This window comes from Grosmannia clavigera, assembly GCF_000143105.1.
Source record: "Grosmannia clavigera kw1407 unplaced genomic scaffold GCSC_140, whole genome shotgun sequence".
NCBI classification, from domain to species: Eukaryota; Fungi; Ascomycota; class Sordariomycetes; order Ophiostomatales; family Ophiostomataceae; genus Leptographium; species Leptographium clavigerum.
In genome coordinates this window covers 3115453-3337972 of record NW_014040801.1, presented here as the reverse complement: position 1 = coordinate 3337972, position 222520 = coordinate 3115453, and the positions used below count along the sequence as shown (strand labels likewise).

Here is a 222520-nt window from a genome sequence, read left to right as displayed (position 1 = left end):
GCTTGTCTTTTGTTTCCTTTGTTTCCAAGGGAGGACGAGATCGCGCTGGCATCGAAAAGAATTTCTCCCTGGGTCGTTCCTTCTTCGCGCCGCCATCGCCCAGCCGCCCCGTCTCGCACAGTAAGCAGCATTCAAGCTCGAGAATTAGACTACATAGCATAGCATCGCCTTCCTCCCTTCTCCCTTCCCCCAAATACTTTTTCCCTTTTGTCGTTCAGATTTCCTTTGCTTCTTTTGCCAGATCCACTTAAAGATACGTGGCCGCAATCGCGCGCGCGAACTACTCCGTAGCCCTGGACCACAAGCCGCGCGCTTTAATAGGCCACTAAAGCGCTGGCGTCTCGCGCCTTTACTCCCTACTGCCCCGTCTATTGTCTGTTTCGTTTACACATTCTTCTGCGACCCCGGCCAAAAGCCAATGGGGATACGCGACTGTTTCGATGAGACCGTTTCATGTTTCGCCAAGTCACCAGACATCCGAATTCGCTCTTTCTAGAAACAGCCCAGAAGAATGCAGCCCAAGCACGAGCTCGTATGTCGGGCTGGGCCGACGAACTTGGGCCTGAGCTTTTGGGCCTGAAATCGCCCAATTGCCGCCTGGTGCCTGATCAGCTGGCTGAGTGAGATCATGCCATCCCTGTGTTCGGAGTGCCTGCGCATACATGAGCACACCACGCCCAGACAAGACCGAGCCCGGGCACTACGCTGCTCTGGCGCGATATCAGTGGCGATGTTTGCGCGTTGTGGCACTCGCACGCTGCCCCGGGTGAGATTGATTCTTCAGAAGAAAAGCGACTTGGCCTGGCCCCAGAGCCCGCCCCACGTTGCAGTGTATCTGGCGTGCATTTCCCTTCCCGTAGAAGCAGTCAGATAAGGCCTGCAGCCTGTCGTAGTTTGCATACGTAAGATACAACGTGCACCCACTTTACCATGAAGTAGTATCGAGAGGTACTCCGTACGGAGCAGAACGGGAGGTAGACATCCACATGGCTGGGACCATTCCGATACTGTTCTGACATGGGGGATCCTTTGACAAGGTCCATCTGCGGCTGGAAACGCAGCATCGTCAAATCGTAAAGTCCCGATCTTATCACCACGCCTCGATACTTGCAAATTGGCCACCAATGGTCACAAAAGAGGAATCAAGCCTCCGGCTGCCAGCTGTGACAATTGCCATGACCGTCCCAGTACGGAAGAGAGGACCCATATTGACAGAGCGTAGCGTCGGCAGACTAACCGGTTGCGCCCTTCTTCGACGGTGTGTTGTATGATTGCTGAATCCTATGCAGAGAATTGCCGGATATGGTAGATTCTGATCCGACAGACTATCGAATCTAGCCTATTTCGCGATCCGTAGATACAATATCCTTGACCAGAACAGTGTCGTAGACACGGTGCTTCAGAAGAGGTGCTACGACTTTATCGACTTGGTTAGTTATGGATTGAAGATCGGTGCAATAAGCAACATAGTAACTCCTTTGTAGGCATAGCAGATATTCAGGCCCGGCGTGCTCTACAGAAGAAAAAGAAGCAGCGTACTGGGATGATCAATTGCTAATGATTGCTGGCGACAAGGATTTGGCAGAGCAGTACGGATAGCGCATGTCAAGCCAGCTTGGCAGCAGAGCCAGATGTCCCAAGCACATCCATTCGGTTCATTCACGTTGCCTCCTCCCCTGGTAAAGGGCATATTTGCCGCTGCATCCATGGCGAACGCCATTTCGTCTCCACTGTGGGAAACTATGTCGCCTCGTCTTGGTCTGTCCTTTCGAGTCTTGAGCCCGGTTGGGGGGCAATTGTTGGCCTGATGTGAATATTTGTTTGCACCGTTACATCGTAGATCAATTCCGATCACATTTCCACAAATGCCTTCAAAATGAGTATACATCCCGAAAGACTTGACGGAAAGGAAGCTGAAGATTGACAGCTAAGACGAGTCCATGCACGTCACCCAGTCCGTAGCAGCACAGTAATTATTCTCCAGCGAGAACGTGGTACAGCTTCCAGTGTTCCGCCTTCCAGAGTCGCTGAGAAAACGCCTGGCTTGATGCTTACTCTCCGTTCCCTTTCGTTGTTGTTGCTACCTTTTGACGTTAACCTCATTATTGAAGTAGTATCATACCTGAAAAACAAAACGCCAGAATAGGCTGTTGCAGTTGATAATCAGTTGCTCCTCGGCAAATTTCTGGGTCAAATGTCATCGTCGGCATCGTCGGCATCGTCAATGTCGACGTCGTCCTTGGCCAATATCTCACCAATTCGTCCTCCCCCATCACCAAGCACCTCGCCCAGTTTGACCAGCGTCATTTCGTAAACCTTGGCAACGTCCATATGAAGATCTTCATCTTCGTCGTTCTGGAAGTCTGGTGCTCCTTCTTCGTCCCCCGTCTGCCGTTGCTCATAATCGTCGTCGTTGTTGACGGGATCTACCCTCGTGTTCATTGCTGGACGTCGGCTCTCTGCTTCGTCTGCCGGGTCCGGTGATGCTCGACTTATTACATCGGCCACCACGACACGTGTCAGTTCGGCCGTGCTCCTACATCGCACCATGTCGGTACGAGTCATGCCGACGTGCAATCCTCTTTCAAAGCCGGGGAGAGGTTCGCCCGTCTCGACATCTGCACCACTTAGCAGGCTAGCGAAACAGTGATCAAGCTTCTGCAGAACTGAAAATGTGACCCTGGGCGCAGGCTGGAAGCCGCCTACCCAGGAGACCAGCTCGCCTGCGATATTCAGCAGGTAGGGTGCCTGGAGGCTCGCTGCGAGAGGCGTCAGCTCGGTTAATCAGAAAAGAGGACAGAGATAAACCGACGTGTTCCCGACAGCCAAATAACATTCAAGAGGTCGTCCACATCGCGGCCAAGCTCTGTCATGGACTTGTAGCCAACCACCTCATCGTCGGGTTCTGCGATGCCGTACTTCTTGACGAAGCGCCGGCTGATATACAGCAGTCGGCTCTCAACATAGCGCCGGACCAGGTCCTCTTTGGAAGACCCAGGACGCAAGGGATTCCGACGGGGGTGCGGTAGGCCTGGAGTGTGACTGCGGACAGACGAAGCTTGGCTTGGTGACGGCGAGAGGAGTCCTAGGTCAGGAATGAAGCCGCCGGGGCCGGGAGTGGACGGCGAAGAGAAGTTTGCCATTCTAAGAAGATGTACCTGAAGAGTTGGTCGGCAATTTGGGTTTATACAAAATTTGATTCTGAGCAAATTGAAGCAATCGCGAAGCTGCTTAAGGCTTTGGCGATGTCTGACGGCATTGAGGCTCAGTGACCAACCATTAATGTCTGAAACGGCCGATTGTAGCCTAGCTTGTAGCTGCTAGTACGGACTTCTGATTTGCAGCTACTTGCTAGTACTGTCATGTATACATTAACATGCGTCCCGCATTATGTTGCTTACGTCATCTGGAGAATGCGGCAAAAACTTCATTGTCAATGCAAAGAAGCTAAAAAACAGAATCGCAAGCACGATTCAACCACCACGACGACCTCCCGCCCCGTTCCCGCCGTTCAAGCACCGCATCCACAACTGCAACCGCTCAACATGTACCAGCCGAAGCAGATCATTCAGGTGGAGAGGGCCGGCCGCACGCTGCGGCCCAAGGGCTTCTTCCAGAGCGTCTACGACAGTGTTGCGTCTCCCGAGAACGCCGCATTCGCTCGCAGCATCGCGGCATTTGCAGTGAGTGCAAAGCCTTGACTTTTCCCACCAAATACGATATTGGCTCCATACTGACTGTGGGCATTAGGTCGGTACCGCATTTCTCGCCAGCTCCTGGGCTGAGTTTCTCCTGCCGCCGTATGTTTTTCCTCGGAGCAAAGCAGATAAAAATATGCTGCGCAACCCATTACTGACCGAATCGATAGTCAATAAGTTACTTTTCGTTGTTCAACGGGCCGACCGATCGCCGAAGGACCGACCGAACCGAACCGACCAATTGCAACGATACTGGCAGCGTCGATATCAGGCATGAGCAGCAACTCCTCTCGCCTTCTGACCCATGGCCGCAGCAGCCACGTGCAAATTTGTACGATAGAGCAAGGGCAGGGTGGAAATGGGAAATTGGAATATGACCTGGACCAGTCAGCACACAGACTGCTGGTTATCCCAGCTCACAAAGCCTTCTGATGACTTGAAACTACGGGCTGCGAATCACGTCTCACGTGCAGCAGTTTTCTCGAATATACCACCACATTCCGCTCTTATTAAGCTTGATATAGGCATGGCTTACGACGCATTTCTTATTTCCCCATGTGTTATGTTGCACCATCGATTGCCACCCGTGCACTCGTACGTCTACGGAGTAGTAATATTACAAGGATCGGTAGTGAGCTCGAAAATGGCAAGGCCGAGATCTTTGCTCGATGATAGTCCACTTTTGTATGCTTAAGCCATCTCCCGAAACATCAGGACGTACGTATGCATCCTTCTGCCACTTAATCGGAGCGTCCAAATCCTGCTGATTTAGGCCGAACGATGTAACAAACGGATTGGTGGCAGCGTAGTAGTCTCGTATGCACGGATGCTTCCATGCCCTGGCGTCCGGTTCCTGGCTCGGAGACATCCGAAGGCACGGCCGACGTCAATGAGATAGGCACATTTATTCTATTTTGCCGGCATACGTAGCAGTGCCGCTTGGTTCTGCGCATAAGCCACATTTTGGTAATGTCACCGGGCCGCGCGGCAAAGATGATCTGTCGAACTTCTCCAAGGCGCTCGACATCGTTTTATGCTTTCTGCTTCTTTTTTTCCTCTTTGTTTTCTTTGTTCCACTCTAAACTAATCCCAATCCAGAGACAGTGCCGAGCTGAAATGCAAGCAATCGAGAATATTCGGCCGTTCTTTACGAAGTACTCTGATGGTTGTCCGAGCAGATCATGAGACACCTTGGAGAGAGCGGAAAAAAATGCGATTGGTCTCGATATTCGTTTATTACAAACATCAATTCTCATGTTTAAGCAAGTGTTCTACATCTCAAAGAAACAAGACAGCTCATTCTCCTCCCACCTTCCCCCCAGGCTCTTCTGCCCCTCTGCCCCTCTCATCTCCCGCAGCTCTCTATACGATGTATAGATATACGACAAATTGAACTGCCCCCTTGGCTTCCCCCTCGGCTTTGAACTCAGCCCAACTTCGCCTAGTCACGCTCCACAACAGTGGGTGCTGTGAGCTTGAGGGTCACAGGGATGCTGTCACTATGGCTGTCACCGCTGGAGTTCCAGAGAATCTCCCACGCAGTCGAGTTGGACGGCCGCGCCCAGAACTGAGAGATGTAAGTGTCGCCATCGGCGTATTGGATGTTAGTGCCAAGGAGCGCGAAACCGGTCGTCACGGCACCGGTAGGAGCAGTTGCATCGGGCCGAACGAAGCCGATGGCGGCGAAGGAGTTTTCAGCAGGAATGATGTAAAACGAATAGCCCGACAAGGTCGCGGACTTGTTGGCGAGGGTGGAAGTCCACGGCGTCGAGCTATCAGCAACATTGACTGGTCGGACAGGAGAAGGCGGAAGAATCAGTATTGTGCATGTGCTTGTGCATGGATATGAAAATTATTGGCAGACGAGGAAATAAAATCAGGGGTGTCAGTTCAGCTTACGGGAGACATTGTAGAGTCCGGGCGAAGTATCATCGGTAACAAAGACAGTTCCTGCTCGGTTAGATGAAAGGGTCTGTCTGGGACTGATGGAGGAAAGCTCACCATTGCTGGTTGCCTGCATGGGCAGGCCTTTGATGCCTGTGCCATAGACGTAGATGGTTGAGCCAGTCGCACGTCTCTGGGGGGCCGCAGCGGCTGCAGCGGCAAGGCCGAAGAGGCCGAAAAGAAGTGACTTGAGCATGATGCAAGATTCAGAGTGGAGAGGCTGCAAGTATTGAAAGTAGACAGGAGGAACGGAAAGGCAAAGGGCGATGGTAAGATGGAGCGAGAGGGAGACAAAGACAGCAGCAGCAAATAGTTGGGGAATTGCTAGTGTTAGTGTTTTCCCGAATCCGCTTTTAGGGAGCCTTGAAGAGTATAAATGCAGATACATCAGCAACACGAGAAAGACACGGACTCAACGTCTGGCCGAGACAGGACGCCAAGGCTGGTGATGACGGCGACACTTGCGTATGCCTTCCTGCACGAGTGACAAGTCAACTAGGCGGGTGTCCACCTTCCCGATGCATCCGCATCGGCCGAAGGTTCTGTCACCAGCCGAAGCTGAAATCGTCTGCCTTATTCCCCCCCTTTTATTGCTTTTTGGTGAGGCGGCCATGTGCTACCATGCCTTGTCGTCTCGTTTTTGCCGGCATGCAGCTGCGTCGCTGAAGTTTCGACAAGGTACCCCTGCACGGTGTCTCCATAGGTACCAAAAGAGGGCGACACATGCAGGAGATAGCCGTTAATAGGGTGGCTCGCGCCGCGTGGACATGCCGGTGTTCTGCGGCGGCTTGCGAATGCTGTATCAACGGCACGCCATTGGCACAGGCTGGGGCTGAAGTCGGTTGAGTGACGTCTAATGACCGGACAGCCCCACTGGGACAAGGCACCAAGCCTCAACGGTCGTAACCCCCAAGTTGCAAAGTCTTAAAAGAGACATGACCGGGGTCCGGGGTGAGTTGCATTGATTGTTCAAATATTTCCAGACATGTGGAGAGTGTCAACGTGGACGGCCCTTATCAGTTTGAAACAGAGGCGCTTGCCAGACGTATGCCATTAGCCCCACGACGCTATTCGCGCTATGCAGTCCGTGCGGAACGATCGTGTAAGTCTTGTCTGTGTCATCTCTATGCTTCTTTACGCTGCAAGATACTTGGTTAGGCCGAGGCAAGTATTCTCCAATATTGTCCGCTGCGCAGACGGGAGCCGAAGTAGACGGTAGAAACCGCGCGGCTGCCCCTCTCAATGCCATGTAGACGGTAGAAACCGCGCGGCTGCCCCTCTCAATGCCATGGAGCTGAGGAATCACCTGGCGGATACAATCCTGCATGCAGCCCGTACATGCAGCCAATATCAGCCGCGCCATGACGCGTTCAATACTCACACTGGGACTTTCCGTTTCTGTCCATGGCGCTCGACGGGACTATTCAGCTGGCCTGATCGCTGTGCCTTGTGCGGGCTATGGACCCGTCCGGCCACGTTCTTGTTGAAGATTGCGAGCCGTGCTCACGATGGCGGAATGCATGTGTGTGCAGGTTCCTGCAGCTGCGCCGAGCACCGTCAGAAATGAGGAACCATGAAACCATGGAAATGCTGCTGTGGTTGTGAATGGGGCTATGAAGACTATAGCTTCCTCCTTTCCGTCCCGATAGCCATGTCCGATGATGGCCGACGATGTCCGACGAACAGCCGGTCTTGCTACCTGCTCGAACATGACGGCTGCGCGACCGACGAGCAGAGGTATAAGACCAGCCTGCGTGCTGCCTAGAGCCTCACTACATATTCCATCCCATCTTCATCTCATCATCCAATCCTTTGTCTTTCATTCGAGCTCGTTTGTCCTGCTCGCCCGTTTGTGCTCGAATTTCATATACTGTCCCTACTCGCTCTACACCTGCTACACCATGCGTTTCTCCTACCTCTCCCTCACAGCGGCCTGGGCGTCGACTGTCGTGGCCTCGCCCCTGGTAAGCCGGGCAAGCAGTGCGAGCTGCGAGAACACGGCCAGCAGCCGTTCCTGCTGGGGCGACTATAACATCGCGACCAACTACTACGAAGAGGTGCCCGACACGGGTGTGACCCGCGAGTACTGGTTTGACATTGTCAACACGACCGCCTCACCCGACGGCGTGGAGCGTATCGTCCTCTCGGTCAACGGCACAGTTCCGGGCCCAACGATCATCGCGGACTGGGGCGACACTGTTGGTACGTATACCTGTTTTGTCTATAACACGCAAGTGCTGGTGGTTCGCGCTGACACATGCAGTTGTCCACGTGACCAACTCGATGGAGAACAATGGCACTGGTATCCACTTCCACGGCATCCGGCAGAACTACACGAGCCAGATGGACGGCGTGCCGTCGGTGACGCAGTGCCCGGTGGCGCCGGGATCCAGCCACACGTACACGTGGCGGGCGACGCAGTACGGCTCGTCCTGGTACCACTCGCATTTTTACGTGCAGGCATGGGACGGAGTATTTGGCGGGATCGTGATCAACGGCCCTGCCACGGCCGACTATGACGAGGATCTCGGCTCGCTCTTCCTCAACGACTGGACGCACGAGACGGCCGACCAGGTCTTGCTCAAGGCCGAGGCGTCGGGGCCGCAGACGCTGGACAACGGCCTCATCAACGGCACCAACGTCTACACCACCACGGACGATACCGTTGTCGGCTCCCGCTTCGAGACCCAGTTCAGCGAGGGCAAGCGGTATCGGCTGCGTCTCGTCAACGGCGCCGCCGACACCGTCTTCAAGTTCACCGTCGACAACCACACGCTCGAGGTCATCGCCACCGACTTCGTGCCCATCCAGCCCTATGCCACTGACGTCGTCAGCATCACCATGGGTCAGCGCTACGACGTGATCATCACGGCCAACGCCACCACGGACGACTATTGGCTGCGTGCCATCCCTCAGACCAGCTGCAGCGACAACGCCAACGCCGACAACATCCGCGGCATCGTCCGCTACTCTAGCTCCTCCACGGCCGACCCGACCACGTCCGCCTGGGATGCCGCCGCTGTCGACAGCTGCTACGACGAGGATGCCTCTCTGCTGGTGCCCTACCTCGCCATCGCCGCCTCTGACGCTGACGTGACCGACAGCTTTGACGTCGAGGTCACCCTAAGCAACAACGCCTTCCTCTGGGAGATGGGCTCGTCTACCTTTGTCAACGAGTGGGACTACCCGACCCTGCAGCAGGTTGCTGACAAGAACGACACCTGGGGCGCTTCCCAGAACGTCTACGAGTTTCCCAATGCCGACACCTGGGTCTACTGGGTCATCCAGACCAAGAACAACGCGCCCCATCCGCTGCACATGCACGGCCACGACTTCTGGATCCTCGGCCAGGGCACCGGCACCTACAACGCCAGCACGGCCAACCTCTCTCTCGTCAACCGTCCTCGTCGTGATGTCGTCCAACTGCCCGGCGATGGCTACGCCGTCATCGCCTTCTATACCGACAACCCAGGTGTAAGTCTGATCTTGCCGTCTTCTGTCGTCTCCCCTCCTTTTCGTCTTCGTTTGCTGACAGCACAGGCTTGGCTCATGCACTGCCACATTGCCTGGCACACCACCGAGGGTCTAGCCGTCCAGATCCTCGAGCGGGAGTCTGAGATCCTAGCCACCATCGACACTACCACGCTGGAGTCCACCTGCGCTGCCTGGAATACCTATACCACTGCCGGTGATGTTATCCAGGATGACTCTGGAATTTGAAAGTCGGTAAAGCTGTATTATGGAGTGGTCCGAACTTGTATGTCTGTATGGAATCTGGATGTGCACCTGGATGATTCCCTGTCGCTGTCGCTCGGTTCCGTCATTTCTTTTGTCTCTCGCTCTTTGTGCGCCTCTAGTTTTGACGCGCTCTGATTATCCTCCTTCCCATTGTATCTATCTGATTGGTCTTGTATATATGTGCATAACCCATTTGTCGTATCTACTGCCTTCGTGACCGTGCCATGAAAGACCGAGGACGTTATTTTCGGGCTGACTCACAGTACATAGTGAGCAGAAGACCGCAGGCAGCAGCTGCAGAGAGCATAAAGGTACGCCGAAGATGGTGCCATGTATCACTGCTGAAACAAATGGGGCCTATATGGCCGGCGGGGAGTCGCTTTTGGCAACCTGTCGAATTAGCCGAAGTTTAGAGTAACAGGTCGGTTTGAGATCCTAGGATATAGCCGTGCCTTTTTGTAATGTTGGCTCTTGGTCTGATATTTACTGTACTCGTGCCCCGCCCCACCCAGGGCGCGCGTTTTTCAACGCGCACCACTATAGGTGGTGCTAGCCACCCTAATGAACAGACTACCCTAATGAACACTTTTTCTTGCGAAGTAATTTCAAAAAATCACCACGAATTCGCAAAAAAAAATATGGACGAAGACGATATAGAGGAGCGACTAGCAGAGGCTATTCAATTTAAAAAAGCAAACCCGAATACGCTAGTTGCTACGGTTGCGCGGGAATTCGACGTCCCGCGCCTTCGGCTTACTAGGCGCCTTGGTGGCGGTTTGGGAGCAAAAGGGCGCCCTGCTACACACACGCGTTTATTACAGCCAGAAGAGGCGGCTGTATGCAGATATATCGACAGACTAGAGGCAGTAAATCTTGCGGTGCGGCGCGAGCTTATTATAGAGGCTGCTAATACGATTCTTTATGAGCGCCTTAGTGATAACTACGAACCTGTTGGAGAGCACTGGACTGCTCGCTTTATACAGCGCTACAAATACCAATTTATGCGCCAAAAGACCTTGAATATAAACTGCTAAACTAAAGAGAGCATTCCTGTTATAAAGGGGTACTTTGAAAAGCTGCAAAAGGTTATAGCAGACAAAGGTATTATTCTATACAACATATGGAACATGGACGAAAATGGGTTTTAGATTAGGATGGGCAAAGATTAGCTGGTTGTTACTAAGCGAAAGAGAGCATAGTATTTAGGTATGGCAGAAAACAAAGAGTCTGCAACAGCGATTAAAGCTATTTCGGCTGGTAGTTAGCATCTTCCTACGTTTTTGATTCTAGCCGGCAAACGTTATATAAGCCGCTAGTATACTTTACCGCAGCTGCATAGCGATACTGTAAGGGTATTCCACACACGCGTCCCTACGCACCGGTTCGGCAACCAGTCGCTTACCAAGCGACGGACTTAACGAACTATCTTGACACGTTGCACGGGACTAGCACAGCCACTTAGCTGTGCCACGCCCCACTGGGTTTGCGCTATACCGCATCTTCCAGCCACGTATATATTAGCTGGCAGGCCTTCGCCTACCAGTCTCCTATAGTTCGTTAAGTTGAAGTCTTAATACAACAGTACAAACCGGTTAAGCCTTCGTGACCACGCATTGCACACCACCCTCTTACAGATTGTAACGCCGCCCCAGGAAGGGGACCGACGCAGGCTACGCGCAAGCCGTACGCAGTATGCGCACAGCGTATTAGATGCACATCGTGAACTAGAAGCGGTGCTAGTGGCGCAGGCTGCGTGGCGCAGTCTGCGCACAGGCCACAGCACGTGCTAGCGCACGGGCCAAGTAGAAACGGGGTCGCGCCTGTCCTGCGCACTTGGTGCGCCAGAGGTGCGCCTACGATAAAGAGTGCCTCCCGCACTCCCTTAGAGTGCAGAAGGCAAGAATTAGCTATTGAATATACGGCTGCTTCCTCCTGTTAAGAAGATACCTCCTTGCCTGCCTGACTTACCTGGCCTACCCAAGTACACCTTTAACACAGATACTTTAATTTTGCTAAACAAATCCGGCTATACTAATAACAAGATTATCTTTTGCTAGTTATAGCACTTTGACAACTACTCGAAAGGCTGTATAATAGGTTTAAAGAGACTGTTAATACTTAATAGGCACGGCAGTCACTATATAAGGCAATTCATCGAATACTATAACAATAACAGTATTATACTATTTGGCTTCCCTTCGCATCTTACCTGTATCCTTTAGCCCCTTAACGTTGTTGTTTTTAAGCTGTTAAAGCACTACTATGCTAAAGCTCTTAATATCTTAGCTTAGGATAAACTTATAGACTTTAGCAAGCTTAACTTCCTTTCAATTATATAAGAGATCCGACGACAAGCATTTAAGCAGCCTACGATTACCTTTGCGTTTAAAAAGACTAGTATTAAGCCTTTTAACCCCTATATTATACTTGACTAGCTTAAAATACATTAAAGCTAGCAATACTGATAGCGTACTCTAACACCGCCTCTAAACATATTATCTTTACCTGCTAATACACTAACCACCTTATATTATATTAATAAGGTAGCAAATAAACTTAAAGGCTAGATAGAGGAGAGCACCGATTTGGACCAAGAGACCTACGATAAGCTTCGCTAGTTAATCAAAGGATTAATAACTATTGCTGCAGAATTGGTACAGACAAAAAAAGACCTAGGCCGTACTAAACTTGCTAAATTAACAAGACGACAAGCCAGGGCTAGAGCAAACTGTGAAGGTTAAAGGAGGCTATACGTAGCGGTCATATAACGTGATGCACTGTGAGGAGCAGGAGGCTGAATAGGGTCTAGTGTGGGCGAAAGAGTGTTGTGTACTTAGGAAGAAATAGATACATCGCGACCCTTCTGGGGATCCGTATTAATACTAGTGTCAGGCCCCGCTTTTGTGCCTTCTGACCAATTACAGGCCAGTACGGCCAAGTGGGGCGGAAGGGCCACAGTGTGGCGGATTCCAATGCTTGACACAAACACCAGCCTTTAGTTAGGATGGACCCTTAACGTAACCACAGCCCGCGAGATGGTTATACAAAAGGACGAAGAGAAGGAGGCCAGGGAATAGCGCGCAATCAAGGCCGCCGAGAAAAAGTACTACATGGCGATGAAGAAGTGGTCTATGGAGGCCGCGAAAAAGGCTAGGTGAATAAGAATTGAAGGGAGATTAAGCCCACAGGAAATTCGGGAGTCTGGGAAGCGTATGCGTCGCTCAAAGAGAGGTTAAAGTTAGAGGTGGTGATAATTCAAAAAGTGTTCATTAGGGTGGTCTGTTCATTAGGGTGGCTAGCACCACCTATAGTGGTGCGCGTTGAAAAACGCGCGCCCTGGGTGGGGCGGGGCACGAGTACCCAGTATAAATTTCCGGACTGCCGCATAACGCTCACCGTCTTGGGCATCGGTAAAGCGAAGTGGCTGTTGTTTGTGTACCTTTGGCGATTGCTATTGCACCGTTATTACACGTGCTGGCACAGACTTTCACAAGCGTTCCAATGTGAGAGAAAGATCGGTGCTGCACGGGCTTGGAGGTCGGGCGCAGTCGAGTCTAAATGAATTATGAAAATACGGGGAGATACCTGATTGAAGACTGTTCCGTGTCGACCTTGGCACCTTCTTGGCATTTGATCTCACGTCTGCAGCCAAGTCTTCACGTATGCGCGCTTAAAAGTACGCTCCAGGGTAGCTTTGAAGGATGAGCCATTCTCGCAAGACTGCCCGCATTTGGAAGTTCGTACGGACGGAGAAGGAAAACGTAATGAGACGATAATATTGGGGCACAAGAGGCTAAAGCTGCAGTAACGGCAAAAAAGGGGAGCAGTATGACATTGGAGTGACAGTATGCCGTGATCTCAACAGGTTAGTGGCTCGCCGTGTACGCAGGAACAAAATTCGCAGCGGCAAAGAAAAGAAAATAGGGATTATTTCACGCATTCGTGCGGTTCCATCTTCACACTGTAATTTATTCCCGTGCTAAGGCTCCAGACATGTTGCGGGCACTTGCCAGTTTCGCTCAGGCAGAAATTGGATAGCGTAATGCTAACCTTGCCTATAAGGGGAAGGGGCGATGGTGTTGTATGTACGGAGGTCCCTACCTAAAGTCGTGCCCACCCCCTTCGATGTGACATCGGCAGTATACAGTCTGATTTGCTGAGTGCACGGAGAACAAACTTAGCGATAGACTGATAACAGTTAGCTTATAGTCCCACTAAGAATTACTGCATATAAGGAAATTACAGCATAATACGTGCTGATAGCTTACCGAAAATGTACAGTGCACGTAACACCTTATATACTGTAACTTTATGTCTTTATTAGGAAAAGCGGTGAAACAGGGTGGGCATAACTTTTGGTAGGGACCTCCGTAGGGCAGAGACATCAGAGGACCACTGCCCCTTTCTCCTGATTTCTGATTGGAGCACATCCGAGAAGATGATCTAGCTTATTTCTGACGTTATGCCGCCTTGGGCATCCAATGCGATCGGACTTGCGACTAAACTCCACCACACTCCCCCCCCCTGCAATTGAGCCCCCCGACTGTGCCTCATGCGTAAGACTAGCTGCATGCAACTTAGATGGTGAGATTATTGGCAATACTCTGTACTCTGTACATTGAGTGACTTGCTCTCTCGGCTTTAGAAAGAGAATATAGCCGCTGGAGACCATGGCTTTGCGAGAAGATGCTGCAGATCCAGGACCGATGGCTGTGGCGTGCACGCTTTGGTTCGCGATGAAACCAGCGGTCCACCTGCTGAAAGCCGGTTCAGATTCGAGCTACTTATCTCCGGCCAGCGAGCGGATAGGATGGCATTTTATTGAGCCGTGTCTGACTTCGTGCAGCCCATTGCATACATGTAGTATGGACGGAGCAAGAGAGACTAATACGAAACTGACCCATACTATGTTCGGTACCAACATGCACCACACCACCTTGCTACCTGCCGCTAGTCCTGTTCCTGGCATCGTGAGTGGTACCTTTCCCGCATTTGTATGTCTGAGCCGTTATTAGTCGCTGACAAAATTAAGAGTAGGAGTGATGCAAAGGACCGCACGAGATTTTCTAGTCCAGGAAGTGGGTGTCTATCGGTTGGCCTCGACCACTCGCCCATACCCACATTCGGGATGTGGCTGCCTGGGTTTGGGCCTGATATACCTCGACTCTCTTCCCGTCTGGCAGCCTTTCTTTCTCTTCTCTTTCTCTTCTCTTTCTCTCTCCTTACCTTATCCGTCAACTGTCATTCTGACCGGCCTGCTTTCCTTCAGCCGTGCATTCCTCTCTTGGTTTGCGTCCTTTCGTTTTGATCGCCTGATCACTTACACTCTTTATTTGCCTCTTGTTCTGCCCTCGTGGCCCTTCCCCTCCTTCATTCCTCCCTGAGACCATCGGAACCAGAACCGAACCCCCCCCCCCAAAATCAAAAATCAAAAATAGCAAAAATGCCTTCCCTGAAGACGGCCCTCGCCGTGGCTGCTTCGGCTGCTGCGGCCATGGCCAGCAACGGCCAGGTGAACGTGTACTACGGCCAGAACGGCAACACGGAGCTGTCCGAGGTGTGTGCCACGGGTGTCGACTACGTGACACTGGCCTTTGTGGATGTGACGCCGGAGAACGGTGGCAAGGCCGGCTACGCTGGGGACAACTTTGCCAACCACTGCTGGGCCGGATACTACGACAACTCCGAACTGCTGAAAGACTGCCCGCCCATCACGAGTGGTCTTGCGGCCTGCCGCAACAGTGGCACTAAGATCCTGCTCTCTATTGGTGGCGTCTTCGGCCTGGGTTCCAACTACACGTTGTCGTCTGATGCCAATGCCGAGGCCTTTGTCGACTTTCTCTGGGGCAGCTTTGGTCCCTACGATGCCGCGTATGCTGGCCCGCGGCCGTTTGACGTTGTTGACGGCTCCACCGTGCAGCACAATCATGTCGACGGCTTCGACCTAGACATCGAGGAGCTGTTTGCCGACCAGGGCCCCTGGAACACGCTGGTGACCTCGCTGCGCTCCAAGTTCGCCACGGTCGAGGGTGACTTTCTCGTCACTGCTGCGCCGCAGTGCCCATTTTCAGACGCCAGCTTCCAGATGGGCGACATCATCAGCCAGTCCAAGTTTGATGCCCTCTGGATTCAGTTCTACAACAACCCCGTGTGCGACGCTGTCGGCTCCGGCTTCAACTACGACGACTGGGTCCGTCACTTGGCTAGCTCTGCCAACGCCGACACTCCGCTCTTCATCGGTCTGCCTGGCAGCATTGGTGCCGGCTCCGGCTACGTTGAGCCCAAGGCCTTGGCCACGCTGGTTACCGAGTACAGCAGTCACGCCAACTTTGGTGGTGTCATGCTCTGGGACGAGTACTGGGCCCAGCTAAACACGGTCTCGGAAAGTCAGAACTACCTTGGCTACGTGCAGTCGCTCGTGTGCCCAACCCCGAAGACGACGTCGACGAGTGCCACGGCAACGAGCACGACGAGCACGTCTGCTACGAGCACTTGGACTACGACCACGTCGACGAGCAGCTCTTCAAGCACGACGGCCACCAGCACTTCGGCCAGCTCTTCGACGAGCACTTCAACCTCGTCCAGCACTTCGTCCACGAGCACTTTGACGAGCACTTCTACCAGCACATCGTCTACGAGCACTTCGGCTACGACTTCGACCAGCACGTCTGCTACCAGCACTTCCACCTCCACCATCAGCTCTTTCAGCACGTCGGCTAGCAGCACCTCGTCCAGCACTTCGGCTACGAGCACGCTGAGCTCGTCCACTAGCAGCTCTTCTAGCACCTTGATCAGCACGTCGTCTGCTTCGAGCTCAGAGTCTACATCTGCTACGTCTACCGTGATTCCGACTACCGTGAAGACCAGCGTCTCGTCTACAGCTCCTGCTTCCTCTTTGAGCGGGTCTGATTGCGATTACTCGACCAAGTCTTACTACAGCTCTACGACATCTTCTGTCGTCGCCTCGGCTAACACTACTGCCTCTTTCGCGTCTACGGAGAGCGCATTTGCTTCAGTGTCGACGACCGCAAGCGAGACGTCGTCTGCTACCTCTGTCCTGTTCTCCGCAACTCTTTCCACTACAGCAGTCTCCACCACCGCAGTATCCGTGGCAGTCTCTTCGAGCGAGATCGACACTGTTTCCGAGAGCTCCGTGCCGACACAGTCTCCCTACGGCTCCAAGGCAATCTCCTTGAGCGGCTTCCCCACCGCTTCTGCGAGCGGCAACTCGACGTACTCGATCTCGCCGATCCGGTCTGTTCCCGGTTCGTCTATTTTGGCGACCAGCATTGCTGTCTCCAGCCCGGCGCCAACTAGCACGGGCTCCAGCTCTGTCTCGAGCTCCGACTCTGGATTCACCACCAGCACTGTGCAGACGACCGTGACGAGCACAATTCTCTCGTGCGCCCCGACTGTGACCAACTGCCCTTACGGCAAGGTCACGACCGTCGTTGTCGACCTGTACACGACCGTCTGCCCCGTGACGGCCACTGAGGGCGAGACGACGGCTACCGGCAGTGTCGGTGTCAGTGCCTCGTCGACGACGGCGACGGCATCGACTGCACCGACTGTCCCGGTTGCCGTGACTGCCAGCATCAGCACCATCTACAGCACACTGTACGAGACGATGACATCGTGCGCGCCGACCGTCACGAACTGCCCGGCCCGCGTGTCGAGCACAGTTGTGGCCGTGGGCACAACTGTTGTTTCTGTCACGGTGCCATCGTCTGCAGCCAAGACCGAGTCCATTCTGTCGGTGAGTGATGCTAGCAACGCCGGTGTGCCCTCGTCGGCTGCTGTGGTTGTGGCTTCGTCCCCGGCTGTGGCTCCTTCGCTGGTCGTGACGTCTTCTCCGGCCGTTGCGGCTTCTGCTGCACCCGTTGTCTCCGTTGTTACAGTCTCGGTCATTCCGGCCGTCTCGGTGCCTGTTCTGGCCCCCGTGGTGAGCAAGCCATACGGCAACGTGACGTACCCAGTCGTTGCAGCAGCAGCTGTGACTGGCTCGCTGTCGAAGCCGTCGGTCGGCCTGACTACAGTCGTGGCCCCTGCTGCCAGCACGGCCGGTAGCGGCAGCAGTGGCAAGACAGGCAGTGTGGGCACCAGCGCCAGCAGCCCAGTTTCGACTCTGTCAGTGGTGACGGGTGCTGCCTCGTCAGTCTCCGGCTCGATGAGCCTGGCTGTCATTCTGACGGCAGGTTTGATGATGTGTATGTAAGGCGGAAGTACGTTTGCTGTCTGCGATGTACGTCTTTCGATATCTACTTTTCTTTTTACTTGTTTTTCTTGTTAGTCATCTAGCTACTCAAATGCATTTGTCGGCGACTTGATCTCCAATTCGGCCGAGCTGTTTCAGAACCTGTCGAAGCCAGCAGTCGCTGGCAGTCGTTGCGCGGAAAAATGTATCATTAAGTGAGAGTGGCCGATCTAATGAGCAGAGTATATAGGAGGGAAGTTTCATTTATCTATTTTTTGGTTCCAAACCTTCATTCGCGTTGCTTGGGATGGATTGAACTGAAGTGGACACAGCGCTCTGAATTTTTATGTCCTATACGAAACGTTGTTGTGCTTTGCTTAAGGTTTGAAATTGTTAGCGTAAACAGCTGTGATCAGCATTCGTGATCAGCGGTCAACGATCGTCGATCAACGATCGGCTAGTTGTAAGTACCTGTACATGGGTGACTCACCAAATGGGCTTAGAGGGGTGTGGGTTTCTTCGGCCTTAGTGGCTATTGTTAGCCGAAATGGAGAAACGAATCTCCAATCTAACCCAACTACTTTATAAAAGCCTCCCACCTTCTTTCGCTGTGGCAACCTTCAATCTTCTCCTCTTAATCTAATATCAGAGAACGGAGTTGTTCCGATTTTCGTCTCGCTCCCCCCTCCTTCTCTTTCCCTCTACTTCGGCCTCGTTCTTGAGGCCGTTTATAAACTCTGCAAGAATGGCAGCAACAGGAGTATCAGCCACCGCCTGCCGTCGTCTCTCCAGGAACATCTGGTTCCGGCCCTCCCAGGAGTCTGTCCCAATCGACTCGGACTAGTTGGAATCAGCAAAGAACAACCCTTCACCCGTTGCCGTTCAATGCGGGTGGTGATTCCTGGGCCGACACCAGCAGTGATTTCTGTTCTTTCTTTCATTCTGCAGCTTCTTCTTCTCTTTCTGATTTAGTTCCCACTCGCGATTCATTTACAACAGCCACAGCCGAGGCCTGGCCGATACTTCCTTCTTTGTCTGTTTCCGACCCTCTTTACGGTCTTGTTCCTACCTCCTCTGCTTCCACTCCTCTCGAGCAGTCGCAGGATTCCTTCGATCAGGTGGACTGGGGAGCGTTCATTGTCATTCCATCGGCAGATACACTGCCGCATGTCTTTACAACTATGGATCCGGCTGCGGCCGAAGCAGACGCGGACGCGGGGGTTCTTTCTGCGCTCTCGTCCGTGTCTGCATCCACATCCATCAATGCGTCTGCTACGGCTGCCACACTGTCCTCTTCAACAACTATCCCGTCATCTTCGACCTCGCCAGCGGGCTCGACTTCCTACAATGCGTCTACGCCCCCCATAATCACATTGTCAGATGTCCCGACCCACAGAAACAATGGTGATAACTTCCCGCTGTTTTCCTTCCTCAACGTGCCGTCTTCTATTGGAGCATTGGATGCGATACAGCCTGCTTCTTCTTCTGCTTCATTACCCGCTGCGATCTCGTCATCTTCTGGCTACAATCACACTACAGCGGCCTCGGCCGTGGTGCCTGGGTTGGCTCTCAACAAGCGACAAAGCCGGTCTTTTGAGACCGAGGAGGATCCAGAAGTGATGCTCAAGCGACAGCGCAACAGCATGGCTGCCCGCAAATATCGCCAGAAAAAGGTCGACCGGATCAGCGAACTCGAATCTGAAGTAGGCCAGCTGCAGCAAGAGCGTGATGCGCTCAGAATACAACTGGCCCGCCAGGAAGCGGAGACGGCTGCGCTTCGAGAGATGCTTTTGGGCAATGTCGGCCGGAAAGACGGCGACGTTGGGGGGGAAAAGAGAAATTGTACAAGAAGAACGGGCGACGACGTTGCATAATCTAGCGCAGATGTAGGATGTCAGTTATAGTCTTGATCTGGTTTGATGAATAGTACAAAGAACAATGATTGCAGCCGTTCTCAGACGATGTCGACTCTTCAATGACATTTTCGTGTTTTCCTTTCATATGTTGCGTCCAGCTTCGACGAGAAGCCTTGTGCAAGTTCTCAAAATAGAGAATACGTTTTCATTCATGCAGGCTTATGCTTTTACAGCAACGAACGACACTTACCGTTTCAGTAGAGTTGACATGAATATTGACCTTGCTCTTGGCAATAGAGATAACTTAATAGCCGGCTGTGAATGTATGGGAGAGGACTTGCCAAGCTCTAACCTGGATCATGATATAGTACAAATTGTCATTATATACAATCGAACGACGTCCTTGTCCTGCACGTCGAGCACTATCTATATTATCACTCGGGTCAGTACGGCGCTCTAACATAAGATGAGAAGCATCTTATACATGATAGACTGCAAATGAATCATTTTCAGTCATTGGGCACTGTCAGTTTTCTATCCTGTAATCTCTTGGGTATACAGTCCGCACTTCCCCCAGCCATAATTCTATCAAACCAATGAGCATACCCGAGACAACTACGTTGTTTACATCGCCACCACTGACTTTAAATGGATGTAACTTTCATGCTGTCAAAACGGGCAAGAATGTAAGACTATCTACAAGGCGTCACTTAGTTTTGTTGGATGCAGCATAAACTGATGGTTCTCCAAACGTCCACTGCCGTAATCAAGTCTAGCCGCCTTTGCTACAAAAGGCCGCAGGTGGGACTGATGCCAAATGATGCAAAATGAATCATCCACTAGACATACCCCTCTCCTATCCTAGACTAGCGCTAGCTTCCCTAATACGAGAGGTATCGGTACATATTGCTGTCTGTTTCTACAGAGAAGGTTATGTCAGAGCACAGGATCAAATGCCACTGATGATTCCAGGAAACAGCGTCTCGGTAAAATCCCATAGTATCGACGAGTAATCAGGTGCCCAGGCAAAGCCTGTCCAGTATGTGCTCCGCTGGCCTTGGAGCGCGTAGAGCTTGTTGTAAAAGCCATCTTTGAGGTCTGCCGCAGAGACCTTGGGCGCGTTGGCACCGTGATCGGTAAAGGCAACGAGCGAGGGTGAAGCAATGTCGTATGTGCCCGCCTCGCCCATCTGGGTCAGAGATTGGTAGATCATCGTTTGGGCTTCGCTGGCGCTGAGGCCGGCAACCCCAAGGACGCGGGTGGTCCAAAGGTCTGCCCCGGTGCCCGTGTCGGCCTTACTAAAGGCATCGGTAAAGCTGCCGTGCGGAAGATAGTACCGAGACGGATCGTTTGGCGCGTTGCGGATGCCGGTCGCATGGGAAGGAAAGCCGGTGTCCTGGACGACGCCCACAAACAGGGTTTCCCATGAGAACTTGCCAAAGAGCAGTGCCTCGTTGTCGTCGAGATCCCAGCTACCAACGTTGTTGGGTGACGGTGGCGCTGCGACGAGCAGCTTCTTCGCCTTGACCGTCTTCTGTCCAGATGGTGTCTGCACCGTCAGCTCGACACCACTGTCGGAACGCTGGCTGGACACGACCGTGCTCCCGAGCAGCACGTCGTCCCCCAGTAGATCGAGAACGCGCTCATACAGCGTCTCGGCCGAGTACGTTGCGGGCCACTTGAAAGATGGTCCGATCAGGCCTAGGCCAAAGGCTTGGATCTGGGGTAGTCCCACCACCGACATGACGAACCAGGTCGGCATGTTCAGCGCATCCGACAGCCACAGGAGGTTCCGTAAAATCCCGAGGGACCCGCCGAGATCGTATTTTGCCAGGAAATCGCCAAAGGAGAGCAGGAGGTCATCGGGCACATCGCCCGTCTGGAAGTAGCCGTTGGCAAACCAGGCCTGATATTTGACGGCATAGGATGTGTACTCCAGAAAGGCAACGGGAACTCCGACGAGATCGACAGGACCGTAGCTGACATCTACTGGAAGTCCTGTGCTAAAGTCGACATTCTTGGTCAGGAGCAAGAGCTCAATGTCGCTCGCCAGAGTCGGGTCGATCAGCCCGACATTGAAGCGCTTGAAGAACGCAATGGTCGTCTCGCGGTTCAGATATGCCTCCACACCATAGTCGATAGGCCGCCCGGCGGCAGGCTGATACGCGTTTGCATGGCCCCCCTCGTGAGCAAACTTGTGTTAGCTAAGAAGAGGCACGGCTCAGGATCAAGCAACTAACAAGCTTGCCTGCCTTTTCGATCACCAAGACAGTCTTGTTGAAGTCCTCCCGCAGACGGACGGCAGCGTAGGAGCCACTGGCACCTCCACCAATAATAGCCACATCCACTTCCACTTCCTGTGCCCAACAAAGGTGGGCCAGACTCAGCAGAGCGCCGACTTGTCCGAGAAACTTCATAGTGAGCAAGACAGGCAAAAAGGGTAACTGTTGATGAATATACAGACTCACGAACGAGACAGGCTCAAATGGATTATTACTTTCCGTCAGACGGAGATGGCGTAAATGGAACGGTGATACGAACTGTCAGATGATACACGGTGGATGATCCTTATTTGCTGAACCCCAAATCTTGTGCACCCAGGGTTCAGGGATGAGCTGAAGCCAATAACACGTCTATTTACACTGGGCCATTCCAACTGGACCGCCAAGACATGCAAAGTTGCCCAACAGAAATGGTAGCTGGTCTGTTAGTACCCAGTTTCATCAACCGTCAGGATACAGATGGATCCCATTCGAAATCGCCTTGCATTTAGTCTTCAACCGCGATCAGAGAAATGAAATCTAGGTTTCGCTACTCAGAGAGGGCTTAGACGGCTCTACCAATTTCACTTGTCTTGATGAGCCCAGGTACTGCACAGTCCTTGCACTGCCTCCCCGAACACGGGGTCCCTCTCCGGCTTGGGAACCCTCCAGACCGCCTCAAAGTCTCCACCGCCTCGGAGTGCATCCCACTCGCTGCCTTGTGGATAGGCACCGATCATGGTAAAGCCTGTTAGTGGCAGCCCAACCAGAGCTTGTCTCGGGTTCTCGGCTTCGACGCCGCGTCCGCATCCGGGCGAAAGCAGTCGAAACGCACTCTCTGGCCGGGTGTTGTGTGTCTTGTGAGCAACGCCGGCTGGGATGACAAAGACGTCGCCCGCATTGGCCTCGATTTCCACTCCCCCGGCTTCAAAGGCCGATCCCGTCGTGTTCGCGTCGAGGTCCTCTGACTTGTCGCCGGCACCGAATCGTATCGTTGCTGTACCTGAGAGGACGGCCATGCACTCGTGGACCCCGGAATGAAAGTGCGAGTCCTGCGTCTGACCATAGCGGTACAGCCACTGGACTTCCCATCCATTGCCGGTGAATCTGTCCCAGGCCTCAATCGGAACGCAGGCCTCGCTGTCGTCCCCTTTGTTCAGAACATTTTTGTAGTGCAGCAACGGCCATGGCGAGTTTGGAACGAGTGCCGTTGGTGAGAGCCAATATTTTGTGACCTCAATCATGCTGCCGTACTTAGTAGGTTTTCACTGCCAACGAGCATTACTGAGACGGACTGTTGGGACGTCGGACTTTTGCAGCATGATCAGTTGGTGATAATGACTGTCGGCTTTTGCTCGGAGACTTGCCGATAACGGGACCGCCCGATCGGCTTTGTTCTCCAATTATCTCTCAGAATTAAATAGAATATAAAACCAGCAAACATTTATCGTGGTAAACTCCCGACGGCGATTTGAGCTCTCCTCTCAGACGTGAGACAATCCCGCTTTGCCAGGCCTGAAGCCTTTGCTGAACGAAGTCATCTATAAGGAGGATACTTCTCAGATAAAACCAACCGAAGCCCTTGATAATGGTTGTAGATGATGCACGCCATTAGCTGCACGAGGTGGCGCAGAGATTGTGACATCGATCCTTGACATTCTACGAGGCCAAATTAATAGTAAGAACATGTTATATTTTATCCTGTAGCTGTTCTTCTAAGGTTTTCAAACACCATACTACCGTGCATCCTGTATAGAAACAGATCGCGTCTTTCCTATTTGCTCAGGGAAAGGCAGGACGGTAAACTATCTAAAAGAAGACTGATACACAAGCCTTCACGGCGAAATCCAGTATCCTGAGACCCAGGAAACGAAAGAATGAAAAAGGCGTTGAGGGAATTTTCTTCCACCCCGGAAGGATCATTACATGGCGCACTGATCGTTCTCAAGATCGCCCATGGTGATGCAGCCAGAAATGCAATACGAGTTGCCAACCAGACCACCCTCAACGTCGATGCAGCGATAGAGCACGTTGAGCAGCTGGCTGTCAGCCAGGGGCGGAATCGTGCCGGTGGCATTAACGGCAGTCTCAAATTCAGTGATGTTGTAGCCTGGAAGATTCAGCACACCGAAGAAAGGTTCAGAAGAGCGGATTGAAGAAATAGCAGATGTATACGAAGATCTTACCATCGGAAGTAAAAAGAGTTTGACCACACTTGTATTCCTGGTACTCGCAGGCAGTGGTGAAGGCAGCCGTGGGATGGATCAGCGCCATCAGGGCAGCGGCAGCAAGGCCAAAAACGGTCTGTTGGAACATCATTTTCGGAATGGGAGATGAAGCTTGGTGATATAAAAGGGTTGTTGTTGGAAAGACTGAAAGAGCTTTGAAAAAGGGTTTAAAGTGTTGAAGACTTGAGATGGATGACTTCTTTCTATCTTCTAATTTCAGGAAAGGGTGCCTCGTCAGGCTTATATATTCTTTCCTGGCCAGCCTGGCAGCTTTCTAGAGGTATGGTTCTTTCGGTGGCGGGAATTATCTCACAGTTTGCCACATCTGCTGAGCTGTATTACTCTCTATCACGATCCCCTCTTAGCCTCTCGTTTACCCAATCCATTCGCCTACTATTCGAGACACCACACAATGGGAAAAAAGCCTCCAATCAAGCAATAACGGGTGCAGATTACATCCAGAGCAATCTGTTTCAAACGCACGACAATCACAGGAAGATGTCTTGGATTCCCTGCATTGACTGGTGCGAATTACATACCGACGGAGCGATTGAAAAGACAAGAACTGACAAGAAGTACACCAGAGTTGAGATTTTCCCTTACGTGGACGAGGCCAGTGCAACATGACGATCTACACGAACAAATCAGTGGCTTCTATTCTGGCTTGTCTAGGATTCGTCGCCAGTTATTTTCCCATGGTGATAGATGCTTATCGAACCGCCAAAGAATACGGAAAATAAGATGCGAAAAGCGGAGTCTGAAACCGAGAAACTGGAGAGATCATCGCAGTCGGAGGGTTACGCACTGACACTGCATTGGATCACCGGAACATATGCTGAAGGACAAAGAAGTAAAGCACACCGAGTCTCTTCTAGTACAACATACCGTATCAGGCAAACTAAGATTAGTCAGCCTGTACCACTTACGCTCAGCTATGGAGGCGAAGTGAGCTGTCACTTTCAGTATTCAAATATGCAAGGGCGATGCACTTCGCATTCCTCCATAAGTTCATGACAGACGGAACGGCAGCGGTCAGTGGCGATCTAAGGACGATTCCGGAATGAGCGGTAGCTAGGAACCCACTTCATGAGAGTAATGGGAGGCCCAGTAAACAAGTTACTCTGGCTAGGACATTTTCCGACGAGGGAGTAGAATAGTTTTCTTGAGATTTAGTGGAGGAGCGCTTACCTATGTACCGGATAGCTGAATCAATGAATCAAAGCATCAAGACCGTTGAGAATGGTAGATTTTTCGTACGAGAGGCCGTACCACACGCAATAGATTCTTTAATCTCCAGTATTTCAACCGGCAGAGCTCATCAGTCCAACAACAAGATCATCAGTCCAACAACAAGAACGGCCACTTCCTTTTTTCCGCTTTTTCTGCTTTTTCTGCCGTATTTTGCGTTCTTCCTTTCCTTTTCCGCCCACCAAATCCAAGACAATACGTAGCAGATCTGCACCAATGACAGCAAGACAACTTCACATTCCTTGGTAAAACAGAAAGTAAGCGCTGGTAGAGAAGGAAAGAGGGGGAAAAGGCAGAGTCAGCAGGTCAGAAATGTAGGAGACATAAGAAAAAGAAAATGTGAAACGGCCCCCAAAACCAAGACACGATCTCCACTCTCTCATTGTCCAGTTCTAAAGCCAGGTGACCGCTCTTGCGAATACGATAATAACCCTTAGGTTGTTCCCGACACATAATGAAAGTCAATTTACGCGGCCTCCCTTTCGTGGCAAACACGCTCTACAATAGTTTATACAAGAGTTCCTTTCTATATTTTCACTAACGCTGTTATCTCTTTTGCTCCTCATTTCTCGCAAGATCAACATAGCAGCTTTCTATTTCCGTCTCAGTCGCATACCAGGGAATGACATTCATGTAACTCTTTCCGATGCATGTTGACTTCACCTCCTTTCCACCCCCATCTTCTAAGCACTCGCAATTGAATTTGCATTCCACCGGCTAGAACGTTGAGATTTGTAGACGGAGACTGCATTTTCTAACATCCCTTCAACTTCCACGCTGGATGCGTTGATCGAAATATTCCGCCAGGCATTCCTCAACCACGCGCCCACGCTGCTTTCGTCCTCTCAAGGTAGTTCCGGTAACATTAGAGGTATGCGTCTGACAGATGCAGCTTGCATTGCGGGTGCTGAACGTGCCGCGAGCGGACGCGTACTCAAGTATCGTTGGATAAGGGGCATCTGTACACAACAAATGAGCGATGTAAGCGAAATGGGGTCTGTACATATACTCTGGCACTCTGATTCTTGTCCTTCATACACTGTTTTGTTCAGTATCTGTTTGTCTCTCTCTCTTTCCATTTCAAATACTCAGCCGTTCTTTCTAATTCAGAGTGTCCTGTTCAAAAATACATTTCGAGATATTCTCTGGCTTCTGGTTCACCATAATTGCATACCCAGTCTCCAGTCCCTCCTTCAATCATGGGCGTGCTTGATGCCCTCCTTACACTACTCGGTGGTGTTGGGTCCTTCCCAACAGGAACTGTGTCGATGCCTTCTAAAAATAGCCTATCCTTTGGTGGATCTTCACCGTACGCATTTTCAGCGTTGCCAGGTGCAAGTTGCTGTACGAAACTTTCTGCACAAAACAGCTAATTCTCTGACAACAGACCGGCTCCTGGTCCTTTCCTGCTGCAAGTACAGCTAAGCAGTGCCTCTTCTACCATCAACCGGCGCCAACGATATCAGAAAAGACAGGCGATCGCCGCTGACGTGTATGTCACCACATCAGCCACCACAAGCCTTCCGTGTCAAGAAGCTGCACTCTTTTCCCTCATTGGCGACCAGCTGTATTCTGGTGGCCAGTTGGTCACGGCCGATCCAGAAAACATCTCCTACCAGCCACTCAATGGACCAGTCGGGAGCGTTGGTATTGGCCCTGTCGACAGTGGCTTCGCCGTTGTCGAAGGCGTGTTGCAGTGGTCAAGCACCACTTTCCCCAGCGGCAACGCAAGTTTCTGCCTGTCGGTATCAGGACCAGAGTCTAGTACCGTTGTGGCAGTGTTTGTTGCATCAGAGGGGTTGAGAAATTGCGTCCAGGCAACGCTTAATTACATACCATGTGAGTTGCATACGAAGCGTCTTCTATCTTAATATATACTGACAGGTCAGATTCTCTTTGCTCGGCCTCAGAGAGTAGCTCCACCACAATCAACATCTATAATACGGAGAACAACTACTACGATGGGGGGTCAGATTTGAGTGGGTCTACTGGCAGCTCTGGAAGTTCTACAGGCGGCTCTTCTGGGAGTTCCTCTGGGGGACCTTCCGGAAACTTCGGAAGTACCTCGGGAAGCTCTTCTGAAATCCCCGGCGGCTTAACAACTCCAGGAAGTGTTGCTGGAAGTTCTGGGAGTGGTTCTGCTGGAAGCTCAGAGGGAGGTTCTAATGGAGGCTCCTCTGGAGGCTCCTCTGGAGGCTACGGAAGCGCTGCGGCTGCTGCCGGAAGTTCAACTGAAGGCTTCAGTGGGGGATCTTCTGGAAGCCCTGGAAGCACATCAGAAAGCTCCTCTGAAGGCTCCTCCGGCCACTACTCTGATGTCCCTGGAGGCTCCTCTGGAAGCTCTGGTAGCTCCGCAGCTTCAGGACAACTCTCCAAGGGTACCGAAAGCGGTTCGGAGGCTTCATATGGGGGCTCTTCTGGGGGCTCCACAGAAGCCTCCAGAGGCTCCTATGGTGGATCTTCTTCGAGTTCCGCTGAGAGCTCTACAAGTGGGGGCTCCTCGAGCTCTGCTCACTCAGGAAGCTTCTCTAGTTCTTCCGGCTCAAGCAGTAGCTCGTCAAGCACAAGTGGCGGAGCCGGGAGCTCTGGCAGCTCTGGAAGCACTGGGAGCAGTGCCAGTACAGGCTATGGTGGTAGCTCTGCACCTGGCGGCTCTGGAGCGAACGGTGGCGGCAGCAGCGGCCATGTTGGAGGGACAGGAGGCAGCTGGGGACCGGGTGGTGCTGACGGTGCTGGTGGTGCTGGCGGCGGTCCCAGTGCTCCTGGTAATGGTGGAAGTACTGGAAGCAGTACTGGAGGGGCTACCGTGATAGTTGAGGGCGTTCCAGGTACTGCTGGTGCCAATGGAGAGAATGGTACAGACGGTACTGACGGCACTGACGGCACCGATGGAACTGATGGAACGAACGGCAGTAATGGCACAAACGGCACGAATGGTAGCAGTGGCACTAATGGGTCCACTGGAGCCACTGGAGCTACCGGGGCCACCGGCCTTGCTGGTATCAACGGAACGGCAGGTGCTACAGGCCCTGCAGGTCCGGCTGGATACAACGGAACAGCTGGGCCTACTGGTGCAACTGGTGCAATTGGTGCGAATGGTGCGGCTGGGCCATCTGGCTTCAACGGCACCGACGGGGCTACTGGGGCTACTGGGGCTACTGGGGCTACTGGGGCTACTGGAGCTACTGGAGCTACGGGTGCTACAGGTGATACTGGCCCGGCTGGTGCCAACGGTTTCAACGGAACAAATGGCACCAATGGCACAGACGGAGCTGCAGGAGCCACTGGAGCTACAGGAGCTACAGGCGTTTCGGGTGCTACTGGCCCGGCTGGTGCTAATGGAATAAACGGAACAAATGGCACGAATGGCACAGATGGAGCTGCTGGAGCCACTGGAGCCACTGGAGCTACTGGTGCTACAGGCGCTACAGGCGCTACAGGCCCAGCAGGTGCTAACGGAATCAACGGAACGAATGGCACGAATGGCACAGATGGAGCTACAGGTCCCCAGGGCCCTGCCGGCGCGAGCGGTAACGACACAGACTCAGCACACTACGAAGGTTATGAGTACTGGGGCTGCTGGGCCGTGTCTGCTCCAAGCCTGGGCGGAAACCCGGCACTGGCGCAAGAAATCATCACCGAGTCCATCAACGAATGCGCTGATTTCTGCAACACAGCCGGCACCAACGGGGGGAGGACGATGTACTTTACGCTGGGATCACGGACGAACGCGACGACGGGCGGCACTGAGTCCATCTGCACGTGCGCCAACATCCTGTCAGGATCGACAGCCATCAGCTCGACGACATACAGCTGCAGCACGCCGTGCACGTTTGAGAACTCGGATGGCACCACCGCCTATTGCGGAACCAACAGTGGTGGGTTCCATTTTGCGTCTGTATTTGTGGCGGCGTGATGGAAAAGAGAACTGTTGCTCGCTTCTTGTCTCTGTTCTTCTTTCCTTTGTTCACGTTTTCTTTTGTTTTGACGTCGAATTTGTGGGCACCTGTTCTCGGTCGGATGCTGGCGTTCAAGACACGAAAGTCGGCAGACTACGCATGACATAAGGTTTGGTGCGATCTCACCAAGGTGGAAATAATTGGGATTGTCTTTCTGTTCTTTCTGTTGATATTGTGGTATTGAGTGGGCTGCTCTACATGATGGTTGAAGCCAAGGCGCAGGTAAAACTGCCTAGACGTGCGCGCTAGTACGCCAATGCAGCTATAATCGTTGCCTGCTAAACTACAGAGCAAAGAGTTATTGTTTTTACATCACCAGCAGTAGCTTTATACTTCGTACTTGCAATAATGACATCTGCTTTATTGGCGATGCTGACTCTTGCGCTTGCTCATTCACTCACCCGCCCACATGCCCGCTTCTTTCTATTTCGCCTAGAGACTTTCTCTGTGATATGACCAGGTTATGAGATATTTTCTTTGAAGTTTCTTGTCCTGATCTGGGCACTTCATGGGAGCTGAACGTAGGCTCCTGGTCGCACTGTGAAGCACGCGCGAAACGCTCCGCCGCGTTTCCACGTCCGCTTTGACCTATATCAACATCGCCGTTGCTCGCTGGTCGTCTTTCATAGTATTCTCTTGGTAGCCGTGGCTCTTCGACAGTTGCATCCTGTGCTGGGCTCACCCTGGTTCGAAGCCGGCGATGGGGATCAGGCACCTTCAGGTCGGGAAAGCTGTCTGGAAAGTGCTTTTCCATCTCATCTGCCCGACTGTCTGTGATTCGCGACTCTTCCGAGTCACCGTCGGCAGCCAGCAATAGCGCGTACATGACCCGGCTGTAGACATACTCAAACGCCGGGTGCATGAATTTGTTCCAGATAGGCAGTTCGGGATCTAATTCGATCAGCTCCCGTCGTAGTTCGCTTCGATAGCCGTCTCTGGTGGCTAGTAAGTATTTATTGAGTCGCGTCCGCAATGCTCCGAGCTTATCGCCCATCTCCAAGTATTGCAGATGGTCGAGATCCACGAATAGGGATCTGGGGTCGTGCGAGCGACATATCATTTCATTCAAACATGCCACCTGCGTGGTCAAGTCTCCAAGCTCGCGGGCCGCGTCCAATGCAGCTTTCAACAGCTCGTCGCACTTAAGCGACGTCTCTGAGCTCTCAGCATCTATCACCGGCCAGCCGGGGTTTTCCGCAGCCATGGGAGCATACATCGGAAGAACTTCCAATCCGTACCAGACTTTTCGTCCAGGAAAAGTTCTGAAGAACTGATACGACAGATTGCCTTTCTTCCCCCAATGTCCGTCGACAATTTTTGAATGCTCTGTCTCAGCTACTATCCACCTGAGATAAGAGCGACACTTGATGTTTCCTGGATCATTCTCCTTGAGAGAAGCCGCAACCAGTCTAGCTTGCTTGAACGCAAACGAAGCAACCTCGAGAAAGCTGCTGTCATCAACGAGATAAAAGTTGATTCCCTTGCATATGGACACAAGGATATCGAGAAGACAGATCCTGCTCGTCTCGTCGTCAACACTTGCTACCGCCCATTCGTGGACGAGTTTGGAAACTCCAGCGACCAACGAGTCCGTCTTAAAGAGACTGGTGCAAGTCTGCACAGGCCCAAATGCTGGAACAAAAGCAACGACGATATCACGCAACTCCCAATGACGGCCCTCATTAAGTAAACTGCGGTAGTGGCCTACCCACTTCTGCCAGCCGCTTGCATAAAAATCAAAGTCAAATGCCGTGATAATATCCGAACTATAGTAGATCGTGGTGAAGATCTCGAGGGAACGGCAAAGAATTTGAAGCTTGCAGAATTATAAGATATGCAGTTTATCGTTTTAAAGGAGAGGGGAACATACCTCTATCGTTCCCACGCCATCTGGAACCGCCTGCTCTTGCAAGAAGTTGAAGCCGATACAAGCTATGGTATTTGCGTTCTGCAGATCCGGGTCGCTACGACACCTAGCTAGCTGTAACAACAAAGCAAGGTTGACTTCTTCGGCTGGTTTGTCGGAAAGCTGTCCAGGTGCCATATCGGTCGATGCCCTGCTGATGTCGGTCTCGCTGGCAAAGAAGCCAAAGAGACGGCCATAGTCTCCTTGTTCAAGCAGTAGGTTTGCATATACAAGAATTACCGAGACATCCTGGAGGTGACCAGAAAGATTGTTCTGTAAGTATGCGTCTGCTTCACGAAACCTGCCAAGTCGCCTCAGACGGTCAAGTTCGGCCATCTTGCTCTCTATGTCCTCTTCAATATCAAGTTCGAGATGAATCGTCATGTCTCTTCTGAAGGAAGGGTCCCAGATTACAGCGTCACTAACGCTCGGTAAGGGCAGTTTATGATGCCGGCCTTCACTAGTACTTATTTCCTCGCCCCCTGGCGTCCTGACGGAAGTGAACATTTCTCTGCCGGAATGTGTAGCCCTATGGAGACTGTTGCTCCTATGTCTGACGTAGGAGCCCTGATGATCATAATCCGAGTCGCTTTCACTTTCAAACATATCCAGTCGACTCCGGGCCTTCCTGTTTGTATAGTTGGTTTTTTCACGAGGTGGGGATTCGACGGCGTACGAAACCTCGGAATCAGATGTACGGAGTCGCTCTCTTTCTGGCCGCAGCACCGCCTGGGCAGGGAGCTTTACGAGACTAGAGTCGGGTGCAACAATATTAGCTTCGTCCCCGGCAGCTAGCAATTTGTTAATGTCCAAACGAGGTCGCCGTCCTCGCGCAAAATCCGCGGTCGCCGCTGCACTGCTCCGTTAGGCCTGAAGACACGAGAAGGGGAGAGAGACATGACCTACGACATCGTATCGTGCTATTTGTCTGCTCGAAAGAGGAAATTGTCTACTCTGCCTGCAAGAAAGGCCCTACTTAAAGAAGGACAGGGACAACATGATGCGAGTCTTCGGGTGTGATGAAATCCCGCTTTATGCAGGCGAAAGGTGCCACCAGCCGCACTGTTTCTCTTGTCTTCCATGACTTGCCGTCTTTTCTTTCTATTGGCCAACACAGGATGCCGAAAGGTCGCATTATGGCTTATACATTGTGCACTACAGGCTGCAACGCAATAAGGGATGAATTTGTGCCCTCCCGGAGTGAGACCCGTATGGTTATCTCTTCAGGATAAATATCCGGACATGACGCACGTCCCGTAGTACGCACTAACGCCATCTGGAGCCTTCGTGGCTGTATTTCAAAGTATATTACTTGACTGAATCCCGGACTGAGTTATGCGCGCAGGTCAGAGCAGTCTCTTATCTGGTGGATGAGGGGTAGATATCTAGTACGGGATTACACGGGTGACGAGTGTCACCCCCTGCGACCAGGCAAGGCTGGGCATAAGGCCTCCGTCACTCTCTTATAGGTGTCTGCCTCCCGCACCAAGGTCGTTTAGCTCTTGTTCCACTCAACTGATCACAAACTTTGGTGTCAGGAGCAAAATGAATTCTGAACACGGTCACGCGTCTGTTCCGAGGCGGCCGTCGTTCGCAAGAAAGACCAGGTCGCGCTTCTGTCGGTGGGGAAAAATCGAGCATGGAAGTTTGGGCTCGTTCAGTCTTGGCAAGGTGCTTATCGACTGCAAGCTGCGCTGCGGTGAATGTCAATGGGGCACGTTAGGCGAGCCGGCCACGCCAGCGGGAATTATATATGTCGACCTCAGCTTCATCCAGCCAGAGAAATATACATTGGCATCAGCGAGTGTGTGTATATCTTTCGAGGACTATGAGGAGCACGAGGAGCGCCCCCGATCTCACCGGCGGGGACGCAGAAGCAAGGAGGACGTGAGGGACGCGATGGTCAGTCGACTTGCTGTCACAGAGAAATACGGCCCAAAAATGATCACTGGCACGCCGTCTACTCGTAAAGAAAAAACCACAATCAATGCCACGCCAGAGTTCGGCGCTGGTGGTTGCAGCATTGGCGGAATCGGTTTTAGGTCTGAAAAGACGACCAACCGTTCGAGCCGGTGGATTCTGAGCAGCCAACCTCTTGCCGGCCGCAGCCGACACGGTATTCCTGGGGTCGGCTACAACACCATTATCTGGAACTTGGAGGAAAACGATCTCATCGCGCAGCCTCTACATAGCAACGTGTTTCACACCGGACTCGCCATCACGCACGAGGCGCGACCGTTTTACATCAAGGTCCAGATAGCAGGGAAGCTCCGGAAATTGACGGACCGCCTGAAATACCAGTTTCCCGCCCGAGCTCATCAGGAAGAAGGAATAGCCCTCACACTTGTGAACCTGGGCCCTGAGCATCAGTCTGAAGGCTCCTTGGACTCCGTCGCGGAGGGCCTGGCTACGGCCATGAAATGGAAGAACGAACACGAGGTTGCGTCCGTGATGCCAGATTCGCAGTCCGATATTTCATTTTCTAGTGGAACACGGACACTTGTGAACTCTGCAGCTGATGCGACGCTAAGAGAGGAGCCTCCTGTGGGACTACCGTCAAGTCCTTCCAGCAGTTTGTCCCAGCGATCTACGACGGACACATTGTTAGGGGCCCTTGATATGTTTTCAGCTTCAGAGAAATCAGAGATACGGTCTGATATCAAGCAGGCCTATGTCTCTCCTGCTACGGCTGAACTACAGAAAGCTCGCGTTTCCATATCGCCTTCGGATGATGCTCTCAAAGAAGAAGCTGCAATGGTGGAGGAAAGGCTTCGTCGGTTGTCGGAATACCCCACCGTCGTGATGATGATGCATCTACTTACACTGTTATTAGATGCATTAAACCCGGTGAAACCCAAGTTGAAGAGGGGTTGATAGAGGGTTGTGAGTAGCCAAGATCGGCCTTAACTTTAGGAACTGCCACGTTCCACTGATGTGATTTCCAGAGTGGAGTGAAGTGGCTGCCAGAGAAGTTGTTCAAAACTTCCGCTCATACGATACAATGGAGAAGGAGATTACTGATAAGAACATAAGGTCCTGGTATTGAAGCAATAACCACGTCACTTGGGTTGTCTTTTGTATTTAAATAGCATTCATCGTTTCTTTTCTCAGGGCTCCTTGTTTGTATTTATTTCGCCACATCTTCACATGTTCGTTTCGTAAATATAACACCAAGACAAGCTAGGATTCTTGCACAATACCTTATAGGCCCGTATGAAGTCTTGCACGAGCACTGTATTCTTATCTCTGGCATGCGTACGCATGGGGTCTCCCAAGGGGATAGATACTTTGCACGACTCTGAGAATTTATATGGTTGCACTTGTTTAAAGCCTCAACTTTTGAAGTTACTATGTTCTGCCCTAGGCTGATGGTGCGGGCCACTATTTTTCCTCCATACGAATTTGCACATAGCAGGACGGACTGCACAAACGCAAAAACAAAGTTGTCCAAGACAAGCCAGCCAATAAACAGGCCCTCAATATCACCATCCGTGTCGGTGACCTCGTGATGCCGGAAAGCCCAAGTTGCCCCAAGGACGGAGAAAATGACCGTCTGGAGGGTCAAGGTCAAGGCATTGAGTAAATCGGCATCTGCGCATTGGCAGAGTATTCTGTGAAGTCCTAGTATGGTACAATCGGACCAACCGAGAAGACGTGGCACCAAAAGACAGGCGGCATCCGAAAGCTTGAAACCATAAAAGGCGGTAATTATGCCGGTGGCGAGGGGCGGGGCAAATTCGGCGATGAAGAAGAAGATATACACGCCAACTGCTTTCCGTCTACCGACAGGGATGTAGTAGAGGCATGCAAGCTTGGATGTGATTAGTAATCGGTGAAAAGACACCTTCAAGCGCAACCAAAGTCAAGACCAGACTCACAGGATCAAAAACATTGATCAAGCGGCAGCAGTCTGGGAAATGTTGAGTCAGTCGCCGAAGGTAAGTCGCGTGGGGAGCATTTTCTCCGATTCTCCGGAATACACAAACCCCCAGGACAAGGCAGGCTGCTTCATCGCAATGAAGCTGAAAGCGGCATAGTAAAGAGAGACATCCGTGGCGTTCTTCCGTCTACCGATACGCCAAAGTTCGAGAAAAATATAGGATAGTGAGCGCAATCAGAATACTGTTAAAAGTGTCCGTTGCCGGTTTTCCTGCGCGCTGCCCCGATAAACCGCAGAACTAACGCTCTTGCTGAGTTTGGGAGTTCGGGATAGACGTATTGCCACATGGCGACCGTGAACTCCCAAAGTTTTTTCGCTGACTTTGTTGAAGGCCGCTTCCAGCCATTTCGGAAATACAATTATACTACTTATAATAACAACAATCGAGCTGCCGTTGAAGTTGGGAAGCAGCGTATTGTATGGCAACGCCATATTTTACGCACACCGACGTAGCCACCCAAAAATTGTCCGATGCGCAGGTCCGGACATATCTCTGATCGAAAACTGGGATAAAGACGAGTATATATCCATGCTAGGCGCCCATATATCTCGCAACGGCTTGGCGTCACCAGTGCCAAGCAATTTGCAATCCTCCGGTCACATTTAGAGTTTAGTCACCGGCCTCACCTCAACTATGTATAATGGAGCTTGCCTCTTAGGTCACATCGCCCCATCTAACATAAGCTTAGCAAGGCAGTCCCCATATGCAGTAAGTATTGAGGTTTCTTCAGACAGAGGTATAAGCGTAAACGTCTAGAGGTGACTGGTATATGGGCTGCTACGGGTACAAGTACGTGTGGCTTTCTTTTTTCACAAACACATTTGCATAGTAGGCCACCACAATAGCAAATGAATCCATAGCTTTATCTATACAGACAAGGATACTTAAACACTGGCAGACGCATTTGGTCTCATCCTCAAGGGAGAGTTTCAATTCTCGCCATTTTTCAGCTAGACAAGAATTTGACGATAACTTATCGAATATTGGATTTAAGTGCGAAAGGTGGCAACTCTGGATATCAGTAAACGAGGCAGGCAGCCATCTGTGAGGCTATCGTCAATCCGCACTTGATACACTTTGCGTCATCTCGCGCGAGGCCTACATACAGGGGGGATACGCTGCAATCAATGACGGTTGCCTATGGCGCCTGCCTGACTGTCAGCCGAGACTTTGCTCAGCTCTGGTTGTAGGCATGTTTAAGCCGATGTTATTATGTGATTTGTGTCGGGAACTAATTGGGCCCCAACAGCACGATCCGGTCACCCTGACTTTCCCCGGCCATCTCTGTCATTCTCTTCGAGCTGTCCACACCTTCTTTGAAAATCACAAAGTAATCACTGAAACACCAAAGACGGCATAGCGAATTACCTCCTAAATAAATAAACACACCAGGTCCATCCTAGACAGCGCTAAAGCTGTGAAAAGTAATATGTTATAAGAATATATCAAACCATTCTCAGACCAAGCTCGCAACACAAAAACAGACTGACGATCACGGTTTCCTGCCCCAGATAAAGTAGACAGGGATGTATAGATGTACGTTTGGGTTTCGAAGGTCTTTCTTCGCCTTGGCAATAAGAACCTGTATCTCGTCCTCCTTCCAGCCTAGGACTTTAGACAGGATACCTGGTGTATAGGAGTCGACGGCCTGCTGCTGCTGGACAAACTGGAATTTTCCAATCTCCTTAAGAGCTGGATCCTTTGGCCAGGCACCAATTGGACACTATGGCAGTGGTGAGTTGGAAATCTTCGGTCTTGGAAAGTAAAATCGGCTTACCTTGCGGATAACCTGCTGGACGTCGGTAAACCCAGCCGCCTTTATCTTATCCATCCACTCGGACGCCGTATCCCAAGGCTTGCCGAATTTTGTCAATGCCTCGGAAATAAGCGAGGCCCACTGCATAGCGCTCCCTGCAAACTTATCCGAGCCGTCGTCGGTGACGAATTTTGCACAGACGGTCTGGATCTCAAAGTAGCCACCGGGGGCCAAGTTCTCGAAAGCGCGCTGGAAGAGCTTGTCGGGATCGCCAACGCAGCCTTCGATTTCACGAGCATGGATGTAATCAAACTTCCTACGATACGTCCATTCTTCCTCAAAGTCGTCCACCTCGAAGCTGCAGTTAGGGGCCGTCCTATCTTCGGGTAAGTAACGTGTTATAAGAAGAGTTATCAACATGGATTCTAGCTGAGAGCCGAGCCGACGTACCACTGAGGCTGAATTGGGCTTAAATCGGTGCCTAAAACTTCGGCCGAGGGATATTGGCTAACCTTGTAGTTAGCAGTTACTTCAAACTCCAAATGGTAAGGTGTCTAACTCGGCAAAGTCCAAAGCCCAGATACCGGTCCCTGTGCCTAAGTCGAGTACGTGCTGCCGGTGCTCGCCAATAGGGGCAAGTGAAAGATCGCCCTTAAGAATCAGGCGGTAGATGTGGTGGCCCAGGTCCATTCGCTGTTGTTCTTCGTCGTCGTTAGGCTACCACGCAGTGTCAAAAATGGCCTGATCCAAGAAGTGGCATATGTTGGTAACTTACTACTAGATAGGCGCCCTCTCGAAAGGCATGGTAGCGGCGCCCATTCTGACTCGTGGGCCTTCATATTAGCGTCACATAAAACGTCTTACACGATAAACTAGTCTCGGACGAACCTCATATCTGACAAACATTTAGCGTTCGATCTTGCCACGTAGCGGCAAAATTAGGGGGAAAGTTGCGCTTGCCTGTAATTTAAAATACTTGAGCTCAGGGACGAGACAAGGCTGGCGGATGCCTCCCTACAATATTGTTAAAAAGCAGGCATCTAGAGGACTCTATCAGATCCATGACCTACGAAGCACCATCGTCATAGCCTAGATCATCGTCGCGATTCTAGAAATAAAGTTTTAGTGCCGGCGACGAGACCTCGCGGAAGGCTTGCCATTACTTACGTCGTCTACCTGCATCGGACCCTGTACGACAGTGTATTCAGCCATAATTTAGTCGAGTCGCACTTGGTCTCTGCCACTGTCGCTGTCGCTGTCGCTGTCGCTGTCGCTGCCGCTGTTGAAGATGTTCGTTTGTAAAGTGGGAAAGAGGTGGAAACGAATTAATAGCGGGCCTATCCCGAGCATCCCACAGTATATATACTATGGCATCAGGTGGAGAACAGATCATGACTGTACTCGTACGAGTATGAAGGCGCTAACGGCTTTGGACACCCTCTTAGGAAACGGCCGGATGTTGGCCGTTATTACCTTCCGGTTATTTAGATACTATATTGTCGCATGATACTTGCACAACATAGGCATAACTGTTGTTGTAACGTGACTGCAGCAGAACAAACATGTCGTACGACGGAAGCACCATGAGCTCCGTGCCTGTATGGATCGTTCTGCAGAGTACATATATCTCATATGCCCTAAGATAATGAAAGTACAGTGACGGGCATCTGCACTTCACACATCCTCTTCCTTGAACCGGACTGCAGTTTTATAGATACTTCATCGATTGACCTGAGTTTTCACGGCCCACAGACAGAGACGCGATAATGGCCAGTCCACTAAACTCCAGTGGGGTCAGAGACACGGTTTTGTAAGCCTCTATGTTGGCAACTTTGTAGGCGTGTTTTCCAACTCAAGAGTAAGGCCTTGAACGGTGGCGAAAGCAGCAGTCGTCTCATCGGCAAAGGCCGTCAAGAAAGCTGCCACTGAGCTCTTAGGGAGGCTAGCAGCGACGGCCTTTGACACTGTATTAGGATTGTGTGTGCCAGCCAGTTGTCGAGTATGACAGTGTAGATGACCGAGCATATGGTGGATATTCTGTACGTCAAGAGTCCCCGAGCCCTGCGGTCGTGCAGGTTTCAGTCTGGTCTAAAATGGTGGGTAGGTTGAAGAAGATGACACCAGCCGACAAGGACAGTGCCAGCGAAGAGATGCCGATATCACGGCTCTGTGTTGGGGTGCAAGATGCACCGGCTGTTTGAAAGTGCAAGCGGGTTGAATAAGAGGATTATGAAAAATTAGAATACAGAAAGAAAGCCAGAAAAAGGAAGAAGAGCAGGAGACAAGCAAACACGAACTGATATCTGACGTTTCCAATCAGCTTGGAAGACACGCAACCGCTGATCTCGCCCAGGGTGAAGCTGGCAGCTGTGGTGCGCGAGGCTTTTGAGGAAGAGCAGCAGGTCGTTGGTGAAACCAGTTGATATTCTTGTCCGGGCTAAGATTCGCGCTGATGTATGACAGGATTGGTCACAAGGCCAAGGCCCACTTCCAGCATCGAACCTAGGAATCGGAAGCTTGTATAGTAGCCTGGCGGCACGCCATGCTTCTCGGCCGACCCTACAACCTCGTTTCGTTGCTTCTCGGCCGGCTGTGCCGCCTGGTGATTTTCCTTTGTCGACGAGGTATGTGGCGATGCTGTGATGATTCAGGGCAGAAAACCGATGATCGTACAGCAGCAGGAGTGCAAGATCGCCCGGCCGCAGAACGACGATGGCATCGGCAAGGTCATGCAGGCATAAGCTCCGCACTCTTCCCCTCTTCTTGGTCCCATCTTGCTCACGGCTTATAGTTCCGCGACAAGCTGATCGACCAAAGAATCTCAGACATCGGGATTGGCAATGTTGACGGCAGATCTGACCTGCTCCAATTGTATGGCTGATAGTATACGACCGAATCCCGTTCCAAGCATGCTGACATGTTCTCGCAGGCTGCTCGAAATCAAGACCGATGGAAAGTCCCTGGAATTTGAGCACATCGAAACAGCAGTTTGTATCATCCTGCGAGCCGTTGTTTTCTTCCCGTTCCCAGCGCCAAAAAATGCCCTCTGACTTGCTACTAACGTGGCTGGCGTAGATACTGTCGCAACGACAATCCAGACTCTCCTCAGCTACATTATGCGCGACGCCAGAGCCTACGACAGAACGATGGCTGAGCCGGACGAGCGCACCCAGCTTGGGAAGCTGAGCAACACTTCCCAATTAGCCGAGGTCATGGAGAACTGTCCTTACTGTGAGTGTGCCTGGACAATCATTCTTCCCCTCTCTTCCTCTCTCTCCCGGGCTGTCCGCCCCCCCCAGCTCCACATACTCCTGCTAAAGCATGGCACAGACTTGGCCTGTGCCAAGGAGACTCAGCATCTATGTCCTCCTGCTCCGAGCTTGTTCCCTCACCCAGCTCCGAAGGGCGGGCTAGAGTTTAATAGAAAAATGGCACCCGGCTGCGCAGAGGTACGCTATGATCACCAAGGTCCACAAATATATCACTTGCAAACCGTATGTTGTGCACCATGGCCCAGAAATTCATGGGCCGGATTTCGAGGACTTCCGACCGAAACGCTGGCTCGAGAACGAATCCTGCGCTGCCATCTACGCCAAGTACCAGTTTGGACTCGGGTATGGCTCATGTATCTTCCTCGGTAAGAATTTCGCACGCACGGTGCCGGCGGCGAGAGCTAGTTTATTGACATGTGCCTCGGCCTCGAGGAAGCTAGCAGCGGAGGCCTTGATAAGGGGCAATTGAAAATGGCGCAATTCCTCAAGGACGATTCAGGGAGGCCTGGATTTTGACTCTGGAAGGCCAGGATGTCCATGTTGGCTATGGAGTAAACCCGACTACGGAGTACGACGTAAAGTTACATTTGTATCCACTGATTGCAACACGAAACCCAGAATTGCAGCCGAGACGACCCGCCTTATCCCATATGATTGTGTAACCGACCGTTACAGTACTCCGTAGACCAGTTGACATCCTTTTTCGGCTTCTGCCCGTCTACGTCCTCTTGCCCGCCACGTCGTCCGGAGTATCGTATTCTCGATAGCTCGTCCAAGTGATCATTCGTAAGTTACGGAGTACTCAAAATGTGTAAAAACGAACGTCTTTGGCCACTAGCTAATGCGATTTAGGGTTAGCGCTGGCCAATAGAACAAATTCTTCCCATCAACCCGCAGCAACCGGAGTTTTGTTATCTTGGGAACCGTTGATTAGTCCAAGGATGCAAGGATGCCCAGATCTGATCTGTCCCTATGCTTCTTTTTCCATTGGTGTCTGCATCTGCTCCATACAAGTATTGCTTCACCTTTATGATTCGTCGCCACAAACCCTCCAAAGCCATACCGTTACATAGCTGCACAGACGATCAAGCTGTTTTGTATATTATCAGCCCACTTCCAGAGACGCAGTCCCATCCGTCCCGGATCAGTCCAGCGTGGCGGCAAATCGAGTCCGGCGGCAACAGTAAAAGAATTCCAACTACAAGACAAGATACCAGAGTAACAATGCACGGGCCACATGGCAGAGTTTTCAGACCTGTTTTATGCCTGCTTGGCTTCCAAAAGCGACGATCTTTGACAAATCATATGCAAGAAGAGGCCATGGGTGGAATCTAAATGTATTTCTTCGGACAATATCCTACGTGTCTCTGGGGCACGGACACCCTCACTATTCTCCTTCCGGCCCGGCCCACAGCCTCTATGAGCCGATTGGTGTTGTGTGACAGCCGACAAAGCTCAAGAACCGGCTCTATGGTGTAAGCGAAGCCGGTGTAGCGCGCCTGTCAAACACGTGGTCGGTACGACGACGTATGCATGGATCTTGGTAACTGGATTGTATTGGTCTAAAACAGTGCTTACGCGGAAAACAATGCTCAATTAGGTTGTTGTAACGCAAAGTATGGGTATGATGGTGCAAGACAAAGAAAAGGAATAGAAAGGAAAAAAATAGTACAGGCAATTGTGTATAGTACACGAAACAGAAGACTGCATCAGGCTGTCACTTGGACATTTCGCGCCGTCCGCCTCTCACTGCTGCAACTTTCTAGCGGGCCTTTGAGTCGGAACTCCGGGTGCTTCCCGTCATCGACTGGCTGTTCAGAGACGCCATCTTGGACATCTTCTTGCGCTTCTCAAACTCATCCAGCAGCTCGTGGATGGTGCCCAGAGGGAACTCGTGGATCATAGGCCGCGTGGAGGCAGGACAGACGTCGGATTCGAAATCCTTGAACTCTTCCATGGCCAAGTTCAGGCGCAAAATCTGCTTCCAGGACACGATGCGATCGCCGATCAAAAAGGTTGGCACGCGTGCCATGGCCATCTCCTCGAGGATCCAACGGCGGTGGAAGAAGTCGCGGTTGAGGAAGTCGGCACAGCCAATGGCGGCTTCGGCTCCGGGATCGAACAGGCCGATGACAGGCACTGCCCATTCGTGAAAGGGCGAGTAGTTCTCCGGATGGGCCTCCTTGTCGCCAGGCTCCTGCCACTCGGGCGGCATGGCTTTGTCGAATTCCTGGATCAGCTGGATGCCAAGCTCCGTCTGCGGAATCTTCAGTCCGACCCACCCGACCACCATCTGTGCATGCTGGTAGACGTGATACATGATGACTCGATGTTTGGAGTTCTCGCGCGCATCCGCCGGATTGAGGCAGATGCAGTCGATCCATACCCGCAGCTTCGGCTTTCCGTCGTATTCCCGTCCGCCAAAGTGTCGGAGCAAGCTTCGCAGCCATCCTGGCGCCGCGCTTTCCTTTCGCCGCGCAAGGTTTTCCTGGCTTGCCTTCTGAAGGGCCGGGTAGAAGACGGCGCGTACATGCTTCAGGCCCTGCGCTATGTGGACTGGTACGGGGATGTATGCTCGGTCCAGGAGGATCTTCTCCTGCACGGTCGGGTCTCCCAGCAGCGAGGAGATGGCGATGAATTCGACGCCGTCGCGAAGAGGCAGTGACACGAGGCGGCAGACGACCTGGTCGCTGAGCTGGCTGGCTGGCTCGATTTCCAGGAAGCGTACCTCGTCCCGAGATGTGCTCAACTTTATGTAATGTATCTTCGCTTGCACTGCACTGGACGCCATCGTAGCATCGGCAGGCACTCATGCAGGTAGCTTCGTCAGGAAGGAGAGACACGAAGCTGCATGAGCCCATCCTGCGGCTTTTTATCCGACGCACGTTCTCGTCGCTAGCTCGCATGGGCCCTGCTTTGCTCACCTCAGGCCAATAAGCAGGGTGGTGCCTTTTTGAAATAAGCTCGGTCAGAAGACTACGTACGGTGTATTATTTCCACTCCATACCTCTGCCCCGTATACGACGTACGGAGTACGAATACATGGTAGGTGTCGATGACAAACACCCCTGCCCCTGGCCGGCCGCGATCCCTGCAGAAGCCATTTCCGTTGCAAGCTTCCGTAGCACCCCTTGAGGGCATTGACGCTAAACGAACAGGACCCTCAGGGGCATCCTTTCCGAATGAAGCCCTGAACGTTGTATGTGTAATGGCGGTGAGGCCTGATGCTCCAGTAATCTCCTCGCTTCGCCCGTCTTCCTTTCGAGCATGTTGTGACTTGTCGGATGGAAGGCTGTACTGCGGTGGCAACACTGATGCGTCGTGCGAGGAGCTATTGACAGAAATCCGTTTCTGTGGGCAAGCGTTCCGCTTTCCTCGTCTAGAGCCAATCCTAAACGCGTTCTACAGGTCGAGACAATGCTCCTCGTACTATGGGACAGAAAGCCAGACGACAACCGTTAGTGCAGGTTATAAATATCAAGGATACACGTCGTAGCTCTGCTGCGAATATCTTACAAATTCTGTGTGAAGCAGCGACATTCTGGACGAAAGATCCCAGTTCTTCCTGTATCCTCCGCAGCCTCCAATCTCTTTGTTTCCCTGGTTCCCCTACGGAGCTCGCGATCAGACCCTCTACGAGTGAAATTGTCAGGACGCTAAACGACACGTGTTGGCAAGCCATGGCCTCCAGTGCAATGATTACACCGCCCCCCAGCCGGTCCGGCACGCTCACGCCGCCGGATGCTTGCTGCCTCGACCAGGCGCAGGCTGCCGACAAGCTCCAGGAGTATGCGCACGGCCGGTGGATCAAACTGCCGGAGGCGCTATTCTCGTCCATCATGTCGGTGGAACCGGAAATCAACCCCATGCACAGAACCTCAAAGGCACAGTCTGACGCGTGGCTGCGGAAGTAAGGAGGCAGTCCTGTCTGAAGTGTGTTTCTGGCGCAAGAGATCGCGACAATGCTGACTAAGAACAGTGCCCTGAAAATGGACGACAAGACAGCCAACATTTGGGACCGGCTGGACATTGCCTACATGAGCGCTATCCTGGCACCGCACGCCGATGCCGAGACGCTGAAGCTGATGAACGACTGGAACGGCTGGGTGTTTGCCTTTGATGACCGTAAGTTGCAATTCCAGCACCCAGGATCAGATGTTGGGGGCCATTGGGGGCTGCGATCAGACGTTGGGGGCCGCGCTACTGTGCGTCAGGCCTATTAGAGCACATTTCGATCTGCGGCAGGCCACTAACATTTACCGAAATTGCGCATGGACTCCGCTGACTGGAATGACGTTTTCTGCAGCTTTCGACGAAGGCGACTTTGCCAGTGACCCTGTCAGGGCAGCCGAGGAAGTCATCTACACACTCTCCATGCTGGATGACGTTCATCCGGTAGTCTCTGCAGAGGAGAATCCGCTGCGGCATACGCTGCAATCCTGCTGGATGCGTTTCAAGGAGCGAGCCAGCCCCAACCTGCAGTACCGCTGGAAGCGGCACTTGACGCTGTACTGCGTCGGCGTGTTGCAGCAGGTTGGTATTCAGAACAAGGCCTCTGCCAGCCGGCCAACAGTCGCCGAATACATGGATATGCGTGCGGGCTGCGTGGGAGCATATCCTTGCATTGGCCTCATGGAGTGAGTGCGCGCAAATTGCGACTGCGCAATTTGGCTCGTCTTTCCACTTACAGCGCTAACTCGCTGTAACATAGGTACGCTGAGGGCATCGATATACCACAGCACGTTATGGATCACCCGTCGATGCAGGCCATTTCACGGATTACATGCGACCTGGTCACGTTGTAGGCAATCTCCCATTTCCTGTCGTGTTTTATTGGCTCCAGACTGACAGCTGCGATAGGCAAAATGACCTGTGCTCGTACAAGAAAGACCTGATCAAGGGTGAGGACAGCAATATTATGTTTATTCTCAAGGACCAGGGAATGAGCGACCAGGAGGCCGCTGACCAAATCGGCGAGATGCTGTACGGCTGCTACCGTAGATGGTTCGATGCGTTGAGCCATATGCCGTTCTGGGGCGAGAAGATCGATCGCGACGTTGTGAAATTCGTCGAAGGTTGTCGCAATATCGCCCTTGGAAACCTGCACTGGAGGTAAGACTTGCGCGCAGCAGAGCGTCCCCGATTCCTAGCCGTGTTTTTCTTTTTTTCTTTTTGTTTTTGCTCGACTAACATCTTCCAGCCTATACACGCCCAGATACTTGGGCAAGGACGGCCCAGAGGTGAAGCGAACGAGAATGATGCAGCTGCCGTGAAACATCGGCTGCATGTTCCAGAGTACAGTGCCCCAGAATGGGGAACATTGCGACGCCGCATTTGGCTGCTACTCTGCTAGGAGATAGTGCTACGACCCACTAAAGCACTCATTTATTACGTTGTATCTTATCTTACGAAGTACATATTGCATTGAATTTACGAAGTATTGGGAAAGCATCAAATACGATTGTCTATTGAAGGGCTCAAATTGAGACCCAGATGGTTCAAACACGTTTCTCGTAACATCAGCAAGTTAATTTGCAATGTTGAAGACACAAGCACCCAGCAAAGACAAACGATGTCCGTGCAAACTGCCCATGCCGAAGTGCCGGAAATGCTCCGACCCCTGCATACTTGGCACTTGGCATAAAGCCTATCCACAAGCTTCCAGACCCGTCGTCCAAACAGACGATAAAACGCCTCATATTATTGGCTGTCTGGTGCTACAAGATGTCATGAGCGGAACCCTCTTCTGGTTTAGCTGATCGCATCAACAATCAGGCCGCAGGCAGCAGTCTGAATGCGCATACGACATTCGAGAATTTAGGGACAAGGCACCATTCACGTCTTCAGGGGGGGGACCAGCCCGCCGTTTACTGATCAAAATAATCGGCACTCAATGATTTGAAAGCTTTAGCGCGGCAAACATGTCAAAGAAAGTAGCGGTGATCATGGGTGGAGGTACGTCGTATACCTCCTATGTAGGCCCGCCAAAAATGGAGCAGCGTATTGACGATCGGTTTTAGAAGCGTCCGGGATGGGTCTTGCCGTTACGAAGTCGCTGCTTCTGCAAGGCTGGATCGTTGCAATCATTGGTTCTGTCGTAGACGACTCGGAGATTGCCGACGAGATTGGCGCTGAGTCTTTCCTGGTCAATGTTTCCGACCATGAGCAGCCAGGTAATGCGTTCCCCGGGGTATTTGCGCTACACAACCTCCAGGTCGTCCAGGCATGGACCATGTTTAACAAGCAGTGCCAGTGCCGGAATCGCCGATCACGAGCTGTTTTGGGACCACAAAGACATGGATCTGGCTTCCCCTCTACTCCGTAAGCCGGATATCGCTTCGTTGGCCATCGACCTTGACAGTGTTATCGTCACGTGCTACCTTGGAATGCATATTCTTCGGAAAGGCGAGAATGAAGTAGACAAACGCATTCCGATCACGGTTTCGACCGGACCCTTTTGTCCGTACAGAGACAAGCCGTATCTGCAGCAAAGCATGCCTGTGTGGGCTTCCTGCGCTCAATTGCCCCGAGGCTCTTTGCCACGACGGCATCCGGATCAACTGCATCAACCAATGTAACGTCTTGACGGGGCTGGTGAGCAGCACCGGCTGGTCTCTCTTCCCAGAAGGAAGCGATCACGCCCCTGAGAAGATTGTCGAGGTCATTACAACGAAGATCACCGGCTGAAGCATGAACGGAAAAGCTATTGTGATCCAGGGCGACTACCACAGCGTGCGAGATAAATGGGTTTCCTTGGCATGGCACAGAGCCTGAGCATCGCTGACCGCACTTACATAGACTGAATATTCTGGGGCACTGAAATTAATGAGAGCATCACGGTGTGCGAAACCAGACACGACGGCCTTGTATCTTGCGTAAAGAATGAATACCCTGGTCTGATCACAGACTTCTGGCTATTTTACACGGCTTGTGGGTCTTCTTCTTCTCACTCCAAGTTCTGCTTCGGGCATTTTCGGGTATTGCAACCTTGTGACTGAGTGTGCCTGTCTTTCCGGCTGTCATGTCTTTTCTTTGTCTGTCTCTCTCGCATTGTTTGTCTGACAAGCCATCGGACCTAGAGGATACCTACCACTTCGCAACCTTCGCCGTTTTCCGGACTTCGTTCTTGGTTGGATGAGCTTTCTGGCCTGGTCGCTGGCATCGACGGAATGCTGCGCCGTTGTGTCTTCGATGATATTCGCCTTAGTGCTACAGCAGGCCTTCTTTTGCCCATAATTGCCGGTACCAGCTGTTCCTTGTTTATGTCGGGGTCACAAGAAACGGGCGTGGCTCATCAACAGGTTTCTTCGCGGCATCATTTCTACCCTTGCAAATGTCGGATGTAAGAAGCGTCTTTTCTTTCTTTCTTCCTTTTCTCACCCTGCCCCTAAACAGTGCTGACCCCCAAGCTGGTTTCCGTGATAGGCCTTACAGGATTATCTATAGCCCTACTTGCCAAAGCGCCCAGACCGATGCCGCATCTGTGTTCCCGATAGTGGCCAAAGAGTCAGACAACTCATCCTTAGCCATGCCCGTTGTCTAAAGGTTCTACAACAGCTCGATAGCTCTGATGGTACTCAATGATTCTCGCCACATAGCCAAGGAGATCCCACAGTAGACCCGTATGGTCCCGCGATTCTCTACATAACAATTGTGGTGCAGCTTGTTGTTAGGACGGTTTGGTACTTGGTCATCAACTTCCCCATAACAAATGATGACGCAGTCATCAATGCGTATACCCGGTGAGTTGTTTTCCGCTAATATTTGGGCGCAGCTGCGCAGTGTGGCTCAATACTGATGATTGCTTCAAATTTGCGAACTTTGAAGTTGCCGCCTCGCCACTGAAGGCGCAGCTGTTTAATACGTTTTCATGGTCTTTCTCCTATCTAAATCTACCTTTAGAGCATAAGTGGCGGCATCTTAACAGAAAGACGGCAGGGTTTCACACTCGCTTGAAGTTTCTGCGATCCAGGTATGTCCTGGGCTTTCAGTGCCTTGTCCCCTTTGACGGTGATCCTCAAACTAACAGGCTGAATAAGTAAGACCAAAGTGCATCCGACGCTCAACGTTTGTCTCTGGTCGTGCCATCTGGTGATTCTTGTCACTGCGATAGTTGGCTTTATCTACTATATGATCCTGACCGGCTGCGCTATTGTACAGATACATACTTACTGAACACTTGCCGATACCTTGGATTTCACTAGCTTCATGCCTTCTAGGTATCGATACGGCTTTCAAGATCTTAAGCTACGGTCAGTCGGACCCTACTGCATTTTAGGCAACTCTCACTAACCTGAATTTTGCTGTAGTTACGCCTGGATTCGCGATGCTCTGCACTCCGTGAGCCGGCGTTGAAAGGACATCCTATTCGTTAAGCATATTCGGTTAAATCTAAGCCGTGTTATCCATACTGAACGGTCTTACGGCAACGGTCCTCATTGTGGTGAGTTGTCAGGCCTGTTATCACAGTGGATGTATGATTCTAACTTATCTAGATTCTATCTGTGTGCCCATCAACGTAAGCAGCATGGACTACAGCATCGTAGTACGAGTTATTTAGGCCACTGAAGCTAGATACCATTAGCGTGTCAGGTGGCTACTGACACGCTACTCATCGGCCAGTAGCTCAGGCCTACTACGTGTTTGGCCACACTCCACAAGCCCTAAGTAGCTTCTCCTAGGTCTGGCCATTGAAATACCATTTTTGAAGCCCTAGCCGGTAAATCCACAGTGCGCCCCATTCTCGTGCTCGACATTATGCGGAGAAAATCTGACCTAAAAGTTACAGTGCGTGCGAAGTACTCCCGTATTTCTTCTACTTTAATAGCGGTACGAGTACCACAAAAAGCCACAAGGCATGGTTTTCGGCGACCACTGTACGTCTACGTATGGCATATACCATGAACATACTGATCTATCACTTCAAGTAACACATATCGTCAGACGCACAGGAGCTAAACCCGACATGTTAACGTCGGAGTGCAGTATAAAGGAGAATACGATATTGTCCTGTATCTCTTCGTCCGCTTAGCCTGGGCGGTACTAACGTACTAAAGAGAATTGTTGCCAGAGAAAAGAAAAGGCACCTTATATACTTGGAACCTAAGAAGCGAAACATGGGCGCATAAAGCGGCTTGTGTGACGGGATGTCAGCTTGATCAGCAATACGATGGTGGCGGATGAGCCATCTCAGATGTAAGAATGAAGAACATCCTGTCAACGAAAGCACTAACATCGAATAGAGTCTTAGAAGACCCTGCAATGTTCCTACAAAGTATTGCGATCCGATATGATTTGCAATACACATTCGCATATCGCTAGCTTTCGTTCTCTTTCTTCCATAAAACGCTTGCATACAATGGTCACAGTGGTTAGTTAACAAAACTCGTCAATCCCTCGTTGTTTCAACCTGTATAAGCAACTCACAATCGGCGGTTTAGGTAGGCTAGGGAGTATGAGCCGGTTCCGAAGCGGTACGAGCACGAGACAACATTGGACCGAGCGCTAAGAGCTACGAAACTTGAAACGCATGACACGGCCATAGTAGAGCTCCTTTCTTCTCTAGGAAATGGACTTCAAATGGCCAGACAAGTGCAATATATTGTACTGCCCGACTAAACCTACACGCTGGTCTATGATGCACACCATATGCAAGGAAGAGAGCAACCAAAGCGTGTATATCTACCAGACAAGCTCTATATGTAGCTCGGCCTCAGATTCCTGTCCTACCGGTTGCATTTTACATAACAAACCAGAAGACGGCTACGGAACTGGTGGTAGGGTGGATGAACCTTCCCGTCTACATCTCCGACGACTGCGGAAACATTGAGGCGAACCAGTCGAGCAAACCGCCATCACTGGCTATTACGGTTCGATTAATCCTGCACGACGGCAACTGCAGGAGGAAGACCACTCCACACGTTGCCCATGGTGTCTACGACGCAATCAATTACTTATAAGAAAGAGGGATCAGCATTGTTTGCTGATTTACTTCGCAACAGCGTTCGTCCAGGTAGATAACCGCATCTCAACTGCTGCGCAGACGAAAGGCGCCAGGAACAGCGCGACCTCGTTGTTACGCAACGCCGCTTCTTCCGGAGCGCTCCCGCCAGTGGGCTACTCTCTGTCTCCGGCTGAGGCTGGCCTGCAATGCTTAGCGTCTGCCTCCAGTGCCTTCGGCCGGGTGTGCACCGGCGACCTGCTAGAGGGGACCTATTCGCGGGACGGTGCCCTGACTACTCTTGTGGACGAGGCGCGAAATCAGACCCGCTTGTCTACGGCTTCCTTAGCCCTGCAGCGGCTGACTGCCGTAAATTCCGTTGGGGGCCCAGCGGTGCTTTCGCTTCTAACCGCGTCTAGGCCGGGCAGCTACTCTTGCCTACGTATTCTCTAAACCCGGTGCTGGATAAGCTGGCAACATTCGTGGCCACGGCGGCCACGGCGGCTCCCGACATTGCCCAGCTCCTCGTCGCGGCTCATGCGTTGGACTCTTCGTGGTGCGTTTGTCTTAACACTAGGATTGTGCTATTGCTGTTGTGGCCTTTTAGCCCGTCGGATCACTGCTCCCCGATGGTAAAGCCCTTATGCCCAAAAACGCCTGCGTGGTTAGTGAGCAGTGGCGTGGCCGTGCTGACTTCCAGAACGCGCTGGCTGCACAATTCCGAGGTAGGCATTAGTTGGGTGGCCGCTCGTGAGGCAGTTCCACCTTCATCACGCTGGCCGATATTCGCGACACCAACGTTGCGGCAGTGCAGTCGACTCCAGCGTTCGGCTCAAGGACTGTAGCCACTTCGTCCGTGATTATGACGCCGCACCCGACGATTATGCCCCCTCGACCCCCTCCGCACGTCAGGGTGACTCCCTAGAGTGGGACAGTCGTCTTGTCGCAAGTGCTGCACTCCAGATTTTCTGGCGGCCAGTCCTTGTTTTCAGGTCCGTCTGCTCGGGCGTCTGGGCCCATCCCTTCGCCGTTTAGCCCTACGTTAAGGCCTGCCCTGCCGATCAGTCCGTCCGCGTCAGCGGGGCGTCTGTCTCTCCTCCACTGGAGACTGTATCGGTCATTCGCAGACCTGCCTTGAATGGCTGTCTGATGCGGAGGAGCATGCTAGTCGTTGTCGTCAAGGGCGTAGCCACCTGGCCTACCCTATGCGCTGATAATGCGTGATTAGCGGCTAATGAGGACACCAATTTGGTCCGAAGCCTTCAGACCATTCTTACTGATGGCATACGCACATATACGACAGCGGTAACTTCTGTGCAGACTCTGCTCTATAATTGTGACGGAAAACCGGATGTGAAGGGACCACTAGCAGGGCAGAAGAGGCTCCGGGTGGGAGAAAATCAAGCAGCAGGACTTGCAACGCAATTACGGAAGAGGGCACTCCTGTAATGCTCCGATTACAGTAGTAGCCTAGCACATCAAATTCGATTTCGCAGGTGCTAAATCAGAATCAGTCATACAACCCTGCCTATTACGATAGAAGGTAAGGGATCCCTACTTTTGCAGTATGGCGCAAGTACCTTTGACAATACAACAGCATATCAGCAAGAAGTATTGCCATTTGTTGTCCTAATGCAGCTCTATACGCCAGTGCGACCTCTTCGGCATGAAGTCTCAAAGAATCGCCCGGCACTTGGAGGCCTCTCTTTCCCCCGAACTCGATGCCATTGTCAGCGTAACATGTTCCGGTTTTGGCTTCATACTACTATGATGAAGGTGCAATGGGCCTCAATGCCTGCTCTATCCGTATCATCTCACAGCATGCAGCTAGTTGTGTCGGAACTGTTATCCGATTCGGAGAAGATCCACACCACCACCACGAACAGATACCCGATTGGCGAGTCTGACTGGCTGCAACATTTAAATTCACGCAGGCGCGAGCTCCCGAATCTGTTTACCTACAACAACACACCTCGAGATCGTCTCAATGGCTGGAGTGACGTCCGACTTCGCGGCCCGGCTTGTCTTCTTGATGCACCAAGCCACGGCCAACTCCCAGCATGTCCCAGGTGTTGTCCTGCAGGTAGTCGACCGTCATGGCAATTCGGCCTATTCCGGTGCAGCAGGTCTGAAAGGGCTCGGATCCACTAAGCCTATGACGACCGACACCGTATTCTGGATAGCCTCGTGCACGAAGCTGGTCTCGGCAGTTGCCTTAATGATCCTGGTCGAGCAGGGCAAGGCCGATCTGGACTCAGCAGACCTATTGGAAGAAATGGTCCCCGAGCTGAAGACGGTACAAATTCTCGAGGACGGCAGGCTTAGGCCAAAGCGTAACCGGATCACTTTAAGGATGTTGATGACTCATGTCAGCAGCCAGACGGCCTGTCTACGAAATACTGCACCAATAATAGCTAACGTGGTTTAAGACAGCAGGATTTTCATACTCATTCTACCATGAAGATCTTTGGCGAAGCCATTTCCACATGGACGCATTAATGGATGAGTTCCAAGGAGACTTCTCTGGCATACAGCAGCCACTTGTCTTCGAGCCAGGCACCAGCCATGATTACTCAGCAAGCTTTGCCGCTTCTTCCTGTTCGATGCATGTGCTAACAAGGCTTTATACAGGTCGGAATTGACTGGGTTGGTGTTTTCATAGACCGTTGCGCGAAGACAACTCTCGAAGAGTTTTACCAAACTAACATCTTCCAGCCCCTGGGAATGACCAGCACAAGCTTCATGCCCTCTACAGACATGCGGTCTAGAATGGCCATGTTCCACCGGAGAGCAGATAATCTGACTGCAGAGCCGCATTTCTATCGTCCAGCTCGGGAAGAGGGGCAGGACTACTTCCAGTCTGCCGGTGGTCAGTGCAGCACCGCACACTTTTTCTGCCTCCCTTCCGCATCTGTGTTTGCCTGACTGGTATGCAGCCGGACTTCTGAGCACCGTGACGGACTACAGTCGAGTGCTGGCTATGCTCCTCGGCGACGGTGTATCGCCGCACACACAGAAGAGAGTTCTGGCGAGCGAGACTGTCGACGAGATGTTCAGGAACCAGATACCTGACTACATGGGAAAATACGTCACCGGTGGTCCGCACGTGACGAGCAGACCCGATCTTTGCATACGCGATGACCCGACAGCAGAACCGACCGAGGCCTTGGAAACTTACGGCTGGGGTCTCACCATGCTTCTCCAGACCAGTCCAGGGGCTGCCTCATTTACCAAAGGCTCGGCAACAGGTCTTTGCAACTGCTTTTGGACTGTGGATCGAGAGAAGGGGGTTGCAGCTGTATGCTTCTCGCAAATTCTGCCATTTGGTGATCCCTACGTATATCCACTATGGCAGGCAGTGGAAGCAGTCATATAAGAAAGTGGATTAAGTACGTCGTAATTAGGTCTATTCCTTATCACGCTCGTGTTTCTGAAGGAGATCAGTGCAGAGTGATGGCAGTTATTATTAGAAACCTGTGAACAAATTACGCCTACGACGTGCTCCGTAGTAGCAGACCCAAACAGCTGGAAATGATGTTCAGGGGGGTGCACTAGAAGGGAAGCTAAAGTGGAGACATGATCGCCTACGCCGTAGTTTAGGGGCAGTTCTCCGTAAGTACCCCTGTCCCGGCAAACGCTTACAGGGGTAATAAGCACTAGACGAACTGTCGGTAAGAAGGCCTGGCTGTTCAAAGCGCAGATAGAATTTCCTTGCTCCAGGTACCCGCCGTAGACGATAAGGAGCGTCTGCTCGCAGAGCTCCTGTGGCGACATTAACGTGATTGGGAACGATGTCGCGTATAACGACAAAAATGCATCATCGAGCTCCGCAGGAACCGAGGCCTTAGACTTTGTCCTTAGCGATCACAGCATTTTGATCGACCTGCTGTAAGAACGAAATGCATAACAACCGGTACTTGAATTTGGAAGGCCGATCGCTATGTTATAATTGATTACGGGGTTGCTGTACGGAGCATATGGGCCCGTTGTGCAGGTACGAAGTACGGAGTTCTCCGTAGTATGGAATACTCCGCAAAGAGCGGCCAACTGCTGCGCCACACAGAACGAATAACCACACAGTACGAGGTACAGAGTACTCACATTTATATTGCTAAGACCGGACATCTATGATTAGCATATGCCCGTATGCCTCGCAGTCAATCTCGATCTCATGCCTGGGGTCGCTAGGATGGCAACGCCAAGGCAGGTCCACTTGGGCGCATGGTTCGGCATGCTCTTCCTAAACTGGTCGACGGCAACAGGGACGCTGTTGTTGAGGCTGGTGTGCCTGCTGCGAGCCTTGTCAACCTCAGACCAGCCATGCAGCCTTGCCTTCTTGGTGCACTTCTCCATGCCCGGTAAGTGATGGCAGAAGACGTTCTGGGAATAAGTGAAAAAAATCGTGATTGGGTCGTGACTCTGGCTACTTGAACAGCGTTTTACAGGGAGACGTGTGATTCTTAAAGTTGGGTAGGGACATTTCTTTCTTTTAATAATGAGTTTCCGATTGTTGATGGTGGTTTAGAGAAGTATACTATACATAACAAGAAAACATGTCCAACGTGACACAGAGATGGAGAAGAGGGAACCGAAACTGATACGAGCCAGATACTGGTCATTTCATCTTAGATGGTTGACGTCCATGAAGCGACCCGATATTGGGGCCTCGCAGTTTATGCCCCAATCAAACACTCTCAGTGCACGGGGCATGGTACTATGCGCTGGTTAGGAGAACATCAGAAGTGCTCGACTCTACAACCGATACAGACAAACGAGCGATGTTGTGGGCTGCCTGTCTAAGTAGGGACGTTAGGACTTTGTGAAGGTGTGGCCCAACTGCACCGACTGGCTGTTAGTAGGCTATGTGGCTGGCTATAAGCCATTTTCGATGTCGATTTAGGGTATACTGGGTTTACTTAAGGATAATTATTTCGACATCGTGGCCATCCCTTGTGTTGTGCCATATCAAAGCGTCGGTCAAGAAGAAATCTACATATGTTTCCCAATTAAGGACTTCTCTGTTTGACGTTAGGCGAAGTAGCAGATCTTTATTTTGGGGTTTTCGAAATCATAGTAGCAACATGTTGAAAAGGAAAGAAAAAAAAAGATGCAAGAGGTGGAAAGTGGTGTGCTTTCTAAATCCCCGGGATCCATGAACGCAGGGGGAAAGAAGAGGCTAGAGAAATTTGTTGAAAAACCATGCATCGAAAGAAAGTCAAGACGGCGATTGCTAAAACCACACAGTTGTACGCCGAATAAAACGGAATAACACCATGTATTAATAAGCAATTAGTCGCGTGCAGCCAACCATTTGGTGCATTGCAGAAACGCTATTCCGTACTTCTTCAAAAAAGATCTAGCAGCTATTCTAGCGGCGGATATTCCCTTCTTCATTGATTGGTGCAAATGCTTTATTCTAGATTATCCAATCCTCCCACACAAACGTACCACACACCACTATTAACGACTATGCTATCAAATGCGTTAACACTTGGCTACAGCTTGTAGAAATATGGAACATAGAAAGTCTAATGACCAATTGTACTCGGGGAAAGTGAGGATGTATTATATTCTATGTTCCACCATCCTTCGGCTTTGCTTCGTAAGTTACGGAAACCTTGGAGCGCTTCCAGACCCCGTTGTTTCCATCTTCTCGCAATATATCTCGCTGACTCTCGGCGTCGTCACTATTCGCGTCTGCGACTTCGCTATGAAGGCGATGACCCATCTCAAATTCCGCCGGGCCGCTGGTACATAGTCCGCTGGTTCCGTATGGGGCGGAGCGACCTCGAGCACCTGAGCTGCGCCCACGACTGCCAAACGGCATGTACTTGAGGAGGGGGCGAAGAGCTACCAAGGAGGCAGTCAAGATCGATATACCGAGCTCGAGGGCAGAGCTAAGAAGAAGTTCAAGTCAGTCGAGGTAAAGCACGAGAAAGAAAGGAAACTGACGTTCGAAGGCGTACAAGACAAAAGACTCCAGTTCGAGCGATAAAGTGGTTGAAACACTAGTGGTATTGACTATCAGGATCAAACTCCTGAGTCGTACAATACTGATAACAACAGTCACCACACTGAGACCCAACAGTATTATGATGGCGAGCTTGGTCCTGAGGCCGATCTGCAAGCCCTTGAGCAAGAATACTGGTAGCACGGCGTAAAACAGTGCCGATGCGATATCCAGGGCTGACACGGCAAAGGCCAAGCCCGCCAAGCGTTGGGACGAGATGCACTTCCCCGTGCCGTCGCCCCATGCGGTTTTTAGTGGGATACACTGCAGCGCGTCCACCAGAATGCAGCCCAGGGAGTAGACAACGATGACGATAATGGATGTCACGAGTAGGTGCTTGATGCGTGGCTTGGCGTCTTGGACAATGCGGAGGAGAACCATGGCCGCGCTGATGCGCACGATGGGAAAGCTGGCGACGTACGTCAACTGGGCGACGGTGAAGAACTTGGACGCTTTTATCTGATCGTAGCCTCTGAATGTGGCGATTTTCGCAGCGTCACTGATACCGAAGCCGTACGAGAGGGCCACGAAAGCGAAGGAGCACATGATGATGAAGCCGGTGAGGGCTATGACGATGCAGTAGTCGTCGTTTCCGGGCGTCGTTAACTTGATGCGCACAAAGAGGCGCACACAAACGACGATGAGATCCACAGCCATGAAGGCGGCCATGACACCGCGAAGCGTTTCGAGGGCCAACATAATTCGGGTTAATTTAGTTGGCTCTTCCCCCAGCTGGAAACGAAAGAACGAATGATAACATGAAGAGAGGAAAGGCCGTACAGAAGCCGCCAATGGCCTGTCTGTTAAAGGCCATACCAGTGTCGCCTACATCTTGTTGGTCTTGTTGGTAGTAGCGGTCAGTTGCGTGACAGTAAAGGGGGAACCAAGACAGGCATTGCGATACCAACACCATCGTCCGTCTTGCGGCACATTGATGGCACCCCTACGGAGTACAGGGAGCGGGATCAGAGGTACGGAGTACTTGAGATACATCGCAGTGCTGACGTCGTGCACTCGGCCGAAACTAGCCACTGTAACCTCATGCACGGCGGCTTCGAGAAAGACTCTCCGCGGGCTCCACTACCATTATTGGCTACTACATAGCATGTACGGAGTACGGAGTGACGAAGCCGGGACCCTTTTGTGGTAAATACGGAGCATAGCCTTGACAGGAGGTGTCCAGGGTACGCGAACTCCACCCAGCAATACGACATCGTCTGAAACCACGGTTCGAGTGCCTTTACAGCGGTAACACGGCCCTGTTCATTTCCAGCATGTCGGTGCCAATGCATCATGCTTGCACAGTTCCCAGATGACAAAACGGAAAACTGAAGACGTTTAACCCCAGATATGACAAGAAAGCGTGGCTAAGACTGATAGGTACATAGACATCATAAAAACAGCAGCATGTACGATACCGATGGCCTGACAGTTTGTGTTAGTATGGGTAATTTTGATGCGGTTGCATTGTACCGTTAAATGGCGGAAATGGCGACAGCAGGATCAACTCACCTACGAGTACCAGTATGTGCAAGACAGCCCCTGTTTGATGTCATAATTGTACTTGTACACGTATTTCCCGAGTTTGCCTCCCCCCCTTGCCAATGTCTCCTTTTAAGGCGATACTCAATAGATTACGGAGTACTCCGTAGTTGGGATTGTATAAGGGGCCACCACCTATTTTCGTGGCTATATATATAAAGTACATACTCCGCTTAAGGGAAGAAAGGAAACCATAGAAAGTTCCATACCAAGTGATCATCCTCTATTATAATCTGTCTGTTATACTCTCATACTCCAGTTTTCCAAGAAATACCAGCGACGCAACATAACGCACGCCATGGCCGACACTGTTGTTCTCCCCCGCCTCCCTGAGGATGTTACTGCCGAATGGCTCTGCCCCAAGATAGGCCTTACGAGGTCAGCGATCACAAACAAGAGGCTCGTTACGGGCACGGCAACCCTGGTCCTCATGACAGTCACACCAGAGGATGAAGACAACACCAAGAAGAGGCCAATGGACCTCTGCGTCAAGGGCGGCCTGAACCCAGCCATGCTTTCACAGTTCCCCTTTATTCTCTCCCTTTATGCGCGCGAGGTCGATTTCTACACCAACGTGGCACCCCATATCCCCTACCTGAGCTTGCCACATAAGCTTTGGGCTCACAAGAACACGGAGAATGCGGTGATCATCATGGAAGACATTGCTGCTACTGGCGGCTTTGTCTTTGCCGACCCCGTCGATACTTGGCCGGTCAACCGTGTCATGCTGGTGGTCGAGCAGCTGGCCGCTCTGCATGGCGCCACTTGGGGAACAAAGGCAACTGATACACCCTGGCTGGACGACCACTACGACACCTCGGTGCTGGGGCTGTGCGGCATGTGGGATGCCATCGTGCTGGCTGAGGACCGGCCGCCTGTGCCGGCGTACATGAAGGACCAGCGGCGGATGACAGCCGCCATCAAGACGTGGTTTTCCACGCGGAACCCAAAGTTCCGCTGCATTCTGCACGGCGATGCACATCTCGGCAACGCCGCATGGTCGGACAGGATCAAGGCCCCCATGCTTGTGGACTGGCAGATCATCCACCTGGGATCGTGCTTCACGGACATTGCCTACTTTGTCATGACGGCCCTGACAATCGAAGACCGCCGAAAGTATGAGATGGACATCTTTGACTACTATCTCCAGCGGCTGCATGTGTTTGGCGGACCGAAGCTGTCAAGGAAGAACCCCGAAGTGATGGAGGAGTATCGCAAATCGTCGATGGCTGGATTTTCATGGGTCCTTTGCCCTTACACAATGCAGAAGAAGGAGCGGGTATGGGCTATTGTTGAGCGGTTAGTGGCGGCCATGGAAGATCACGACCCAGTTTCCCTCCTAGAGAGGGAATAGCCTTCCCACTTTTCAGCACCTTCAAAGTTTATGTCCTTCCAGTTCAAGTAGATCTATGTAATCATTAAACGATGCCCTTAATCCCTTTCAAGTACTGTGCGCGTATGATTCACTGCATCCGACCCATGCTGGCTATGTGTTACACTCTGCTCAAAGGGGAAATGTATTCCGGATCCTATACTACGTTCAACCCGCTCTCGTACGAGCTCTGGAGTGCATGGCTTTCGGTCTTGCGCAGTATTCAAACAGACCAGTCGTGTGATCCGGCTTATCAAAACAGCACTCTGTTGCATTGGGGTTGGAGAGTCAGGCCGCACGTAAAAGGGGGGTATCAAAAACGTACGATTGGCAAGAGAAGATTTCCTTTCGACCGTTTCTCCCGTGGGGGTAAAGGGACTGAGTGTTTTGGTTGGCTGGGGGTCCGAATGCCTGTACGACTACAAGTATGAGGTACAAGTACGTGTACAAGGACTCTTTGCGGAGCAAGGTCCTAAGATACGGCCAAAACACTGACAGCCTTGGTTTTAGTGGAAGTGTTTGAGAGCTGGTTTGTGGCGGGGATGACGGAGAATTACCTAGAGAAGCTAGTGCGAGATGCTAGCCTTCTTTACCGAGAAGCAGACACGGAGTAATTACTCGTACGAGTATGAGTTCCGTTCTCCGTTCTCTGTTCTCCATACTCCGTACTTCCGTGCCGCTCATCCAATCTACTACATCCTTGCAGTGGGGTGGAAGGGGGCGGGGGCTTAAGCAACCCGTACTATGGTTCTGGTACGTCGTAGACACCGGTCTGTGTATCTCTCATCGACGCAGACTAAGGCACAGGTGCTTAAGATGCGCCGTCATGTCGGCATCAATCCGTGTCAGGCGGATGGTGCACTCGCAGCTTTAATGCAGACAGCTTCTGTGCTAGATGAGAGCAATGCTCATACGTAGTACAAGTAAAGAGCGGATGAAAATACGTACGAGGACGTCGTAGTGACAGGGGCTGTATCGGAACATGGGTACAAAGTAAAGAATGTGACAGAGATAAAAATGCGAGTTTGATTTACGGAGTACAAAATGATATGTCAGGGGCCTAACCACTTGCACAATGGCCCCACGCTGTTGGCCGCTCTCCCGGCTGTAACGCTTGGTCGAAGTGACGATCAGGATCATTATACATAAATTCCATCAAGCACTTTGTTCAAGACCTGGTGCCGTCCCTTGTTCCGTTAGGTCTAACATCAAAATAAAACCACAATGTATGAGGCTAATAGCCTTTGCTTTAACGCGTTGACACAGAAAAGCACAGAGTACGAGCGCCGAAGTACACAGTCTCGTGTTTACAATATGATGCGACAGGTCATTATTGTCTAAGCCTTAAGGGTCGAAAGACGGAACGGAAATACTCCGTAAATAGGTCTTGTATACTCGTCTAACAGTTTTGAGGCTAACCCGTTATGTGCATTTTCCATGGGCATTCAAAACTCTCTGATCATATGAAATTATACATTTGTTTTTGTGCCTTGGCTAAGGCGTTTGCAGCGGCATCGATGCGATATTAGTTTCACTTTTTAGCTTAAATTAGTCGACGAGCCCGAGCTGCACGGTCGTGCAGAGCGGCTGGGCGATGGCGGCCTCGACCGCGACGACGACGCGATGATAGACGAGGTGCACAAAGGCAGAGTCAGGGGAAAGAGGCTAATTTACCGCATTGTCGGAGTATTTATGTGCTTGGCAGTGCACAGACCACCTTTTCTGGAAGCCAATGCCTTGCACACTGACTGTACAATCTTTTGCCGGCGTCTGTACGACGCAAGCTTGGCCAGAAGTGCAGCGAGGGCCTTTGAACATATACCACAAGGGGATTCCCAAAGCCACCCTAAACGATGGCTCTCATCACTAGCGGACTAACCAGTCTTTCAAGGCCGGAAACGACCATGCCCGTGCACGACGTATGTATGTGCCGATATTGCGTACGTCTGTCGGGCACAACAAGAACGCAGCATCCGCTTTCACGGCTGGCTGGCACCTTCACCTTCGTAAGAGCGGCTTATCTAGTCAGCCTCAGACTTCCATTACCCGCAGCCTCACCAAGACGTTCGGCTCGAGTTGCTGGGCTTCTAGTGGAGTCCCGCCATTGAGTAGCTATCCGGCCTCTGGTCGACGGAAGTTGCCCGACTACCAGGCTTTAGGTCTTCCTCTAACTCGTCACTGAACGAGACCGCTTATGCCCTTCCTGTAAGGTGGCTCTTATGTCATCGCTCAAAGTATGGCGCTTGGGACGGGAACGATCAGCTCCAGCTGCGGGTCGCAATCTGCAGTTCTGGCTTCTACCCGTCCGTAGCCATCCAAGTGTCCCTATTTACCTCAGTCGAGCTCCGAACTTAGTTACGGGGGGAGGAAAACCTCCCAAGATCCGCGAATCGAAGGCGTGGTGTCTGCGGGTGCTGTGAGAACTTGATGCACGCTCTGGTGAAGAATTTAGGGGCAAGACTGATGGATGGGACGCGGAGAACACGGATTAGAAGTGCTTGCCGATTCTGCAAGAGACGTTGGTGGCCTTGAGTCGGGAGAAGGCGATGAAAGGAGCGGAGCTGCGGATGGGCTTTGCAGTAATATTAGGCTGCGGAGGCGATGGAGGACTGGAACTTTATGGTGAGCACAACTGATGTCTCGAGAGTGTCTACCGGTTTGTCGCTTGCAATTGCATTGGACACCAGACATCCTTTAATCTGGACAACACTAAATCGCTGAGCAGGATGTTTAATGGAGATGTAGAACTGATCGAATTCTCCCGAAAATGCAGCAGGCCGGATTGCCCCACTTCTTTGCTAAAAGGATATGGGCAGGCCTAATACTTTCTCGGAAGCACGGAGTGTTAAGACTCTCCGTACTCCGTACACATCTGCAGACCCTATAATCTGAAAGTTTGTCTTCAAAGGATTTCATCATAGATGCAGAAATCGCGCGTTATAACTTGACGTCGCCACGCGGGATCTTAACATGATCGTGATCTGGACCCACAAATTCTTAAACAATTCTGCTGCCTGCTGCTGTCAGTAACACGTTTTGTAGGCTAGCCCAAGCGGTCCCAGGAAGGGAAGGAGGAAGCAAGTAAGACGGGGCCTTTGCCCAGTAGGTGGCAATCAGGTGCTTAGAACTGGCCAAACAATTGAGCTGTTTGCATCTTACGAGTACTCTGTAGGGCTACAACGATAATTGAATGTAAGCATTTCGCGTCATGCCAGGCAGCCGTTTAACGGCGGGGTAGTTAAGTTCGTGGGCAGACGGGGACTGTTTTTGGACAGCATATTGATATTTCTCTGCTAAGCCTGTTGGCGTTATTGTATTAGTCATCTTTTTTTTCCAACACAATCTTCTACACAGAGAACATGATGCCCAAGGAAGCCTACAGCGATTACCGGCCGCTGCTGGGCAATAGGTATGAGTCCGTGCCACTTGGGGCGCCCGTGATAGTCCCACAGGCGCTCCGCCGACGCCCTGTGCCAATGCACGGCATCCTGTTCGCGCTTTTGGTAGTGGTTGTGACTCTGCACGTGATCTCGCCATCGATTCGGCATATTGTGACGAGGTGAGCCTGTGGTGTGAGATGCAAGGAGTGCGTTTGAGCACCTAAACATGGCTGACGGTGCAGTCCCGTTACATCGCCCACCCATGCGACGGGCACACCACTCAGCGGCCCACTGGAGCTGCCTGGCCAGCAGTGCCGGGCCTGGGGCGACGCCGTGGACGCGCAGTCATCGTACGGCCTGAGCTTCGGAGCGGGTCACAACCTGACGGTACACCAGAGCAGGACGCATCACCACAACGGCCCGCACGAGCGCCGGCAGCACGTGCGCGTGTCGGGCGCCGTAGTGGTGCGACGTGCCGACGCGGCGCACGCAGCCGGTGCCGTCGACATTGAGACGATGACCAACGATGAGCGCATCGGAAAGCTGATCGCGTTGGGCGTCGAGCCGGGCCAGGACCAGCTGCTGCGCGTGCAGATTGACGACGACATCCGGCTCGACGACCGCGACAACGACCGCACACACGGCAGCACGCCCTGCCTCGTGGCCCGCATCACGGTCTGGGTGCCAGCCAACCAGGAGACGGTGGCGCTCGGCTTCCTCGGCATCAGCGCCACGAATCTTGACATCCTGCTGGCTGAGGGGCTTGACCTATCCGTACGGGTGGCAACGCAGCTGAACACCGTCTCGGGCGACATCGTGGCCGCAGCAGCACTGCCCGGTGCCGACTCCCCGTTCTGGCTCGATGCCGCCGGCGTGTATGTGCACTCCGTCTCGGGTGGCATCCGGGGATCCTGGGGCCTGCGCCAGCAGCTGCACTTCTCGACTGTGTCCGGCGACGTGCACGTGTCTGTGGAGGAGCGCGGTAGCGCTACTGCCGAGCTCGTCGACCTTGCCGCGTTCGACCAGCCGCTGGAGCCTGCTCAGCCGCTCGATGTCGGCCTCCCAAACCTCCGTATCGGCACCATCTCAGGCGACATCACCCTGACCGAGATGCCGTCTGTGGCAGCTGCGCCCGGCCACAGCCTTGCGCTCAGCTCAAAGTCTGGTTTGATCAAGGCGTCGGCCGCCTTTGCCGGTTTCGCGCGCGTGAACTCCATCTCAGGCGGTCAGCATCTGGCGCTGCACCTCCTTGAATTAACGACACCGGCGCTGCTCGAAACCAGCGCCGTCAGCGGAACCATCAAGCTGGGCCTCTCGTACGCCGACGACGCCACCCTCGACTTCTTGCAGTCGCATCACTGCACTGTTTCAGGCGGCATCCAGCTGCACTACCCATCGTCGTGGGCCGGCCGGATTCAGCTGACGGCCGTGGCGAGTGGCCACGTCGCCTTGCTCGGTAAGGACGTCCACGTACTGCCAGACGACCGGCCACACTGGCCCCCACACCGGGGAAATCACATCGCTGGTACCAAGGGCGTGGCGCCCGGTGAGGACGCGTCCAACGTTACGGCACAGACAAAGAGCGGCTCAATCTTGCTAGCCTTCCCGGAGTAGGGAGTGGTGAGCAGATCATTGCAGGGAGGAAACGGCAGATAGGAGTAGGTAAAGAAAAACTAGGGAACGATTGCAAACTTATATCAAATGCATGCTACTTGATTGACTGTCACACAGAGGAGAAGAGCCATTTACTTGATCATGTGTAGTTGACCTCCTAATGATCAATCACGTATTCCTTCATCACCGTACTTCGTTTCGAGTCCTAGAGAAAGTTGTCTGAAGCCGCAATCGCCTGTGATCATAGCTGTTTTACAATCCGGGCCCGATGTCGCATGTGCCTCCGTTGCGTCATGAAATGTATCGTAATAAGACTAAGCTGTTCGAGGAATCGTCATCGAGGACTGACTGAAGATATCAAGTGTGTAGCCAATATTAAACGAGGCCCTTCTGCGGCCAAGTTGTCTTTGATATAGATTGGAAGGGATGGACTTCGCAAGGCGTTCCAGAATAACGAGAGTGGCATTGTCAAGAGAAGTACGGTTCTTTCCGCCGTTATTTTTAGCGAGAAGAGAGTGGTGACCCGTTCGGAAGTATGCTTGCTAGCATTGTTGCACCCTGAACAACATAAATCTCACATGTGCTTCAATCTTACCACCCGCACGTAGAACCGGCCCCAAGGATCGAGAGCGTAAATAGAACAGGGTCGGTCAGACTGGAGGTCCTGCATGAGATGGTGGGCGTTGAATGAAATGAGCTTGGAGCCAATGAAATGATAGTACATTGCCGGCATCGGAGTCATACGGCCTTTCCCTCTGACGTTTTGGTCTTGGCCAGCACATGTAAGGCCAATAGGACGTCTACCGTTGGCCCGTGGAATGAGGTCGCGGTCATCAGCGTCCGGACTGCAGTGCAGCTTGACAGGCGACCTTGCAAGATGCTGCTTTAGCGGCGTAAGAAGCCCAATCTCGCTTGCTACCTTGCCAATCAAGTTCTGACAGGTGTCATGGTAAAATACGCATTACCTACCCAGCCGTTATAGCTGTGGGGGCGGGGTGATATCGTCGTCTCTCTGATAGGGAAGGCTGACGGAGAAAATGACTCTATTGGCTAGTCAGAATCGCACAGAAGTGTCGTATCAGTGTAGAGGCCCGGAATTTCCATAAAGGACTGGCAGGGTTGTATCCTTTGATATAGATAGCGTCGGGCGTAATTGTCTTTCAGAGCATGTAATACGGAGAAAGCGAGGCCAGGTCCGGCTAGCTTGGTTAAGACCTACAAATACCCCGGTGGAATTGCAAGGTGTTCTACACGATACTCTATAAACTACCTGAGGATTATTCTCTTCCATTTGACAGAGAAATTGAAATGGCAACCAATTCCTGTACTTACAACTGCTCTCTCGCGCGCCCAACGACTCTTCCACCGTACGCAGATATATCGGGAATAGGTGTGAGTCTTTTACATGGCCTTTATACCAGATTTTCATGTGTTTACAAAAACTATAGGTTGTACTGGGCTATGTCATAACGGCCGGAATCGCGGTTGCCATTATCACTCTTTCGTTTCTAGCAGCCTACATCCCGACGGATGATCCATTTCAAAAAAATACACACTACGCTGAGACCGAAGTTCGGCGAAAGCACTTCCGGCCAAATCCAGTGGACGTCGTGTTTCTTGGTTTTATTCGCAGGCGGGATTTTGGAACCCGTTTAAAGGATGCATGTCTCCAAGTAAGGCATGTTTTCATCGTACATTCCAAAGCCCAATATACTGACTCGTCCTTTTAGTGCGTCCTGGCTATGAGTGACATGCAGATCCTTACCGGTATTTCCATCCTTATTAGTGGATTCTCACAACTTCACTGTGGCCTTTCGGCATACCATTGGCAGGTATTGGTGTATCTGGCCTGGTTTTCCAGTCTGACGCACTTGTCCTGCCTTACCTTTTTTAGGAACTACTTATATAATAGGCCAGCCCAACGGGCTTGGAGGTTGATTGCAATGGCCGCGTTCCTTATAATGCTTCTGGCTGCTATTGTACCAACTGGAAGCTACGACTGGACTGGAATGAATTCTATATACGATGATGAGATTTATTTTACCGGACCTGACTATTTCGACAATTATAAATGGCCTCTTCCAACCGACTATGCAATCTGCCAGTTCTACCCAGTCAACCACGAGTTGCTCTCGTACAACCGAACCCAAGCCAGCGAAAGTATCAAAGCCCCGAACTTGGCACTCGCCTCTATGGTACTATCCATGCTTCTTCCAGGTCTCGGGTTTATCATTCGCACAGTCAAACTTCACAAATGTCTTTCTGTCAATTTTGTTGGGTTTGTGAGACGCACTACTAGCCTTTGGCTTCGCAAATGTTTGTCCGCGGTCTACCACAAACTTAGCCTAGACCGCCCACGAAACTTATTTGTTCAGCGTTTCAATCGCAGAGCACTATACAGGCCACTGTTAGCAGTGTTCCTTGTCTTGCGGGTCAGCGTTGATGTATGGACATCAATGACATTGGAGGTACAGACATGCTTACTCCAACCCAATTTTTTATTTGGAACAGAATTTGAACCCAGTTTCTGCTATTCGCATGCTAACTATTTGAGAAGGTCTGGTGGCTAGTTGCTGGATTTGCTTGGGGGGTCATAAACCTTACGACCATTCTTGAGACTATTGATGGCGAGAACGGCGATTGGACCTTTGGTCAGATTGTTCCGATTGTGCTCCTCGCAGCTCCTTTGCTAGCTGTATTCGAGTATTTATATCCGGGTGAGTAGCCCGGGAATAGCCAACATTTGCGCCCTCTGCTTACGCATTGCAGACGGTCGGAATTGGGAATCAGACCAGAGTGATCCACTACAAGACAGAGATGCACTCCTGCCAGATATACAACCAATGCAAATACACTTTACAGATGTAGTACAAGCTGGAGGTTTGGGAGATCACCCGGAACGAGACTACTATACCAAATCGGTCTGGTTTAAAGGCTTCATTGTATTCATTCTTCTGGACATCTTTCTCGTTACAGTAGCAGTTCTCTGTTTGCTTGGCATAGGGTATGCAAAATTGGTCACTTGGGTAATTCCTGACGCGTTTATATGGTATTGGCTGCCCATTTGCCAATTTGCAGCTCTACATATTTTCGTTCTCTTTTCATTGCTTATCGAAGACTTCAAACTACAGGACACTATTGCGAAGAACTTCCGCCGAAGGCGGATAATAGTTCAATGTTTCCGGTTTGGGCTGATGTTCATTCTTCTTGCGTTTGGATATGCCTCGATGCTGATTTCTGACTTGGTGTTTGATATATATGGGATGTATGGGCTTTACATCCTCTGTGCATTGGTTGTCCCGGAATCATGACAGCTTCTATATTAGATATACCTCAACGAGATGATATTTGTGAACTGCGTCATGACAACCCGTGGGCTACAATTCTCCTGCCATAGACTTATCTGAACGGCGTCTTACCGTTGACGCAGGTGAGAGAAAGAGCGACGAGATGGTTCACAAGAAAATGAGGAGAGGCTTGTGCATGAAAACTGCGCAATGGCTGATAGAAACGAAGTGAAGTCGGACGAGCCTGCTTTACTTTAGTAGATCGCAAAACAAACGTTTAATGCGCATTTTCGGGTAAAGAGACAAAAACAGAATTACACAAGACATCCGATCTTCTCTTTTCTGCGCTGTTTTTAGATTGCCACTTGGCTGTTACCGATGTGCGAATCATGAGTATCATGCGAGTAAAATGCAAAGTCCCCGCCTTACTTCCTTGATTTGACCGTTCGCAACTTCCCTCGGAAAAGGACACTGGTGTCAGACGCGTGCTCTCAGCCTCTTTCAAGGACGATCCTTTTTGCAAAGGTGCACCATTGAAAAACAGGAAGAAAATGTTTTGCACCTCGTTTTCATCATTCACCAGCACCGTGTTGAGTCGTTCCCTATGCCGTTCTGATTGCATTATCGGAATATACCGTCTTACCCAGATCACGTTTGTAAAAGTAATAGAGAGCCCACAAATACAACATATCATCAGTGTGAAGAGGAGGCCACAATCAAAACCCAGTCTGGTGGCTGCTCCGGTATAGATCACGGATCAGATCTATCGTCGCTTTCTTGAAATCCATCCCATTCGAACACTCGCTTTTAAGCTCTTGGGTGGCCACACGAGTAAAAGCCCCCAGATGCGATCCATCATCAGTTTGTATTAACGCCAGTATGTTAGACACGCCACAAAATAAACCCAGCTTGGTGGCTGCTCCAGAAAAGATCACAGATCAGATCTATCATTGCTATTTGAGCACCATTATCGGATGGCTGCTCCTGTAAGCAATAGTTAATATGAATATGTCCAGTGAATGCTACCAAGCCAGTGACATCCAAAAGCTGTAGAGGTGAAGGAAGTCACGATCAGTCGAGCTGGACCGCAAGCGTCCCTGTTGAGGGCAAAAGCATAGAAAGATAACGTGAGTGACGTAAACAACAATGTAAAATAGGAAGACGCGATTCTGCAACGCCCTCATGTTCTCGCAAGGGAAGCCCCCGGTATAAGAGTCGTCGCAGCTCTCACTTCTCGCTCGTCTTAATATTCCTCTCCATTTTTCTTTCAACCGATTCATTCTTCTTCATCATCATCATCGACCACAGCACAAGGCCCCCCCCCCCCGTCTCAGTTACTCACCTGCCTTGTATCCCTCATGTGCACTCGTTTCTGATATTGTCCAGAAATAAGCAATCAAGCTGGAGCCCTTAGGCACAAACAAGTCGTGCATCGTCATATGCTCAATCACTGTGCCCATGCTGGTGACCCCACTCAGTTATTGCAAGATTAATGCCCACAATCGATGCATATTCCCTATGTGCAATGCAGACTGCATTTCGTCTATATGCTTTTTGCTTGGCCGATTTCTGCAACAAAAAAACAAAAGTTCGTTCCGGGGGATCCGTATTCGGCCTGGGGGATTATATAGCATCCGGGGGATTTGGCATCTGGGGGATTAGAGATCCGGGGGGCTCATTACTAAGTAAGAGAGTTCGGCATCCAACACAAGGCTGTCGAGAATTTTATCATCCATGGAGCAGCACGCCAATTATCATGGGACAAAACCAGTGAGTATGTCATCATGACCCCGCTAGGGAATATATGTGATTCGGGCAGACCGTGGCGTTGAGATGGCCAAAGGGAGAGCAATAGGGAGGGAAACTCTCAGGGACCAACTTGTCCCATTTTACACTGATGATGAAGTAAGTCTTCTATCGCGAAGGAGTGCAACGTCCGTTTTCTCTCATTTCCCTACATTCACAAAATACATCACACTTTTATTTATTGCATCCGCCCATCACATACCCTTTATTCTTCTTTATCTGCAATATTCCTTCTATCCGAGTTCGTCAATCAGCGATCGATGTCAACAATCATATTCAGCAGACATTTGCGGAGGTCTATACATACGTGTTCGAAGTTTAAAGTGCGCAAATATAGAATACGGAGCACCGAATCTGAAAGTTGATTGCAGCGGGGGGGATTGGGTCACGCGGTGATGGAGGAAAGGCGTGGGAGTAAGCCAGAGGCATTCAAAATTGGACAAGGATATAGCATGAAAAAAAGGATGGAGGTTATCGAGAGCATCAACATGGTGTGGACTGCAAATTGAAGTACACACATGACGAAAGCAAAGCCATATCTCAGAACAATGATATGGCCCGCTTTCCCGTAAGTGGACAATATGTATCTTACTTCATACTTCGTATGAAATACTCCGTACCTGACGTTGAATGTTGTGTCTGCATTAAAACGATCGCCCTGTTATTGTAAATTGCTTAAAATACTCCCATACGCTGCTGTCAGCGCTACTTTAAAGGAACTACATCCATTAGATCATCACGTGGCTTGGACCCACCAAATGGCAGTAGTCAGCCTCCACTACTCCGTAATACTCCGTACTCTCTCCGTACGCCAGATTTGACGGTTAATGATCTACGAACGCAAACGACAAACTACAGAACCTCGACAGCCGAAACCTCGACATTTTTCAGGTACGAATGACACTGTATCGTTCATCTCGAACCGACCCGGCGTCATTTACAGACTGATCCACGCAAACGGATTCTCCTTCGTGTCTTTCAACGGAACGAAACAAACATCATCCTAGCGGGGATGAAGGAGCGTTTCGCGCAGGGCAAGAGACGAGCCGGGGTAGAGAGTTTTAGAGAGTCATTATTCGAATGTCAACGTTAATTGCTTGAACCACGACTTGCATCCACGCGTCAACACCGAAATCCGACATCCATTTGGGACCCCGTAGAAGCCTGAACCTACGTTTTCGACGTAGACAAATTGTGGCATGTCTGCGTCGACAAAGTCGGAAAATTCACGAAATGCAGATGGCCTGCAGGCATCAGTAGTACAGGGATCATCAGTAGCTTGACGACTGGACGACCCGGCGACTTACTCGACCTGGATGGTCTTATATCCCTCGTGCTGGCACTTGGTGATGACGTCGATCATATACTGGCACTGGCTCTCAATGGCCACAATGGCCGAGCCGGTGGGTGGAGTGCTGTCGGGGCCGAGCGAGAGGAAGAAACTGGGCATCTTATCGGCAAGGATGCTAGCATAGGCCTCGGGGAGCTTCCTAGATGCAGCACACCGCCGGTGCCGGTGATGGGGAAGCGCGGCAGGTAGGAGTCGAAGCCGGTATCCGTGACGATGGTGTCGACCTTGCGCACTTTGCCGTCGATGGTCTCGATGCCGTCGGTGAGCACGGGGACTCGACAGGCTGCACGATGCGCAGGCTCAACCTACAGTTCCCGCAATCGGGGGCTTGAGGCAATCCACTTTTTTGGATTGCATGTAATTGTCCAGCCGCTTCACTTTGGGCTACTTTGGGCTGGAAGGTCGGAATAACCTGGAGAGCCGATGAGTCGCTGCCGTTGACGATGACCTCCTTATCCTCGATGTCGTACGGCTCGTCCAAGTTGGCCGTGTGCATTTGCCGTCCATTGAAGTTATGCAGGCTTAGGATAACGACGAGAAAGCCGCACTTGTTGGCATACACCGTGCCGGCCGTTAGGTCCTGGACGTGCAGTGTCTACTTTGCCGACGCATCGCTACAGTCGGCACCGATCACCTCGTTCTGCAGCTTGAGGTAGCGGTCTATGTGGTACTTTTCGGCCACACACTTGATGTACGCCAAGATGTCCTGGCCGGCTGAGTAAAATTCGGGCCATTGCGTGTAGTCCTTAAACGTACACTGGTATGCTGCAATTAGTCAACCCGGCCCACTGGCCAGGAGAGACAGCGTAGAGCATACAGACACCGGGCAGATCACATGCCATTCCGGGATGCCTAATGTGCATATTGGCCATCCACGTCTTCGTGCAATCAACTGTTTATTGGGGCTCAAAGACTTACCTGTTCTCGTACTGGATGCCGCCAAATTTTGGGTTCTTCATGTAGATGGTAAGAGTCAAGTTCTTGATCTTCCGAGGAAACTGGAATACAGTGCAGAGACCGTTAAAGCCTGTACCGAGATCTAGACTCGGCAGTACCCTGCTTGGGTAATAAGAAAAGAAGCTGTAGTGTCATTAGCCTAAAGAGCTGGGAATGCTCTTTGATTGATGCCGTGTGTATTAAGAAAGTCACAAGCGGCGATACTGATGAGTAGATAAAATGTGTCTTGCGACTCCAAATGCATCAGGCGCGGATGATACGAGCAATAGCAAGCACTCGGACAACAACTCCCCACCCGGCAGAAATCCTTTCTGATCGTCAGATGGCCGTAAGACATCATGCTTCCGACATGAGTGGGACAGATACGGTGGGGAGCTACGACGCAAGTGCATTGCGTATGGGGTGCAGGAGCACATGGCCAAGTTGCAGGGCTGCAGATCCAACGAATGCGAGCTTGCCGATAAACGCTGTCATCTCTGTGGAGTCCGGAAGTGACCCGATTTGGCGCCTTCATGCAGAAATGTATTTCCTTCGGGATATGGCGAAATCGACCGGCACCATGACGTAATCAGGTCTAATCAGCTGGAACAGACACTGAAGGACGACAGGAACAGCTCTAGTTCAGTGCTTAATTGTTTTGAGTATACTAGAGAATCCTCCTCTCTGTAAAGTAGACTTGGCACATTTATATCCTACACGGCTGCTGCTGTCATCTTTTCGCTTTTGGCATTGTCGATACAGTCAGACGCCAAATCCGAGGTTGAGACGTACTGCTGACATCAACAGGGACTTGAGTACATAAGAGAGCCTATTTCCGTACAAATTATGCCTGAACAGCTGTCTACACCTGGCAGCCTTAGTTGCTGGCAAACACTTCCCTAACAGCTCCAGGATGCCTACACGACCTGTCATACACACGGCGAAGTTGGGATCGCAGTCAACGTTAGCATAGACAGGGTCTAGAACTAAGAGGTAATCGATTAAGGCCTACAATAGTTTCATGTCACTGCAGTACACTGTTCTCACTACCTCTATTGATTTGTGCACTGCTTCGGTCAAGTCAAAGAAAGAATATATCAAATTCTGTGACAAGCTTCGAAAACGACCAGTATCTCGTCTAGTTATTTACAAACATTGATATTTCGGTGACCAGCTAGCTTGCAATCTATGATATAACTTCTGGAAGTAGTCATTTTCACCTATCTCAGTCGTAAAGAAGGCCACCGAGCAAGGACAGGCCATGACAAGAGAGAGTATGAACGTATTGCTGTCTGTCTCTAGAAAAGTATAACTATCATCAACGTGCTCGCTTTCTAACAGCCATTTTCTCTACAATCTTCATCAACAAACAACAAAACATTCCGAAACAATTCAATACCACCAACAATAATCCCTTTCTCAATACCTCCGCAGAACCGACACCACAATACCTACAATGTGCACTCGTCAAGAAATAGTGTTTTACTGCTCAAAGGGTGCGGCTTGCAAAGATTCAAGAGGTGCGCCTTTGTATAGTATCATCGACTTCATTGCCTGTAGAGAAGCCGAGCGGACCAACAAAAAGTGCTCAGCCATCACTCTCCCTACTTTAGAAAACCGTGAAGCTGTATGCTGCTTGAATTAGGGAATTTTCATATCAAGACGCCAGTGTAGGGGGTGCCAAACGTTACACGGATGTCCCAAAAAGTCTAGCAATATTATGACTTGAAAAATAAACTTCTAAACTCAGCATGCAGAACCCTCTTTCCATTATCGTACCTGCTTAGAAACTTGTTACATAAAAGTGCTATTTGTTTCTTGTGATAACATCCAATATCACTCTGTTTCATTCCGTTGTTCTCTGACCCTTTTTCCTGGCTCATAGCGTGCGCCCATCCCGTGTCAGAACCATATCTTCAACGGATCTCGTGTCGTCTGCATATGGCTCACGGCCACATGCCAACATTTCCCTTAGTCAATTTATTGATGTATCGTGTCCGGCCAATTCCGAATACACGTCCGCACTGCAGCCATGAGCGGTTGCGAGAGACAATTGTGGATGGTGGATAGATCGATAAAGAGTTGTGTTGCAAGGTTAATTACATTAGTAGGTAAAGTAGGTAAAGTACGGAGTAGGGACCCCATACCTGTTTTGTAATAAATTAGGAATCAAGACAGAAGAGTAAAGGATCTGTTATGAAGACATTTTGCAGAGTTGTAAAGAAATCGAGGTAGCAACATAAATGGGACAGAAATTTGATAATAGACAGATGAAAAATGGGTGGCTTCTTTCGTCTGTTCGCTTCTTACTTTGCCAGCTTTCTATATCTCACTTTCGTCCAAGTTAAGAGTCAAATGATAGACAGAGTCTCCTTGTAAGAATCCGCTGTATATGGATCCAAAAGAGGGTTGCAGAACCTTGAAATCTCGCTTGACTTGAGCTCAGATTAATGGGACTCGTTTGTGTGGAAGGCACAGAGAAAGGGTTTGATTGTCCTCCCTTGTGGTACAAGAGTGGATGGATGACTAATGGGCTTCAAGCACTGAAACAAGGTACTTCTATTTCGCAGTGGTTTACACCTAATTACAAAGTACCGTTTCTCCCATCGCAAGGCCCCTCTCCGCAACACTCGACTCTACGTCCGAGCCGATGCTCTGGCACAATTGTATCCAACATCAGTACTGGCACAGGCCGCCGACGTCGTCATCGATGGTCCAAGTGCCGGCCATGCCGCCGACAATCTCCTCCTCGTCATCGGTGACGGCAGCGGCGGCGACCTCGGGCGTCAGCGGCGACTCATCGGGCTTGCCGAAGAAGAAATCGTTCTTGCCGGGGCCGCGAGCCTGGCGACCGAGGAAGCGGCGTGCCCAGTCCTCGACGGCCGGCTCGCCGGTCTCGTCGCGGGCCTGCTTGAGGAAGGCGATGAGGGCGGTGCCGCCGGTGCCTTTGAGCTGCTTCGAGTCGGTCGGGCGAGCGAGATTGACGGGCTTCGGCTGGGCGACGGCCGGCTGACGACGCACGGTCTCGGGGCTGCGCGAGCGGCTGCGGGCCCGCATGGCCTCGCGCGACGGCACGACAATGTAGCGGGTGACGATGGCGATGTGGCGGTCGCGCAGGGCGCGCAGCATCGAGAGGCAGGCGTCGTAGGCGATGGCCAGCGGACGGTCGTGCGGGCGGGCCAGCACGTAGGGCCGGATGTTGGCGACGGCGGCGACGTCGCGCAGGAAACGGGCATGTGGCCCGGGCATGTACTGACGCATCTCCATGATGAAGTTGTGGGGAGGCGGCTCAGAAGCCGACAGGGTGCCGGCCTTGTCGTTCTTGTCGCCCTTGTCGCCCGTCGGGCGATGCTCGATGCCGAGGACGATGTCAAAGAACTGGATCAGGCTGCTCTGGGCGTTACTGCCGCCGCTGTACTGGCGGTACGTCTCGTGGCCGGTGCCATCGTCGTAGATGAGACCGTGGGGCAGGCCAGCGTCGGCCATGTTCTTGCTGCCGGCGAGGAAGGGCCGGATGCGGTGGTAGAACACGGTCGGATCGCACTGTTCGTGCAGGCGCTGCAGCAGGCCAGTCAGGTCGTCGAGCCGCTCGGCAAAGGCGCAGAGACAGGCCGTCACGGTGGCGGCCGTGTCTGCCTCGCTGTCCGGTTCCTGCTGCTCGCCTCGTCGGACTGTGGCCATGGCGGCCAGCATGATGGCGATCATGGGCCCGCCGCGAGCCTCGATGGCGACGGAGACGAGGTAGAACCAAGACTCATCGAGCGAGCCGGTCAGGGTGTTGAGCGTAGCCAGGTTCTCGAGCCGGTCGACGCCCTCGTCGACAAAGAGCGGCTTGAAGTTCCAGAGACACACGGCGGCAAAGGTAGCGACCGGCGGAACTTCTAGTCGTGTCGACACGGCCAGCAACGGCACGGCCAGCGGTGGTGGCAGCCGGTCGCTCGGTCGATCGCCGCCCCAGACGTAGCCGTGGGCCATGAAGCACAAGATACAGTAGGCACGACGCCACTCGGCCACGTGCTCCAGCCCGTCGGTCGACAGCACCGGCAGCCGGTCGACCACGCCGCGCAGACGCCGGCTCAGGATCAGCGCCTGCAGGTTCGCCACCACAGCCTCCCACTTGTTATAGTAGGGGTCGGGCAGCCGGGCCAGCGGCAGGTCGTCGGGCAGGAAGCCGTGCTTGGCCGAGATGCCGTAATCGGCCAGCACAGGAATGGGAGGAAGCATGGTCTGTGTCTGTTTGCAGTTTCTGCTGACCTAAGTCTCGTCCTGACGCAAGGAGTATACAGATTGATCTCTGTGATACTCCTCAGCCTTGCGAGATGCGGAACGAACCAAGACCATGAGCTTATAGCGATGGGAGAGCCGAATTGCCAGTGTTGAGGGGAAAGCATGAGCTTAGAAGAAGAGGCGCCGGGCTGCTTTATAAGAAAATCCGGAAAGGCTGGAGTTTATAATCTGCAACCAGGGAAGCTAGAGGAAAGCCTAGTAGTGCCGTTTCTTTTTCTGACACACACTCGCAAAACTCTGCACCGTCTGCTTCCTTTCTTCCGCATCCTTGTTTCCCCGCTGACGGGCGGATCGTCGGTGCAGAGTGGCTTGCTCGTATGATGTGCTCGTATGGTGTGGCCGCGAATCTGCTCGAGCGCCATTTCTCTTTGCTAAAGTCGCTTTTCTGTCACTTTTTCGTCACTCCACGTTTTTGCCTTTTGCCTTGGTTGCGCCAACTGCGGATTTGTGGGGCTTTGCGAATAAACTAAATACTTTGCGCAATTCCCCTCTTTCCAATTTCTGCCTTGACTCGGTACGTTGTTTTCTTTCACACGCTATCCGGCCATCCATCACCGTCCTACTACATCGCTCTACATTGGAATCATGGTGTACACCATCGTTGTCCACCTTTACGCAAAGGACGATGCAGAGAGCATCGAAAAGCTCTCGAAAAAACTCATCGAAGCCAGTCGCGTATACTCCCAGGACAAGGAGACGATTTCTTGGTTTGTCATGCAAGATGTCAAAGACCCACGTGCCTTTACCATTGTCGAACGCTACGAGCAAGAAAGCGTACGCTGTCACTCCGTATACAACTCTCTGTGTAGGACGTGTATTAATAAGCAATAGAGCCAGAAATACCACCTTGGAAACCCGTACTGGAAAACGTTTGATCCTTACGTTCTCCCGCTTTTAGAGAAGCCCATGGACCTGAGGAGGTTGGAGGAGCTTGACACAAGCAAGGAGTAAACATGCTTCTTCTTTATAGATTGTTACTCTTTAGACCCAGTATCGCATGTCTACTCCGTACGAGAACGTGTACTCGCGACCCGACGTGGGGTGTGTATATCATGTGACTCGTGTCCACAAAAGCTGCCAAGCTGCGCACCGCCACGTGCCAAGCTTCACCAGCCACCATTAACCGCCTCCATCGCCGTCAAAGATAGCTCACCCCCCCAAAGCAAGGCTGCCGTCCATCTCACTCACGAGACACCCCGTGTGTCGACACAATAGCCAAGAAACGATGGCTGTCCAGCAGCACGTCCTCAACTGGCTGTACAGTGTCCTCACCAGTGTAATTAGCTCCGCCCATCTGCTTGTCCCCTCTCTCTCTCCTCCGAAAGTCTGACCCCCCCCCCCCTTCAGGAATACCAAGACGTCAACCGCACCTACAACGATGTGGCCCAGGCCCTCTCCCAATTTCCATCCCTGTCGCCGCGGACAGACGTCCACAGTATGTCTTTCCGTCGGCACCCCGGCGTTCTTGGTGACATCCCAGCCTCGCTGACTGACTTTCCTCCAGCCTTTTCCAATGGCGCCTCGGCCCTGCTTCTCCACCTCTCCGGCACCCTGCCGGCCGTCTTCCGTGGCACTACCTACCGCTATCCCATCTCCGTCTGGGTCCCCCACGCATACCCCCGCGAGGCGCCGCTCGTCTACGTCACGCCGACCGAGAACATGATGGTCCGTCCTGGCCAGCACGTCGACCCCCAGGGCCAGGTCTACCACCCCTATCTCGTGGGCTGGTCCGAGTTTTGGGATGTGCGTTTTGTGTCCTGAACCCGTGAAGCCGGGACAATCTATTGACGGCTCTGCATGCTGACAGCCGCTCCGCTCGCAGAAATCCAGCATTGTCGACTTCCTGGCCATCTTGCGCGATGTCTTCGCCAAGGAGCCGCCTGTCATTGCTCGCCAGTCTGTCCGGCCATCGCCTTCGACTGCCGCAACACCATCCCCTCCACCCATTCCACCCTTCCCGCAAGAGCTGGCTGCTCACCATTCTGCTGCCGCCTTCCAGCTGCCGACACCTCCGCCCAAACCCAGCGCCAACGTCACCACTACCACTAGCACCACTCCCCCAAAACCAGCCCCACGCCGTCTCCGCCTCCGGTTCCACCCCATCCGCATGCTGACTCCTCCGCTGCTGCCAACTCCATTGCGGGAATGCTGCACGATGCCCGTCTCAGCTATACTGGCACTGCCATCCAGACTCCCCACTCGCCGTCTCCTCCCCCTCCCCCACGACCACCACCTGTGCCCGGCAGGCCCTCATATCAGCAGTCTCCTCTAGGCCAGCCGCCACATCATTCTCATGAACAGCAACAAAACCAGCAACAACAATACCAGACCTCATTTCGCTCTGATCTGCCTCTGCAACAGCAGCCACCACCACTCCAAACACAGCCTCCCCCTTCCTTTGCCACCTATGACCCTCGTCAGCCAGCAACGGCTGCTTACTATGCATATGCACAACAGCAGCAGCAGCAACAGCAACAACAGCAGTTGGCATATGCACAGCAAGGAGGCCCCTCACCTCCGTGGCAGCAGCTGCAGCCACAGCCTCGGCCCAAGGGTCCACCTCCTCCCGACATCATGGACGAAGACGACAATGCTGCTGTTGCTGCCAGCCAGGGCACGACACCAGGAGATGCATCTTCTCAGCACCATCCAGCACATGAACAACTGTCGACACCACCGCCGCCGCCACCAGTGCCACCAAACCCCGAGAAAGACATACTGCTTCACGAACTCGGCCGCGTCTTGGCACAGGCTCGGATACGCAGCCGAGACCAGGATGCATCCACCCTGGCCGGACTGCAGGCTCAGCGCTCAGCCATGCTGGACGCCGCCTCCCGTCTGCAGCAGGACATGTCCGAGGTGGCCCAGCTGTCGGCCCTGCTGACCTCCAACACAAACCTCCTCCACGAATCTCTAGCCGCTGCCGACGGCGTCATCCAGCGTGGCCACCAGACCCGTCCTCCTGCCATAGATGACCTTCTCGTCGCTCCCACCGTTGTTGCCGGTCAGCTCTATGACCTTGTCGCCGAGGAACGCGCCCTTGCTGACTCTGTCTTCATGCTCGGCCGTGCCGTCGAGCACGGCCGCATCAGCCCCGCTGTCTTTGCAAAGATGACCCGTTCTCTCGCCCGCGAGTGGTACCTCAAAAAGGCCCTCGTCCGCAAGGTTGCCCGTGGCATGGGCCTGGCCTCTGTCTGAGGCGTCTTTTTTAAAGAGCCATCGGCGTCCAGTCGGCCCACATGCGTCCTTGAAAGAAGCAGGCTTGTCCAGAATAGACCATGGCAATTTGAAATAAATTACTGCATGCCACTTCTCTAACTACTAATTTACTGCTGTAAACGACTGTCTCTATGATAATACCTCGTCAGCTTCACCAACCCTGGCTGCTGCTTCTGAGCGGCCCAAAGAGGGTGCCCCCTCGGCTTTTGCATAATGTCACCAGCTTGTCAACATCGTCACCACGCACCGGTCGCGGGTGTTCCAGGTCGCAGTTGACCTTTACTACCGCCAGGTCTGCCTCGTCCCAAGCGCCACTGCTTCCTCGCTTCCCTCTGCTGGTAGAGGCAACATGGGCACTACCGCTTCCATCACCGCAAGCTCCGTCCTCTTTAAACTCTTGGCTAGACTTCCGTCGGCTCCAACTCCAGTTCCGCACACGGTGGCGGCTTCCAGACGGCTGACGTGCGAGTCCTCGCCACTGCAAAGCAGGTCCAGACTGCTGCTTTCCTCCGTGAATATGGCCCCAAGACCACATGTGGCGGTGCCCAGGTGCAGCAGCAGGCATTCTGGGCATTTCCACCGGCACTTCCTGGGGTGAAATAGCATGGGCCAGCTGTGCATCATCAGGCTCTTGATACCCCTTCACCTGTGCATCATCTGGGTTCCTAGAACGGGAAATTCGGCGCCAGCCGCCAAGTCGATGCCTGGACTGCACAAACGCCTTCAGCCGTGCTTTTGAAATACTGCGCGTCTTTGTCTTCTCCCCACTCTGAGGCTCCGCCTGAGGCTCCAGCTGTTCGACACTACTTTCATGTCGGCTCAACGACTCAAAGAGATGGATTCTGTCTTTGAGTGGGGATTCTGAGGCTTTCCATGCAGCTGCACCTGACATAGACATACAGGTTCCATCTACCCCCATCATAACCGAAGACGTCCTGGGCGTGCTTAGCTCTGACTCTGCTGGCAAGGCGCACGACTTTTGCGGAGTCGATGCATTGCAAGTTGCCGCATGTCTTGTGGTGTTGGTGTTTGAGCAGCAGCCCGATGAAATACCGGAACTTGAAGGCGTGAGAAGCGCTGATTGTAAATAGAATGCTGGTGCTTTCTTGACAGCTGGTACTGTTCGAATTGTTCGCGGCACAATGTTGGTGGTCGAGTTTTCAAACATCTTTCGGAGATCTGCTACCGTGCTCGACTTTCTCTGGGGAAAAAGGCTCCCTCGGTCATTATGGGAAGGAGGCATATGCGTATGACGGGCGTACATTTCGTCGTGACCCTGACTCTCGAAAGTCCCGTAAGATCCCCTGGCAGAAGTTTGGGTACTGGGTGGGATACTTCTGCGAGGAGGAGCCACAGGGGACGAGTCGAATAGAACACTGCTTGCCTTTGTGAGCTCGCTGTGCATATTCTTGGATTGTACCGACGGTGCTATGAGGTGCATTGGCATATGTTCCACCGATATCGATGCGGCTTGTTGCAGTGCCGGCTTTGGTAGGATCAACCCAGCCAGTGCAAGAGACATGCGAAACGGCTGCACACTAGGTGACGGCTGGAGTGGCCCCATGAGTCTTGGTAGAGCTCCTGTCTTTGGTTTATGTACTTCGCGGACTGTGGTTGGGAGGATATCTTTGCTCGCCGAGAGAGGCTGCTTCCTTGTGGATACATTATGCTCGCTCACAGTTGTTGTTTGCAAATGTATGGACCCCGAGTCGTCGCTCCCCAAGAAAGAAGTCGAATCAAGCTTCAGTAATTGGGTGTTTTCAATACGGAAGGAATTGAACCGGGTATTATCAGAGTCGCCATTGTGGGATTCGGGGGTCGTGCTCTTGGAATGGCTGTACGAGCAGCTGATCTGCTCCCATGCTGGCTCCGTTCTTGCTTCGTGGCACCAATTTCTGCTTGAAAAGCCTACCAATGAACAGTTCGGTGGCGACGAGTTCTGGCTTGGGAGACATTGTGATGGGGAACGCAATGCGTTCGCTGGACGCTGGTCAGGGTGGTTGTCTAGAAGGAGTTCATTTTAGCTGTCTTCTTGAAAAACACGTTACGTCGTAGACATGACTTCTAGAGTAGCAAAGCTTGGGTGGTATGAACTCACAGGCTGGCCGGGTATACGCTGGGCTCTTCTTCACGTCCACGCCTCTCTTCGAGCCTGCGCCCGGGAAAACATTTTCATCTTGCCTGCAGGAGTTTTGAACAAGATTGTTGGGCCGGGTCGGCTGGTGTGCCTTCGGTGGTGGTTTCTAACATCCCCTCATATTGGAAGAGTACACACTCAGTGGTGGTGCCTTAGACAGCATGGTGTGGGAAGCAAACGCTCTCGGGCCGGTCCAGTCACAGGATATTGCGCCCTCTGACGAGTTATTGCTGCTTCTTGTTCCGGGCCAATTGTCGGAAGACGAGCTCCGCAGATCAACGGTGCTCCGTAGTCTGTAAAATCGGCCTCGAAGTTGCGTCTCGTCTGAAATAGACAAAATCGAGGAAGGTCGTAGCGTTCTTGTGGGCCGTGGATGATAATTCTCGTTTATCGTTGTATTGATGCGATTGTGGATAATCGTGTCTGAGTTGGTAAAAGCATGCAACATTTTTTTGTTCCATCCAAAATGTGATTGATAACCGAGACCTCTCGTAGGTCGCACTGTGATGCAATGAATGCTCTTGATTGCGATACGGTCAGATGTTTGTTCCAAGAAAGCATAGACAGGCCTAAAATCGTTGTTGCGAGAGCGAAAGTGTATTTGTTTATATGGTCTATATATGCTACCGCAAGCTGACAAGACAAGCAAGACGCTTTGCTTCCCTGCAGCTTTCCTTTCCCAGAGACCGAACGCACCTTCCGAATTGACAGTGAATTGAGAGATAATCTCATCCGACGAGGCAAGAAGCACCCTGTTTTGGACATGGAAAGAGTCATCCATCGCTACGGCCATGTGGACGGGAAAATGATAGGTTTGAAAACCCGACATGCCGAGATTCTTGGCAAGTGTTTGCATGGAGAGACAACTTTCCGACAGTTGCGACGGGAGGGGCGGGACAACAAAAGGTGCCTGGCATATCAGAACGGCGAAGCGAGTTACCCGCCCGCATAGCCTATCTGCAGGTGCTGACATGCATTAGTCTAGATGACTAGAGAGGCGAGTTGGTGAGAGGCAGCGCACGCGCAAAATAAGTCAAGGAAGGGAAGGAGACTGCGCTGGTGGGGAGGGAAAAGAGATATGGCGCATGTATGACGATGTCATATGTACGGACGATATAAGATACTACGAGTATGTACTCCGCAAAGCAAGATACAAGGTTGCAGTCAATTCTCCACGATTTCGTCATCAAATCCTGCTACAGGCATTGAGATGTCGCCAATCAGACCATACGTACGATCTGGGACAAGATGCCGAGAACAGCCGACGCCTGTCTGTCTTTTCTTTGAGAGGCAACATAATTTCATCCAGGATTTCAGGCCATGGAGCAGGACCGGCTCTAGTCGAATCTGTCTTTCACAACTGGTCATGTTGCCTCGAGAGATTCTCCGAGGAGAAGGCTTAATATGTCAACATAGTATTGCTGAAGGGTGGGGAAGAGAGGGGTTAACCTTGCTGAAATGGAGCAGAAGTGCATAGGCGCGGACGGTCCGCATGCAGCAAAACTCCGGCGTGTGCCGACACTATTACACCGGCAGAAGAATTGCTCCTGTATCAAGTGATCACATGCCTCGCAAATGAGCTCACAACCCTTCAAGGCATGTCTGATGCATGCATGGTTCCGGCTGCTGTGATACTGCTCCTCACCGCTGTGCACCGTACGCCGTGCGCTGTGTGCTGTGAGCTGCGATCAATTCTTGCTTCACAGCAGAGAGAATCTGCAATCGCTCTATCTGATATCAGCTGCAGATGGTCGGCTGGTCGTCCTCGCAATGTGACGAGCAAACGACCGACCAGTCGGAGAGCACTCTTTGTCTCCACCAAGCTCATGCGGCCATCAGGCGAGAGAAGACCCGATAGCAAACGTAAGACAAAAGGCGCACAATATGGAATCTGTCCAGGCCGACGGATGTGATAGCAGAGAGCCGAGAGGCCGTCCCCTTGGACTTGCATCAGGGGCTTGTATTTTCTGCTTTTGTTTGCATTCAATTGTTTATCATCGGCAGCGCCTGCGGCAATGTCGGGCGTCCAGTTCAAGCACGCCGAGAGGCTGCCGGTGCCTGCAAGGTTCATTGTGGTGATGATGCTGATAGTTGGTGGAATGCGGCGGCTGATTGGCTAACATGAACTATAGGTGAGTGGATCCCGCCGTACGGCAGGCCAATCAGCCCTGCAGACGTCCACGCGGGCCTGTCACGCACCCAATAGCGACGACGTTTTAGACGCCCACTGCATCCCGCTCCTCTTTTCCGTTAATAGCACATATCACCTCATGCCGGGCGGCCTTCATCTCGTCCACCACGGCCCTCTCGTCACAGGCATAACCGCCGGTGCTTGCAGTAGTGCAGAACAAAGCCTGGGATCCTTTGTACATAGTACACGCTCTCTCGGTCAACTAATCCCGCATCAGCCTCTCTTCGCCTGTACATACCATTGCGTGTGATACTGCCGGATCGACCTGCAGCACGGACTCCACCAGTCCAACCGCCCTTCGCCTAAGGCTGACGTTGCTCATTGGCCTCTCTCTGCATGCTGGTCCGGCCTGCCTTTCCCTTTATTGTTTTTATGCTGGGTACACCTGCAAGGCCCATGCGGCCAGCCCTTGCGTCGTCCAGTCTATTCTCTTGCTGCTTGTACTTTGTAGTCGATCGCCGGCACTACGGCTGGACCCACAGTAAGGCCTGGTCTCTCGCCCCTCCTTCCCTTTTCCCCTCCGTGTAAGTTCAGAGAAGGAAGGAATGAATGTGATCGAGGCCTCTAATTCTGGCCACCACTTTCATATATTTGGCCGCCACCCGTCTCTCTCCTGGCCTTCCTTTCTTCCCTCTCTTCTCTTCAGCAAGTTTTCAACACTCCAAAGCCAGTCTTTGTTTTCGGGTTTTTTCCCTCCCCCCTCCTCCCCCCCTTTTACTCTTTCATCAGAGCCGGTCTCTGCTTAATATACACAAACCAAAAAACAACCTTTTACACTTTCATACCTTTTCACGATACCTCTCATACACTCGTAGTTTTGCTGGTCAATTCTGCGTTGAAACCCCCCTAATAAACTCAAAGCATCTTCTGGCTTTCGCTTGCTCGCCCAAAGTTCCCGCTTTCTTATAGCATCATTTCCGGTGTACAAACCTGATTTGGGGATAATTTCTAAAGGTTGATCCTTTGAACAAATAATTCGCTCGGCACTTTTCGGTTTCTTCGTCCTAATTTTTAACGTCTTTCTTCATTGCCTCATCAATTATATCTACTTTTTTTTGCATCTCACCATCATCATGTCGACCATTCAGCTTTCGTTCTCTCTGCGCGTCTCGTCCGGCGTCAAGACGGTGCACCTCCTGGGCTCCTGGGACGGTTACGTCGGCCAGCTGCCGCTGTCCAAAGACAGCAAGTCCTCCAAGTCCGGCTCGTGGAAGGGCACTTTCCGCTTCCCGGGAAATACGCTCGAGGCTGGCCAGCGCTACTGGTACTACTACATCATCGACGGCTACCACACCTCGCACAACCCCAGCGAGAAGTCGACCACTGAGCCCACCACCGGCCGCGAGCTGAACGTGCTCGACGTGCCCAAGGTCAAGTCTTCTTCGTCGTCCAGCAGCAAGCACAGCAGCTCCAGCAGCTCCAGCAGCAGCCACAAGTCTTCCTCGCACTCGTCGTCCCGCCACTCGTCCAAGGACAAGAGCCGTCACTCGCACGTGGAGGTCCCCAAGGGCCGCCCGCTGTCCGTCTCCCAGATCAAGTCGCCCAAGCCGCATTCGCCACACGCCACGCGCCACATCCTGACTGACGACTACGACGTGGACGAGCTTGCCGAGCACCTGGCCAAGTCGGGCATCGACGAGGCCGACTACGACGAGGCCGCCGTTGGCATCGTCTACGGCGATGACTACGCCGGTGAGGATGCTTACATCACCGCCGACATGGGCGTGCTCAGCGGCTCGCCGCTGTCCAGCAGTGGCTCGGACCTGTCCTACTCCTCCGATGACAGCAGCAGCCAGGGCGCGTACTCCAGCGTGTCTGGCTACTCGACCCCGAGCTCTGACTACAGCTCCTGCACCTGCGAGCGCTACGGCATCACCCGCAAGGGCGACCGCGTGCGCATCGACTGTGGCGGTGCCCGCTGTGGTTACGAGGACTCGTGCTCGTCCTCGGAGGACGAGGAGTACGTTGAGCACTCGTCGCGTCGCAACGGCATTGTCGTTGCTGCATGAAGGCACAGAGAAAGAAAGTAGAGAATGAAAACCCCCAGCCCCGAAGTGTGTGAAACGACGATACAGCATGCGGCTCGCTCGCGTTGCTACGAAACACACGGTGACGGGGGGGAAGAGTGGACGCGTCCGCAGAGGTGCCAACATCTGCTAGATCGTCCACGAAGACAATTCCCTCCGTCCCTCGGCGGCTGTTGAGCCGCGGCTCGGCTCATTCCTTTGTCGAGCCGCGGCAACAAAAAAAAAAGAGAGAGAAGGAAAGAAGAAACGCACCTTGCCCGTTGCAGAGAAGTGGCTGTTTTTTTGTTCATCGCATTGGCAGTACTTATCTCTTGCGGAACGTCGCTAGGAGAAGCAGTACAACTTCTGCCCGCAAGAGCATCAAGCTGGTCTTGGTGCTCTTGTCGCAAATCTGCTCCCTCACTGACGTCTGTAGAGGTAGGGCTGCTACCTCTTAATGTTTCCCTGACTGTTTAAACGAACAACAAACATGACAAGCTGGGTCGATACTGCAGCCCCTCACAGAGACCCGCCAAAACTCTTGACCGACATCAAGGTTTCTGTGTACCGTGGTCCCCTTTGTCTTGTCGTTGATTTTGTTTGTTTTTTCGTCGCCACTTTCTTAGAGATAGCCTCTGGGCACGTCTCTTAGTTGTCAATCGCCGAAGTACCCGGTATTTTCTGGCTTCTTAATGGAGTTGGGAGAGAAAAGGGACCTACCAAGGATTGTGAAGCCATGGATTTGGGTGTCCTGCTTTCGAAGCACGCCTGAGCCAGCCATGGAAATTCTGGAGACGGAAGGAGACGGATGTCAAAGCGCTATATAGCAGTGTCTCATGGAAAAGGGTAGACGACGATAGAATCTATTCAATGAAAAATTATGTCGAAATGTACTACATTATCTCTGGATTTGCTAGTTGATATGGATGTGTTCAATCCCGGCTACGGCAGTTGGACCAGTATCTAAGCCAGCCTCCCGATTCGGTGCAAGGACCAAAGGTTGCTCGGTGCCAGCCTCGTGGTTTAGCAGACCCTGCACCCGGGTCTGGAGCGTCATGGTGAGCACGGTGTGAAGACGGTCGCCTTTCAGGAGTCATGGTCGTGTTAACGCCGCCTTTTCGCGGTTCTTATGTCGGTTTCCGTGTACGTAGCCATAGCTTTTTCACCGACATTCGGCGCGGTGCTGCTAAATGGTACGACTTTGATATAGTTGCTATTCGGACCCTTGGGGTAGAGATGGACCATCAAACTGCTGTTTGTCTTCCTGTGTCTGCAATTTGTGCACGATAGAGGCGAACTCGTATTGACAGCGGGGGCGCTTGGATCTGCACAAATCAGCACGAAACAAGTCGTCGCAAGTTGCACGGGAAGAGCAAGAGCGAGCGACCCCGCCGCTCTTGCAGTTTCGAGGCCCAACCTGCACTGGGCCTCTCTAGCTCTGTTTCTGCCCACCGCCTCCTTTTTCGCTCTGCCCAGCAGCTTCGGTCTCGACATTCCTGCATTGAACGACCCGAGACAGAAACCGCCACGATGCCTCCGCCTCCTTTCATTATCGACTCGCACATTCATCTGTGGGACTCGGGCGACATTGACAAGCTAGCATGGTGCAAGCCAGAGGACACGCTGGCACGGCGGTGCACGGTTGAGGACTATGTGGAAGCCGTGAACAGCACGGCTCCGGAAGCTGAGGAGAGCAGCAGTGCTGGCGACGGTCCGCGCGTGGGCTACATCTTTGTGGAATGCGACCGTGCAAACGACGGCGGGGCCGACTGGACGCAGCCGCTGGCCGAGGTGACGATGATGCGGCAGATCATCGAGGCCGAGGGCGAGTCTAGCTCGACTGGCTCAACTGCCTCATCACAGGCGCGCTGTCTAGCCATGGTGCCGTGGGCTCCGGTGCACAGCGGGCCCGAGGTGCTAGAGCGCTATCTAGACGCGGTACAAGAGGCGGCCGGACCGGTGGCGTGGCCGCGGGTGCGCGGATTCCGCTACGTCGTGCAGGACAAGCCGCACGGCACGATGCTGGCAGACGATTTTGTGGCCGGACTGCGGCTGCTGGGACGACGGGGCTTCGTGTTTGAGCTGGGCATCGATCAGCACCGCCGCGGCCGCACGCAGATGGAGGAGACCGAGGCGCTGCTGGACCGGCTGCACGGCGACGACGTGCCCGAGGCCGAGAGAGTGGTGTTGGTGGTCAACCACCTGGCCAAGCCGGACCTGACGGTGCTCAACCCGGCGGCTGACCGCGGCTTTGCTGCCTGGCGCAACGCCATGTTTGCGCTCGGCAAGGCCAGCCCGAGTCATGTGTTTGTCAAGATGTCCGGCCTCTTCTCCGAGATGCCTGACGCGCTGCGCAACCAGCCATCCAACGCGTTCTTCGTCGCCACCTTTCCCTGGTTTGCCGTCCTGCTAGCAGCCCTAGGACCGTCCCGGCTCATGTTTGGCAGCGACTGGCCCGTCTGCACGGCACGCTATGCTAGCCTGCTGGCTGTGGAGGGGACCGCTTCGAGTGATGCTGAAGATGCTGCTGCCACTGCTACTACACCCGACAAGAAGATCAGCAAAGCCGAAGCAGGCGCCTGGGACAAATGGCGGCGTATTGTGGCACAGATGTGCTACATGGCCACGCTAGGCGAGGACGACGAGGCAATGATCTGGGCGGGCACAGCCGTCAAGGCGTACGGGCTGGACACGGAGAAATAGTGAACATGAGCAGTGAGCGGTGAACACAACTTGTATCCTACGAGCAGCCTGGCGGGAGACATATCCGCGGGTTCATCTTGCTCGTCGGACTATGCAGTCACTAAGACAAATAGGTTGCACCGATGCGTGTGATACACCAGACGGGCCACACCGCAATTTTGCCCTTACAGAAAGCATGGGCCTGCAAGTAGCTGCTGCACACCGAATAAACGTTATGCTCACACGTCTGGCAGATATAAAATAATACTCCGTAGTCCTTGGAGATCGTCGTCCTGGGTTTCAGTCGAGCATCCAAATATAACTCAGCAGGGCACAGAGGCAGGTGCAGAAACTTGGACAGACAGAAGAGACAGAGGTTTCCCACCCGCCTTTTCCAAGCGTCCGTAACGCCGGGGTGGGAAAGGGGGGCTGATTTACCTGAGGACAGAGATAGGGAACTGAGACGTGATAGTGCGAGTGCACCGCATCAGCTCTTCGCGCAGGCTCCTCGAATCTGACCAGTACTTCAACAGCCACGACTGGCCTGATTACGAGCTTCTGTTGCACTCGACACACAAACCCCTCCCTCCGACCCTACCGCAATCCTGCGTCCCACCGTGCCCTCTTTTGGGCGTTCTGGAGCGGTTTAATCGTGAGTCATATGTATCTCGTCCAAGAGCAGTGTTACTGGTAAATATTGGCTCTTCGCCTTGGGGTCGATCAGCTTTCCCCAACCAGGTTTCCCCACGGGAAAACCGTCGATTGCTTGCGGCCCCAATCGCTACTATGTACCCCACACAATCCACTCCACCCACAGCCGAGCCCACATTCCAGCAGCTCCCAACTGGGAAGCTCAAGCCTGTTGGGGGCGTGGGATTATAATGCTGTGGCCGGCGAGCCGTGCCTCTGGGGGAAGAAGGCAGGGAAAAGGGAAGCCACCGAGAAGAGCGAGCCGGACAAGAAACGCGAACAGTCGCGGTCTTACGTTTTTTCTTACGCCTTTGCACGAATGTCGACCCGAAAAAGCGGCCCTCATATGAACCGTCTTCCCCGCTTAGGCTGCCAGGGAAAACGGGCCAGCCGCCCTTTTCTGCAGAAACGTAGCAGACAGGGGATCGTGGCATGTTCTCGAAAGCGCTGCCGCCAGCGCGATATCACCACTGCACCAATTGGCAGTGTCCAACGCACGTCTCCCTGTGGCCAGACGGAAGGCGGTGTTGCTACATACAGCGAAGAAGGACTGCAGCCATGTCAACATGGCATATCTGCACAAGTCAGCGCCACGACAGCCGCAGAAGGAGAAGGAGAAAACGCTCGTCCGTACGGAGTACTATGTACAGCAACGATGGGCGAATGAGGTGGCCCCCACACCCCTTTTCGGTCTGCTGTTTGCTCCCAGCAACGCTCCGGCTTCCCTCTTATTCGTACTCGTCACAACAGAGACCGACAACAGTCATCAGTCAGACCTCGTTTCTCGTATCTCCCCCCCATAAATAAATAAGAAAAGCAAAAAAAAACCCCTGCACCCCTGGGCGTATCTGGCCAAGTCGAGAATGTACCCCAGGAAATATATTGTGGGATTTTATGGGTAACCTATTTTTTTCTCTCAGGGAAGAAAGCAAATGCCCGGGGACTGCGGAAGCTGGGGGACGTGAGTGGCTTCGCTTCTCGCTGCCTCTTTCTACTCGCCTCGGCCCACGATGAGAAGCCGGACTGGCCTTTTCGGTTTTACGACTAAACATAGGCCTGTCTCGTCTTGCCTGGATCTCTTTCTCTTATATTCTCCCGCACTCTCTCCATCTCCCCGATTCCCCATCTTCCCCCTTATATGCACCCATCCATCCACTCGGCAAACTCCGTCCTCTTTCTGTTATTCGGGCTCCCAACAAGCGCAATATCACCAACGTATTTCGTAAGATAACGAGCAGAACGCACCGCGATTTGTACAGAACCTGCTTTTCGTTTCTCACCTCGTCCTACCACCCCATTTCCCCCTCTCTCTCTTCTTTCCCCTTGCTTTGCTTCTTTCCTGTTTCATTTCTTTTTCCCCTCCTTCTCCCACCCCTTGGTTCACTCCAATCTCAGACTAGGGACACTTCATCATAGACCACATACAAAACGTTCACTCGCTTTTCTCTCACAATTGCTCCCAACTCCCCCGACCTGCAACCCAACCACCTGTCTAGACAGTCTAGATCGTCGACACTTCGGCATCTCTCTTACGCATTATACCAAAAATTACTGCCCATACTATCTTCCGTTCTCATCTGCCTACCGCGAACAAACCACTATATTTCCAACGGCAACAACTAAGTACGTTTTGCGGTACTTTCACTTTGCCACCTACGCTGCTTATACATTACCCAGAGAACAAACACATCGACTGCACACTCTACAGTCCGGCATGCCGAGCCAGATTTACGCTCCCGTTCCCGTTGCTGCTTCGCAGCGCAAGGGTCTGCAGCTTCTCACATCTGCAGACCTTGTTGCCAGCCTAAATGCAACGCTGGCCACACCATCCGTTCCGAAGTACAACGGCAATAGCACCCGCCTCAGTGTCGATATGCCCTACTACACCATTCCCGAGGACGACTACACCGTGCCGGCGCCTCCTCCACCGAGTCCCGTCAGCTTCCGCAGCGAGAATTGGCCTACTGCGATGTCGGTCGCAAAAAATAACGGCGTGTCGCCCGTGTGCCATTAAAGTGGAGGACCCCATGCTAGAGCCACTATGAGTTGGCAGCAACATCGGGTGATTCTCTACGGGGTACCTTTTTGTTTTCTTTGCTTGGGCTTGCTTTAGCGCTGGTACTTGTCGTGACACGTTGACTTTATTGAGCCGTGCTTGTCACAACCTACGGTACGGTAAAACCGTTGCCAAGGGGTGGCTGATGATCATATGGAGAATCATCCTGGAAGCAGTTTTCTCTCATTTGAGCTATTTCTTTTTTGTGCGCTTCTTTGAAAGGGGCTTCGCAATGGGCTACTACGGAGGGTCAAAAGAGGAGGTATTGAAAAGTTTGTTTTTACTAGGTTATTCGCTTATACATCTGAATTGTTTACTGTTGTCATTCCTTTTCGAAAGGATCGCGGTTTCAACGTGAAGGAAGGCGGCTGCTTACCGTATCGTGTATACCGCGGGAATACTGAAGCTTCTATCATATATGACACAGAAGCGCAGCCTGTTGCTGTTAGCAAAAAGCACCAGAATATTTGTACTCCGTAGAGGGACCTGCAATGTTTCTGTTAGTAAAAGTCTCGCGGTCCAATATGATACTTAACAGGTTACCTATGGCGGTCGCGCCAGCTCTATCGGCCGTGGCCCATGTTCCGCCGCATATCTCAACTGGCCGGTGAACCAACGCCCTTAAGGATTTGCCAATGGACGATTCAACTTCCGCACCTGATACCCAGAGGTGGTTTTTGAACGTATCGTTCAACCCGATCCCCATCACACACCTCGGGACTTACGGCGATGGAGTCATCGGCCAGCTCTTTCCTGGTGTCTGCCCCGTAATAAATTCAAGGGCCCGACTAGACGATGAACGGCTCGATTCAACTCATACGTCAAGCTTTAGAATTCTTGCTCCTAATGGCCTAATCGCAGGCCCTCTTGCACGGCAGGATCTCCAGAGCATAGTCTGGTTTCCTGCTTTCGGTTTTTGGCAGTCTGCGAGAGCAAGAATAACCTGAAAATTTGTCCAACACCACCTATAGTGGTGCGCTGTTCTGTGATTAGGGAGTAGTTTAGGTGGAGTGTAGTAACCATTTGCAATACCTGTCTTTCTTCGATTTCGTTTTGCGCGCTGCTGGTGCTAAGAATAGAAGACGGAGCATCTGTTAATAAAACGGGTATCTTCAAAGTATGATAGCATGCATTCAAAGAGCTATGTATGCAGACCTAATACTAGAGTACGGAGTACCTACGTCGTACGCCATATTTCTCGATCGCGCCGGGTCTTAAGAATCGGCCGTGGTATTAGCGCGTTCACGCATCCTACAAGAATAATTCTTAGTAAACGCGTTGTGAGACGCGTCAAGACGCGACTTGTGGGGCCTCAAAGCCACAAGTAGAAATAGTCCACAGTTCAGCATCAGGAAGCACGGTTCTTCCTTCCTTATTTCTCCCCTTTTACATATGGAGTTTGAGATTTTCTTTCATTTTTGATTTGCGTTCACACTGGCTACTTCCAATTTCAGTCGCTTATAGTTTTTAACGGTCAACCCAACAGTCAATCCTTCTTATTGTAGATCCTCTTTTCCCTCGTTTTCAGCATCTTGAGGAAACTGCTACCAAGATGGCTCGCTCTTCCCGGTCGACTCGGACAGCAGCAGCGCGGCCGTCCAACTCGGTCACGACTCCCGCTCCTGTCCGGAGCATTGACACCTTTGGCCGCGTCTCAAAGCGAGTCACGCCTTCCTCTACAAAAAAGCAGGCAGGTGCAAACGAGGTCGTTGCCGAGCGGTTCCTGGCCGGACAGAAGGCACAGAAGGCACAAATCAGAATCGAGCTTCCAGCCCTTCCTTCCTCCAAACAGCCAGCAGCGGTCTCGCCTGCGGCCACTCCGAAATCACGCAAGCGACGAGCCTCGGAAAGCGAGCAAGATAACGATGCTTCGCAAAAGTCGGAAATTTCTTCAAAGCGTGCCCGTCACCCTAGAAACACCAAAGCCCCTTCGATTGCAGCTCTTCTCTCACAACAGAAAAGAAGGACATCTGATGCTTCCTCCTCATCGGACGATGGCAGTGACAAGAATGCCAGCCATCTTCTCTCACGCCTGAATCTCCAGGCATCCCTTTCACCTTCGCCGTCAGTCCTACCACGCTCGACATCTTCCTCTCCGCGGCCAGCCAGCACTGCTCCAACAACCCCCTGCGAGTCGGAGACTGAACCAGATAGCTGTCCTGAGGCCGCCGTCCTTCCTTGCGACCTTGCTGAGCTCCTCCAGCTTCAAACTTCCTTCGCGAAGGCACTCGCCCTACACCACGCCCACCATGGCACCAACGCGCCTGTCGATCTACGTGTTCTCTGCCCGAGTATAGCGCAGGCCTGGGGCAAGCGGCGGGTCACACGGGAGGATATCCAGCGCTGCATTGGCGTGGCAACAACCAAGAAGGACACGAGCGCACTCTTCCTGTCGGACTACGGCCGTGGGAAAATATGTATCGAATTGCAGCCCAATGCAGCATCTACCGGCACACTCAGCAATCAGCTCAACCAGATGTTTGAGACCAATTTGCGGGCCCTTTGGTCCGAGGTTGCTGGCCGTGACCCCGCTGCCATAAAGGCGTTCATCCAGAACCTTCCCAAGGCGCCAGTCAAGAAGTGCACTTCGCTCTTGCAGACCTCGGCCTTGAGAGCCAAGGGACAGCGAACCTTGGAAGAGCTGATGCATGGCATAGCTCTGAGAAAAGAGGAAAAGGAGGCAAGGGAGGCCCTGTTGAAGGCACCCGTGGTAGTGCAGGCACAACCACAGGCCACTCAGCAGCAGTCGGCACAGGCGCCGTCTGTGGCCGTCAACGCAGATGGGACTCCGATGGGTCTGCTTGACCGCATCCGGTACCGCCAGATGCAGCGGACGCAACAGCAGACGTCCGGTGCTGCACCGCCGACGCCAGAAGAGCTGGAGCGGCGCGCTGCCTTACATCGGGCATGCGATATTGCCGAGGTGCTGTCAATGCTCTGCACGTCGTCCCGCCAGCAGAACCGGGTTTCGTTTAGCATGGTTGCCATCCTTACCAAGCTCAAGGACTCGCTCCGGCTACCTATCTCGCGCGAGGAGGGTGCAGCATGCGTTCGGCTCTTGGCCAAGGAGATCGCGCCTCAGTGGATTCAAATCGTCAGCATGGGCGGTCGGGAGATCGTCATCATGTTGACAGACTTCGTGCCAAGCAAGGCGGCCATGCAGAGCCGTGTTCAAAGCTTGTGCCAGTGACGGGAGACAGGATCAATATAGTAGGGGGGAGACCGGCATTTGGAAGCGCGGAAGCATCACCTGCGGTACTGCATTTTTTATACCACCTAAGGTCCTTGGTTTTAAATGGCATTGCGGATTAATAGGAAGCCTTTTGCTCTGGGATACTTGTCGCCGCGATTCATAACAGTATTGCTCATACTATACTAAACGAGAAAAATAAAACGATAATACCAAAATAGCATCTATTATCTATGCAGGACACTCGTAGCAGTATATGCCAGTGATCTTTCGAGCCAGCCGTGAGTGGTTTGAACGCTATGCTAATCTGCCGCCGAGACGAGGCCCAGGCCTGATCGATGTGTCTTGTCACATCCCCAGAGTTGAGCGCAAAACAATATATATGAGCAAGTGATAACCAGCACGTCCGTATGATCCCAAAATATGCATCATGAGCGCCTCGTGAGTAGAGGACGAGAGGCAAGAAAAGTACGAGGCCGGTCATGCAAGTCCTTCTCTCAGAGTTGTGACTTGCCACGCGTGGCATAACCGGAGCTCGCTTTGCAGACGAGAAAAAAGCGGAGATGAAGTTTTGAAGAATGTGGACGGAGACGTCGTGATACCCGGGCTGAGGATAGTTCGCGATCGAAAATCGTTGAGAGAGGGTGGCGGCGGACAATGTCGTCCGACTGATGGGGATCGAAATCACCGTCGTTTTTTGAGGGGTCAATTTTTATTCAATTTTTTGGTCTTTATTCTCACGAGTTTCGAAATTGGGCATCCGCCACCTATTTCTTCTTCTCGAACTTGGGCTTGCCAATGTCACTGCCCCGTAGCTTGACGTTGAGCACGCGCTCGATGGCGCCGAGCACCTTCTGGTCGGGCTGGCCCTCGCCGCGCTCCATGGCGGCGATGATGGCCTGCTTGGTGTTGCAGCGGTCCGCGAGGTCCTTCTGTGACAGCTTGGGCTCCATCTTGCCGCGCCGGTCGGCAATAATAGCGCCGACGTCCTTGCCGAGGACCTTGACCTTGACGATGTCGTCGGACCGATCGACCTTGGTCAGGTGCTGGCCCTCAACCGCCGGCTTGGACGCGCCGTTGCCGGCGGCGTACTTCTTCTCGGTGGCGACGACGTTGCCGCTGCGCTGAGCGGCGTTGAGAGCGCTGCGGCCCTTGACGACGGTTTCGCGCTGGGCAGCACCACCGCGGTTCTTGCTGCCAATCTTGGTGACGTGGTCCCAGTCGAGGCCAGACATGATGGGCGGTAGGGTTGGAGGTGAAGGGCGTGAATCGGGAATTGGGGTTGTCGATGATAATTGCAGATGGCGCAAAAATACCAGAGTCGTTCTTGACGTTCGCCTGCTTGTTTGCGCGGTCTTATGTGGTGTTGATTGAGGAGAAAAGGGCGGGGATGGAAGAGAGGCTGAACGGAGGAGGGAATCCGGTGAAAAAGGACGCCGTGGAAGCTGATAGAAGATTGGGATTAGTTTTTGTGGGTATGAAGAGGGCCGCTCTTGCCTCGAACGCGGACGCCGACTGACTCAATCCGGCGGCTAGGACGTTAGAATGTGGCGCGACCCCTCCCTGGGGGTACGGTCACGTGTAGGCTTACAAATGGGGGGTGCATCCCCGGACCGTTGCAGTAACTGCCCAACGAAGCTCTCCAAGCTGGATCATCCGAATGTGAAAACCACCACACGTGCACCTCTGATCTATTTCGTGTTTTTGCCTCCGATCTCCCAATGGCGTGGCGGCTCTTGGGTCTTCTGTCGTGGCTCGATATGCTGGCCTTCATGGGGACAGGGTTGCTGTATTACAATGTCTTTGGAAATTATATTGACTGTCTGCTACTGAAAGGAGGTTTCTGGCTAAAAGGCGATGGCGCATATCAAACGGCCCAAGCCATAGTTCTGTGGACATTCACTGCTGCCACTGCTTTCGTTGGTGTGTTATTGTGGGGGAAAGCGACCTGGATGAGCTGCGATGATCCTGGCCATGTGCTTCTCTATCCCTGTAGGATGATACACCCGTCTACACGTCCATTCCTTGCTGTCGGGCAGCCTGTCTCCTGGGAAGGCGCTGTGAGCAGGCTGGTACCAGCTGGTCCACAGACGTCATTGTGACAGAAGACATCTTGGTTCCTCATCGCTCCCAAAAGCCATCTTGGACGTGACACTGGCCATGCAAGTTTACGGGAGAAACTAGACACATACCTGCAGTCTCAGGTGCGTTTGCCTTTCCCCGCTGCCCATCACAATTTCATTGCTCATGCCGATAGGAAATTGATCCATGCAGCTATCCATATGCGTACGTAGTAACGGCAGCTCGTTTTCTGGGCGGTCATTGTAACCCATTCTCGTTCTGGTATCTCTACGACAAAACCGAGGCACTCGCAGCTGTTGTTGTAGAAGTGGACAGCACGATTGGCGAGAGGCACATATACTTCTTCCGTCCAGGGCCTCGGCCCAAAGAGCTGGCAAAGGCTGCGCATAGGGACGACAGTGACTATGGAGCTGCACCTCCCCAGACCCGAGCTTACCAGACTCGCACGGGGTTGCATTCGATAACAACAACAGATCCGCTAGCTACCAACGCTCAGGGGCCTGTTCCGATCAACACGGTCCTCGTTCTCCAGTCGTTGCACGGACATGAGAAGCTGGTGGTGAGGTTCTGTGCCGAAGCTGTCGTCGATCCCACGGAGATGACGGCGTGGCAGGCACTACGCCTCGTGGCCACAACGTGGTGGCTCGGATTATTTGTTGACCAAAAGGAGGTAAATCTGGCGCAGAAGAAAAAACCTCGCACAGCAGACTGGATAGAGCTCCGGCTCGAGACGGCCTTTCGACGCTACCTGCAACACGTGGTCGAGAAGCAAGCAACGACGGCGGCAGCGCCGTCGCGGCGACTAGCTGTGACGTACATTCCGTGTGGGATCCCGGGGGTGGCATCAGAACGAATACTCTCTGGCACAGCTGCTGGCCAGCAAGACAAAGACGTGGACGAGGTGGAGATCCGGGTTTTGACGCCGGTTTTCTACAGACGGTTCGTGTGCTATGCTCACGACGTCGAGGCGCTCTTCTGCGAGCTGCGCGAGAGCTGCACGATTGACGTGTCGCGGCCGGAGCTGCTGGCGAAGCTGGTGCTGGCCAAGACGCCACGACCGCCACTGCAGGTGACGGGAGTCATCGACTTTCTCTTCTTCAAGGCCATCCAGAGGCTGCGACGACGACCGGAGCGTCTCGCCCCCCCCGCAAAGTTGCCGGGTGCAGCTTCTTCGTATGTTTCCACGGGCGATCTCCGGGGCTTCCGGCTCTCTGCCATGGACGGCTTCGTGCTCGCCCTCAAAGACGAGGCCGGTCGAGACTTGCGCAGAAGTTACAGGGCCACAGTTCTGGCCGTATTTCTGGCAGACAGGACAGCGCTCGGTTCCTACCGCGTCTTCCAGGCCCAGTGCCTCCTGGTGCGGCTCCTGGTGGCGTGGGCAGCAGTAGAAGTGGTCCTGTCAGCTTGCAGTCATGGTTGAGTTTAGGCAGCCGGCTGAACATCCGAATCTGCAGCTTCTGTGGAGTTGACTAAGACAAATGATTCCATGCTGCTTATCCGCTCGAGGGTCACACCGGTTATTTGGAATAGCCGGGACGCTGTAAGGTAATGCACTTGTAAGCAGAGAGTCGACGCCTGCCCATTCGGAGGTGCGGTGGGGCGGCCAACAGAGACAGACGTTCTCAGCCGTGCGCAATTCCAAATGAGATACAGGTGCTGCAGGGTGTATACCTCGCACTGTGGGTACACAAGTCTCACGGTATATACAACCGACCCGGAAGCAGTTGAAGTGATGGGCCGATAATACAGTACTGATATTTTTTTCCGATAGACGCAAATTCGAGTCGTGTTTATCTTGAAAGAGTACGGTTGTTTGGCTGTCCTCAAAGTCTGATTAGACGAGACAGCAGTGCGAATACATAGCAGTGCTTCGTCAAATTCCAAATACCAACAGCTCCGATAGGTCTAGTGCAGCCTCGCCGCTGCAACCCCACCTTAAAGATACAGCATAGGGGCTGACTGAGGTTGCGCGTGCAGATGCAAGAGTGTTTCGATGAGAGACACAAGGGCACGATAATCTTTGGATGTCAGTCGTAGGTCGATAGATTCTGAGGACGGAAAGGTCGGCATGTCGAAATGACAGATAATTTAGGAGCTATTCAAGGAAGGGGCGCCTGTTGGACAGACGCAGGAAGGAGAGGCGGGGCAGTATGACGTCTCTCTGGTCCCAATGCAGCACAGCAGCAAAGCTCTGTTGCCGAAGTCAGGTCTGAGAGTTGGTGGTCAGATAAGAGGGGAAAATAGCTATATAATTCCGAGTTCTTCTCTCTGTCCTGGCATTCCCGTCAGTGCATAAGCAACGACGTAGCAGACCAAGTTTGAAGCCAAAAGCAGCTCAGATCCATTCAGCTTCTCATTTCTCACATCCTATTCACTTCTCCATCCAAGCCGCCATCATGGTTCTCACCGGACATTGCCTCTGCAAGGCCGTCACCTACTCCATTGACATGGACAAGCCGCTCCTCGTCGGCTACGACCACTGTGACGACTGTCAGCGCCAGACCGGCTCGACCTACTGTAAGGACTAGTCCAGAGCTGGGCACGGGTGTGCTCTGGTTCTCCACATTGCTGACTGCTCCTCGCAGCGCTTGTCGCCGTCGTGCTGAAGGACAAGCTCACGCTCAAGGGCCCGACCAAGAGCTGGGCCGGCCTGGGAACGTCTGGCAAGGCGGTCCACCGCATCTTCTGCTCCGAGTGCGGTTCGCCCATCGCCCACGACCCTGACGCAGCCCCGGCCATCATTGCGATCAAGGGCGGCACTCTGGACTCGGACATCAAGAAGGCCCTGAAGCCGGTACGTTGCACACCGCCCTAGTTTGTAAGCCGTTGTGCTCGGAACTAACAGGCAACGCAGGACACCGAGATCTGGACGGTCGGCAAGCTGCCTTTTTGCCAGGAGCACCTCGAGAAGCCGTTTGAGCACATGCCGGAGTAAGCGTCTTAAGCGGGAAAATAACCGGCTGTACTTTCTACAATAAGATCAGGAATAAACCCGAGCAGAGACGTGAAACGTCTCCTTCTCCAAATGATGACTAATACATGTGTAATTTTGCATGCAAACTTCTGTCTATAGTGCGGGAAATGCAAGGCAAACGCTGATGCGCCAATCGTGTTATTCATACATGTCGTGGGCGAGAAAACAAATGGATATGCTAGGAGAGATGCGAGCCGGCGAGAACAGCAACGACGGCGGCCAGCCACAACAGCTCCGAGGCTGCTGGCCGTGAGCTGGCGGCGCTGGCTGTGCTGGGAAGCTCTTTCTGCACGGTAGCGGTGACGGTGGACGAGGCGACGGCCAGGGTGCAGCTGGCAGTGCCGCAGGCGTAGCCAGACGGACAGCAGCCAGCAGCAGCGCCGGCAGCCGGGGTCGAGTCGGAGGAACAGAGGAACCAGCCGGTAGCGCAGGTGGCGGCGGACGTGGCAGCAGCAGCAGCCGCAGCAGCGGTCGAGTCAGCAGGCACGGCGATGGTGATGCCGTTGACGTTGATGACGGTGGAGGAGGACGAAGCAGGCGGACAGCTGGTGGTGTGACAATCGCGGCCGGTCTGACAGCAGCCACCGCCAGCAAGGGCGAGACAGGCGTAGTAGCCGACAGGGCAGTAGGAGGCAGTAGAGTCGGGAGAGGTGGTCGTAGTCGTGGTGGAAGTAGAGGTGGAGGTAGAGGAGTCAGGCATGGAGGTAGGCTTGACGGGAGCGACGCCTCCCGTGGCCGTGGTCGTGATGACAACAGTCGTAGAGGTGGGCGTGACGGTGGACGTGAGCGATGACGTAAGCGTGGTGATGCCGCCGGCGCTGGCGGTCTGGGTGACGACGACGGTGACGATGACGACAGAGGGCGTGGCCGCGACGGTGGACGTGGTCGTGATGGTGGCTGCTGTGACCACACAGCCGATGCCGGCACAGACGAAGCCGGCGATGCAGCAGCCGCCGCCGTCGGCCTCGGAGCAGGCTGTGGTGCCGGCGCCACAGGTGGTGACCGAGCCAGAGCAGGACTCACCGGTCGGACAGCAGCCAACGGGCCCGAGTCCGACGTTTTCGATCTCGTAGCACGTCTCGCCCGAGGCACAGCAGCTGTAGGGGTAGCCGATGGCCGAGCAGCTGGCCGTGCCGGTCGGACAGCTCCAGTCGCGACCTTGCAGGCGAGCGAGGGCGGCGCGGGGCGAGAGGGCAGAGTCGGCGTGCGCAGGCTCCAGCTCGAGCTCGGTCTCGTAGTCGTAGTCCTCTTCGTGCACGGCAAAGGGGACCAGAAATGGCGGCGGCATTGGCGACGACCCGTTGGTCGGCGGGCGAAGCTGCACGGGCGGACGATACCGCCGCTCGGAAAAGGACCCCAACTGTCCCAGCGATTTGCTGCTGCTGCTGCTGCTGCTGCTGTGGTCGTCGGCCTCCTCAAAGGCAAAGTACTGCTCCGGGAAGAACTTTTCGCCCTCATCCATCATCTTGCGCACAGCAACCGGCTTGTGCTGCTGCCGCGGCTGCTGCCGCTGCTCGTCCGCCTGCGCGAGGACGGCCAGCGACAGCACCAGAGAGGCCGGTAGCCCCAGCAGTGCTCGCCCCAGGTGCATCGCAACTCGATTGTCGCTTGTCGCTTGTCAGATGTCGGGCTGCAGCTAATATAATTATATAATCCGGCTAGGCCAATTCTGACACTCCTTTCTGACAGCTGGAATGGAGGATGGGAAGCGACAGGTTTGCTGTCGAAAGTGAGGAAGGAGCGGTCGACAGAAGACCGGTTGGCAGGGAAATAGCTGTAGTGGGGCTGCCTTAGCTTACTTGAATATCTTCAAACAAGAGCTCGATTATTATAGGGTGATTTTTCTGACAATCAATTTGACATTACATATTACACTTGCCTGCGATATACAAGGACCGAAGTATATCAACGTGAAGAGATGGGTCAAACTAAATATATAACACGGTACGCGCCGTTCATGATGGGAAAGCTGAAACTTGTACGACAATTCACCTGTGGCTAGATAATGGAGCAAGGTGGTAAGAGGAAGGCGTTGGTCAAAGGACTTGGATTGGACTGATTTCCGTTCTTTATCCGGTAATTCAGTCTAGCTGTCAAATTTATCAAGTACTCGGCAAACACCCAAACGGACCGTCCTCCTCAAAACTCCAAGTCTTACAACACGGCAAGTGAAACACTGGAAGACAAACAAGCACAGAAAACAAATCAACTCCTCTCGATATTTTTTTTTGTTCAAGAATTCGAAACAGCAGTTATTGGAACAACATAATTGTGGCTATGAGTCACATAAAAGGTAATGATTTGTCCGCGAGGTGACAGGAGATCATCTGAGTAAAAGTCGTCGTGCGCACGTCCAATAGCGGCGGGTGGAAGCAAATGCAGCTTGTCAAGACGCTCACGTCCGGTGCTTTTCGCTCTCTGGTACGATAGAATGATTAGCAACGCCGTGAGACTGTGGAATGGGGGTGTCCGGCTTACCAAGACGAGAGTAGAGCATGTACAGCGCCATGCGGTTGCACTCCTCAGTGCCTGTGATGGTCACAAGACGCTCATTGCTGTTGTCCTGCGGCTCGTTGATCTTGATAACACTGCCCGAAACCTGCCGGATCTCGTTGATCTTCTGGCCACCCTTGCCAATGATAGCTCCGACCATATCGTTCGGGATGTAGATTTGCTGTGTCAAGGGCGCACCAGCCATGGCAGGGTGGCCACCTGGGCCAGCGTGTGGCGGCTGACCAGCATGGGGACCGTGAGGCATAGCACCGTGATGAGCGGCATTCTGGTGCGGCAGCTGCGGCGCTCCGTAGGCTCCAGCTGCCTGGGCGCCGTACATGGGGACTGCAGGACCCGGACCGTGGGCAATGGGAGCACCGTATGGAGCACCGTATCCTTGGGGCGGCAGCTGAGCACGGGGATCCTGGCGACGGCTGTAGTTCTCGGTTCTGCCGTAGCTTCCACCAGCAGGCTGGGGGAGGTAGGGGACGACCTGCATGCCACCGGGGACGACGCCAACAGGGCCGCCGCCACGGGCAGCATAGGCTGAGGCGGCCGGGCCACCGAAGCGCTCGTTCAGCTGCTCCAGCAGAGTGCTGCCCACATAGTAAGTAGCAATGTGAACGGCATCTGCGACGCCCATAACGACGAGCGACCGCTCGGAAGACATGGGAAGGCAGGAGTCCGACGCGTTCAGGCGCGCACCAGATGCCTCCTGGATCTCCTTAATCCGGGAGCCGCCCTTTCCGATGATGGAGCCGATCAGGATGTGAGGAATCAACAGGCGAAGAGGGTAGGTTTTTGAGTGCGCATTCGACGGCTCGCCCAGCGGCTCGTTGTTCAATGTGCGGATGATGAGGCCGAATGCCTGCCGATGTTAGCAGGGAGACAAGCTGATAGAGACGGCGCAGGGCTGTCTTACCTTTGCAACAGCATCCACCACGCCGCTGACCGTCAGGATGCGCTCGACAGCGCCCTTCTGGTAGTCGCTGACGGTGCACTTTGCGTTGGACATCTGGCGGATCTTGGAGACGTTCTCACCACCCTTGCCGATGATGGTGGCAGCCTCGGGGCTGGAAATGACGGCGCGAATGTGGATCCAGGATGTCTCGTCGTGGGCGTTTGCGGGAGCAGTCTGCGACGGAGCTGTGTTGCTGCTGGCTGTGCTGGCAATGGCCTTGCTTTCGGTGCTTTCGGCCGTAGGCTCATCCTCGCCGTCCTTGGTGTCCTTCTTGGCACCGTTGGTGCCGTTGGTGCCGTTCGAGTCGGCGATGGGGATGGGCGGGATAGCAGGAAGGCCATTGGTCTCCTTGCGTATCTCGCCGTCGTTCCGCACGACCTTGTCGAGAGCAGGTCGCTTTGCGTCGGGCTGATCGCCGGTTCTAGAGGGCGACGAGACGTCCTCGAGAGGACGCTTGGTCGAGGTGTGCTGGGGAGAGGCAGACATGATGTCAGGTTGTGCTTGCTTCGGGCGAATGCGTACTTGCTGTCTTGTCACGTGTTCTTGCTTTATAGCAAAGAGAAAGAGATTGTGTCTCTTTCCCGATTTTTGTTTCTTTCTTTCAGAAAAGCCGTGATTAAATTGAATAGATATTTCGTGCCTATCTACACCTCTCAGGGTTTTCGCAAAGAAAACGGGTAGGTGTAGTGGCGGATCGGGGTCGGATTGGGAAGTCTGCGTGGCTGGGTAGAAGTTGGGCAAGAAGCTGGGCACGGAGTAGAAAGCTGATCGGAGGGTCGCGAGGAAGAATGATGGTAATGGCTCGTTGAAGTGGGCGACTAAGCTGTCTTCGCGTGATGGCAAAGGAGGTCGGGTGAAGTGACCAAAGACAGCTCTCTTGAGAAAAGGAAGATGTGGGCGGGATGGAGGAGCGAAAGTGGCGGAATTCGGGAGAAATGCTCTGAGCTCTGGGGAGGAAGAGGACGAGATAAACTGAGAGTATAAGAAGGAAGAGGCGAGGATGGGTGACGATGGTAGAAGAGAAGGCAGCAGGAGAATCAAGAGGGAAGCCCCGTTTTCTCAAACCTCTTGTCTATTTCCTCGGCTGTTTGTCACACGGCCAGCGACCCAAAGCAAACGGCAACCAGAGCGCGTTTCTTGTCTTGGAGATTCCTGCGCAAACAAGCCGTGATCTTGCGGCTGATGCGAATTTAATTTGGCGGGAGACCTACTTCAACTGCCCGGCAAGCGGTGGACGGAGGACGGAGAGCGGGAGACGGCTGGAAATTAGAGGGCAATGGCCAGGAGAGAAAGAATGATAGAGCGAGCGACGTCGAGAGTTCCAGAACGGATGGAGATGATGAAACGACGAGGCAGGGAGAGAATGAGGAAGGGAAAAGGCGAGCAAGTGTTGAGGGAGAGATTGGGGATGAATCCGCTGATCAAAACGACGGTTTAAGAGGCAGGTTAGGCAAGGGAGCAAAACCGGTTCCTGGAGAAGGGAGGATATGTGAGAAGCAACGGCACCAAATGTCTCGAACGGTGTTTTGGAGGCAAAGAGCGGAGGAGGTTGAGAGGAAAGGGCGGGTTTTGATGAAACTGTGTGAGGACTTGCCTGTCTGTCCTCTCTTAATAGTAATTTTCAGCATGGGCGGCTGCAGGCGGTGGGGATTTGACCAATGAGATTGCGCAAATGATGGGGGCATGACCCATAATTTGCACCGTACGAAAGCCGGGCAGCAGAATGGGAAGATGCACGGTGTACGGGCGACCACTGGGGAACGCGTTAGGGCCAGAGCAAAAGCCAGCAGCGCAGGCCTAGCAGGACCCACTTCAGGCTCTTGTACTCAGCTATTCTTTACGCGTTCGAATCGACTTCATCACGGGATGCCACCTAGCCGTGTTTGACGAGCATCGCACAATGCGAGTGGGACGGGACACGACACTCAATATATTGGTACCACCAGTGTGCAGAGAGAGGTTGAAATTGCCCAGTGTGACGGCCTGCGTCATCAACTCCTGACGTATTTCCGCGTCCGTGACAAACGAACGAGCAGACAGGCACAGAGCATACAGACCCGAGGTGCGAGCAGGAGAATCATTCGAGCACGGACACCATTGAGCCAAAGATTAGTGGCTCTGGAATTCTGACAGCCCCTGGCGTGTTGACTGGAGAAAGGGGCTGCCGTCATCCGCTGTCGAAGATGGAGCACGAGGCGATGCTCACGGCAGATGAGCAGCTGCACCGCTCTCACGTGGAGCGGTCTATGCGTGAGCTCCAGCGCATGGTTGCCGACAGCGAGGATGCTCTAGCCGAGGTGGGTGTATGTTTTATGTTTGTTCATCGTCTTGGCAGAGAGGCTGACAGATGTGCATGCAGCTCCGCAGCCGAGCCGTTCCTCTGCCACGGTCGGCGGCGACGTCGCTGGCCGTCATGAAGGCCGGCTACGACCGGGCGACGGTGTCGGAGCCGTTTCTGCCGTATGTCGACTCGGTGCTGCCGGCGCTGCTGGCGCTGCGCAAGACGCACGAGGTGGCGGCCGAGTCGTGGGCGCACGTGACGGCACAGGAGGAGCCGCAGCTGGCGGCAGCGCGACGACAGCTGGCGGCCGAGCAGACGCGGCTGGACGACCAGAAGGCGCTGAACCGGGCGCTGGAGGGGCGGTTGGCAGCGCTGCGCAGCAGCCAAGAGGCGCGGCAGCAGAGCCCAGCAAACACAGAAACGACGGCCGAGCAGAGACGCCAGCAGAAGCTGGAGGCACTAAAGGCACAACGACACGGCTACGACACGGCGACGTCGACGCTGCTGCGAGCCCTCCGCGGCTTCATCCACGAGCGGCTGGGACCGATGCTGGCGGCCGAAGAGCTGGGCGGCCCCGTGGTCGGCGCCATGGTGGACGTGCGGGCAGACGATCTGGTGGCCGGGTTCAGCGCGCAGGGAAAGCCGCGGCGTCAGCGGCAGCCGGGGGGAGAAAAGGGTGCAAAGAGCGCGAAGAGTGCGGCAGCTGGCTCGCGCGACGCAAAACGACAGCAGCGGATCGACGAGATCTGGGGGCCACGAGCAAACGACAGAGACGGGGGAGAGAAGGAGGACAGCGATGACGACGATGCAAACGAAAAGGACAATCGAGACGAGTCAGCCACAGCTGGCGCGGAGATGCAGGACCTCACAGAACAGCTTCTGAACACGTTGGCCTCAGCGGCTGGCGATGGGTCAGCAGCCTATGTAACGCTTCCACGCGAGTCGGCAGCTGCCCGGTTTCTCGTGCGGTCAAAGGTGGCCCAGTTTCACCCGCGCGATGCCACCCGACTGCGCCTGATTGATTTTGGCCGCGAGCTGGACGACTAGAGAGAGACACTGCAGACCCGTTGGCTGGGCAGAGAAACAACCAACAGAATCCAAATGCAAACCCCTCAGCTACTTCGTACAGGCTGCCAATTCGCCTCAGACTTCACGGGAGAGCAGACAAGGGCGGCTCATCGGCAGATCGTGCCCATCATCTCCTCGGACATGACAGCCGGAAGGAGGATAGCTCAGGATAGCTGGCGCATGCTTGCTGGCAGTGGCAATGAGCATCACGACTGGGCAGCCGTTTTGCCGTGAGTTTCTGACGGCAGCCCTACACGAGACAGCACAGCGACCGATGAGCAGACAAAGGCCAGGACGAGCAACCTCGGTTATGGCTGCTAGGCAGGGCGTCGCGTGGATTGACAATCGTGGCCGAAAACTGCGCATGGCATCACGTTGGCCAGACTTTCTTTTCTTTTTCCTCCGAGACCAAGCGGCGGTGGACTCCGCTAAGGCCGAGGTCAGCGTATGAAGATCACTGAGATGCTGCCATCTCTCACCCCTTGCGGCCTGCCCGCCTTTGTTCTCCTGCTGGCCGCTACGGAATGGGAGTAAACAACACGGGCGTGCGGGCAACACGCAGACACGTCCGACTTCCAGCCTAACGCCTCTGTCTGGTCTGTTTTCCGCGAACAGGACGGAGCCGAGAAGCATCGCATCATTGCATATGGCTCTAGGAGTGCTAGGATGAGCGACACGGACCGATTTGGCGAGGGAAGCATGCCGGCCGGTATACAGGAACTGCCGATCGAGCAGAGGCGCCGAGATAGGCTTCTTGCACATGCCTCCATACACAGCAGCAGCCGGCACACGAGGCAGGCCCGAGGATGCACACAGCAGCAGAGTGGACCGATGGAGAGAGTGGGGGCCAGAGGCGGCGGGCTGACCAGCTAGCCGCCGAGCATTCCAGACGAGTTGACGATCAGAGACATGCAATGAAAGTGGCACGAGCATGTGCCCGCACGATTGAGACATTGTGTTCGTTGCCCCAAGTTCCCATTCCAGTGTCGGCAGCAGTGCGCCGTGTGTTGACTGCACGTTGTCGTGCAAGATGGCCGCTTTGCTCTGCTCTGGTCGTGTGTCTAGCTTTGTCGAGACCTGCCGTCCGGGTCGAGACACGGCACAGTGGAACAGAACAATGGGCGATCCTTTGTGTGGGATCTACGATCCGATGATGCGTCCCATGCCGGCTCGGCGACCATGTCAGACGAGACAGACGACTGGGTGTTGGCACTACGCTGTATTGCCAGATCGGCCGACATCGAGCAGCGGCAGTTTGGACGGAAGCAGCTCCAGCCGTCGACCTCTCCCTTGCTCCCAGAGCCGGCTAGCTCGACCCAGCCGCCGCTGTGTGCGTAGTGAGCACCTGCGCCGGCTCGCTGCACATCCATCGTCTGGGTCCACTGGCGCGAGAGGCATGAGCCGATGTCTCTGGCCTGGCTTTGTTTCGCTGCATACCCACCGCTCGATGGCGACAGAAGGAGAGGGATGGCGAGAGGCAGGGCAACAGCAGCAGCATGGCCCTTCTCCGAGTATATAATGCAGCTCTTCGTCCTGCTCGAGGAACCGAATCTCTTCTTTCTTCACCATCTTCACCATCTGCATCCTCATCCTCATCTTCACCAGCTTCAACACATCCGTCACTCTTGTCCGTCTTTCAGACCAGCTCTCTCTCTTTCAACTTCCTCCCCAACTCCCTACCATCAACATGAAGTTTTCCATCTTCTCTACCGTTGCCTGCATGGCTGCCAGCGTCTTTGCTGCTCCGGCTGTCGCGAACACTGGCCTCGTCGCCAAGCCCGATGTCGTCAAGCGTGACATCCTGAGCACGCTCACGAGCGCCCTCACGAGCGCCGTCAGCGAGGCCAGCTCCATCTGTAAGATTTTTCTAATCCACAGAGCAGCACCCCCCACGACTCTTTGCTGACAATGACCTCTTGTAGCCTCGGATGTGTCGTCGCTCGCTTCGGGCTCGACCACCTCGCTGACCAAGATCTTCGAGGACATCACCGGCCTCAACAAGACGCTGACCATCGTTGTCGACGTCATCGAGGAGCTCAACCTCGACGCTGCCGACGCCACCATCACCGTCATCGACGGCCTACTCGGCCTCTTCGGCTTCAGTGGCGCGACCCAGATCAACTCCCTGCTGCTCAGCCTCGAGGCCGGCCTGAAGAACATTCTGGAGGAGATCAAGAAGCTCGGCTCCGGCTCTGGTAAGCCAGTTTTTTCTCTTTTTCGCCAGCCCCTCACCCGCAAGATGTATCTCGCTAACCCCTCCCAGACCTCTTTGACGAGCTCGAGACCGTCGCCCAAGTCCTGGGCGGCTCCGAGGCCGAGGGTGCTCTGTCTGATCTCGGAGGTCTCATCCAGGACGTGATCACGCTCATCGGCGGCATCCCCATCATCGGCCCGGTCCTCTCGACCCTCATCACCGACCTGCTCAAGTCGATCTAGACGACCGGCCGGTCCTGGCAAGATGGCACGTGTGAAGGAGGCCGCTGGAATCTGGATCGGTGGCATGGCAAGACAGCTCTCCCAGGAGTGGCTGTAGCAATACATGTGCGAGGCATCGTCCTCTGCCCTTTTTTGTTTTGCACAAATCAAGGGTCAATCGTAGTTAGTGGAAGAATAATCAAATTGTCATGCATGGCATCAAGCTGGTACTGCGTCTGGGTAACGACTCTAGTGCACTGAGAACAATACGTAGCTTTCAAAGCAATTTCTTCTCTACTGCAGTAAGCGGGCGCTTGCACAATTCAACGCGCAACCTGAAACAGTCCCAAGGTGCTCTCCGAGAATAATATCAGACAATGGTTTCTCGGGTTCCTCTATCTAGACGGCGCACCTGCTCACCTTCACTCACAGCAAGCCAAGGTTGGGAAGACTGAGTGCTACCTATGACAAGCCATAACAAATCTGGTATAACATTCTGTTCATGTACTTCTCGACCCTTGATGACGCCATATCGCCAGTCCAGTACCATGCTGACTGGCATAAGACAATAATGTTCCAAAAAATATCTCCCAGTCCAAACTATCTCACCCCCCGAAAACAAACGCACAAAAGACAAATAGTAACGATTCAACAGGATCAGTAACATGAATGGCGAGATGTACTACACAATCAACCAAGTTTTCCGTTCCAACATGTCTTCCTCTAGCTCGCAGCGTTCAAGCCGTAGAATACCAAGGCGCTCCCAGCGCGTTTGGGCGTTGGGAGGCAACTGTTCATTTGTCTGCTGCTGCTTCTGAACGACGAGCACATAAGTATAGGGAGACTCATCTTCGGGAGGGGAGGGTGTTGATGCTCCAAGCACAGTGCCTTCCCATGGCTTCTGAAATAGCGCCGTCTCCAGAGAGTCGGTAACACGGTCATCGTTCCTTTTCCTGTCGTCGTCGCTACCGTCGCCGCCGTTCCAAGTGAGCTTGAATCGACCCTTCCACACACGGTCACCAACGCACACCATGCCATGATAGCTATACGAAGCGTGAATCTGAACTGTGGCTGCAGCAGCTGTGATCTCAAACATGTGAGTTTGACCGGACCAGGTGGCCTTGTTGTGGTCGTCTGTTTCGTGCCGTAAGCCGTAGTAGATTTCCCATGGTAGGGCAACGCCAGAACCGCCTTTTCCATCACGAGGAACAATGGAGAGGTTTAGAGACGTTTTGAAAGGTGCTTGGTCAACAATTAAGCCACGATCGTCGACCTGTCCCGTCCATCCGGTCCATGACCAAGTCGGAAATCCGAGCCGCCGACGAGTCGGACGCTTGAGAGTCCAGCAGAGTCCGTTAACAAAACCGGTGAGGGCGGCATCATTTTCTTTTTCCTTGTCTTCTTCTTTTTCCTTGTCTTCAAAATCTCTCAGTATAGGAACGCCACATACGTGGTACAGCGGTTCCTTGTTATCGGCAAGAAGTTGAAGGACGCCAAGTATAGCATTCAGGGCGTCTTTCTGGAAGGACAGCTGTCGCTTTGTGTAGTCCCCTAAAAGACGAAAGATGCCGCTGGCACCATGTTTGACGGCGTTCTCGGCCAGTTGCCAGGAGTCATGCATCCACAACGGCTCCCGCGTACTCGGTTTGTGTTTGTGTATTTTCCGTTCTCGGCCGGGTGGAAGCTGTATGGCTTCGCGACAAAGCATATTGCGACACCCGTACGACATCTCGTAGTCGGTAAAGTAGAGACGACGGCGTGCGAGCAAGCCCTCCTGGAGGGTCCAGCCGCGCGAATCCCAGGTCGAGTCTTTGATAACTGTATAGGGGTCAGGAGGAATGACGACGAGTTTGTGGCCCTTGATGAAAGCCCCGGGCTGCTGGTAGGATCTTGGACGTCCTGGTGCACCGGGTAGGCCAGCTGATGCGTCTTCGCCAGCGGCTGCCACCAGGGTCACCTCGGCGTTGAGGTAGACGGGGTGCATGTGCCGCATTTGTTCGTTCTTAACAGCGTCATAGCCCTTCTCCCGTACGATGCAGTACCGGTCGATCCACAGGTATTCGTAGCCGAGCTCAAGAGTCACGTTAATAGCGTCTTTGATGACAGCCGCCACATCGCCACCTAAATCGTCTAGATGCGGCTCATCAACCGGAGACAGGCGCCAGACGTAGCTCAATGCAACGTATGACGGCGGCCAGGTACCCTCGAACTCGTGCTGGTTTATGATGCGCCGCTTTTTGCAGTCGATAAGGTATAGATGTGGCGGTATAGCGAATTTGTCCGGAGGGTTGCACTCCTTGTGTTTTATACAAGTCGAAATCCATTCTCTGGCTGTCCTCATGCGTGCAGCACTCCCCTCATCCGTACCCAGCAAACGTGGGATTGTTATGGCGTACTTCTTTTCCGGGCAATTTGATCCAAGGCGGCCGATCATGCCGGTGGATAAAATGTCGCCCGTATATTCCCACCCAGAACCGCCAATGGCAAGCACCATAGTGTCAAACCAAGGGGCCTCCAAAGACTCTAAAGCTTCCAAAAACATTTTACCGCAGATCCAGCCTTGCGTGCTCGAGTTGCTTATCAAGTGAACGTCCCAGAGGTATTGTCTATCCACCGCTATTAACAGACGACACAAAGGACACAGTGATTCACCTTCCAAAGAATGCATGCGCTCTCTGTAGTCGTGATTTGAAAAGGCATCATCTAGATCGATCTCCGAGCAGTATCTACACAGTATTTCTGTGCCGTCCGCCCACTCGTCGATGTATTCCTGCTGTGTGCCTAGGGATATGCGGCCCCCTTTACTGAGTACCATGCTATTATCGGGCGAGCCTTCAACATTAATTTGACTGTTGGCATCCAACAAAGGCCTCTCCGGTGCGGTCGCGCCACGGCTGCGCAAAATCTCAATGACAATCGTGTCGTCGATCTCTTCTGCCACGGCCAGAGGACTGAGACCATTCCGTCCCTGTTGGTTCACGTCGAGGTCTGGGCGTTCGAGCATCAGCTCGACACACTTGACACGGTTACGACACTGGATCGCCCGAATCAGCGGTGTCAGCCCTTCGGCGTCTTCTGCATTCGGGTCCACATTCGAGTTGCTTAAAAGCAGCCGCACCACTTCTTCACGCCGTTTTGTCAACTCCTGACTGTCGGCAGTCTTAGGCAACGCCCACGATAACGGGCTTCGGCCGTCCGCGTTCAAGTCTGGATCAACACCGTCGGCTTTAAGAAGAATTTCAACTAGTTTGAGATTGCCACCCTCTGCCGCGTAAGAGAGCGCCGTCCGTTTCATACGGTCTTCAATGTTGACTTTGATGCCGGAGACGGCGATAAGTGCTCGCATTACCTCTGCCCAATCTGATTCTTCCTCCGAGTCGTTTTCTTCCTCCGAGTCGCTTTCCTCCTCCGAATCACTTAGACTCGACCTGGCCGTCCTGTGTAGTGCTGACATGCCTTGTCGGTTCTGTAGATTGATGTCGATGCTTGTCGATCCCGTAAGAAGCAGATCGACCATTTTCGCGTTGCCGCAAGCGGCAGCAATAATCAGCAGAGTGTTTCCATCGTGGTCCATTGGGTTTTGCTCAGTCGACGAAACGTTCCGTAGCAGTCGAACGGCGTTAACGGCGTTCTTCCTTTTCGACCCAGCGGCATAAGCCAGTGGTGTGCGGCCATTCTGATCCCTGGAGTTGGTGTCAAGCCGGCCGGTGTCCAACAGCACGGCCACCACGTCCTCGCGAGCATGCTCGGCTGCATGTGATAAAGCAGTGCGCCCTTTCTTGTCACTTTGGTCAACAGTCACCCTCTCGTCGGATACGAGCATCTTGACCACGTCGACAAACCCCTCAATGCTCGCTAGGATAAGTGCCGTAGAACCATCGCTATTGAAGACGTTTGGCAGGATCCCTTCTATCGTAAGGAGAAAGCTGACTGATTCTGCGTTGCCCTTCTTAGAAGCCGCCATGAGTGGACTAAGATCGAACGGTCCACATCGACAGACCGCATTCACGTCTGCGCCATGCTTTTTCAAAAGCTCGTCGGCGACTCGAAGGCAGTTGGCGCTAGAGGCATAGACCAACAGCCGCGAAGCCGACTCAACGGCAACATCGCGGTCGCCGCTCAGGGGTGCAGCGCTCCGTTCCAACCTTCCCCTACACTTAAGGAGTAGGGTTAAGGCCACTTCTTGGTATCCGGACTCAATGGCCAGTCCTAGCACGCTTGGGGAATAGTCGTCGCCTAATATTAGGAGGGCGTCGATGCCGTCTGCGTGGGCCAGCAGCTAGGCCGTCTCTTGGTGGCGATTCTTCAAGGCGAGGGCAAGGGGGGTCTCAAATCTATTTTCATAGATGCGACCAGACCACGGGTTCACGTCAGTTAGACCACACTCTAACAACAGCTTAACAACCGCTGTGCAGCCTTTCAATGCCGCGAACCATAGCGGCGTTAACATATTAAGGTCTCGCAGGTTAGGGTCAGCGCCCACAGCAAGCAGCAGCCGAACCACGGCGATGTGGTCGCCCTTAGCAGCGTACGATAGTGCTGTGCGGCCATAACGTTCGCGCTGGTTAATGTCGATGTCGCCGGCGCCTGCAAGAAGCAGCCGCTCTACCACGGCGATGTGGCCGCCCTCGGCAGCGTACGACAGTGCCGTGCGGCCATGACGTTCGCGCTGGTTAATTTCGATGTCACCGGCGCCTGCAATAAGCAGCCGCTCTACCACGGCGATGTGGCCGCCCTTAGCAGCGTACGATAGTGCTGTGCGGCGATTGTAGTCGCGCTGGTTAATGTCGATATCGCCGGCGCCTGCAATAAACAGCCGCTCTACCACGGCAATGTGGCCGCCCTCGGCAGCGTACGACAGTAACGTGCAGTTATCAAGGTCGCGCTGGTTTAGGTCAATGTCGCCGGCGCCTGCAATAAGCAGCCGCTCTACCACGGCGATGTGGCCGCCCTCGGCAGCGTACGACAGTAGCGTGCGGCCATCGTCGTCGCGCTGGTTAAAATCGATGCCGCCGGCAGCTAACGCCTCCGCCAAGTCATTAACATTGCCAGCCTTGGCAGCAATAGTAAGTGGCGCATTACTCATTTTGTCTATAAAGAAAATGTTGAAAGACAAAGATATTTTGTTGTACGCTTTCTATGATGCCTAGATTTTTGGTGTCGAAGGCGGGGTTGAAAGTTGTCTATCGGACGTCGCCGATTCTTAGCGGGGAAACTTGCGGGACGAAACGGCGACTACGAGTCTTTGTAGACCAATGATACTGGGTTTACGGCTATGTACGAAGACAGTATAGAGCAAGCTACTCCGTACTCAGCATGCACTTAAAGACCTGCTTATACTGCTTTTAAACAGTCCTAGGTTGTTGTGCACAGAAGCAGGGCTGTATGCTGTGTTTCCAAGGCCGTACAGAGCAAATTGAGAAAGTTGTAATAAAGCGTGTTTAGGAGCAAGTGCCAAAGAAACCACTCTAGAATTCAGTTAGCCGTTCAACTCTTGTGCTCGTTAAATGTGGAAAATGGCTATGATGATTAGCCGAGGAATCGCAACGGAATGCTAGACCTCACATAACAAAATCTAGAACGATTTACCAGCAGCGACTGTATTGCTTTACTTGCTGCTAAATCAATGTCCATCGTCAAAGCGCGTGAGGTGAAGTTTGCAATGGCTCACAAGCAAACTCGGCAAAGATTCTCGGCTTGCTACCCAAAGTATGAACAGGCTGCAGACCCAAAAGTGAACAAGAACAAGAACAAGAACAAGCACCGACGTCTGCGCAACGAAGAGCCATGTTCACTGAGGCCACTGAACAAGTCCAGGCATATTCCTGTCCAAGACGTAATGAAGCAGACGCAGTCACTACGTATAAAACACACCAAGGAGCACGCATCCTCAGATCTCGGTATCAACAAATTTCCCAACACTAGCACTTCAGGTAAACAAGCTTCCCTCGTCACTGCCCACAGTTCCGCCAAGTTTGCTTGCCTGTATCTGCGTGTCATCAAACCTAGCAATAACAGTACAGACAAAGAGACGGCCTGACGCTCAAAGACGATTGTCAAGCACCAAACAGGACACCTCACACAAAGCCATCTCCATCCTCAAACACCCACATGTCTCAAGGTTCGTTTGTCAATATCTACGCCTGCCGCTGCCGCGAGGAGCAGCGGTCGGTCCAACCGCGCGGCTGTCTTTCCGTCTTCAGCACCTGGATGCCCGCGCCCAACTCTCCTCCTCAGCTGCCACGTCAGTACATCCCAGAGCTGTGTCCGAAGTGCCTCCGGGTCTACGACCTGAGACAGCAATACGGGCTAATGGACAGCAGCAGTGCACGTCGGCAGCGAGAGCGCCGTCACGTCGAGGACACGGCCGTTCCCAGCGACGCCATCGGTGTTGCCATATCAGCCCCGGAGGCCACCCCAGCCGTTCCGACCGTCCGTCCGCCAAAGACTGCCGTGTGTGCTCCTGTACCAAGTGCCAGGGGCACCACTGGAACAGGGCCCCGGGGCCCTGCCCACTACTCACAGCGGAGACAGTCTGAGCCAGTTCCCGGCCGTAGCAGAACCGAACACAGAAGGTATGCCAGCATCCCCAGCGTCTCTCGGCCACCACCGGCCAGACCGCCACCGGCCGAGCCTCTCTGGGGCCCCGGCCCGTCTGCACCCTCACGGCCACCTCCCGCTCGCACGCCGAACAAGCTGCAAAAGCGCAGCTCAACCAGCCCGCCCAGCACGAGTCGTCCAGCCGGCGACAACAGCCACCCAACCAAGCCGTCGCGGGCCAAAGAAGCTGCAGCCAAATCAGGGCTTCGGGTGGACACGGCTCACCGACGATCCCGTCTATCGACGCGTGTTCTCAGCGTACTGACACCCAGGGCCATGGAGAGCGATGAATCCCTCGTCTGCCGGGATGCCCGGCGGATCGAGTCGGGACGGTAAGCAAGGTAAGGAGAGAGAGAGAGATGCGTGGGAGCTACGTAGAAAGCATGCAAGGTCATGCCAAAGAACGCGGATTGCGCTTCTGACCTACTATGATTTAGATTGAAATGGAAAAATGCGTCGAAAGATAGATATACACGTATTAGATGCTCTTCGCACGCTATGCAATTTTTGTGAAAGTCACTTGCTTCGGAATGGGCCTGTCCTCTTTGTGTTTCCGGCCAAAGTAGGACTTTTGTGGAAGCGAGCATGCCGTCTTGTGGTGCATGCTGTCCTAGGCTGGCGGCATATCGGTGAGAAAAGAAGAGGATGGAGATGGGAGGCGGCGAATGGGTGGGTGGTGGATGGTTGTTGTGGAGTCAATTGGCTCGTCTACTTGGCCGTGCCGTTCGCCGTGGCATTCCGAGACATCCGGTACTTGGCAACGGCCTTTCGCACGTCCCGATCGACGCGGCCCTGCAGCTCCTGGCGGTAGCCAAAAGCGAACAGCAGCTTCAGCCAGACGAACAGCGGAGCCAAGAAGATGGCCTGAAAGAGGCTGTCGAACAGGGCCGGGGCACGACGCTCAAACTTGCCGTGGCCGACAAACTGCAGGATCCAGCAGACGATGTGGGCAGCCAGGGCATAGGTGGTGAGCGTGTAGGCGTCGTAATGCGCGTAGGCGTAGTTGCCGGCGGCAGCGGAACCAACACAGAGGAGAGCGAGGGCGGTGCCGGCGACAGGCTCGAGGAGGACGTAGAGACCACCCCAGATCAGCGAGCCGAGCGTGCAGAGATTGAGCTGCAGGTTGGTGACGGTAAGGCAGGCGGGAAGGGGGATGATTGTGGGAGAATTGGCAGCCTGCGTCAATTGAGAGTCAGTTGAGGAGAAGAGTATGAGAGAGAAAGAACGTATACATACGACCCAGAAGCCGGAGCCGAGGATGATGGGCACGCAGACCATGTGAATGCCCTGATTGATCTTGTCGTTGTGGTATGCGCCATACTAAAGGCAGAAGAGTCAGTCCGGGCGATCTCGCCGTCGGAGCTTCTCGCAAGGACAACTTACAAAGACGAGGTGTTTCTCCAGATCGAGCGACATGGTGTCTGTGGCTTGGCGGCCGCACTGCCGAAACACCGGGCACAACGTGCAGGTAACACGGGAGGCCGATTGGGGCCGCGATCGGAAGCGGCTGTCGAAGAGGGAGGAGGTCGGGGATGCGGACAAGAGGCTGAAGACGAGAAGTCGACAGACAGAGCTGTTCTACTCGACAGAGCCCTCAAGGCTGGAAGTGAGACCTGGAGGGGCGGCAGACGGTCGTGAACATAGCACAGAGCATACGCAGCAGAGGAGGACGACCCTTTGCTAGGCCGCAAAGTTGTTTCCTGGCTGCATGATTGGCGTCGTTGCGTTTTAATGGGTTTCAGCGCTCGCCGATGTGGAGCAAGTTCGGCATCGATGCAGCAAATCAGCTAGTCAGGTGACGGCAGCTGGCGCTAGGGAGGTGCACGTGACTAGCGTTGACAGTTGCAACTTTTCGAACAGACCAAGCTTGTGGCCATGATCCAGCAGCAGATTTGAGCCAAGACAGCGCAGAAATGAACACATGATCGGAGGCGAGCTGAACCGGCGGCAAAATTCGAACAGCTAGAGCTCTACGACTGCAGGCGTGCCAACCGCGGAGAGAGCAGGCCGGACGGCTTGTCGACCTGCACGATGTCGATCCATCCATCGCGTCTGGCGTATGTGGAGGATGCAGAGGACGTGGTAGGTTGTCTGCGCCGAAGCTCTGGGTTTGCCTGCCATTGTGCTGACGATGGACAGGACCGACGAGGCGGCATCGACCTGGCAAGCGTCCGTACGTGAGCAGTCCTTTTTTTCCGTTCCACGGCAGACAGCAACTGACCTGCAGCACTCGAGCATGACTACGAGATGCCGGTGACGGCATCGGGCATGGCGCCCGAGAAGGCGTCGGAGCTGCTGGCGCAGCTGGCACGAAAGAAGATTGCGGCGACGATCGCGGTGCCCAAGGAGGACGGCAAGGTGCGGGAGCGGCTGCGAGAGCTGGGCGAGCCGGCGACGCAGTTTGGCGAAGGGCCAGCCGACCGCAAGGCGCGGCTGCGGGAGCTGCTGGCGATCGGCGTGGAGCGAGAGCGGGCGGCAGCAGCGAGCAAGGCCCAGGGCGGCGAGGACGTGGCCATGGACGACTACGCAGACGGCGACGGCAGCAGCGACGACAGCGACGACGACGGACCACAAGAGTTTTACACGCCGGGCGGATCGGCTCTGCAGCAGGCTCGGCGCAGCCTGGTCGACTACTCGCTGCCGCGGACACAGCGCCAGATCGCGCTACAGCGCACCGAGGCGCACATCCCGCTGCGCAGCCAGGTGCGGTTCCGCGACCAGGTCAAGACACGCCTGCGCGGCTTCGAGCTGCAGGCCAGCCAGCCGACCGGCGACCGCAACATCAGCATGACACGCATCGCACCGGGCGGCCAGCTGGTGGCAGCCGGCAACTTTGGCGGCTCGCTCGGCCTCTATGGCGTGCCCAACCTCGAGCTGCAGCGCAGCCTGCGCGGCCATACCGGCAAGATCAGCGGCCTGTCGTGGTTTCCCGGGGCAACGCTGCCGACGTCCGATGTCGGGCCCGGTGCCGTCAACCTGGCCTCGGGCGGTGCCGAGGGCCTCGTGCAGCTCTGGTCGCTCGAACAGGACACCCCGGTCGCCACGCTGGCTGGCCATACAGCACGCGTCTGTCGCGTCGAGTTCCACCCGTCGGGCGCTTTCCTGGCCTCGGCCTCCGAGGATGCCTCGTGGCGGCTGTGGGACGTGCGGCGAGCGGGCGAGGACGCCTCGTCGGCTGAACTCCTTCGTCAAGAAGGCCACTCTCGCGGCGTCTATGCCGTCAGCTTCAACACTGACGGCTCGCTCATCGCCAGCGCCGGCCTCGACAGCATCGGACGCATCTGGGACCTGCGGTCCGGCCGCACAGTCATGATCCTTGACGGCCCGCTCGACGGCCACATCAAGCCCATCTACGCGCTCGATTGGGGCGCCGACGGCCACCGCCTCCTCTCCGCCTCGGCCGACGGCTGGGTCAAGTGCTGGGACGTCCGCAAGGTCCAGCGTGCCGGCGGCATCGGCGCCCACACCAGCTCCGTCTCCGATGTCCGCTGGTTCAAGGGCCTTGACGACGGCCTGCTCGGCACGCCGCCTGGCCCCGACGACAAGGGCTTGCCGCAGCCCAAAACATCCGGCACCTTTTTCGTCTCCAGCGGCTTCGACCAGAAGATCAACATCTACTCGGCCGACGACTGGGTCCTCGTCCAGTCGCTCACCGGTCACACCGGCCCCGTCGCCAGCGTCGACGTCAGCCGCAATGGTCGCTGGATCGTCAGCGGCGGCCACGACAAGACTGTCAAGCTCTGGGGTCGCGACGATGGATCGGACATGTACTCGTGATCGTGCTTAGTAAGATACAAGAGATTAGATACCCGGTCTTATGCTTAGTAATCAATGCCGCCAGTAGCCGCAGGGCTGGAAACGTAAGACTGTATCTTACGCGCTGTGGATCACGGGGGTCTTTCCGTGTGCTGTCACTCGCTCCTTCCACCCCGAGTGGACCGCGCTAGTCCGTTCCCGTTAATCCCTACGCTCGCCGCTTTTTTTTTTCATGCATTCAATCTCCTCCTGCACCCAATACGGGAGTACTTCTTTCCTCCTCCCTTTTTCAGCGCATCACCAAATCCACAAGAAACAACAGTCGACCGCCCGAGCAGGTTCCCCCAATGCATTTTATAGACTCTTCTTCCGACAACTCCCCATCCTTCTTTACGTACCAGATGCGTATGCTGAACTCACAGAGACTGCTCCGAAACCTTCTTTCCGACGCTCGCTGCGACGCCGAACGTCGTCGAGGTGATTCTTGAGATTTTGTGCTCCCAACTTTCTCATCGTCTTCCCATATTTCCCTCACATTGCCTCACGCCCTCACGTCCTCACGCCACACCATGGACGCCCCGCTTCCCGCTCGGACTACGGTGCGCGGATTTCAGGGCACGCCTGTCACTTCGGGCGACGAAGAAGACAGCGACTATGGCGTTGGGGGTTATCACAGCGGCAAGACGGCTCACCGTCGTGGCCGCACGCAGCAGCAGCAGATGCGGGCCATCAACGACGTGGTCAGCACCAACTGCAGTCCCCAGCTGCGACCGTCGGGGTCGCCGGCCGTGAGCGGCATCGCCAAGCTGCGCATGCAGCTGGAGCCACTCAGCCTCGACACGTCAACCGCCTCGTCACGTGCCACGTCGCCTGTGCCAGCAGTCCGGACACACCGACTGCAGCCCCAGCGGCCGAGCGGCAGCAACGACAGCAACGACAGCAACGACAGCAACGCCTCCCGCACCCTGACGGGTGTCAGCAGCCGGAGCACCAGCCACGGCGGACTGTCGAGCAACACCAGCGACGACGAGGCCAGCCGTGACCGTGGCGACCGCACCGATTCGACTAGCTATGTCATCCAGCTCGGATCCGACTTTATCAGCGAGAGCGCGCGCGAAGACGTGCGCTGGACGGCCCAAGACGCCCTCGCTGCGACTGGTCACCCCAAAGAAGCCGGCGCCGGTCCTGGTCGGGACTTGGACGACGACGACGACCCGCTCGCCAACTTTGATGCTACGACCGGCACGAGCGTCGACGAGTACGCCAGCAAGGCGACGCCACGCGAACACGGCGTCCCTCCAGCCAAGAAGATGACGGCCGACGACTTTGAGCCGCTGCGCTGTCTCGGCAAGGGCTCCTACGGCACGGTGCTGCTGGTGAAGCACAACGCCAACGGCCGGCTCTACGCGCAGAAGCAGTTCAAGAAGGCGTCGCTGGTGGTGCATAAGAAGCTGATCGAGCAGACCAAGACGGAGCGGCAGATCCTCGAGTCGGTCAACCGCCACCCCTTTGTGGTCAAGCTGTTCTACGCCTTCCAGGACCGCGAGAAGCTGTACCTGATCCTCGAGTACGGCCAGGGCGGCGAGCTGTTCACGCACCTCAGCGCCGAGCGCATGTTTAGCGAGAGCACCGCCGGCTTTTACATGGCCGAGATGGTGTTGGCGCTGTCGCATCTGCACGACACGCTGGGCGTGGTGTACCGCGACCTCAAGCCGGAGAACTGCCTGCTCGATGCCGACGGCCACCTGCTGCTGACCGACTTCGGCCTGTCCAAGGTGGCGCTGCCGGGTGAAGGCGCGGCGCCGGGTGCCGACGACAGTGCGTGCTGCCACTCGATCCTCGGCACGGTCGAGTACATGGCGCCCGAGGTGGTGCAGGGCCAAAAGTATGGCCGGGCTGTCGATTGGTGGTCGCTGGGCGCGCTGGGCTACGACCTGCTGACGGGCAACCCGCCCTTTCGTGGCCGGAACAACGCCAAGATCCAGGACAACATTGTGCGCCAGAAGCTGGTGCTGCCGTACTTTCTCGGCCCGGATGCCAAGGACCTGTTGACGCGGCTGCTGCAGAAGAACCCGCGCAAGCGCCTAGGCGCCAACATGCCCAAGGATCTGACCACGCTCAAGGGCCACCGCTTCTTCCGCAAGATCGACTGGCAGCGTCTGGCCGCCCGTCAGATGGAGCCGCCCATCCAGCCGGTCATTACCGATCCTGAGCTGGCCGAGAACTTTGCCTCTGAGTTCACCGACCTGCCCATGAGCCCGGTCGTCTCCACGGCCGACGGTCGCTGGGACCCGGCCTCACCGGGCGGCCTCGGCGGCGTTGGCCGGCCGGCTGGACGTGCCGGCAGCTTCAAGGACGACCCGTTTGGTGGCTTCAGCTTCGTGGCCAGCACTAGCCTGCTCAACGAGGCCAACTTTCCCCTGATGGCTTGAGCCCAAGAGGCCTTGCCGATACGACTACATACAGCTGATAGAATGGGCATGCTTTTTCTGTTTTCTGCCTTTCTGTCTTTTTCTTTTTCTTTTTTTCTTCTTTTCTCCTTCTTCTCTTCTACTCGTCAACTTTCAAGTTGTCATCTAGCAACATTAGGCATCATTGTTTAGAGCATAGCAGGAAACCCAAAAGGATAATACACGAGCTTCTGGACGGTTCATTCGAGACTTGCCTAAGGCCGATGGCAAATCATCGTCCGGCCACTCTGCCGTAGGTTGCTTCTACACAACGTAAAAGACAGCGCTATCTTGGGACGTCCTAATGATGATAACCTCGATCCCACGAGCGGAAGCCTGTCCTGTAACATAAGGAGCTCCTTCTTCGGCTCTCCTGACGCGAAGCAGCAGCTGCAGGTTCAGCGTCCAGCCACGACACCAGCGGCCGTGCAGAAAGGTGTCGGCATCCCTGCATTGTCTGACACAGAAGCCAGGATCCGGGAGGGAAGGGCCTGTTCTGCTCATCACTGCCGTGCGCTTCTTCCTTTGCCCTTGGCCCCCCCGCAGTCGTTGATCCTAACGGTCCGTCTTCAGTCCTGGTAGAACGATCGCCTCGGAGCAGCTACTCGAAAGGTGCATTGCAGGCCGGAGTGGTCGCTCCAGGGCAGGAAGCGGTGCTCGTTGCTGCTGTTGTCGGAGCCTGCTGCTGCTTGTGCCGTGGCTGTCTTGTCCAGAGCGGATGAGTTGCCTCCCCGCAGCCGCACCGTTCCCGGATGCAGCACCGTCATGGCGCATGGCTCCAGCCCGACAACGGCGACCTTGTCCAGCCGCGCCGGCGGATACGGCTGCTGGCCGTCGATGCCCCATGTCACGCCGCTCTCGTCGGGGTGCAGGTGCTGCCAGGCGTCGACGAGCCCGTTGGCCGCCACCAGCAAGTTGTCCTCTTCGGGCAGGACAGGGTTGAAGTCACCGGCCACGAGTCCGTGGGCAGCCATGGCCGATGTAGCTGTCGCCACGGCCGACGTCGAGCGAGGCTGCTGGCAGTGCAACATGTCGGCCACGATCTGCAGCTGTCGCGGCCGTCGACTCGGTCGAATCTGCAGCGAGTCTAGGTGCACATTGACCAAGCGGACCACCGCTGCTGTCGGGTCCGGCATGCGTATCTCGCAGCAGATGGCATAGCGTCCAAACAGGCTGGGAAAGTCGATCCGCCAGAGCGCGCCAAGGACGGGGATGCCAGCCGTCCTGCTGCTGCTGCTGCTGCTGCTCCAATGTTCCGGCAGAAAGCGCCGCGACACCAGGCTGACGATGGAGAAGCCGTTCGGGTCGCTTGGCTGGGCTGCTCCAGTGTCGCTGACATACCAGTGGCAACGCACCCAAGGGTCCTGCAGTAAGTAGGCCAGGCCAGATGGGGAGACCTCCTGCAGAAAGAGGATGTCAGGGTGGGTTGGAGTGGCAACAGCAGCAGAAAAAGCACTACCACCACCACCACTACCGCGAACGGCATCGAGAATTCCGGCTAGACGGTCCTCCGACTGGGGCGAGAAGGCGTCCACGTTCCAGGTGACCAGGGTGAGTTCGCTAGCGATGGTGGTCGCGGGATGGCCGGCACCACTCGCACTGTTGGCACTGGGCGGCAGTGGCTCCAGCCGGACATCCACCCAAGCCTGCATAGCGTCATCAAAGACGAACCACGACAGCAGCGTTGCGGGGGCATCGGCTGCCTCAGGCAGGGTTGGCAACACGTTCATGGTGCCGCAAATGCAGACGTGTGTGTCCTCGGAGATGTCGGCGCGCTCGGTGTCGTTGCCGTTTTCGTCGTCGTCGTCGTCGTCGTCGCTGTCAGCTGATGGCGCGGCCGTTTCGCTCGTCGGCAGTCGTGTCGTGTTTGTCGAGTGATTTTTCCGATTGCCCTTTCGAGGTTGGGTTTCTGCTTCGGCACTGCGGTGTTAGTGAGCTTTGGTTGCGGATGGAGCATTACGGAGTATTACGTAGTGGATCCCAGTTTTGGGGCTCCAAGTTGTCCGGCACGTGCTGCCTACCAAAAAGCGAGAAAAGGGATCAAGCCTGTCAGTCCGTCTTCTGCCTTCGCTGCTTCTTGGCCCACGACTCTTCTTGTGGCGGAGACGGGGTGACGGGCCGATAGTGTCGTGAATGCTGTCTCTTGATCGGATGCGTTCTGTCGTCGGACCGTGCTTCTTGTCGCTGTGAGCTGGCCTTGGTCGTCGCAGTCGCTGCTTTTGTTGATGCAGGGCTGCCTCGAATGTAATACCGTCCCTGGTCTAAATTGAGCAGCCGGCGGAACCTGATGCAGTCGAGGGGGTATTCTTCGTTGACCAATATCGATGGTTGCGTCGCCGTGCCGTCTCGAAGCACAACCTGTATGTCCTTCCACGACAGCTTCTTGTCGACGATGACGTGTGTGGCCTCGCTGATGTGCTGCACCCATTGGGCGCCGTTCTGGCGTGCCTTGGCAATGCGCAGCTTCCGTGGGCCAAGGTTGGCATTGGGAATGTAGTAGAATGCGAGGCCGTCAAAGATGCCGCTGGACCTAGATGTGTCGCCTTCTGGACTCGTGTTGGAGGCCCCTCTCTTTCGCTTCAGATCCTTTGTGCTGGTAGAAGCATCAGAGGACGGTAACGGGCTCGAGACTGGTCGGATGGCTGCCGGTTCGACTGAAGCACTGCCGCGGCCGGATGTCTCCGCCGTGTTGTCGCCATCTCTGGCCGCTCTCTTCAAGGCTGCCGCAGCCGCAAAAGCACGGCTCTTTCGACGATGTTCACGCTCGTCCGAGTCCAAGTCGTCGTCTCGTTGTCCATCTCGTGCTTGGTCGCCATCCTCGCCATCGGACATCGTCCACGCAGCAAAGAGGGCAACCTTTTCTTCCAGGGACATGACTGCTGGCAGTTGTGAGATGCCTAGTGAAACCAGTAAAAACCAAAGTTGGTGTGAATTCTTGTAAGCCGTGACGCTTTGTTAGTTCACGACGGAAGTCACACGGTGGACTAGCGTGCCCCGCGAACAAAGCAGCGCGGCAGGCGCGATCTGTCTTCGGAGGGTATCAAGTCCATTTCGGTGAGTAAGATAATAAATAGTAATGGTAATAATAATACAGGTTCATCACCACGCCATCGCTCGTCTTCACGTATGCACCTATATACACGTACACGTATTAAACAGACCCGCTGTCTGTCTGGATCCAACGCCTAAGAGATATGTCCACCGAGGTCAGGCTGCCGTAGTCGACGCAAAATAGCACAAGATAATAAGAAAAGGGGTCACGAGGAAGGGAGTCGTGAAGAAGAGTGGGAGAACGAACAGACTCGAACAGGGAAAAGATGGAGACGGTGTGTCCGACTTTTCGTAGCACGTTGACGAGGTGACAAGTGCGGATTCGGTATTCGGCCTCTGGTAGATGACGGAACCTGTGTGTATATGGGTGAGACCAGAAATGCGTGATCGGGGACGAAGAATAAAAGGCTAGTAGATAGTGCGAGCCATCCGTTCCCCAGTTCCGTCAGAGAGCCGCCGTCATTGCGCATACGACGACTGGCCGGAGAACATGCGGGCGTCGCGCAGCGGGATGCTGTTCTTCTCGGGGGCGGGCGGATAGCCAGTCATGGCGTCGTTGGAGAACATGGAGCCGTTCTCGTTGTCGACCTCGTTGAGGACCTCGCGGGTCAGCTCGACATAGTCGTAGGCGAACTCGCCAATCTCGGCGTCGTCGATACCAAGAATCTCGGCCTCCTCGCTGGCCCGCAGATGCAGCCCGGGAATCATGTTCATGACGAAGAGGATGATGCAGGTGCCGACAAAGGAGTAGCAGCCACCAGAAAAGGAGTCGGCCAGCTGGATGGCCAGCTGCACCCAATGGTGGTTGATCCAGCCGCCCTGAATGACCTGCACGCCGTCCAGATGGGCAATGTAGTCGGCCGCGAAAAAGGCCGTGCACACATTGCCGACAAGACCGCCGATGCCGTGCACAGCAAAGATGTCGAGCGCGTCGTCGATCCCGAGAATGAACTTGAGCTTGGTGCCGTAGTTGGCAAAGGCTGCGCCGAGCACGCCGTACGGCACGGCCGCCCAGACCGGCACGTAGCCCGAGCCAGGCGTGATGGCCACCAGTCCGGCCACGACGCCCGAGCAGAAGCCGACAGTAGACCACTTGCGCTCTAGCCGGTAGTCAAGCACACACCACGTGATCCCGCCCACACACGCTGCCAGGTTCGTCACCATGGCGGCCATGACGGCACGGATGTTGGCCGACAGCGCCGAACCGGCGTTGAAGCCGAACCAGCCGACCCAGAGGAAGACCGTGCCGATGACGATATGCGTGACGTTGTGCGGACGGTAGTTGAGCTCGTGCGTGCCGTGGCCGCGTCGCTTGCCCAGCATCATCGAGTAGGCCAGCGCGGCCGTGCCCGAGGCAATGTGCACAGGCGTGCCGCCGGCAAAGTCCAGGCCACCCAGCTTGCTCGTCCAGCCGTGCGGATTCCAGGTCCAGCAGGCGATCGGGTCGTAGATCACCGTGGCCCACACAAACATGAAGATCACGCACGGCAGCATGCGGCCTCGCTCAGCTACTGCGCCTGTGGCTAAGGCTACCGTGATGGCCGAGAACATACCCTGGTACACGGCAAACAGAATGTCCGGAATGCGCGACGATCCTACCGACGGCTGGGCCAGCACGCCCCGGAAGCCAAAGTTGTGCAGGTTGCCCATGAACGAGCTGGCCGTGTGCGAGAAGGTAAGCGAATAGCCCCAGAAAAACCACTGGAACGTCGTGACGGCTGTGGCCATGACCGACAGCCAGACCAGCGAGAGGGCCGACTTTCTCCGGGCCAGGCCGGAGTAGAAGAATCTGGCGGGTGTCAGCGTGTACACACGAACGAATGCGCCCTTTGCGCTGCAACTCACCCGACACCCGGAATCATGAGCAGGACGAGGGCCGTGGCCGTGATCATCCAGCCGATATCGCCGCTCTGTGTGCCTGTCAGTATTCCCGTTGCCAGATACGCATTGTGCATGGTGGCAGGGCCCGTCGGCCCGAGATGCCTACCTCGTACCAGATGTTGAGGTTCTCCGTCAAGGAGTCGCCACCGGTTGCGCCGGTGCCATTGTACGGGACCTTGATAACGTAATCGAGGGCGTCGAGGTCGATGCCGTCGATGACAGCCATGATGGGCGGTTGAAGAGGTCGCGAGCTGCTGCTGCTGTCTGGGTGGTGGTCGCTCCCAGAACGAGAGACGGTAGATGTGGTTGGGGCCAGAGCAGAACGAGAAGGAGGCAGAGAGGGGAAGAAGGGAACGAGGGAAATAAGAGTGGACGAGACGATGGCAGGTGGTGTGAAGTGCGTGTATAGCTCAGATCTCACCCCAGTGGCCGGCCCTAAAAAGGGTCGATGTGCCTGGTGGGAGAAGGGGCTTATGGCGTATGGAAAGCCGCCTCGTCCCCATCACCTAGTCCATGGACCTTGCGGATCGCTGCTGGAACATCGTAGCGTAGCAGTTATTTAACGGAAACGGGGATTACGCAGCAGGGTGTGATTGAACCGGGGTCTGTCTTTGGGAAGGTGATTAGAGTGGCGTATTCCGTTACGGAGCCTTCCTAGGGTGTGCAAGAGGGTGTGAGGCAAGAATCCCACGGCGAGTCTAGTTGGTCGAAGAGGCAGCCCTTTCGCAGATTCTGAGAGAGTGAAACACGCGAGCAGGTGCAGATGCAGGAGATGCAAGGATGTAGAGAAGAAGAAACCACTTTGTTATCGTTCCAATCAAGCCCAGATGCTGTTTTCTCTAGCTGGAGCTACATAGTACAGCTCTCGCTCGCTCGCAGTGCAGTTCCCAAACCATTCCTGCGTCTTACGTGGAAGTTAAATGCGGACTCGTACAGACCAGTCCGAGCGGCCTTCTCCTCGACCGAGTCCTTCACTACAAGGGGCTTGTGAGACGCCAGTGTGGGGAACCGGTCGCCTGTGACAAAGGTAAAAGGAAAGGCGAGAGAAAAACAAAAGAAAAAGAATGAGAAATGTGACAAAAGTGAGGAAAACCCCATATAAGAGCCGTTTACCAAAAAGAACCATGAAAAACAGAAACTGCCAAATGCAGACACAAGCTCCACCCACATGCTGAGCCTTTCTATGTCTGGACTAGCGCGACAGCCGCAGGCCAAGAGATAACAGCCGACATTGGGATTTGCCCATTTTTCGTGTAAAGATAAGACTGGCTGCCGGTCATTATTGGTTGGAGGTGTGAGACGGTGATCATAAGCGACAAGGCGGACAAGAAAAGTCGGAGCGGCAGACGCCCCTTCTCGCAGACACTGCGCCTTCCGTGTTTGTCCTGTCCCGTGACGCGTCCGGCTCTGCGCCTTCCGCCACAAATTCTTGCGTGCTTGTAGCCCCACTGGTACCAAAGACAGAAACTGAAGCACAAGCCATTGTGGACATCGTGAACACTTCCGCCCCCCACAGCGTCAGTCAGCAATGGCAAAGCAGCCCCTTTGCGACGCGACCTACTCCGTATCTCGTTCCGGATCCTATCACGCGTGCGGGTGCAGACTGTGGCAGAACAAATGCCGGGGCACTCCCCCTTCTTTTTCTTTTTCAGCTGCATCTCCACCCGGACGAGTTTCCGTGCTATGTAAGAAACTCCGTATGTCTTGTCTTTTGTGAGCACTCGTAGAGCCGTGATCGTCGCTCACACGAGCTGCTAGCTCTCACGAAGCTGAACGGCCTTGCCAGGAGATCCTCGCCACCCGTGCCAAGACCGGACGGCCGTTCGAACGGCTCTGTGGAGATACACACTACTTCAGACGGCGTAATGCTCATGTCACAGACAGCGCTCTGTCTGCTCCACCCACAGGAAATGAAGGCGGCGATATTGCCGTTTTAGCCTGGCCTTGCCCCGTCCTTGCTGCTGCAGGCAGACAGGCAGGCAAACATTAAGCTTTACGTGTAAGCGTGGCGTAAGCGTCTGCTGGCCTTTCCTTGTCCTCATCGCCTTCTTATTCCCGTAGCATCCCGGCCATGCCGAGCCTTGGGCTGTAGACGATGAATATAGCATACCGATTTCGCTCTACGGCCTTCCTCTTGCAGACACAGCTTGTGCCGTAATAGCCTCCTCCTTGACAGCCTACGGAATACTAGCCCCAATATCCGGTCTACGAGTAGCTCTTTTCTCGTCCTATTTTCCTTCTAGAACAAAACCATCAGCAGAAAGACTCGTACGTCGACCCACTCAGCTTCTGCAAGCAGATGACACAGCCTAAACACATTGCGACACCGACGCATGAACTTGATGGAGCTAAAGTACCCCCGATCAGAGTCTCCATCCAAGGTACGAGCACTGAGCATCATTGGATCAACTCCTTCTTTTGGTATCCAGCTAATATTAGCAAATAAATAAAACACATTACTCTCGCCCGTATCCCTGGACGGTTTTGTGGTCTCAAAACGTTCTAGTAATCCAGCCTATCCATATGTGGAAAGTAAAACAAAAGTCTTCAAGCGCCAATGCTGTTGATGCTGTTGATAATGTTGATGTTATGTCGATGTTCTATCGTTGATGCTGATCTGACATAGACGACCTCGTCCTATGTTTATGCCATCGTGGAGATCCTTCCCAACGACCGGAACCGCTCCTCAAAGTGCTTGATCTGCTCGGCCTCCAGCAGCTGCTGCAACTTCCGCGTCTCCCGAGCAGCCTGCTCCCGCTCTTCCTGCAGCTGCAGCACCTCGATCTGGGCCGTGTTCATCCGACCCACCACCTCCTGCAGCTCGCTGTCGGCCGACGCCAGCGCTCCCTCCAGCTCGCCCACGCGTGCCCGCAGAGTCGACACCTGCATCTGCTGGTCGGCCTCGACCGTCGGCGATGCTCGTCCGCCCGATCCCGTCCCTGCACCGGAAATGCTGTTCCGGCTGCTCGGCCGTGATGGCACCAGCCGTCCGTTGATGGCAAACATCGGCGACAACGGCGACTTCAACCCGCCGTTACCCGCGAAGAATCGCGGTGATACCAGTCCAGCTCCGGCTCGCGGCGACGATGGTGGCGCCCGTAATTGGCCTGACGCGTCGCGCAGCCGCTGCAGCTGCGACGAGTGTGCCTCCCGCAGCGCTGCCACCTGCTCCTCGTGCCGCGACACGCCGTCTTCCGCTGCCGTCTGCGTCGCCACCAGCTGCTCCTCGAGCGTGCGCAGCCGTGCCTCCAGACCAACAATGCGCTCCTTGTTGAATCGCTGCTCCGACTCTCGTCGAGCCACCATCGTTGTCAGCCGCTCGCGCAGCAGCGCGTTGGTCGAGAGCTGTTCCTGCACCTGCTGTGCCAAATCTGTCACCCGCTCTGCTGAAGCGTCCAGCTGCTCCGCCAGATTGCGCTCGCTCGCCATCAGCGAAGCCTCCGCAGCCGCCGCATCCGCCAACTGGCTCTGGGCTGCATCTCGGTCTGCCACGGCTCCGGCTAGTGCCTGCTCCAGACGCCGAATGGCCATCGCCGTCTTCTCGTCTGCCATGGCCGCAACGATCGTGCCGTCGGACGCCGAGATCTCCAGCGCCCGGATACGCTCTAGCGCCTCGTTGTAGTATGTCTGCAGGTTCCGATACGCTGCCTCCAGCGAAGCCGACGTTGCTGGTCCCGAAGGTGTGGCATTCGCGTCCAAGTCGCCCGATGCCATAGACACCACGCGGCTGGAGGGCGTGATCAGGATGTCGCTCTGCTGCAGCATCTTGCGCAGGCTTGCAATCTCCTCCTCGGCGCGGTCCAGATCCATCTTCAGACCGCCCAGGCCCTTCTCCACCTGCCACTTTTGCTCCAACGCATCTTCTGCGCGGCGCCGTAGCATGCTGACCTCCTCGCGCAGCGATGCCACCTCACGCTCGTATCCGGCCTTCTTGGGAGACGCCGTCAACAGTCGGTCGCGCTCCATCTCCAGTATCCGCACCTTTTTGCTGCTTTCACGATTTTGGAAGTCTTGGCGCTCCAGCAGATTCTTCAGCGCGTTGTGCAATGCATCGCGCTGCGCCTCCACATCTCGGAGCCGCTCGGCCAGTACTTCGCGCGACTCGTTGATCGTGCTTGTCGGGGCTGCCGCGCCCTGGCCTTGCTGCTGCTGCTGCCGCTTCACCGTGTTGGACCGCGAAAGCGTGTTGGATCGGGACAGCGTGTTCGACCGAGACAGTCCTGCCGGCGCCCGCTGCAGCTTGAAAACTCCGTCCTGCTGCTCGCCTTCTTCGGCTGCAGCTAGGCTGGTACTGATGGCCCGCAGATTCGAGTTCTCTTCCTTGAGCGTCTGCAGCTCCTGCTGCATCTTGCTGGTCTCGTAGGCTTGACGTGCCAGTTCGGCAGCTTGCGTCTCGAGACCCTCTACGCGGGCACGCAGCTGTGGGACCACCTCATCGCGCAGGTTGTCGCGCTCGTTGGTGGCGCTCTGGAGCTCGCCCTTCATGGCCGACAGCAAGTCCTCAAAGTTCTCCTTGACGTTCCGCTCCTCCGCCAGGCGACGCCTTAGGTCTTCACAGGCGCCTTCTAGCTGCTTGACGCGACCGCTGACTTCCTCGTTGCTGCGCTGGGTCTGGGCGAGATCCAGAGTTGTAGCCCGCTCGCTGAGCTCCTTGATCTGCTGGTCCAGATACGTGCGGCGCGTCCGCTCGTCAGACAGCTTCTGGGTCAGCTCGAGCCGCACCTGCGCCTTTTCCTGCTCGGCACGGCGCTGCACCTGTGCGATTTCCTCTTTTGCGGCATCGTAGTCGCTGATCGCCCGGCTGGAGCTGTAGCCGGAGTCGGAATAGTAGTCGCTCGTGCGCTTCCCCGGTGCCTGTGGGTTGCTGATCTCTGTCTGCAACCTGTCCACAAGGTCTTCTAGGTCTATCTCTCGCCGGATGGACGAAGCCAGCTCGGCGCTGATGGCCTTCAGCTCTTCCTCCATCTCTTCGATCTCGTTGGATGATGACAGCGATGACAGTAAATGCTGTGGTTGTGATGCAATGATCGCTGGTGTCTGTAGGTCGTCTCTGACGGCATGCGTCTCGCCGTTCTTGTAGTCGCTGCCTTGTGAGGAGACGGATGTGATGCTGGTTCCTGCTGTAGACAAGATGGAGGCATGAGTGCCGACGGTGCCTGGTGCTTGCAGTGCGTAGGGAGAAGAGAGCGGAGAGAATTCTTGGTCAGAGAATTCGGTCGTCGATGGCGAGGGTGCCCAGCCAAAGAAATTGCCGAGCTTGGACGAGCCCGGCGACTTGGGCAGCGGCTTGAGGGTGTTGGGCCTCTGCTTGATGGTCGGGGTCAATGACTTGATTGACTGGCGAGAGAAAGAAACAGGGCTTTGCTCGTCCTGGTACGTAGAGTACCGAGAATCGCCAGAGGGTGATTTTTGCGCGTCTTTGATGTCTTTGTCGCTGTGGTTGCTGCTAATCGTTCCCAAACTGAGATGAGGTGGCTTACGTGAGAAAAGGGACATGGTAGGGCTGGGCTCTCTTTGGTCTTCTTCCGGTTCTTTGATCTGCTCCTGCTGCAGTCTGGGCTCTTCTCGTTCCTCGTCCTCTTCAAATGAGTGTCTTACGTCGATCTGGTCACGGGCTGTGTTCGTGACGAGACCGTTATCATGGTGTGCCGAAACGTCGGCTGTACCTGTTTGAGGGGGTGCAGGGGTAAAGGACAGACTGTTTCGGGAGGTCAGGGCGGCAGCTTCTTCAAAGTCGGCGTCCTGGGATTGGGGATAGCCCGAATCCGGAATGGCGGTCGGAGATCTGCGAACCCTGGTCAGTGGTGCAGAACGCGATTGGCAAATGGATTAAGGTGAAAGGGGCACACAAAGGCAAAAGCACGATGCCGAGTGTTGCTTACTCTTTGTCAACGTCGCCTGGCTTTTTCGAAACAGACAAGGAGGACGGCACCAGCAAAGGCGGCAAAGGCGGCAATGACAATCCGTCGTGAGTCCTGTGTGATTGGCCTGGAAATTCGTACAGCGTCGGGCTGTCGATGGAGTACGAGCGCGTAAATCTCTGATCAGGCCGGGGCAGCTCGTCGAAGACGCCCAGATGGTCTAGATTCCCTAGATTTTGAAGACCGTCTAGGTCGGCGATGCTATCCAAAAAGTGCAGCTCGTCGTGACTGTCGTAGTCTGCTTCGTCTGCTTCGTCTCCTTCGTAATACTCGTAATCTTCTGCTTGTTCTTCCTCTTCTTCAACGTAGTCCTCGTCCTCTTCCTTGATAGGCTGGTGTTCCTGGGACACGACCGGGAGTTGCTCAACCAATGAGGCTGTGCTGGCTACAGGCTTTCGTCGAATCGGACCAGAGAGCCCAGACGAGGCAGGACGCGCTGGCGGGATGAAGCAAGGCTTAACCACGGGGTAGGCCAGACTATGGGACCTCCGTTCGCTGCTGACGGCAGTGATAGTGGCAACGTTTGGCAGAGCGCTGAGCGAAGACGTCCTAGGCTGGTGCGGGTAGCTGTCCTTGCTGCTGTTGCCGAGAGTTAGGGGCGACGGCCGGGTGGATGGCCGGCGAGCAGACTCAAAGGAAGACGGAGCAAAAGGCGTGAAAGGGGGGGCAGAGTGTTCGGCGCCAACGCGAGCAGTGTCAGGGGACGTGGGAGAGAGGGAGGCAGGTGAGTTCAAAGAGAGGCTAGAGAGGAGGAGGACGAAGTCGGGTGTAGGGGGAGGGGGTCCGTCCCCTGGTGTTGCAGTTCAAGAGCCATGATGGTATTTATTATTGGTGGTGAGCGTAGTTTCGAGGGTAGCGAACCCAAGCGGCTTGCTTGGTCTGGCACTCTCTCATCGCTTGGCTGGACAGAAGGGGCGTGCAAAGTCGATGGTGCACGGATGAGAGATGGCGTGTGACGAGAGGGTAGGATTGAGTGCTCAGACAGGCAAAGCCGGGAAATAAAGCGACATGAAAGATTAAGCCAGAGAGAAAATGGAGAATCTGGCGCCAATCATTACCGCAACGGCGGAGTAGCACGACGCCTCGCCTTTGCTGGACGGAAGAGAGAGCTCGGTAGGTCGGCCGGTCGATATCACCCAAACGGCTCCAGTCTGGCGGTTGTCAATTTCCCGATTCTGTTTTTATCGGTCCTGCGATCCTGGCTTTATTTTGGCCGTCATCCCATCTCCAGCGGCCGGATAATGATTGGATGACGCGTGTTGGCTAGAGGGGCAGGGGGTGTTGGAAGTGTGTGAAGAGGTGAGAGGGATGGACAGGAGGACAGCGCGTCTCGGAATGCTGAAGGGAGAGCGTCTGTAGGACGAAGAAAAGAAGCAGTGTCGGCCCCATGTTCCATGTGCCCCATGTCCTTCCTGCGCCTCTCGGCTCGTGCGGGGCGGGTCCTCTGGCACAAGAAAGGGAAAAGACAGGAGGAATCAAGCAGGAAAGTTGCAGGCGTTGACGAGTCGCCAACGCGGAAGTGGAGAGAGGTTGGCTGGATGTGGCCGAGTGGATGCTGCTACCCCTTGCGCTAAAAGTGAGGTTCTTCGTGGATTGAGTTTGGCCAATCAGAAGTCGTGTTTGTGACTAGGGCCAGGGTGGCATTTGGCTGAAAAGGGAGTGTTCCTGCTCGAGGAGCTACAATGTACAAGCATAGGAGGCTACATATTATTACTAATTAAACTAGTTCTTTTTTGGGCCCCTGGCCGCCGACAATTAGGGGACAGGGGCTGATGCCAAAAACACATGATATCGGCAGCCAAAGCTGCATGACAGCAGCAGATAGGGCGGTGAGAAGCTAATACTACGTGGAATGGGATGCAAGATGTGTGCGACACCTTTGCAATTCCTTTTGAGATACGCGTATGGCGCCCCCGTTTATTTCTACACTCACAGACATCGCATTGACATCGCACAAGATTGTGGTTATGAGATCGCCAGAGCCAAACAGAACGAGTTATACTCATGCTCCGTACTCGTGCAGCCACCTTACTTGCATCCGCTCCGGATTGCACTTTCACGTGCAGTGGCTTCCGCACGATGCTACGTCGTAGTCGAAAAAGATGCACCCACTTTACCCCTGGCCCAGAAAACCATGCCCTTGCTCCTTATGGAGTGCATGGTACGGAGTACGGAGTAGATGCAGCGGCTTCCAATGGCATTAATTGTACGTCTGCTCGTACGCGCCGCATTCAGCACTTCGCGCTGGCAGCATGTATTGGTGCGTAGTGAGCATTGTAGCCAATAGGATGTGTGCAAGAGTGAGCAACCATTTTGGGGGCGATAATTGCGCCCTAAGAGGCCAGTGAAAAGAATTGTTTCTTCATGGTCGGTATTTGGTGCTACCCATCAAAAAGCCGACGTTGGCGACTTTGAAGCAACCGTTGTGTCTACACCAGTCTCCACACGTTGCTTATGCAGGGGACAGGTAAGATGCAGTTTATACGGACGACATTCGATTCACTGCGAATGCCGGTGGAAGAGCTCAGCCCCGGGCAACATGGTCACGATATAAATGGGTCAAGGAGGCTTCTAGGCCTGGCTGTTCAGACCGCTAACCGGGAAGCATACGGAGTAGTGGATGACCGCTATAAAACGGCTCGTATGTAGGATGCTCCGTACGGAGCAAAATACGGGAGTGTCAAGGAGGCTCTTGTTGCTCCATTGAGTATCTCCATACTTCGACTCCTCACAAGCCTGATCATTTGCACTGTCTCACATTCAGCCCTCGTGCTTAGGTCAGCCACCACAGCCGCTCATGTGACCACGCGCAAGTGCTCTTAGCTCTAGGCAGCCGCTCGTTTCCAACGCTTTTGGCAGCACCGAATAGTAGTAAACCACCAGCAGTTGTCCACACGTCTAACAGCAGCTGTCCAAATGTCCAGCAGGACATAAAGTGATGGTGGCGATGCAATGCCACGTGCTGCTTTGTGTAGGTAGCCTTGCAGCCTGCAAGGTTGCAATGAGATGACTGCCTCGAGCCTCACATGGCCTATCCGCTGTGCGCTGAAAGCCGCGACCCTTGTTATATGAGATAGTCATGCCCCGTACGCATCCATCTGGAAGCAGCAATACAACATGTTGAGTCCAACACAAGCCAGCATGAGCAGCGATTCGTTCCATTCCGAGCCGCCCTTCTCGGTCGACGTGCTGCACCCGGCTGACGGCTCTGCTCGGCCGCCGCTGGAATCGCTCCTCCCGGGCGTCTATCGCGAAGCGGGCCAGTCGGTGCTGACGGTGCCGGCGCTGACGGCGGCGTATCTGACGGCGGAGCTGGACCTCGGTCGTCTCGACGACTACAGCCACCACTGGTTCTGGCTGCTGGACTCGCCGGCTCTTCCGCGGCCGCTGCACGACTGCAGGCACAAGTCGCGCGTCATCTGTCTGACGGAGCGGCTGGACCGCCACCTGGGCCTGGGCCTGAGTGCCGGTGGTGGTGGCAGTGCCAAGCAGACGCTGCTATTTGTCAAGCCGCTGCCGCGTCTCTTGCTAGACGTGCGCTTCTGGCAGATGCTGTCGTGCAACCGTGGAGACAGCTCACACACCCACGCCCACTGCCCGAAACACCATCTCTGGGAATGCGCCCTCGGCTTTCTCTACTCGTACGCAGCCCTGGTGCCGTGCGAGAGCGACTTTCGCCTCGCCCAGCACCACGGACTGCTGCCGGCCGAAGTCGCCTGGACTGGCTGGCGCGTGCTCGTCGGCCAGGTGGCCACGTGTGCGGACGTGCGCGGCCGCCGGTTCCACCAGCGCTTCCGGTACGGCGAGCTGTGGCTGCACCGGCTGCGCGAGATGGCGCAGCTGCGTCGCGGCGGGTTGCTGCCCGTTCTCGTCGGCCGGCTCGACCGCATCGGCCGCTTCTTCCAGGACAACGTGCGGTCGCTGGCGTCGCTGGTCGCGTACATGGCCGTCGTGCTGAGCGCGCTGCAGACCGGCCTCACGACCGTCCGCCTGGCCGACAGCGCCGCGTTCCAGTCCCTGGCTGCCGGCTTCACCGTCTTTGCCCTCGTTGGACCCCTCGCTGTCGTCCTCGGCTGCGCCCTCTACTTTGGCGCCTCGCTCCTCTACCACGTCGCTGTCCACTTCGTGACCGGTCACCTGCGCGCAGCCGACGGCGGCACCACGTCTCGCGAAGACCTGGCCGCCTACGGGCACTGGGACGAAAAGAGCGAGGTATAGCCGAGGCTGGTCAACCAAAAAGCTGTTGCTGCTCACTCCGTCTCCGCAATCACTGCTGCTGTCACAGATAGACCTGCTGCAAGGCACGAGAGGGAAATGACAGGCTTGCCGCCCCGGTCGTCCTGGGTATCTTCGAGATAAATGGCGCAAATCAATTGTTCGGACGTTATCTAGGTAGCCACCTGGTTGGTGTGATCACAAATGGAAAATGGCCAGAAGATGGAACACATTCGGTTTGAGAAATGTGCCGTCCCGAGGAAAGCGCAAGTCTGCAGTTGGCAGCAACTGCCAAATTGGGAATTACATGTGATTACACACACAAGACGATGCTCATGTTCTATTCGATGAATAAGCAGCAATATGAATTCTACAAAGTCTTTGAGGCCGCACGACGGACCATCCACTCCCACCTGAAACAAAGGAAAACAACCAGAAACGCCATCCCGACCGGCCATGAAAACGTGAGTATCATAAGTTTTGTGCACGAGACCAGTATGCACGCAGTAAAGGGATGCGAGAAGCGAAGAGCAGGTTCAGATGGTGGACTCCATGCCCAAGGGAGCCAGTCTCGGGGTGGTGACCGGCGGCGACGGCCAGATGGACAGGTCGGCCAGACGCGGGTCCGAGGTGGCGCTAGACCGTGACGACGTGTGGGACGAGCGGGAGAAGGGCGAGGTGCCGGTAGAAGAGGACAGTGAGGCCGAGTGAGAGCGAGACGAGAACGAGGGCGTTGGTGATGGGACGGCAGTGGTCTGTTCCAGTCTGCTGTGTTTGGAGCTGCTGCTGTGGTGATGGCGATGGTGGTGGTGGTGGTGTTGATGGTGTTGTTGCTGTGGAGACGATTGTGAAGACTGTGAAGCTTGTGAGGCCTGTGAAGTCTGTGTCTGTGCAGCTTGAGCTTGTGGACTTTGAGCCTGTGCGACCTGCCGCAGTCCCGGGCTGTGCGGACAGCGTCCCTGGCCGACGGAGCGGCGATGGCTGTGGAAGGAGCACTGGCGGAAGCCAAAGTGGCGGTCATCGCGCCGCAGATGGTTGCTCGGGATGCGCAGCTGCGGGTTCTTGATCCGCACGTCGGCAGCGCTGGCGGCCATCTTGTCGATATGGGCGTCGTAGTCAGCGCGCAGGGCCGGGAACGTGACCAGCAGGCGGCCGAGCGCGGCCGCATCCTCAGCGTCGCCGCGGCTCGACAGATTCGCCAGCGTCCAGGCCAGCAGGGCAACGGCCCACTTGCGCAGCCGACAGGCCGCGACCGGGTCGTCGTCGCAGTCGCCGTAGAGAAAGCCGATCAGCTGCGGCGTGGCCTCCCAGTCGAGCCGCAGGTAGAGGTCCTGCAGCGCGTCCATGGCGGCGTCCTGCAGGGCCGGGATGTCGGCCCGGGCACCAAACAGGTGGGCGTACACGAGATGCCAGTGCAGGTCGCTGCGGGAGGGCGCTGCACCCAAAGATGGCGACGGCGATGCGAGTCCGGGTGGTGTCCGCAGCCGCACCTCTTCCTCGGCACTGGCACCGGCCATGTCGTCAATGGCCGCACGGAACGCATGGCCGCGGTAGAGCCACAACACAAAGAGCTCAAACATGCCGGCTGACTCGGCTGCGAGCCAGAGCACAATGGCCGACGACGTCGTCCGAGGCCGCGACACCGAGGCCGGACATGACGACAACGAGGCGGCCGAAGACGCCAGGCCTTCAGGCACGGCCGCAAGACTGTCGCGGAACAGGACGCTCGAGGCGCACAGCAGACGTCGATGGACGACAAATTCGCGCTGGTCGGGACCGACACGGACGCGGACCAGGTCGCCAGGACAGCTGAGAGGTTAGTGGATGAGACAAAGGACGAAGGACCAAAAAACGAAAAAGACAAGAATGAAAGAATCCATCGAATGTTCGGGAAACCTACTGGTCAGCCATGTCCACGAGATGGCTCGATGCGTGTCGTCCGTCGTTCGATTCGCTTTCGCTCGGTTCTTTTTCTGGGTCTCGATAGATCGAACCACTCCCTCCAGCAGACGGGCCGCTTCTTGTACTCCTCTGCCTGTGCGAGCATCCAACCACACGCCCTGCCCCCAGCGTCACCTCAGCGCGTGCCGTGCCTGCCTGGTGGGAGCGCCAGCGAGCCAGACCGTCGCAGCGAAAGAGGAGAGCCGCCAAAAGAAGGGAACGCTCGCGTCAAAGAGGCGTTAAGAGCCTGCACTAGCTCCCAGAGTGGCAACAGTGCCGATGCATGACAGCTAGAGAGGGGGCGCTTGCTCGGTAGCAGGCCTCCTTTGCTCCGTACTCCGTATCCTCCTGCCTGTCTGGTTTTCGTTCGCTTCTTCGTACGTTCGTTCTCCTCTTCGCCTTCCTCTGTTCCCCTCTTCCTCTCTTCCTCTCTTCCTCTCTTCCTCTCTTCCTCTCTTCCTCTCTTCCTCTCTTCCTCTCTTCCTCTCTTCCTCTCTTCCTCTCTTCCTCTTTTCCTCCTTCTCCCTTCATCCTTCCAGAATTACCTGTCGATCCCAGACGATCGCGATAAGAACCCCATTGCTCGGCCCCTCTGTCGCTCCTGCATTATTTCGACTAACCATCGTTTCGTTTCGAACGTCCGTGTCTGGCCAGGGGGGGTGCGTGCGGCAAAAATAGAAGAAACTGGCGGCTTGGAACATCACTGTCAGTCATCTAGTGCGACCTGCTACTGGACGACATATTCCGCTAATCCCGCGCGCCACTGGTTTTAGCCCGCTGCAGAACGGCTAGTCCTGGCCTGATTGGCCAGACGCCAGCAACGCCGCCGTTCCTGACTAAGACGGTGCATGCTAGGGCCGTTTCCAACAAGCTTTGGCTTTAAGCTTTTCTCGCTCAAGCTCATGGCTGTGGATACACGAAATTGCAATGGGGCTGTGTTTACGGAGCAGGTTTCGGGCACAACATGTGACGAAAAGCCGCACGCCTATTGATGCTCGTATCGTACTCCGTAGATCAATTAAGATAGCATTGCCCTGGTTGGATTGGCCTCATGTCGCTTACAGAATGTCCATGCCTGTCGTCCGCTAGTATACGTAGACAAAGTTTATGTTCTCCTTGTCCGACAGATCCCCGAAGGCGGTGGTGTTGAGCCCGTACGAGTCGTCTGTCACGACCCCGTCCGCACGCAGTTCTGCCCGCTGCTGCTCCTTCTTTCGATTCTCCCAGATGAAGACGGCCCGAAAGACGAAGAAGAGAAGCAGCTCGAGGCAGTTGGCCACGAGCAGCGACCCGATGCCCAGGTGGTATGTTGGTGCCTGCTTGCTCCGATAGAAAAACGGGCTGGAGATGTTGCCGACACAGGCGCCGGCCCAGATCATGCCGGCTACAATCATCTTCTTCGACTGGCCGCCAGTGTTGCCGGTGACGAGCGAGAGGCAGATCACAAAGGACGCTTGATACGAGCCAGTCAGGTAGCTGAGACACCGAGGTCAGACCGGCACAGACAAGGGCACAGCCACAGACACAGCGCCACTCACAAGCAGATCAGACGCCCGACGTAGGCATCCTTTGGCGCCAGCAAGAAGCCCAGGGCACCGGCGATCGTGGGCAGCATAAAGGCGGCGCACACGAGCGTGCGGCTGTTGAGCGGCATATGCCGGTTTACCCAAGCACCGAGGCCAATCCAGAGTACGACGATAACACCCTGCGGAATGCCCAGCAGAGCCGTGTGCAGCGTGTTGAAGCCGAGGCCCTGGATGACGAGCGTAGAGAAGTTGGAGATGCCGCCGTTTGGCACATTCGACACGAACCCGAGCAGAAAGAAGAGCCAGGTCTTGTAGTCGGCGAAGGCCTCCCACACGTGCGTCCAGTTGATCGTGCGCTGCTCAAACCGCGTCTGGTTGCGCCGCATGCGTGCGATCATCACCAGCCGCTCGTCGTGCGAGAAACCACGGAACCGCGTCGGTGAGTTAGGCAGCGCCACCAGCAGACAGAGCGCCCAGCCCGAGCAGAGCGCCCCGACGATGAGGAACTCGTAGCGCCAGGACGCGAGTCCGCCTTTAATCTGACCGATACCATAGCCTGGTGTGTGAGAAGGGGCAGCAGAGAGGAAGAGAAGGGGAAACATATAAAGAAAAAAAAGGAAAGAAAAAAAAAGATAGACAGAAAACTTACCAATTAACCCCCCTCCGGCCACCCCTATCCCGTTCCACGCATACCATGCCGAGATCCGCGACGGCTGCTCCGCCTGCGTGTAAAACATGGACGTGTACAGCATAAAGGCCGGGTCCGCAATCGACTCGAACGCGCCCGAGATGACCCGCAGCGCTGCTACGGCGCCGAAGCTTTGCGCCGCCGCCTGGCACATCAAGAAGACACCCCACATGAAAATATTCAGGGCTAGATACCAGCCCGGACGGGCTCGCTGCATCAGCAGGTTCGACGGGATCGACCAGAAGAGCCAGCCAAAGTAAAACATGCTGGAGAGCCACGAGTACTGCTGGCCGTGCAGGCCAAGGTCGGCCTTGATCCCGAAGATGGCCGCATACGAGAGCGTGGTCTTGTCGACATACTGGCCGTGTCAGCAGGCCTGGAAGCGGACATGGCAGATGGCAGACGCAACTCACGTAGAAGAAATAGCACAGGCCCAGCACTGGCAGAATGCGGCGGTCCAGCTTGCGCACAACCTGCCGCTCCAGCTCGGCGTCGATGGAGCTCTCGTCCGGATACCGCGCAATGGCCTCGCGGTACAGCTCCGCATTGTCGCCCACAATTGCCGGCGGAACGGCCGTACTCTTCTCGCTGGCATCTTCCGACACCTGCTGCACCGCATTCTTGTCGTCAATGCCCCTGGTCGCCATCATCACTGTGTAGTCTGTGCTTTGACTGTCTCACAAACACGTTTTCTGCCTCCTGGCTCGTTGAAATGCAATGCCAAAAAGACAGACTTCGACCAGAACACGCAGACGTCTATTCCTCCACCACTTGGACTTTTCCCCCACCGAACGCTTCTTCCCCGCAGCCAGCGCCCGTTGCTCGGTTATTAGTGGACCCGTAGCCTTCAGAGCCCCACCGAACCTCTGCAAACCCTCCGTTGATCCGCTAATAAAATGCCTTCTGGTCGCTGTGCGGGGATTAGAGATAGAGAAGGTCACCTACTGGCCCGAGAGGTAGGTGCAGACGATGTTGCTATCCCACATGGGTCCGATAGGACATGTTGCCTCATCCTTGTCCTTGTCCTAGTACGAGTAGTGCTTGAAGTTCTTCACCGATTGGCCGAGCTAGGTCTTAGCCGCCGTGAGCTGTCATGTCAATGTGACGGATAGCAATATCTTACGACTTTGGGGAGCCGACGGTCGAGTCCCTACTGGTCTGTTGGGACGATCACGGTCTAGGCACATTCTGGTTCAGATAACAGTCCGACCTACCGGTCTCGACCCTAAGACCTGGCTTGTGAGTAACCAGGCTGTATGATGCTTGCTGAGGGGAAACCGTACCGCCATGTCATCATGGCGATGGGCCGACAACTCACTCAGCAATCGCAGCATTTGCATGTTGCCAAGGCTCGCCGCCCTAGCAAGACGTCTTACATGGCGCGGTGAGACGTTCGACAATGCGCACAAACATGCCGTTTTGTTCGTTATGCCCGACGGACACGCCGTTCATGTCACGGCCGAAAGGGCGTCTTGTTGCCACCTGTGCCGTCATAGGTGTTCGCATCGTGAGCGTGAAAAGAGCTCTTTGGCTGAACGGTCACCTCCGAGCCCGGCTTACGACTGGAAGGCTGTTGGTATTTGACACACAGGCGAGGTATTCGCCTCCAAAGCACCATTTCGGCACTAGCCGATATAAGTCCGCCGCAAAGCCATAATCTCGGCGTGCTTGGCAAACCAGCTTGGATGAACATGTCCTTGTGTGTGATATGCCACGTAGCGGCAAACTGTGCCGTTGCGACAACCAAATGAAGCTGATTAATCGCCATCGGGCGCCGGGTTAATTGGACTAGTAATGGTGACATGACGACAGATTGCTGACCTCATCGTATTTTCAATCCTACAATCCTTACATCGGTGCCAGGGGATTTCTCGGAAACCTCGACGATAAAAGGAAGCGTAGCCGCCAGAGAGTTGTCCAGCGTTGTCTGAGCCTCAGCACATTTCTCGGAAGAAATCACCCTTTGCAGAAACCGCATCACATCCACTGCCATGTCGTCATCGATCTCGTTCCCGACCGGCGTGACGAAGCGCGGCTTCAACACGTACAGCCTGCCGGCCCCGGGGGCACCCTACTACACGCCGGCCCAGACACCGCCGACAGGCACGGCAGAGACAGCCGAAGACGGCGAGACCAAGCCGGTGCCGACGCTGTTCACGCCGCTGACGATCCGCGGCGTGACCCTGGCGAACCGGATCACGGTGTCACCCATGTGCATGTACTCGGCCGACGACGGACACGCGACCGACTTCCACCTCGTGCACCTGGGCCAGTTCGCGCTGCGCGGCGCCGGCCTGACGTTTGTGGAGGCCACGTCGGTGCAGCCCAACGGGCGGATCTCGCCCGAGGACATGGGGCTGTGGGCCGACAGCCAGGTGGCGCCGCTGCGGCGCATCGTCGATTTTGTGCACGCGCAGGGCCAGAAGATCGGCGTGCAGCTGGCTCACGCGGGCCGCAAGGCGAGCATGATGGCGCCGTTTGCAGCGAAGCACCGCACGGTGGCGCAGACAGCCGGTGGCGGCTGGCCCGACAACCTCGTGGGCCCGTCGGCGCTGGCGTACGACGTGAGCACGCCGACGCCGGCGGCCCTCTCGCTGGCCGCCATCCGCGACATGGTCGAGGCGTTTGCGGCAGCCGCACGGCGGGCCATGGAGGCCGGCTTCGACGTGGTGGAGATCCACGGCGCGCACGGCTACCTGCTGAACCAGTTCCTGTCGCCGCAGTCGAATGTGAGTTGCAAGACACAAAGAAACCTGATGTCGATCTCGGTCTTAGACAACCAACTAACCCCCCTCCCCACCCCAGAAACGCACGGACGAGTACGGCGGCAGCTTCGAGAACCGCACGCGGCTGCTGTTCGCCGTGATTGCGGCCGTCCGTGCCGTGGTCCCGTCGACGACGCCCGTCTTTGTGCGCGTCTCGGCGACTGAGTGGCTCGAGAAGGTGACGAACGAGCCGTCGTGGACGGTCGAGGACACGATCCGGCTGGCGCAGCTTCTGCCGGCCGCCGGTGTCGACCTGATGGACGTCAGCAGCGGCGGCAACAGCCCGCACCAGAAGATCGACGTGCACCCGCACTTCCAGACCGACATTGCGGCGCACATCCGCAAGGAGCTGGACGCCGACGCTGGTGCCAACACGGGCAGCAAGAAACTGCTGCTCGGCACTGTCGGACTGATCACCACGCCGGAGCTCGCCCGCGACGCCGTGCAGAAGGGCGGCGTGCCTGGTGGCCGTGTCGTCGAAGCCGACCTGGCTCTCGTTGGGCGTCAGTTCCTGCGCCAGCCTGACTTCGTTCTTTGGGCGGCCCATCAGCTCGACGTCGACGTCAAGTGGCCGCTGCAGTATTCGCGGGCGCACTGGAAGCAACAGCCGCTATAGACCGAGAGGGCCACTTGGAAACTAAACAAGAATGCTGCATTTCTAAACCAAAGACAAAGACAAAAGACGAGAGACGAAAGACTAGGCAGAAGCGGCAAAACGCCATAGAAACGCCAATAGAAACGATCATGACATAAACTGGGCCCCTGGCCTCTGATCCGTTCCTTCCCCGTGTATGTGTTGCAAGACGCGCTCCTTCCGCACAAGGCGCAGCCTGTCGAGTCATGTGATGCAGGAGTAGAAGGCCTAGCATTTCTGCTCCCGTAGATGCCTTCTCTCCCACCAGTCCCATCCGTCCTACCAGCCTCATCAGTCGCAGTACCACTTGTCCGTCGGCACGCCGGCCGCGGGGGCGTCGTCGTCGGCCTGTACGATCCGCTGCTTCCCCCGCTTGGCGGTCACGACCACAGGTTGAGTCATCGCGCGGGCGGCCAGGTCGGAGGCGACGAGGGCCCGGAGCAGCTCGACGACGACGGCACGGCCGGTAGCGATGCGCTCGGGCGCGGCCGACGCGGGCACATGCAGAAAGGCGACGCGGAGGCGGCTGTCGGGATCGGGCAGGGTGACCTGGTCGTTGGTGATGACGGGATCGCCGCGTCCACGGCGGTAGAGATGGGCCAGCGACGAGAAGTAGGTAAAGTCGCAGAGGTAGCGGCCGGCATCGATAGAGACACGCAGGTCCGGCGGCGACTCCGGCGACACGGCGGCAACAGCAGCCCGCCAGCGCGGCAGCACGTCGTCGAGGTCGAGATGCGACTCCAGCGACGGCGGCACGCCATACCAAGCCCACTGCCGATTCGTGCTGTCGACCGTTGGCAGGCAGTCGTCGACGTCGGCGATGCGGTAGCCGTCACGGCGACCGATGCGCTCGATGGAGTAGTGCAGCCGCGGGCCGGCCATGCCGATGTGCAGCATCAGGTCGATGCGCCGTGGCGGCGTAAAGGCGCCACCGCCGCTCAGCTTCACCGTCCGGCCGTCCCACAGCTTCGGCACCAGGTCACGCACCGTTCGGAATGCCACCCGGATCGGCTCAGGATACACGACGATGCGCACCGGCGGGAATCCTTCCTGGTCGGCTGTCGACGACGGCAACGCTGCTGCTGGCAGATAGGCCGGCAGCCTGCTCGCAATCTCCCACGATGGGTTCGCCGGGTATTCGTCCCGGAACGGCTGCAGCGACAGAAACAGCATCGTCAGCAGACAACTCGCCTCTTGTCTCTTGGCTCTCATCTCTCGTCTCCTCTTCCCCACCACACAACTCTTCTCCACAACATCACAGCTCACGGAACGCTGGAAATGCAACCTACCGCAAAGCCCGTCACGAGCACCGTATACTCGTCCCGCTCTTCTTCGATAGAGCCCATGGTTTTGGTATTCCAAAATCGGAAATCGGAAATCGGCTGAAATGCGCACAAAAACGACGGGTATCTGGGGATGTATGCAAAGGGAGGTGAAACTCTATGCTAGTAAAACGAAGAGACGCTATCTAAAGCGGCCATGAAATAGAGAATGAGAACGAATAAGAGCCAAGACCCGCGGCACCTATACGACTACTGTCACGACAACAGCAGGCAGAAAAGGAGAGAACAACTGCGCGCGAATGCACCCTGCAATTCGCGTGATGTGGGCAAGAGGCCCGATCGATCGTATGGTCACCAATAACGAAAGGCCTGGCCGCTCTGAACCCCACGCCGGTGGGTCGGCCGACTGACGTCGTCTTACCTCCGTATTGCAGAGCCGTCTGAACGAGGACCCCGTTCTACCTTGTCCTCCTATCGTACTCGTCCTCGTCGATCTTGCCCGCGGCCCGAATGGCTGCAAACAGCCCCAGAGCCTGCCAGCAATCTGGTGACTGTCCTGGCTGCCTAAATGCCTCAACTCCTCGTCGCCTGCTGCTGTGTTGGCATGCTACAAATGGAGAGGACCACGGTCATCTGCTCTCACCGCCTGATTTGTCATTGGTCCCGAATCCCCGAATCCTCGAATCCACAATGGCTCGATTAGAAACCCGACGTTTGTATTGAAAGACCGCGCGTTGGACCCAAACAGCGTCTGAAGCGATATCTGGTTTTATTCCCTCGAAACAATGAAAAACACCTGTTCCAATGCTCTGTTGCAAATTGTAGTGCCATGCTTTTGACCCAGACGCCCTGCCGACCAGACACGAAAAAAAAATGACTCGAATGATAAGAGTAAATCAATGCGGCTTTGCGAACCCCCTTGCTCCATATTCATACCCCGTGTCCGGATCCAATCCTTTGATGCATATGACGACAGAGAAACGACAAAAGAGGAAGGACAAAGGAAGAGACCAAATAGTAGGACAAAAGAAAATCCGTCTGACGACAAAAGAAATCCCAACGCAAATGAGAGGACGCAAACGAGCACACACGCAATCTCGTTGCCTCGTGCACACGGCTTGCAGGACACTAGGCTGCCAATGCTAGCCCGCTGTCCAGCGATGAGCTGGCCGACCGCGGGTGCTCGCCCTTGGCGCCATCTTTGTTGCCACCGGCTTCCACCACTGCTGTCACTGTCCCCTGTCCCTCTGCGCTGATCGTGCTGCCTGCGTCAGAGCTCACAATTGTCGACAGCTTCGGCCGCATCGTCGACGCATGGTCCGGCGACAGCGCCGGCTCCGGTGCCCTCACCACAGGTCCCGTAGTTGGTGCCGTCTTCGTCTTCGGCTTGTTGTCGCCGTCGTCCGACGACCATTCGGCTGCTTCGATCGACGATGCCAAGCTTCCGCTTCCACTTTGGCTGCGCGTCCGGCCCTGCTTGTTGCTTCGGTGCTGGTTCTTTGGCCGGAGCCCCGACGGGTTTCGGGCTGCTGTCCGGTTGGGTGTGCGACTGCCGGCCGCCATGTCTCCCGCATCATCGGCCGATGGCGTCGCAGCCCTCGTGTAGCTGCCGGTAGCGCTAGTGTTGGACTCGGCTCTGCGCCGCCGAGCCTCCATGGCCATCTTGCGCGGGAGAGACACCTCTGAGCCGGCCGCGTTCGACCTCCGTCCCTTCGTCATTGTCGAGCTCGCAACACTGCCGCTCCGGCTGACCGGGACCTTGCCTTCCATCACCTTGGCTGGCGGCGGCGGCTGCAGCATCCAGTGCAGCCCGTCCTTGTGTGCCGGCTTGCTAGAGACCACGGGCGGGTGGTACTCGTTGACGGGAGGGTTATTCACTGGGGGCGCGTAGAAGTTGGCGCGGTCCTCGTCCGTGATCGGCCGTTCCTTGCCGAGCTTGCTCTCGATTAGACGGCCAGCCGACGAGCCGGCCTTGGCGATCGCATCCATCAGTTTGTTCTTTGTAGACAGCTCGCTGCCCCAGAGCTCTTCGTCCTCCCGCTGGTACCGCTTGTGGTTCCACCCTTCGTCCGACGTCGTGTTTGTGGCCGACGCCTCCACCATGTTTATACTGTGCGTATCGTCCGGCACCAGAGTCGGGCTCGAAGGCGGCGGACAGTTGCTGTTGGCGCTCCCGTTGCCTTGCGTAGAGGCGGAAGCTCCACCCGGCCAGCTTCCGGGTCCGCCACCCATGTCGGTTATCGGGCAGCTGAAGTCGATTGGCGTGCCCGTGTTGCTACTAGCAAGACTGCTGCGTGTAACTAGGCTGCTATCCTTGCCGGCACTCGTAAGTTTCCGTTGACTGGTATTCTTGCTAGTGCCACCAGCCCGTCCCTTCTTTGGCAGACTGGGTCCCATCATAATCTCTTCCTGCCAGTAGGGATTCACGTTAAAGGGGCTGGGATGGCGGTAGAGATCTGGCTCTTCATCGTCCAGGCGTGCTCGCTCTTTGCGTTCCCGGCGAGACTGCTTTCGCGTCCGGTAGCGGCTGCGGGCCGAAAGGCATGGTGTGCAGGCCAAGACATAGAACAGGGCCGACTGAATGGCGACGGGGAAAGCCATAATGGGAACTTTCGGACCACGTTTCTTTCCTCCTCCTTTCCGACACCTCTTCTATTGCCCACCCTCCTGTTCAGTCTTTCCAGATCAGTTGTCCTGGTTCCCCTTTTTCCGGTTGTCCGCACAGACTCTCGAAAGTCTGGCAATGCAGATTTCAACCGTAGGTACTCAGCATGTGTGCACCTGAGATTCGGGAGGGAAGTCGGAAAAGCGATTGGGTTCGAGACAGTGTTGACGGATATATGTTGGCTGCGTATGCCAGCTCCACAAAGGAGGATCTCGGAACGGACTTCCTGCAAGCTGAACATGCGTTGCAGGCAGGAAGCGGATCGAGTGGCTAGCAGACTCGCTGCGCGAGCCGCACAATGAAAGCGGTGGGCTGGAGTCTTCCTGCTCGAATGAGCTGACGATTTAGAGGTGTGGCTGAAGCTCTAGCGACGGCCAAGAGATACGTCTTGGGTACAACAAGAGAAGACGGCCGTTGCGTGGTCCTGCCGGATTGTCGAATGAGCGAATGGCGGTGGGTGTAATAGCAGGGCCACCGGTTTTGTTCTGTTCTGGTCCTGTCCTGCTAGCTATTTTTGGGGGGAGCAGTGTGGTGCGGAAGTGCTCCGTAGAGGAAGGGAGGGGGGCCCTGTATGAGAAATTGACGCGAGAAAGGCCCTGCAGATGTAGCAATGCCCCAACCTCCTTTCGTTGGCAGTGTCGTGTTTGGCGGAGCGCAATTGGCACTCGAACGAAATTGGATGGGAGGCCTGTTTGAAGCTGTTATTGGCGTGTGTTTGGGTGAGATTCTGTATCTTTAGCGACAGTTTGGGTGGAGAAACGAGAGAGGAGCCAGAAACAGGATGTTCTGGCCAGCCGATGGCAAGGAAGAGCACGGCGAAAGACTTTGAAATCTAGGAGGAGACTTGATATACCCCATAGAACAAGAAGGGGAAAGCGAGTGAATGCGAAATGCGGGATCGTTGCTTAGGAGGGGGACACGGGGCGGAATGTGAGATAGGATTCGACTTGTTGGACGTTCAGGGGAAATGAGGGGGGGAGCGTAAACGAGAGAAGGCCATCCATACCATCTATTAGCGCTACAGAATTAACGAAGAACAAGCACGAACCAGGCCTGTGTTATCAGTGGAGACGAGGTTACGAGCTGGCGAGGGATCTTTCGAAGGCAGGCGCCAAGCAAGTCGGAGGTCCTTCTTTCCCAGGATGGGTCCTGCCGCTTGGACGGCACGGCGTAATAAGAGGGCAATACGCCTTCCTTGCATGGCCATCTTATAGCACTCCGCCACCCCATTGCCTGCGCCGTTACGGAGTACTCCGTAGCACGGACACGGCTTTAGGGGGGAGGGGGGCTGCCAACCCCGTAAACTCTTCTCTCAGCACGCTTTGGGAATGCCTGTCTCACCCGACAGACGGTAGAGCATCTTTGCTCATCTATGCTTAACCAGCGTCAGCTGAAACGTATTAGAGCTAGCCGGCAAGTGCTCGGCCCACCCTAACAATGAAGAAAAAAAACCAGGACAAAGAACAATTGGGGTTCGCAGACACTGCAAATCTCCTCGTGGCTTTTAGCCTGATAGGCTAGATGAACCGGCTTGATTAGTCTTGCCCTGTTTTCTACTAGCCGTCCTGGAGTTCTTGAGGCATAAACCATTGAGAGCGATAGTCTGCCACGCTTCTCTCGTTGCTGTTCCCGTCGCTTTTCCCGTTCCCGATCCAAGTCCTGGCTTAAGGACCTCCTCACCGTCTTTTTCTCACGTGAAAGTACGAGTACAGACCGCGTTGGATGCGCTGTTTGAATAGGCTCGTACTCCGTAGACTCTATGCCATGTTCTCTTACGGCCTTCTCTGTCCTCCTAAGCTTGCATCTTCTGTTCCTACGTATGCGCTCCGTACACACACCAGATACAATCAAAGACCCTGGTCGCCGATCTGCTCATCGTCACCTATTCCGTCTTATGAAATAGGAGACGTCCCTCCTTTGAAGCCTGGTTCTTGCAATCTGTATTGCACGGCGTAGCCTCATGCGATCACCGCCTTCTCCACTAATGGGTGCTCGCCATAATAATGGCCACCTGTGCCTGCAAGCATCCATCAGAACAAAGACGTGTCTTGCATATGCACCTCTCCACCGCTCTCCACAGGCTTCTTACAAACCGGGGCCTTACGAGTCCTCGCATGCGGGAGATAAGCAAAAGGAAAAAGCGAGCATTCTTTGTACGACGTAATCTTTTTTCGCTCGCTACCATACAATGGGTACTGGGCTGTCGTTTCTGCCAAACACTGAAAACGTGAATAGCAACAAATAGGGGGAAATAGAAAGATCAGCAATTATATCAGCAACATGAAGAGGCTGTTTTCTCTTATCCCGCGACTCCAAACCATTCCAAACATCAGAGGGCAATTCCTCGCACGCTTTGTTCAGCGGCAGACATATCAAAGACATGTCTGCCTAAGACGCAGGGCTGGATGCTGGCGGAATGCCAAATGCATCACGCACCCCACAGCCATGCAGCACTTTTGTCCGACCGTAATATATACACAAATAACAAGCTGAGCTGTGCACAAACCCGCATTGTCCCAGCCTCTGCCCCTCACGCAAGGCGGGGGCCGTCTTTAACGGACGTGGACAAAATAAAAGGAGTAAAGGAAAGGAAGATCGCGAAGCGTGCATGACGGCGAGTAGCTCGGACGTGGAGCTTAGACATCCCACTCGGCCTCCTCCTCGGCCGGTGTGTCAGTGCTCAAGGCAGCAAATGCCGACTTTTGTGTGAATGACTTCACGGCGGAAGACCCGCTGCCAGCGACAAACACGGGTGCCACCTTCGGTGCAGCCGTATCGGCGTGTCCGTTCTCGCCGGCATCCGCAGCCTTCGATTTGCGAGACTTGGTCTTGACCGTGCTCCACGACTCTTCTTCTTCCTTCCGCAGCATCTCCATCTGCTCTTCTTCTGAAGGAAGGGACGACATCCAGTCTTCACCCTTGTCGCCAGACCGTGCCGACGACTTGGAGGCATCCGTGTGCACGGCGTTCGAGTCGAACGTGTCAAGCGGCTGGGCGGGGATGAAGGTGGCGCTACCAGCAGAAGCTTCCGCAGATGACTTCACGCCATTGCCCGTCCATGCACTCGATGCGCTGGTCTGTGCTGCCACAAAGGCGGAACCATCTTTGGCGGCACGGCCCTCGGCGAGCCGTGCAGTCCGGCGCTGCGCCTCCAGCTTGGACTTGCGCTCCACCTCAGCTTCCTCGCGTGCTGCCTTGGCCTGCTCCACCTTTTTCCGGTTCTGGCGCTGCTTCTTCGTCTCAACAGGCTCCGGTGCCGCCTTTGCCTTCTTTGCCTTCACCGGCTTGTCTTCTGAGACGGTCAGGCGCAGAACCGACGGGCCTGGTGCTTGCTTTTCGAGCATGTCGCTGACACCTCCAGCCGCGACGGCGCCGAGGACAGGCGAGGCCACTGACGAGCGGTCATCATCGGCATCAATGCCAGCCGTAGACGATGGGGCAGAGACGGCGGCGGCAGTCTCAGTGGTCACAGGGAGCTCCTCGGCGCGGGATTGCTTCACGCTCTTCTGCCGGGTGTCGTCCTTTGCCTTGCTAGAGATTTTGGTTCCTTGCTTCACGCTGGCAAGCTGGCGGGCAAACTCCCGATTGTTGGCAGCGTCATCATCAGAACTGTACGTGTAGATGATCGGAGGCGGAGGTGCTGTCACTGTGGCAGCTGCCGATTTTGCGGCCTGCGGAGGCTCGCTTGCCCGTGCCCGCTTCGGTTTGGCTTCTTTCTGTTCCTTCCGCTGGGTTGGGAAATGCCGCTCCTGCCGCTGTTTTTGCTGTGCTACTTTGGCAAGCTGTGCCGGATGGCTTTTGCTCCATTCGCGGAAGCTGTAGGCACCAAACAGGCCCAGAACGGCGGCCCAGCCGATTAACGTAGACAGAGTGACACCCATGGCAGCTCGCGAATCAAGGCTTGGCAAAGTTTGTAGTGAAGAGGGCGGTATGAGAGAACACCGACAAGTTCAAGCCTCGCAAGTGTTACGAGAGAAGAGCTCGTGTCCAACAAAAGCTTGCAGCACCTTCCCGTTGTGCTCGTGCGGCTCTAGATCGGATATGGTGGTCTTGGAACCGATTGGCAGGAAATGTTGGAGAAATAGGTTGGAGGTGGTCAATTCGCCTTGCAGCAACGCTGGAAGCGGATTGGTTCGTATTGAGACAGGCTCCGTGATGATATCGTGGATGGAAGTGATGGCTGTGCAACAGATGGGCGAGGCGTGTCGTAGAACGACGGACGAGAGGAAGGGAAGGGTTTGGGTGAGGCCAGAGTTTATGTCAGAACACAAATTTGCGCTGTGTGACAGTAAGAGACAGTGCCAATATGGTGGCGAAGGGGGCAAGATGATGACTTGCAAGCGTCGTTACGCGATCAAGGTGACCCAAAGGTGAAGCTATGGCGTCAAAAGAGATGAAAGGAAACGGAAGGGTGATGGATAGAAGGTGGAGGAATGGGGCTCTAGCAAGAGGATGGAGGAGAGAGGGAAGGGGTCGAGAACGGAAAAAATATAAAGTTGGGGAGCGGAGGTTGAAAAAAGGATAGTTGGCCGTGTCTCGATTTCCCCTGTGGACAGATTGTAACGAGTGCAGAAGGAGCTCTTTTACGATTCGGGCTAAGATGGGAGGCGTGATGGGGCAAGCACGACTGGGGCAGGTCCCGGTGGAAATAAACAGGTGGCTTCAGCTTCTTTTGGCAGCATTTTATTTTATTTTAATTGGATTATTAGCATTTATTCTGCTCTGGGACTAAGAGCAGACGCCGGAGAAGCGTTGTACTCGCTCGTACTCGTATCGCATCTTTCAATCAGTGCCAATCCGGCGGTGTTGTTCTCTGTATTACGAATGCTCTGTACGTTGGCTTCCTACGGAGTACTTTGACCACGCAATCTTGGCAAGGGATGCCCCTGTTCCAAACCCTCTCGCTCCGGTTTCGTGTTGTCCAGTCGGGCCGTGAGGGCGACCCTGTGGCGTATTCGCACTGTTTGCTTGATTCAAGTCAGCTGCAAGACAAAGCGTGCTGCTGCTGCTTCACGACTCTGCTCGCGTTCGAAAGGACGATGGCAAGCATGCTTGTTGGGCCCTTCCTTTGTCCGCCCGGGAAACGCGTCGAGACCGCTTACAACGACGTGGCATGTAAGATACTACGGAGCATGTAATCAATGGCATTTGTCATAGGGCCGTGCGCCTGTATTCCCGGCAAAGAGGGATGCAAGCCCCAAAAGGAAGGAAGCTGGCACAGCTGTTCGTACTCCATAGCCAGCGGCTCACCGTGGCTACCGCTTCTTGGTCATGCCATGTGTGAGAGCACGAGGTTACTCATCGACTTACTCATACTCGTGCTCCCACAGCACCACGTGTTGGTGAAATTGGGGTCTGAAGGCCATTCCGCCTCGGAGGAGACAGTATTAGAGGGGCGATAAGACCGGGGCGTTACGCAATATCGGATCCACCAGCAAGCTGGCCGGGTTTCCTCGAGAGAATCCGTTGGGCTGCCAAAAGGAGCGCCGCTCCGTACCAAAACCATAGACTCCGTAATAACACGGACTGCGATCAGCAACAAGGGCCCGAAATACGGACAGCCGGAGAGAAAGCCATGGCACCCAAAAACCGCATCATCATTGACACTGATCCCGGTGAGAACCCGCACCCGGACTTCGGTCCCCGCTTATCGTCGTGTCACGTGCTGACTACGCAGGTGTCGACGATGTTCTCGCCATGCTGCTGGCCCTCAGCGCCTCGCCTGAGGAGCTAGAGGTGGTGATGCTGTCGGTGACTTATGGCAATGTCCCGCTGCAGAGGCACGTATCTCATCTGGCCATCCTGCTTTCTCGCGTCCTCTCCGTGCACTGCTGACCAGAAGGACGGCCGCAGCTGTCTGCGCAATGTCGTGGCGCTCTTCCATGTCTTGGAGAAGGAGCTGGCATGGCGCAGCTCGACTGGCCGGGCTTCCGGTCCGGGTTTTGGAGCGCTTAAAACGTACAAGCCCATTGTCGCCTTAGGCGCCGAGCACCCGCTGGAGGACGAGCTGCTGATGGCCGACCATTTTCGTATGTCTGCCGCCGAGTCACCAGTCTGGTTTGCATCGTGTTGACTGACGGGACTTGTCCAGACGGTGCCGATGGTCTGCATGGCGTGCACGAGGCTGTAAGTCTGCTCGGCCTCTTCTCGGCCTCTGCCATTTCGGCATCGTTGACGTCATCACGCTGAGACATGTTTGCCTTTGTTTGTCTCTTGATTTAGCACCCCGATCTCAGCCCTGCGGACACGTGGAAACAGCTCTTTGCCGAGGAGAGCCAGCACGCCAGCGCGGCCGCGCCTCCGGCCGACACGGCCTCGCTCTCGGCCTTCTTCACGCCGTGCAAGACGGTGGCCCACAAGGAGATGTTGCGCATCCTTCGAGAGGAGCCGGCCGACACGATCACGATTGTGGCGATCGGGCCGCTGACCAACGTGGCACTGGCTGCAGCTGAGGACCCAGTGGCGTTTCTGCGGGTCAAGGAGCTCGTCGTCATGGGCGGCGCCGTTGATTTTCCGGGCAATATCACGCCGTCGGCCGAGTTCAACTGTTATGCCGACGCGGTGGCGGCTGCTCGCGTCTACGCGCTGACGTCACCAACGCCGGCCTCAACCATGCCGCCGCTGCTGCACGGCAAGTCCGTGCTGCCGCCGTATCCGGCCAGCCTGCCGCGGCAGTTGAAGCTGACGCTGTTCCCGCTCGACATTACGACACCGCACCTGCTCGACGAACCCTTTTTCCACGCGCAGATCGCGGCGACCGAGCAGGCCGACAGTCCGCTCGCCCGCTGGGTCCGTTCGTTTATGGACGGTACCTTCCGCAAGATCGCGTCCATCGAGGGCGAAGGCGGCGAGCTCGGCCTCTCGCTCCACGACCCCATGTGCATCTGGTACATGCTGCAGCGCGACGACCCGGCTTGGAAGCCCGTGGCTAGGCCCGAGGACATCCGCGTCGAGACCGTTGGCCAGTGGACTCGTGGCCTGCACGTTGTCGACCGCCGTGGCCGGGACCGGCCCGACGACAAAAACACCAACGTCGCCGCAGCCGCCATCACGGCCGAGACTGTCCCCGGTGGCGACGACTTGCAGATCGGCGAGGTTCCTGGCGACGACATGGGCTGGATGAGCACCAGAAGAGGCAACCGTATCAACCGTATTATCGGCTCGCCAGGCGTCGACGTCTTTGCAGGGTACCTGATGAAGAGGATTTTTGAATGCTAATATGATGATATATGCCATATATAACCATATATAAGAATAACTCAAGTCAACTTTTTACGTAACTAGCTTTCAGGGTATATCTTCCCCTCTCTCCTCTCTTTTGTCGCCAAGACCGAACCGTCTGTTCATAGCTGGAGTAAAGAGTGGACAGAGTTGTCTTTTCCAACAGATGTGTCGGTAAATCGTATAAAAATCCACTCGTCGAAAGATGGGACCGTCAGCCAGAACCCCCGTAGCAGGCTTTCCGCACTCCCTTGAGTCTTCCAGCCTCCAGAAGCGACAGCCGACCTTGATGCAACCTGACCTGCTAGCTTCGTCTGGTGAGTCTATCGTGGTACTGACCACATGCTCTCTCCTGGCAGCGGGCATAAACCGCACGCGGCGTTACTCGATTCGACGTTGGCCCCTCTTCCCCGCCCATGCAGTATGTCTGCGCTCAGCGTGCTGTATCAGACATGTTTTGTCGTTCCAATTACACTGCCCTTGACCTTGCTCCAGTCTATAGACGCATCCAGCTCCTCGTCCACCAATCCGACGCTGCACACATTATCACCACGCACAATGTAGAGGCCCAGTGGCACCTCGGCCGACGGCTCGGCATCGTCAGGAGTATTGATCACACGCTCGATAGCAGACTGCAGTACCTGAAAGAGGTCAGCCGGTGTGCACATCCGGAAAGTTCAAGGGTCCCTACTAGATTGGTCGAGTTGTCGATACATGCCAGGGTGCCAACTAGAATGCGGGAGTCCACCGTGAGAACGAGTACCTTTTCTGGGGGGAAAGTCAGCTGGGAGCGGAGGCGCGATGAGACGAAACATGGGAAAATATCTTACTCTCGACGTAGCCGTATAAAAGGGCCGACATGATTGTGAAGGTGGCCGTGGGCCCTTTGCCTAGCTACCAGAGTCTCCTTCCTAATGCTGAGTCGAGTACAGGGCACAGACAGGCAGACGAGCAGACGAGCAGCATATATCCCTCGTTGGTCTTGTCGCCAGGTGGATATCCGTGGGAGGGGGATCGAGAAGATTACCGGTGCTTTCTTCTTGTCGCCTTGTCGTCGTGGTTGCTGCAGAAGAACGACATGGACTATTTTTTGACACCCTAGAGAGACATGTGGCGCAGAGTCACACAAGCCACAATGACAGCTATAAGAGCTGTGTTCCAATGCGCTTCAGTGAATTGAGACAACAGCAGATAGCATCACACATAAAGACTCGTGGAGAATCACGCTATACTATCCCTCGTTTGGTTTTTTCATGATTGGATATCTTCAAGGCGGTTTTGAGAGCCATAGAATAAAGGAATGCCCGACCTGTTTTGCTTTGTTACCGAGATGGACTGCTCTACCCCGCCAACCGTTAGGGCGTTAGAGCTCCCTCTAGGCTACGCATTAATACGAGACACCCGTCAAAACATGGTCATTCTTGACGGCTGCATCCATTCCACCGATTCACGCCGATGGCTCACAACGGCCGGTACGGACGGGAAGAAAGGTTCTAGCAAAGACAGGAGAGGAGTAGTACCATCGTAGGCGCTTTGTAGTTCAGCCTCGGTTAGGACTCTCCGCTTATATGGGCTAAGACATTTGACCTTATGTCATCCTGTAAAGAGCTGGGTACTTAGTGGATAGGAAACAGGCGCGGTTTGACTCCTTTGATGTAGTCAGGTTGCGGAGGGGACAACCATTTGAAAGGGGTTGAAATCATATATTTTGGAAAAGACCAGATTCAAGCAAATAAGTCAACGTCGTATTAATTAAACAGCCCGTCGCAGATCTAGGTCTCTCTCAGCGTCCTGTAAAAAAAACGGGAAAACTTCTCATCCAAAGTAGCAGAGAAATGCCTATTTATCGGACGACTGCCTCTCTTCCTTCCAGATGACTTTCAAGTGAGCCAAGATTGGTCTCTCCACCCCGGATTCCCGCGTCCACGGTTGCTGTCGGCGTCGGTCGGAACGAAGAGCCCGAGTGTCCCTGTTTGAATTTTTAGCTGTCGTCCGAGTCTGCGCCCTCATCCCCTTCGTCCTTGTAAACGATTTCTTCCCCGTCTGGGTCAAGGTCGATCGGCGTGCTGTATTTGGCCGGGGAGCAAAGCGGGAGCGTGGTGGTACTGCGTCTAGGCGTATGTGCGAGCTGACTTTGGCATCTAAGCCCGGTATAGGAGTCCTGCTTCCCCACTGATCCAAATGTCGAACGCCACCGTGACTTCCGCTGGTCTAGCCTTCTTGAAGGAGAGCTCACCAACAGGCCGGTCTTTGGGAACTTGAGCAAGCCAGTCTGTTATGTCGTTGGTGATAGCGTGCTTCTCCTCGGGCGGGTCGGGGCGATCGTGCCGCTCGTCGACGGTTGCTTTGTCGGGCCCTTTGGCCTAGCTAGCAACATTGGCTGTCTGATCCTCGGCTGGCTTCGACATGGTCAACGTGTCGACTGACGTGCTGGCACTACAGGCAGAGGCGGCGGTGGCTGTCGCACTCGCCCGCGGCCACTCGCCCGGAGCAGTCTAGGCCTTGTCGGCGAGGTCCATCTTAGCCTGCACGTCGGCGGGCGAGAAGCGGTGCATGAGCTTAACGGCCTTGGAGGCCCGCTTGGGATCCTCCTCAGGGGCAGAAGCCTTGTTGATGTGGATCTGAGAGTGTGTCAGGACAGGCGAGCAGATCATTCAAAGACCAATTAAATAAAAATTGCACGCACCACAGGCACGTCGAGGTCGTAGAGGTCGCGCCACCCCTTGGCTTCGGGCTGGACAACATCGACTTCGCGAAATTCAAACGGCCGGACATCCCAGACATCCGAGAGAACCGACTTGGCCTGCACGCACAGGCCGCAGTGGGCACGCGTGAAAAGCGTGATGCGGCACGACTGCTGCTGCAGCAGACGCATGGATGGTCGCATGGCAAAAAGAGGTGTCGGGAAGGGTGGGAGCTGTTCTGGTTGCTGGCAGGTGTAATGATTTTCGGGCGAGATCAGATGTGCTGCGACCACGATACAGGTGAGATACTACAGGCACTATATCTCAAAGCAGTCTAGGCGGTCTGCAGGTTATAGCTGCAGGAGGGGCAAGGCTTCGGAAGGGTGGGTTTGCGTGTTGGGCGGCAGTTCTCACGCAAACCAGGTGGGCGGCGCCTTAGAGGGGTTCACAACGTGTTAAGAGGCGCAGGACAGGCACGTCTATTGCTTTTCCGGTGTCGTCCAACAGAGACTTGCGGGAAGGAACAAGTGGCGTGTAGAGCAGACCAACTTCTCTTTGTTATGGCGAGTCCGCGCCGTAAAGACAAGGCCAAGGACGATCGAAGCACTGTGTCCGCACAGTAGTGACACGGTCACTTAAAGCCGGCCGAAGTAGTAGTTTTTCTGTTGTCATGGAAGCTCTCAGAACATCGCCGTCCGTTCTCGACCAAACGGGCAAAGGCTATAGAAGCAAAGAAAGCGACAGAACACAAAAAGGGAAGCACTGAGCTTGGCGAATTTCCGATGGTGACCTGTTCTCTCGTCAATCTAGCCTGACCACCGTTCTCTCTCAACCATCCTCCTGTTGGTTGATACTGGGCTATCTGCGAGGCCGAGGAAAGACCGCGAAGAAAGCAGCCGAATAGGAAGACTGCCAAACTGTACAGCAATGGCCCAGAAGTGTGTGCACCAGGGATGTGGCAAGACGTACACGGACGCAGACGAGGTTTGCAGGTACCATCCCGGTCCGCCTGTCTTCCACGAAGGCCAAAAAGGTAAGCAGACACGGCAGGCCAGCGGCCATTCGATCCGCTTCTTTGCTCATACGTGCCCCTGCTGCAGGATGGTCGTGCTGCAAGCCGCGCGTGCTCACGTTTGAGGAGTTTATGGACATCACGCCTTGTGCGGAGGGTAAGCACAGTACGACAGACCTGCCGCCCAAGGTCGAGAAGAAGAAGGAGTCGCCCGAAGCAGTTGCAGCAGCGGCTGCAGCAGCGGCTGCCGTCGATGCCCAGTTCGGACCAGCCGTGCCTCGGAACCCAATCAACGTGCCGGTGCGCGAGAAGGCAGCAGCACCAGCAGCAGCAGGCACAGCGACGTCGGGCGCTCCATCAGCACCGGACACACCCGTGGCGCCGCCCGAATCCGAGGACGATGAGCCCAGCCTGGAGATTCCGGTCGGACGAGTGTGCCGGCGGCGGGGCTGCGGAGTGGCATACGCCAAGGGCGGGTCGCGCGAGGCCGAGTCGTGCGTGCACCACCCGGGAGCGCCGATCTTTCACGAGGGCAGCAAGGGATACACGTGCTGCAAGCGGCGGGTGCTTGAATTTGACCAGTTCATGAAGATTGAGGGCTGCCAGACCAAGGGCCGGCACCTGTTTGTCGGGAGTGGCCGCAAGGACAAGGGCTCGGGAGCAGGAGAAGAGCTGCTGGAGACAGTGAGGTGAGTTGGGGGGCAGAAGGAGAAAAAGAGAGAGGCACACACACAATGCTAACCTTGCAGGACGGACTTTTACCAATCGTCCACGGTCCTGACGGTGTCCTTCTTCCTCAAGAAGATCGACAAGGACAAGGCCGTGATCCGATTCCTGGAGGAGGCCATCGACCTCGACCTGCCGACCACAGACAGCCCGGTCAAGCGATACAAGACGGTAGTGCCGCTGTATGCGGCCATTGACCCGGCGCGTTCGTCGTTCAAGGTGCTGGGCACGAAGCTGGAGGTGGTGCTGGCCAAGGCCGACGTGAGCTCGTGGCCGGTGCTGCGCAGCGACGACCGGCTGACCGGCGAGATCATCCAGACTGGACGGGCCGCGAGGGCATAACGAGGAGGAACACAAGACACAATAGAGCGACGGTTGATCGGTACAAGTCTAGTCCATTCTATATACATACACACGCGCCTTTATCAGGAGCTCATGCCCTCGAGCATCTCGTTCTGGTCGATCAGCATGCCCTTGCGCATGACGTACTCGCGCAGGGCCTGGAAGTCGGCACCCTCCTCCTCGCCGTAGCGGTAGGCGTCGGTGAAGCCAAAGGCGCACGTGACCTTGTCAAAAGCGGCGCGTTCGTCTTCGCGCAGCCAGCGTTCGCGGAGGGGTGTGCCAGGTGACCACGTGACCCGCCGCATCTGATCGTTGGCGGTAGCGTTGGCGACGGCGCCGATGGCGCCGGTGAAGCCAACGTAGGCGAGGATGGCAGCAAAAGCCATGGCGGTGGCAGCGCCGTCATCGAGCGTAGTCTGGACAGCAGCGAGCTGGGTGGCAAGGCTGTACGTGGCCAGCGGGACGGCGACGACGGCGAAGCCAGGCAGGAAGCCTTTGTGCAGCAGCTTGTTGCGGACGAACCCAGCAGCGGCAAACGAGTGTTCGACCACGCCGACGGCAGCATCGAGGTCGCGGGCAGCGAGCGCCGCATCCAGCGCAGCCTCGGCCACGTCCGGATCGACGGCCGCGCCGGGACGCCGGGGGTTTTGCGGTTGGTAGTGTACCTGGCCAGCATTTCGGGCTCGCGGCACCGGCTTCGACGCGAACAGTGCCAGCACGTGCGGCAGCGATGCCGGCCGGCCCAGCCGCGCCTGGATGGCCACGTACTGCGCGAGAAGCTGTGGCGTGATGTGCACGCGGCGGTCCTCGATCACGGCATAGGCTGCGTCCGAGATCTGGCCGACGACGTCGCGGAGGCGAGGCGACCCTGCGGCCGTGGAGTCTGGTGCGGATGTGGACGCTGTGTCTGGTGTGCATGTCGGCGTCTCGGCCACACACTCGGTCGTGCTCCGGCCTTCTAGCGACAGCAGCGTCGACGCGGCCGTGTCGGCCTGGTGGTCCATGTTGTTCAGCTGCGGCTGCACGGACGCGTCCATGATCAGGTCGGCCGCCGCACCGCAGATCTGCAGCGCCGTCGCCGTCTCGTCCTCTGATGGCACTCCCGGGTGGTCTAGCAGCCTCGTGCGCGCTCCCCGCACCACCGTCACAACCCGGTCCAGATCTGGCAGTCCGGCAGCTGCGCCTGCTGTCGTCGCCATCGCTCGTCGCCTATCGCTGCTTCTGCTTGCTCGCAGCACAGGCGGCTGTGGTCTGCTTGTCTGTCGGTCCCATTGGGACAGCAAGGCCCTCGGCCCAAGACGCTGGCTCGCCTGTGTCGCTGCTGCTCTTCGCATGCTGCCTCCCATGGCCATCAGGCCGACAAGGTCCCCGACCATCGGCCGGCGGCCTATCCGCGGCCGGAACATGCTGCTGTACCTGTGTGCTGTGTGATCGGCGTCCTCGAAGCGGAGACGTGCTCGCTCGTATGCTGCCCCGTGTGTTGTCCTGCTCCGTACAGCGTGCTCTACACCGAGACGCATAATTTGCAGGGATTTGCAGCAGTGTTTTTAGCACAGTATCGCCGCGCAAACACACTGTACCCACTGCCTTGCAGTGACGAAATCCGGCGTGGTACGGAGTCATGCCTTGCGTAGGATCCACTTCTCCTCGATTGCTCCTGCCTGTCGTCTGTCTTGTCCTGTCTGTCCGTTGAGCGCTAAGACGACGGGCTGTCACCTTCGTTTTTTTCCTATCCCACCATCTCATCGACAGCATCATCCATCTTCTTTCTTGTTGCTCCCTCTCCTTTTCGGCCGCTCTCCCTTTGTCTCGGCACCGCCCTGCTGTCTGCCGCCGTCTGTCTTTTGTGATCCGCCATCGCCGCTTTTGGCTTCTCCTTTTTTCCCAATATTTTTTGGTTGCTTGCAGCTTTTCAGTTTCAATTTCGGTTGTTCGCTGGCGATACGACGTTCTCTTTAACCTGACCAGTGTCCAAGTCTTGGCACATCTCTCTCACCATCGTCGTCATGCCGCCGCCTCCACCGCCTCCACCTCCACCGCCGCCGGGCGGAGGCATACCACCACCGCCTCCGCCTCCGCCGCCGGGTGGCTTGCCGAAAGCGCCTCCTGCTAGGGTGAGTTGAGTTTGAGTTGGACGAGAGCAGCCGCTTTGGCAGTCTGCAGAAATGCTGACACCCTTCCTTTTACCCTCGCCCAGAATGCGCTTCTCGGTGACATCCACAAAGGCAGAGCCCTCAAGAAAACCGTGACCAACGACCGGTCTGCGCCCATCGTCGGCAAGGTCTCTGGAGGCGCTGGTCCTTCACCTTTGGGCGGTGGCGCTCCAGCTGTTCCTCGGCCTCCTGGCCCCAGCAGCAACGGCCTGAACCCTCCGTCTATGGCCAGCCGGGCCCGCAGCAACAGCGAGCATGTAGGCGGCGCCGACATGAGCGCGCCGCAGCTCGGTGGCCTCTTTGCCGGCGGCATGCCAAAGCTGCGAAAGACTGGAGGAGGTGTCAAGACTGGAGGTATTTATTTCTTTCTACCTTTCTTTTACTTTTCCTCTGCTCTCCGTCTCTGCTACCTTCTGACCCGTGCAGCCGTGTCCCATCTATCCGATTCCGAAGACAACTCGCGAAAGAGTGCTCCTCGACCACCGACCTTCTCGGCCCCAAAACCACCTGCCAGCGCCGCTCCTCCGATTCCTGGCCGGCCTTCTTTTCCCGCCCCGAGTATACCTCCTCCACCACCAGTCTCGGCACCGCCCACACCAGCTCCGGCTCCTCATCCTCATTCCCATTCTCAGCCTCATCATAGCGGTCCAACATTCCACCCGTCCATTGTGAACCTGCGCAAACCCTCTGGCCGAACCGACATGTTGCGACCAAACTCTTCGGCTTCTCAGATCGTCCTCAACAAGGGTCCTCCTCCTCCCATCGGCAAGAAGCCACCACCTCCACCCGGCTCTAGGAAGCCCTCGTCGTCTGTGTCCACGCCTCCTGTCCTGCCACCATCTCATCCGCCGCCACTTCCCTCGTCGGCAGCTCCTGCCATCCCGTCGGCACCTGCTCCGCCTGTGCCGTTCGCTCCGTCAGCCCCGGCACCCATGATTCCCTCGGCTTCTTCGGCTCCGCCTGCACCTCCTCCGCCTCCTCCGCCTCCATCAGCGCCTGGCAGCTTTCCGCCCTCTCGCTCTCAGCCACAGGCTCCTCCGCCTGCTCCTCCACCGCCTCCACCGCCGCCTTCTTCCGCTCCGAGCATGTTCAGCCAGAGCCTTGTCGCCCAGGTCGCCAAACGCGCTTCTTCCAACTCCCCTTCTTCATCACCTTCCGCACCACCACCACCACCGCCGCCGCCGCCACCGTCGGCACCCGCGCCGTCGCCGTCGTCCGCGCCTCCACCACCGCCTCCGCCACCTCCCAGCAGCCAGGCACCCACGACGACATCATCTCTGCTTCCGCCGGCTCCGTCCACTTCGACGTCCGTCTCCCTCTCTCCGCTGATCAGCAGCAAAACTGCCAACCACCTCGCGGCCGTGCCGCCGCCAATGCGCGTGTCTATGCTGGACCCGTCTGCCTACACGCTGTCGTCCAACGGAAGCAGCGGCGCGCCCGGTCCATCGCCAACGCGTAACGGCGGTGGCACCGTGTCGCCACGGGCACAATCCAGTGGAACGGGGCGCTACATTGTGCAGGATACCCGGTGGCGCTTTATAAGCGACGACCAGCTGCCCAAGGCACGTGAGTTTCAGGCCGGCATCAAGCGCTATCGGGCCGGACGGGGTAGCAGTGTACCGCTCGACTTGAGCTCGCTGACGTAGCGTGGAAATTCGGGACGGAGAGAGCGAGGTCGAACCGGAGAGATTGTGGGTAGCACGAGTTCACGGCAGCCTTGCTTACATAGATAGTAGCCTAGGCTGTCCGCCTTTTCCCAACTTTGCAGTATTTCTTTTTTTCTCAAATTTTGTTTTTTTCATTGTCGATAGAAACCGGTAGCAATGACAGACATACATAGGAATAGGCACAACATGCAATTGCACATCCCACGCATAAGTCAAAAGTGTGCGTTACTATTCCAGAAATAAACAATCAAAATCGACAATACATTAAAAACATCCTATGATATCCAATCCTTGCAACATGCAACATGCAAACGCCCCGAAAGTGAAGCATCCTCCGAATAAAAGCACCGAGTCCAGCAGGGTATGTGTCAAGGATATGCCCAGGAAAAGCGCCGTCTGCAAACAAGCACTGAGCCGTGTGTGTGCATTTCCAATCTCCTCAGTTGCGTCGTCCATGTGGTATTTGAGATCCGATGTCATGCGCCCGTGTGTCCCATGACGGAAAGCAAAGAAAACGAAAAACGGAAACGAAACAGTAAAAAAAAACGCCAACAAATGGAAGCTACGCCACCGCGCTTCTCGTCATGCCGGATCCCCAACGGAACCGCCGCAGCGTGCTTCCCGTCGACGACCGCATGATCTCGTTGCCGCAGGACGACGTCGCGTTGGACGCCGCGCTGTTGCCAAAGGCACCGCCAGCCGAGACGGCCTCTTGCTTGCCCACTTCGCGCCCGAGCACATAGCCGGCCCCGAAGCCGACCACCGACACCAGAACTACCACCCCGGCACTGACCACCCAGGTGAGCATCGTCGGCGTGAGAAACGTGGTGGCCGTGCCCTCGCCGTAGGCCGAAGACGACGTCCGCTTCTTCTTGGTCGCCCGCTTGCTCCTGCTCGACGACGACACCGCGCTCACAGCGCTGCCCCGAGACGATGGCACAGTGCGCATGTTGGAGCGCGGCCCAGAGCGAGAAGCACCGCCGCTGCCGTTGCCATTGCCGTTGCCGCTGCGGTGAGGCTGCGCTGCACCGCCGTGCGGTGACAACCGTGACGGCAGCCGCGGCGACTGGAAGGCAACATGAGAACGGGATCCCGTGGGGACATCGTCCATGAGCTCGGACTCGGGGACGAGCCGCAGGTCCATTGGCTGGGAGCTGGATCGAAGGCCTGACGAGATGCCCGATGCCTCGCCATACGCCCCAGCCTCCTTCTTGGGCAGGCCCCGGGCAGCTGCAGCACATGAGAGCAGCGTGGTCAGGGATGCGCGCAGGGCAGCGTCATTGTCCTCGTGGTTGGGCGGATACGTGGACGTGCCAAAGCGAGGCGCGCCGCTGGGGCCACGCGAGCCGCGCGAGCCGCCTCTCTGCGACAGCGACGACGGCCGCGTGTAAGACGCCGCCGCTTGTTGGTGGGGGGGCGAAGGCACGGAGCGATGCTGCTGCAGGTGGTGCGGTGGGTGGGAGAAGGCGTTTGGCTGCGGGCGGAAGGTCGGGGCACCAGCTGCCGGTGTGCCCAGCGCTGTTCCGTCGTCATCGTCTTTATCGTCCTCGTCGTCGCCATCGCTGGCAGCCGCCCGCTGCTGCATCCGCGTCTGTGCCTGCTGCTGAAGCAGGGCAAACGGCTGGGGCGGCGTGGGAGGATGGCGGACGTGGACGTGCTCTGTTGAGCTGGTCATCAGCCGCTCCTCCTCGCTCTCCGACTCGTCGTATTCCTCCTGGCTGCTCTCTGCCGAGCCGCGCGAGGCGGCCACGACGGCTGTGCTAGCGCGTTTCGGCGAGGGAGCCAGATGCACGGACACCGAGATGGAGGCCGATGCTGGCGGGCGGTTGGCAGCCACGGCCACAGCCTCAGCCTCGACCTGTTGCAACAGACGTCGACGCCGCTGCGGCATGACGGCCAGGTTGCTGCCGCTGCGGCCGTTTGCGCTGTGGCCAACGCGCAGTCCGGTCACGACGATCTCGTCTGCGATGGACGACACCGACGAAGACGACGGCTGCGAGTCGATCTCAACCCACGACTCTGTGCTGGGTGTCAGCGACTCACAGTCGTCTCGGTCGTTCGTCCCGTCGGCGGCGGCAGCAGCGCCGTCATCGCCCGGACGTGGACAATACTGACCGTCGTTGCGGCTGCTCGTCGTCGCCAGCTGTGCCGTCTGAACCTGTGCTGTCGGGCGAGAAGACGCTCTGCTGACGGCGGACGTGGTCGCCATGCGACTAGTGGAGGGGGCGGCTGAACGGTCAACGCCGGCGAGGGGATCACGTCCGTAGGCGGAGCTCATTTTGGCTGGACAAAACCGTGGCCGGATGAATGTGCAGAGAGATGGGTGGGATGAAGAAGAAGACGGAGTTCAAAATGGGAGTAAAATAGCCCAGGAAGCCCCAGAGAAAACGAGGCAGGAGGAAGGAGCGGGGCGGGTGATGATTACCGGTACGGAGTACTGCTTCAGCGAGAGAAGGCGCGAACCGCAGGGAGAAGCACGAGGTCCGGGCGTCCTTCCACACCTGAATTCCAGCCCCTTTCAGTCGGCCTGTCCTTGGAGCCTAATCGGAAAGCCACCCCCGCCTGTTGTGTTGGTCGCCAAAGATACGGCCTATACTGTGTTCAATCTTGTCACCGTTTTGCTGTCTTCCGAGCTGCTATGTGAGGCTCGTCCACTTTTGGCAATGCCCTGCGTTATCTGCAGGTCTTGGATAGAGCGGAAATGGGATATGGGAAATGGGAAATCCGGACGGACAGGAAGAAAGGGGTATTGCTATGCAAGCCGCTTTGATGATGCAGCCGAGCCAAGAGAGAGGCAAAAGCGTCTCCTCCTCTCCTTTTAGGGGATAACGCCCTTCATCTCCACTGGCACCTAGGCTCTGTACGAGTAGTTCGACGTGGAGGGGCCGATCTCTTCACCACAGACGCCTGCTGGTTTTGTTGGCAGTGGGGGTGTGACCCCCAGATCGCACCTCCTCTCCGCTTCCATGAGTACGAATATAGGGAAAGTCTCTCTATTGTGTCCTTTTTGTTGGGAAAACAGCCGTTTGCGCTGTTTGGGGTATGCTACAGATCCATTGCTCGACGCCGCGGTCGAGCTCCAGTAAGGCCACAACGTCGACGGCACCGGCACCACTTCTTGTGCCAATGACGCGATTCGAACAAGAAATCCGTCGAGAAAGCACTATTTCTATGCGCCGGCTACATTTCCCAGAGGACTCTGCCCCACCCAGAATCTAATCACTGCCTGAAACGAGCCTGTGCTTTCTTCCAGAACTTGTTGCGACTTCGGGCGGTGTATATTGTTATCTCGCATGGCGTAGCCTCCGCCCATTCAACCTATCTTTCTTCTGCTATGTATCCTCTCCCTAGTATTGGCGGTGAGGGCCGGCTGAGAAGAGAGAGGCTTTGCTCCCCAGCCTGCGCCCGGCTTGCCAGGCTTGCCAGGCTTCTCAGACAGGCTTGCCACCACAGGCTGACGGTCTTTGTCACACAAGCTTTGCGGCCTTTTTCCCATTATCCACTCCGGCACTTTTGCGTTTGATGACACCGAGGGCAGCCCGCCTTCTCCTAGGAAAGAAACATGCTCTTGCTCATACGATGTCCTGCTCCCGAAGCCTCAACACGAACCTTTTCTATGCGGCAAATGCATGCATGCGCACATAAGATACATGAGATACCGCACGAGACAGTGGGGTTCATGGCTGAGCGAGACATTGTGTCAGACAGGCCAATAGCCAGCTGCACTGGCCCAGTCACGCTCTGCCCTATCTCAGCGGCCTAGTGTTGTCAGCCCATCCAAGGAGATACGAAACGCGGCTGCCCGGGTTTGGGGGGTGGGCAAAAACATACTATTCGTACTACGGAGTATGTATTGTATCGTAGCATCTGCGCAGCCAAGATACTTCTGCGCCACACGGGCGCTAGAGCTATCTGCAAGGAATTGCGGGCTAGCTTAGGTGGTGGAGGATAGCTGAGTGCGAGGGCAGCACCTCACTGCGACATCGGCAGTTGACAAGCCCAATTCACCGACGAGGCTGCCGATACGGCCAGAAAGAACGATAGGGGAAAATTAATACCATATAATAAATCGAGCATAATAATCGGGAAAATCCATTTTTAGCAACGATATTCGCATTCAACACGTGAATATGCCCTTGCTCTACCGTATAACTCCACCACCCAATCACTGAGGCGAACATGTGGCACGATGGCACTCGTTGTTTACTCGAAGAATAAATTTACTTTTCCTATACCAAAACGCCATCTGTCTGATGCGGTCTATCCAAGGGGCAGGGTATTTTTAAAACAAAACGAAGGGGTAACGGGGGGGAGGGGGGAGAGAGAGAGAAGAAACGGGTGGGGGGGACGAGCTTCCGTACTTACCAGCTAAACACCTATTCTCTGAGATCACTCTCACAAGACATCAATGCCAGCCAGCCAACCAGTCGCAGCACCGATGATGACGAAAGAGCCATCACCAGCATACTTCCCCCGATACAGCAAAGCCCGTACGGAGCAGTATGAGCATCCATTTCGATAAGTATCTGCCAACCCAACCTCGCTTCTGACAACACTTTTGAACACATATCCCTCGGGAACGCAGCAGCCGTCGCCGCGACCGCCGAGTGCCGTTTGGCAGCTTCGACGGCACACGTCAGAAAGCCCTCAGAAACCCACAGCCATTCGGAAGCAAAACCCCTCATATCCAGCGTGAAAGACGAGAAGAAAACCCATCACGTAACATTAAACGGTAACCGACCGGGATCGTCCTCCCCGAGAACGTCCACAGCCACACGAGCCATGTCATAGCAGCCAGCAAGCCAACCAGTCATCAGGTCATCAAGTCTCCGAGAAGAGACAAGCCCACAGATAGAATCGAGCCCTCAGTTGCATCATCGCAGCCCCCATTCGCCTCCCCCAGCCCGAAAAAGGGGGAGAGAGTCAGGAAGCCTTCTCTCACGAGTGCTCCCCAGTCCACGCAGCCGCCAGCCCTCTCTGGCAGACCAGAGACAGCAGCAGGAGCTAAAGACCGGCAGAGCCGACAGCCAACTTAGCCAAAACCAACGTAGTGTGCCAACGAGCCCTCCGGACATTGCTATGCGGCGAGGCAGGGAAGCCGCCACCAGACCTCCGAGAGACCACGCTCTCTTCCGTCTGATCCGGTCTTCCCCCCTTCATGTTCACTTCTCTTCCACTTAAAAGGTGGTCTTCTTGCCCGCGAAGCCGCCACCACCACGACCACCGAAGCCGCCACGGCCACGGCCACCACGGTCACCACCGCCCCGGCCACGACCACCGAAGCCGCCACCACCACCACGGCCACCACCGAAGCCGCCACCGCGGCCACGGCCACCACGGCCGCCACGGTCACCACCGAACTCGGTTCTCGGCTTGGGGGTAGAGTAGTCCAGGCGGACGTTGCGGCCTGCGCAGGACTGGCCGTTGAGAGTGTCAAACGCCTTCTTGGAGTCCTCCAGGGAGTAGAACGAGACGTAGCCAAAGCCCTTGGGACGACCAGACTCCCTAAGTAAAATGAGTCAGCATGCTGCATGTAGAAGAGCGGGGCAATTGCGAGAGAGGATGCTTACATGTCGGTAGGCAGACGCAGGCTCTTGACGTTAGCGACCTCGCTGAAGAAGGCCGAGACGGTCTCCTCATCGGCGTCGAACGACAGGTTGCCGACGAAGAGGGTGTCGCTCTCCGGGCTGGTGACATCGCCGTACTTCTTGGCGCGCGACGCAGCCGGGTTGGCATCGTTGCTCTTGGCACGGCCGGTGGAGAAGTCAATCTTCAGCTCGCGGCCGTCCAGGAAGTAGCCGGTCATCTTGTCAAAGGCAGCCTGGGCGTGCTCGACCGAGTCGAACTCGACGTAGCCGAAGCCGCGCGAGCGCTGGGTCTCGCGGTCCGTGATGACACGGGCGCCAGTCAGACCATCGAAGCCCTTGAACTCGTCATACAGGACGCTGTCGTCCACGTTCCAGCTCAGGTTGCCGACAAAGAGCGTGGAAGAGGTCTCACCCTCCTCCTCAGTCTTGGCCTTCTTGGCAGCGGCCGGCTCCTCGTCGTCAGCCTTGCGCTTCTTGGACGGCTCCTCCTCAGTCTTCTTCTCCTCGGCGTCGGACTCGTCAGAGTCATCAGAGTCATTCTCAGACTGTTGCCATGTTGTTAGCATGGAGGCCACCGATATGTAGGGTGTAGATGGTGGAAATGAGGGGTATGCTCACGTCAGAGTCCTTCTTAGCGTCCGACTTGTCGGTGCTCTCCTCCTTCTCGTCAGCCGAGTCGTCAGAGTCGTCCGAGTCCGAGTCAGACTCTTCCTTCTTTGCCTTGGCACCGTTGGTCTTGGTCTTGGGCTTCTCCTCAGCCTCGGACTCGGAGTCGTCAGAGTCCTCGCTGTCGGCAGAGGCCTCAGACGCGGACTCCTCCTCGCTCTCAGACTCAGAAGATGACTCTTCCTTCTTGGACTTCTTCGAAACCTTGGCAGACTTCTTGGACGGGGTAGCAGCTGCCTTAACCGTCTTGGGAGCAGCCGCCTCGGCGCTCTTCTTGACCTTGACTTCCTTGGTCTTGCCCATTTTGAGATGTGTTTATGGATAAAGGGGGAATTGCTTGTGATAGAAGGGCTTGAATAAAAAGGAGCAAATTTAGAAAGAAGAAATCTGGATGTTGAAGAAAGCTTGAAATTCTTGGGGAGGGAGTAGGCCTCGCTATAAATGCGGATTTTTTTTTTGATACGGCAAAATTTTCTGCTAGCAGGAAAAAAAAATTAGCGTGGTTGGGATCTAGCTGCAGAGGTTGTGTGGGGTCGGCGGTGAATGCTTTGCTTACTCAACTACTTCTTGAGTCCTGGATTGTCAGGCGTCCAGGCCAACCGGATTGCCGAGCTAGAACTAATCTTTCATCCACCCCGACTCGTTAACCATAGAAGCGTCGAGCCGTTGTATCTTCTCGATTCAAACTGGCAGATCCCCCCTCTCAAATTTATTCTTTGGAGACACGCTCTCCGAACCGGAAAGGGCCCTGCTCACTACATCAATATCTCTCGCCCAGCCACAATGCCGACTCCCGAATCGGCCGCCTTCTTGGCTCGGAAGCCGACCGTCCCGCCCACCTTTGACGGCGTTGACTACGATGACTCGAAGCGCTTGAAGCAGGCCCAAGATGCCATTATTCGCGAGCAATGGGTGCAGGTCATGATGGGCCGGCTGGTGCGGGAAGAGCTGGGCAAATGCTACTACCGGGAGGGTGTCAACCACCTGGAGAAGTGCGGCCACTTGCGCGGTAGGTGGAATCTCGAAGGACTGCCGCACGCGAGCCGTTCTCGACAAAGGGGCAATGCTCCGGCTAACTTTTGCTGCAGAGCGGTACCTCCAGCTGCTCAAGACGGCAAGAGTCAAGGGCTACTTGTTCGACCAGCAAAACTATATCTCGAAGCAGGAGGCCCAGCAATAAAAGCGCCCTGCCAACCTTGGCCTCGGCCAAGATCTGCCGTCTCAGAACCGACACCATATGGGACCTCGAAGATGCGTCCAGGCTGTCTGATTCGAACGACGAGTAGCGAGATGGCAATGGACTTTTGGGACAGTCTAGCTGCGCGGTATCACAGCCAGGCATTGGTATGCCTAGCCCGGGGATATGTACATATAAACTCTTTGGCGAAATGCAATTCTATGAAAAAAGCCTTCCTGAAAGGACGCACTCATTGCCTCGCGACAGCGTAGCCACCTCTTACTCTCGGGCTCAAACTCGTGGCCAAGTGCATCTCGATTTTGGTCGGGATGAGCTCACCAGAAACGGGTGCATTCTGATTGGCTCAGTATCCTCACACAACTACCAATGGAAGCGATGTGTCTTGACATTGGCGCCACGCAAACAATGTGTTTTTTAAAAGCCTCGTCCCATTTCCCCTATATCAGTTCTCTCTGATTTTGTTCGATTTTGCCGCTGTCATCATTACCTCATGACCCTTGGCCGTCCTCTTGACGGCTTGGTGGGATACCTCCAAGCTAAAGTCACGTGCTTCCATCTTACAAGGCTATGGATCCCAATCGCGGAAAAGATGGGGCCTAAAATTCAAATCGACTCTTTTTTGCGTGTTGGTGATTTTCGGCCTCACCAGACTTGGCACTCCCTCGTGATCTCCAATTCGCCATGGCCCACACGATGAGCGCTTGCCAGACGGCTATGCGCTGGGCTCTTTGTCGCCAGGCGCTGCCGGCCCCAGCTATGCGCCTTCTTCCGCGGCGAGTCCTGTCATTCTCCACATCGAGTCCGCGAGCGGCACCACCACCGCCACCACCTCCACCACCGGCACAGGAGCAGGCCGCCCCGGTCGCAGGAAGAGCAGGGGAGGCAGCCGTAGCAGAGTCCGATGCCAAGAAGTCTTCGTGCCCGGCCGGGACGGTGCTGGCGGGCCTCAACTACTTCAAGGGCCGGACGGACCCGGTCGCTCTGGCCGACGAGGAGTATCCGCCATGGCTGTGGGACTGCCTTGACGTGATGAAGAAGACCACGACAGCCGAGGACGAGGACGCCGGTGACGAGTTCTGTAGGTGATCCACCAGTGCTGCTTGCTCAACCTGCTGCTCCAGCTAACACGCCGTCCCTCCCAGCCAAGTCGAAAAAGCAGCGACGGATGGCCGCCAAGCGGCAGCGCGACCTCGAGGCCAAGATGTTGGTGACGGGCGACCTCGAAGCGCTGGCACCCAAGATCCCGCTGCAGCACCAGACGATCAACCTGCCCGTCGGTACGGGCGGGCCGGAGGATCTCGAAAGCACGCTGCTGGCGGCGGCCAAACGCACGGAACTGCGGGTAGCGCTGCGCAAAGAACGACGGGCCACGATCAAAGAGAGCAACTACCTGCGGTCAATGTGATGTGCACTTGGGGCAGCTGGCAAGAGGTAGCATGTCGAGGGAACACATCTGTATGAATATAAAGACAAAAGTAGACCCCATCTCGAGGCTCTCCTTGGCAGCATGGCAAAAGGCTTGGAATATAGTGCAGTGTAGAACATGTATGCATATCCAAAAATGCCCACACGTGTCGCTGCCGAATATGTACTTTTTCCCTCTTTTCCCCCTTCAAGATGTCTTCAAATCCGGAGGCACAACAGAAAATTGGCGCCGGCCGATATACAATACGCCAGAACGCCTTGCTCGTCTTCTCAACCGGGATGACGCCCTTTGCCTTGATCCGTACACGGCAACGAGCCCTTCCGCCGTGAGAGTCTGGATATATGACCAAGAACAAAACCACGCAGTTAACGCCGTGCCAAATAGTAATGCCTGACAGCTGTAACAAATATACGGCACGTACAAAGCCCACGACTGTACCTTTATTAGACACTCTGTCCATTTTGGGGCCGCTCTCGGATGCCAGGACCCGTGGTGGCTCATTCTTCCTCGTCGACCTCTCCAATGGAGGCCTGTTTTAGACGCAGCTCCGACATGACGCGCTTCTTGTTCTCTTCGATACGCTTTCGCAACAGCATGTTCTGCGTTGCTGCCAGGTTCTTGTCCAACAACTGGAGCTGCTTCTTGAGCTCGTTGATGTCTTCCCGCACGCCCTTGACCTGCTCGGCCTGGGCCAGCTGGTCTTCGTCCATGTCATCGTCATCGTCGTCGTCCTCTTCATCGTCGTCCTCGTCTGCATCCGCATCGGACGCTTCGCTCTCAGCGCCAGCAGCACCGTTTCCTCCACTTGGCTTCCCTGCACCAGTAGCGGCAGTCTGTGTCGTCGGCGTCTCTGCGGCAGCTGCAGTGTCACCATCACCGTCCTCTTCCATAAACATAGCCTCGAGCTCGGCGTCATCGATGTCTGGAGCGGCAGAATCTTGATGTTGGCCAAAGTAGTCCTCGTCCACTTCGCCGTAGGCGTCTTCCTCGCCTTCTTCCATCTCGCCATCATCAAACTCGCCACCAGCTCCAGCCCCGCCAGCTCCAGCCGTCGTTGTCGTTGCGGTCGCAGCACGGCCGTCGTCGATAAGCTCCCACTTGGTCTCGACGGCTATCCTATCCTCGTTGAGCAGCCGCTGGAGTTCTGCCTCCTTGTCCTTGATTTCCTTCTTGGACAGACGTTTGCGGAAGCGTCGGTGGATACAGTCGTGCATCGGTGGCGTCAGGCCGTGTGGCCAGCGGTAGTCCTTGGTGACCATGGCTGGCAGAGGGAGGCTCTTAGCTTCCGCATCGTCCGCCACAGTGGCAAAGACGAGCAGCATCTGGCAGATATCGGCGCTCTTCATAAAGTTCCGCTTATCCCACGTCTTCATGCCCTCGGTGATTGTCGGCAGGTCGACCAGCACGCCAACGAAGCGGGTGCCGTTAACGGTGACCAGAGCGCGTCGTTCTACGCCTGGAAGCCATTTCATTTGGAAGTCTGCGCCACCCTCTTTCACGGGAACACCAATCTTTCGCTCTTCCGTCATTCTTCGCAGATAGTCGCAATGCTCACCCGGGAGCATGCGCAGAACAAACTCTTCTTCGATGGTCGGGTCGGGCTCGCGGTCTTCTTCCTCTGAGTCGTAGCCCTCTCCTCTGGAATGAGGGGGGATCTCCTTCGGTATCTGCTTGAGGACGATGCTTGCCGGTTTGGGCTTCATCGACTTTCTCACAATCAGCTTGGGCCGTTTTGGGGGCCCTGCGGTCGTGCTTTCGGGCTTGTTCTCGTCCTCGCTGTCGTCCAAGTCTCTCGCGCGTTTCTTCGCCGTGGGCTTCGAGACTCGTCCCTTCTGAGTCATAGTCATACTTGACGGGAAAGCAGAGGCCGGTGTTCGGGCCACGTTGGGGGTGGCGGTGGCTCCAGAGAAGCTGGAAGCGCGGTCGGAAACGGCTGCAGGCGTCGACGGCTGGGATCGTTTGAGGATGATCTTGGTGCCACCTGCCGATACAGGCGGCGGTGACATGGCTGTTGGCGTGCCGACCAGTGGTAAGGAACTTATGGAGGAGGGACGGGCGTTCGACGAGTTCGAGAATGATCCTGGAGGCTTCAACTTCAAGGTGACTGGTCGCGACGGCTTTGCCGGCGGGAGTGGTGGAGAGGCCATAGCTCGTCGACTAGGTACCGGTGGTGAGAGCAGGATGCGTGCAAGTATCACGACAAGTCGAAGAAAGGATAATTGCAGCGCGCGGTGTGAAGACTAGGAGGAGGAAAGAAGAAGTGCGGAGAAGAATGACTGAAAACGAGGCTAGGAAATGCCGTAAAAGAAGTATATTTGAGTCATCGAGAATCAGCCGTCGTAAATTGAGCTTTTGTGGCACGTAAACTGCCCTGGGTGTTCGCCTCTATCTTCGATTATAGGGACGAAGTCGTCGAGACTGTGTTGTCGGAATAAACGAGAAGATTGAGAGAAAAAGGACAATAATAGATGGCGTTTGCTTTGCGCTAACTGGGAGCATTGAGGAAGAGACAGAAAGGAAGCAGCAATCACCTGCTTTCGCGCTAAGTTGCATGAATAAGTGGGTCCGTTGCAGTCAGTATTTTGGCTAAATCTTGGGGGGCTCATCGCATTTTGGACTACACTACAGGACAGCACGCGGAAGACCGACGCATTCGAACAACTGAACAGCTGCTTTACGACGGTGATGGGGAGCTTGAGCCGATCTAGGAGCCGACCGTGAGACGACGACCCACTGGAAGCAGCAGCTGGATGCAGAAGTTGTCAGCAGCACCGCGTCCTCTGCCTTCAGTCTCACTCAGACCGTTCTCAACATCTCCGAGCTTTCCTCCTTTACTCCACCAAGACCTTCTGGACAGGGCGTGTTTTCATAGCTCTGCAATGGCGCCGCCTCCTCCGCTCTTCCACAGCCTGCTGCGGCCGTGCGTGCTGCAAATCCTCCGGGCGCAGGGCTACTACGCAGCGCGAACGTCAGTCGTCGACAGCCTGACAGACATGGCAGCGCGGTACCTCACGGCGCTGTGCGAGGCCACGGCGCGAAACGCGGCGCACAACAGCACAGAGCTCACGGGGCTGGTGCCGACGATCGTAGACGTGCGCATGGCGCTGGAGGACTGTGGCGCTCTGGCACCGCCGTCCGCCTTTGAGGGTCCGGACTGGCCGGGAGACGACACGCGCAGTGCAGACGAGTTCATCGACTGGGTGTGTGGGCCGCGGAACCGGGAGATCAAGCGGGTGGCTCTGGACGGTGACGATGAAAACACGGATTATTTGAGTGGTGGGTGTCCTTTGCTCTGTTCGCTCTTCATCTTCCCCGCCCAAGTCAGCTAACAAAGCAGTCCTGAAGAAGAAGCACAGTAAGACGGGCGAAGACTCCAAGTACAGCGGCACGGTCCTGGGGCGCGGTAACGAGCACGGCGACGTGGTGGTTGAGGGCGGCGAGTTCCCCAGCATACTGTCGTGGCAGGAGAAGCGTATACAAGAGCGACAGCGGCCACCTGCAACGCCGGCGCCAGGCGAGGAAGGAGCAGAGGGAGAGGGCGGCCAAGGAAGAAGTCCGAGCTCAGGACTCAGTTCGGTTGGCGACCGGTCAATGGAGGATATGGAGCTCGAGTTCTCTGTGCCACCATCGTGACAGAGCTGCAGCAATACGACTACGCGGCTGTAGAACAGGTTTTGCTTCCCTAAAATGGGTATGGCGCATAGCGTTTGGCGTTGTCTGGCTACTATTGGGATGGAAGAGGGGGACCAAATGCGTGCCAGTGTATATACACGATGCATATGTCAGGTGCCTTTTGTTCAGTCCGTCATCATTTTGTTTGTTTTAGGTTGAAGTTCCCGAGTGCCGCAAGGCTTTCTCTATAAATCATGTTTGATCTGCCATTATCTCATCACAACTTATCGTCGCTTTTCTTAGACTCGATGACACGGTCGAGATTGAAGGCAGCACTAATCAGGGCCAAGTGGCTAAAGGCCTGAGGCGTGTTGCCGAGCTGCTCGCCGCTGCGCGAGATCTCCTCAGAGAACATGGAGAGATGGTTGCCGAAGCTCAGCATGTTTTCAAACAGATTGACAGCTCGCGCCAGGTAGCGCGGCTCGTAGACGCTGGCGCGGCACATGGCCTCGACCAGCCAGAAAGTGCACATGCTGAAGGCGCCCTCGCGGCCACCGACGCCGTCGGCAGACAGCTCCGTGTCGTAGCGGTACACAAGGCCAGTGCTCGTGAGGCCGCCCTTCTCAGGGGGCAACAGGATGCGGTCGAGCGTGGACAGAAAGCGCGGGTCGCAGGGCGAAATAAAGAAGACCAGAGGGGCGATGAGGATGGACGAGTCTAGGGCGGTGTTGTTCTCGAAGCTCTGGATAAACGACTTCATCTCGGTATTGTAGCCTGTGAGCAAGAGGTTGAACATGGTCAGCACAGTCATACAAGCTATGAATGTAGCAAAAGAGACAAGGGAAAGCTTCACCCTTCTCCATGATGGCCTCGTAGATGTAGTCCCGGGCCTCGAGCCACTTGGCACGGTTGGGGCACGGCAGGTTGCGTTTTTCGGCGAGCCGCAGGCCGCGATCAAAAGCCACCCACAGCATGATCTGCGAGTAGGTAAAGTGCTGCTTGTGGTTGCGGACCTCCCAGATAGACATGTCAGGATCTGCTTAGTCAGCATATAGAGTCTTGGTCGGACGATGGGGATTCGTCTTACCGTGCATAATGGTGAGGGCATAATCTAGAAGAGTCAGTGGCTTGTCCAGATGAGTATGACCTATGCGGGATCACACGTACCGAGCAGCTGGCGGACAGACACCCACTGGTCCCAAGTGGCCGGCTTCCCGTATTTGTTGGCGAGGTAGATGGCGTCGAGCAGCTCGCCGTAGATGTCGAACTGCTGATGGAAGGCGGCGCCGTTTCCAATCCGAACAGGCTGGCTGCCCTTGTAGCCGGCGAGGTGACTTAGCTCGATCTCGGGGATGTCGGTCTCGCCGCGGATAGTGAACATGATCGGGAGGCCGCCGTCGGGACTGCGGGACTTGAGGATGCGCTCGCTGATGAAGGCGACAAAGGCCTCGGCCTCCTCGCTGAAGCCGAGGCGGAGAAGGATGTAGACGGTGAAGCTGCTGTCGCGAACCCAGGAGTAACGGTAGTCCCAGTTGCGACGGCCGCCGACGTCCTCGGGGATGGAAAAGGTCGGCGCGGCCACGATCGCGCCGGTGGGCTCGTACGTGAGCAGTTTGAGCACGAGCAGGCTGCGCGAGACGACCTCGCGCCAACGGCCCTTGTAGCGGCTCTTGGCGATCCAGTTGTACCAGAACAGCTGCGTGTCGTGCTGCTGGCTGTCGAGGACCTGCGTCGTGATGTGACTGGTCACGTGACTGGGCGAATCGTCCCGCAGCACAAACGACACGCTCTCGCCCTCGTGCAGGACGATGCGTGCGACCACGCCCTCGCCCGTCATGCCTGTCCGCTGCTGCTTGCGGAAAACGACGGTCGGGCCACCGCCGCCGCTGCCCACGCTGCTCGTGCGGCCGCGCAGGCCGTCGGGACCTACATCCGCGGTCCCGCTCGCCCCGTCGACGTCGCGGTCCACGGCAATGTCCAGCTGCAGCTGCAGGTCTCGGCTGCGGAAGGTGACCGTCTTGCTCGCCGGGCTGTTCACGTGGTGTACGTCCTGCTCGATGGTCGTAGTGTGCGGCTCCTTAGCATAGCCAAAGGCCGGGAAGATCTCGACGTCTGCCGCAATCGTCAGCAGAGACACGGACAGCTACACGCATACAGCACAGAAGGCCGTCTCACCCAGCTCAAAGCGCCCCCGGATGCACTCGACCCGGCGGACGAGCCACTTCTTCAGCTCCTCCTGCACCCGCTGGGCCTCGCGGAACGGCCCCTGCTTGACGCCGCGGGTCACCACGGCGGCCGCCTTGGGCCGCGGGAAAAAGTCCACCATGTCCACCACACCGTCCTCGTGGATGTATCGCGTCAGCAGGATGTTGGACGAAGGCAGATACTGCTGCTTGGTGGTGCAGGCCATCTCCGGCGACGCCGAGATGCTGAAATGCCCGCCCTTATCCTTGTCTAACAGGCGACAGAAGACGGACGGCGAGTCGAAATCCGGCCTGCAAGGTTAGCCAGAATTCGGTCTTCTTCTCTCTCTCTCTCTCCAAGCCCTCCCATTTCCTCTTACCAACACATAAAGTCAATGCTGCCGTCCATGCCGACCAGAGCACAGGTCCGCATGTTGCCGATGATGCCGTAGTTCTCGATCGGCAGATATCCACCGAAGCGCTGACGCATAGCGCTCACAGGGTCGCCCGCCGAATCTTGCGATGCCATTGCTTCCGCCTGTATACTGTACGTCGTAGGTTGGGGAACTCGAATTGGGGACAGTGATACTAATCAGAAGGCTGTGGGATGTGTAACCAACAAACGGCAAAGAGGGACGAAGAAGGGGACCGGTGAGATTGGTCTGTCTACTTATACACAACGGAGAAGGAAAGCGTATTGGATACGAAGCAATAGACAGTAGAGCTTGATGTATTTTGCTTGTGTCTCTCGGCAGTCTCGGCAAATTGATAGTACATAAACGCCGGATGAAGCAATTGTCTTCAATATAAGTGATTTGTGGTGGTCGGAAAACAGAGAACAGCGGACAAAACAAGTTACTGGAACTCGATATGCAATGGACCAGCAGAAAGCCATGGTTTGCGCATGCTTATGGCTACTTACTCAGCAACATTCCGATGTGCCCGCCGTTCCGGAGTTATCATGCATATGCATGAAAGCACGGAAAGATCGGCGAGCTTCAAAGGCCGTCGCTTCCACGGCCGTTTTTGCACCGTAGTGTCTCTTGCAACAATGGCCCCGCCATGCTTGCTATCCACTAAGGAGCCCCAGTACGTCAGGGCGTCGCGCACGCGCCAACGGCCCTAGACTGCCTGGCCAATCTACCCAAGTCCGGAAGAGTGGGGCACTGCCATTTTGGCCACAGGCCATTTGCCAGCTGAAACTGCTACATACATAGTAGAACTCCATAAGGACCTCACCGAGTCAACAGGAGCAACGCTCCTTTTCACACACCGACCACAGGACCATGCTCAGCAGCCGACGCACGCCCTCGTCCTCAACCACGACGACACGATTCAAAGAGCATGCCGTCGCCGAAGCGAGTGTCGACTTGGCGCCCAGCTGTTGCGGCTCTTCCGGCTTCGATTCCGAGCGTGTCTGTGACACCTTCGCCCGACACGCTCGTGCGGCCGTCAGCGGACATTGAGATGGGTTCTGTCGTGCCGCCCGGCCACCGGCGGCGTAGGAGCAGCGCAGCCAACGGGGCGGCCAGCCAGGTCAGCGTCAGCCATCTGGGCCACCTCAATGGAGAACGAGGAACTCGTCCTCGGGGCGAGTCGCTTCCGGGAGGCAGCAGCATCATAGCTGTGCCTGAGCACGCGCCAGGGGGCAGCAGCGGCACCGGTGACGACGACAACGACGACAGTACGTGGGACGACGCGTGGGACGATGGCTTTGATGACCTCGACGAGGAGGCCGGGCTGACGGCGCCGGAACGCCGCCGCCGAGCAGAAGTGCGACGGCAACGAACACAGCTGGATCAGCGCGTCGTTCCCGGTGCCAGCATCGAGGCCGGTCACATCGTCGATGACGGCAACGGACCGGCTGTGCCCATCAGCGAGGACGAGCGCAAGCTGGCCGACAAGGCCGTGGTGCGGCGCCTGGTGATCGACGGTACCCTGATCGGTCTCTGGTACCTCTTTTCGCTGAGCATCTCGCTCTACAACAAGTGGATGTTTGGCGGCCAGAACCTCAACTTCCCCTTTCCCCTTTTCACTACCTGTATCCACATGCTGGTGCAGTTCACCCTCTCCAGCACGGTGCTCTATTTTGTACCCTCTCTGCGGCCAGGTGCCGGAAGCAGCAGCAACAACAGCAGCAGCAGCAACAACGATGGCAGCTACAATGACGACGACGATGAAGACGACGACGTGTACAAGCCGCAGCATGAGGCTGAACCGCGGCCGACCCTTATGACCAAGATGTTCTACCTGACGCGCATCGGTCCTTGTGGTGCGGCTACTGGTCTGGACATTGGTCTGGGCAACACGTCGCTCAAGTTTATCACCTTGACATTTTACAGTGAGTGAGAAGAGGAAAGAGGAAAGAAGAAGGACAGGTTGAACCAAGACGCTGATCATCCTACAGCCATGTGCAAGTCGTCTTCGCTGGCCTTTGTGCTGCTCTTCGCCTTTGCCTTCCGGCTCGAGACGCCAACTCTGCGGCTTGTGGCCATCATTGCCACCATGACGGCCGGCGTGGTCATGATGGTGGCCGGCGAGGTTGAGTTCAAGCTGGGCGGTTTTCTGCTCGTCATCAGTGCCGCCTTCTTCTCCGGTTTCCGCTGGGCTCTGACCCAGATCATGCTGCTTCGCCACCCGGCCACATCCAACCCTTTCTCGAGCATCTTCTACCTGGCCCCCGTCATGTTCGCCACCCTCTTTGTCCTGGCCGTTCCGACCGAAGGCCTGGGTGCCCTCTCTGCCGGCTTCGGCACTCTCGTCGACAAGTTCGGCCCCCTGCGCGCCCCCGCTCTGGTCCTCTTCCCCGGCACCATTGCTTTTCTGATGACCGCCTCCGAGTTCGCCCTGCTGCAGCGCACGTCCGTCGTCACCCTCTCTATTGCTGGCATCTTCAAGGAGGTCGTTACTATCGCCACCTCCACTCTCGTCTACCACGACACTCTGACGACCGTCAACATCCTCGGCCTCGTCGTCACCATGACCGCCATCATCGCCTACAACTACATCAACATCACAAAGATGCGCCAGCAGGCCCAGCAGCACGTCCACCAGGAGCGCCGGCGCTCCTCCTCTTTCGGCTCCGACTCCTCCTCTGTCCACTACTATCCCTCCCTCGCCCCGGTATCGTCCTCGTCGCCGGCCATGGCAGCCACTGGCGACGACAGCGACGTCGAGGTTGAGGCTGAGGCCGAGAACGCGGGTCTGCTTCGCAAACACACCCCCAGTCGCCAGGCCGGAGAGCTTCTAAGATAAGGGTCAGGACCAGGACCAGAGCCAGGATAGGCTGGCCGGTTTTTGCATAGAGCAAGGATGCACACATTGTCATGGCGTTGGAAGAAGGTTATTTCACAGGATATGCGTTGTATAATAGACTACGGCTTCATAAGGACACTCTATCAATCGCTGCTATTATTTCTCTGTCGGGGCACTTTCAAAACCCGTTTCAATACAAAAGTTCCACCAACGCCACCGAATCACGTCGTTTCTCTAGCCCAGTAGCTTCAGCCCGCCCTTGGTCTTCTGTCCTGGCTTGTGGACTCCCGAAGCGACGGGGCCGAGTGCCGCTTCGTACGGGTCTCGTCGGCCGCTGTCACCACCGCTGCCAGCCGACTTTTTCTTGTTCTTGTCGTTGCCGTTGCCGTTGCCTCTGCCCTTCTTGCCGCCCTTCTTGTTGTCCTCCTTGACGGCAGCGACCTTGATCTCGGTCTTGCTCTTGCGCACCACCACCGGATGGCTGCCAATGTACTTGCCGTTCATCTCCTTGGCTGCCTGAAAGAAGTCGTCGGCGTCGCTGAAGCTGACAAACCCGTATCCGCGTGACTTCTTGGTCCACTTGTCCCGCTTCACCACTGCCTTCTGCACCGACTTCCAGCGCGAGAAGGCCTTGAGCAGGGTCTCGTCCGTCACCTCGCCGGCCAGGTTGCCCACAAACAGCCGCAGGTGGCTCGGGTCCCATTCCAGCAGCGTGTCGTCCGCCCACGTCTTGCCGCCGCCCGACCGATACACCGTCTTCTGCCTCTCCTGGTTGCCGCTGCCGCCACCGACATCTGCTTCTGCCGTGCCCGCTGTCGTCGATGCTCCCGCTACTGCTGCTGCTGCCGCTGCTGCCACTGCGCTTCCGTCGGGTCCGTAAGAGGTTGCGGCGCCCGCATATTGCGACTGGCTTGCAGCAGATGCGCCATAGTACGAGCCGTAGCCCGAGGCAGCTCCTGCTCCGTAGCTGCTGTTCTCTTTGGGCATGTAGGCGCCCTGCCAGTTGGCAATCTGGGCAGCCATCTGCGGGTCCTGTTCGTAGCCGCCCGAGTGCGGCTGCTGCTGCTGCACACTCGGGGTCGGAAAGGGATTGCGGATATGTGGTGCCGCCGAGGTGGCAGCGGCCGTCGGCCCGTACTGGGCCCCATAGGTCGTGGGCCCTGTCTGAGGACCATACGACGGCTGTTGCTGTTGTTGTGGGTAGGCATTGTACCCGCCGTAGCCGCCACGGCCGCGGTCGCCACCTACGGGAGGCGCATAGGTGCGGGAGTATCCCAGCCGTGCCTGGCCCTGTAGCTGCTGTGGCTGTTGTGGCTGCTGTGGGCCGGTAGCTGGTCCATAGTAGGAAGATGAGGAGGATGGAGGGGGAGGCGCAGATGGCCCATAGGTTGTAGCTATCGGGACCGCCGATGACGGGGGTGCCGACACAGTAGAGGAGTATTCCGGTGCGCTCGCGGCAACGGTCGACGGCGGCGGGCGCGGAGGAAGCGATGGATGTGGCGAGCTGACGCCTGGAGGACCGAAGGACGACATGATAAATTTGGATATTTTCGACGAGAGAGAGCAAGAGAGGCGGTGACCGCAGTCCGCGGGAGACGCACAACGTACCTGTGATGCCAGATAGTGCAATGCCAGCAGGGCGCTCGGGTCTCGGAGATGCGCGATGTGCTGGAGTGGATGCCTCTGCTGTTGCGTCGAGATGCCGCGTCGTCGTCGCCTTGCGTGTGAGATCCGACCGGAAAAGTCACATATGTGGCTGACAGAACGTGGCTATCTGTGGCCGTGCAAAGCGCCGGACTTTTTCCGTTTTGACGGAACAATGGTTACTCCGCGTGAGGATTACACTCCCGAAGCCGCACCCGCGTCGGATTTCTAATCACTGTTGTCCGAGCCATCCTAGTTCACACATGTGCAACTTACGACGTAAAGCAAAGTCCCGCGACATCAGCATCATGGCCCGTAGCGAGTGCCACTTGTGTCATGACCGTTTCGAACGTCGTGGGGTTTGTCATCCTTGACGTGGCCCTGCAGCCGCATTTCTCGTATTATTAGTGAACTATTAGTGAACTCCCGACGAGGCGCTTCGACGAACGTCCATTTCACACTAGCAAGCCAAGACAAATCAGTTTTGTCCCCCATTCCCCCCACCTGCCTATTTTTTACTCCAACCTTGCACTTAGGAGCTCCGGTTCTCGCTTGGATCACCGCACTGCGGGAGAAAATACCGCGAAGGAGACGACAAACCCCGAAGTGCAGGCCGGAGCACAGTGATCCTCGTCTCCCGTCCTAGTGTCATAGTGGCTGGTCGAAAAGGTGTAGCTGGTCCCTCGTCCTCCTGGTCGGCTGTCCCGGACAGCGACGGAGTAAAAGGCCGGAAGAGCCGGAGCTCAAAAGCGGACACGACGAGCGTGGCAATGCAACGATGCGCGCCTGCTGCATCGCATTTGTAACTTACTGTAGAATTGCCTTTCCTACTATGTAGCTGCCATGCGGCCGCATGTACGATACATCATACATGTAAGCCATCTGTGGGTCGTCGGAGTGCAGCTTCGGATTCGGGGAGGTGCTCTCAGTCAGCCCCACTCCCTGGAGGAGGGGGCATTTTTCCGTCACCTTCTTCCGGCGTTTTGGAGGGCCATCTCCGCCGCTAGCCCAGGTGCCGTTACAAAGTTACAAGGCTGTTGACCGATGAAGGCGCCCAACAACTTCCAGCAGGGCAGCTGCCCCAGGTATCACTAACCTCGCTGGAAACCTCGCTAGAAACCCTGCGAGAGAGGAGAGGGGTGGTTCCTTCCGTGTGTCGCAACTACCGGATCGTCCTTCACTCCTGTGGCGACCGTAGTGCCCTCTCCTCTCTAAAGTTCCTTCTTCCATCTCTGTCTATATTTTTGGACGTCCTGTTTTTTCTTCCTCCTTTTCTTCTGTCTTCCTCCTTCCTCCCTTCCTTCGCTCTCCCTCTACTTCATCTTCTCTTATCAAACATCTTCTTATAACCCCCCTTGCTCTCAACTTCTTGGAAGCTATCTGCCCCAAGCAAGCTACCCCGGCTTTCTCTGCACCATCGCTCCTCTCGACGAGTGAGGCTTTTTCGCATATTTCCAGTCTTCTCTCCGCTACAGCAGAGCAATGTCTGGCCCCGTGTAAGTTAAGCGTGTCTTTCCTTACGCTACCGTTTGTCGCCGGCATCGTCGCGACTACGCCGCTCTCAGCCGTTGCCGTGCTGGAGCAGAGCTGCTTCTGCTGCAGCAAAACTACCCCACCCCCGCTCAAACCTCAGGATGGCTGGAGGTGTCAGTGAGACATCGCGACAAGCCAAAAGGGCCGTGGACAGATGCAACGGCAGCAAAGCATTTCGTAAAAGAGCCATTTCGTCACCCATCCATTCCCTTCCTTTTTGGGCTATTGGTCTGAAGCGCTCATCTACATGCCCAATGGCTAAACAATGACGACGCAGAACCCGCCTAGCTATGCTCGGCGGGGTGTTCGGCACCCCCTCCACCTCCACCTCTCCCCTGTACTGTCAATGTCCACTCCATCAGCTACCCCTTCTACTTCTCTGTCCTTCACCCGCTCTGTCGTACATGCACTTGGCTTCCCCCTCTCTGTATCCCTCCGTCTTCTTTAACGTGAAATATACTGCGAAGTTTGAAGTATGGCAATGCTAACTGTCTTGGAAGCGCTGATCTCGGCCTCATTGGCCTGGCCGTCATGTAAGTCCAATTCTGAAGCTTCCTAGCCACAGTTCCATCACCTTGACTAAGCTAACATGTCTTGCTTGACAGGGGCCAAAACCTGATCCTTAACATGGCCGACCACGGCTTCACCATCTGCGCCTTTAACCGCACCGTGTCCAAGGTCGACAAGTTCCTGGCCAACGAAGCCAAGGGCAAGTCCATTGTCGGTGCCCACACCACCGAGGAGTTCGTGTCCAAGCTCAAGACCCCCCGTCGGGTCATGCTCCTGGTCCAGGCTGGCCAGGCTGTCGACGACTGGATCGAGACCCTTCTTCCTCTTCTTGAGAAGGGCGACATCATCATTGACGGTGGCAACTCCCACTTCCCCGATTCCAACCGGAGATGCAAATACCTGGCTACCAAGGGCCTTAGCTTTGTCGGCTCTGGCGTTTCCGGTGGTGAGGAGGGTGCCCGCTACGGCCCCTCCCTGATGCCCGGTGGTGATGAGAAGGCATGGCCTCACATCAAGGACATTTTCCAGAGCGTCTCCGCCAAGAGCGACGGCGAGGCCTGCTGTGACTGGGTCGGTGACGAGGGTGCTGGCCACTACGTCAAGATGGTCCACAACGGTATCGAGTACGGCGACATGCAGCTGATCTCCGAGGTTCGCATCTGATTGCCACCCACTTTCCTCCTGCTTGGATTACCGTGCTGACCCTTACAATGCAGGCTTACGACATCATGAAGCGTGGTCTGGGAATGACCAACAAGGAGATTGGTGACGCACTGGCCAAGTGGAACAAGGGCGTCTTGGACTCTTTCCTCATTGAGATCACCCGTGACATTATGTACTACAACGACGAGGATGGCACCGCCCTGGTGGAGAAGATTCTCGACAAGGCTGGCCAGAAGGGCACTGGCAAGTGGACTGCCATCAACGCCCTGGACCTGGGCATGCCCGTCACGCTGATCGCCGAGGCTGTGCTGGCTCGCTGCCTGTCAAGCATCAAGGACGAGCGCGTTAAGGCCTCGACCAAGCTTCAGTTCGTCGGCCGCGCCAGCACCTTTGAAGGCAACAAGGAGCAGTTCCTTGAGGACCTGGAGCAGGCCCTGTATGCCTCCAAGATTATCTCCTACGCCCAGGGTTTCATGCTGATGCAGGAGGTGTGTATTGATCACCCGCTCGGATGACGTCTATTTGTTTCACCACGACAACCTTCATACTAACTTTCTTTTTCCAGGCCGCCAAGGAGTACGGCTGGAAGCTGAACAAGCCGTCCATCGCCCTGATGTGGCGCGGTGGCTGCATCATCCGCTCTGTCTTCCTCAAGGACATTACTGCTGCGTACCGCAAGGACAATGACCTGGAGAACCTGCTGTTCGATGACTTCTTCAACAAGGCCATCCACAAGGCTCAGCCCGGCTGGCGTGATGTCGTTTCCAAGGCCGCTCTTCTCGGTATCCCGACCCCGGCCTTCAGCACTGCTCTGTCGTGGTTCGACGGCTACCGCACCAAGGACCTGCCCGCCAACCTGCTGCAGGCCCAGCGCGACTACTTCGGTGCCCACACGTTCCGTATCAAGCCGGAGTTCGAGAGCGCCAAGTACCCCATCGGCCAGGACATCCACGTCAACTGGACCGGCCGCGGTGGCAACGTGTCTGCCTCTACCTACCAGGCATAAATAAGTCAAATACACAATACCCTTGAGAAGACCTGTTCGGGCAGAATCAAAGAAACCATCAAACGACATGAGAATGAAGTAGCAAAAGGATTTACACCACGTCCCGTGTAGGGAGGGCAGTCCAGCACCGCACAAGGCTTGGTTTGATCAAACCGAAAGGATTAAGCCTTAAGGCACAGCCGGAAACAACTTGGAAGATAATAAAAAAGCCCACCAGTAACCTGCAGCCTTCCCAAGGTATAGACACTAGGCTTCACCTAGGTAGTTTTATCACGTGTGTTTTTGCATATGTCGTGAGTTGTATCTTATACCCGTTAGAAAGACGGACTCTCCCATGGCATATTTATGTTCTTCTAATGCAAGAGTGTGTGGATGAATTTATACTGGTATTGATGTTTGAACAACGTGGAGAGCATGAAGAAACAACCAGCTGCGCGAGTATGCTTTGCTCTCTCCCCTTCTTTCCCCCTCATCCCACCCCCCTCCTTTGGTCAGCTACATAGCAGACTGGCCATGTCTTCTCGACAAAACTAGACCTAAACCTTGAAAGAGAAAGCCTCCCCTCTCAGTCTCGAACGCCGAAAACATTCGTGTCTCTAAACCCTCCTAACATTGGAGACCAAAAAAGCCCAGCAGGAAAATGCAATGAAATGAAGCAAACAGAAACGAAAAGAGACGCCATAGCTGCCAAGCTATTATTCATTACTCCGCATCTTCATCACCGGCCTGCTTTGTCCGCTTGGCCTGGGGTTCTTCGACGTTGCGCGCCTCGTCGATCTCGGGATCGGCGCTCTTGCGTTTCTTGTCCGGCGAGGGCAGTCGGCCTTCGGCAGTGTCGTTGTAGTAGCTGGGGGGGTGATGGTGGCCGCCGAGGTCGTTGGCCACCGTCTTGAGCACGACGTCCGACTCGCCCGAGACTGTCTGCGACAGCAGCGCAGTGTCCGAGTCGGCCTGACTGGCAGGGGCAAAATGGTTCTTTTCGCTATCGTCACCGGCAGCGGTCTGCTGACTCAGCTGGCTCGGCTGGCCCGGCTGGGTGTTGCGGTCAAGCTCCATGGGCGTGACGTCGCGACTGTCACGGGATTCCTGCCGGCTCCCGCGCGCGGAGGCGGCGGCGTCGAGCTGGCTGCTGTTCAGCTGCGACAGCTCGTGGGCGCCCCGCGTAGTCTCGAGCGAGAACACGGGCGAGCCCTGAATGACACCATTCTGCTTCTTGAGCGGGTTCTCGGTGTAGAAGGCGATCATAATCTGGATCGCACGCGTAATGCGGTCCTGGTTGGCTCCCAGGAATTGCCACCACGGCTCGGCATTCACGTCGTTGATCTTCACGCCCGAGGCCACGCTGGCAAAGAAGATGGATGCCGACGCGATATCCCGCGCATCCAGCAGTAGCGGCAGCGTCGTCAGGGCGGCGTCGTTGAGAAAGGTCCAGGCCGCCTCGCGGATCGGCTTGCTCGGCAGCTGGCTCAGCTTCCGCAACTGCGTCCATAGCTGGTTGTAGGGGTTGGCTACCATGAGGTCGAACGTGAGGGTCTCGAGCATGAGCTCCTCGTACGTCAGGATACTGTCACGCCAGCGCCAGTACTCCTTGCTCTGCTCGTCGACGATCAGGTTGAGGTTCTTCTGTGCGATCTTGGCCACGGCGATGATGATATGCTTAGTCTTGAAGCAGTTTTCCTCTGTCTTGTTCGCGAGAAACAGTGCGGTGGCAGCAATTTTCTGAGACACGACAGACAAGATTGTGAGCGGGGGGTGATGCCAAGGTGAGAGCGCCCCTTCGCTGATCTCCAGGAAGACTTACGTAGTGGTGAATCCCGCCATGTTCCTCCACCATGCTAATGCGCATGTAAAAGCGATGAAAGAAGACGGCAGCGGCATACAGCGTCATCTGAGGCAGTGCGTGTGGCTGTACTGCGATGCCGGACTGGTAGATGAAGTTAACACCTTTGGCTCGCCGCGCCCGTTCTTCGCTCGGCGACAGCCCGTGCAGCACACTCGGCGTGCTCTCCATCTCCTCCTCGGTATAGTACCACTGGTTGGCCAACGGCGGCGTAGTCACAGGAGAAACCGCTCCATTGCGGGGCTGCTGCTGCTGTGGTTGTTGCTGTGGCTGTGGCTGCTGTTGTGGTTGTTGTTGCTGCTGCTGCTGCCCCGGTCTGGGCGGGGATGTTCTTAAGGACTGTGTCGGAGGTGATGGCGCAGCCGGAGGCACATCTCTCTTGCGTAAGGATGAGACAGAGTGTGGTCGGAGCTCTGTGGGAAAAGCTGGCGCCGGTGCTCCCGATAACGGTTGTCCAGATGCAACAGTTGTTGGCGCCGACGTCACGGAGAGGGCGGGTACCCCTGCTGCAGGCCGGGCAGCTGGCAGTGATGGTGGCTGGTACCCCTCGCGAACCAGTCTGTATCTCTCTATGCTGGCCATGGCTAGTGACTCGGCTGCAGGATCTAAGCTGTATGTTTCGTTGCGCCTGCGAGGCGCAGGAAAGGGATAAGAGAAAGGAAGTCGCGCCCGTTGTCGCCCAACTCGGTTCGGACAAAGGCGTGCAGATGTGACTGTATATCTATAATCATAACGAATGGGGCGTCTCTCTACCACATCTTCGGGGGTCGGTGCGCGGAGATGGCTTGTCCGTGGTATGTAAAGAGGCAAAATTTCGATATCGAAATGACGATTACCAGAAGTCACCATATAGTGCCGACAAATCGCTGTGGCTGTGGGTCACGTGTACGGAGTATTTGAAGGCCTGCGCCACCGTTTGGCCAACAAGTCGCGAACACTTTGTGCACGGACCCTTTCAGCCGCGTGAATAGGTTCGTGCTTTGTGAACTTTTTGTCAAGGAGGTAGAGCATCCCAACGGAGTCACCACACACCGCACGCCTTTGTCCTTGTCCAGTCGCCCAAAGCGGGTTCCCTTGCTCACATCCGTCCACCAAGGCATCGGGCCGGCATCGTCTTTTTGATAAGATACCAAAGGGGTTTCGGGCGCCCACTCAGCGCCAGTCGCATCTCGACCATCCGACCCTATTTTTGCCCCCTTCCTCCTGCCTCCACGCTCGATTGTCTCCCGATTCCCGACCCCGAACCGTCACGTCGTTCTCATTCCGGTCGCAAGCCTGTGCAGAGCCGGGTTCCTGTTCGATCCATCCGAGGAGGTCGTTGATTCTTGCCAGCAACGCGCAACCCAACGAGCTGTTATAGTCGGTAGTCCTTTGTCGCCTGTTCTTTCTGGGCTTCTTCCTCTTCCACTCGCCAAGACCGATCTGCGAGTGCTCGGGACGGTGTGGCAGCTCAGTGAGCTTGGGATTGTGTGAAGAGATCGACGCGCTCTCTTCTCCTTGACACAGCATACGCAGCAGGCACGACATAGCTCTCTTCACCGATACCGGCCATGTTCTTCCTACACAATCTCGAGCGTAGGGTGACTCTGCATCCGTCCTACTTTGGGCGGAACATGCACGAGCTGGTCACGACGAAGCTCCTGAAGGATGTCGAGGGCACCTGTGCCGGCAACTACTACATAATATCCATCATGGATACGTTTGACATCTCGGCCGGCAAGATCCTGCCAGGCAACGGGCTCGCTGAATTCACCGTGGGCTACCGTGCCGTCGTATGGCGGCCATTCAAGGGCGAGACGGTATGCGCAGCCAGTCCTGGCCCCGGTCTCGAGCACAGCTGCTTCTGCGTGTGAGAGGGGCGTACAGAAACGAGTTCAGAAACAGGCTGACACAGGAAAAAACATCAAGGTTGATGCCGTCGTCTACTCAGTCAATCCCCACGGATTCTTCGCACAGGCTGGCCCTCTGCGCTTGTTTGTGTCGTCTCATGTATGGAAATTTCCTGCTTCGGCCGTTTCCGAGCATTGAACGACAGCAATGACGGTGGAGTGTGTTAACACTTCATGGACAGATGATTCCTAGTCAGGTCAAGTACGATCCAAACGCCACTCCGCCCCAGTTCACGGACAACGAGGACTACCGGATCGAGCCCGGAACACATATCCGGGTCAAGATCATGGGCACACGAAGCGAAGTCGGTGAGATGTGGGCAATTGGCACCATCAACGAAGACTATCTCGGGTATGCATATCTTTGTCCACACTGTGGCTTCTCTCCGCTGGGAGAAATGAAACCAAAGTTAACGCCTCTCCCCTAGCCCTCTTGGCCCTTAGACGACCTCTTCGGCCGCGGCTGTTCGGCGCTGAAAGTATGCGCCGTCTGGGCGTGCGGCCGTCATTGTTGTCTCTGCCACGATGCAGACAACAACGGGCATCATTGTGCACATCTGTGTAAGAGGGTGGCGGCCAGTCGCCACCAGAATGGGACGTGTGTCTGTCACGAGAATCGAGGCCTTCTCGTTAGACATTTTCCCCTTATAGAGCCTTCCTGACCTGAAACGAGCGACCCAACAAGCAGAGGGGTGCGAACTTTGTCGTACGAAAAAGCGCCATAGAATTCCAATGCCTGTACTATACCAGCGACACTAAATCATGTTGGAATGACTTGTTTAGATATCAAATTGACTGCCCCGTGCGGTATTGTTACAGTGCGGACTGCTCCTGATGCTCGGGCTACCCGGTGTGAACAAGAACCAATTGTGATACACACGTGACCTTTTTGTTTTGGATGTCCGTAGGAGCGCCTTCTTCTCTTAGAGATATATTTTTATCATATGAATCTGTTCTAAGCACTGCTTCTTCTACCATTAAATTCCCAACTTGACCAGTTTCACCCAGCTTGATGCTTGAAGCGTTGTGTTTGGTATAGTGGCGCCTCTATGTTCTACGATACCTCTGGATGAAGTCGGCCACCGAGACACTGATCTTAGACCGCTTCGGAGTGTTTACGCGTGCCGAAGAGTCAAACTTACATCATTCTTCAGCAGACATCGGTGAGACTAGTTCTAAAAACAGCGTCAACCCAGAAGATAAGCCAACTGTGGCCAGTCCGGGACGAATGAAGAACAAGCCTATAAAGGTAGATAACCCGATTCGAATGGATTGGCCATGTCTCTGTGCCGGCTCGTGTTCTCGACTCTCTGCTTTCAGTGACTTTTCTTTTTTCTGGACGGGACGCAAAAGCGAGCACATGTTGCTCTTTCGTCGTACTGCTTAGAATATCCCATTGGATCAAACTTGGGATCAAAGTCAAAGGAGAATCCACGAAGTACAACAACCATTGATCTTTACGAGGAATACGAGCTCTGCCAACCAACAGCTCAATTGTTGGTGTTGGCATGATTTTGCTTGTTCCTGTTTGGGGCCACAAGAGACCTTTGAAAGTAGCCACCACACACACCAGGATGAAAACCTCAAAATCAAAATTTTGATACTAAATTCAGCTAAAGCAAGATAAGAGGGGCCTCATGAAAAGACTCACCGCTTCTAGTTTCTTGTTTTTATCTGTTATTCGCCTATTATCGGGCCAAGTTGTCTCCCACTGACGCCGTATCCATGCCAACATTTGGACATATGCAGCCACGCAGAGTTGTTTCCATGTGTGGCCCCCACAACCATATTTCCTTAGAGTCACGGCGGTGGCCGGAGGCAGGTGTTAGAATTGATTAAAATTGTCCAGATAGGGAGTGGTAGTATAAGAGTCTGTCGAGATGTACTCGATGCCCTGCTTCTACCGGGGGGGGGATGGTGTGAAGCTAGACCATCATGTTTTCGACATTTCTCCTATTTTCTTAAACCCCTTGGCATATTTGGCACGTTTCTTTGGACTGTGAACTAAAGCTCTAAACTAATGATCTCTGTGCCGCAGTCCAAGATGTTTTCTCGGCACAGCAGAACAGTTAGATCCGGCCGAGATTGGTAGAGCAGTATTACAATAATTTCTTCTTCTGCTACGTGGGGGAAGTTGAAAAAAAGCATGAAGCAAACAGATCCGATCGATCGATGTTAATGACGCAAGGCGGTTTGTGGCGTGTGTATAATGATTGATGTAGCAGCAGCCGATACTACTAAGGTAGGGATATTTCAGCTTACCCACAACAGAAACGCCTGCACGTGCTGAAAAGCAAGTCCCCTCGAAAATAAAAGGATACTTTTGTTAAACGTGTGACAAGATTAAGGTTGTTGACGTTGCTAATACCCTTTAAGGTGACTCGTTACTCAAATGTGTTTTGTACTTGCAAGGCTACAAACAGGCTGCATCTGTGTTATCTGTCTCTAATCCCAATGCTTGTGAGAACGAGAAAAAGTCTTGTTTTTCATTCGAGTGTTGCCCTTGCCAGTAGCTGGCAGGAGACTAGAACTCAGCCCCTCCTCGATTTACTTGCGTCACATTGTCCAATAATGCATCAGCTTCTCCACCTCACTAATTCGTTGTTCCCTGGCTCAGCTGAAAAGAGCGGCGAAAAAGAGAAAAGAACACGGAGTACTCCGTACAAAGTAGCTAATTGAATGGCCACGATACGATATGACAGAAAACAAAGGCGGAGTAGAGATGCCTTCAATATAATATACACCACAGTATCAAAATCGACTGGCCGAGAGAGGACTTTCTTGACATTTGACTAGATAAAATCATACAGCTCTCCACTCTAGATCTAGAAACGTGGCACTATATGCGATCTAATTGATCGTCTCCCTCTGCCGGCGAAGCATTGAAATGCAGGCTTAGTACGGAGTATCTTACATTAATCATCGCATGATCGGTCGGTGTTTGTGTCTTAGGAAACCTGGGCTGACAAGAGGTGTAAATGGACAAGGTTCAAGAGAGTGACCTCTCACCTAAGCGATCGTTTACACTGCCAATAAACAACTGTACTGGTAAATCATGCCTTGCATGTTGCTGAAAAGTTGACATAGAAAACAGAAGAGCACCACTGATAGCACGTGAGTGGCGAGGATACGAATCATGACCGGGCAAGAGACTGCATCAAGTAGTTTTGAAGATGTAGTTTAGAGATGTAGTAGGTAGTGGCGCACTCAAAATACTCTAAGTTGCGGTCTCCCTTCCTTGTCTGCAGAGAGGTTGCTTTATTCTCGAAAACAATTTCGTTATTGGAGGGAGGTCTTTGAGCTAGAGTACGTAAAATTTGTTTATTTTGCTTCAGTTTGCTTTGCTTTATGTGATGTTCTTTTTTTTAAACAAATTTCTTTTTTTTGTTTTAGATCCCTTTGCCTTTTAATCGGTGAGCAAACTTCATTGCTACTGAGGCAGACGCTCCGAACAAGTATAAATAGGAAAATCCCATCTGACTATGCTTTTCATATGTGCACCTTTTTCCTCTCCAATTTATATGTATTCAAACCTTACCTATCGTCCGTCCCAGCATTTGCAGACGTGCATCACATCGTCTTCTATATTCTTTCTGGCTTTTCGCCTTTCATGTACATCATTGGCTACATCATCCGATCAAATATCTCTCGACGATACCCGACAGACCACAGGCGGATAGTTCCGGTGCCAAGAGCTGCTGGGGGCAAGTTGGCAAGTTGAACTTTCGTTTACAATTCAGATTGTCTGAAGGGAAACTTGACCGATTGTAACCTCACTTGGTACCTTTATCAATGCAAATAGGCACCCTTAGCACATCTATCAGTCAGGAGAGGTGCCCAAGGAAGTAACTTCAAGGCTCGTTGAAACTTCTAGGTACCATCATCTACCATCGAAACCGGAATACGTTGAGGGTCGGGGTTTTTTTAACTAATGCTAACTCATTTGAAGTAGGTTGGAGAGAGTTCATCAGTGGTCATTGCAGAGGAACAGGTATATTATCATTGTCAGACATAATTAGCTACACAGTAGTTATACAAAAACGTAGCTATTGCTTCCCGTTTTGTCTCAAATAGTCTATATGAAGCTGTAGGTTTGGCTCTTTGCTTTCTCTGCAACTATAGCTAATGTCCTTTCCAGATAAGTTCACCGAAGGTAGGAAACACAACCCAGATATTCAACTGGACTGAAATTGGGATGGGAACATTTTTACAACTTTTTTTAGGAGCCGAGATATGATATTTTCATTCACTACATCCAAACTGACATAATTCCTGTGCGTATCTAATTTCCTTCTCCGGTCTCTCCCACTTCTCCCCCTTTTTTTTCTAATGTCGATTGTCCAGTCTTTTGTTACCCTTTCCGATAACCCGACATTTCTTAACATGGGTTACTCCAAATTTGGAGTGTACTTCGGCTGTATCTCTACTGCCAATGCAGCCTGTCTCCGAGGCACTCGCGGGATTGCCACTTTGCCTCGCAGGGCCCAGACAGCCCTAAAGGAGAGGTCCATCGAGGAAATCCAGACCGAGGAGAGCCAGAAGAACATGGCAGCAGCACCAACAGCCCTGAATGATAGCTTCTGGCGAAAGATCACCGTCTGGGGGAACATATCCCAGGATCAGTTTCTCTCCTACCGATGGAGCGTTAGTAACCCTACGAAAATTGAAAATACAAAAAAAGAAAAATGCTGATTTTGACGGATAGGTGGCGCAGACCGTCCAAGGAGAGAGAAAGCTCGCCAACTTCCTCGAGGCCGTGCTGCCTGACGCTGTACCTTACGAAGAAACTGGTGACAAGATGCAGACACGCGAGGATCTCGTAGCCGATGTCATGGACGGCATCAAAGCGGCCACAATGTCGACCAGAATGACGTGCTGAGCCCCCAATCCCCACTCGCCTTTTCCTGTCTTTGACGACAATGGCTGACTTCGTATAGGCCATATGTGCTCAGCCGGATCAACTGGAAGGATCCTCGCAATGACCCTATCTTCCGCCAGTTTCTGCCGGTCAAATCGCGAATGATTCCTGATCACCCAAAGCTGACGCTCGACTCTCTGCACGAGTCTGCCGATTCTCCCGTCAGTGGTCTGGTGTACCGCTATCCGGAGAAGGCTCTTTTCTTGCGTAGGTTTATTGTCTGGAGTTTGCAATTGGTTGCTATCATTTACGTCCTTGGCTGATTCTGGACCGTGATAGCCACATCAGTCTGTCCGACCTACTGCATGTTCTGCACGCGTTCATATGCCGTGGGCGGTAACACCGAGTCGGTCAAGAAGGCATCGATGAAGCCGACCAAGCGTCGCTGGGAAGAGGTGTTTGCCTACATTGAAAGCCAGCCTGCTCTGCAGGACATTGTCGTCTCTGGCGGTGACGCCTACTACCTGACTCCTGACCAGCTGGCGTATGTGGGCGAGCGTCTAATTGCCATGCCGAACATCCGTCGGTTCCGGTTTGCCTCCAAGGGCGTGGCCGTGGCGCCTGCTCGCATCCTCGATGCAGAGGACAGCTGGTTCGATGCACTCAGCTATGTCGCCACGCAAGCACGCAAGGCCGGCAAGGCGATGGCGCTGCACACGCACTTTAATCACCCCAACGAGATCTCGTGGGTGACGGAACAGGCAGCACGCAAGCTTTCCGAGGCTGGGATAATGGTCCGCAACCAGACGGTGCTGCTACGAGGTGTCAACGACGACGTTGCCACGATGTCGACGCTGATTCGCAAGTTGGCCGACAACATCATCTTCCCCGTAGGAACTACAAATCTCCCTTCCCCCCCTTTCTGGATGTCCGAAATCATAGGCTTATTCGATTTCCACAGTACTATGTGTACCAATGTGACATGGTCGAGAAGGTAGAGCACCTCCGGACGCCGCTCCAGACCATCCTGGACATCGAGGCTCAGATCCGGGGCTCTATTGCTGGCTTCATGATGCCGCAGTTCGTCGTGGACCTGCCTGGCGGTGGTGGCAAGCGTCTGGCTTGCTCGCACCTTGACTACGACCGCAACACTGGGGTCTCCCGGTTCATGGCGCCTGCAGTGACTGGCCGAGACAAGGACAACAAGGTGTATGAGTATTACGATCCTGTGGATGCACTTCCTGTGCCATCTACCACTCCCACGAGCGCGTGAGGGGATCTACAGTCCACCTCGTTTCTCGAAATGAAGTGCTGAGCACTTTTACATACGGACTGGTGGCGGTGTCTTTTTTTTGGAGTGACAATTGCACTTTATACCATGGGCTTGGGGAATTAGATATATATTACGGAGTACTGCCTGATGCATTGCTATTAATGGCATGCTATCGATGGCAAGCCATCGGAGGCTTGACGGCAATAGATTACCGGATAGAGAACAAGGTCACTAGATTTGGGTCAATGAATAGCTATTAGATTACTGTATGGACGTGCCATCTAAATGGGGTGTGCAATATTTGAGTTTGCTGCTGGGTATCATATTTTTCTGGTACGAGGCAACATGAAAGTGCTTCCTATGAAGAATGGACAGCTACGGTATTACCCGATGATGCGGTGTGTTGCATGGGGGGCTTGTCATGCTGTTGCGTTAAAGCGAACAGGAAGGTTCTTGTGTTAGTTTCGGCCAGAGACACATGACATCAGATGTGAACGTACCAAAGGATTACCAGTTATGGAGTCGGTTGTTCACGGTGAGCAGTTCCAACTAATGCAAACCAACATCGCTTAAATCCAGTAGAGTTGAATGTGCTCGTCGGGTTGGCTGCCTTCACACCGTTACTCCCAGCATATAGAGCGTAGCCGATTCCAGTCCTTTCGACGATGGCCGATACCAGCTACTATTCGCTGGAAGCCTACGCCCAAGGAGCCGCCCAAAAATCGGGACCTACTACATAAGTCGTAGCTGGAACAAGCCGAATCAGGAGCCCACTTCTGCAGGAAGCCGAAACCATGTCTGATTCACCCCTTTCTAGCAGCACAGCTCAACAATCGGTGTACGGAGTACGTCGTACTATGTACGTATGTACGAGGAACAACTGGAGAGAAACGGCGGCTATCTCACCCGAGCTACTCCGTACTCCGTATATATCTTGCCATCTCCCCAGAATGAATGACATCTGCTCGGGGCGAAGCAGAGACAGGGCCTCCATCCGAAATGCTTCCCCATGGCTGCCAGGGTGGGTTTTCAAGTCTGAGCCCAAAAATTCCCTCCAGCTGAGTACGGTCTTGTGATTTCCCTGTCGCATGTTTTGGACACGGAACCCTGCGGATAGGGATCTTTGAGAGATGATACGAGGGTAAAAAGGTAAAAAAAGTTTTGCAAGAACCCACTTTCGGAGGCATGGGGCCTTGTAGGGTGTCGTTCTGTGCGTATTAATATTCCGGGCTCTGTATACATAGTAACGAGTATGACTCGCGGCGTAGCGATGTCACGCTGGGGATCTTGCTTGTGGCTGTTCGGACTCCGTACTCTGTACGGGCGCCAGCCCGAGCTGTTGAACGAGAGAGCGAGGAGCGATGGATCATCTCACCTGGGAGCCACTGCAACATCAGAAATGGGGCTTTCTGCCGGGGCCGGAAACGCCGCAGGGTGGCAATAGGTGGCCGTTGGGGCGTCTCCCCCTTCTTCGATCGTGCTTCTATCCATCTCTCTCTACATAGTACGGAGTATGCCGGCTTGTTCCACGAGCGATGATCCTGTGAGAGCGCGAGAACCGGCATCCGGACCGCTTTGCCCACACTCGACTACGTAATCACTCACTAGCCAAGCCCTTGTCTGAGCACAGGCGGCAGCAAGATTCCCCGGAGAGGTCTCTGGAAACTCGCCGGCATATTTGATTATAGATGAGTGCTCGTGCACTAGGACTGGGGCACAGTATTTCCCAAAGACCTGTCATTTGGGTCAGCCACTGCCACTAAGCAAATGAATCCATGTCACTGGTATGGCAACGGCCCATTTTGCGCACGGAAGTAGCCATGATATCTCGCCAAAGTCCAGGTTCTAGGACAGCGTTGCAATGGAAGACGCCTAGAAGAAAGCCCGAGGATACGTCCAAGACAGACGACAGGCGCGAGAACGGAGCTGGAATCAGGAAAGCAGGAAACCAAGGAAACCAGGAAGCCTGGAAGCTTGGAAGCGAGAAGTGGTAGCGGATGATGGGAAATGCGTTTAATTACAAACAAGATGCAATAAGACGAAGGGTGTATCGGAGGTAAGCTCGAGAGCTGATGGGGCGGCTTGTCGATGTGAGCTCCGTAAGAGATCGGCCAGGCCGATCGAAACGGGCAATGATATGCCGTCCTTTTCGGCGCTGCAGATTGCCTCACGCTTCGGATGGGCGTGGGGCTTGTCATAAACGGTCAGAGATGCGAGTGAGACTGGACATCCTTGGCTGGATAGCGGCTGGGACCCGCAAAGCCGGTACTCGTTCTCAAATAGTATCTTATATCGTTGAGGCAAGGCAGGCGGCTGCTCATAGTACGATAGGATGCAGGCAAGCAAGCTACTTCTTGTCCATGCAGGCGAAGTGGAAAAAGTACGCGTACAGCAGAAAAACGGCGGCAGAACGACGTGCTCTGATGTTCGAGATGCTTCCCTGCAAAAAGCGCTGCTCGTATCCAACGGCTGGACCACCGAGGCAACATGTGCATCTTACGAGTGTCTGCTCGTGATGGACGATACGTGTGCGAGTATATGTCCACGATACTATGTACGATACATGGCTGCAGCGGAACTGCATTGCATTGCATGAACGGGCGGCAAAAATGTGCTGAACGGTGCCTGCGCATTCAGCAGAACGCCGTGCCATCACGGCCCCTGGCACGTCTCAGCGATGCTGGGGTTCCTTGCAGCTTTGATTAGTGTTTAAATGAACTAATTAGAACATCACCAGAATTGACCACTATAACGTAGTGCTACGACGCATGTAGCTTCGGCAGTGTAATCTTCTGCACTGCTACTATGCATTAATACAGAGTGCTACGTATGCATGTATCTGTAACATGCAATTAGCCCACGCGTCTTTTTGCGGAAGGCACGTCGGACGCGTCTGGACACGGCAGGAAGGGAAGGCACAGAGGACAGGAACAGCCCCAAACTATCGCGGTGCCAAAATAGTGACAAAACCCATCTCCAAACCCAGTACTTCTGTGGGCACGTTCGAACAACTTGCTGAGTTTTGCTTATACGTTTTTATTCGTACGATATGCAGCAGCGTCATCTACCTTCCACATCCCCCCCACCCCCTCTCTCCCGCCCTACGACCAAGTTGGCACGCTAACGCCACCCCAGCTGTCCCTGAACCCCTGACTACCAGTTGACGACCCCTGACAGCAATATGGAGAAAAAGCACCAGCTAGGCCGGTTCCGCTGTTGGCTTGGCGGCCGGTGGCGGTGGATAGCAGTCTGTGACCCCCGGTCCTGTCTGCCTCATTTGCCGGTCCTGGGTGAAGGGATCCGCTCTGCGTCTGCTCGTCTGCTCGTACTCGCCCGTACAAAGTACGATGTACGGGTACTCGTACAGCTGGCTCGTGCGGATTGGCTCTGGCCCTGGCCCGGCGTGATGAGATGAGGTGAGGACGGTCTGGTCGCGTCTGTTCTGGGTGGCTGCTAGTGCTGGCTAGCACTGAGTACCGCGCGTACCACGGATGCTCTGGTTGTACCGTCTGAACCAGTGAGTGACCGTTGTCGGGAGGAACAGACGGGGTCAGCGGGAGGAATTGGACTTCTCCCGCCTGGCTGCTGAGCCTGTTATTCTGTGCCATTGCCGTTTCTGCAGACATTCACGTTTCTGTTCTCGTCCTCTCTGTTCGTCTGTCTTCCATTCTGCTCACCATCTCATCCTGCTGTCGACAGAACTGCCAGCTTGTCCCCTGAGTTCGACGTGAAGGAGAGCTGCCAGAGAAAAGTCTCGCACCCACTTCACCGCCCACGTGCAGCTCCGAGCTCGCCCAACGACACCGTCCCGACACCGACACCGACACCACAGAACAGCACGGCCGACCGGCTGCAGACATGCCTTCTCAGACCGCTTTGGCAACGCCTGGCGACGACAGCGGCATGGACAGCATGACAGTCGCCGCCGCATCGGCCAACGGCGCGTTCTACCACCACAACATTGCAGCGCAACAGCACGCCAACGCAATCCTCGGCACGGGCTTGTGGCGGCCAGAATCCGCCCCTTCGACCGGACGGAACATCTCGCCCAGCCCGCTGCTCAGACGGCTGGCACGAGGTGCAGGACGGCGGCACCAGAGCGAGAGTCCATCGGGCAGACCAGCGAGAATATCGGATCGTCGTGCTGGCTCGTCCAGCAGCAGCGGCTACCGCAGCTACAGCGCTAACACCCACGACACGCGCTATGGCAGCGCCAGAAGCGCATCGATTTCGTCGGGCGTGCCGCCACCGTTGTCCCGGGACGAGTTCGAGGCACTTCCCGTTGCTATACAGAGAAAGGTAAGATACTGTGCTAGCCAGCCTTTTCCCTTAGTTCCCTTCACTGCATGGAAAAAGAAAGCAGCGAAACCGCGCCAGCGAGCAAAAGCAAGGAAGGCCAGAACAGGCAGCTCAGCAAGTGCGATACACTCACTGCAATGCATCCATTCGCCACTGGCCGTCTGGAGGCGCGCTCCCCTCCCTCAAATAGCACCACTCTCATTCTTGACGAGTAGCTGGTGGCTGGTGGCTCCAGCGGCTACAGCCTAAAGTGGAAAAGCTGTGGGAGATCACCCCTTCTGTCCCTTGTCTAGCCTGCAGGCCAGGAAAGCGATTGGATCATTCGCAAGACGAGCTGGACGAGTTAGGCTTCGCGCTGCTGTTCCGAGTGGACGCCAGACTTTCGTCTGACTCGGCTGCGCCTAGTATGTGCCAAGTGTGCTCTCGTCACAGCACACTGCGACGCCAGAAGAAGGCAGCGAGGCATCACAGACGTTGCAGTGTCACAAACTCGATCAAGCTGCATGCTCGGTCCCCATGCACCCCAAGCTTTTTTAGGGGCGGCTCTAAGCCGTCTTTGAGCTGTCAAGGGCGCCTGTTCCCTGTCTTTTCTGCCTTTATCCCTTTCTGTTCACGGCCAGACGAGATCTGGACATTGGACCCGCAGCTGCATGCCTGCTACTCTGTATGCACGCACGAGTACTCCGTGCTGCAAGATGCTCTCGTGCAGTCTGGTGGCGTTTCTCACACAGTCCATTTCACCTGCATTGGCTCCATAATAGTCTCCCTTGGTCGACCTTTTTTGCCCGTCTTATATTAAACCTGCCTCTCTCTCCCTGCGTCCCGCTTTCTGCTTTCATTGCCTGATGATCTTCGGCCAGCAGCCCTACCGTGTTGCTCTGGCAGTTGCTTCTTTCTGTTTGCTTTTGGCCTGTCTGTCTGTTTTTGGAGATAACAAAATGCCTGGGTTCTAACGCATGCTTTCTCTTCTTGCCCTGTGCAGTACTTCTCTACGCTCGAACGACTTCGCTTCGCTCAGGACTCCGGTGTCGACGGGATCTGCCAGCACTACGACGACATCTCTGCACAGAATCTGAAGCGCCGGAAGTCGCGCCAGTATCCCAGCGGCTCAGGGAATATCTCTGGCCGTCTCAGGCGACAATCGCTGCGGGAATCGCCTGTGACCGACTCGTTCATTTATGCCGCCCTGCCCGACAAGCTCAGAAAGCGCGAGTTCAGCCGCGAGGAGCAGGTCATATTAGCAGGACAGCTCCGTGCCAGTGTCATCCTCGACGCCGCCGACGAGGCCGTGTACAGGATAGGACGGCGTGCCAGCACCCGGCAGCTCATTCCGGACATCCAGATTGACAGTCCTTCACTGTCGACTCGGCGCAGCATGGAGTCTGTAGGCAACGGCAGCATTGGGCCGCTCGACCTGGCCGGCAACCGGGCCAGTGCCGTGCCCGATTCATTTTACAACTCTTTCCGGTGGGTAGACGAGGACGAGGACCTGGATCTGCGTCTCTTCCTCGACGACTACCACGCCAATCTCCGCGAAGCACTGCCCCAGCATAACAAGGAGAGACATCCGTCGTTCCGGCGCCGCATGTCTGTGTCCAAGATCCCCTTCAGCCTGCCGCTGGCCGAGCCAAGTCAGCCACCGGTGAAGGACACCCGGTCCACTGCGTCGGTGTCGCCGAGCCCGAGTCAGAGCTCATCACCGTTTCCCACAGTGCCATCCACGGTGCCATCTACGGTGCCGCCGCAGTCACCAGTGGCCTCGCAGCACCCACGACGCAAGTCCCGGGCACTCTCGCTGATCGGCCCCAAGCACACAGCACACACGGCACATACATCCCACATATCGCTCTCCTCGATCGACCCGGGTGCAGCTCACTACCAAAATCCCGAGGCGCGCCTGAAGCTGCGGGTGTACCTGGCCTCGCCGCAAAAGTTCGACGAGGCTATCGAGTTTGGCTTTCCGTCGACGGAGGGGGTCTCGGATGCGGCCACTGGAGCGCTGGATGCCAATTCTCCGAGACGGAGCCGGAGCCGAATGCATTCGCGCCGCACTCTCTCGGACAACTCCAACACGATGCAGACGTTCCTGGACGACGACGATGACGACCGGCTAGACACGGACCAGGCTTCGGTGCCCGATCCCGAATCGCCACGGACGCCGAACCTGTTCTCGACGGCCGATACCGTGGTCGCCGGACACCGGCCATCGGAAAGTTACGCTCAGGCGCCGATGTCGTCGCGTGAGATGACGCTGCGCATGACGCTGACGCGGCCGGATCTACGCGCCTGTGAGGAGCTCATGTATGGCTGGCAGCCGCAGCCGCTGCCGCTGGGCCGCAAGTCGCAGTCGCCGCTGCGCGAGGACCTGGCCATGGGCAGCAGCTCGCGGCCCAAGGACAGCATCGACCAGCTGTTTGCGGGCATCGATCACTGGGGCCCAGACCCGCCTGAGAAGGGCATGATGAAGCGGTTCTGGCACCGGATGCGGCGATCCTGAGTGGCCCCTGATCCACAGTGGCTTCCAGCGTCAGGCAACTCCTAATTGCGATACATCTGGTCCTAATTTCTTTTTTGTTATTATTTTTTTGTGCTTTTTCGGTTTTCGGTTTTTTTCTTGTTGCTTGTTTTTGCTTTTTCCTCTCCTTTTGTCATTTTCTGGCCTCTGGGCGGTTGGCTTCTCATGACGGACGTCTCCTACACTCTTTTTGCTCTACTAGCCAGCGATGCTTTTGCTATCCACTCCTTCTATAGACCTTGCTCTTTCCACTTTTGGTGGTAGACCTTCTTGCCGACCAACGACGCCTTGTCGTGTTGACAGACTGTTTCCACATGCAAAATACCCATATTATACCTAGTATACTCTATTGCCCTTGGCATATTCGCTTCTCAGTCAATTCCACCTGCCCTTGCATGAATGTGATGTCGTTCTGGCTATACGAGCACGAGCAAGTTATGGACGCCTCGGCAGAGGCGGAATGTGGCGTCAGGTCGGAGCTGTCCCGCATACTCGTACTTCTTTTCTTCTCGTTCCCGTCTTTACGAGGTCTCTTGATAAACAGTCGTTGGGAAGCGCAAGTCTAGCACAGAGGCCCATCTGCGCTGCTACCACCCTGCTTCGACTCCTGCAGGCCGCATGCATTCTGCACTCGTCAAACACCCGGGTTGCAGTAGTGCATGGTGTTTCAGGAATCCCAACAACAATACAGGTGTGTTGTACGGAGTACAAAGTACTATGTAAGATGCATAACAAACGATGTCTGATCTGCCCTCGCAGGGATTCTCTCCCTTGTCTTTCCTTTTTCGTCCTTCTTTGGCTGGGGGATTCCGGATCCGGACTTCTCCGTCAGCCATGCACGTGACCTGTGATAGTCTCTGCTTACGCAATCGTGTCGCACAGAGTATAAGCTGTCCATCAGGATCTCCCTTTGAGCTCTGCCAAGGCATTCGCCTAGACAACGATGGGGTCTCTCTCCGCCGAGACAGCCCGGACACTGGAGAGAGACAGTCCGGCGGCACACACGGCCGTGAGACATGGCGCGACCGTAGTAGTGTATCACCGACGGCAGCTCTCTGTAGGCAGCTGGTTATCTCACTTGAGGGCATATACATGGTAGTGTACGGAGTACAGTGAACAGTGAACAGCGCTCTAATGTCAGACACCTCCACCAGCTCTCTCCACCGTGCAGCAACGGTATTCAAAGGACAAAAAGGTGCGTTTGTGTGTCTTGTGTTGTTGGACGAGTGTCCCTCTCGAGGTTCTTCTGCCTCGTGTCGTCTTCCCGTCTTCTGCTGACTCTGGCTTCTCCCTCTCTTCTTGCCTCTCTCCATTCGCTTTCCCCCTACACCTCATCCTCGCTGTCATCCCCCAGCAGCTCGCCTTCGTCGTCGTCCACGGCCGCATAGTCGCCCCGGCCACGTGCAAAGCTGTCACGTGTGGTAAACCGTCGCGTGCCGCCTGAACCACGCCCACTGCTGCCAAAGCCGAAGCCTTGGCCAATCCGGCTCCAGGCTCCCCGGCCGCGATCACCACCACCACCACCACCACTGCCGCGTCCGGTCCAGCGCCCCAACGCGTCCGTCGTCGTCCGCCACACGGTCGAGGCTACTAGCGGCAGCGTGCCCAAGGCAGCCACAGCGCCGGCTAGCACCATCAGCGGGATCTTGAACCATGGAGCGTTGCCGTCGAGCGCAAAACGTGACGTGCCGTTCTCGCCCAGCCGGATGGACCCAAACTTGCCCGTCCAGTTGCTGTAGACCCACCAGCCGACGGCAGCAGCCATGCTGACCGGAATGACGACGGCAAAGAAGATGACCAGGCCACCTGGACCGCGGTGCTTGCGCTGGAACTCGTCCTCGTGGTTGCTGCAGGCCTGCGGCACCGTCTGCTTGTCGAACTCGTCGCCGCCCGAGCACGTTGTCAGCGGAATGCGCCGGAAGCCTGACGGCGGGTAGTAGTCCACGGCGTCTGGATGATCCTTGCACCACTGCTCCTTGGACAGCGGCTCCAGCCCCGGCACCAGTGAGCATTGTCCGTGGTTGTCGAGTTCGTAGTTGTAGTCACTGTCTGTCAGTCTTCTTGTTCACTACTACACCCACACCAAATTCACTCACCATTCATAGTCTCGCCGGCTGCACGTGCAGTTCTCCGTGTTGTACAGGTGCTGCAGCCGGAAGCCGTTGTAACACGTCCGGTCCGACTTCTTGCGCAGATACTGCGTCACATGTCCGAACAGACACTGCGACTGCGGCATCAGCGGATGCGACGGCGACCAGAGGTAGTAGTCCGACGCCTTGGCGTCCTTGTCGTTGTGCTCGCACGGCCGGTCGGCCAGGCCGGTAAAGTCCAGGTTGATCGTGAAGACGGCCGCGCTGCTGCCTCCCCGTCGACACCACAGCAGAAAATTGCGCGAGGCCCCCGACCGCAGCGTCGTGATATCCAGCACCTCCACCTCGTCTTCGCTGAATTGGTACTCCTGCCACGTCGCCCCTTCGTCTGTCGTGAACTGCACCGTCCGCGTGCTGCCGTGTCGCGGCACCAGCACCACGATCGAGCCCTGGTCGCCAAATTGCCACGTCCACGCGCCCTTGAGCACCTGGCGCCACGAGAGGCCTGCATCCGTGGTCATGAACGTGTCGGCCGTCGCCAGCTCGCCCAGGCTGTCGCCCACGTTGCCCACGCCAAACATCAGACCCACTGCACCGGCTGACGAATATGTCTTGCGCCTGTCCTCTCGCTCCGTGTAGCCGTGAATGTGCAGCGCGCACGCCGGATCGCCGCCCTCGCTCGCCCCTAGCTTCGGCCGGCACCCGTACGCCTTGCCTTCCCGGTCTTTTTCTGGCGGCGGCATAAATGCCCACTCGGCCCCGTCGTTGTGGCTGATCTTCGTCTGCAGCCGCTTCTTCGCCGCCTTGTCCTTATCGTCCCGGTTCGCCACCATGTTCACCACCATCACGCCCTCCAGCCCCAGCACTTTCTCAAAGTCGACGTAGTATCGGTTGTCACAGTTGACCCCCGCAATGCTCAGCACATACGATGTCCCGTTCGAGTTGCTCTTGAGGATCGTGCCGTACCGCTGGTCCTCCCGCGTCTCCGTCGCCACAAACAGGTTGACCGCGTGCGTCGAGCTGTCCAGCACCGTGTACTCGTGCTGCTCCGGCGTGTCAAAGTTGGCCGGGAACTGTGCCTCCGCATACTTCTCGCCGTCCAGGCTTGCCAACGCCCGCAGGCTCTTCCGCTCGCCGTCCTCGGCCGCTACCACGATGAACTCGGCCATCGTCGCGAAGCCCTTGGCATTCTGCTCGTGCACCTCCTTGTGGTCGCGGAACCAGTCGCTGCTCGACACCAGCTGCAGCGGGTTCTCCGCCGCTGACCCGCCCGCCTCGCGTGCCCGCGCCAGGCAGAGCACCTCTTCGGCTGACCGCACCCGGTACGCGCTCGACCCGATGAACTCGCACCGCTCCACGTATCGCAGCAGTGTCTGCCAGTTGTCGCCGCGGTCCAAAGAGTACGACGCCTCCACCGAGCATTCGCCCGTGCCCTCGCACTTCTCGCCCACCCAGATCAGCCAGTCTTTCTTGTCCGCGTGGAACGACAGCGGCGTCCGTCGGTTGCGCATGTCGGGTGGATACGGTGCCTGGAACTCGTGCCAGTGCTCGCCGTGGTCGATTGTGTAGATCACCCGTCCTGACGCCGTCACGAAAAAGACTGCCTCTCTGAAGAACTCGTGCGGCACGATCGCCCAGACTGCCAGGTCGTCAAACACTGCCGGCCGCGTCCACGTCTTGCCGTGGTCCGTCGTCACGAAAATCGGCCCGCCCTCAGACGTCCCGCTGATCGGCCGCATGATGATCGTCTCGTCCGCCACCGCGCTCGAATCGCCGCGCTCCAGGTAGTGCTTCTCAAACCCGTCGTACTGTCGCTGCAGTCCCAGCTCTTGCGTCGTGTGCGCCACCTTGCCCGATGCTGGTGCTGCCGGCGGCGCCGCCGAGTCTGCGCACTTGTGCTGCACCAGCTCGTCCTTCTGCTGCCCGCTGCTGCGCCGACACGTGTTGCCCGGAATCAGCCGCCAGCCCGACGACCCCTTAAAGGTCGCGTCTGCCTTCGCGTCGCGGCCGCACGCTCCCTCCGGCGGATGCACCGGTCCCACCTGCTCGCACTCGCCCTTGTCGTTGCGCCGGAAGTTGTAGTCGCACTCAAAGTCCTTGTCCGTGCAGTCACAGTCCGTCGTCTCCACCACCGGGTCTCGGAAGTCTGCCTTGAGGAAGCACGCTGCCTCCTTCTTGCGCCGGTGGTACTTTTGCGTGTGGCCCATGAGGCATGTCGGCTGGCCCTTGTCGTCCACCCGCGCCCACCAGTCCTCCAGGTCGTCCGGCTTGCACGTCGCCTCGTGCAGGCCCTCAAAGTCAATCGCGATGATGAGCGATTTCTCCTTAGTGTCCGCCACCAGCAGGAACTTGAGGCTCGTCGAGTCCTGCGTCGTCGTCAGGATCAGCGGCCGTACCCGGAGGCCTTCCGGCAGCGCTGCCGTCCGCCACGTCCGCCCATGGTCCAGCGAGTACGTCACCTCGCCCACGTCGTTTGCGTCGTGTACCGCCAGCAGGATCGAGCCCTGGTCGCCGAACTCGTACTTATGTGGGCCCTTCGGACCCTCGATCCACGTCACACCCGCGTCGTCCGACACGTACAGGTTCCCGTCCGCATAACGGCCCAGCGACTCGCCCTTGTTGCCAATGGCCATGACCAGCCCCGGCGCCGGGCTCGAGTACACCCGCCCAATGTTGCTCAGATCCGTCACCGAGTGCAGGTGAAGTCGGTCGTTGCCGCCCACCGTCACCGGCGCAAACGTCCGGCCATCGTCAAACGTGATCTCCGTCACAATCTTCTTCTGCGCGCGGTCGCTGTCGACCGCCTTGCCGTTCTCCACCCGGTTGACCAGGAAGATGCCCTGGATGCCCGAGATCTTCTCAAAGTCCACGTGGCCCCGCTGGTTGCGGTTAGTGTACTCCACGTTGCGCGTGAAGAACGTGCCGTTCGAGTTGCTCGTGAACAGCACGCCCATCGGGTCAGACGGCCGCGTCGTCATCACGTCGATCTGGAGGCTGTAGTTAGTGCTCTCCAGCACTGTGTAAGCCTCCTGGTTGATCTGGTGGTCCGTCGGGAAGACGGCGCGGTGCCACCGGAGCGTGTCGTCCGTCACAAAGAGCGCCATCTCGTCTGTGTTGAGCGACGTCGTCGCCACCAGCAGGTACTTCTTCACCGGGGCCACGTTGACGATTCCCTGGATCGGCCGGTCCGTGTCGAGGTTGGGCTCGAACTCCTGGATCGTCCCGTCCGCCGTCGTCGCCTGGAAGAAGTTATCCGACACCACCAGCCGTTGGTCCTGCTTGAGGATCGACCGTGGGTCCTTGACGATGCAGAGGATCCGGCTGGCGTCGAGGTCGGCCGAGCCGGTGCTGAACAAATCGGTCGAGCAGGCCCACCAGCAGCCGGCTGAATTGCCGCGCAGGAACCGCGCATCCGTGCGGAAGCCGTCTGTCGTGTACATGGCCACCTCGATGCAGCTGCCGGCGATGCAGTCCATGCCGTTAAAGATGATCCGGTTGGGGTCGTGGGCGTGGAAGACGAGCAAATCGGACTGGAACAAGCTGGGCTCGGCATCGGTGAAAAATGTCTGCCACGTCTTGCCACGATCGTCGGTGCGGTAGTGCACCACGCCTTCTGTCATCACGTATGCCCGCGTGGGGTCGAAGTCGTGCATGATGAGACGCGACGCTTCCTGGGCCGGGATGGCCGCCACCTTGTCCCATTTGCTGCCGGCATCGACGGACCGGAATATAACACCGTCGACGTAGTCGTGGAAGAGGATCACGTCCGAGTCCTCAAAGTAGTTGAGGCTGTCGGGTGTGTAGGAAAACGAGCTGACGTGGATCTCGGGGTCGTCCTTGGCAGCCCAGGCTGCTGTCGTGGCGCCCAATGCCCACCACAAAGGCACGGCCAGTGCGGCCGCTGCCCGTAAAGCTCTCCGGACCATCATGGTCAGCCTTGTATCGGGACGGTCATAGGTCGTCCAGCCGGAAAGGCAGAAAGGGAAGAAAGAAATGCGCGCGGGGACTGAGCGATGATAGAGAAGCTACTTCAGGAGATGCGGGCGCCCGCCAGGTAGCTCAAATGATAAAATGTGCAGATAGCCGTCGCCTGGCAGGATAGTCAAGAGAAAATGGAAGCTGGAAGGGCGATGGAGCGGCAAAGACGGAATGGTCGAGTGGCAATGCGCATACGTGGCCGACGATGGGAAACGAGAATGAGAAACTGGAAAGGAGAAAGACCTTACCTTACGGCCAGGCGCGCTGACTAGTCGGTCGTAGCTGCAGAAAGAAGCAAGCAGCAAGGGCTTCTGCCTACAGGGGTGGCTGGTGAGGGGAGCCACAAAAACAGGTGGCTTAGCGCTCAGATAGCCCGCTACGCTGTCCCACGTACAGCATGACGCCCGGGACGCCGTACCATCCTAACAGCAGCCGGCGATCGGCGCTGTGCCAAGTCCAAACAGCTTCTTCGCCTCTTGTCGTTGACGTCTTCAACGCGCATGGGGACGCGGGGGCGGAGACGCTCCGTACTCCGTGCTATCTTTCAGCTTCAGCCCTTACACCGAAACCGTTCCCGTCTCATGCATGGCATATCTTGTCACGGCTAAGCTAATACCGGTCCACTCGAGGTTGCCCACAGGATGTGCAAAACGGAGCATTAGACTATTGGCTGACGAGAAACACTGCAAGCCCCAGATCCAGCTTGCTCGGAAAAGAACCGCTCGCACGCTGGCTCGCTGCGGTCAGGATTGGTTGCTCTGGTAAATAAGACGTTTATCCTCGCACCTCTCCCTTCCTTATTCCTCGCTCTAATACCCCGGTTCGCCTTTTCGTATCTTCTCCCAGTCGTAGAAACACAAATAAAATCACTAGATTGTATTTACAAAACCAAAAAAAAACAAGACCAAATCACAGAAACCACAATTACAATAAACGGGGACAGGCCGCTCTCCTGTCCGTTGATCTCCCGTGCGATGCACAGAATCATGCATCTCCAGTTAGCGAGTAGGTCCGCTCAGACGAAGCCCGTAGATCGTGAGAAATGGAAATATAATTATAGCAAGAAGCCAACAAAGGAAAACAGCACCTCCACCTCATCGGCCAGTTTAGCTGCCGTACTTCTTGAACTTGATGACAGCGCTGCCGCCGGTGGTGAGAGACGTCTGTGCACACGTTAGCAAGAAGATCCAAACACGTCAAAAGTAACAGAAACATCAGAAATATCAACATGTTACGTACCGTGCAGCCACTGCCGCCGCCATAGTAGGAGCCGCTCTTGAGGTAGCAATCGCCGTTGATGTCACCGGTGATCTCAATGTCAAAGTCGAGCTCGGCCGAAGACGTCGGCGTGTTCGGGAAGATGGAGATGTACGTCACGCCATAGATGTCGGTACCGGCACCAATGTTGACCGGCGCCCAGTTGCCGGCAGAGTCGGGGTAGTCGGCGCTGGTCCACACGCAGCCCTGCTCCAGCGTGACGCCCTTGTTGTTGACGTAGTACTGGCCGCTGGTGTACTTGCCCTCCCACTCGTAGCCCGTCTTAGCGTTCATGTTGGTGAGCGTGACCGTCTCGCCCGCGCCCGCCAGCACCGGGATGTTCATCATCTCGTTACCGGGGTAGTTGGTACCGCACACGGCCACCTCGTCCGACAGCTCGTTCTTGATCGTGATGCCGCCGAGGCCGTCCTGGCAGAGCGTGTCAAAGTTGTCGTTGGTCAGCTCGAGGTAGCCGTCGCTGTTGCACCACAGACCGCCGATCGACTGGCCCGTTGCGCCCTGCGAGGTCGTCGGCCACTGTGCCTTAGTTTGGCCAGCCGGGCAGGCGTACGAGCAGAACGAGCCCTCCGTGCAGCCGCCGCTAACCGCCTCGACAATGTCGCTGATGAGCGAGCCCGGTGTCCAGCTGCCCGTGGTCTGGATGCTAGCCCAGCCGCCAAGCCCGATCCAGTCAACGGCCACCGCGCCGTACGCCGACGGGAACTCGCTGCACTTGACCGTTCCGCTGGGGAACTTCGTGCCCGAGCCCGAGACAGTGGTGGTGCTGCTGCTGCTGCTGCTGGCCGCTGCAGACGCTGATGAGGACGTGCTGCTGATAGTAGACGTCGACCACGTCGATGAGGAGCTCGTGCTCGTGCTGCTCCAGCTCGTGCTTGTGCTGCTCCAGCTGGTGCTGGTGCTGGTGCTGAACGAACTCGTGCTGGTGCTCGTGGACGTCGAGGTCCAGGCGGTCGAGGTCGACCAGCTCGACGTGGACGAGCTCGTGATCTTGGACTCGAAGAATTCCTGGGCCTCCTTGGTGCTCAGGGAAGAGGTCGACGTCGATGTTGGCGCAGGCGACGTGTAGACTGGCGTGGCCGTTCCGAGGACAATGCAGCTGCCGTCGTCAATGCACTCGTGGGCCTCGTCCGTAGACACGGGCGAGCCGTCCGCGTAGACGTAGGCGGTCTCGTACGCAACAGTAGCAGCACGCTTGGCTACAGGGCTGCCTTGTGCCAGCCTGCGCGCGTGGTGGTGACCGTGAGAGTCGGCTGCGACGCTGGCGACGAAGGCCGCAGCGACGGCGATGTTGGCGAGTCCCTTCATGGTGTTGTGTTGTCCTTTTTCCCCAACCTAGCGTTAACTTCTATTCGGCATCAGACAGTCCGCCTCGGGAGAGAGAGATAAACCTTCGTTGATATCGCGCAATCGGTCAGGAAGGTCTGCAAGAGTCGCGTCAGCATTGACTATCGATCGGTCGGTGTTTCTCTCAACAAAGTTTCGGAATACAAGAGGAGTGTCCTCAAGCTGGCACATATGGCCCCATGGCTTCCGTCACCCTGACTCGTCGCTTGGGTGCTCTGACACCGCATTTTCCCCTCTCGGCCCTCCCTGGTAAGTAAACCCACCTTTTTGAATTGTTTGGGGCAATATTATCGTATTTCGATGGACCGGTCTTTATTCGTGAAACCCCAAATGAGCGTGGTAGAGAGCGTCGGCTCCCTGTTGGATGGAGAATAGCGTCGACAGCAAAAGAGCGTCGTGAGGTTTGACGATGGCACGGGAAACGAGCGTGGGTGGTAACGAGTGCAAGATCCGAAGACGAAGAAACCAGAGGAAAGAAAGGGAGCGGCAACAGCCTGATTAATCATGTGCTTGCATTGCCAAGGTAGTTTAGCCCACCGCCCGAAAGACAGGAGACCGCGAGAGGAAGCAGCCTCTCTAACTGGGTGTTAGAGGGTCCCGATAAAATTGCATTCCCCACGAAAGGGGCAGAACCAGACAGGGGAAATGAGAAGCAGAGGCGCGTGCTTTCCGCCCCACGGCGGCCGTCGTCAACACGGTACATAGTATTTTACTCGTGCTTGTCGCTCGACAGGGGGGAGGGGTGTGGATTGGAATGAGATGAGTGTTCCTGTTCCGAGACCCGGTTGGAAGCCAAGGAGGCCAAGGAAGCCAAGGAAGCCGTGCCAGCCTCAATGGCAGCCAGAAAATCCTAGAAATAGCATGATTGCGATGATTGCGCTGTTGCCATACCGAGGGGAACGTGGCACTCGCAGAGAAGGGGCAAATAAATCCGGACAGACATGTTGCTAAGGCTTGCGAATGTTGACAAAAGACGAGAGTCGTAGATTAGGCGGGAAATAGAGATGCAAGCACTGTGTCGATTAGGTCTTCGTACGGCCAAAGTACCGGCACCCCTTGAAAAAGTACTGCGCGCATCAGCCACGCCTTAGCCAGTCTCAAAGGTACTCCGACCAGCAGAGCAGCTACAAGGAACCAAAGAGGTCGGACGTTTACCCTGTCTTCCCGCCTTGCCTCATGCAGTTGGTCCAATGATTGAGCCCCGCAATAAGGACCCCCTTTTCCCTCGTGACAGCGCGAGCGGTACCTGGACTATTTCCTTTTTGGATTGGCACAGGAACCCTTGGAATGGGGATCGCCGGACTGAACTTGATTCCTGATGGCAGCCAAGCCAGTTGCCCTTCGTTTGTGTCGTACGAACATCTCGATACTACGGAGTATTACCCTGCTCTGTGCGTCGTACTGTTACATCATCGTATGTTCTACGGAGCCTGCTCTCGCATAGTATCGCCTTGCTTACTCCGTACTCTTCGCCTGTTTCTTCTCCTTTACTCCGTATATTCGCTGCTGTTCTCAACCTTATCCGCACTTCACAAAACCTGTTTGCACGAATTGTCGTCCCAGCCACTTTCCGCATAGCGCACCTGATATATCCGACTCCGACTCTCAGAAACATGCCTACGGAGTACATGTAGGCACGTTACGGAATACTAGAAGGCGTACGTGGCTCTGCTGGCCACTCTGCGACCTCAATCTCATTTCCTTCTAGCTCTACCCCATCAAGAATCGTACAATGCACCGGCAAGTCGTGTAGTGCACACGTAATCCGACTCGTTTTCTGGGGTGTCTGCGAGCACGATACGCGTACGAGCTTTAGCTTCTGTCCGTGAGTACGGAGTACGCAGCCCAGCCCACACTTCTGGGTCCGATTGCCGGTCTGAGCGAACAACACGCTGGACGAAGTGCCACACTTGGGCCAGAACATTTTTCGGAGCTCGCAGGCGCACGCGGCAGCTCATGGGTCGGGTGGCGCCCACCCAATTGCGGATAGCTACCGCTGTGTATATTACGTGTGAAGACTCGTAAGGGTGAGTGTATTGTTTTGCTCTCTCCATCCGATGTACGACGTATCTTACGGCACGCCGAAGTGGCTTGCGCAGAGAAAGCAATCATACTCCGTTAAAGCTCGCAAATGCGACGTCAGGCAAGCCTGTTTTTCTCGGTGTTCGCTGTTTTGCAATCGACACCGGAACTCTTTTGTTCTCTTGACTGAAACCGGCAAATCAAGGCCTCGTGCAACCATAAAGATGACAATGCTCGGCGGAGATGAAACAATATCCCCCAATTAGGCTTTTGACGCACAGGCCAATAGTGCTGTTGTCATCCAACGCCCGAGACATGTGTCTCCTTAGGCACGTTGGAATGTGCGGTGGTCAAGGCAGTTCCTTGCGTCCAATGCAACGATGTGGTTGTAGCCCTCTTTATAAGCAAGTATGTGTGCCTGCCGCCATGCCGAAGTAGTGTAAAGAAAAAGAAACAAGAAACGTTGTTTGCCGCGGTTTCTCAATTAGTATGTTGGAAATATCACAAAGACATCCCAGAAAAAAAGCCAGTGTGACCAGCTCACTCCAGTAGGTAACGTGGCCGTGGTATGTACTCGTACGATTGCAAAGCACGTGTACAGAGTAAAACACATAGCATGCTCGTGCAAACAGAGATCGCTGACATGAATGCGCTACAACAATGGTCGGACCCAGCAACAGGCTAACTGGTTTCGCTGCGTCATAAGTGGAATTTTGTTGACATGGCCGGCATGATGAGCTAGTTAGTTTGGAGCATAAAAGTCACGGCGTGGTCTCGAATTGGCTGGACTTATATTTACTGTGTAGAGTGCCAATAGCCTTGGTACGGATATCAGAGGGTAAATTGCTCCGATTTTTTGTCTTTATTACAGATGCTATTCCGAATACTAAACTCTCCCAAAAGGCATTAAGCGGACTGAAGGGTAAAAAGCGCCTGATATAGCGTGTTGTCGAGCTTTCTATTGAGCGGGTAAGCAAGCGGTCAAGACACCTTGCCAGCCGTACGAGTAGCTCTTTCCACCAGTGTTTCAATGAACATATGCTCCGTATCTCGTAAGCTGCTAAATCTCCTAATTGTTGCTACGACGTACGGACGAAGACAATTATGTCTAGGCTGAAGGCTGCATCATCACTGACATTAGTCACGGGTGGCTTGAAGACAGGCCAATAATAGCATCCCTATACAGGGCATTTTACTTAAGCAAGACATAGTCAGTTGCCTTATGAAGACATGCAAGACTTTCTCGTAACGATTGCTTGAATGTACTCCGTACTTTGGAAGTCATGTAGGGATTACTGATGTTAATATGCCAAGCTTGTTTTTACAATTTACACTCCGTAAATTGGCTGCAGACATCTGCTGTGCTTTTGTTATTTACCTTCAAAGGTTGAATGCGCGATATTTCATATTAATTAAGTCTACCTTTGCCTTGCATATTTGTCTTGCCCGAATTATACGATGAACACAAGTCCCGTAAACCATTACGAATCTGTTGCAGTCACGAGGAAGCAGGACCAACGATTACCAGAACTACATATACGAGAAAAGAATACTCCGTATGGACCGTCGAAAAGCCCGTACAAGCCATATATCGTATAGTAGGAAATAAAGTGAAGGAAGTGGCAGCATTTGCTTTGTCAGGTCAACAAATAACTTGACGCTACTTTCCCACGACATACGAACAGTACCTCTGGGCACAGAACACAGACAGCTAAGTTGGTTACCTGAGTAACTCACGTCCGGTGTATGTCAAATACACTCAATTCGCGGTGTTGTAGGAACGGAGGTCTGTTCAGAAGCCAACTGCGAGTTACTCGGTCAAATGAGATTCAGCCACACACGGTGCACGGAGCCTGCTCCTTGCTACGAAGCCTGGAGAGCTGGAAGGCCTGTCCGGATCTACAACGACACAGCCACATACAACCAGTGGGGGCCGCATGAATTTGATAGTTCTGGAAATAGATTCAGGAGGACGTCGTATTATGTCGTATGCTCTGATGTAGATATTTCCGTGCAAGCGAGCACATATTCTCTGTATTTGCAGAGGCTCTTTCTGTCCTTGCAGTGACTCGAGGAAGATCATGGGGACAAGCACGCACAGGCTCCTGGTCAAGCCGGGTTCCGGTCCACTTGGCCATTTGTCCTTTTTCGCAACCATCTCGCCTACGACGGGAGCCTCTTCTCACGCAGCGACATGTCGTCGGCCTAGCTTATCGAGCCGCTATTCCCTGCGGCCACCCAGCGCAACTCCGCCAGCCGTCTCGCGCGGCCTGATGCCGATGCCAGCTGCGCAAAAAGCGAGCAACCGTGCTGTGGCTCGCTGCTTCGAGTCAGTTCAGCTACGACCTCTCCCAGCGGCGGGCCAACCACGGCGCGCAGACCAGTCGCCGCACCAAGCCACAAAATCGCATTTGCATCACCCCACACCCCCATCATCTTTCCGTCCTCCACCATCTGAGAGAGGTTTCTCTACTCGTAGGGACATGTAGTCGTAATCACGGCCTGCGAGCCCCTTCTCAGCTGCCTGCGCACACCCCCTCGCATTGCTGCTTCTGCCAATAGCATACTGTGTAGGCGACAGGCAGCAAGGGAAATGCTGAACGGCCATCCAAATTTCACGTATACGAGTAGACGCCCAGTGTGGCGCCCCGGAACGTCGCGCTGAATCTTGCGTGTTATCCGATCTCAGGGCAGCGGACTTTGTCCTTTTCCTCGACGGCTACTTCCCTGAGGCTAAACAAAGTGCACCACATTTCGGTCGCGCTTGCCCCCGGCTTCCCGGGTTATTTTTGTTTCTCGCACTGGCCGCCTGTCGGGCACATTACAGCAGCCCGTAGCAGCCAATGTCACCTGCACCTTGTCCAAGCAGCCAATGGGAACATCGGCTAGACATAACCGCACAGTGACACTACGCTAGTTAGCACTGCGCTGAACCGCCTGTAGGCCGCTACACCACCCGACAAAATCTGACTATTCATGCCACGGCGACCTCCAGCCTCACTAGCCATTCAGGTCCGGCAGTTCTCTCTTTTCTTCCCTTCTCACCCCAATCCTGCAGCTCTGCAGCATTTTCCCCAGAACACCCGCGCAAACTCGTACCTGTCCACAAAACCGCCAAGAACACATCCGTCTGCGGCCGCTATCAAAATTGTTCTTACTAGCATCATTCTGCCTGTGTGCGAGTTCCTCCACCAACGTTCCCTGACTCCCAACAGGCACGAACGAAGCTCTCGCCACGTTTCTTCAGCCACACATCGATCGCAGCCTCCCCAGTCCCGTTGCATTTGACGATGCCCTTTGGATTGCGTTGACGAGGCGCGAGAACAACGGGGATTCGAAAAAACGGCCCTGCACGCGACTGTTGACGGAACATTGATAGTTTTCGTTTTTTCTCTTGGATAAAGCGAAGAATTATCCCACCCCCCCTTTTTCTACTATTTTTGTCGCCGACGTACCATCGCCAATCTTTCTCTCATCACCACCACCACCACCTTTGAACAGCTGCACCCATGGCTTCTGCCGGAAAGGGTCCCGTAGCCACAGGGGCTTCGCATGCTGCGCTTCCCGGCCCCCCAACTCCGGCGTTTTCCCCAGACCCTTCTGCCCTTTCTGCCGTTATCGACCCTGAAATCGACCCCTCTGCATCGGAAGCTACGCGATCAATCAAGCGTCCACGCTCACCTTCGCTCGGCTCATCCGCTGCTGCCGCAGACATGTCCAGTATTGGCCTATCACCTAAAAAGATTGCCCGGCTCGCTACCGGCTCGCGATTTTCCGATGCCACCGCCGAATTGACCTCCCAACCTCCCGATGACGATGGCCAAGAACGCGTCGAACAAGAACATGCGCATGAGGGTGCCTCCGTGCTGCAGCCCCTAGGCGCTGATGACTACGCGGCACAGACAGCTCTATCAGTCCTGCGCGGAGCTGAGGCCCTGATGTCTCAGAAAGCCGCGTCCGGGACCGCTACTACAGAAGTGGTAGCTGAGGCTGCTGCTGCCGTTGCTGCTGCTGCTTCGGGTGAAAACGCAGGCGCTGAGAACACCGAAGATGCTGATGCGCAGATCACTGCCGACAACGCCACTGCCCTTGCTGAAGCGGCCGTTGAGGGGCTCGCTGCCGGCGAAGGCAATGTCCATGGTCACGGTCACGGCCATAGCGCAGAACAGATGGGCGTGGACACGCAGCAGAACCGGTCGAACTCTCTGTACGCTACCCCAGGCATTTCCACACAGACGGATACTGGCGATGTGCACGGATTGGCTGGGCCAGGGGCATTTTCAGAGCTGGTACCCAAATCGCCATCCAACAAGAAGCACAAGTGTCCTTACTGCGAAACCGAATTCACACGCCACCACAACCTCAAGAGTCACCTCCTCACACACAGCCAAGAAAAGCCGTACAGTTGTCAAGGATGCGACATGCGCTTCCGACGGCTGCACGACCTCAAGCGCCACAGCAAACTGCATACGGGCGAGAAGCCCCACATATGCCCACGATGCGACCGCAAGTTTGCTCGTGGCGACGCCCTGGCTCGGCATAGCAAGGGTGCAGGAGGCTGTGCTGGGCGACGGTCGAGCTCGTCGGGCAATTTTGGTGGCGCGGCCGCAGACGAGAGCTTCGATGCCTCCAGCATTGCCGATGCAGACAGCTCGGTCATGACTGGCATCGAGTACGACAATACCGATGACGACGAGCGCAGACGCCTAAGTCTGCCGGTCAACAAGCTGCCGCATGGCCGGGGTCCCCGAACGTCCACAGACGTGTTTGGCGCACATGCACGGACGTATCCCCTCATGTCAGACGGACAGAGAGGGCCAGCAGTCAGCAGCCTTTATCCACCGAGCATCGACCGCACGCCCCCTGGGGCGTCTTCGACTCCGAGTCTGACAAATGGGGCGTTGACGACGACAGCAGCCGGAAGGGGCCATACGCCAAGCACGAGTATGCCGTCGATCCCGATCAGCACAGGCAGTGCCTCTCTTTTCTCGCAGCACGGAATTGCCGAGAGCCCCAAGCCTCTCAGCCCTGCTGCTGGCCCGGATTCGAATGCTCTCCGACCGTCGGGTGCACAAGCACAATTCACGCAGGCACAGTTCACGCTGCGCAGGCCCAACTTGGCGGAGCCGCATGGTGCGTTTGCTGCTGCCCGAGACGCTCTGATGAGTCCGGTGCGTTTTTCTTACTGACAATTCTAGTCTTATCCTCCACAGACCCGTTGCAGCAGATCAAAACCAATGGCCCCAGTGGCAATGGGGATACCAATGCGAATATTTTCTCGTCCGAGCAGGGCATGTGGACGTATATTCAGACTCTGGAGAGCAAGCTCAAGGCGCAAGACGAGAAACTGAAGCTGCAGGACGAGCGTATTGCGCTTCTGGAAGCATCGAAGCTTGGATATGAGGCCCAGATATCCAGCCTAACGAAAGGGACCGCCGGCACGCGCAGCCAACCGACGACGACCGACGGCCAAGCACAGGCTGTGGCGATTTCCGTCGATCCGGTTCCAGATACACAGCCGACAATGGGTCCGCTGATGGAATCTCAGATGGAACCGCCGATGGACCCGCCGATGGAGTCGCCGATGGAACAGCAGGCCGAGCAGCATATTGGACAGGAAGACCAGCAGACGGACCAGCAGAGAGACCAGCAAGCGGAACAACAAGCGGAGCGACAGGCAGAGCGACATGCCGAGCAACAGCTGGAACAACACATCGGGCAGCAATTGGAGAATGCAATCGTGCAGCAGTAAGGCCGCTAATGGAAAGCGATTGGGCCATACCCGGTGGAGGTTTTGCCGGAACGTCAAGCCCGCTCAGCCCCGCCCGATGGGTCTGTTTTTGTACCCTTTCTTTCGTGATTGTTGTTAATCCGGGTGAAATTTGCGTGCTGTGTGGCACTTGTGCTGTCTATCTATCATGGAGGGGGTTTATTGTCAAAATGGGTCGAGTGTCTGGCGTTTCATTTGCATAAGTATCTTTGCATGTTTTTCCCTGCCTGCTTGTTTTTCTCGGGGTTTCTTTCTATTTGCTTGTCTGGAAGGCGCTGGGAGGAGGGCCGATGCCAAGCGTTTCCGTGAAAAGAAAAAAAAGTTTGCCATGGCGAACCGACTGAGAGAGTCGGTAGCCGGTCTCGAAGCGTTTTTTTGATATGTGCCTCTTGGCCGCCAAAGAACAGCCCCAAACGTGTGTGGGAGACGATCACCGGGGAGATGCTAGGCGGACGGTATGGTTTGCGACATGTTGAAGTTTATATAAAGCCACTGTATTATTATATGGATTATGTGTTCTAGGACATTTTGAATGAAAAATTGTCCGAATTCGTCAAATTGTGCCAAAGCAGAAGGGACGCCTCACTCAGCCACAGTGGTTGACGTCATTACGCGACAGGGACCTACATAGGCTGGCAATTTTTAGTCAGGGGACAAACCTGACACTGATTTTGAGAGCAATCTATCGTCATCTTTCCGCGAGCTTCCGGCCACAGCGTGGAATACTGGTTTTGGTGGCCGTCGGCGTCGGAGCACTGCGGCACACTGCACAAGAATAGCATTCGACATAGGGCTCGTCGGCTCTGCCATTTAGGCGGCAGGAGAAACAGACAGAGCTGTTTTGCATTGTCTTTAGGTGAGACAAAGACCCGAGCAGGTTGTCGGGGTGAGTTGCATGGTGTAGACTGGCATTTTCAAAGAGAGTTGCTATTTGCACCGTAAAATTTGGCTATCTGCACCGTACTCCACTGATAAGAAATATGGTACATAGGGTGGGTTTAAGAAAACTTAGTTGATTGGTTAATTTGTTCTGCGCTATACTAGAATAGGAATAGACTTACGTTTTTGCCGTAAAAAAAGTTGCTTACTATTACAGAGTACTTTTTACAACGTACGGAGGTCCCTACTAAAAGTTCGTTCTTACTGCTCTTCTATAACTATAGCAATACATAGTGCAGAGTGTAATTTATACAGAGAAAGTTATTAGCGATAATGCGCTAGAGCTTAGTGGATATTATCGCTAATATAATTCAATTATGTATTTTGTTTGCCTATAGAGTACAAAGTATAGAGTATAGAGTACAGAGTACTCTGTACTTAACTAGACAACGGTGCGAGAATATTATTGGCTAAAAGTAAATTTATATTATGGGTCCTTAGGGGTGAAAGCAGGGACCCACCCTATGTACTATATCTCTTATCAGTGAATTACGGTGCAGATAGCCAAATTTTACGGTGCAAATAGCAACTCTCTTTGAAAATGGCATTTGCACTTTCTTGTCGGTTTAAGTCGCTGACAGTCATAAAGGGAAGCAGTGAGAGGAAATTCGACAGCACAGCACAGTAAAGCACAGCAGACAGAACCTGCAGACGAGCATGTCTACGGCTTCGATAATCGAGCCCAAGGCGGCGACAGCGACGAATGGGACGCAGCCCAAGACGAGCACCGATGCAGACGGGCCGGCCAAGTCGCCCAAGGTGCGGTTTGCACCGCTGCGGGTGCCGCTGCGACGACGGAAGCAGACGCTGGCGGTGCTGATCCACTGCACGAGCATCATGGTATCGCTGCCGCTCTTTTTCTTCTGCTGCGCGGTGCCGCTGGCGTGGCCGCTGCTGATTCCGTACATGCTGCACCTGCTCTTCTCAACCGCCGCCACGGACGGCCGGCTGCACTGGCGGTCGGAGTGGTTTCGGTCGCTGCCGCTGTGGCGCTGGTTTGGGGCATACTTCCCAGCACAGCTGCACAAGACGGCCGATCTGGCGGCCGAGCGCAAGTACATCTTCGGGTACCATCCGCACGGCATCATCTCGCACGGGGCGTGGGCGTCGTTTGCGACCGAGGGCCTTGGCTTTGCGGCCAAGTTTCCCGGCATCACCAACAGCCTGCTGACGCTCGAGTCCAACTTCAGCATCCCCTTCTACCGCGAGTACCTGCTTTTGGCGGGCATCCGCTCCGTGTCGCGCCAGTCGATCGTCAACCACCTGAGCCGCGGCGGGCCCGACGGCCACGGTGCTGGCCGGGCCGTGACCATTGTCGTCGGCGGTGCGCGCGAGTCGCTGCAGGCCAACCCCGGCACCATGCGACTCGTTCTGCACGGCCGCTACGGCTTCATCAAGGTGGCCATGGCCACCGGCGCCGACCTCGTCCCCGTGCTCGGCTTCGGCGAGGTCGACCTGTACCAGCAGCTCCAGGGCGACGCCCATCCGCTGCTGCACCGCTTCCAGCTGTACGTGCTCAAGGCCTGGAAGTTCACTCTGCCATTCATGCGCGGCCGCGGCATCTTCAACTATGACTACGGCCTGATGCCCTACCGCGTGCCGCTCAACGTCGTCGTCGGCCGACCCATCGCCGTCGACAAGGCCACGCCCGGCGCCCTGGACCCGGCCGAGGTCGAGCGCCTGCACGGGCTCTACGTCGCCGAGCTGCAGCACCTCTGGGACGAGCACAAGGATGTGTATGCCAAGGACCGCGTCGAGGAGATGCAGATTCTCGCCTAGTTTTGCTGGCCGGCTTGCTTCGGGGTATCTGGACCGAGTTTGGACAGGGCGGGCTTCTGGTCGCAGACATGTACGTGGATCGCACAGACAGCAAATATCATCACAGTTATGGCTCGGGCTGTGCGTGTTGGCGGTGCAGCATGTCTTGCTAGGGCGCGACGAGAGGCTGGCGACAGCCAGAGCGTGCAGAGGGAGAGCCGGAGCTGCCGG

General features: G+C 55.1%; 76 protein-coding genes across 76 annotated transcripts; 40 read left to right on the top strand and 36 right to left on the bottom strand.

Moving 5' to 3' along the window:
- Nucleotides 1-2190: 2190 nt before the first annotated feature.
- On the bottom strand, nucleotides 2191-3143 carry CMQ_483 (uncharacterized protein; the record flags this gene model as incomplete). The annotated part of the gene is made up of 2 exons (XM_014317562.1): nucleotides 2191-2759; nucleotides 2813-3143. The coding sequence occupies 2 exons, from the start codon at nucleotides 3141-3143 to the stop codon at nucleotides 2191-2193; spliced, it is 900 nt and encodes a 299-aa protein (XP_014173037.1).
- A 1996-nt stretch (nucleotides 3144-5139) lies between these two features.
- On the bottom strand, nucleotides 5140-5838 carry CMQ_1472 (uncharacterized protein; the record flags this gene model as incomplete). The annotated part of the gene is made up of 3 exons (XM_014318551.1): nucleotides 5140-5486; nucleotides 5598-5648; nucleotides 5700-5838. The coding sequence occupies 3 exons, from the start codon at nucleotides 5836-5838 to the stop codon at nucleotides 5140-5142; spliced, it is 537 nt and encodes a 178-aa protein (XP_014174026.1).
- A 1705-nt stretch (nucleotides 5839-7543) lies between these two features.
- Nucleotides 7544-9231, top strand: CMQ_1372 (extracellular dihydrogeodin oxidase; the record flags this gene model as incomplete). The annotated part of the gene is made up of 3 exons (XM_014318451.1): nucleotides 7544-7844; nucleotides 7906-9116; nucleotides 9178-9231. The coding sequence occupies 3 exons, from the start codon at nucleotides 7544-7546 to the stop codon at nucleotides 9229-9231; spliced, it is 1566 nt and encodes a 521-aa protein (XP_014173926.1).
- Nucleotides 9232-14823: 5592 nt separating this feature from the next.
- On the top strand, nucleotides 14824-17595 carry CMQ_588 (class 3 chitinase 2; the record flags this gene model as incomplete). The annotated part of the gene is made up of 1 exon (XM_014317667.1): nucleotides 14824-17595. The coding sequence occupies one exon, from the start codon at nucleotides 14824-14826 to the stop codon at nucleotides 17593-17595; it is 2772 nt and encodes a 923-aa protein (XP_014173142.1).
- Nucleotides 17596-18755: 1160 nt separating this feature from the next.
- Nucleotides 18756-19448, top strand: CMQ_812 (bzip transcription factor idi-4; the record flags this gene model as incomplete). Its single annotated transcript, XM_014317891.1, has 1 exon — nucleotides 18756-19448. The coding sequence occupies one exon, from the start codon at nucleotides 18756-18758 to the stop codon at nucleotides 19446-19448; it is 693 nt and encodes a 230-aa protein (XP_014173366.1).
- A 931-nt stretch (nucleotides 19449-20379) lies between these two features.
- Nucleotides 20380-22935, bottom strand: CMQ_1173 (FAD-dependent pyridine nucleotide-disulfide oxidoreductase; the record flags this gene model as incomplete). Its single annotated transcript, XM_014318252.1, has 3 exons — nucleotides 20380-21588; nucleotides 21671-21787; nucleotides 22318-22935. 3 exons carry the CDS (start codon nucleotides 22933-22935, stop codon nucleotides 20380-20382), a joined length of 1944 nt encoding a protein of 647 aa, XP_014173727.1.
- A 678-nt stretch (nucleotides 22936-23613) lies between these two features.
- On the bottom strand, nucleotides 23614-24010 carry CMQ_430 (cellulose signaling related protein ooc1; the record flags this gene model as incomplete). Its single annotated transcript, XM_014317509.1, has 2 exons — nucleotides 23614-23801; nucleotides 23878-24010. 2 exons carry the CDS (start codon nucleotides 24008-24010, stop codon nucleotides 23614-23616), a joined length of 321 nt encoding a protein of 106 aa, XP_014172984.1.
- A 2356-nt stretch (nucleotides 24011-26366) lies between these two features.
- Nucleotides 26367-29083, top strand: CMQ_1453 (uncharacterized protein; the record flags this gene model as incomplete). The annotated part of the gene is made up of 3 exons (XM_014318532.1): nucleotides 26367-26476; nucleotides 26555-26947; nucleotides 27052-29083. 3 exons carry the CDS (start codon nucleotides 26367-26369, stop codon nucleotides 29081-29083), a joined length of 2535 nt encoding a protein of 844 aa, XP_014174007.1.
- Nucleotides 29084-29523: 440 nt separating this feature from the next.
- On the bottom strand, nucleotides 29524-31416 carry CMQ_1309 (uncharacterized protein; the record flags this gene model as incomplete). Its single annotated transcript, XM_014318388.1, has 2 exons — nucleotides 29524-30915; nucleotides 30997-31416. The coding sequence occupies 2 exons, from the start codon at nucleotides 31414-31416 to the stop codon at nucleotides 29524-29526; spliced, it is 1812 nt and encodes a 603-aa protein (XP_014173863.1).
- Nucleotides 31417-32577: 1161 nt separating this feature from the next.
- Nucleotides 32578-33906, top strand: CMQ_978 (uncharacterized protein; the record flags this gene model as incomplete). Its single annotated transcript, XM_014318057.1, has 1 exon — nucleotides 32578-33906. One exon carries the CDS (start codon nucleotides 32578-32580, stop codon nucleotides 33904-33906), a length of 1329 nt encoding a protein of 442 aa, XP_014173532.1.
- A 2559-nt stretch (nucleotides 33907-36465) lies between these two features.
- On the bottom strand, nucleotides 36466-37941 carry CMQ_437 (methyltransferase type 12; the record flags this gene model as incomplete). The annotated part of the gene is made up of 8 exons (XM_014317516.1): nucleotides 36466-36696; nucleotides 36751-37105; nucleotides 37180-37236; nucleotides 37289-37446; nucleotides 37505-37549; nucleotides 37618-37624; nucleotides 37800-37837; nucleotides 37897-37941. The coding sequence occupies 8 exons, from the start codon at nucleotides 37939-37941 to the stop codon at nucleotides 36466-36468; spliced, it is 936 nt and encodes a 311-aa protein (XP_014172991.1).
- A 3822-nt stretch (nucleotides 37942-41763) lies between these two features.
- On the bottom strand, nucleotides 41764-42792 carry CMQ_834 (uncharacterized protein; the record flags this gene model as incomplete). Its single annotated transcript, XM_014317913.1, has 1 exon — nucleotides 41764-42792. The coding sequence occupies one exon, from the start codon at nucleotides 42790-42792 to the stop codon at nucleotides 41764-41766; it is 1029 nt and encodes a 342-aa protein (XP_014173388.1).
- Nucleotides 42793-43681: 889 nt separating this feature from the next.
- CMQ_1630 (terpene synthase metal-binding domain containing protein) lies at nucleotides 43682-45274 on the top strand (the record flags this gene model as incomplete). The annotated part of the gene is made up of 6 exons (XM_014318709.1): nucleotides 43682-43911; nucleotides 43981-44126; nucleotides 44308-44638; nucleotides 44713-44802; nucleotides 44862-45113; nucleotides 45202-45274. 6 exons carry the CDS (start codon nucleotides 43682-43684, stop codon nucleotides 45272-45274), a joined length of 1122 nt encoding a protein of 373 aa, XP_014174184.1.
- Nucleotides 45275-46032: 758 nt separating this feature from the next.
- CMQ_413 (uncharacterized protein) lies at nucleotides 46033-46688 on the top strand (the record flags this gene model as incomplete). Its single annotated transcript, XM_014317492.1, has 2 exons — nucleotides 46033-46322; nucleotides 46490-46688. 2 exons carry the CDS (start codon nucleotides 46033-46035, stop codon nucleotides 46686-46688), a joined length of 489 nt encoding a protein of 162 aa, XP_014172967.1.
- A 3098-nt stretch (nucleotides 46689-49786) lies between these two features.
- Nucleotides 49787-50866, top strand: CMQ_1181 (uncharacterized protein; the record flags this gene model as incomplete). Its single annotated transcript, XM_014318260.1, has 4 exons — nucleotides 49787-49931; nucleotides 50003-50310; nucleotides 50361-50497; nucleotides 50701-50866. 4 exons carry the CDS (start codon nucleotides 49787-49789, stop codon nucleotides 50864-50866), a joined length of 756 nt encoding a protein of 251 aa, XP_014173735.1.
- A 1062-nt stretch (nucleotides 50867-51928) lies between these two features.
- CMQ_1511 (beta-lactamase family protein) lies at nucleotides 51929-53317 on the top strand (the record flags this gene model as incomplete). Its single annotated transcript, XM_014318590.1, has 4 exons — nucleotides 51929-52309; nucleotides 52573-52587; nucleotides 52657-52810; nucleotides 52878-53317. The coding sequence occupies 4 exons, from the start codon at nucleotides 51929-51931 to the stop codon at nucleotides 53315-53317; spliced, it is 990 nt and encodes a 329-aa protein (XP_014174065.1).
- A 755-nt stretch (nucleotides 53318-54072) lies between these two features.
- On the bottom strand, nucleotides 54073-54294 carry CMQ_643 (uncharacterized protein; the record flags this gene model as incomplete). The annotated part of the gene is made up of 1 exon (XM_014317722.1): nucleotides 54073-54294. One exon carries the CDS (start codon nucleotides 54292-54294, stop codon nucleotides 54073-54075), a length of 222 nt encoding a protein of 73 aa, XP_014173197.1.
- A 1219-nt stretch (nucleotides 54295-55513) lies between these two features.
- On the bottom strand, nucleotides 55514-56650 carry CMQ_714 (uncharacterized protein; the record flags this gene model as incomplete). Its single annotated transcript, XM_014317793.1, has 2 exons — nucleotides 55514-55838; nucleotides 55908-56650. 2 exons carry the CDS (start codon nucleotides 56648-56650, stop codon nucleotides 55514-55516), a joined length of 1068 nt encoding a protein of 355 aa, XP_014173268.1.
- Nucleotides 56651-57791: 1141 nt separating this feature from the next.
- On the top strand, nucleotides 57792-58847 carry CMQ_886 (aminoglycoside phosphotransferase; the record flags this gene model as incomplete). Its single annotated transcript, XM_014317965.1, has 1 exon — nucleotides 57792-58847. One exon carries the CDS (start codon nucleotides 57792-57794, stop codon nucleotides 58845-58847), a length of 1056 nt encoding a protein of 351 aa, XP_014173440.1.
- A 3377-nt stretch (nucleotides 58848-62224) lies between these two features.
- CMQ_763 (uncharacterized protein) lies at nucleotides 62225-63859 on the top strand (the record flags this gene model as incomplete). The annotated part of the gene is made up of 2 exons (XM_014317842.1): nucleotides 62225-62424; nucleotides 62488-63859. The coding sequence occupies 2 exons, from the start codon at nucleotides 62225-62227 to the stop codon at nucleotides 63857-63859; spliced, it is 1572 nt and encodes a 523-aa protein (XP_014173317.1).
- Nucleotides 63860-70255: 6396 nt separating this feature from the next.
- CMQ_1525 (flavin-binding monooxygenase) lies at nucleotides 70256-71262 on the bottom strand (the record flags this gene model as incomplete). The annotated part of the gene is made up of 6 exons (XM_014318604.1): nucleotides 70256-70402; nucleotides 70456-70608; nucleotides 70716-70883; nucleotides 70938-71060; nucleotides 71125-71155; nucleotides 71222-71262. The coding sequence occupies 6 exons, from the start codon at nucleotides 71260-71262 to the stop codon at nucleotides 70256-70258; spliced, it is 663 nt and encodes a 220-aa protein (XP_014174079.1).
- Nucleotides 71263-73915: 2653 nt separating this feature from the next.
- On the bottom strand, nucleotides 73916-75463 carry CMQ_932 (indoleamine-dioxygenase subfamily; the record flags this gene model as incomplete). Its single annotated transcript, XM_014318011.1, has 1 exon — nucleotides 73916-75463. One exon carries the CDS (start codon nucleotides 75461-75463, stop codon nucleotides 73916-73918), a length of 1548 nt encoding a protein of 515 aa, XP_014173486.1.
- A 1288-nt stretch (nucleotides 75464-76751) lies between these two features.
- Nucleotides 76752-77798, top strand: CMQ_1503 (endosomal sorting complex protein; the record flags this gene model as incomplete). The annotated part of the gene is made up of 4 exons (XM_014318582.1): nucleotides 76752-76802; nucleotides 76874-76961; nucleotides 77031-77269; nucleotides 77349-77798. 4 exons carry the CDS (start codon nucleotides 76752-76754, stop codon nucleotides 77796-77798), a joined length of 828 nt encoding a protein of 275 aa, XP_014174057.1.
- A 302-nt stretch (nucleotides 77799-78100) lies between these two features.
- CMQ_828 (endosomal sorting complex protein) lies at nucleotides 78101-78724 on the top strand (the record flags this gene model as incomplete). Its single annotated transcript, XM_014317907.1, has 1 exon — nucleotides 78101-78724. One exon carries the CDS (start codon nucleotides 78101-78103, stop codon nucleotides 78722-78724), a length of 624 nt encoding a protein of 207 aa, XP_014173382.1.
- Nucleotides 78725-84146: 5422 nt separating this feature from the next.
- Nucleotides 84147-85082, top strand: CMQ_1425 (GTP-binding protein; the record flags this gene model as incomplete). Its single annotated transcript, XM_014318504.1, has 1 exon — nucleotides 84147-85082. The coding sequence occupies one exon, from the start codon at nucleotides 84147-84149 to the stop codon at nucleotides 85080-85082; it is 936 nt and encodes a 311-aa protein (XP_014173979.1).
- Nucleotides 85083-86609: 1527 nt separating this feature from the next.
- CMQ_835 (amidohydrolase family protein) lies at nucleotides 86610-87782 on the top strand (the record flags this gene model as incomplete). Its single annotated transcript, XM_014317914.1, has 1 exon — nucleotides 86610-87782. The coding sequence occupies one exon, from the start codon at nucleotides 86610-86612 to the stop codon at nucleotides 87780-87782; it is 1173 nt and encodes a 390-aa protein (XP_014173389.1).
- Nucleotides 87783-90165: 2383 nt separating this feature from the next.
- CMQ_1420 (uncharacterized protein) lies at nucleotides 90166-90465 on the top strand (the record flags this gene model as incomplete). The annotated part of the gene is made up of 1 exon (XM_014318499.1): nucleotides 90166-90465. One exon carries the CDS (start codon nucleotides 90166-90168, stop codon nucleotides 90463-90465), a length of 300 nt encoding a protein of 99 aa, XP_014173974.1.
- A 1594-nt stretch (nucleotides 90466-92059) lies between these two features.
- CMQ_1512 (uncharacterized protein) lies at nucleotides 92060-93697 on the top strand (the record flags this gene model as incomplete). Its single annotated transcript, XM_014318591.1, has 1 exon — nucleotides 92060-93697. One exon carries the CDS (start codon nucleotides 92060-92062, stop codon nucleotides 93695-93697), a length of 1638 nt encoding a protein of 545 aa, XP_014174066.1.
- A 767-nt stretch (nucleotides 93698-94464) lies between these two features.
- Nucleotides 94465-94932, bottom strand: CMQ_1725 (coactivator bridging factor 1; the record flags this gene model as incomplete). The annotated part of the gene is made up of 1 exon (XM_014318804.1): nucleotides 94465-94932. One exon carries the CDS (start codon nucleotides 94930-94932, stop codon nucleotides 94465-94467), a length of 468 nt encoding a protein of 155 aa, XP_014174279.1.
- Nucleotides 94933-95965: 1033 nt separating this feature from the next.
- Nucleotides 95966-97199, top strand: CMQ_706 (uncharacterized protein; the record flags this gene model as incomplete). The annotated part of the gene is made up of 2 exons (XM_014317785.1): nucleotides 95966-95983; nucleotides 96063-97199. 2 exons carry the CDS (start codon nucleotides 95966-95968, stop codon nucleotides 97197-97199), a joined length of 1155 nt encoding a protein of 384 aa, XP_014173260.1.
- Nucleotides 97200-98175: 976 nt separating this feature from the next.
- On the top strand, nucleotides 98176-98714 carry CMQ_624 (duf636 domain containing protein; the record flags this gene model as incomplete). The annotated part of the gene is made up of 3 exons (XM_014317703.1): nucleotides 98176-98296; nucleotides 98365-98573; nucleotides 98634-98714. 3 exons carry the CDS (start codon nucleotides 98176-98178, stop codon nucleotides 98712-98714), a joined length of 411 nt encoding a protein of 136 aa, XP_014173178.1.
- Nucleotides 98715-98931: 217 nt separating this feature from the next.
- CMQ_1178 (GPI anchored cell wall protein) lies at nucleotides 98932-100344 on the bottom strand (the record flags this gene model as incomplete). Its single annotated transcript, XM_014318257.1, has 2 exons — nucleotides 98932-99039; nucleotides 99685-100344. 2 exons carry the CDS (start codon nucleotides 100342-100344, stop codon nucleotides 98932-98934), a joined length of 768 nt encoding a protein of 255 aa, XP_014173732.1.
- An 804-nt stretch (nucleotides 100345-101148) lies between these two features.
- Nucleotides 101149-102693, bottom strand: CMQ_1195 (kh domain containing RNA-binding protein; the record flags this gene model as incomplete). The annotated part of the gene is made up of 3 exons (XM_014318274.1): nucleotides 101149-101171; nucleotides 101232-102114; nucleotides 102169-102693. The coding sequence occupies 3 exons, from the start codon at nucleotides 102691-102693 to the stop codon at nucleotides 101149-101151; spliced, it is 1431 nt and encodes a 476-aa protein (XP_014173749.1).
- Nucleotides 102694-104390: 1697 nt separating this feature from the next.
- CMQ_1223 (uncharacterized protein) lies at nucleotides 104391-105535 on the top strand (the record flags this gene model as incomplete). Its single annotated transcript, XM_014318302.1, has 2 exons — nucleotides 104391-104510; nucleotides 104567-105535. 2 exons carry the CDS (start codon nucleotides 104391-104393, stop codon nucleotides 105533-105535), a joined length of 1089 nt encoding a protein of 362 aa, XP_014173777.1.
- Nucleotides 105536-105589: 54 nt separating this feature from the next.
- On the top strand, nucleotides 105590-106429 carry CMQ_479 (uncharacterized protein; the record flags this gene model as incomplete). Its single annotated transcript, XM_014317558.1, has 3 exons — nucleotides 105590-105786; nucleotides 105878-105995; nucleotides 106136-106429. The coding sequence occupies 3 exons, from the start codon at nucleotides 105590-105592 to the stop codon at nucleotides 106427-106429; spliced, it is 609 nt and encodes a 202-aa protein (XP_014173033.1).
- An 814-nt stretch (nucleotides 106430-107243) lies between these two features.
- On the top strand, nucleotides 107244-107992 carry CMQ_1143 (uncharacterized protein; the record flags this gene model as incomplete). The annotated part of the gene is made up of 3 exons (XM_014318222.1): nucleotides 107244-107412; nucleotides 107479-107751; nucleotides 107820-107992. 3 exons carry the CDS (start codon nucleotides 107244-107246, stop codon nucleotides 107990-107992), a joined length of 615 nt encoding a protein of 204 aa, XP_014173697.1.
- Nucleotides 107993-108653: 661 nt separating this feature from the next.
- Nucleotides 108654-113057, bottom strand: CMQ_405 (ankyrin repeat protein; the record flags this gene model as incomplete). The annotated part of the gene is made up of 2 exons (XM_014317484.1): nucleotides 108654-112122; nucleotides 112420-113057. The coding sequence occupies 2 exons, from the start codon at nucleotides 113055-113057 to the stop codon at nucleotides 108654-108656; spliced, it is 4107 nt and encodes a 1368-aa protein (XP_014172959.1).
- A 1025-nt stretch (nucleotides 113058-114082) lies between these two features.
- Nucleotides 114083-114907, top strand: CMQ_401 (uncharacterized protein; the record flags this gene model as incomplete). The annotated part of the gene is made up of 1 exon (XM_014317480.1): nucleotides 114083-114907. The coding sequence occupies one exon, from the start codon at nucleotides 114083-114085 to the stop codon at nucleotides 114905-114907; it is 825 nt and encodes a 274-aa protein (XP_014172955.1).
- Nucleotides 114908-115279: 372 nt separating this feature from the next.
- On the bottom strand, nucleotides 115280-115987 carry CMQ_1729 (duf962 domain containing protein; the record flags this gene model as incomplete). Its single annotated transcript, XM_014318808.1, has 3 exons — nucleotides 115280-115747; nucleotides 115808-115891; nucleotides 115955-115987. The coding sequence occupies 3 exons, from the start codon at nucleotides 115985-115987 to the stop codon at nucleotides 115280-115282; spliced, it is 585 nt and encodes a 194-aa protein (XP_014174283.1).
- A 615-nt stretch (nucleotides 115988-116602) lies between these two features.
- On the top strand, nucleotides 116603-118348 carry CMQ_1247 (pre-mRNA splicing factor; the record flags this gene model as incomplete). The annotated part of the gene is made up of 3 exons (XM_014318326.1): nucleotides 116603-116653; nucleotides 116711-116744; nucleotides 116799-118348. The coding sequence occupies 3 exons, from the start codon at nucleotides 116603-116605 to the stop codon at nucleotides 118346-118348; spliced, it is 1635 nt and encodes a 544-aa protein (XP_014173801.1).
- A 548-nt stretch (nucleotides 118349-118896) lies between these two features.
- CMQ_803 (serine/threonine-protein kinase psk1) lies at nucleotides 118897-120759 on the top strand (the record flags this gene model as incomplete). Its single annotated transcript, XM_014317882.1, has 1 exon — nucleotides 118897-120759. The coding sequence occupies one exon, from the start codon at nucleotides 118897-118899 to the stop codon at nucleotides 120757-120759; it is 1863 nt and encodes a 620-aa protein (XP_014173357.1).
- Nucleotides 120760-121346: 587 nt separating this feature from the next.
- CMQ_905 (uncharacterized protein) lies at nucleotides 121347-122507 on the bottom strand (the record flags this gene model as incomplete). Its single annotated transcript, XM_014317984.1, has 1 exon — nucleotides 121347-122507. One exon carries the CDS (start codon nucleotides 122505-122507, stop codon nucleotides 121347-121349), a length of 1161 nt encoding a protein of 386 aa, XP_014173459.1.
- A 319-nt stretch (nucleotides 122508-122826) lies between these two features.
- On the bottom strand, nucleotides 122827-123651 carry CMQ_805 (DNA polymerase; the record flags this gene model as incomplete). The annotated part of the gene is made up of 1 exon (XM_014317884.1): nucleotides 122827-123651. The coding sequence occupies one exon, from the start codon at nucleotides 123649-123651 to the stop codon at nucleotides 122827-122829; it is 825 nt and encodes a 274-aa protein (XP_014173359.1).
- A 636-nt stretch (nucleotides 123652-124287) lies between these two features.
- On the bottom strand, nucleotides 124288-125935 carry CMQ_1431 (ammonium transporter; the record flags this gene model as incomplete). The annotated part of the gene is made up of 3 exons (XM_014318510.1): nucleotides 124288-125617; nucleotides 125674-125738; nucleotides 125816-125935. 3 exons carry the CDS (start codon nucleotides 125933-125935, stop codon nucleotides 124288-124290), a joined length of 1515 nt encoding a protein of 504 aa, XP_014173985.1.
- A 2417-nt stretch (nucleotides 125936-128352) lies between these two features.
- Nucleotides 128353-132444, bottom strand: CMQ_1360 (intracellular protein transport-like protein; the record flags this gene model as incomplete). Its single annotated transcript, XM_014318439.1, has 3 exons — nucleotides 128353-131494; nucleotides 131592-132206; nucleotides 132389-132444. The coding sequence occupies 3 exons, from the start codon at nucleotides 132442-132444 to the stop codon at nucleotides 128353-128355; spliced, it is 3813 nt and encodes a 1270-aa protein (XP_014173914.1).
- A 2327-nt stretch (nucleotides 132445-134771) lies between these two features.
- On the top strand, nucleotides 134772-135848 carry CMQ_1409 (uncharacterized protein; the record flags this gene model as incomplete). Its single annotated transcript, XM_014318488.1, has 1 exon — nucleotides 134772-135848. One exon carries the CDS (start codon nucleotides 134772-134774, stop codon nucleotides 135846-135848), a length of 1077 nt encoding a protein of 358 aa, XP_014173963.1.
- Nucleotides 135849-136381: 533 nt separating this feature from the next.
- Nucleotides 136382-137756, bottom strand: CMQ_585 (uncharacterized protein; the record flags this gene model as incomplete). The annotated part of the gene is made up of 2 exons (XM_014317664.1): nucleotides 136382-137654; nucleotides 137746-137756. The coding sequence occupies 2 exons, from the start codon at nucleotides 137754-137756 to the stop codon at nucleotides 136382-136384; spliced, it is 1284 nt and encodes a 427-aa protein (XP_014173139.1).
- Nucleotides 137757-138871: 1115 nt separating this feature from the next.
- On the bottom strand, nucleotides 138872-140650 carry CMQ_1400 (major facilitator superfamily transporter allantoate; the record flags this gene model as incomplete). Its single annotated transcript, XM_014318479.1, has 4 exons — nucleotides 138872-139262; nucleotides 139325-139868; nucleotides 139962-140358; nucleotides 140414-140650. 4 exons carry the CDS (start codon nucleotides 140648-140650, stop codon nucleotides 138872-138874), a joined length of 1569 nt encoding a protein of 522 aa, XP_014173954.1.
- Nucleotides 140651-141991: 1341 nt separating this feature from the next.
- Nucleotides 141992-143381, top strand: CMQ_793 (NADH:flavin oxidoreductase/NADH oxidase; the record flags this gene model as incomplete). The annotated part of the gene is made up of 2 exons (XM_014317872.1): nucleotides 141992-142729; nucleotides 142806-143381. The coding sequence occupies 2 exons, from the start codon at nucleotides 141992-141994 to the stop codon at nucleotides 143379-143381; spliced, it is 1314 nt and encodes a 437-aa protein (XP_014173347.1).
- Nucleotides 143382-143690: 309 nt separating this feature from the next.
- CMQ_773 (pyroglutamyl peptidase type) lies at nucleotides 143691-144745 on the bottom strand (the record flags this gene model as incomplete). Its single annotated transcript, XM_014317852.1, has 2 exons — nucleotides 143691-144551; nucleotides 144689-144745. 2 exons carry the CDS (start codon nucleotides 144743-144745, stop codon nucleotides 143691-143693), a joined length of 918 nt encoding a protein of 305 aa, XP_014173327.1.
- Nucleotides 144746-145810: 1065 nt separating this feature from the next.
- On the bottom strand, nucleotides 145811-147283 carry CMQ_1046 (uncharacterized protein; the record flags this gene model as incomplete). The annotated part of the gene is made up of 1 exon (XM_014318125.1): nucleotides 145811-147283. The coding sequence occupies one exon, from the start codon at nucleotides 147281-147283 to the stop codon at nucleotides 145811-145813; it is 1473 nt and encodes a 490-aa protein (XP_014173600.1).
- A 2700-nt stretch (nucleotides 147284-149983) lies between these two features.
- CMQ_515 (uncharacterized protein) lies at nucleotides 149984-151228 on the bottom strand (the record flags this gene model as incomplete). The annotated part of the gene is made up of 1 exon (XM_014317594.1): nucleotides 149984-151228. The coding sequence occupies one exon, from the start codon at nucleotides 151226-151228 to the stop codon at nucleotides 149984-149986; it is 1245 nt and encodes a 414-aa protein (XP_014173069.1).
- Nucleotides 151229-152922: 1694 nt separating this feature from the next.
- Nucleotides 152923-154565, top strand: CMQ_1208 (inosine-uridine preferring nucleoside hydrolase; the record flags this gene model as incomplete). The annotated part of the gene is made up of 5 exons (XM_014318287.1): nucleotides 152923-152962; nucleotides 153025-153131; nucleotides 153187-153376; nucleotides 153439-153473; nucleotides 153570-154565. 5 exons carry the CDS (start codon nucleotides 152923-152925, stop codon nucleotides 154563-154565), a joined length of 1368 nt encoding a protein of 455 aa, XP_014173762.1.
- A 449-nt stretch (nucleotides 154566-155014) lies between these two features.
- CMQ_1622 (small nuclear ribonucleoprotein) lies at nucleotides 155015-155429 on the bottom strand (the record flags this gene model as incomplete). Its single annotated transcript, XM_014318701.1, has 3 exons — nucleotides 155015-155209; nucleotides 155317-155336; nucleotides 155399-155429. The coding sequence occupies 3 exons, from the start codon at nucleotides 155427-155429 to the stop codon at nucleotides 155015-155017; spliced, it is 246 nt and encodes an 81-aa protein (XP_014174176.1).
- Nucleotides 155430-157063: 1634 nt separating this feature from the next.
- On the bottom strand, nucleotides 157064-157455 carry CMQ_952 (glutaredoxin domain containing protein; the record flags this gene model as incomplete). Its single annotated transcript, XM_014318031.1, has 2 exons — nucleotides 157064-157189; nucleotides 157255-157455. The coding sequence occupies 2 exons, from the start codon at nucleotides 157453-157455 to the stop codon at nucleotides 157064-157066; spliced, it is 327 nt and encodes a 108-aa protein (XP_014173506.1).
- Nucleotides 157456-158179: 724 nt separating this feature from the next.
- CMQ_642 (cord and cs domain containing protein) lies at nucleotides 158180-159332 on the top strand (the record flags this gene model as incomplete). Its single annotated transcript, XM_014317721.1, has 3 exons — nucleotides 158180-158285; nucleotides 158353-158953; nucleotides 159014-159332. 3 exons carry the CDS (start codon nucleotides 158180-158182, stop codon nucleotides 159330-159332), a joined length of 1026 nt encoding a protein of 341 aa, XP_014173196.1.
- Nucleotides 159333-159415: 83 nt separating this feature from the next.
- On the bottom strand, nucleotides 159416-160852 carry CMQ_813 (uncharacterized protein; the record flags this gene model as incomplete). The annotated part of the gene is made up of 1 exon (XM_014317892.1): nucleotides 159416-160852. One exon carries the CDS (start codon nucleotides 160850-160852, stop codon nucleotides 159416-159418), a length of 1437 nt encoding a protein of 478 aa, XP_014173367.1.
- Nucleotides 160853-160953: 101 nt separating this feature from the next.
- On the top strand, nucleotides 160954-163131 carry CMQ_1039 (proline-actin-associated protein; the record flags this gene model as incomplete). Its single annotated transcript, XM_014318118.1, has 4 exons — nucleotides 160954-160962; nucleotides 161530-161839; nucleotides 161912-162392; nucleotides 162738-163131. The coding sequence occupies 4 exons, from the start codon at nucleotides 160954-160956 to the stop codon at nucleotides 163129-163131; spliced, it is 1194 nt and encodes a 397-aa protein (XP_014173593.1).
- Nucleotides 163132-163714: 583 nt separating this feature from the next.
- CMQ_1606 (uncharacterized protein) lies at nucleotides 163715-165430 on the bottom strand (the record flags this gene model as incomplete). Its single annotated transcript, XM_014318685.1, has 1 exon — nucleotides 163715-165430. The coding sequence occupies one exon, from the start codon at nucleotides 165428-165430 to the stop codon at nucleotides 163715-163717; it is 1716 nt and encodes a 571-aa protein (XP_014174160.1).
- Nucleotides 165431-168329: 2899 nt separating this feature from the next.
- CMQ_1271 (nucleolin protein) lies at nucleotides 168330-169709 on the bottom strand (the record flags this gene model as incomplete). Its single annotated transcript, XM_014318350.1, has 3 exons — nucleotides 168330-168657; nucleotides 168723-169285; nucleotides 169359-169709. 3 exons carry the CDS (start codon nucleotides 169707-169709, stop codon nucleotides 168330-168332), a joined length of 1242 nt encoding a protein of 413 aa, XP_014173825.1.
- Nucleotides 169710-170189: 480 nt separating this feature from the next.
- Nucleotides 170190-170586, top strand: CMQ_1044 (NADH-ubiquinone oxidoreductase; the record flags this gene model as incomplete). Its single annotated transcript, XM_014318123.1, has 2 exons — nucleotides 170190-170415; nucleotides 170495-170586. The coding sequence occupies 2 exons, from the start codon at nucleotides 170190-170192 to the stop codon at nucleotides 170584-170586; spliced, it is 318 nt and encodes a 105-aa protein (XP_014173598.1).
- Nucleotides 170587-171285: 699 nt separating this feature from the next.
- Nucleotides 171286-172009, top strand: CMQ_450 (ribosomal protein l37, mitochondrial; the record flags this gene model as incomplete). The annotated part of the gene is made up of 2 exons (XM_014317529.1): nucleotides 171286-171682; nucleotides 171747-172009. 2 exons carry the CDS (start codon nucleotides 171286-171288, stop codon nucleotides 172007-172009), a joined length of 660 nt encoding a protein of 219 aa, XP_014173004.1.
- Nucleotides 172010-172527: 518 nt separating this feature from the next.
- On the bottom strand, nucleotides 172528-174177 carry CMQ_622 (transcription initiation factor tfiid subunit; the record flags this gene model as incomplete). Its single annotated transcript, XM_014317701.1, has 1 exon — nucleotides 172528-174177. One exon carries the CDS (start codon nucleotides 174175-174177, stop codon nucleotides 172528-172530), a length of 1650 nt encoding a protein of 549 aa, XP_014173176.1.
- Nucleotides 174178-174909: 732 nt separating this feature from the next.
- CMQ_868 (bromodomain associated protein) lies at nucleotides 174910-175663 on the top strand (the record flags this gene model as incomplete). The annotated part of the gene is made up of 2 exons (XM_014317947.1): nucleotides 174910-175306; nucleotides 175368-175663. 2 exons carry the CDS (start codon nucleotides 174910-174912, stop codon nucleotides 175661-175663), a joined length of 693 nt encoding a protein of 230 aa, XP_014173422.1.
- A 256-nt stretch (nucleotides 175664-175919) lies between these two features.
- CMQ_494 (glycoside hydrolase 15-related) lies at nucleotides 175920-178354 on the bottom strand (the record flags this gene model as incomplete). The annotated part of the gene is made up of 6 exons (XM_014317573.1): nucleotides 175920-176416; nucleotides 176496-176678; nucleotides 176730-176753; nucleotides 176810-177754; nucleotides 177818-178137; nucleotides 178206-178354. 6 exons carry the CDS (start codon nucleotides 178352-178354, stop codon nucleotides 175920-175922), a joined length of 2118 nt encoding a protein of 705 aa, XP_014173048.1.
- An 815-nt stretch (nucleotides 178355-179169) lies between these two features.
- CMQ_1749 (uncharacterized protein) lies at nucleotides 179170-181080 on the top strand (the record flags this gene model as incomplete). The annotated part of the gene is made up of 2 exons (XM_014318828.1): nucleotides 179170-180166; nucleotides 180233-181080. The coding sequence occupies 2 exons, from the start codon at nucleotides 179170-179172 to the stop codon at nucleotides 181078-181080; spliced, it is 1845 nt and encodes a 614-aa protein (XP_014174303.1).
- Nucleotides 181081-181314: 234 nt separating this feature from the next.
- Nucleotides 181315-182613, bottom strand: CMQ_969 (rnp domain containing protein; the record flags this gene model as incomplete). Its single annotated transcript, XM_014318048.1, has 1 exon — nucleotides 181315-182613. The coding sequence occupies one exon, from the start codon at nucleotides 182611-182613 to the stop codon at nucleotides 181315-181317; it is 1299 nt and encodes a 432-aa protein (XP_014173523.1).
- Nucleotides 182614-184206: 1593 nt separating this feature from the next.
- CMQ_958 (6-phosphogluconate dehydrogenase) lies at nucleotides 184207-186436 on the top strand (the record flags this gene model as incomplete). Its single annotated transcript, XM_014318037.1, has 5 exons — nucleotides 184207-184220; nucleotides 184758-184790; nucleotides 184863-185418; nucleotides 185484-185918; nucleotides 185996-186436. 5 exons carry the CDS (start codon nucleotides 184207-184209, stop codon nucleotides 186434-186436), a joined length of 1479 nt encoding a protein of 492 aa, XP_014173512.1.
- Nucleotides 186437-187138: 702 nt separating this feature from the next.
- On the bottom strand, nucleotides 187139-188447 carry CMQ_1092 (uncharacterized protein; the record flags this gene model as incomplete). Its single annotated transcript, XM_014318171.1, has 2 exons — nucleotides 187139-188155; nucleotides 188238-188447. 2 exons carry the CDS (start codon nucleotides 188445-188447, stop codon nucleotides 187139-187141), a joined length of 1227 nt encoding a protein of 408 aa, XP_014173646.1.
- Nucleotides 188448-189826: 1379 nt separating this feature from the next.
- On the top strand, nucleotides 189827-190609 carry CMQ_1596 (RNA polymerase 2 subunit 7; the record flags this gene model as incomplete). The annotated part of the gene is made up of 3 exons (XM_014318675.1): nucleotides 189827-190075; nucleotides 190348-190517; nucleotides 190594-190609. The coding sequence occupies 3 exons, from the start codon at nucleotides 189827-189829 to the stop codon at nucleotides 190607-190609; spliced, it is 435 nt and encodes a 144-aa protein (XP_014174150.1).
- Nucleotides 190610-194548: 3939 nt separating this feature from the next.
- CMQ_608 (L-lysine-aminomutase) lies at nucleotides 194549-196296 on the top strand (the record flags this gene model as incomplete). Its single annotated transcript, XM_014317687.1, has 5 exons — nucleotides 194549-194809; nucleotides 194871-195022; nucleotides 195103-195290; nucleotides 195363-195913; nucleotides 195985-196296. 5 exons carry the CDS (start codon nucleotides 194549-194551, stop codon nucleotides 196294-196296), a joined length of 1464 nt encoding a protein of 487 aa, XP_014173162.1.
- A 3491-nt stretch (nucleotides 196297-199787) lies between these two features.
- CMQ_1100 (uncharacterized protein) lies at nucleotides 199788-203092 on the top strand (the record flags this gene model as incomplete). Its single annotated transcript, XM_014318179.1, has 3 exons — nucleotides 199788-199813; nucleotides 200079-200595; nucleotides 201578-203092. 3 exons carry the CDS (start codon nucleotides 199788-199790, stop codon nucleotides 203090-203092), a joined length of 2058 nt encoding a protein of 685 aa, XP_014173654.1.
- A 1342-nt stretch (nucleotides 203093-204434) lies between these two features.
- CMQ_473 (vacuolar protein sorting) lies at nucleotides 204435-209129 on the bottom strand (the record flags this gene model as incomplete). The annotated part of the gene is made up of 2 exons (XM_014317552.1): nucleotides 204435-205155; nucleotides 205207-209129. The coding sequence occupies 2 exons, from the start codon at nucleotides 209127-209129 to the stop codon at nucleotides 204435-204437; spliced, it is 4644 nt and encodes a 1547-aa protein (XP_014173027.1).
- A 1155-nt stretch (nucleotides 209130-210284) lies between these two features.
- CMQ_1227 (sun domain containing protein) lies at nucleotides 210285-211761 on the bottom strand (the record flags this gene model as incomplete). Its single annotated transcript, XM_014318306.1, has 2 exons — nucleotides 210285-210341; nucleotides 210418-211761. 2 exons carry the CDS (start codon nucleotides 211759-211761, stop codon nucleotides 210285-210287), a joined length of 1401 nt encoding a protein of 466 aa, XP_014173781.1.
- Nucleotides 211762-217331: 5570 nt separating this feature from the next.
- On the top strand, nucleotides 217332-219574 carry CMQ_1010 (c2h2 type zinc finger domain containing protein; the record flags this gene model as incomplete). Its single annotated transcript, XM_014318089.1, has 2 exons — nucleotides 217332-218955; nucleotides 219036-219574. 2 exons carry the CDS (start codon nucleotides 217332-217334, stop codon nucleotides 219572-219574), a joined length of 2163 nt encoding a protein of 720 aa, XP_014173564.1.
- A 1614-nt stretch (nucleotides 219575-221188) lies between these two features.
- Nucleotides 221189-222310, top strand: CMQ_1633 (diacylglycerol acyltransferase; the record flags this gene model as incomplete). Its single annotated transcript, XM_014318712.1, has 1 exon — nucleotides 221189-222310. One exon carries the CDS (start codon nucleotides 221189-221191, stop codon nucleotides 222308-222310), a length of 1122 nt encoding a protein of 373 aa, XP_014174187.1.
- Between the last annotated feature and the right edge of the window lie 210 nt (nucleotides 222311-222520).